Source organism: Ranitomeya imitator, chromosome 2 (genome assembly GCF_032444005.1).
Source record: "Ranitomeya imitator isolate aRanImi1 chromosome 2, aRanImi1.pri, whole genome shotgun sequence".
Lineage (NCBI taxonomy): Eukaryota > Metazoa > Chordata > Amphibia > Anura > Dendrobatidae > Ranitomeya > Ranitomeya imitator.
The window spans coordinates 742,143,816-742,432,173 of NC_091283.1; the positions used below are offsets into that span (position 1 = coordinate 742,143,816).

A 288,358-nucleotide genomic window follows, 5' to 3' on the forward strand; every position below is an offset into this window, starting at 1 on the left:
GGAGAAGACTTGGAGGACTTAACCTTTAGCAGGTCAGCCAATCGTTCACCTTTAGCAATTCAACAAAGCTAAGATTAGCTGTCTTCAAAGACGCTAGTGTTAGGCCGTAACATTTCTGTTACTTAGGGTAATAGCTCTGAGGGTAAACCTCTCCACCGATCTTGAGTGTTTGTTTTCCACCATGTGTTTACAGCACGTTCCGTTTTCTTTGAAACCATAAGCATTTTTTGCTTTATTTTCCATCTATATCCCATTCTATGTTTCTTTAAACAAACCCTCCACCATATGTTTTCCAGTGAAAGGGCCGATTGTGAACAGACACTTAACATAATATTGTGGCTACTTCTAGCGAATTTGTTGCTGTGAAAAACACAGCACATTCTCCTAATGAGGCATTGAGGCATCTGCTTTTCTAACTTTCTGTGAAAAATAAATGAAAGGGCCACTGAAGTGTTTCATTCACATTCAGCCTTATTCTTTCCTTCCCTTTTTATTTTGACACCAAGTGATAATCAACTCTTTACACTGGTCTGCTGGATGCTCTTGTCAAGGGATGGCCATCCCTTCAAGACAGGAGATGAGCTGCTATAGAAAGACTGCAGCAATCACCTTAGATAATACAACCAAACAAAACTGAGCTCTAGAGAGATATTCATATCTGATAGCAAACTCTTCTTACTTTAGACAAAGGAGCTGAATGGCATGGGAAATGACAGAGGGGTTTTTCTTCTTGGTAAGAAAAGCAAAACCTTTGTTGGGATTTTGGCATGAAGTTTTATAAGCTGTAAACATACTAGGACAATTCAAGAGATGCTTATAAAACTTACACAAAGAACAATGACTGATGTTATGAGATTAACAAGCAAAAATCTAGGGAACAAAAACAGCAAGCAAAGATAGATATATCATGTATACTAATATAGTAACATTCCCTCAACAGAATATGTGCATGAATAACAGACTAAAGTATTATTCCCCCCAAAAAAAGCATTAAGTTACTTACCGGTAACGGAGGTTTTCGGAGGCCCATGACAGCTCCACGAGAGAGGGGATCCGCCCTTCAGGGACAGGAAACCTACAGATACAAAAGGCAGCACCTCTCCCACGTATCAGTTGTATTTCAGAGCCTGAGAGGACTACCGCGGATAATGGTACACATATATAAACATTATATACAATTATATACAAACATTCTATTTTAACTGCAAACTAATTATCACATGTGAAAAAACTTTTTTTTTTGAGGAAGTGCAACCCCCAGGTGAAAAGGGAGGGAACTAACAGTGCTGTCATGGGCCTCCGAAAAACGCCGTTACCGGTAAGTAACTTAATGCTTTATTCGGACTCCCATGACAGCACCACAAGAGATTTACAGGGATGTAAGCTACCTTAGAGAGGGACTATAGCCTGCAGCATCCTTAATCCGAAAGTGAGATCTGAGGAGAACCCCAAGTCCAACTGATAGTGTTTGAAAAAGGTGGAAGGGGAAGACCACGTGGCCACCTCTGCTTGATTGATACTCCAGATCTTTCTGCCCAGGATGATGCCATGGCCCGGGTGGAATGCACCCTCAGATTCTGCGGAGCCGGACCCCCACCTGTTGTGTAAGCCAGAGAGATAGCCTCCCTAATCCATTTGGATAGCGTGCATTTTGATACTCTAAGCCCTTTCCTAAGACCTTGGAAGGATAAAAATAATGCATTATCCTTCTTCCAAGTATTAGTAACTGAGATATATTCTAGAAGGCATCTTCTAATGTCTAATGTATGGAGTTTTTCTTCCTTAGGGTTAGAAGGGTTAGGGAGAAATGATGGTAGGACTATCTCCTGTGACCTATGGAAGTGGGATGCTACTTTAGGCAAGTAAGTTGGGTCCGGCTTGAGGACTACCCTGTCCTGTAAGAATTCTGTATAAGGGGAAAGTCTGGAAAGTGCCTGGATATCTCCTACTCTACGAGCAGATGTTATTGCTACCAGAAAAGCTGTTTTGAAGGATAGCATCTTTTTTGAGGCTGACTGTAGGGGTTCAAATGGGTCCTTTGTCATAGCTGAAAGGACTAGGTTAAGGTCTCATGGTATGCTTTTATTTTTGTGTATGGTTCTAGCTCTACCGGCTGCCTTAATAAACCTAGAAACCCAATAGTGATTGGCAATATTACAAGAGAACAGGGCACCAAGGGCTGAGACCTGTATTTTTAGTGTACTCGTGGAAAGATTCAACTCCAAACCCTTCTGCAGAAATTCTAGGATCTGACGTATCGGAACCCCCTCTTTGATGTTAAAATCTGAAGTGGCCAGGAACTGCCTCCAGGTTCTAGAGTAGATTTTTGTTGTAATTTGTTTTCTACTCTTCAGAATTGAATCCACTAGTGTGTTGAGCGATACCTTCCGATATCCAGAAGTATCAGATTGGATCGGCCGATATCCCAAAAATATACCGATACCCGATACCAATGCAAGTCAATGGGACACAAATATTGGAACATAAATAAGCCCTTTCTGTCTTTCTACATCCTGTTCTAGAGGGGGGAAGAGTGTGGGCGGTGCGTGGGCAGACACTGTGCGTGTCTGTGTGTGTGGGCAGGGTCTGTGTGGGCCTGCTGGGGATCTGTACGTGCCTGACGGGGCTCTATGCGGGCCTGCCGGGGCTCTATGCGGGCCTGCCGGGGCTCTATACGTGCCTGCCAGGGCTCTATGCTGGCCTGCCGGGGCTCTATGCGGGCCTGCCAGGGCTGTATGCGGGCTGCCGGGGCTGTATGCGGCGTGCCGGATCTCTGTGTGGCGTGCCAGGTCTCTGTATGGCGTGCCGGGTCTCTGTGTGGCGTGCCAGGTCTCTGTGTGGCGTGCCGGGTCTCTGTGCGGCGTGCAGGGTCTCTGTGCGGCGTGCCGGGTCTCTGTGTGGCGTGCCGGGTCTCTGTGCGGCGTGCCAGGTCTCTGTGTGGCGTGCTGGGTCTCTGTGCGGCGTGCAGGGTCTCTGTGTGGCGTGCCAGGTCTCTGTGTGGCGTGCCAGGTCTCTGTGTGGCGTGCCGGGTCTCTGTGTGGCATGCCAGGTCTCTGTGTGGCGTGCCGGGTCTCTGTGCAGCGTGCAGGGTCTCTGTGCGGCATGCGGGGTCTCTGCGGCGTACTGGGTCTCTGTGCAGCGTGCGGGGTCTCTGTGCGGCGTGCCAGGGCTCTGTGCGTGTGTGCAGGCATCGTCCGATGGGACTACAAGTCCCATCGGACGATGCCTGCTACACTGACAGTGATTGACACAATAGCCAATGATGGGACAGTAGTAGTCCCATCATCCGGCTAATGTGTTAAATGAAGAAAAAAACAAAAAAACACAAACACATACATACTCCATACATATATATACCCCAAGAAAACGATGATATTAGGTCAGAAAATAGAGTATAAAAATCGATACTTTATTGATTAAAAATTGACAAGTGAATGGAGACGATATAGAGAACAAAGAAAACTAAGAAAGTGCCGTGAAACAATGGCAGAAGGCGAATGTACAGGAGGTCCAAATTGACTACATTGTCATAGAAAAAACAATACCTAATGAAATTTAATTTCTATTGCACTGCTATAAAATACCCAATATTATGTATTTAAAGTTGTATACCCATAATAATAATTAGTTAATCATGTAGATTGTGGGGTAACAGCCAGACATTGTAACAAGTGGCCCGAGGTTACTGCATGCGGCAGTAAACGTACCGCTGAGCACACTCTTTATTATAATAAGAGTCATACAAATATAACTACGAAAGTGAACAATGTCTTACCCAACGCAGTGCAGGGACACTCCACGCAAACGCCTCTGCCCCTCTCCATACATACTCCATACATACTCAATACATACTCCATACAGTACATACATGTAGACATACAGTACATTAAACATAGAGTTCATACTCACCATTAATTGTCACTTTGTTCCCCGAAGCCAGTGTCAACCTGTAAAAAAGATTAAAATAACAAACAACCAATATACTCCCTGTCCGCAGAAATCCACGAGTGTCCCACGATGATCTCCCGTGGAAAACGGCAGCAACAGCTGTTGCGACCGCTCTCTAGGGGCTCCAGAAACACAATGATGGGAGGAAGGTATCCTTCCGTACTGTATTCCTCCGCCACTGTAAAAAAAATAGTCCCTAGTCTCACTTATGGCATTGCTGGGTGAGAAATTTTCCCACGCAGCAATTGCCATAAAGTGAGACTTTGAACTATAGTAACCTCAGTGATGCACTGCAGGAGCCATTATCTCCTGTCAGTGTGTCACTGAGGGTCCTATAGAGCAGTGACATTACCCGATGTCACTGTTCTATAGGGGAGATTGTCGTGGGACCCTCGTTATTACTTGGACTACAGCAGACAGGTAGTATACGGTTTATTATTTTACATTTTTTACAGGCGCTGAAGTATGGTATGTATGGTTAAATGAAGAATATTAAAATACTTTATTCCTAATGTGTGCGTGTTTTATTAACCCTTTCTTACTATTGGATTAATAATGGATAGGCGTCTTATTGACGCCTCTCCGTTATTAACCCAGCTTAATGTCAGCTTACAATAGCAAGGTGACATTAACCCCTTATTACCCCATATCCCACCACTACACGGGAGTGGGAAGAGAAGGGCTAAGTGCCAGAATAGGCGCATCTCACAGATGCGCCATTTCTGGGGTGGCTGCGGACTGGTATTTGTAGCCGGTGGGGAAAATGAGCCCGCAGCTGTCTGCGTAGCCTTTCTGGCTATAAAATATAGGGGGACCCCACGTCATTTTTTGGGGGGTCCCTATTTTAATAGCCAGTAAAGGCTACGCAGACAGCTGCAGGCTGATATTCATAGCAGGCTACAAATATTGGCCACCGGCCGTCGGCTTTCCCTCTCTGGCGCAGAAAATTGCGCGGGAGCCCACGCCGTTTTTTTCCGATTTTTTAAAAAAAATTAATCGCTCTTTAACCCCTTTACCCACAAGGGTGGTTTGCACATTAATGACCGGGCCAATTTTTACAATTCTGACCACTGTCCCTTTATGAGGTTATAACTCTGGAAGGCTTCAACGGATCCAAGTGATTCTGACACTGTTTTCTCGTGACATATTGTACTTCATGATAGTGGTAAAAATTCTTTGATAGTACCTGCGATTATTTGTGAAAAAAACGGAAATTTGGCGAAAATTATGAAAATTTCGCAATTTTCCAACTTTGAATTTTTATGCAATTAAATCACAGAGATATGTCACACAAAATACTTAATAAGTAACATTTCCCACATGTCTACTTTACATCAGCACAATTTTGGAACCAAAATTTTTTTTTGTTAGGGAGTTATAAGGGTTAAAAGTTCACCAGCAATTTCTCGTTTTTACAACACCATTTTTTTTTAGGGACCACATCTCATTTGAAGTCATTTTGAGGGGTCTATATGATAGAAAATACCCAAGTGTGACACCATTCTAAAAACTGCACCCCTCAAGGTGCTCAAAAACACATTCAAGAAGTTTATTAACCCTTCTGGTGCTTCACAGGAATTTTTGGAATGTTTAAATAAAAATGAACATTCAACTTTTTTTTCACAAAAAATTTACTTCAGCTCCAATTTGTTTTATTTTACCAAGGGTAACAGGAGAAAATGGACCCCAAAAGTTGTTGTACAATTTGTCCTGAGTACACCAATACCCCATATGTGGGGGTAAACCACTGTTTGGGCGCATGACAGAGCTCGGAAGGGAAGGAGCGCCGTTTGATTTTTCAATGCAAAATTGACAGGAATTGATATGGGACGCCATGTTGCGTTTGGAGAGCCACTGATGTGCCTAAACATTGAAACCCCCCACAAGTGACACCATTTTGGAAAGTAGACCCCCTAAGGAACTTATCTAGAGGTGTGGTGAGCACTTTGACCCACCAAGTGCTTCACAGAAATGTATAAATATAAATGCAGAACCGTAAAAATAAAAAATCATATTTTTTCACAAAAATTATCTTTTCGCCCCCAATGTTTTATTTTCCCAAGGGTAAGAGAAGAAATTGGACCCCAAAAGTTGTTGTACAATTTGTCCTGAGTACGCTGATACCCCATATGTGGGGGTAAACCACTGTTTGGGCGCATGGGAGAGCTCGGAAGGGAAGGAGCACTGTTTTACTTTTTCAACGCAGAATTGGCTGGAATTGAGATCGGATGCCATGTCGTGTTTGGAGAGCCCCTGATGTGCCTAAACAGTGGAAACCCCCCAATTATAACTGAAACCCTAATCCAAACACACCCCTAACCCTAATTCCAACGGTAACCCTAACCACACCTCTAACCCTGACACACCCCTAACCCTAATCCCAACCCTATTCCCAACTGTAAATGTAATCTAAACCCTAACCCTAACTGTAGCCCCAACCCTAACTGTAGCCCCAACCCTAACCCTAGCCCTAGCTCTAACCCTAGCCCTAACCCTAACCCTAGCCCTAGCCCTAACCCTAGCCCTAACCCTAGCCCTAACCCTACCCCTAACCCTAGCCCTAACGGGAAAATGGAAATAAATACTTTTTTTTAATTTTTCCCTAACTAAGGGGCTGATGAAGGGGGGTTTGATTTACTTTTATAGCGAGTTTTATAGCGGATTTTTATGATTGGCAGCCGTCACACACTGAAAGACGCTTTTGATTGCAAAAAATATTTTTTGCGTTACCACATTTTGAGAGCTATAATTTTTCCATATTTTGGTCCACAGAGTCATGTGAGATCTTGTTTTTTGCGGGACGAGTTGACGTTTTTATTGGTAACATTTTCGGGCACGTGACATTTTTTGATCGCTTTTTATTCCGATTTTTGTGAGGAACAATGACCAAAAACCAGCTATTCATGAATTTCTTTTGGGGGAGGCGTTTATACCGTTCCGCGTTTGGTAAAATTGATAAAGCAGTTTTATTCTTCAGGTCAGTATGATTACAGCGACACCTCATTTATATCATTTTTTTATGTTTTGGCGCTTTTATACGATAAAAACTATTTTACAGAAAAAATAATTATTTTTGCATCGTTTTATTCTCAGGACTATAACTTTTTTATTTTTTTGCTGATGATGCTGTATGGCAGCTCGTTTTTTGCGGGACAAGATGACGTTTTCAGCGGTACCATGGTTATTTATATCTGTCTTTTTGATCGCGTGTTATTCCACTTTTTGTTCGGCGGTATGATAATAAAGCGTTATTTTTTGCCTCATTTTTTTTTCTTCTTACGGTGTTTACTGAAGGGGTTAACTAGTGGGCCAGTTTTATAGGTCAGGTCGTTACGGACGCGGCGATACTAAATATGTGTACTTTTATTGTTTTATTTTTTTTATTTAGATGAAGAAATGTATTTATGGGAATAATTTTTTTTTTTTTCATTATTTAGGAATATTTTTTTTTATTTTTTTTTACACATTTTGAAATTTTTTTTTAAACTTTTTTATTTTGTCCCAGGGGGGGACATCACAGATCGATGATCTGACAGTTTGCACAGCACTCTGTCAGATCACCGATCTGACTTAGAGCAGTGCAGGCTTCACAGTGCCTGCTCTAAGCAGGCTCTGTGAAGCCACCTCCCTCCCTGCAGGACCCGGATCCGTGGCCATCTTGGATCCGGGGCTGGATCAGGCAGGGAGGTGAGGAGACCCTCGCAGCAACGCGATCACATCGCGTTGCTGCGGGGGGCTCAGGGAAGCCTGCAGGGAGCCCCCTCCCTGTGCGATGCTTCCCTGTACCGCCGGCACATCGCGATCATCTTTGATCGCGGTGTTCTGGGGGTTACTGTGCCGGGGGCGGTCCGTGACCGCTCCTGGCACATAGTGCCAGATGTCAGCTGCGATAGGCAGCTGACAACCGGCTGCGATCGGCGGCGCTCCCTCCGTGAGCGCTGCCGATCGCATATGACTTACTATCCCGTCGGTGGTCATAGGGGCCCACCCCACCTCGACGGGATAGTACGTCTAATGTCAGAAAGGGGTTAAGGCCTCTTTTATACTTGCGTCGGTACGGGTCCGTCGCTATGGGTCAGGCCGACGTACCGACGCACGTTGTGAAATTTGTGCACAATGTGGGCAGCGGATGAGGTTTTTCAACTGACGGACAAAAAAACGATACATGGAACTTTTTTTGTCCCGACAGACTGCAAAAACACGACGCATCCGTCGCACGACGGATGCGATGTGTGGCAACCTGTCGCAATGCGTCGCTAATGAAAGTTTTTGGAGAAAAAATGCATCCTGCGGGCAACTTTGCAGGATGCGTTTTTTCTCCACAACGACGCATTGTGACGGACGTTGCCCAACGCTAGTGTGAAAGTAGCCTAAGCCAAGGAGAAATCCCATTTTATCAAGAAGGCATCCACTACCAGAGGATTCTCCCTGGGATTTAGGGAACAGAATTTTCTCACTTTTCTGTTTTCTCTGGTGGCAAAGAGGTCCACCTCTAGTTAATTTGCGGACGATCTGGTTGAAGATGTCCATGTTCAGAGACCACTCTCCTTAGAGTATTGCAGCTTAGAAAGTCTGCCTTTACATTTTCCTTCCCTCTGATATGAAGTGCAGTTAAAGATTGAAAATGACTTTCTGCTGTTTGGAATAGGCGATCTGCCACTTGCATCAGAGCCTCGGACCGTGTTCCACCTTGGTGATTGACATAAGCCAGTCCCCTGGTTGTCTGAAAGGATCTTGACATGGTGACCCTGTAGATATAGGAGAAGTTTTTTAACCGATAATTCAATTGCCATCAACTCCCTCTGGGCAGCAATCCCGGTGACCCAGAAGCGCACGACGGCTCCGCTTCTGATGTCACCTCGGCCCATCAACGCTTCCTGTATATGATCAGAGCAGCACGGGATGGCTGGCCAGCCAGCAGCACTCTGGACAGCGCCAACCACCATGCCACTGGCCCCCACGCAACCCTCCAGCACCATCCACGCACCGCTGGAGCAGGACATCGCGGGGGAATACTTACCCAGCGCCGGCCTCCATGGAGACGGATGTCCTCCGGAATCCGCTCCCTGCTGCGAATGCCACCGCCGTGCAGCCTAGCCAGGACCACTGTGGCATCTCCAGGAACTCCGCACCAGCCGAGGTAGGAGACCCCCCGCTACCTGAGCCGGCCGGCCGGCCTGGGATCCATAGGTTCTTCTGTGCGATCCAGTCCCTATAGGAACAGGAAACCATCTGATACGTGGGAGAGGTACTGCCCTTTTTGTATCTGTAGGTTTCCTGTTCCTGAAGGGCGGATCCCCTCTCTCGTGGTGCTGTCATGGGAGTTCGAATAAACAAGTTATTACCCATCTAAAGGATAGAGGATATTTTGCTGTTTGCTAGGAGTCTAATTGCTGTGACGCCCAGCAATTCTGAGATCAGGAATTTAGAACTCTGAAAATGTGGCTCTGCAGCCCCCAATCTGAATGACATGGTGGTTTGTATGCATGGTCTCTGCTCCATATATTGCCTATGAGAGTAGCCAAGCACTCGCCAGTCGCATACACAATAAATGGAGCAGAGACTGCACATGCGAATTTCCACTCCATTCTGTACAGAATTGATGAGTCCTGTTTTCAGGGCTCCAAAAAGAATAAATGTGGCTAAGCCCTAACAGGCAGGTAGTTGCTACTTGCCTTTTGTATCTGACACCATTCTTCATTGGCATAGAGTGGTCACAGACCACTCCTGCCAGCGATTCAGCTACCTGTGCTGATGTCACGTTGACAGAGCCGCGTTTTTTTTCCACTGATATGGCAGTCTTTCCGTAGTCATTCTAATTAACAGCCGAATCCCCGTTGCCTAACTGTGGAGTCCACTGTCAATCTGCATGACATCATAAGTCACGGTCCGCCAACATAGTAGGGGGGAAAGAAGCTGCAGCTCTGACGATGAAATGTCAGCAGAAGCAACTGAATCTCCAGCAGGAGTGGTCTGTGACTGCCCTGCACCTGTGAAGAACAGCACTGGGCACAACAGGCAAGTAAGTAGCAACTACTTGCCTGTTAGTGCTTTCGCACATTTTTTGTTGCTCACAAAGTCCCGGATAGCCCCTTTAACATTATACCTGATAGTACATGCAGTTGAAAAGTTTTGCAAATTTATTTGCAGCCAAAAGAATTAAATGGCATCTGTTAGTAGGATCAACTCCCTAAGCTGTCTATATGAACATGAAGTATAACAAAAAAAAAAGAAATCTGCACTCTGAAATGTTGTAATATGTAAACATTGAATATATGAAATTGGAACTGCATTTCTGGTATGGAAATATGTTAAAAAATGAAGGTATTTAGCACACAAGTTGGTCAATTCATTAGAGCCGATCAAGCACGACAAGATGCACCCATTTTATAGGACCCTAACTCCTGAAAGCTTACAATTTTAAATTCCCATCAAGAGGGTGCGGCTTGTCATGGCTGAAGGACTCTAATGAATTGGCCAATTTGTGCGCTAAGTTTCTTAATTTTTTAACATATATTCTATAGCATTAATGCAGTTCAAATTAGGAAGTGGGGGGGACGAGGGGAAGGAGTTTACAAGGGATTCGTTCCAGTTAATCATTGTACTAAAGTCTAGTAACACAGCAGCCAGGGAGTTGTATCAGAAAGAACTAAGTTTACATATTGTGGAGACATGAGGTGATGGTGGGTGCCTTGGTCCGCTAGCCGAAACCGCATGGAAAAGGAGTCGTCTCAGTGCACGCCTGCTCTCCTTTCACTGTGGGCATAACGCTACTCAGACAACACAGGGTGAGAGTGAAACAGTGTGGCAATACTTTATTGAACCACAAAACAAGCAGATAACACATAGCACAGTCCCAGCAATATACTCCAAGATGGTGCACATTACAGAATCTCACCCTTCCACTGACTTGCCAGGAAAATAGCAGCTATTACTTTAGATATTCTAGGGTCGATTACCCCACCTGTGGCACACACACACACAGAGGAGGTAACAACAAGCGTAGGAAGATGACAGTCCATTCAGGGAAATGGCCAGTTGACCGGAGGGTCACAGCCTGGCTTTATCTTTCAGGGCCAACTACCCCACCTGTTGCATGCACAGAGAGAAGGTAACAACAAGCTTAGGAAGATAACAGTCCATTGAGGTACAAGGCCAGTTGACCAGAGGGCCACAACCTGGCTTCTCTGAACATCTCCTTGGAGCCAGGTGACCGGTGGGTGCCAATCCTGACTTTCTACAAACATATTTATAGATTTGCGATGGTCAGTGGAGTAGATCCATATTCTTTCAGTTTGGTCCCCTAAGCTGGCATTCTTTAGAAAGACAAATCGGTGTCCCTCGTGATAAAGCCATGATGTCTTGGCTGCTGCCCTATAGAGATTCTTTGGATGTTTGAATGTCTTGGCTGAATCTCTGTATCTTTCTGTCTCTCTCTCTATATATATATGTCTGTTGTAAAGCGAAGTCATCAGGTCTTCCATTTACATTAAGTCATACAGTAATTGACATTGAAAATCAAGAGGGCCATACTAGGTGGATTTATTGTCTTCCAAAGTAAAGCAATGGAGGCTCTGGCAGTCATCATCAGAAATCTTAGAAGTGAGTGTTTATAGTAAGAAACAGAAGTCTTGTAAAGTTGAGGAAGAAACAATTTAGGCCCCGTTTCTGATGTATGATCAGGGACTAGCCTTATTATGCTTTTCACCTGTGTCCAGAGGGGTTGCAAAACAGAGCAGAACCAAAAAATATGGAGAAAGTTGTCCTCATCGCCAACACATTTGATCAATAAAGGGGAAAGTGTTGTTAAAATTTAGTTGGAACCATATACTATCTGGACAGACATGTCCTGCAGACATGAGCTTATTGAAGATTTATGAGGCAAGGACAGAACCTCAACCCTTTGCTCAGAAGAAAGAAATGCCCAGATTATCTTCCCACTGGATCAATGGTCAAGGGACGGGCAGATCTGTAGCAAGGAATAGACAATAGATAATGCATGGTTGATTGCACCTTCTTCAACACAGAGATTCTGAAATACAGTTTGTTTGTTTACATACATGATGAGTATAATTTGTGAGGGAATGGAAAAAATAACGAAGTTGAAAAGAGCACCAAGTTTCCAACGGAGAAGGATCCACTATTCCTTGTAAGGTTTCCAAGCAATAGCGTAGTTACCGAAAGGTGCCAAAGAGACAGTTGCCCCAAGCCCTGCGCTCACAGGGGTCCACCCGGATCTTCAGCTACCTTTAACTGCGGCTTCTTGGCCATGGCTGGATGATGCACACGCACATGGAGTTAGAGTCCCAGTGACATCATTACAATGAGTTTGAATTCTGAAGTCCTGTGCATGTGTGGGCTCCTTGTTAGTGATGAGCGAGTATACTCGTTGCTCGGGTTTGCCCAAGCACACTTGGGTGGTCTCTGAGTATTTGTGAGTGCTCGGAGATTTAGTTACTGTCACTGTAGCTGCATGATTTGCGGCTGCTAGACACCTTGAATACCAGGCAACCCCCTCATGTATTTAGGCTGTCCAGCAGTCGCAAATCATGCTGTTGTGGTCGACAAAAACTAAATCTCAGAGCACTCACAAGTACTCAGAAACCACCTGAGCATGCTTGGGCAAACCCGAGCAACGAGTATACTTGCTCATCAATACTCCTTGGCCATGGCATTACCCTGCCATGGCCGAGAGTCTGAGCCGTAGTGCAAGGACAGCAAGGCATTGATCCACCCAGTAAGCTCATAGGAATCCTGGATTAGGTGAGTATGAGTTGTTTTTTTATTTTTCTTAAAACTTTTGGTCTCGGAGGGGGGCTCGCATACATTTTAGGGGGCCATTTTGGGGGCCTTCAAAGTGTTGGGGCCATTACACAGCATGGGAGCTAATGAGTGGTTCTTCATACAGTATGGGGCTAATGTGGAGTTCATCATATGGCGTGGTAACGAATGTGAGGGCCCTCATACTGTAAGGGGACTAATAAGGGGGCCATCATATGGTGTGGAAACCAATGTGGGGTCCCTCAAACAGTATGGGGTTTAATGTGGAAGCCATCATATGGTGTGGAAACGATTGTGGGAGGCCCTTATATAGTATGAGGGCTAATGTGAGTCCATCATAGTGTGGCAACTAATTTGGGGTGCCTTCATACAATATGGGTGTTAATGTTGTGGTCATCATATGGTGTAGGAACAATTGTGGAGGGCTCTCATACAGTATGGGGGTTAATGTGGGAACTACTGAGGGGACATCATACAGAGAGGGGGCCATTATACACTTTGGGAGCTAATGTGTTATACAGTATGAGGACTTCTGTGAGGGGCATTACACTGCGTTTTTCTGGAGCAATGAGGATATCACACTGTGTATAGGGAGCTGTGGGCCCATCATACTGTGTATAGGGGAGCTGTTGACCCAACATGCTGTGTATCGAGGAGTTCTGGACCCTTTATAATGTGTATAGGGAGCTGTGGGCCCATTATACTGTGCATAGGGGAGCTGTGGCGGCATTATACTGTTTATGCATAAGCTGTAAATGGGGGACTCAGGGGACATTATTTAACCACTTTACCCATCAAGCCCGTTTTCATCTTCCTGACCAGGCCAAATTATACAATTCTGATCAGTGTGACTTCATGTGATAAATTAATAACTCTGGAACGCTTCAAAGGATCCCACTGATTCTGAGAATGATTTTTTCATGACATATTGAACTTCATGATAGTGGTAAAATTTGTTTGATATGACTTGTGTTATTTGATGAAAATTTGGAAAATCTAGCAATTTTTGGAAAATTTTTATTTTTATTCCCTTAAACCAGGAAATCATGTCACAAAAAATAGTTAATAAAAAACATTTCCCACATGTGTACTTTACATCAGCACAATTTTTGAAAAATATTTTTTTTGTTGTTAGGAAGTTAGAAGGGTTAAAAGTTTATCAGCGATTTCTCATTTTTCCAACAAAATTTACAAAACCATTTTTGTAGGGAACACATAACATTTGAAGTGACTTTGATGGGTCTATATGACAGAAAATACCCAAAATTGACACCATTTTAAAAACTGCACCCTTCAAGGTGTTCAAAACCACATTCAAGTAGTTTATTAACCCTTCAGCTTCTTCACATAAATAAAAAAAAATTAATTTAGGCCCAAATTTCTTTATTTTCACAAGGATAACAGGAAGAAAATGAACCAGAAAATTTGTTCTCCAATTTCTCCTGAGCACAATTATACTCAATATGTGAGGAAAATGTACTGTTTGGGTACACCACAGGACTCGGAAGGGAAGGAGCACTGTTTGACTTTTTGAATGTAAAATTGGCTTGAATCAAGAGAGGCCGCCATGTTGCATTTGGAGAGCCCCTGATGTGCCTAAACAAGTGACCCCATTTTGGAAAGTAGACCCCTCAAGCAATTTATCTAGATGTGTGATGATTTATAATGTTGAGCGGTGAAAACCAAAAAATCACAGTGTTTCCACAAAAATGTTTTTTTAGCCCCACATTTTTATTTTCACAAGGGTAACAGGAGAATATGGACCACAAAAATTGTTGTGCAATTTTTTCTGAGTATGTCAATACCCCATATGTGGGGAAAATTACTGTTTGGGTGCACGGTATGGCTCAGAAGGGAAGGAGGACCTTTTGAACGCAAAATTGGTTGGAATTATTAGCGGAAATCATGTCGCATTTGGAGATTCATGTGCTTGGGAGTACGGCAGGACTTGGAATGGAATGGGGGCCATTTTCAGGAAAAATTTGATGGAACCGCTAGCGGACACAATGTCCCATTTGGATGATGGGCTCTGATGTGCCTATTCAGTGGAAACCTTCTACAATTGACTCCATTTTGGAAACTAGAACCCTCAAGGAATGGATCAAGATTAGTGGTGAGCACCGTAAACCTCAAGGTACTTCACGGAATTTTACAACGTTGATCTCTGAAAATTAAAAAAATATATAGTTTTCCCACAAATATGTTGTTTTAGCCCCGTTTTTTTTATTTTCACAAGGTAAACAGGAGAAAGTGTTGTGCAATGCCTCCTGAGTACTCAGCTACCCTATATGTGGTGAAAAGGAGGGATGTTTGGGAATGCAGACTTTGATGAAATGGTCTGCAGGTGTCATGTCACATTTGGAGAGAGCCACTGATGTTTCTAAACAGTAGAACCCCCACAGGTAACCCCATCTAGACATGTGGTCAGCACCTTGAAACCCCAGGTGCTTCATAGATTTTTCCAAAGATGATCTGTGAAAATGAAAATAAAAATTTTTTCTTACAAAAATGTTGTTTTAGCCCCAATTTATTTCATTTTCACAAGGATAGCAGGAGAAAATGGACACAAAAATTTGTTGTGCAATTTCTCCTAAGTACATCGATACCCCATATGTGGTTGAAAACAACTTTTAAGGCACAAGGCAAAGCTCAGAAGGGAAGAAGTGCCATATTGGAGTTCAGATTTTGCTGGAATGGTTTGAGGTGCCAGAAGAGCAGAAACACCCTATATGTGACCTCATTTTACAAACAACACCCCCCTCATTGAATTCAACTAGTGGTGCAGTGATCATATTGACACTACATGTGCCTCTAAGAATTTTATATCATTGGGCGGTGAAGAAAGAATTATGACAATTTTACCACTAAAATGTTGTTTTAAGCCTCAAGTTTTTAATTTTTCTAAGGACTAGTAGGAAAAAAATGGATGTCAGTTTGTTGTAAAAATGTCTCCTGAGTGCACCAAAACACTACATGTAATTGTGAAATACTTTTCAGGCACAGTGCAAAGCTCAGAAGGGAAGGAGCACCATATTATAGTGTAGAGTTTACTGTTATGGTTTGCGGGTGCCATGAACTATTGTGAGAGCCCCTGAGGCATCAGAACAGCAGAACCCCTCATATGCGACCCTGTTTTACAAATGACACATCTCAATAAATTTATCTAGGGGTGCAGTGATCATATTGACACCACAGATGTGTCACAGAATGTTATCCCATTGGGCAGTGAAGAAAAAATAATTACATTATTACGACCAAAATTTTGTTTTAGCCGCAGATTTTACATTTTCACATTGGGAAGTGGGTAAAAATGGCAATAAAATCTGTCCCACAATTTCTGCTGAACATTGAAATACTCCATAAGTGGCTGTGCAGTACTGCTTAGCCACACAGCGAGACTTGGGAGAGACGGGGCTACATTTGCGTTAAGCGCAGATTTTCCTAGAATAGTTTGTGGACTCCATATACAGAGCCCCTGAGTGCTAGAAGAGCAGAATCCCCCTTCAAGTGACCCCATGTTGGAAATTTTACCCTTTTGGGAATTTATCTATAGGTGTACTGACGATTTTGACTCCATGGGAGTTTTCCAGAAACAAGCACCAATGGATGTTGCTGAGTGGAAATTGCAAACTGCTGTTCTGGTCCCCATTACATTGTAGTGACCAGTAGTAGTACACCCGTAAAATAGGCAGGCTCTCATAGCTACAGAAATGCCAAACATGTGAACGCTAAATGTGGTTTAAAGGGAACCTGTCACCCCCAAAATCGAAGGTGAGCTAAGCCCACCGGCATCAGGGGCTTATCTACAGCATTCTGCAATGCTGTAGATAAGCCCCCGAAGTATCCTGAAAGATGAGAAAAAGAGGTTATATTATACTCACCTGGGGGGCTGTCCGATCTGATGGGTGTCGCTGTCCGGTCCGGGGCCTCCCATCTTCATAGGATGAGGTCCTCTTCTTGTCTTCACGCTGCGGCTCCGGCTCCGGCGTACTTTATCTGCCCTGTTGAGGGCAGAGCAAAGTACTGCAGTGCGCAGGCGCCAGGCCTCTCTGACCTTTCCCGGCACCTGCACACTGCAGTACTTTGCGCCTGTGCCGGAGCCGCAGCGTGAAGACAAGAAGAGGACGTCATCGTAAGAAGATGGGAGGCCCCTGACCAGACCGCGACGCCCATCGAACCGGACCACATCGGGACCACCCATGGGTGAGTATAATCTAACCTCTTTTTCTCATCTTTCAGGGTACATCAGGGCTTATCTACAGCATTACAGAATGCTGTAGATAAACCCCTGATGCCGGTGGGCTTTGCTCACCATCGATTTTGGGGGTGACAGGTTCCCTTTAAGCACTGGGGCTCAGAAGGAAGGGGGTATTTGGATTTGGAAATGCAGAATTTGTGGAATTTCTTTTGGGGCGAGGAGCAATTTTGCTTTTCCAGAGCCTTTGTACGAACAGTAACGTGGAAGCCCCCTATATTTCCGTTGACAGACGACAGACCTGAGTGGGGTCTTTTTTGTGGATTAAGTTTAAGCTTTTGTAAGGAAAATTTTGCATATCATTTGAGGATGACATTTATCCTGCACTATATGTTGAGCACTTACATCGGGTTTCCATTGAAATCTCCAAGTGACGTGATTATTATTATTATTATTAATAATTTATATAGCACCATTAATTCCATGGTGCTGTACATGAGAAAGGGGTTACATACAGGATTCAGATGAAACCCCCAAGGATCCATTCAATATAATGAGTCAGCAGAGTTGCTCTGGTCTTTGTATGGCCTCTATTCAGCAATGTCCTTCTTTTCAGAAGTGCACAAAACTGTGGCTGACAGCACTTTTATGCATACCTAAAAAGTCGGACACCACTGGATCATATGCCACACAGTGTCTATAGTGCCTACCTCTGCCTCATTATAATGAACCTTCTGATGTGAGTTCCACCTGAATCACATATTTCAGAGATTTACACAATGTCAGCGCTAAATGGATAAATAGCGCTGTCAGGATAAATATGAGCCGAGCCATACTGCGATTTTTTGTAGGCAGACCAAACAAATCAACAGCAGATGAAGAATTGTTTTTTTTATGCCGTTCCACATGTGTTAAAATTGATAACGCCGCTTTATTGGCTTGTTTTTTTGCAGGACAACATGAAATTTTCACAAATATCACATTTATTTACATTTTTTTTATAGCATTTCATTCCACTTTCATTTGGTGGTATGATGATAAAGCATCGTTTTTTGCTTCATTTTTTTTTTAATTGTGTTCACTGAAGGGTCAAATAGAGTGACATTTTTATACAGCAGGTCGTTCTGGAAGCGGCGATTCAAATATGTGTATTTTAGTCCCACTATTGGACTTTGACTTTCAGCATTCTGATCGCAATTATAAAGCATAGCAATGCAGGAGAATTGCTATGCTTTGTAACTGTCAGTGCTGCACTGACACAGGTAAGTTAGATTATGCGCTGCACATAACTTGCTAGAGCCTGGTGACCCGGATGTCATCATGACATCGGGTCACCATGGCAATGTTCATGCCACCGATCATAGGGAAAAGGGGGCTCCCTCCCTCTGAGTGCCTTTTAAATGCCGGGTGTCAGCTGTCAGAATTACTGAACACTCGGCGGCGATATCGTGAGCACAGATCCTCTGTGCGCCAAATCTCCTGAACGTATTTATACGTCCAAGATCGGTAAGTACAGACCGACATAAACATATGGATACATCCAAGGTCATGAAGGGGTTAATGTTAAGTGGGGACTTAAGCATTATTCTTTATAGGAGCACTCAGAGTATTGGGTCTGTTCAAGGTGCACATGAGGCATTATTGGTTATTTTGTATATTGGTTTGTGGCTGACCACCACTGTTGTCGTGCGCGCTGTGTTATGCACGCCATTCTTTCTGTTTTCATTGTGATTGATCTAGGCTCTTGTACACACATACAGCAGCCCTGCCCTGCCCCAGGCTCTCTTTGATTTGTGCACCTGTGTCTGGGCCTGTCTCACTCTTTATCTGTGGTGCTGGTCCGGCAGCGTGGAGGTCAGATTTGAAATGTCTATGTTTGGACCTGGTCGACCTTTATCTGCACGTACCCTTTCTGGCTCCATGGGAGTGATTCTGAAATGCTACAGGTACAGTTTGCATTCAAAATGGTCCCGCCTTTAATACTTTTAGGAGGCCGTAATGGAACAGCGAATATAAAAAACATAAAGTGGGATTGGTGTGGTATTGCTTCCAACACATTTAGGAGGCTGTAGTGGCACAGCGAATATAAAAATCATAGAGTAGGACTGCCCCATTATGAGAATGCCTTGGCGTGGCGGGGTGGCTCAAAGAATTGGTTGTTTGCTAAATGTCTCATTTTGATATACAGTTAGAAATTAATATGTGCATGTGCACTTTATGTATTGCGTTCTGACCATAAGCAGCGCTGGCTTCTCCCCTTTTATACTGTAATCTCTTACATGTTTTGCAAACCTGATATCTACCTCTTTATGGTCACTAAATGGTGATATCAGTGCTACATTTTATATAAAAATGTATTTTCATTTAGGTATTTCGTTTGTGAAGTCAGAGTACATCGGGCTTCAGAGTAGGATTACAGGGGGGTAGGACTCTGTGGATACAGTAGTACAATATCTGTATTAATATACAACCCAGGCAGCAGTAATTAAACTGCTGAAATCAATGAAGAATACCAATAAAAAAATTAATTAAAACATATCATTTATTTTATAAAAGTTAGAAAAGGTCTAAAATAACCACATTTATAATTTTCTCATACACATACCCCAAGTCAGAGAGGGAATACCTATGAAAGGCCACTTGCATAGAAACATTGTAATAGTACAGCCTACAGGGGAAATAAACTAGCTATGCAGACTACTATGTAGACTTGACCAAAAATTGCAAAACAAAATTCACCCCCGGAAGAAGCAGAGGGCGAAACGCGCATCAGGGCGCCAGAGGGGGACACCTGAGGGACCACTCGCACCTTTTTCACCGTATATCACTTGGCTCAGGGTAATACAATATTATGGTGTACGCACTATGCACTCCTATGGTGGATTATGATCATATGGATGGATATTTTAATTCACAATAGACGGACCGGTAATATGGATGCTTTATAGCACCTCTTATTTGCACTTTGATCTTTGCTCTTGATTGGTGAATTTTGTTTTGCATTTTTTGGTTAAATCTGCATAGTAGTCTGCATAGCTAATTTATTCCCCCTGTAGGCTGTACTATTGCAATATTTCTATGTAAGTGGCCTTTCATAGGTATTCCCTCTCTGACTTGGGGTATGTGTATGTGAAAATTATAAATGTGGTTATTTTAGACCTTTTTTAACTTTTACAAAATAAATGATATGTTTGAATGAATTTTTCATTGGTTGGCTTCATTAAGTTCAGTAGTTTAATTACTGCTGTCTGCGTTGTATATGAATATGGAAGTACCAATGGATTTATAGGATAAGGACAATTTTGTGATTATCAATACAGTTATATGAAAAAGTTTGGGCACCCGCACCCCTATTAATCTTAAGCTTAATGTTTTATAAAAATTGTTTTTTTTGCAACAGCTATTTCAGTTTCATATATCTAATAACTGTTGGACACAGTAATATTTCTGCCTTGAAATTAGGTTTATTGTACTAACATAAAATGTGCAATATGCATTCAAACAAAATTTGACAGGTGCATAAGTATGGGCACCCTTATCATTTTCTTGCTTTAAATAATCCTACCTATGTTTTACTAACTTACTAAAGCACTTTTTTTGGTTTTCTAACCTCATTGAGCTTTGAACTTCATAGACAGGTGTATGCAATCATAAAAAAAGCTACTTAAAGTGGTCAATTGCAAGTTGTTCTCCTGTTTGAATCTCCTCTGAAGAGTGGCATCATGGGCTCCTCAAAACAACTGTCTAATGATCTGAAAACAAAGATTATTCAACATAGTTGTTCAGGGGAAGGATACAAAAAGCTGTCTCAGAGATTTAACCTGTCAATTTCCACTGTGAGGAACATAGTAAGGAAATGGAAGAACATAGGTACAGTTCTTGTTAAGGCCAGAAGTGGCAGGCCAAGAAAAACATCAGAAAGACAGAGAAGAAGAATGGTGAGATCAGTCAAGGACAATCCTCAGACCACCTCCAGAGAGCTGCAACATCAACTTGCTGCAGATGGTGTCACTGTGCATCGGTCAACTATACAACGCACTTTGCACAAGGAGAAGCTGTATGGGAGAGTGATGCGAAAGAAGCCATTTCTGCAAGCACGCCACAAACAGAGTCGGCTGAGGTATGCAAAAGCACATTTGGAGAAGCCAATTTCTTTTTGGAAGAAGGCCCTGTGGACTGATGAAACCAAGATTGAGTTGTTTGATCATACAAAAAGGCGTTATGCATGGCGGCCAAAAAACACAGCATTCTAAGAAAATCACTTGCTACCCACAGTAAAATTTGGTGGAGGTTCCATCATGCTTTGGGGCTGTGTGGCCAATGCCGGCACCGGGAATCTTCTTAAAGTTGAGGGACGCATGGATTCCTCTCAGTATCAGCAGATTCTTGACAATAATGTTCATGAATCAGTGACAAAGTTGAAGTTACGCAGGGGATGGATCTTTCAGCAAGACAATGATCCAAAACACCGCTCCAAATCTACTCAGGCATTCATGCAGAGGAACAATTACACTGCTCTGGAATGGCCATCCCAGTCCCCAGACCTGAATATCATTGAACATCGGTGGGATCATTTGAAGAGGGCTGTCCATGCTCGGTGACCATCAAACTTAACTGAACTGGAATTGCTTTGTAAAGAGGAATGGTCAAAAATACCTTCATCCAGGATCCAAGAAGTCATTAAAAGCTACAGGAAGCGACTAGAGGCTGTTATTTTTGCAAAAGGAAGATCTACTAAATATTAATGTCAGTTTTCTGGTGGGGTGCCCATACTTATGCACCTGTCAAATTTTGTTTGAATGCAGATTGCACAATTTCCTCATTTCAAGGCAGAAACATTACTGTGTCTAACAGTTATTAGATATATGAAACTGAAATAGCTGTTGCAAAAAAAACAATTTTTATAAAACATTAAGCCTAAGATTAATAGGGGTGCCCAAACTTTTTCATATAACTGTATCTGTATTAAGCCTGGCAACATTCTTTACAATTACCTGTTTGAAACAATTACTTCTACCTTAATGTAGATTGTTGTTCATCTTTAAACAAAACCAAATCTCCCAAATTATGCTTGTTTTTCTGTTCTTAGTGCTTTCTGTAGCATTGTAAAATATTGATAGATTTTTTTCTCCATCTGTTCCAAAAACAATTGGCCAAGTGTAGTACACATTTCTACAGGTTCGAATAAAAATCACTGTGTGGGTTGACATGGACAATTTAATAAATAATAAAAGTCAAATATAATTTCCTATCTAAGGCTATGTGCACACTTTGCAGATGAATGTTGCATTGCGGAGGTGAATTAACCTTTAGACACTGTGGTGACTTATTTCCGGGGGCGCTGGTTTCCCTTGCATTTCACACAGAGTTCCAGGCGCATTTCTCTGACATCACTTCCGGGTTAGCGGTTATTTAGGGCGGACGCGGGGCTAGATTAGTGTGCAGCTATTCCACAAGCCGCTTTTTGCAGTAGGCAGCGTTAGGGTCACCGGACACATTTACGGTAAGCATTCTTTTTCTTTAGTCACTTTTTATGATTTTATGGAGGTACGAATAATTTTTTTACCGACGCCTTTGTACTTCTTTCTGTAGAACTTCTGTAGGAGTCATATATACATCTTAGGTCGGTTTTCTCAGTTACTGCAGTCGTTGGTAAGCGTCATTTTTCTTGTTTTTGGTGTATGGGACCTTTTTTAACAGATATTAAATAAATGCTCAGTGGACCTGATGACTTTAACCTTGGATCATCTCAATAAGGAAATCAAGAATAGTCAGGAGAAAGTCTCCAGTATTGAAACTCAATTGAAAGATTCATTACCAAAAGAAGAATTTGATACAGTGAAAACTCGTACAAAAGAGAATGTGGACAATTTCAAGAAGGAAACCGAGAAACGTAAACGTCAGAAATTTATACGGGACACTCAGGACTATTTACAGAAAAGAGCCTACAAATGGCAGGGTTCCTCCTTTCGTTCGAGTTACCGAAACTACAGGTTTACAGATGGTTCATCGGCCTCAAGTTCGGACAACGAGCATATGGACTACAATCGATCTTTTTCAGGTTCCGGTCAGAGGCACAATCCAAGAAAAGATTATTTTTATTGTTTGTTGTTCCTAATTATTTATTGTAAAAACAATTTTTTTCCCTGTATTCAGTGGTATATATGGTGATAGTTTCTTATATGGCACCTTATTGCAGAATGCATATAAAATGTAATATTAGCCCCTTTTTTGAGGTTTTAATGTTCTTTTTTCTTATCTTTATAGGCAGTCAACTGATTCTTTATTTCACATTATACTCACCTGATCCGCACGCTCTATCGCTGAATACCCCGATTCACTGCAGTCTGGAACCTTTGTTCTTCATTTTCAAGCTGACCGTTCATTTCTGCATTCCGTCACCGTGTTACACGGAGGTGAATTAACCTTTAGACACTGTGGTGATGTATTTCCGTGGGTGCTGGTTTCCCTTGCGTTTCACACAGCGTTCCAGGCGCATTTCTCTGACATCACTTCCGGGTTAGGGGTTATTTAGGGCGGACGCGGGGCTAGATTAGTGTGCAGCTATTCCGCGAGCCGCTTTTTGCAGTAGGCAGCGTTAGGGTCACCGGACACATTTACGGTAAGCATTCTTTTTCTTTAGTCACTTTTTATGATTTTATGGAGGTACGAATAATTTTTTTCCGACGCCTTTGTACTTCTCTCTGTAGAACTCCTGAAGGAGTCATGTATACATCTTAGGTCCGTTTTCTCAGTTACTGCAGTCGTTGGTAAGCGTCATTTTTCTTGTTTTTGGTTTATGGGACCTTTTTTGTCACCCTTTTTGTTTTAAATGTGGACCCACGCTGGAGCATATACCAATTATATTATAGATTCTTGTGGCTAAATATACTAATTTCAATTTCTACTGGTGTTTGATATGCATCGTTTCTATGTTACATAATATGTAAAATCTGCCAAGACCCATATTGTAAAATATGTTGAACCTTATATCACTGGATATAATTATCCTTGAAAAATATTTTTCTTTTAATTTGATGTACTTGTCTAAATGAATTAAATATATACTGTTGTGGCCAAAAGTATTGACACCCCTGCAATTCTGTCAGATAATACTCAGTTTCTTCCTGAAAATGATTGCAATCACAAATTCTTTGGTATTATTATCTTCATTTAATTTGTCTTAAATGAAAAAACACAAAAGAGAATGAAGCAAAAAGCAAAACATTGATCATTTCACACAAAACTCCAAAAATGGGCCAGTCAAAAGTATTGGCACCCTCAGCCTAATACTTGGTTGCACAACCTTTAGCCAAAATGTGACCATCCGCTTCCGGTAACCATCAATGAGTTTCTTACAATGATCTGCTGGAATTTTAGACCATTCTTCTTTGGCAAACTACTCCAGGTCCCTGATATTTGAAGGGTGCCTTCTCCAAACTGCCATTTTTAGATCTCTCCACAGGTGATCTATGGGATTCAGGTCTGGACTCATTGCTGGCCACCTTTGAAGTCTCCAGTGCTTTCTCTCAAACCATTTTGTAGTGCTTTTTGAAGTGTGTTTTGGGTCATTGTCCTGCTGGAAGACCCATGACCTCTGAGGGAGACCCAGCTTTCTCACACTGGGCCCTACATTATGCTGCAAAATTTGTTGGTAGTTTTCAGACTTCATAATGCCATGCACATGGTCAAGCAATCCAGTGCCAGAGGCAGCAAAGCAACCCCAAAACATCAGGGAACCTCCGCCATGTTTAACTGTAGGGACCGTGTTCTTTTCTTTGAATGCCTCTTTTTTCCTCCTGTAAACTCTATGTTGATGCCTTTGCCCAAAAAGCTCTACTTTTGTCTCATCTGACCAGAGAACATTCTTCCAAAACGTTTTAGGCTTTTTCAGGTAAGTTTTGGCAAACTCCAGCCTGGCTTTTTTATGTCTCGGCATAAGAAGTGGGGTCTTCCTGGGTCTCCTACCATACAGTCCCTTTTCATTCAGACGCTGACGGATAGTACGGGTTGACACTGTTGTACCCTCGGACTGCAGGGCAGCTTGAACTTGTTTGGATGTTAGTCGAGGTTCTTTATCCAACATCCGCACAATCTTGCGTTGAAATCTCTTGTCAATTTTTCTTTTCCATCCACATCTAGGGAGGTTAGCCACAGTGCCATGGGTTATAAACTTCTTGATGACACTGCGCACGGTAGACACAGGAACATTCAGGTCTTTGGAGATGGAATTGTAGCCTTGAGATTGCTCATGCTTCCTCACAATTTGGTTTCTCAAGTCCTCAGACAGTTCTTTGGTCTTCTTTCTTTTCTCCATGCTCAATGTGGTACACACAAGGACACAGGACAGAGGTTGAGTCAACTTTAATCCATGTCAACTGGCTGCAAGTGTGATTTACTTATTGCCAACACCTGTTAGGTGCCACAGGTAAGTTACAGGTGCTGTTAATTACACAAATTAGAGAAGCATCACATGATTTTTTGAACAGTGCCAATACTTTTTGTCCACCCCCTTTTTTATGTTTGATGTGGAATTATATCCAATTTGGCTTTAGGACAATTCTTTTTGTGTTTTTTCATTTAAAACAAATAAATTGAAGATAATAATAACAAAGAATTTGTGTTTGCAATCATTTTCAGGAAGAAACTGAGTATTATCTGACAGAATTGCAGGGGTGTCAATACTTTTGGCCACAACTGTAGCTTTTTCATGATGTTACAAACGTGTGATATAGGATCCAATATATTATGTGAATTTTTTGATGTTCTTGGGATTTATATGAAGTATGGATTATAATTGATTGCTATTTTTTTTCTTTTTTTCTTTCTGTATTCTAGTCCAGGGGTCCCCAACTCCAGTCCTCAAGGCCCACCAACATGTCATGTTTTCAGGATTTCCTTAGTCTTGCCCAGGTAATAATTGCATCACCTGTGCAATGCAAAGGAAATCCTGAAAACATGACCTGTTGGTGGGCCTTGAGGACTGGAGTTGGGGACCCCTGTTCTAGTCAGATGAAGGTCATAAAGACCGAAACGTTATGAATTATTTTGGGAATATGAAAATAAATAAATAAGCTCTTCATGAAAAATTGAGTGCCAGATTTATATTGTATTAACGTTGTTGATTAGTCTTAGGAATTTCTGGTGCGGATACTGCCTCTCCTGGCAGAAAATGCACCTGCGGATTTGTCGCGTTTTTTGTGTGGTTCCGCAGTGTTTTTTGTGCGTTTTTGCTGCGGTTTTCTTGCGGATTTGCTGCGTTTTTACCCCTGCGGTTTTCTATAATGGAATGGGTACAAAAACGCTGCAGATTCACAAAAAAGAAGTGACATGCTACTTCTTTTAAACCACAGCGTTTCCGCAAAGTGTGCACAGCATTGTTTTTTCTCATTGATTTACATTGTACTGTAAATCATATGCAGAACTGCAGTGTTTCTGCACCTCAAAAAACGCTGCAGATCCGCAGAGAATCCACAACGTGTACACTACCCTTAAAGGGAACCTGACAGGTAGTACATGCTGCCCACATGTTCTAGCCACGTATCAACCTCTGGCTGTACGATTATAGCCATATACGCTTGACCCTGAATTGCTGGAATGTTTCAGAGAAAAAAACACTTATGGTAGCCACTGGGGACCGAGCCGCACAGTGCATTAATCGTACAGGCGGGTCCTCAGTGGCTTCTCCCATCTGCTGATAGTGACTGACAAGCCTCTGTCAGTATATAGCCAGAAAGATCTCAGTCACTGTCAGCGGGGAGAGAAGCCACCAGGGACCCCCCTTGTACAACCAACAGCTATAAAAAGTAAAAAGTGTGTTTTTCTATGAAACGCTACAGCATTTCAGAGTCAGACGTACATGGCTGTGATACTATTGCCAGTGGCTGATACACGCTGCCCACAGATTGGGCATCATGGATCTGCTGTCAGGTTCCCTTTAATAAATGTAATGGATCCATGAAAAACACATGACATATGCTTGGTAACTCATATGCCATCGGGTTTTTGCTAACCCTTTGACTTATTTTAAAAGGTGAGTCTGATCATCATCAGAAAATTGCATTTTGATTAAATCATGTTTTTGTGTTTCATATATTTTCCTTTTTCAATATCAACATTTTTATTAATAAACACATTTATTAAGCTCGTAATTTTCACCCTGGCCACTGGAGCTTCTTGTTGTTTCAGGAAATAACACATGTACAGTGCCTTGAAAAAGTTTTCATACCCCATGAAAGTTTTCACATTTTTTCATATTACACCCACAAATTTAAATTTATTTTATTTGGATCTTATGTGATATAACAACACAAATTAGTAAGTATTTGTGAAGTGTAAAGCAAATACTACATCGTTTTCTTAATATTTTTAAAATATAAATCTGAAAATTGTGAGGTGCATTTGTATTCAGCCCCCTGAGTCAATACTTTGTAGGACGATCTTTCACTACAATTACTGCTCCCAGTCATTTGGGTTATGTCACTGAACTGTTTGCCCATTCTTGGCAAACTAGCTGTACCTCAGTGAGTTTGGATGGAGAGCTGTGAAAAACAATTTTCAAGTCTTGCCACAGATTCTCAATGGAATTTAGGTCTGGACTGTGACTGGGCCATTGAAAAATTAATATGCTTTAATCTAAACCATTCAGGTGGGGCTCTGGCATTATGTATAGGGTCAGTGTCCTGCTGGAAGGTGAATCTACAAGTCTTTTTCAGCCTTCAACTAGTTTTCCTCCAGAATTGTCTTGTATTTAGCTCCATTCATCTTTCTATCAACTCTGACCGTCTTTCCCTGCTGAAGTAAAGCATCCTCACAACATAAAGCTGCCACCACCATGTTTGATTGGAGGATGGCGTTTTCAAGGTGATGTGCAGTGTTAATTTTGTGCCACACATAGTGTTTTTCATTTATTCCAAAAAGTTCAACTTTGGTCTCATCTGACCAGAGCACCTTCTTCCACATGCAATGCAGGGGACAAAGTCAGAAAGTGAGGTCACAATATGGCGGCATGGGACCAGACTGGTGGCTGAAAGATTTGAATACATCAGCTGGTAAGTATAAGGGTATGTGCACACTCTGCGGATTTTGCTGCGGATACGCAGCAGATTGGCCACTGCGGATTCACAACAGTTTTCTATAAGTTTACAGTACCATGTAAAGCTATGGAAAACAAAATCCGAAGTGCACATGCTGTGGAAAAAAACGCGCGGAAACGCAGCGTTGTTTATTCCACAGCATGTCAATTCTTTGTGCGGATTCCGCAGCGGTTTACACCTGCTCCATAATAGGAATCCGCAGATGTAAAACCGAAGGTGGAATCCGCAAAAAAAACGCTGTAAATCCGCAGTGCAGATTTCCTGCAGATTTACCAAAATCAGTGCGGAAAAATCCGCACACCATTCCGCAACGTGTGCACATACCCTAATAGTTGAGTCAGGGATCTTATGTTAATAGCATTTGTTTTTTAAAATGTAACTCAGAAGGTTCACCTTAAGGCTTTCTCCTCATACCTTACCACAGTATATGTTGATTGTACGGCAGATAAAATTTGTTCTGTATTTTCTTTGCCATGACTTGAGGAGGATGTCATATATTTGGACAATATCTGATTGCAGACAGAAGAAAATAAGGTAGAGCACATCACTACCACATTCAGAGCGCTTAACAAAGCATTTGCGAAAATGTACTGTGGAAAGCTGTTAAGGCACAAAACTTAATGGCGTATTCCATGTTTTCGAAAAATCCCATCATGGTTTTTGAGTGAGATTTCCCTAATTTTGCAACAATTTGTAAGGGAATTTTGCTTATTATGCATAGATGTACTAGAGAGATGACGACAGCAATCCAAAATGAAAATCAACCATGTGTGTTTATAAACACTGCAGCATATACGTGGCACATGAAAGAAACTGTGCAACCTCAATTGGGGCTTTGTCAAGCAATTTCCAGAATGCCAACAATCAATTATTTATAAAAAAAATGTTGAAATCACTTCCTGACTTATACAAAAATATAAATCTTCGGAGACATCCAAATTACCATTAAGCAGATGTGTAAAACTATACATGGTGTGCAGTAACTTAATCTTGCATTGTTGTATCTCAGCGGAAGGATTTATCATCAGCCCTCTGCGCTCCTTTATTTCCTCCACAGTCTGGAGCTCACTGATGTGCCCACTCCAGGTCAGCACTCACATGACTGCAAAACCTACAGTAACGTGACCAAATCACATGACTCGAGGCGATCCAAGTATCAGACGGCCACGTCACAGGACCCACTATCTCGCAAGTGTGAAACATACAGGCTGCAGTAATACAAAGCGACCACTAGATGACAGTACTTGCAAACTATAAAAGTAATTCCAGTCCCTTATGTGAGGTTCAGCCTAATAAACAGGAGATCTCTTCAGTTGGGTCACTGTGCAAATCAACACACAGAAGTGAGGCTAGTTATATTTTTTGCGGATTTCCCACTATATTATTGCATTGGGAACCTCCGGAAAAAAAATGCAAAAAATCTGCAAAAAAAACACGCAAAAAATGTGAGAAAAACGCGAAAAAAACACATGCTGATTTCTTGCAAAAAATGTCTGGTTTTGTTCAGGAAATTTCTGCAAGAAATCCTAACGTGTGCACATAGCCTTAGGCTGTGTGGAGTTTTTGACGCTGCATATTTTTGCTGCCTCAAAAATGCAGCGTTTTACAGTTCCAGCAAAGTGGATGGAATTTATTTTATGCAGAGTAAACTGACCTGCGGAGAGTGTTTCAAATCTTCAACATGTTAATTTCACCTGCGGTTTTACATGCAGATTTGTTCATAGATTTGCATTACATATGTAACACCCCAGGTTCCTGGTTGTTACAATGGCATTGCTTTCCTCACAAGGAGAGTGATGTCATGCTTGGAAGCGAGGAAGGATCCCTTTATCAGGTATTCACAAACATGCAACATGCTCTTACTCCAGACCAGGAGGAGGAGCTCTTATCCAGTTTGTGGGTGGCTCCCCTTTGTACATTCTGGCTGGAGGAAAAGTAGTCTGTCAGAGGGACAGAGAGAACAGTCTGTCAGAGAGACAGTCAGGAAGACTGAAGGGGCCGTGCAGCCACATGAGGCGCTACAGCTCCTAAGAAAGAATGAGAAATGGATGGAACAAGCTGTAGAGAGCATGAAGGAGGAAAAGAAGCAAAGAAGAGTGAAGAGCTGGAGAGAGAAGCGACTGTGCTTCCTCCACGCTGAGGGCAGATACTGGTAGCTGGAAGACCGAAGTTGTGGGGGTAACTCTATGCCCCACAGCAGAAACCGGCGAACAGCAGATTGCAAGTTACCTGTCCACCATTGATACCTGAGGACAGAGTAGCAGATAAAGCCCAGGTCATGATAGAAATCCTGTAAAAAGTCTCGAGTTACCTGTCGTACGGGTGGTGTCCTACCTATAGGGGGACAGAGAGAAAACGTGAGGACCTTGTGTGAGGCCTAAGGCAGCAAGGGACTACAACGCAGTGCTAGAGGGAAGGCTTCCAACCCCACCTGGTAAAGGGGATTCCAGATTTGTTTCCAAGCCGGCCGGACCTTACCTGTACCTGTGATAAAGTACCCTGGACTGTGGCTGCCTGAATTCATTAGTAAACCAGGTAAAGAGACTGCAACCCTGTGTCTTCCATTCATTTTCTGGCACTGCACCATCCTTGCCAAACACACCAGGAGCCCTGAGGACCCAGCTTCACCTGTGGGAAGCCATATCATCCCTGCTGCCATAACATCACCCCAGAGGACCCCTTTAAGCAGCATCGGTCACCCCTGACAGAGTACCTGAGGTGGCGTCACAAACTTTTATTATTTCACAAACCCCTTTAAAGACTTTTCCCTTAACATGGGCGCACAGGGCCATGGACTGGGTCACTGCCGCCGTAACACATCCCTTTAAGTATCGGACTTGGTAAAGCATACCCCACGGCCCTGGTGGGCTTCCACATACATAGTAACAGTTTTTAAGGTTGAAGGAAGACTTTTAAGTCCATCTACTTCAAGCCATATCCTAACCTAACATGCCCTAACATGTTGATCCAGATGAAGGCAAAAAACCCATGTGGCAAACAGTAAGCTCCACTTTGGTGAAAAAAAAATTCCTTCCCGATTCCACATACGTCAATCAGACTAGTTCCCTGGATCAACGCCCTATCAAGGAATCTAGTATATATAACCTGTAACATTATACTTTTCAAGAAAGGTATCCAGTCCCCTCTTAAATTTTAGTAGTGAATCACTCATCATTACAACACCATACGGCAGAGAGTTCCATAGTCTCACTGCTCTTACAGTAAAGAATCCGCGTCTGTTATTGTGATTAAACCTTCTTTCCTCCAGATGTAGAGGATGCCCCCTTGTCCCCGTCGTAGGTCTACGAGTAAAATGATCATTATAAAGGTCTTTGTACTGTCCCTTCATGTATCTATACATTGTAATAAGATCACCCCTTAGCCTTCGTTTTTCCAAACTAAATAGCCCCAAGTGTAATAATCTATCTTGGTATTGCAGACCCTCCAGTCCTCTCATAACCTTGGTCGCTCTTCTCTGCACCTGCTCTAGTTCAGCTATGTCTTTCTTATACATTTTTTTGATAGGGAGTTATAAGGGTTAAAAGTTGACCAGCAATTTCTCATTTTTACAACACCATTTCTTTTAGGGACCACTTCACATTTGAAGTAACTTTGAGGGGTCTATATGATAGAAAATACCCAAGTGTGACACCATTCTAAAAACTGCACATCTCAAGGTGCTCAAAACCACATTCAAGAAGTTTATTAACTCTTCAGGTGTTTCACAGGAATTTTAGAATGTTTAAAAAAAATGAACATTTAACTTTTTTTCACAAAAAATTTACTTCAGATCCAATTTGTTTTATTTTACCAAGGGTAAAGGAAGAAATTGGACCCCCAAACTTGTAAAATTTGTCCTGAGTACGCCGTTACCCTATATGTGGGGGTAAACCACTGTTTGGGTGCATGGCAGAGCTCGGAAGGGAAGGAGCGCCATTTGACTTTTCAATGCAAAATTGACTGGAATTGAGATTGGACACCATGTCGCGTTTGGAGAGCCCCTGATGTGCCTAAACATAGAAACCCCACACAAGTGACATCATTTTGGAAAGTAGATCCCCTAAGGAACTTATCTAGATATGTGGTGAGCACTTTGACCCCCCAAGTGCTTCACAGAAGTTTATAATGTAGAGCCAGAAAAATAAAAAATCATATTTTTTCACAAAAATGATCTTTTTGCCCCAATTTTTTATTTTGCCAAGGGTAAGAAAAGAAATTGGACCCCAAAAGTTGTTGTTCAATTTATCCTGAGTATGCCGATACCCCATATGTGGGGGTAAACCACTGTTTGGGCGCATTGCAGGGCTAGGAAGGGAAGGAGCGCCGTTTGACTTTTCAATGCAAAATTGACTGGAATTGAGATTGGACACCATGTCGGGTTTGGAGAGCCCCTGATGTGCCTAAACATTGAAACCCCCCACAAGTGACATCATTTTGGAAAGAAGACCCCCTAAGGAACCTATCTAGATGTGTTGTGAAACCTTTGAACCTCCAAGTGTTTCACTACAGTTTATAATGCAGAGCCATGAAAATAAAAATTCTTTTTTTTCCACAAAAATGATTCTTTAGCCCCCAGTTTTGTATTTTCCCAAGGGTAACAGGAGAAATTGGACCCCATAATTTGTTGTCCAATTTGTCCTAAGTACTCTGATACCCCATATGTGGGGGGGAACCACCGTTTGGGCCCATGGCAGAGCATGGAAGGGAAGGAGCGCCGTTTGGAATGCAGACTTAGATGGATTGGTCTGCAGGCGTCACGTTGCATTTGCAGAGCCCCTGATGTACCTAAACAGTAGAAACCCCACACAAGTGACCCCATATTGGAAACTAGACCCCCCAAGGAACTTATCTAGATGTGTTGTGAGAACTTTGCACCCCCAAGTGTTTCACTACAGTTTACAACACAGAGCCGTGAAAATAAAAAAAATAAAAATTTCCCCCAAAATTATTTTTTAGCCCTGGTTTTGTATCTTCCCAAGGGTAACAGGAGAAATTGGACCACAAAAGTTGTTGTCCAATTTGTCCTGAGTACGCTGATACCACATATGTTGGGGTAAACCCCTGTTTTGGCGCACGGGAGAGCTCGGAAGGGAAGGAGCACGGTTTTACTTTTTCAACACAGAATTGGCTGGAATTGAGATCGGATGCCATGTCGCATTTGGAGAGCCTGTGATGTGCCTAAACTGTGGAAACCCCCCACTTCTAACAAACCCTAACCCAAACACACCCCTAACCCTAATCCCAACCATAACCCTAACCACACATCTAACCCTGACACACCCCTAACCCTAATCGTAAATGTAATCCAAACCCTAACTTTAGCACTAGCCCTAACCCTAACTTTAGCCCCAACCCTAACTTTAGCCCCAACCCTAACCCTAACTTTAGCCCCAACCCTAACCCCAACCCTAACTTTAGCCCCAACCCTAACCCTAACTTTAGCCCCAACCCTAGCCCTAACGGGAAAATGGAAATAAATACATTTTTTTTAATTTTATTATTTTTCCCTAACTAAGGGGGTGATGAAGGGGTTTTGATTTACTTTTATAGCGTTTTTTTAGCGTATTTTTATGATTGGCAGCCGTCACACACTAAAAGACGCTTTTTATTGCAAAAAATAGTTTTTGCGTCTCCACATTTTGAGAGCTATAATTTTTTTTTATATTTTGGTCCAGAGTCATGTGAGGTCTTGTTTTTTGCAGGACGAGTTGACGTTTTATTTTGTTACCCTTTTCGGGCACGTGACATTTTTTGATCACTTTTTATTACGATTTTTGTGAGGTAGAATGAACAAAAACCAGCTATTCATGAATTTCTTTTGGGGGAGGCGTTTATACCATTCCATGTTTGGTAAAATTGATAAAGCAGTTTTATTCTTTGGGTCAGAACGATTACAGCGATACCTCATTTATATCTTTCTTTATGTTTTGAACCTTTTATACGATAAAAACTTTTATATAAAAAATTATTATTTTTGCATCGCTTTGTTCTGAGGACTATAACTTTTTTATTTTTTGTTGATGATGCTGTATGGTGGCTCGTTTTTTGCGGGACAAGATGACGTTTTCAGCAGTACCATGGATATTTATTTCTGTCCTTTTAATTGCGTGTTATTCCACTTTTTGTTTGGCGGTATAATAAAGCGTCGTTTTTTGCCTCGTTTTTTTTATGGTGTTCACTGAAGGGGTTAACTAGTGGGACAGTTTTATAGGTCGGGTCGTTACGGACGCAGCGATACTAAATATGTGCACTTTTATTGGTTTTTTAATTTATATAAAGAAATGTATTTATTGGAACAATATATATATTTTTTCTTTATTTAGGAATTTTTTTTTCCACACACGTAAATATTATGTTTTTTACATTTTTACATTGCCCCGGGGAGGACATCACAGTAATGTGACAGATCGCTGATCTGACACTTTGCAATGCACTGTGTCAGATCAGCGATCACACAGGCACTGCAGGGAAGCTTCCCGGCTCCTGCTCTGAGCAGGCGCTTGAAAGCCACCTCCCTGCAGGACCCGGAAGGCCCCCCCCACTATTTTGGATCTGGGATTGCAGGGAGGAGGTAGGAGACCCTCGGAGCAACACGATCACATCGCGTTGCTCCGAGGGTCTCTTGGAAGCACGCAGGGAGCCCCCTCCCTGCGCAACGCTTCCCTATGCCGCAGGAACGCTGCGATCATCTTTGATGATCCCTGATTTGTTCCCTGTGACCGCTCCTGGCACATAGTGCCGGATGTCGGCTGTGATCGTGCGCGCTCCCCCCGTGAGCACGGCTGATAGCGCTGAACGTACTATCTCGTCACTGGGAATTAAGTCCCAGGTCACCTCGATGGGATAGTACATCCAATGGGATTAAGAGGTTAATATGTTAAAAAGAAGCGGGCTTATTACTGACCCCTTTGGTACCCCACTGCTAACCATGACCCAGTCCGAGTGTGTTCCATTAATAACCACCCTTTGCTTCCTATCCCTGAGCCAGCTCTTAACCCACTTACACATATTTTCCCCTATCCCCATTATTCTCATTTTATGTATCAACCTTTTGTGTGGCACCGTATCAAAAGCTTTTGAAAAGTCCATATACACTACAACTACTGGGTTCCTTTGGTCCAGTCCAGAACTTACCTCTTCATAGAAGCTGATCAGATTAGTCTGACATGAACGGTCCCTAGTAAACCCATGTTGATACTGGGTCATGAGGTTATTCCTCTTCAGATACTCCAGTATAGCATCCCTTAGAATGCCCTCCAGGATTTTACCCACAGTAGAGGTTAAGCTTACTGGCCTATAATTTCCGAGTTCAGTTTTTGTCCCCTTTTTGAATATTGGCACCACATTTGCTATACGCCAGTCCTGTGGTACAGACCCTGTTATTATGGAGTCTTTAAAGATTAAAAATAATGGTTTATCAATGACTGTAAGTAGTTCCTGCAGTACTCAGGGGTGTATCCCATCCGGGCCCGGAGATTTGTCAATTTTAGCGATTTTTAGACGCCGCTGTACTTCCTGCTGGGTTAAGCAGGTGACATTTAATGGGGAATTTTTTTTTTATCACTGATCATTTTGTCTGCCATGGAATTTTCTTGTGTAAATACTTTTGAAAAAAAAAGTCATTTAGCATATTGGCTTTTTCCTTGTCCTCATCCACCATTTCACCCAGACTATTTTTAAGGAGACCAACACTATCATTTTTTTTAGTTTCTTACTATTTATGTAGTTCACCCCCTTAACCCCTAAGGGTGGTTTGCACGTTAATGACCGGGCCAATTTTTACAATTCTGACCTCTGTCCCTTTATGAGGTTATAACTCTGGAACACTTCAACGGATCCTGGTGATTCTGACACTGGTTTCTCAAGACATATTGTACTTCATGATAGTGGTTACATTTATTTGATATGACTTTTGTTTATGTGTGAAAAAATGGAAATTTGGCGAAAATTTAGCAATATTCCAACTTTGAATTTTCATGCCCTTAAATAACACAGATATGTCACAAAAAATACTTAATAAGTAACATTTTCCACACGTCTACTTTACATCAGCACAATTTTGTAATCAACATTTTTTTTTGTTAGGGAGTTATAAGGGTTAAAATTTGACCAACGATTTCTCATTTTCACAACACCATTTTTTTTTTTAGGGACCACATCACATTTGAAGTCACTTTGAGGGGTCTATATTATAGAAAATACCCAAAAGTGAGACCATTCTAAAAACTGCACCCCTCAAGGTGCTCAAAACCACATTCAAGAAGTTTATTAACCCCTCAGGTGCTTCACAGAAATTTGTGGAATATTTAAAAAAATGAACATTTTTTTTTTCACAAAAAATTTACTTCAGATCCAATTTGTTTTATTTTACCAACGGTAACAGGAGAAACTGGACCCCAAAAGTTGTTGTGCAATTTGTCCTGAGTACGCTGATGCCCCATATTTTTTTGGGGGACTACTGTTTGGGTACATGGCAGAGCTCGGAAGGGAAGGAGCCCCATTTGACTTTTTCAAACTAAAATTGGATGCCATGTTGCGTTTGGAGAGCCCCTGATGTGCCTAAACAGTAGAAACCCCCCACAAGTTACCCCATTTCATTTTGGAAAGTAGACCCCCTAAGGAACTTATCTAGATGTGTGGTGAGCACTTTGAACCTTCAGGTGCTTCACAGAAGTTCATAACGTAGAGCTGTAAAAATAACAAATCATATTTTTTTCACAAAAATGATCTTTTTGCCCCCAATTATTTATTTTTACAAGGGTAACAGGAGAAATTGGACCCCAAATGTTGTTGTCCAATTTGTCCTGAGTACACTGATACCCCATATGCTGGGGGAACTACTGTTTGGGCACACGGGAGAGCTCGGATGGGAAGGAGTACCGTTTGACTTTTTCAACGCAGAATTGGCTGGAATTGAGATCAGACGCCATGTCGCATTTGGAGAGCCCCTGATGTGTCTAAACAGCGGAAGCCCTCCAATTCTAACTCCAGCCCTAACTCTAACTCACCCCTAACCATTACCCTAACCACAAACCTAACTCTAACACACACCTAACCCTAATCCCAGCCCTAACCCAAACCCTAACTTTAGCCCCAACCCTAACCCTAAGTTTAGCCCCAACCCTAACCCTAAGTTTAGCCCCAACCCTATCCCTAACTTGAGCCTCAACCCTAACCCTAACTTTAACCCCAACCTTAACCCTAAAGTTAGCCCCAACCCTAACCCTAATGGGAAAATGGAAATAAATACTTTTTTCATTTTATTATTTTTCACTAACTAAGGGGGTGATAAAGGGGGGTTTGATTTACTATTTATAGCGGGTTTTTATATCGGGTTTCTATGTTTGGCAGCTGTCACATGCTAAAAGATGCTTTTTATTGCAAAAAGTAGTTTTTGCATCACCACATTTTGAGAGCTATAATTTTCCATATTTTGGCCTACAGAGTCATGTGAAGTCTTGTTTTTTGCAAGACGAGTTGACGTTTTTATTGGTACCATTTTCGGGCTTATCACATTTTTTTATGGCTTTTTTTTACGATTTTTAAGAGGCAGAATGAACAAAAACCAGCAATTCATTAATTTCTTTTGGGTGGGGCGTTTATAACGCTCTGCGTGTGGTAAAGTTAATAAAGCATTTTTATTCTTGGGGTCAGTACGATTACAGCGATGCCTCATTTATATTTTTTTAATGTTTTGGTGCTTTTATACAATAAAAACTATTTTATATAAAAAAATAATTGTTTTTGCATCACTTTATTCTGAGAGCTATCATTTTTAAATTTTTTCCCCGATGACGCTGCATGGCAGCTCGTTTTTTGCCGGACAAGATGATGTTTTCAGCGGTACCATGGTACCATTTATATCCGTCTTTTTGATCACGTTATTCCACTTTTTGTTTGACGGTATGATGATAAAGTATTGTTTTTTTGCCTCGCTTTTTATTTATTTTATTTACGGTGTTCACTGAAGGGGTTAACTAGTGGGACAGTTTTATAGGTCGGGTCATTATGGACGCTGCGATACTAAATATATGTACTTTTACTGTTTTTTTTTTTATTTACATAAAGAAATGTATTTATTGGAATAATATTTTTTTATTTTTTAGTTAGGAATTTTTTTAAAAAATATATTTTTACACAGTATAATATTTTTTTTTCCTTTTTTACATTGCCCCAGGGTGGGACTTCACTGTATAAAATCAGATCGCTGATCTAACACTTTGCACAGCGATCTAACAGGCAGTGAAGGAGGCTTGCCGGTGCCTGCCCTCAGCAGGCACTAAGAAGCCACCTCCGCGCAGGACCCGGAAGGACCCCCGCGGCCATCTTGGATACAGGGGTCTGCAGACAGGGAGAACCACAGAACACATTGCGTTGTTCTGAGGGTCTGAGGGAAGCACTCAGGGATCCCCTCCCTGCGCGATGCTTCTCTAGGCCACTGGAACGCTACGATCTTGTTTGATTGTTGTTTTTGTCTTAAGGTGCAATAAAGGTTTTTTCTTATATTTTACTATGTGGATGTGCACACCATTATTAGTCTAGTCTTTTTTCTCTTCTTTTTTGCATCAACTAGGCAGGGTTCACATTGCGTCAATGGCAATGCGCTGACGGCATCCGTTACACAGCGGCACTAACGCAATGTAACGGATGCTTCAGCGCACCCATTGACTGGCATTATGTAACACATCGCTAACGCATGCCGTAATCGGCATGCGTTAGTGATGTGCCGTCATTCTGTGACGGACCCTCGGATGCGGTCTGCAGCGTTTCCGGGTCCGTCACCGCTAGCGTAGGTGGAGCATCTGCACTATCGTGATTGCATAACGCGATCTTTAAAAGGCACTAGCGTTGTGCAGTCCGTTTACCGCATGCTTTGAATGGACTGCACCAACACAATGTGAACCCTGCCTTAAGTAATTTACTCCTCAGACCTTGTGGGGGCATCACAACACAGAACCAGACCCCAATCAGAGGATAATAAACATTCACACTCCTTATCTATGAACTGTGGTATCAACCACTGAGGACTCTCAATTCTAAATATTTTACATATAAGTGGTATTATTAAGCTGATATATTGATATCTTAGCCAACGGATGGTCACTAGACCATGATTATTTGTATATATCGGACTCGTATCTATTTTTACCCTTTTGGTTATAATAATTACATCAAGCAGTAGTCTAGTCCTGAACAGGATTGGATTGGGGTTCCCCCTACTGGGCACTCTGTGACATTTCATATGCTGTTTTATATTCTTTTAAATAATGATCATTATTTTAATTCACTAGATGGTTCTCTTCCTTCGGCAAATAATGAGTCATGCAAGTCTGAGTTTTGGCTAAATATGTTCATTAGAAGTGCCATTGCCCCTTAGATTTGAACACTTGTGTATATTCGCCTCATTATAGTGAATGGATCCCTAGAGAATGTAATCTGAATCACGTAATTTGGAGATTTAGATAGAAACCCCAATGTAAGTGCTCAGCCTAGAGATCTTAATACAGTGCTGCTCCTTTCTGAAAAACACCCATGGAGTCAAATCATTACTACACCTGTTGATAAATTCCCAAAGGGGTACAATTTCCAAAATGGGGTCACTTGCTTTTCTAGCAATTAGCAATTAGGGGATCTGTATATGGAGTCCACAAACTATTCTAGGATAATCTATGCTCCAGTATGCAAATAATAATTATTTTATGTCAAATTTTATGCCATTTGTACTTACCGTATTTTTCGGACTATAAGACGCACCGGACCATAAGACGCACCCCAAATTTGGGGTGAAAATTGCAGAAAAAAAGATTTTTTATAAGATGGGGGTCCATCTTATTGTCCGAATTTACAGTATCTTACCTGAGGGCTGGCGGTGGCAGAGCAGGGTCACAGGAGGCAAGGTGTCGGCAGAGGTGGGGTGATGCTGGGATGAGGAGGTGCTGGGATGAGAAGGTGCTGGGATCAGGAGGTGCTGGGATCAGGAGATGCTGGGATCAGGAGGTGCTGGGATGAGAAGGTGCTGGGATCAGGAGGTGCTGGGATCAGGAGGTGCTGGGATCAGGAGGTGCTGGGATGAGAAGGTGTTGGGATCAGGAGGTGCTGGGATCAGGAGGTGCTGGGATCAGGAGGTGCTGGGATGAGAAGGTGCTGGGATCAGGAGGTGCTGGGATCAGGAGGTGCTGGGATCAGGAGGTGCTGGGATCAAGAGGTGCTGGGATGAGAAGGTGCTGGGATCAGGAGGTGCTGGGATCAGGAGGTGCTGGGATCAGGAGGTGCTGGGATCAGGAGGTGCAGTGAGAGGTATAGCGTGAGAGGGGTCCCAGGCTTACCATGCAGGCAATGCAGGCTTACCGTGGCGGCAGAGGTCCGGTGGCAGAGGTGCAGCGGCAGAGGTGCGGTGGCAGAGGTGCAGCGGCAGAGGAGGCGCAGTAAGCGGGGTCCCTTTCCCCGGTATGGTGATGCAGCAGCCTGGTATGCAGCAGAGCCGGGTGAATCCTGTTGTTATCGGTGGGCGCGGCCATCTTCCTGAGGCCGCGCCTGCGCAGATGGAGCGCTCTGCTTCCCGGTGCTTCAGGAAAATGGCCGCCGCGATCTCCATCTGTGCACGCACGGCCTCCCGCGGCCATTTTCCTGAAGCCCCGGGAAGCAGAGCGCTTCATCTGCGCACGCGCGGCCTCAGGAAAATGGCCGCGCCCACCGATAACAACAGGATTCACCCGGCTCTGCTGCATACCGGGCTGCTGCATCACCTCACCAGAGAAAGGGACCCCGCTTACTGCGCCTCCTCTGCCCCCACACCTCTGCCGCCGCACCTCTGCCGCTGCACCTCTGCCACCGGACCTCTGCCGCCACGGTAAGCCTGCATTGCGACTATTAGACGCACCCCCCATTTTCCCCCGTTTTTTTGGGGGGAAAAAGTGCGTCTTGTAGTCCGAAAAATACGGTACTTATTCATGTGAGAATCTAAAATCTGGGGCTAAAACAAAATTTTGGTGGTAAAAATATAATAAATTTTTCTTCACTGCCCAATGGTATAAAATTATGTAACACACCTGTGGTGTCAATATGATCACTGCACCCTTAGATGAATTCATTGAGAGGTGTAGTTTGTAAATTGGGGTCACTTATGGGGGGTTCTGTTGCTCTGGTGCCTAAGGGGCTCTCCCTGTGGGTCAAGGCACAAGCAAACCATAATAGTAAACTCTACACTGATTTATGGTGCTCCTTCCCTTATGAGCTTTGCACTGTGCCTCAAAAGTTGATCCCGATTACATGTAGGTATATTGGCACACTCAGGAGAAATTGCACAACAAACTGAGATGTCCAGTTATTCCTATTTTCTATTAGTCCTTATAAAAATTTAAAATGTGGTGCTAAAACAATATTTAGTGGTAAAAATTTAATTATTCTTTCTTTCTCTGTCTAAAAATTTCTGTGAAGCACATGTAGTGTCAACATGCTCACTGCACCCCTAGATGAATTCATTGAGAGGTGTAGTTTGTAAAATGAGGTCACTTATGGAGGGATTTCTGCGGTTCTGCCACCTCAGGGGCTCTGCCAATGTGACATGGCACACTCAAACCATTCCAGCAAAATATGAACTCCAAATGGTGCTTCTTCCCTTCTGAGCTGGACTTTCTTAGTGTTGATGGATTTGTGACACCCCAGGATCTCTGGTTGTCACAGTGGCATTGCTTTCCTCACGAAGAGAGTGATGTCACGCTTGGAAGCAAGGGAGGATCTCTTCTATCAGGTAACTACAAAGCACACAACATGTTCACACTCCAGCCCAGAAGTGGGAGCTCTGATCCAGTTTGTGGGTGGCTCCCCTATATATATTCTGGCTGGAGGGGAAGTTAGTAATTATTCTGTCAGAGCAGAGAGGGAAGGCAAGACAGCAGACTGGAGCAGTCTGAGGCTGAGAGGAGAGTTGGAGAATGCCAGAGAGGAGCTTGTCACACAACTTCAGCTGAAGCAGAGCTGGTACGAAAGGAGAATAGCTGAGCAGACATGGGGGTCTGCAGCTCCAGGCAGAAAGAGGAAAGACGAGAGACGTGTGAGGGGCCATGCAGTCAGAGGTGCTGCAGCTCCAGGACAGGCAAACAGAGAAGGAAGAACAGAGTATAGTGTGCATGCAGGAGAGTGACACCAGGGGAGGACAGCAGCGTATGTGGAGCGCAGATTCCCGGTGGCCGGAAGACCAAGGTTGTGTCAGACTCTAGGAAGCACAGCAGAAACTGACAGGACAGCTGGAATATTACACTTAACCTGTCTGCCCTAATAACCAGGAGACACATAGAGCCCGGGTCGTGATAGAGACCCTGTGAAAAGGCTCGAGTCACCTGTCATACGGGTTTGTGTCCCACCTTTATGGAGGACAGAGAGAACTGTGAGGACCTTGATAGATGCCACAGGCAGCAAGGGACTACACCAAAGTGCTGATAGGAAGGCTTTCATCTCCACCTTGTAAAGGGGACTCTGAACTTGCTTCCAAGCCAGCTGGACCCTGCCTGTACCCCTGATCTGGTGCCCTGGACTGTGGATGCCTGAAGTCTCCAGAAAACCAGGTAACGAGACTGCAAACCTGTGTCTTCCTTTTCTTTATACACTACCCACCATCACCAGCTACACACAGGGAGCCCTGGGGACCTACTTTACCTGTGGGAAGTTATACCATCTAGCTGCCATAACATCAACCCAGTGGACCCCTTTAAGCAGCGTCGGTCCCTCTGACCGAATACCACAGGTGGAGTCACGAACACAAACTTTATTAAACCCTTAAAAGACCTTTCCCTTTATTTGGGCGCCCAGGGCCAAGGACCAGATCGCAGCCACTCTGACATCCCCTTTAAGTACCGAGTACCCTACGGCTCTTGCGAGTAATTCAGATTTTTCAGAGGAACGGGAGGCCTAATTTTTCATTTAGGCATTTATTGACCATGGTCTCCAGATTACAAATCCATTGGCATCTAATTGTGCCAATATGCATTTTAAATCAGCACTCCTAATTTCCCTGTGTACACAGTTGATCCCGCATACATTTAAAACTCATTGGGTCACAGCCATGAAAGACCTTAAAATGTCGGGGTAGCATATTTAAATCCTCAATCTTTTTTGCACTTAATTGCATTTGCATATCACGCACATGTTCCCTAATCCTGATGCGCAGTTGTTGGGAAGTAAGTCCTACATACTGTATAGCAATGAATAAGGCAATGTGGCACAGTAGGCCATGTGAGTGGTACTGCATGAGATATACTGTACAGACCAAAGTTTAGACACATCTTCTCATTTAAAGATTTTTCTGTGTTTCCATGACTATGAAAATTGTACATTCACACTGAAGGCATCAAAACTATGAATTAACACATGTGGAATTATATATTTAACAAAAAAGTGTGAAACAACTGAAATTATGTCTTATTACTCTAGGTTCTTCAAAGTAGCCACCTTTTGCTTTGATGACTGCTTTGCACACTCTTGGCATTCTCTTGATGAGCTTTAAGAGGTAGTCACCGGAAATGGTTTTCACTTCACAGGTGTGCCCTGTCAGGTTTAATAAGTGGGATTTCTTGCCTTAGGCTACTTTCACACTAGCGTCGGCCCGCCGCAGTGCGTCGGGCCGACATACCGACACATACTGTGACAACGCAGCACAACGGGGGCAGCGGATGCATTATTACAACGCATCCGCTGCTCCATTGTGAGTTGCGGGGATGAGGGGGCGGAGTTCCGGCTGCGCATGCGCGGTCGGAAATGGCGGACACAACGCACCAAAAAACGTTACAAGCAACGTTTTTTGGTGCGACGGTCCGCCACAACACGACGCAACCGTCGCACGACGGTCGCGATGTGTGACAATGCGTCGCTAATACAAGCCTATGGAGAAAAAAACGCATCCTGCAAACAACTTTGCAGGATGCGTTTTTCTGCAAAACGACGCATTGCGTCGTACGACGCTAGTTTGAAAGTAGCCTTCTAATTGGGGTTGGGACCATCAGTTGTGTTGTGCAGAAGTCTGGTGGATACACAGCTGGTAGTCCTACTGAATAGACTGTTAGAATTTGTATTATGGCAAGAAAAAAGTATCTAAGTAAAGAAAACGAGTGGCCATCATTACTTTAAGAAATGAAGGTCAGTCTGAAAAATTGGGAAAACCTTGAAAGTGTCTCCAAGTGCAGTTGCAAAAGCCATCAAGCACTACAAAGAAACTGGCTCACATGAGGACCGCCCCTGGAAAGGAAGACCAAGAGTCACCTCTGCTGCTGAGGATAAGTTTATCCGAGTCACCAGCCTCAGAAATCGCAGGTTAACAGCAGCTCAGATTAGAGACCAGGTCAATGCCACACAGAGTTCTAGCAGCAGACACATCTCTACAACAACTGTTAAGAGGAGACTTTGTGCAGCAGGCCTTCATGGTAAAATAGCTGCTAGGAAACCACTGCTAAGGACAGGCAACAAGCAGAAGAGTCTTGTTTGGGCTAAAGAACACAAGGAATGGACATTAGACCAGTGGAAATCTGTGATTTGGTCTGATGAGTCCAAATTTGAGATCTTTGGTTCCAACCACCGTGTCTTTGTGCGACGCAGAAAAGGTGAACGGATGGACTCTACATGCCTGGTTCCCACCGTGAAGCATGGAGGAGGAGGTATGATGGTGGGGGAGTGCTTTGCTGGTGACATTGTTGGGGATTTATTCAAAATTGAAGGCATAGTGAACCAGCATGGCTACCACAGCATCTTGCAGCGGCATGCTATTCCATCCGGTTTGCATTTAGTTGTACCATCATTTATTTTTCAACAGGACAATGACACTAACACACCTCCAGGCTGTGTAAGGGCTATTTGACCAAGAAAGAGAGTGATGGGGTGCTACGCCTCCATAGTTACCAGACCTGAACCCATCGAGATGGTTTGGGGTGAGCTGGCCCGCAGAATGAAGGCAAAAGGGCCAACAAGTGCTAAGAATCTCTGGGAACTCCTTCAAGATTGTTGGAAGACCATTCCTGGTGACTATCTTTTGAGGCTCATAAAGAGAATGCCAAGAGTGTGCAAAGCGGTCATCAAAGCAAAAGGTGGCTACTTTGAAGAACCTAGAATATAAGACAATTTCAGTTGTTTCACACTTTTTGTTAAAATATAATTCCACATGTGTTAATTCATAGTTTTGATGCCTTCAGTGTGAATTTACAATTTTCAGTCACTAAAATACAGAAAAATCTTTAAATGAGAAGGTATGTCCAAACTTTTGGTCTGTACTGTACCTTTTAAATGCAAATCTCTTTTGGTCATCAGGGGACCCAAAGTCTGTGCTCCTGATGATATTTTTGCAAGCACGACAGTCCCCCATGGGTAGCAACCTTGTCTTGGTTTGCTGTTTGAAGAGGTAAAGGGAACTGGACACCTTGGCGGTATAATGGATCCTCACCAACATATCATTCAGACTCCTACCCCTCCTGGCCATCATAAGGGGATTTTTTGGTAATTGTGCTGCCAGAATTGGGTCCATTTTCAGTACAGACCAGTGTTTGTGGAGGATATTTTTCATCTCCTTACACCAGCAGCTATATGTAGAAATAAATCTGATCTCATGATTTTTACTCATTTTCTCCTATATATGGAATAGCAATTTATCCCTGGGAGTATTTTTTTACTCTTAGGGTACCGTCACACAGTGCAATTTTGATCGCTACGACGGCACGATTTGTGACGTTCGAGCGATATAGGTACGATATCGCAGTGTGTGACACGCTCCTGCGATCAGGGACCCCGCTGTGAATCGTACGTCGTAGCACATCGTTTGAAACTTTCTTTCGTCGTCTAGTGTCCCGCTGTGGCGGCATGATCGCATGGTGTAACAAAGGTGTGCACGATATTGTATACGATGTAAAGGGCGGAGGAGCTGGATACGTAGGAGCGCTGAATTCTCCACCTCCCGTGTGCTGATTGGGCGGTACAATACTGTGCGCTCATTCGACAAAGGACTATTGTTCCCAGCGGATAAAACAGGAGCTCTCGAGCGCGCTATTCATTTCTCTCTGTAGCACGTGCTGTAAACAGAACTCCTAAATTCGCTGGATTCCCTGGACTTTTAACTACTAGACTTTTACCGCAAAAGGTATGTATAACGCTACAGCGTAGCATATGTTGCGCTTCAACGGGGATAAACGCTGGAGTGTGGTCGATTGTTCCTTTGAGTAGGGTAGGCCTGAGAACCTCAGGTACACAGCTGTAGCGTGGCCCAATTAATTAATCCTTTTACAGATCGAGATGGTTGACTGCCCCATTTAATACCAGTAGTAACATATATAGTTATTAGATCAATGGTCAGAACATTGTTTTGTAAGCACGTGTATTTATTGTACGTTTGTTTTCTTTTTAGGAACTATGCTCACTTCCGATGAGAGTTCTGTTGTTGCTGCTGCCCTGGTGTTTGAGGCAGCACGTCTCCAAGAGGAGAGACGTCCTAAACGAAAACGTCGCATGTGGACCCGGAGCTGGCTGCAGAAAAGATCCACATTGTCACACATGGGTCTCATAAGAGAGTTACGTGACAATAACCCTCATGATTTCCGAAACTACCTTCGGATGTCCGAGGAATCCTTCAAAATAATACTGTCTGCTGTTACGCCACTCATACAAAGGTGTGATACGCCGATGCGTGCAGCCGTGCCCGTGGAGGAAAGGTTGGCGGTGACACTGCGGTTCCTGGCAACAGGAAGGTCTCTTCAGGATTTGCAGTTTTCCGCCGCTGTTTCCAGACCTTTCCTGAGCATTGTGATTCCGGAGACATGCGAGGCCATTGTGCAGAGCTTAAGGCATTATATGGAGGTACTACTATATTTTTTTTGGCTGCTGTGTTATGTCGATATATTATACTAGCTATTGAACCCGTTCTACGCCCTGATGGTGAGCATTTCTATTGGTATATGTTCTACATCCTATCATGTGCTGCTCCCATCCTGCGCCCCCATTCAGACATGTGCTGCTGTGATCCTGCGCCTCCATTCTGACATGTGCTGCTACCATTTTGCGTCTCCATTCTGATATGTGCTGCTCCAACCCTGCGCCACCCTTCTTTTATTTGCTGCTCCCAACGTAATTTTATTGATTATATAATTTAGATATATTGTTTAGCACCCCCTCTGAGTCACCGAAGCCATCTGAAAAAATGGCTGCCTGCATACTCAGGGTTGTTGACTTTGTTATACTAATCCATACTGCGCCTCAATCACTGTAGGATGTCCACATGAGAGTGTATGTGCATAATATATTTGACCTAATTTGTACATGTTTCCTTCTCATCTTGCAGTTTCCCAAGACGGCGGATGACTGGAAGAGGATTGCTTCCGATTTTGATGAGCTGTGGCAGTTTCCAAACTGCGGTGGTGCATTAGATGGAAAGCATGTGCGCATCACGCAACCAGCCAACTCTGGATCCTTTTTTTTCAACTACAAAGGATATTTCAGTGTGATCCTCATGGCCCTTGTCAATGCGAACTATGAGTTTGTCGATGTGGATGTTGGCATGAATGGTCGAGTCTCCGACGGTGGTGTTTTTGAACACACTTCATTTGGGGAAAGCTTGAGGAACAATGAACTGCTGTTGCCACTAAATGAAGACACAAAAGCAAACCTAAATTTTGTCTTCATCGCTGATGAAGCTTTCCCTCTTCATCCACATTTGCTGAAGCCATTTGCACAGAGAACACTCACACCGGAGCGCAGAATCTTTAATTACCGGTTGTCGAGGGCCCGTCGTGTGGTTGAAAATGCCTTTGGGATTATGGCAAATCGGTTTAGAGTGTTCCACACAGCTATCAACTTGAAGCTGCCGTCTATAGACTTTGTGGTTTTGGCATGCTGTGTGCTCCATAATTTCCTGAGACGTCATGATACGAGCTCCTATTCTCCTCCTTCGTTTATTGATGCAGTGGACGCAAGAACCGGAGATATTGTGCCCGGGGAATGGCATACACAACCTGATAATTTTACAGCTCTTCAAGCACTTGGATCTGGCAGACAGGCAGACGATGCAAGGGACTGTCGCGAAAAATACTGTCAGTACTTTAATGGTTCTGGAGCTGTACCCTGGCAGGATCGCGCCGTATAAAAAAATATTTTTTTTTTGCTTTGCTGTCATATAAACCTCTCTAAATAACTTTAAATGTGATGCCTATAAAATGGTGCTGTTAACCCTTATAGCTTGGTAAACATTAACCCCTTACCGGCATCGGACGTACTATACCGTCCGATGCCGGCTCCCCTGCTTTGATGCAGGGCTCCGCGGTGAGCCCGCACCAAAGCCGGGACATGTCAGCTGTTTTGAACAGCTGACATGTGCCCGTAATAGGCGCGGGCAGAATCGCGATCTGCCCGCACCTATTAACTAGTTAAATGCCGCTGTCAAACGCAGACAGCGGCATTTAACTACCGCTTCCGGCCGGGCGGCCGGAAATGACGTCATCGCCGACCCCCGTCACATGATCGGGGGTCGGCGATGCTTGTATATTGTAACCATAGAGGTCCTTGAGACCTCTATGGTTACTGATTGCCCGTCGCTGTGAGCGCCACCCTGTGGTCGGCGCTCACAGCACACGTGCAATTCTGCTACATAGCAGCGATCAGCAGATCGCTGCTATGTAGCAGAGCCGATCGGGTTGTGCCTGCTTCTAGCCTCTCATGGAGGCTATTGAAGCATGGCAAAAGTTAAAAAAAAAAGTTTAAAAAAATGTGAAAAAAATAAAAAAAACATAAAAGTTTAAATCACCCCCCTTTCGCCCCAATCAAAATAAATCAATAAAAAAACATCAAATCTACGCATATTTGGTATCGCCGCGCTCAGAATCGCCCGATCTATCAAATAAAAAAAAGTATTAACCTGATCGCTAAACAGCGTAGCGGGAAAAAAACTCGAAACGCCAGAATTACGTTTTTTTGGTCGCCGCGACATTGCATTAAAATGCAATAACGGGCGATCAAAAGAACGTATCTGCACCGAAATGCTATCATTAAAAACGTCATCTCGGCACGCAAAAAATAAGCCCTCAACCGACCCCAGAGCACAAAAAATGGAGACGCTACGAGTATCGGAAAATGGCGCAAATTTTTTTTTTTTTTTTTTTTAGCAAAGTTTGGAATTTTTTTTCACCACTTAGATAAAAAATAACCTAGTCATGTTTGGTGTCTATGAACTCGTAATGACCTGGAGAATCATAATGGCAGGTCATTTTTAGCATTTAGTGAACCTAGCAAAAAAGCCAAACAAAAAACCAATGTGGGATTGCACTTTTTTTGCAATTTCACCGCACTTGGAATTTTTTTCCCGTTTTCTAGTACACGACATGCTAAAACCAATGATGTCGTTCAAAAGTACAACTCGTCCCGCAAAAAATAAGCCCTCACATGGCCAAATTGACGGAAAAATAAAAAAGTTATGGCTCTGGGAAGGAGGGGAGCGAAAAACGAACACGGAAAAACGAAAAATCCCCCGGTCATGAAGGGGTTAAAGAAAGAATGCGAAGATTTTTTTTTTTTTTTTTAACAATTTCTTGGTTTTAAATTATTAAACAACAAAATATAACATAACCCCCCCAAAAAAAAAATTATCTCCTTCCACGGCCCAAGAGGTGTCGCAGCGTCACGCCCTGCTGCTCTACTTGAGTCTGGAGGAGCGCTGCTGTCTGCTGCAGGAGCGCTGCTGTCCGCTCCAGGCGCAATTGTCTCGCCAGGAGCTCTCTTACGGTGGGCGGTTCTGTGGATAGAAGAGGTTGGAGAACCAACGTTGATTCCGCTGAAAATACATCTCGACCTCTGGGGCAGGACCAAATTTTGTGTGTTGTAAATTTCTATTTGGTCTGGCACCACAGGGCGATGTAAATTTTATTAAATTTTACAGTTTTAGTTGTCTATTGTGACATCCAGCAGAAAACCACTCGTATTATCTTGATACTTACGGAGAAGGGACGCCGGTTCCTCATTGCCAGAACCAGAGCTGCTAATTTCCCACCCCAGCGATCTGGCCACTGCTGCAGCACCTTAACCCCTTAGCGACCGCCGATACGCCTTTTAACGGCGGCCGCTAAGGGTACTTAAACCACAGCGCCGTTAATTAACGGCGCTGTGGAAAAAGTGTATAGCGCCCCCCACAGGCCGATTTTCTCCGGGGTCTCGGCTGCCGAGGGTAGCCGAGACCCCAGAGAACATGATTCGGGGGGTTTTTAACCCTCCCCGCATTTGCGATCGCCGGTAATTAACCGTTTACCGGCGATCGCAAAAAAAAAAAAAAAAAAAAAAAAAAAAAAAAGCGATCTCTTTTTAATTTCTCTGTCCTCCGATGTGATCGCACATCGGAGGACAGAGAAAAGGGGTCCCAGGTGGCCCCCCAATACTCACCTAGCTCCCCCGATGCTCCTCGTGTCTCCCGGTGGGCGCCGCCATCTTCAAAATGGCGGGCGCATGCGCAGTGCGCCCGCCGGCCGGCACCGGGAGAATCTTTGGGGTCTCGGCTGCCTGGGGTAGCCGAGACCCCAAAGAGCATGATCGGGGGTCGGTTTTAGCGACCCCTGTTTTGCGATCGCCGGTAATTAACTGTTTACCGGCGACCGCAAAAAAAAAAAAAAAAAAAAAAAAAAGTAAAGTGTAATTCTCTGTCCTCTGATGTGATCGCACATCAGAGGACAGAGAAATAGGGGGATTCGGGGACCCTAGCATACTCACCTAGGTCCCTGGATCCTCTTGCTGCTCCTCCTGGCCGCCGGCAGAAGAACATGGCGGACGCATGCCCAGTGCGCCCGCCATCTGTCTCCATCTGCCGGCCGGCAGGAGAACAGCGGTTAGGGCTAAAATTAGGGTTAGGGTTAGGGGTAGGGTTAGGGGTAGGGTTAGGGGTAGGGTTAGGGGTAGGGTTAGGGCTAGGTTAGGGGTAGGGTTAGGGTTAGGGGTAGGGTTAGGGTTAGGGGTAGGGTTAGGGGTAGGGTTAGGGTTAGGGTAGGGTTAGGGCTAGGGTTAGGTTAGGGGTAGGGTTACGGCTAGGGTTAGGTTAGGGGTAGGGTTAGGTTAGGGTTAGGGGTAGGGTTACGGCTAGGGTTAGGTTAGGGGTAGGGTTAGGTTAGGGGTAGGGCTAGGGTTAGGGGTAGGGTTAGGGCTAGGGTTAGGGCTAGGGTTGGGGCTAAATTTAGGGTTAAGGTTGGGGCTAAATTTAGGGTTAGGGTTGGGGCTAAATTTAGGGTTAGGCTTCTTTCACACTTACGTCGGTACGGGGCCGTCGCAATGCGTCGGCCCGACATACCGACGCACGTTGTGAAAATTGTGCACAACGTGGGCAGCAGCTGTAGTTTTTCAACGCATCCGCTGCCCAATCTATGTCCTGGGGAGGAGGGGGCGGAGTTACGGCCACGCATGCGCGGTCAGAAATGGCGGATGCGACGTACAAAAAAACGTTTCATTGAACTTTTTTTGTGCCGACGCTCCGCCAAAACACAACTGATCCAGTGCACGACGGACGCGACGTGTGGCCATCCGTCACGATCCGTCGGCAATACAATGGGCAAAAAACGCATCTTGCGGGCACATTTGCAGGATCCGTTTCTTGTCCAAAACGACGGATTGCGACGGAATGCCAAACAACGCAAGTGTGAAAGTAGCCTTAGGGCTAGGGTTAGGGTTGGGGCTAAAGTTAGGGCTAGGGTTGGGGCTAAAGTTAGGGTTAGAGCTGGGATTAGGTTTAGGGTTTGGATTAGGGTTGGTATTAGGGTTAGGGTTGGCATTAGGGTTACGCTTGGGATTAGGGTTAGGTTTGGGATTAGGGTTAAGGTTAGGGTTGTGATTAGGGGTGTATTGGGATTAGGGTTAGGTTTGAGGTTAGGGTTGAGATTAGGATTAGGGGTGTGTTGGATTTAGGGTTTTGATTAGGGTTATGGTTAGGGTTGACATTAGGGTTGTTTTGGGGTAAGGGTTGTGATTATGGTTAGGGTTAGTGATTAGGATTATGGATCAGGTTGGGATTAGGGTTAGGGGTTGGAGCTAGAATTGGGGGGTTTCCACTGTTTAGGTACATCAGGGGGTCTCCAAACACGACAGCCAATTTTGCGCTCAAAAAGTCAAATGGTGCTCCCACCATTCTGAGCTCTGCCGTGCGCCCAAACAGTGGGTTACCCCCACATATGGAGCATCAGCGTACTCGGGATAAATTGGACAACAACTTCTGGGGTCCAATTTCTCTTGTTACCCTTGTGAAAATAAAAACTTGGGGGCTACAAAATCTTTTTTGTGAAAAAAAAAATATTTTTTATTTTCACGACTCTGCATTCTAAACTTCTGTGAAGCACTTGGGCATTCAAAGTTCTCACCACACATCTAGATAAGTTCCTTGGGGGGTCTAGTTTCCAAAATGGGGTCACTTGTGGGGGGTTACTACAGTTTAGGTATATCAGGGGCTCTGCAATCGCAACATAATGCCCACAGACCATTCTATCAAAGTCTGCATTCCAAAAAGGCGCTCCTTCCCTTCCGAGCTCTGCCGTGCGCCCAAACAGTGGTTTACCCCCACATATGGCACATCAGCGTACTCGGGATAAATTGGACAACAACTATTGCAGTCCAATTTCTCCTGTTACCCTTGTGAAAATAAAAACTTGGGGGCTACAAAATCTTTTTTGTGAAAAAAAAAATATTTTTTATTTTCACGACTCTGCATTCTAAACTTCTGTGAAGCACTTGGGCATTCAAAGTTCTCACCACACATCTAGATAAGTTCCTTGGGGGTCTAGTTTCCAAAATGGGGTCACTTGTGGAGGGTTTCTACTGGTTAGGTACATCAGGGGCTCTGCAAATGCAACATAATACCCGCAGACCATTCTATCAAAGTCTGCATTCCAAAACGGCGCTCCTTCCTTCCGAGCTCTGCTGTGCGCCCAAACAGTGGTTTACCCCCACATATGGGGTACCAGCATACTCAAGACAAATTGGACAACAACTTTTGGGGTCCAATTTCTCTTGTTACCCTTGTAAAAATAAAAACTTGGGGGCTACAATATCTTTTTTGTGGAAAAAAAAAATATTTTTTATTTTCACGGCTCTGCATTATAAACTTCTGTGAAGCACTTGGGCATTCAAGGTTCTCACCACACATCTAGATAAGTTCCATGGGGGGTCTAGTTTCCAAAATGGGGTCACTTGTGGGGGATTTCTACTGTTTAGGCACATCAGGGGCTCTCCAAACGCGACATGGCATCCAATCTCAATTCCAGCCAATTCAACATTGAAAAAGTAAAACGGCGCTCCTTCACTTCTAAGTTCTGCGGTGCGCCCTAACAGTGGTTTACCCCCACATATGGGGTATTGGAGTATTCAGGAGAAATTGCATAACAAAATTTATGGTTACATTTCTGTTTTTACACTTGTGAAAATAAAAAAAATGGTTCTGAATTAAGATGTTTGCAAAAAAAAGTTAAATGTTCATTTTTTCCTTCCACATTGTTTCAGTTCCTGTGAAGCACGTAAAGGGTTAATAAACTTCTTGAATGTGGTTTTGAGAACCTTGAGGGGTGTAGTTTTTAGAATGGTGTCACACTTCATTATTTTCTATCATATAGACCCCTCAAAATGACTTCAAATGTGATGTGGTCCCTAAAAAAAAATGGTGTTGTAAAAATGAGAAATTGCTGGTCAACTTTTAACCCTTATAACTCCCTAACAAAAAAAAATTTTGTTTCCAAAATTGTGCTGATGTAAAGTAGACATGTGGGAAATGTTATTTATTAACTATTTTTCGTGACATATCTCTCTGATTTAAGGGCATAAAAATACAAAGTTTGAAAATTGCAAAATTTTAAAAATTTTCGCCATATTTCCGTTTTTTTCATAAATAATCGCAAGTAATATCGAAGAAATGTTACCACTAACATGAAGTACAATATGTCACGAAAAAACAATCTCAGAATCAGCGGGATCCGTTGAAGCGTTCCAGAGTTATAACCTCATAAAGTGACAGTGGTCAGAATTGCAAAAATTGGCTCGGTCATTAAGTACCAAATTGGCTCTGTCACTAAGGGGTTAAAGGAAATAATAACAGATCTGGTTAACTATGGAACACGCCGTTGGGAAGCGCTCGCTGTTTTGGTCACTTACGTATGTTATGTTCTGGGGAGAATGCCGCCGACCCGGGGGAGGAAGAGGAGTGTCGGAAGGGAGGTTTTGAGGGTGGTGTAGGGGTGCGAGGCCGTCTGCTGTCTGGTGGTGGCGTGGTAGGCCGCTGGGTCATTACTGCGTCTGTAATGTATTCAAATATTTCCGCTACCCTCTTATGTCCCGTATGCAGTTGAAAAACTGTAATCTATGATTGTTAACTTACGTGACGTCATGGACTGTGGGCTCCCGCTGCTGGTGGATGCTGTGGTGCTGCTGGCAATGGCAGGTACCTGTTGCCGCCGCTGTCTCTCTACACATAAAGTTAACAAACGCAATCTTTAAAAACAAATGTAGAGTGCTGCAGATCAAAGCTAACAATATACTGAAACATAAAATTTATATCACACTTCACAGGGGTGCGAGGGTGCATGGTCGCAACAGATGGTGGAGGCGTGGTAGGCCGCTGGGTCATTATTGCGTCTGTAATGTCTTCAAATATTTCAGCTACCCTGTTATGTCCCGTGTGATGTTAAAAAAAATGCAATCAATGATTGTGAACTTACGTGATGTCCCGGACTGTGGGCTCCCACTGGTTTGTGAAGATGGGGTACTGGTGGCAATGGTGGGTCTCACTTGCCGCCGCTGTCTCTCTACACCTAAAGTAAAGAATCACAATGTTTACACACAAATGTTGAGTGCTGCAGATCAAAGCTTACAATATACTCAAACATAAAATAGAGATCACACTTTACAGGGGTGCGATACTCAGACATGTATGTGGGCTCTGGTGTTCAATGGTCTTCCTGTCTTTGGAAAACGTATTATTTCATCAGTAGGCCAACCTCCTCCGTTAATATTTTTGGGAAATTGAGAAACTAAAAATTATGGACATCATAATAATTTCAAGATGGTGGTTGAGATTAGGGAACCCGACAAGTTTTCTCACGGACAATGCATATTCTGCTTGGAAAATAACTAAATTTTACAAAAACGGGGCATGTGTTTTAATGCATTTGAGGTCACGTTGGCGACCATGAGCGCAAGCCTCCCTCCCAAACCCCCCCCCTCCTGACAGCGTGCATCTCCCAGTCCCCCCATACTAGTACTTGCCTCGCCTTGCCTCCGCACGCAACTCAGCAAACATTTGTGGCGTTTTATAGCGGAGGTCAGCCCATTTTTTACGCAGCTGAAGCTGACTGCGGCAGACGCCAAACCTCCTCTCCATCATTCTGGTTATGTGGCCAAGCACTTCCCGCTTGTGGATGTGTGGGTGGGCAGGGCGGCTCTCCAGACCCTCATAATCCAGGGCATCCATCTGTCTAATAAAAAAAAGGAGCTCTGGCTGCCCCAGAGGAGCAGAACGCATTCTCGCCGCCATTTTAGATGGAATGACCCTGAACAGCAACGCCCAGAGGAGGAGCTGCACTCCGCCGTCCTGCCGCCAGATCGGCATCGCAATAGCGTTGCCGTTTATGGACAGCGTCACATTTGTGACGGCTGAGCGGTACGGAATGAACGCACATAGTAAATGCCGTTCGAAGGATGGTTATTTAACGCCGGAGCGTCACGTAATGTACGCTCGTGGTCTATGACGGCGTGATGACGTTACAGCGTTCCGGCGTGCCTGCGCTAGCTTGTTTTGGTTCCCTAACATCCTGATAATGGCTGCCAGTCGCCGTGATCCTCCTATGGGCATCCCAGAGCTCAAGTTCCTTATTGGAACAATGGATCGGATGCAGTACGAGACAACTGGGCTGGTGCTGCACCGCAACCAGCACAAGGAGGAAGTTGTCCGTGTGGTGTCTGAGGGCCTCAGGAAGCGGTTTGGGATAACTCGCAGCAAGGCCCAGATTGTGAAAAAATGGGGCGATCTCAAGTCCAAAAACCCAGAGCGCCTGCAGGAGCTTCGCAAGGAGATTCGCAGAGGTCAGTACGAAGGTACCCAAAAGTATGTGGCACAGCTATGGGACAGTTTGAATGTTGCAGAGCCACTATGTGGCACAGCTATGGGGCAGTATGAACGTTGCAGAGCCACTATGTGCCCCAGCTATGGGACAGTTTGAACGTTGCAGAGCCACTATGTGCCACAGCTATGGGGCAGTATGAACGTTGCAGAGCCACTTTGTGCCACAGCTATGGGGCAGTATGAACGTTGCAGAGCCACTATGTGCCACAGCTTGAACGTTGCAGAGCCACTATGTGGCACAGCTATGGGACAGTTTGAACGTTGCAGAGCCACTATGTGCCACAGCTATGGGGCAGTATGAACGTTGCAGAGCCACTATGAGGCACAGCTATGGGACAGTTTGAATGTTGCAGAGCCACTATGTGCCACAGGTATGGGACAGTATGAACGGTGAAAAGTACTATGTGGCACAGCTAACTGCAGACCTAACTTTTTTTTTTCCTTCACAGAGGCAAAGAGACAGCACCGCCGCCGCCACGAGGCATCCCGCACAGCCTCTTCTGGATCTGTGCCCTCCGGGTCAACTGTCCCAGTGCCCTCCGGGTCAACGACAACTGATCCTAGTAGGTTCCCACAATAATGTGATTTGGATTTGGTTTCAGGTCCCCTTCCCCCCCACCCCCGGCAGCCAGTGTTGCCATATATGCTAACAGACCTTTTTTTTTAAATTTTTATTTTTTTTTTCCTTCACAGAGGCAAAGACACAGCAACACCGCCGCCACGAGGCATCCCGCACAGCCTCTTCTGGATCTGTGCCCTCCGGGTCAACTCCTCCAGATCCTAGTAGGTTCCCACAATTATGTGATTTGGATTCAGTTGCAGGTCCCCTCTTTCCCCCCCCCTCCCCCGGCAGCCAGTGTTGCCATATATGCTAACAGACCTTTTTTTTTCAATTTTTTCCTTCACAGAGGCAAAGACACAGCAACACCGCCGCCACGAGGCATCCCGCACAGCCTCTTCTGGATCTGTGCCCTCCGGGTCAACTCCTCCAGATCCTAGTAGGTTCCCACAATTATGTGATTTGGATTCAGTTGCAGGTCCCCTCTTCCCCCCCCCCCCCCTCCCCCGGCAGCCAGTGTTGCCATATATGCTAACAGACCTTTTTTTTAAAAATTATTATTTTTTTTTTCCTTCACAGAGGCAAAGACACAGCAACACCGCCGCCACGAGGCATCCCGCACAGCCTCTTCTGGATCTGTGCCCTCCGGGTCAACTCCTCCAGATCCTAGTAGGTTCCCACAATTATGTGATTTGGATTCAGTTGCAGGTCCCCTCTTCCCCCCCCCCCTCCCCCGGCAGCCAGTGTTGCCATATATGCTAACAGACCTTTTTTTTTTTTTCCCTTCACAGAGGCAAAGAGACAGCGCCGCCGCCGACAGCACGAGGCATTCAACACGGACTCTGATCCCGAAGTGCCCTCCGTGCCTCAACATCCTAGTAGGTTCCCACAATAAAGTTATTTTGATTTTGTTGCAGGCCCACTCTTTCACCCCCAACCAAGTCAGTATTGCCTTATATGCTGACTGTTTTTTTTTCTTTTTTCCTTCACAGAAGCAAAGACACATCGGGAGACTACAGTGTTATTAATGTTATGTTTTTTGACCCACAGCTGTCGTCAGTGTGAACAAGGAGGATCTTGAAGCCGGCATAGAAAGGCTTATCCACACTATGGCGCGGATTCAGGAGCAGCACAATGTGGCAATGGAGGAGCTGCAGAAGCTTCGGGACATGTGCCAGCAGTTGGAGGCGGGGCCAAAATAGAAACCGGGTTTATGAACATTTTATGTTGTGTGTTGTGCAGTTAACAAAAGTTTGTTAATTTAAAAAAAAAAATAATATATATATATATATATATATATATATATATCCCACCACAGGGACAAGTGCCAACAGTTGGAGGCGGGCCAATAATACATTTTTGGTTGTTACATTAAAAATATTTAGTTAAACTATGATTCAATTTTTTTTGTATTAGTTAACTGTACATGAATTTGTTACGTTAATTTGTGCCCTCATACAGTGCTGTGATCGAGACACACCAATCAAACAGTCGTGATAGAATTTCTAATAAAAGCTTTTATTTGAAACATTATTTTAACAAGACAATAAAATAAAAAGTAATGTAAAAGAAGTTAGGAAATCACAAATTGTGATACGACGATTCTTCCGGCTGATAACTTTGGTGCCTGACGGGCGAAGCCATATGTGAAGGTATTGGCGTGTAGGAGTGGTTAGGGGGTGGCTGGCCGAAGTGGGAAACGGGAACATTGTGTCGCATTGGTGTCTGACACTGTGACCAGCCATTGTAATATGAGGGCTCTGTCCGCTGCATTGGCCGGGAATAGACCAAACGAGTGTGCTTGTCCAAATCGCCATCTGTACCCTTGTTTACTGCTTCCAATATTAGACGCTCCGCTAGTGTTCTTTGGCTGTCGTCCATTTTGGCCAGTTTGTCAACAACATAGTGTCCAAACCCCTGCAACGCAGGGCTAACATTGTTTGTTAACACCTTTTTTGCAAGGCTCAACAGTTCATGTGAAACGTCTGATGTGGCTTTCCGTTTCCTTGGACCTTGCCTCGATTGAGTCCTGGCAGGTGCAGCCTCCACTAAATCTGTTGTCGTGCAGTCCTGTGAACAGTCCAGTGTACTGTCCTGCGCACTGTCATCCTGGGGGAAAAAAAAAAAAACAAGTTACGAACCTGGCAACAAAAAGTTTGACCACCATAACTGCATCCAAACTATATATTCGTAGTAGGTAAAAAAAGGTTGTAATATATTTTAAGCTTAGTAATATTCTTTAACCTTCCCATTTATGTAATACTTTTAACTACACTGTTCTGACTGCTAGGGGAACCTGATGAATATTTTATAGTCTAAATAGTCTCAACAAGAGTACATCGGCAGCTTGAAGCGATACTATTTTCTATATTGCTTAGATGGTATGGTTTAGAAATATCGCCATTTCATACATATTAAGTTCCCCATATAATACTTTACTGCGACAGGGTTACTTATGTGGACATGTTTTTGTAATAACTTCAAACTGATGTGATAATCAGAAGTATAAAACATGAAATGCAGAGAAAATTTATGTAATTATAGGACACATTGGTGAACTTTCGTCCAAAGAGCTACTTACTTGTTGCCCTTGTGACTCCTGCTCGGCGTGGTTCTCCGAAACAATTTGTTCCACAGGTGCCAACAAGCGAAAACACGTGGAAGTCCGTGGCACCTCTTGGTCCCTCAGAAAATTCAGATGTTCAAAATACCAAAGCTTTGGCACATAAACATCTTCGGTGGAAGCCCCGGACTTTGTAGTGTGAAGAACCTTGTTAAGCTCCTTCCTCCACACCGTGCGGAGCGCCTGAATTTTCTTTTTAATAACCGCTTCGTTTGCTGGCTCTTCTGGTGCATGACGATTGTAAAGCTCAATGAGCTTTAAATAACCCTCCTGGCTCTTTTCCCTGTTACAATACTCTGGAGATTTGATTTTCCAGAGGCAGGGAAAAGACTGGTATATTTCGATGAAATCCCTGATGAATTCCACACGATTTGACATCTGAAAAATAATTATAAAAAAAAAAAATTACACGGTTGACAAAGAGTCCTTTAAACAATACTTTTGCCAGTGTGCCAAACGCTTAACAACAACAGCCACACAAAGAGCTCATGCCTACCATCCATTGTTCCATCTGCCACGCCATAGGCCACCATAACCCAAAACAGTGTACCGCCTGCTTCACTACAGCAGCCACAGAAATCGCTCATGGTGACCATACATTGTACCATCTGCCACGCTGTAGCTCACCAGACACAACCAGTCACAACAGCGTACCATCCGCATCGCTTCAGCGGCGGAACGAAGCGGTCATGCCGACCAAACAGCGTTCCATCTACCACGCTCTAGCCCACCAGTCACAACCAGTCACAACCAGTCACAACAGCGTACCATCCGCATCGCTTCAGCGGCGGAACGAAGCGGTCATGCCGACCAAACACCGTTCCATCTACCACGCTCTAGCCCACCAGTCACAACCAGTCACAACAGCGTAACATCCGCATCGCTTGTTTCATCTGCCACGCCATAGGCCACCATAACCCAGAACAGTGTACCGCCCACTTCCCTACAGCAGCCACACAAAGCGCTCATGGTGACCATACATTGTACCATCTGCCACGCTGTAGCTCACCAGACACAACCAGTCACAACACGTACCATCCGCATCGCTTCAGCGGCGGAACGAAGCGGTCATGCCGACCAAACAGCGTTCCATCTACCACGCTCTAGCCCACCAGTCACAACCAGTCACAACAGCGTACCATCCGCATCGCTTCAGCGACGGAACAAAGCGCTCATGACGACAGTACATCGTTCCATCCACTATGCCCAAGCGGTGTAACATACCTCGAAGCTGCGGTGCAAAGCGTGGAATATTCTGTGAAATACTGAATCCGATGTCCTAGTCCAACAAGTGTCCAAGTACAAAGTGAAGAAAGGAAATTTTGAAACCGGTGAGGTGGCTTGGAAACAATAGCGCTCAGGTGACAAATTTTCCAACCAATTGTGTGCACAGAACCTGTGGCCTATCAGCACATAGCTAGCAGCTCGACACGCCCCCTAGTGAACAACGTCACGCACAGATTATGCAAAATTTGCTCTGAATCGTCTTGTGTGACACGACCGTACGACTGTCCCATACGACTTCTACATCGCAAATACGTCAGGAAATTATCGCTCCAGCGCCGTACATCGTGAAGTGTGACCGCAGTGGAGCGATAATTAAGCGACGATGTAACGTCACAAATCGTGCCGTCGTAGCGATCAAAATTGCACTGTGTGACGGTACCCTTAGTTACCCATTTTTGATGCACCTATTGCTGTATCCTCTACTTTGGAATCCTATTTTAAGATCAGTGGCCTGTCATTCACATTCCTCAGTGGTGGAGCAGATCCTCTTCATCCTGAGGATTTGGCAACTGGGACTGCTTTGATGATGGGGTATGGGCTGAGGTGTGAAGAAGAGCATTCACATACATGTCTTTTCAGAACACATCCGTGTATATCGAGCCCCCTAGTCCAACCTTCAACATTATGTTGAGGAATTACATTTTTTGTTGACTTGCTTGGTATGTGAGTTTGATTCAATTGGATGAAGGCCTGGGCTGGCTCTGATTAAGCCACTCCAAAACATTTACACCTTTCCCCTTAAACCACTCGAGTGTTGCTTTAGCAGTATGCTTTGGGTCATATTCTTGTTGGAAGGTAAACCTTTGTCTCAGTCTCAAATCACTGACTGTCTGAAACAGGTTTTGCTCAAGAATATCCTTGTTTCTCACCATCCATCTTCCCCTCAACTCAAACCATTTTCCCTTTCCTAGCTGCCGAAAAACATCCTCATAGCATGATGATGCCACCATCATGTTTCACTGTGGGTATAGTCTTTTTGGGGTGATGAGCTGTGTTGCTTTGGCACCAGATATAGCGTTTACCTGGGTAGCCAAAAAAGTCAATTTTGGTCTCATCTGACGACAGCAACTTACTTCATATATTTGGGGTATCTCCCACGTCTTTTGTTACACTCAAAAATTGTAAGCATTGTTTTAAGTTTAAGTAAAGGCTTTTTTCCAGCCCACTTTTCCATAAAGACCATCTCTATGGAGTGTACGGCTTATTGCGGTCGTATTGATAGATACTCTAGTGTCCGCTTGGGGACTTTTCAGCTCGTTCAAAGTTACCTTTGGTCTCGGTGCGGCCTCTAAATTAATGTCCTCCTCGCCCGGGCTGAGTTTTGGTGGGTGGCCCTCACTTGGCAGGTTTGTTATGGTACCATGCTCTTTCAATTTGATCATAATGAATTTGAAGGTGGTCCAGGGGATCATCAGAGTTTTTGTTTTTTTATAACCCAAACCGGACTTGGACTTCTCAACAATTTTGTCCGTCACTTGTTTGGAGAACTCCTTGGTCTTCATGGTGCTGTTTGGTTAGTGGTGCCTCTTGCTTACCCCCCAATGGTTAATGACCAGGTGTGATAGGGTTACTGCAATGGAGCTCAGCTAAAACATAGCACTGTCTACTCCGCCACTGAAAAGAAGCACATTTCCAGTGTATTAAATGTATTTATTTATTTCAGCAGAACAGGGGTTAATCGGCCATGTTGGAAATTCCTGCATTCAGCTGTGCCCAGTTAGCCAGGAAAAGTTGGTTTTGTGAAGGAGTGCTGGAGGAGTTTATTGGCATCTGTTGCCTGGTTTGTACACTTGGAAATTCCTTTCCTATTTTGCTTTATTACCCCTCCCTATACACCCTGGTGAATACCTCTGTTATATGTGTGTGTATATTTTGTGTGTATGATTTTTCAGTTTACCCTTGTCTCTGTTATCCTGCCTGTCGGGTTGGTGTACTGCAGTGCACAGTAACGCCCCCTCTTCCCTGGGACAAAGGGCTAATCCAGGTGACTAAAGATGTCGTTAATAAAGTGCTGAAAGACAGGCATTACCAGATTCTCATAGTGTACTTCTGGCGTATTGAACGCAGTCTTCCACTCATCCCCCTCTTTAATGTGGATGAGATTGTACGCCCCCCTGAGGTCCATCTTAGAGAACCATTTTGCCCCAACAATTTGATTAAAGATGTCAGGGATCAAGGGAAACGGAAATGGATCACGGACAGTGAACGCATTGAGTTCCCGGAAATCTAGGCAAGGACGTAATTCCCCATCTTTTTTGATATTGGTAATAGGGGATTTTTAGCTATGAAATAGGCTTTTGAGGAGTGGTGTCATTTTTTTAGAGGGAGCTGTTCACCCGGTGATGGTTATCACAGATCATAAAAATCTGGCATACTTGGAATCGGAGAAACATCTTACACAACAGGCAAGATGGGCATTATTCTTTACCAAGTTTAACTTTTTTGATACTTTTACGAAGCAAAACGTTAAGGCCAATGCCTTATCCCGTTGCTTTCCAGGGGGAGGAGATAAGTGCAAGCCAGTACCTATTGTGCAAAAAGGGGTAGTAATGGCGTCTATATGCTCCAATCTTGAAAGAGAGGCTGCTGAAGCTCAGGAGGATGCCCCTGCAAACTGTTAATTCCAGTCAATCTCCATCTTAGGGTCCTCAGTGAACATCATGATACGGTGTTGGCTGGACATCCTGGAAATACGGCCACTTACTTACTCGGTGTTTTTGATGGCCAGGTGCTTTTAAGGATGTTTGGGAGTTGCCGCCTGCAATATCTGTACACGTTCTAAGACCTCGCATACGCATTCATCAGGTGCTCTCCAACCATTGGAGATTCCCAGCAGACCTTGGACTCATTTGTCGGTCAATTTTATTACGGACCTACCTGTGTCTGCAGGAAACACTGTAATCCTGGTGGTGATGGATAGGTTCAGGAAAAATGCGTCATTTTATTGCTTTACCAACTTTGCCTAACGCCAAATCTCTGGCACAAATTTTCGTCAGAGAAATAATTAGAATGCATGAGATTGCTACCGATATTGTCTCTGTTTGGGGGGGTGCAGTTTATCTCCAAATTTTGGAGGGCGTTTTGCACCCATCTGGAGATCCATTTTGTCTTTTTCTTCTGCATTTCACCTGCAGTCTAATGGGCACACTGATCTGTTTTGTGTCTAAGAATCAGGAGGACTGGGTTACAAACTTATCGTTGGCTGAATTCACAGTAAATAATTGCTGTCAGGAATCGATCGGTAAGTCCCAATTTTTTGAGGCATATGGGTTCCATCCGCAGTTTAGTTCCTTCAATGTGGTATTTGCCCTTCCGGACTGCCGGAGGAAGAACAGTTTTCATCTTCCATCTCTACCATATGGCAGGGGGTGACTAATAATTTGCAAAAAATGGGTTCTAAATATAAGAGTATGGCTGATCAGAGACGTGTGGTGGGTCCGGACCTGTGTGTTTCGTGACTTGGTATGGCTGTCTTCGAGGAACATTAAGCTGAAGGTTCCATCTTGGAAACTGGATCCCAGGTTTATCGGTCCTTATAAGATCTTAGCGGTCGTCAATCCAGTAGCATTCTGTCTTGCTCTGCCACCTACCTTTAGAATCCATAACATTTTTCACCGTTCGCTTCTCAAGAAGTATGTTGCATCTGCAGTACCTTTGCCTCTACCACCTTCTCCTGTCATAATCAATGGTAATCTAGAGTTCCAGATAGCAAAGGTCTTAGACTTTCGTCTTGTTCATCGGTCGCTTCAATATATGGTATATCGGAAGGGGTACGACCCTGAGGAGAGGATGTGGGTACCAGCTTCTGACGACCATGGCGGACAGACTGGTTCAGGCCTTTCTTGTTGCACACCCGGATAAACCTAGCCCTGAGGTTCCGGAGATCCCTCGGATAAAAGGGGGTACAGTCACGGGTTACCGCAATGGAGTGGAGCCAGAAGACCGCAGCGTCTGGTGGTTCCTACTCCGCCGCTGAGAAGAAGCACCTCTCCAGTGTACTAAACATATTTATTAATTTCAGCAGAACAGGGGTTAATCGGCCATGTTGGAAATTCCTGCTCTGTTAGCTACTCCTTTTCCCCTATAAAATCTGGGCTTCATTACAAAGTCCTTGCCTGAGTTAGCAATTGCTGCAAGACATAGGAGAGGGAGAAGTTTATTTTATGAAGGAGTGCTGGAGGAGTTTTGTTAGCGACTGTTGCCTGGTTTGTTCGCTTGGAAATTCCTTATCCTTTCCCGTTTTGCTTTCTTACCCCTCCCTACACACCCTGATGAATACCTCTGTTATACGTGAGTGTATATTTTGTGTGAGTTTTCAGTTTACCCTTGTCTTTGCTACCCTGCCTGTTGGGTTGGTGTACTGTGGTGCACAATAGCACCCCCTCTTCCCTGGGTGGGGGAAGGGGACAAAGGGCTAATCTAGGATATAGGGCAAGGGCGGAGGCCCCGGCATCTTCACCATCTGAAGTATCCTGGGGAACAGGGTGAGCTAGGTCGCCCCCTTAGTGTTAGGGCCAGGAAAGGTGCCCCTGTCCCAGGTCACTCGCCAGTCGAATCGAGACACCAGGTCAATTTTTACAATTCTGACCAGTGTCACTTTATGAGGTAATAACTCTGGAACACTTCAACAGATCCTACTGATTCGGAGACTAATTTTTTTTTCGTGGTATATTGTACTTCATGATAGTGGTAACATTTCTTTGATATAACTTGCATTTATTTGTGGAAAAAAACGGAAATTTGGTGAAAATTTGGAAAATGTTGCAATTTTCAAATTTTTAATTCTTATGCCCTTAAATCAGAGAGATGTGTCACACAAAATAGTTGATACAGTGGGTACAGAAAGTATTCAGACCCCGTTAAATTTTTCACTCTGTTTCATTGCAGCCATTTGGTAAATTCAAAAAAGTTCATTAATGTACACTCTGCACCCTGTTGTGAATTCTGTTGTCGGGCTCCCTCCTGTGGTCATGAATGGTACTTCGGCTGGTTCTGTCCATGGACTTCCTCTGGTGGGTGTTTCTGAGTTTCACAGGTGACGAGGTTAATCCGTTAGCTGCTGCTCTATTTAACTCCACTTAGATCTTTGCTCCATGCCACCTGTCAATGTTCCAGTATTGGTCTGTTCACTCCTGGATCGTTCTTGTGACCTGTCTTCCCATCAGAAGCTAAGTTCCAGCTTATATTTCTTTGGTTTGCTATTTTTCTGTCCACCTTGCTATTTAATTTGTTGTCTTGCTTGCTGGAAGCTCTGGGACGCACAGGGAGCGCCTCCGCACCGTGAGTCGGTGCGGAGGGTCTTTTTGCGCCCTCTGCGTGGTCTTTTTGTAGGTTTTTGTGCTGACCGCAAAGTAACCTTTCCTATCCTCGGTCTGTTCAGTAAGTCGGGCCTCACTTTGCTAAATCTATTTCATCTCTGTGTTTGTATTTTCATCTTTACTCACAGTCATTATATGTGGGGGGCTGCCTTTTCCTTTGGGGAATTTCTCTGAGGCAAGGTAGGCTTTATTTTTCTATCTTCAGGGCTAGCTAGTTTCTTAGGCTGTGCCGAGTTGCATAGGGAGCGTTAGGCGCAATCCACGGCTATTTCTAGTGTGTTTGATAGGTTTAGGGATTGCGGTCAGCAGAGTTCCCACGTCCCAGAGCTCGTCCTTATTATCAGTAACTATCAGGTCATTCCGTGTGCTCTTAACCATCAGGTCCATTATTGTCCTGACCACCAGGTCATAACAGCACCCCATCTTGACTGAAATAACAAATGTAGTAATTTTTGCAAATTTAGTAAAAGAAAAACTGAACTATCACATCGTCATAAGTATTCAGACCCTTTGCTCAGACACTCATATTTAAGTTACATGCTATACATTTCCTTGTGATCCTCCTTGAGATGGTTCTACTCCATCATTGCAGTCCAGCTGTGTTTAATTAAACTGATAGGACTTGATTTGGAAAGGCACACACCTGCCTATGTAAGAGCTCACAGCACATGTCTGACCTCGTGATTCTCATTTGGTCTGAGGAACTGGCCAAGGAGCTCAGAGACAGAATTGTGGCAAGGCACAGATTTGGCCAAGTATACAACAGAATTTCAGCAGTACTCAAGGTTTCTAAGAGCACAGTAGCCTACATAATCCTTAAATGGAAGAAGTTTGGGACCACCAGATGTCTTCCTAGACCTGGCCGTCCACCCAAATTGAGCAATCGTGGGAGAAGAGCCTTTGTGGGAGAGGTAAAGAAGAACTCCACGATCACTGTGGCTGAGCTCTAGAGATGCAGTAGGGAGATGGGAGAAAGCTCCACAAAGTCAACTATCACTGCAGCCCTCCTCCAGTGGGGCCTTTATGGCAGAGCGGCCCGACGGAAACCTCTCCTCAGTGCAAGACCTATGAAAGCCCACATAGTGTGCTAAAAATAAAAACACATGAAGGACTCCCCAGACTATGAGAAATAAGATTCTCTGGTCTGATGAGACAAAGATAGACCTTTTTGGTGATAATTCTAAGCGGTATGCGTGGAGAAAACCAGGCACTGCTCATCACCTGCCCAATACAATTCCAAAAGTGAAACATGGTGGTGGCAGCATCATGCTATGGGGGTGTTTTTCAGCTGCAGGGACAGGACGATTGGTTGTAATTGAAGGAAACATGAATGTGGCCAAGTACAGAGATATCCTGGATGAAAACCTCTTCCAGAGTGCTCTGCACCTCAGACTTGGCAGAAGGTTCACCTTCCAACAAGACAATTATCCTAAGCACACTGCTAAAATAACAAAGAAGTGGCTTCAGAACAACTCTGTGACCATTCTTGACTGGCCTAGCCAGAGCCCTGCCCTTAACCCAATTGAGTGTCTCTGGAGAGACCTGAAAATAGCGGTCCACCAACATTTACCATCCAACCTGACGGAACTGGAGAGGATCTGCAAAGGAAGAATGGCAGAGGATCACCAAATCCAGGTGTGAAAAACTTGTTGCATCATTCCCAAAAGACTCATGGCTGTACTAGCTCAAAACTGTGCTTCTACTCAATACTGAGCAAAGGTTTGAATACTTATTGACCATTTGATATTTCAGTTTTTCTTTTTATAAATTTGCAACAATTATTACATTTCTGTTTGTTTTTTTCAGTCAAGATGGGGTGCAGAGTGTACATTAATGAGAAAAAAAATGAACTTTTTTTGAATTTTCCAAATGGCTGCAGTGAAACAAAGAGTGAAAAATTTAAAGGGGTATGAATACTTTCTGTACCCACTGTAAATAGCATTTCCCACATGTCTGCTTTACATCCGCACAATTTTGAAATCAAAATTTTTTTTTTCTTAGGAAGGTATAAAGGTTGAAAGTTCCGAAAAACGCATCGGTTATGGTTCTTACCACAACCCGTACACTTTCTCCAGTCACGCGGGCGGTCACGTGATTCACTGCATCACGAAGGTCCTACAGACGAGCCGCTTTCACAACTCTCACACCACGCGGCGTCTGGACATAGGATCTCGCCTAATACTGGAAGTTACGGACGGAGCAGATGCCACTTTAAAGACTTAATTTACATCGTTTTGGAGCATCAGGGAATCACCAACCTTCACTGCTGTGGGTAAGAGACTGATTATTATATAGACTGCTTATCAGTATCCCATGTGTCCAATATTAGTTGCTGTAAGCCACCTGTTGGTTATATCTGCACCTCTATCAGTAGCTCGTTATATTCGTACCGACACGTACTGAATCTGGTGCCTCCTGTAGGAAGTTACATATATTTTTTGGCTGTTTTAAGCGCGAATATCTTTCTTTATTCTATATTCTACTACAATCCAGTGGTAATTGTTTTTTCACAGCAGAAAAAACTTAGCCTCTCACAGCTTGCTCCACTTGTTTATATCTTATGTTTTTTATTTTCTTCAGCTGTCCACACCAAACTACACAATAACAATCTTCTCTGATTATTGCTGCATTTTTAAGTCTTTTTCCCCTTTATTTGATGCTTTTTTGGTGCAGATGTGAAGCTTCATTTTTAAGGGTTTTTTTTATAATACAGAAAGCTTTAAATTCTGCACTTAAAAAAATAACATGTAAAAACTGCAGTTACTTTAGGTTCCACAGAAAAGCCTCCAGAAAAAAAAATAGAACCGCACAGTTCAGAAGTGTTCTTAGATGCACCAAGGGCACACTTTTCATGAAATCACATCCACTTTGCTTGCACTGTTAGGGCTCATCTCCACTTGTGTGAGAAAAAAATGGTCCGATTTACGGATTGAAAAAACTGATGTAACGTCTGCGAGTGCCATGCGAGTGTCATGCGATTTTTTTATCGCAACATCCGTATGACATCCGTATTGCTGTCCGATTTTTACGCACGGGTCTCCTTTGAAAAGCCGGTAATTCAGCGCAGAGTACAGTAAAATCACACTGACAGGTTAGATTAGAGTAGATATATACACATAGAATAGGTATATATACATATATATATGTCAGGGAGACACCTATATATATATATATTTAATGCAGCGTGAGAGAGCTTTAAAGCTGGTAATTCAATTACCGGCTTTTGCTTTCTCCTTCCTAAACCCGACATGATACGAGACCTGGTTTACATACAGTAAACCATCTCATATCACCATTTTTTTGCATATTCCACACTACTGTCAGTAGTGTGTCTATGCAAAATTTGGCCGTTCTAGCTATTATATTTAAGGGTTAAATGGCGGAAAAAATTGGCGTGGGCTCCCGCGCAATTTTCTCCACTAGAGTAGTAAAGCCAGTGAGGGCAGATATTAATAGCCTGGAGAGGGTCCATGGTTATTGACCCCCCCCTGGCTAAAAACATCTGCCCCCAGCCACCCCAGAAAAGGCACATCTGGAAGATGCGCCTATTCTGGCACTTGGCCACTCTCTTCCCATTCCCGTGTAGCCGTGGGATATGGGGTAATGAAGGGTTAATGCCACCTTGCTATTGTAAGGTGACATTAAGCCAAATTAATAATGGAGAGGCGTCAATTATGACACCTATCCATTATTAATCCAATTGAATGAAAGGGTTAAAAAAAACACACACACATTATTAAAAATTATTTTAATGAAATAAAAACAAAGGTTGTTGTAATATTTTATTTAACGCCCAATCCAATCACTGAAGACCCTCGATCTGTAAATAAAAAAACATAATAAACCAACAATATACATACCTTCCGAGGATCTGTAAAGTCCAACGATGTAAATCCTTCTGAAGGGGTTAAAACATTTTGCAGCCAGGAGTTCTGCTAATGCAACGCTACTCCTGCCTGCAAAACCCCAGGGAATGAAGGTAAAGTAGGTCAATGACCTATATTTACCTGCATTTGCGGTGAAGCGCCCTCTGCTGGCTGTTCATAGATCGTGGGAGCTTTCCTTGAAAGCTTTCCAGGCTAAGTGGATGCGATTCTAGGAAAACTCTGCGGTTTTAGTAAATTTTTTCTCTATAGGCATTTCTGAAAAAAACGCATGAAAAAAAATCACTGTTGCAAATCTTTTGGGGTATGTCTCCACCAGCTTTGGCATCTAGAGGCTAACATTTTTTGCCCATTTTCTTTGGCTTCTTTCACACTTCCGTTGGTACGGGTCCGTCGCAATGCGTCGGGCCGACGTACCGACGGGCGTTGTGAATTTACTGCACGACATGGGCTGCGGATGCAGTTTTTCGACGCATCCGCTGCCCATTCTGCAGTCTGGGGGGGAGGGGGCGGAGTTTCGGCCGCACATGCATGGTCGAAAATGGCGGATGCGACGTACAAAAAAACGTTACATTGAACTTTTTTTGTGACGACGGTCCACCAAAACACGACGGATCCGTCGCACGATGGACACGACGTGTGGCAATCCGTCGCTAATACAAGTCTATGGGAAAAAACGCATCCTGCCAGCACATTTGCAGGATCCGTTTTTTGCCCAAAACGACGGATAGCGACGAATTGCAAAAAAACGGAAGTGTGAAAGAGGCCTTTGCAAACTCGATCTAGCACAGTGGGATTGGATGGAGGCGTCTGTGAACAGCAATTTAAGTCTTGCCACAGATTCTAAATGGGATTTAGGTCTGGATTGTGACTGGCTCATTAACACACACATGAATATGCTTTAATCTAAGCCATTCTATTGTAGCTATGGCAATAGGTTTATGGTCTTTCTCCTGCTGGAAGGTGGACCTATGAAAAACAGTCTTAAGTCTTTTGCTGTTTCTAACAGGTTTTCCTCCATGATTGCCCTGTATTTAGCTGCATTCTCCTTCCCAGCTACCCTGTCCCTGCTGATGAAAAGCATCTCTACAGCAAGATGCAGCCGCCATCGCATTTCACGGTGGTGTTGGTGTTAGTTTTCGGCCACACAGAGTGTTTTAACCCAAATAGTTTTATTTTAGTCTTATTTGGACATAGAACCTTCTTCCACATGCTAGCTGTATCTCCTACATGGCTTTTTGCTTTTTGCAAACGTGACTTATTTTGGCTTGTTTTCAAAACTGACTTTCTTGTAACTTTTGCATAATGGCCAAATTTGTGGCATTAATAACTGTCCTGTGGACACATTCTCCCACCACAGCTGTGGATCTCTGCAGTTCCTCCAGAATTACCACAGGCCTCTTCTGGTGTGTTCCTTGGTTTTCATGATGTTGTTTGAACCCTAATGTCACACAAACCTCTGAGACCTTCACAGAACAACTGTAGTTATACTGAGAATAAATTACACACAGGTGGACTCAATTTACTAGTTATGTGACTTCTGGAGGCAATTGGTCATTCAGGATTTTATTCACCCATAGGAGTCTAGAGGGGGATGAGAAGAAATACACATCACAGTTTTCAGATATATACTCATGTATAAGCTGAGTTTTTCAGCACATTTTTTGTGCTGAAAACTCCCCCCTTGGCTTATACACGAGTCACGGTACAGAAAGCCAGCAGGGAAGGGGGGTCCGCGGAGCAGCGGGTGCCAGGAGCCGGCGCACACATCATACTCACCTACCTGTGCGCCCTTAGTGCTGGCACTGCAGCTCTTCCTGCCGAGCGATCACGTGCTACCGCTCATGAAGGTAATGAATATGGACGTGTCTCCATTCCCATAGGCGTGGAGCGCATATTCATTACCTTAATGAGCGGTACCACGTGATCACTCAGCAGGAAGAGCTGCAGGCAGGCCCCGGATTGAGATGCATTGCCAGCACTGAGGGCACGCAGGTAGGCGAGTATGATGTTACTAGATGGTGGCCCGATTCTAACGAATTGGGTATTCAAGAATATGCATGTCCACGTAGTATATTGCACAGCCCACATAGTATATTGCCCAGCCATGTAGTATATTGCCCAACCATGTAGTATATTGCCCAGTCACATACTATATTGCTCAGTCAAGTACTATATTGCCCAGCCACATAGTATATTGCCCAGTCACGTAGTATATTGCCCAGTCATGTAGTATATTGCACAGCCCGCGTAGTATATTGCACAGCCCGCGTAGTATATAGCAATGTGGACATCATATCCCTGTTAAAGAAAAGAATTAAAATAAAAAATAGTTATATACTCACGCTCTGTTGGCCCCCAGATCCAGGAAGCGTTTACCGATGCTCCTCGCGAGCTCCAGTCTCAAGAGTGCATTGCGGTCTCGCGAGATGATGACGTAGCAGTCTCGCGAGACCGCTACATCATCATCTCGCGAGATCGCAATGCATGGATCGGTCACCGGTGCGTCGCGAGGAGCGGGAAATACGCCGGAAGGTGAGTATATGATGATTTTTTACTTTTTTTTAAATTATTTTTAACATTAGATCTTTTTACTATTGATGCTGCATAAGCAGCATCAATAGTAAAAAAGTTGGTCACACAACGCGGTCCATTAGTGCTGCCATTAACCCTGTGTGAGCGCTGACTGGAGGGGAGTATGGAGCGGGCACTGACTGCGGAGAGGAAGGAGCGGCCATGTTGCCGCCGGACTGCGCCCGTCGCGGATTGGTCGTGGCAATGGTCGTGGGTGTTTTGCCACGACCAATCAGCGACTTGGATTCCATGACAGACAGAGGCCGCAACCAATGAATATCCGTGACAGAAAGACAGACAGAAAGACGGAAGTGACCCTTAGACAATTATATAGATGTTTTTTCAATAGGAAACATGCACACAGGGGTAGGGGATAAGGAAGCATGTATACAGGGACGGAACAGGGGAGGCATTCATAATAGGACAGGGAAGGGAGAGGCATACATACAGGGATGGAACAGGGGAGGTATACATACAGGGATGGAACGGGGGAGGTATGCAGACAGGGGCAGGGACGGGGAGGCATGCTGACAGGAGCAGGGACGGGGAGGCATGCATACAATGACAGGGACAGGGACGGGGAGGCATTCATACCAGGCATTCCTCTTGGTCTTCGGTTGAAGCAGTCATACTGGCAGCATGTAAACAATCTGTAGACTTTACTAGCATTAGTGTTGAGTCATGATGCCAGCAGTACAGCACAAGACCGCTGGACCACCAAAGTGTCTACAATAGATTAGTAGCTGTTAAAAAAAAAAAATAAATAAAGTGAGCGACATTCGCTGGGACATACCTGACTTTTTATATTTAGAAACTTGATACACTAGCTCAAATATTAAAAAGGTCTGAGGACACACATGAGGCCTAGGCTGGAGTCACTTGCATGCACAGGGCGTCACTTTACTAACGTGAGCTCACCTGTACAATGCACACTGTCATGATACAACACACTCACAACCCATTTACCACTGACCTCTCCTTTAATAGACATAAGATATTTTTTTGGTCAGCGCTCACATTTTCAGACAAAAATACATATTCTCAAGTTATAGAATGGAAAAAAAAACAGATCAGATTCATTTTAATAGAACTATTTTATATATTTATTTGAAAAATACTTACAAAAGCAAATGTTTTGACACTAAAATATTTAATTTATCCTCTAGCTGTTAACATCAGTGGGTTTAAGCATGCAGTGATAACAGTCATCTGTTATGAACTTGCTACAATTACTGGAGAGAAGGAAAAAGGGGTGGGCAGGGCATTTATAAATAACGTGGCATTGCCCCCCCTACTCTCCCACCTCCCTTACAGTAGTCAAGATTTGTGCTTAACTATCTGCATGGTTAATGCTGGGTTTGCCTTTCTACTAATACTTACAGTCCCGTGATTGCACGCCGGGTTTTTTTGTATAGAGTGCCACTGTAAGACCAACTGCCTGAGCGCAGGGTCTTAGCACAGTTTTCTCTCTGCCAGTGGTTAACAAATCCCTTTTCTGGCAGCAAAAGCTATTAAGGTAAATTTAAGGAAGGACCGACCATACTATACACCCTGTAGAATTGCAGTGCATGGGTAAATTAAACAGATATGGACCTTTGGTCGCATAGATGCCAAAAGGAATCCAACACATAACAAAAAAAAAAGGTCTGCTTACTCTAAGGATCACCACTGCAACATAACTATTGCTAACTGAAGCAGGGTCTGAAAGAGCAAAGGCAATGGTTCCCAAAATACTTGGGGTGCAGCCACGATGGAGCCGAAAACCACACACCGACGTACGGTTTTATTGCAAATTGCTGAAGCTTTCAAATTTATTGTAAGTGTCCTTATGGTTTACAATTGCTGTATATCTTCAAAGTTGTGTGGCCAATATCAATCAGTATGTAAAACGCACATTGGTGCTCGGTGTGGCCATACCCCCAGGTTTTACTCCTTACAGAGTAGTTAATAAACACCCTGTACACATTAATGCTCTCTTTTTAAGCATATTATTGCTAAATGAGCACCATACTGACAAGGTAGGAAATGAGCAGTTGTTCTCACGGTTTGTTAAGTGGAAGAATGATTTGTCAGCACACCTGAAGGAGATGTGAGCTTGGAGAGTATGGACGTCTGCTAGCTCTGATGTTACTTCATTGCAAAGCCCTCCTGCACCAGTTGGGCAATCTAAAATAGTAATTACGATTCCAAATCTTGACCAAACATCTAGCACAAAGGGACTTTCCACAGGCTTATAGGTGTTAAGACAAGACTGGCGATCACACTACGAACAAATAACCTTTGCGTTACAAGACTTGGATCAAAAGTGTAAGATGCAAATCTGGCAGCTTCTGTAGGCAGGCATTCTGGACAGCTATACAAACACATTTACCTCCCATTTCTAGGTAAGGCAGATGTACCCCTCCAGCTGGCTGTACCAAACATGTCAGAGGCAGACGAATAGGTCCGATGTGGAGAATATGCTGGATGCTGCCTCCATCCACTCATTTGAGGGGCAAAACTGTTCTGTCTCCAGTCCTCCTCTGGTGGCATGTCTACTCTCCTAGGACCTTGCACTCTAGATTGTGGAGCAAAAGCTTTTGACAACACATCTCCTCTACCCATGGAAGAGCTACGTGGCATACTCAAGGTGCTGTACTCTGTAGACGGTGATGGTCTGCGGTTCATCTTATAGGCCTCATAACCCCTGTAACTCGATTCTTGCTGATACAAACCATTTTGTAGTCTTCTGCCTGGTGAGCTACAATTGACCATGTTTTGGTCGGGTCTGTTCGCCTGCACTGAGTGACCTGACCACTGGTGGTAGGTTGAAATATTATGTTCCATGGCTTCTGGTTGTTGCCAAGAGTCAGGTGAAGACCCCTGTGAGGGGTATTTATTGGAACTGATCTTGGGTGCCCTTGGGAGAGTTGCATAGCTTACTGCCATATCCGAGTGTTCGGTAACTCTGCCACTTTCACTCCTGTCAGGCAAAGCCAAAAGCTTTTGGACAGTCGGGTCTCCTAAAGTGAAAAGAGACAGTACATTTCATCCATTATTTCTATAGACTAAAATAGGTTGCATTCCTTCTCTAATAAGACAAGAGACACAGTACACCAATCCTCTACCACCAATCCTCCAAACCTTTAAAATGTAAATATTTAATATCTAAAAAAATATAAATTACTGCTGAATAGTGTATAAAAGGAACTTACACATGACCCAATGGCTGTAGTTATTCAGTATAGTCAAAGTGGGTACACAAGGATAGTAGACGCCAATCACAAAAAAGTCAAATCGTGTAGCAAATGGTGCTAAAAACAGCTTGTGTCTTACAGACACTTTTAGTAACTTTTGGTGCTTTGGTAAGTCTACACAAATTGTAAGGAATTGTCTCAACGTTTTCCTACGCCACTCGTTTTACCAATAATATACATCTTTGCTTTTTGGGAATAGTTATCTAAAATATTATATTACCACACATTTACCAAAAATGACCCATCCCTTTAAGTAAAAAGAACTAGAACTATGGTATTCTGCAGTTCTCCTGTGGCTACGCTGTAGGGAAATTCCTGCAGATCACAAGAGATTGCTGAGAGTCTTTGCTACTGGAGCCCTTGTGGTCCGTGCACTTCTGGAGGACTAACAAAAATGGGTTCTTGTATAAAAATAAAATGAGGAGACTTGTATTGTTTAAAAATGGAACTTGTTAAATGGAGGCACTCAAATTATTGTTCTCTACTAAAAAGATCCACAATAGGGGAACGTTTGTTGTATGGTCACTGATCACATGGGGCAGACAAACCCAAGCAGCTCTTAAATCCACAGCAATCAAGTTACGTGACATGTTGTGAATGTGGATTAGTGATTCACATTGATTAACATTGGCTGTGTGATAGCTGATCATGTTCCTGTGGGTACCAGAAATTATATAAATAGTAGGCTCCCTGTCAAGTGGTGTGACGCATCTGTATAATTTTTAAAGTTTTATGTTTAGGAATAAATGCCTACTATAGTCTAACTCAAAATATTCCTGTAAATGTCCTCCAAAATGCTATTTACCTAGAGATATAGCGGTAATTTGCAAGTAAATAGTATCCAAATCATATCCAGCAGGCTTACTGAAACAGCGGCTACAGGGAGAAAATGAAGCTTTATTCTCCCTGCAGCCACTACGCTTCCAGTCATCGGAGCAGTGCAGGGTGATATTACAGTCCCTGTATAGTACACAGTGAACAAACTGTGATCCCTCCTCAGCACTTTAGCTGCTTACTAACAGCAAGCGTGTGCAGTGTATGCGTGCAGGGCAGGTTGTCTGACAATGTGCTGGGCAGTAATCATAGTGCACTCAGTGTGTAGTGAGGGGGGACTGTAATCGCTCCCTGCACCATCCTAATTGCATGCCTGCAAACCATTGCTCCAGTAAGCCAGCTACACAGGGCTTAAATAATATTAACCTGCATATAGCTAATACATCCACAGGTAAGGGCGTTTCTGAAGGAAGCAGGTTCCTTTTAGAGCTAGATAAAAAGTCACATTTAACATCACAGCCATCAGGTGGCCCTTGCTGGCAGTAGTATAGCTGCACAAACACAGCTATATGCCCTTAGGGTGTAAAAATCCATAATAAAAACACATAACTGGACATACAAGGAAACTGTAAAGCAAGTTTCAAAATTGAAGTGCAGCTCCTGCCATTGTAGAAAGATACAAATAACTTGTAGTTGTAGAGTAAGGCCATGTATTTATCTGCAAATATATTTAGGCCTCTTTCACACTTCAGTTATTTGGCGTCAGTCACTACCGACATAGTGACGGATTGACGGATCCGTCACAATTGTTGTAAAAACGGTTCTAACGGATCCGTTTTTTTGACGGATCCGTTACTTGGGGGTTGTCTGGGAAAAGTATCTTCTTTTTGGAGCATGCGCAATTGAAAAAACGGATTGGGGCGACGGATCCGCCGAAAAAACGGTTGCGGCGGATCCGTCACCCATAGGCGCCCATTCTATGGAACGGCGGACGCGACGGATCCGTCGCGATCCGCCATTTCGGCGTTGACAAAAAACGTTTCAATGTCCGTCTATTTTCAGAAAACGTCCGCCAAATTTCGACGGATCCGTCGCATGGCGGATGGAACGGACGACCATCCGTCACAATCCGTCACTAATGCAAGACTATGGGAAAATAACGGATCCGTCAAAAAAAATTGACGGATCCGTTATTTGAGGAAAATGGCGGTTTTAGACTGACGCCAAATAACTGAAGTGTGAAAGAGGCCTAAGATATACTATTGTTTTGGGTCCACAGCTCTTACTCAGGCCTGTGTGTTTCCATGGGGACAGACTACAAATATTACTGCTGTTGTGTTCTCTTGTAGTCAGACTCTCTTCCATCTGTGCCTTCCGTCTTTCTAACTTACCAAATGTATGAACAAAACAGAAGGGGACAAATGGAAGGGAGTAATGTTTGTTGGTAATTGGGAGTTATGATTGTGTACAATGCCTGTAAATTGGGTGTAATGTACTACTATAAAACCATCCACGCATACCCCTCATTAAATATAGGGAAATAAAAGAAAAAGCAGAACTAAACGCAGCCAATTCAAGACAGCACAGAGGATATAACAGAAAACATAAATGGCTTTCAATTATCTAGAAAAGTAGCATACAATAGAGAAAAAAACATGCAGGAGGGCTGTGTGCAATTACCTGGTGGTCTGTGTGCCTCACCCACCATGCTGGGCGCCAGAACCTCATGAGATGGGTAGTGCTGGGGTTCATAGGATAAGACAGAAGGATTGTGGGTGTAAGGGTAGGAGGAGGAGCTGTGAGAGCGATGACTGCTGTCCACAAGCGCTTTCCTCTCATTGGATGCCTCCTTTTAACAAATGAAACAGAAAAAAATAAATATATACAGCCATAAACCAGATGGTTAATGTGAAACAGGATAACATTTTGTCAGAGACCAAATACTTGCTTGGGAAAACATGTGGCCAAACATCAAGCAGCATGAACAAGAATCAATATTAACACACTGCCAAAGAAAAAGCAGTCTACAGATGGGGGGAATACAACGTGCAGGACCTAAGACACGACCCACAGCAGTCCGATACCAGTACAAAGAAGCAATTTACTGCTTAGCTAAGGCTGCACTTTACATAATGACCCCTTATAACCAACCATTTATAGACATTCAGGAACAAAGGAAAAGGTGATAGCAAATGGAGATGACAACCCATGTAGTGCCATGATCAAATACTTATGTAATGGGGCAGCAATGTGGCATTATAGTAAGCATGGCTGCCTAGCAACACTGGAGCTTAAATAAGGCCATTAACACCTGTACGCCCTCCCTCGGGTCTGTGCGCCCTCCCTCGGGTCTGTGCACCCTCACGGGGTCTGTGCACCCTCACGGGGTCTGTGCACCCTCACGGGGTCTGTGCACCCGGGGTCTGTGCACCCTCACGGGGTCTGTGCACCCTCACGGGGTCTCTTAGTCCATTTCAAACAGTGAAATTAGGTTTTGAGGACAGGGATATATGTTTGTGGTGACACTCTCTACGTAATAAACGGAAATAGATTGGCATTATATAAGCAAGAGGAAAGAAATGTGCCATGATTGGAAGGAGTTGTCTACCCATGAGTAAATGTACAGTAAGCTGTGCAGCTTGCCGGATCCCAACGCCGTGTAATGTACACACCACCAGGTTCTGGCTCTGCTTGCTGGTTCCAGTGATCATCACTTGACTAAGTATGAGATTTGCATGTGATCCTAGAGGCTCTGCTACTTTGTAACGTGCGGCTGAGACTCTCGTCGGTACGTGAAAGCAAGCATACAAGTCACATACTACTAGCAGTCACATGAAGATCACTGGAACTGGCAAGCAAAGACGAATCCAAAAGGTGTCTACTTTACAAACATATTTAGAATTGAGAGTCCTCAGTGGTTGATACCTTTTAATGGCTAACTGAAAAGATGGTAACAAATTGCAAGCTTTCGAGACTACATACGTCTCTTCATCAGGCAAAGACTAAAACAAATTCTGAAGAATCACATATTTATGCACAACCTAGTATACTATGTTGTGCATAAATATGTGATTCTTCAGAATTTGTTTTAGCCTGATAAAGAGACCTGTGTAGTCTCGAAAGCTTGCAATTTGTTACCATCTTTTCAGTTAGCCATTAAAAGGTATCAACCACTGAGGACTCTCAATTCTAAATATTTTTCTATCCACTGGCTAACACGGTACCAAGATATATTACTTTACAAACAGTCAGGGTATGTGCACACGCTGCGGATTTTGCTGCGGATCTTGCTGCGGATCCGCAGCGGTTTCCCATGAGTTTACAGTACCATGTTAACCTATGGGAAACGAAATCCGCAGTGCACATGCTGCGGAAAAAAACATGCGGAAATGCAGCGGTTTACATTCCGCAGCATGTCAATTCTTTGTGCAGATTCTGCTGTGGTTTTATACCTGATCCAATAGAAAACTGCAAGTGTAAAGCCACAGCGGAATCCGCAGTAGAAACCACGATAAATCCGCAGGAAAAAACGCAGGGGTTTTGCACTGCTGTTTTTCAAAAACCGCTGCGGAAAAATCTGCAGTCCTCCAGAATACGTGTGCACAGACCCTTAGGGTTTGGCAAGTTGCACGGCTTCACAAACATTCACTTGGTGTTGACAACCACTTAACAGTCACACTGTGCAATGACGCCTGACAAACATCATTGGCCGAAGGTCTAAAATACAGGGTGTCCCTAAATTCTGGGCACATAAGCACACAAATATTTTCAAGAAATTAAATGTATTAACATTTTATTCAATTGTAGTATTATATAACTTCTTCAATACGATTTCTCCATCATATGCAAAGCAAAGGTTGATTTCATGTGAACTCGATGTAATAAATCCACATTGCAGACAATTTTAGCACATTCATGCTTATTAATGAGAATTCCCATATGTCCAGACGTTAGGGACACCCTGTACAAAGGAGAGAAGAAACTCTTGAGAAAATTGCTAAACTGAGCAAACAAGAGTGAAGGTAGCAGGAAAGTAAGGAACAGGAGTCTGCTGGTTAGAGAAATTAGTAATCGCCATAAGATCTATCCATGACTTTTCACACGGTGCCACATTTTTAATCTGTTTAGGCTTAGCGGTCTGTGATACAGAAATATGGTTTCCGACTGACCTGTTTGACAACATTAATCAAGTTGTTACTACTTACAAAACTGTGAGAAGAGACCAGAGTCTCTTCTCTGCTAGAGATGACAGTCCCACTGAGGCTCCTTGCCAGCCGCCGGAAGTTCTCTGCACTGTACAGCTCGTCTTCCTCAGACCTCCTGCTCTGGTCCCTGCCATGAGTGACCTGCAGGTGCACACACAATTTGGCAGGAAGGCTTATAATATATAGCACCATTTACACTGCCACATACTCCTAGCTATCCACGTCAAATTCTCATTGCCCATAATATTTCAGGGCATAAAAAGTATCCCAAATGATGGGATACCCAGGGTTGAGGTCCAATTACAAGGAATAATAATCATATCAATTAAGAGTGCTCAATCTCAATCATCCGCAGTTGATTGGATCAGTTATGATGCCTCCAAAATATTGTTGTTGGTGCTAATTGCCTGACTAACTAGAGGACGTGCTGCCGACAACATGCATAGGGACTGACCGATCAGATGACCCATCATTCTGCCCCCATACCCTTGGATCAGCCTTCTATCATGGATAGAAGTCTGCCTGTCTAAATAGACGACTATACTTCCTAAAAAGTAACTTCACCATGTCCAAACACATTTGTTCTTAAATTAGAAAAAGGGAACAATGGAACTGTAATTATTTTAGGTTTTAGTCTTAAAAGGGATTGTCCACTACATTTCCATATATGACCGGCTACTATTGCAAGGCTGGTGAAGGTCTGTCCTCCCGGCATCCCTACTGATCAGCCATCATCACCTCTGTTGGCAGCCGGATGTAAAGAGTGTACAGAACAGCTGATCTGTCCACGGCAGCAGCCGCAAAATGTGCACGGAGCTGTGCTGCACGCTGAGTACATCCAGCCATCACAGGAAGTAATGGCAGCCGATCGGTAAGGATACCAACCCCCATCCATCTGGTACTGATGACCTATCTCCAGAATAGACCATAAATCTAAAAAATACTGGACAACTCCTTTAAAAGGGAGCCGGTCAGCAGTTTTGGCCGACATAAGTTACAGCCATCACCTTTCAGGGCTTACGTACAGCATTCTATAATCCTGGAAGAACTGAAAAATAACTTCTTATACTCACCTGCGGGGCGGTCCAGTCCGCTCATCGGACCGGACCGCCCCGCAGGTGAGTATAATAAAAGTTATTTTTCTTCTCTTCCAGGTCGGGTTGGGTGCAGATATACAGCATTATAGAATGCTGTATACAAGCCCTGAAAGGTGATGGCTGTATCTCATATCGTCCAAAACTGCTGACAGGTTATTAACATTAACCTATTTGGCTCCTATCACTTATTCTGTGCATATTCTATATGTAGCTTATGTGCAGAGTTTTGATGAAGTTTAGAGTGTGAGAAGAAACCCACCAATGATAGAATGTGGGGGACAGTGATGATGTCTGTAATGCGCTGTGGAATATGACGGCGATATACCAATAAAATAAATACGTAAGTATCTAATACCGGTCTAATTTCTTCCTTCATTGCTCATTTGTCACACCTAAATAGGTTTTCTAGGATTAGAAAATGTGTGTTTTGTTCTGAAAAGTGCCGTGTCCAATTCGGACACTTCAGCTCACTCTCATTTAAGTGAATAGAGTATAACCGCTATATGGGACACAGCCATTTGACAGACATGGATCTGAGTCTGGGACTTTAAGTGATCTGATGTAAATACACGTCTTACTAACCCAAAGCATTATTCATGGTCAGTGGACCACAATCTAGCTGACCGTGCCTCTGACTTATTATTGGCTAGGTCTATCTTTGCAACTCTATAATAGCTATGTATCTATAATGAAGAGACTTTGCCATAGATAAAACATATTCCTCCTATTTATTTGCACCTAAGCTCCTCCATGGTAGAGGAGTCATTGATATTGATCAGCATCACCAGGAGAAAGCTGTCAATCAGCGGTGAGAGGGATGGGGAACACATGGAGGATTTCAGAGCCCATGAACATCATTGAGTTCACCTCACCAGAGTTTATGGAAACTATTGCATATTTACAAGTGACACAGGACTATTATCAAGGTATTGGTCCCTACTTGATAAACACCTTTTAGAGCAAAATCTGTTCTTGCTGATATTACTTTTTACTCCTTAACAGTGCAAAATAAGCATTAAAAAGGCATCTGGGAGCCGGGAGATACTTTTATTTTTAGTGAGCAGCACTTTATTTTATGTTTATTTTATAAGGAAATCTTTTAACTGTCAACTTGTAACACAGTCAATTTCTTAGCAGCGAATGGCGCCATCATTGAATAAGGGTTAGTATTTATGCAGAGAGCAAGAACAGTATGTACAGTATACAGAGCAAATATGTTCTCTATACTTATTAATATAGAAACAAGCGCATGGAAGAAGATAGGAAGAATCTGGAAAACAACCAGCACGATATTTCTATGGTTTGTCAGATCGATCTACTTACCCTGTGAAATACACAATGATCTGTATTTTGGTGTAACAGATATAAGGCCACATTAAAAGGCTTGAAAACTGTGCAAAATCATGCTGGTTGAGGTTGTTTTTTTTTATAATTGTTAATGGCCTCAGATTTTTTTTACATATTTTTTTTTTTTTTAGAGAAACTGAGTTTTACTTGCAAAATCATGTGTCAACATTGGAAAGGCCCTTAGAGTGAATCTGTCAGCAGGTTTTTGCTACCTCATCTGAGAGCTGCCTGATGTAGGCAAAGAGAAGCTGAATCCAATGATGTATCACTTACATTACTGGGTGCAGCTGCTCTGACACAATCATAGTTTTAGATTTAGCAATAAAGCAGGGCTAAGAAAGCTAATCCCGCCCTCACCAGGCTCTGTATACACAAATGTCTATAGACAGTGAGCTGCCTACCACAGGAGGGGGAGTGTCAGGCCAAGAGGCACGTGCTATTGTGTCAAAGCAATGATAAGCTCCTGGTGGTAAAACCATCATTGCAAGCAAACACTGAGATCTGTGTTTTAATCCGTACAACATGTTGTCTTCAGCTTACATAGCAAAAACCTGCTGACAGATTCCCTTTAAATACTACACAATCTTTCAGGCATACAGCACTTTTACTCGCAAAGCTCGGAAAACTGTCCTCCTTTGCTCTAGTGCAGTAAATGAGAAATGACCAGGTATACAGAGGACAATCTTGGCATAGATATACATACACCCCACCAGCTCATATTTTTATCAATTATCTCAAATCAGTCGAATTTTGATTCCACACATGCGGCAATAACCAAACAAAAACCAATCACAATTCTGTATTTTGTTTTCTTTTATAAAAGAACAATCCATCAAATGAAGGTGACTAAATAATAACATGACGTGTCATGAATTAACAGGATGGCATATAGCAAAGATTTGCAGCACATAGCACTACTCGCCATACTGATACAACGTTTCGCAGATAAGCCCCTTCCTCAGAAAATAAATATTGAAAGAAAACCATCACGAATGGTGCTGGGAGATGTCCTAATTCACATACAGCAGTCCCTGTAGTATTATATAAGGGTCTTTGCTTATACTATTGTTGGATGTATGCAGCAATATGAGCAATAATTAAATTGCTTGTACTAAATGTTTTACCTAGTGTTGTATAGCCATGTTCCCCCAGCACTACCTGACACTAAGTGCACTTAAATATATATATGTATTTAATGAACAAAATTATGGATTTGCAGTAATGTTTTCGGAAATAATGACTTGACTGCACTTTATAAATGAACCTAATGAACTAAAGGGAATCTGTCACCACATTTGACCTATCTAACCTATTAATATGAGTATACAGATTAACGACTTCTGAGGAGAGTGATACCTGTGTGTCTCATATCAGATGCCTTGTTGATAAAGTACCTTGTATCACTTTATATAAATGACCTCTTCCAGGCTGTGGGAGGAGCTGCCTAGAAGCTAACTCTGCCTCCAGAGCTTGGTTTACATGAGGGGGAGTTACCAGTGTGATATGTGATGGCCGCACTCTGCTCTCCTGATCTCGCTGCAGAGCTGTGTGTGATTATACCTCCTACACCTGCAGCTTCCTCTCAGCTTCCAGCTCACAGGCAGGTAGGGCTGAGAGATTGTTGCAATTCAGCAGAGCTCAGAGAGCTGCAAAAAAATGTGTTTGCAAGAATACAAATGTAATATTTCTCCTGTTCTGTGCTAGTTACTTGCCTCCCACTGGTAACTGCCCCTTCTACTTAACCCCTTCATGATCGATGACGTATATTTACATCATCGGCCGCGTGTCCCTACCTCAGAGCCGAAGCATGCATCTTTTCCCACAACTGATCGCTGATTTAATCACATGGGCAGGACTTGAGAGCCACACACAGCTGATAACCAGTTAAATGCCGCCATCAGCTACTGATAGCAGCATTTAACAGGAATTGGCTGAAAGCAGATCACAAGTCCCGTCCATGTGATCACAATGGGTTGTCATCACGATCCCCATAGCCAGTGTTCATAGGAGATCATGAGTTTTGCTATGTATAGTAGTGATGAAGCCCTGCTAGGTTTAGCACAGGCTACTGGAAGATCACCGCTTCAAGGCTCCTAAGGGTACTACTGAACACAACAAAAAAATGTAAAATATTGAAAAGAAACAAAAAACAGTTCCAATTCCCCCCCCCCCCTTTTGCCCCATGAATAGTAGAACAATTTAAAAAAACAACATGATATATTTGGTATTCCTGAGTTCAGAAATGTCCTATCAAAATACAAAGTTAAATAATCTGATTGATAAACGATGTAACGAGAAAAAAAAAACGCCAATTATGTTTTTTTTGTTTGCCGCTACATTGCAATAAAATGCGATCAAAACCTTGTATCTACCCCAAAACAGTATCAATAAAAAAAGTCAGGTATGGCCGCAAAAAATAAGCCCTCACCTAGCCCCAGATCCCAAAAATGGAAAGCCTTGGTAAATGTGACAAACGCAAAAACTTTTTTCATTCATACTTCCGAATTTTTTTCACTAAATAAAAAATAACCTATACATGTTTGGTATAGGAATCATATTGCCAGCTCAGTCTGACCATATAGTGAACATATTAAATTAAAAAAAACAAAAAAACAATTGTGGTATTGTACTTTTTATGGAATTTCACCACACTTGGAATTTTTTTCCTCTTTTCCATAACACTATGTGGTAAAAGCAATGGTGTCATCCAAAAGTACAACTTATCCAGCAGAAAAACAAACCCTCATATGCCTATATTAACCCCTTTCTACCATTGCACGTACTATTCCGTCCATGTGGGGTGGGCTCTATTTCCAAGGACGGAATAGTACGTCCAGAGCGATCAGCCGCGCTCACGGGGGGAGCGCGGCCGAGTGTCAGCTGACTATCGCAGCTGACATCCGGCACTATGTGCCAGGAGCGGTCACGGACACTGCGATCAAACATGTTCCAGTGGTATAGGGAAGCATCGCGCAGGGAGGGGGCTCCCTGAGTGCTTCCCTGAGACCCTCGGAGCAACGCGATGTGATCGCGTTGCTGCGAGGGTCTTTTACCTCCTCCTCCCTGCAGGCCCGGATCCAAAATGGCCCCGGGGCTGCATCCGGGTCCTGCAGGAAGGTGGCTTACCAGCACCTGCTCAGAGCAGGCGCCGGGAAGCCTCCAGGAGCGCAGGTCAGATTGCGGATCTGACACAGTGCACAGCAAAGTGTCAGATCAGCGATCTGTCACTTTACTGTGATGTCCCCCCCCCCAGGGCAAAGTAAAAAAAAAAAATTACATGTGTGAAAAAAAAAAAAAATTTCCTAAATAAATAATAAAAAACAATATTGTTCCAATAAATACATTCCTTTATCTAAATGAAAAAAACAATACAAGTACACATATTTAGTATCGCCGCGTCCGTAAGGACCCGACCTATAAAACTGTCCCACTAGTTAACCCCTTCAGTGAACACTGGAAAAAAAAAAAAAAACAAGGCAAAAAACAATGCTTTATTATAATACAGCCGAACAAAAAGTGGAATAACATGCGATCAAAAAGATATAAATAACCATGGTACCGCTGAAAACGTCATCTTGTCCCGCAAAAAAACGAGCCGCCATACAGCATCATCAGTGAAAAAATTAAAAAAAGTTATAGTCCTCAGAATAAAGCGATGCAAAAATAATTATTTTTTCTATAAAAGTTTTCATCGTATAAAAGCGCCAAAACATAAAAAAAATGATATAAATGAGGTATCGCTGTAATCGTACTGACCTGAAGAATAAAACTGCTTTATCCATCTTACCAAACACAGAACGGTATAAACACTCCCCCCCCCCCCCCCCCCCCCCCCCAAAAGGAATTCGTGAAAAGCTGGTTTTTGGTCATTCTGCCTCACAAAAATTGGAATACAAAGCGATCACAAAATGTCACGTGCCCGAAAATGTTACCAATAAAAACGTCAACTCGTCCCGCAAAAAACAAGACCTCACATGACTCTGTGGACGAAAATATGGGAAAATTATAGCTCTCAAAATGTGGTAACGCAAAAAATATTTTTGGCAATAAAAAGCGTCTTTCAGTGTGTGACGGCTGCCAATCATAAAAATCTGCTAAAAAATCCGCTATAAATAGTAAATAAAACCCCCCTTCATCACCCCTTAGGGAAAAATTAAAAAAAATTATTTATTTCCATTTTCCCATTAGGGTTAGGGCTAGGGTTGGGGTTGGGGCTAGGGTTAGGGCTACAGTTTGGGTTGGGGCAAAAGTTAGGGTTAGGATTACATTTACGGTTGGGAATAGGGTTGGGATTAGGGGTGTGTCAGGGTAAGGGGTGTGGTTAGTGTTACCGTTGAGATTAGGGTTAGGGGTGTGTTTGGATTAGGATTTCAGTTAGAATTGGGGGGTTTCCACTGTTTAGGCACATCAGGGGCTCTCCAAACGCGACATGGCGTCCGATCTCAATTCCAGCCAATACTGCGTTGAAAACGTAAAACAGTGCTCCTTCCCTTCCGAGCTCTCCCGTGCACCAAAAAGGGTTTACCCCAACATATGGGGTATCAGCGTACTCAGGATACAGTGGACAACAACTTTTGAGGTCCAATTTCTCCTGTTACCCTTGGGAAAATACAAAACTGGGGGCTAAAAAATAATTTTTGTGGAAAGAGATTTTTTATTTTCACGGCTCTGCGTTATAAACTGTAGTGAAACACCTGGGGGTTTAAAGTTCTCACAACACATCTAGATAAGTTCTTTGGGGGGTCTAGTTTCCAATATGGGGTCACTTGTGGGGGGTTTCTACTGTTTAGGTACATTAGGGGCTCAGCAAACGCAATGTGACGCCTGCAGACCATTCCATCTAAGTCTGCATTCCAAATGGCGCTCCTTCCCTTCCGAGCTCTCCCATGCGCCCAAACAGTGGTTCCCCCCACATATGGGGTATCGGCGTACTCAGGACAAATTGGACAACAACTTTTGGGGTCCAATTTCTCCTGTTACCCTTGGGAAAATACAAAACTGGGGGCTAAAAAATAATTTTTGTGGGAAATTTTTTATTTTTTATTTTCACGGCTCTGCGTTATAAACTGTAGTGAAACACTTGGGGGTTCAAAGCTCTCACAACACATCTAGATGAGTTCCTTAGGGGGTCTACTCTCCAAAATGGTGTCACTTGTGGGGGGTTTGAATGTTTAGGCACATCAGTGGCTCTCCAAACGCAACATGGCGTCCCATCTCAATTCCAGTCAATTTTGCATTGAAAAGTCAAACGGCGCTCCTTCCCTTCCTAGCTCTGCCATGCGCCCAAACAGTGGTTTACCCCCACATATGGGGTATCGGCATACTCAGGATAAATTGAACAACAACTTTTGGGGTCCAATTTCTTTTCTTACCCTTGGCAAAATAAAAAATTGGGGCGAAAAGATCATTTTTGTGAAAAAAATATGATTTTTTATTTTTCTGGCTCTACATTATAAACTTCTGTGAAGCACTTGGGGGGTCAAAGTGCTCACCACACATCTAGATAAGTTCCTTAGGGGGTCTACTTTCCAAAATGATGTCACTTGTGGGGGGTTTCTATGTTTAGGCACATCAGGGGCTCTCCAAACGCAACATGGCGTCCCATCTCAATTCCAGTCAATTTTGCATTGAAAAGTCAAACGTCGCTCCTTCCCTTCCGAGCTCTGCCATGCACCCAAACAGTGGTTTACTCCCACATATGGGGTATTGGCGTACTCAGGACAAATTTTACAAGTTTTGGGGTCCATTTTCTCCTGTTACCCTTGGTAAAATAAAACAAATTGGAGCTGAAGTTAATTTTTTGTGAAAAAAAGTTGAATGTTCATTTTTATTTAAACATTCCAAAAATTCCTGTGAAACACCTGAAGGGTTAATAAACTTCTTGAATGTGGTTTTGAGCACCTTGAGGGGTACAGATTTTAGAATGGTGTCACACTTGGTTATTTTCTATTATATAGACCCCTAAAAATGTCTTCAAATGTGATGTGGTCCCTAAAAAAATGGTGTTGTAAAAATGAGAAATTGCTGGTCAACTTTTAACCCTTATAACTCCCTAACAAAAAAAAATTTTGGATCCAAAATTGTGCTGATGTAAAGTAGACATGAGGGAAATGTTACTTATTAAGTATTTTGTGTGACATATCTCTTTGATTTAATTGCATAAAAATTCAAAGATTTTTTCACAAAAACGCAGGTGATGTCAAAGAAATTTTACCACTATCATGAAGTACAATATGTCACGAGAAAACAACGTCAGAATCACCGGGATCTGTTGAAGCATTCAGGAGTTATAACCTCATAAAGGGACAGTGGTCAGAATGGTAAAAATTTGCCCGGTCATTAACGTGTAAACCACCCTTGGGGGTAAAGGGGTTAATGGAAAAAAAACAAAACTATGGCTCCTGGAAGAAGGAAAGAAACGAAAGAAAAAATAAAAAAAAACGCCCGGGTGTGAAGCTCTGGAGGCAGATTTTTCTTTCTGGCAACATTCTGCCCATAAGCTGGAAGAGGTAATTTACATAAAGTGATAAAAGATGATTTCTCAACAACAAGGCATCAATGAAACACACAGGTATCACTCTCCTTAGCAGTCTATAACCTGTATGCCCATATTAACAGTTTACATAGGTCTAGTGTGGCGACAGATTCCATTTAATGCCAAAAACCTTTAAGGCTGCATTCGTACATCAGTGTGACACATCTAGTGCTCTTCATTTTTAATCTTGGATAGCAAAAATGTATCCGTGTCTCCAGTCTGTCTTACTCAGAGAAGGTCCTATTCTCATACGTTTCGCAGATCAGACTGGTCTGTTAAAATCTAAAGGGAATTTGTATAAAATACGGAAAACATTCTTTGTATGCAACTTTTACAACCGAGGATCTTCCATTTTTAAATAATCAATTGCAAAGAGTCCATGCGTAAAGAAAACTTCAGACAGTCTACCTGCTTCAGTGGCAACACTGACACGGATGTGTAAATGCAGGCTTACATGTTCGGTGATGGTCACACGTGGATACAGTAAGCACATCTATCCGCTCTAAGCCTAAGATTAGGTTTGTTTCCTACATACCTTAGACACAGGTGAATGTGTGGTTCCACAGAGACTGCGTTCTATCTCAGCTGTCGGTGTTCTTGACAAACCTCTACCGGCAGCATGCTGCATTTTTCTCGTAGATGTGTTGTCCAAACCTTTTGAAAAAATTTTTTGAGAAAAATCAAAACAAAAAAAATATACCGAACGATTCACAATTATGCATATATAAAGCACTTACTGCAAGCAGGGCCGCCATCAGGTTACTACTGTCCTTACTGGTGTATGGGGCCCGGACTGAGCCCCGCTACAGGATTCTGCCGATTCAGTAACTGAACATGCGTCCTCGGACTAAAGTTCAGTTAAGGCTAAGTTCACATTTGCGTTGTGCGGTGCTGCGTCGGCGACGCAACGCACAACGCATGCAAAAATGTATGGAAAACGCAGGGTTTTGTGACGCATGCGTTCATTTTTGCATGATTTTTGGCGCAGAAAAAACTGCATCATGTAGCGTCCTCTGCGCCCTGACAGTTGCGCCACAGTGACGCATGCGTCACAAAACGCAAGAGCAACGCATGTCCATGCTCTCCCCATGTTAAATATAGGGGCGCATGAGGCATGCGTCGCCGCGGCTGCGCCCGACGCAACGCTAGTGTGAACGTAGCCTAAAAAATAAGCCAATCACAGACCAGCAGCTGACATAGGTACGTACGTTACCGGCTTAAGACGTCATTGTCATCTACCGTCACTTTCGTGACTCAGACAACGCTGGACCAGAGTCAGGTAAGGATAAACTTTATGCTGGTAAAGCTGCACTATGAGGGCAGTTTGGAGAAACAAGGGGTCAGGAATGGGAGAACACATGGGGCCAGGAACAAGACATATGGGGTCCATATTGGGAGAACACGTGGGAGCAGGATGTGGAACGTTATTACTGTTGGGGCTGATTAAGGGATAATACTCCTTCTGTGATGCATTTTATTTTTGAGGATACTGTTTTCAGTGGGGGGTCATGTTACTGTACAGCGCAACACTGTCAATTTTTTTCTTCATTTGGCGTAGTGCAGAAGTTGGGATAAAATCGGGGAATGTGCTCTAGATAACTTATTTTCTTCAGAGAAGACCTGGCTGGAAGAAGTGATGGTGGTTTGTGCTGGGTGAAGAGGAAATCAAAGATGAAGGACTTCAACTAGAGACGTAACTGGTGAGTCAGTGCATTACCTATACACTTACACTATATAGTATATACAAAACCCCTGTGTATAATGTCACTGGTGATCATGGCATTAGCTGCACAATGAAACTATTTACAGAGCTCCTGTGTATAATGTCACTGGTGATCACTGTATTACCTGTGCAGTGACACTAAATATAAAGCTCCTGTGTATTACCTGTACACACACACTATTATACAGAGCTCTTATGCATAATATACCCGGTGATCACTGTATTACCTGAACACTATATACAGAGCTCCTGGGTACAATGTCACAGGGGATCCCTCTATTACCTGTACACTTACACTATACACTGAATACTATGTACAGAGCTCCTGTGTATAATGACACTTATATTAATTTTTGTATTGTGTTTTTTTTCTTAATGATCAGTATTGTAGTATTCGGTCACTATGTAGTGGCAATATGTGGTCTGGTCACGGTGTGGCTGTATGTGGTATTATTGTTCATTTTAAAAAATGTATGTGACTGATTCCCTTAAGGAAAAATAAACCTAAAGAGTATTGGATATTTTAAGAAATGATTAATAGGTTAGAGTAGAGCAAGGGCCCTGCTAAAAAAGTCTATCTTGTCGTGGTGGCGGCTTTAAAAAAATCTTTTGGCTAAAACAAAAGCTGCTGGCTATGTACAGTACAGACCAAACGTTTGGACACACCTTTTCATTGAAAGATTTTTCTGTATTTTCATGTCTATGAAAATTATACATTCACACTGAAGGCATCAAAACTATGAATTAACACATGTGGAATTATATACTTAACAAAAAAGTGTGAAACAACTGAAATTAAGTATATAATTCCACATGTTCATAGTTTTGATGCCTTCAGTGTGAATGTACAATTTTCATAGTCATGAAAATACAGAAAAATCTTTAAATGAGAAGATGTGTACAAACTTTTGGTCTGTACTGTATGTGAACTGGGACAGTGGAAGGTTCGAGGGATGGAGGCAGGGCAGGGGTGGAGGCGGAGCTGGGTGGAGTCTGGCCAGAGTCAGAAGGGGGCCTGAAAATTTTGCCAGTATGGGGCCCGGAAATTCCTGGTGGCAGCTCTGAATGCAAATGAGCATCAAAGTATGCATATTTCCTTTGTGGACTAAAGCCTTACATGAACTTGCTTTTTATACAACATCCAATACCAAATCGTAGAAGGTGGTTTGGGTTTACTGGTGCCATGTGTGGATAAATGGGTTTTACGTCAATATCATACTATTTCACATACTGAATTTAGCAAGGCTTGCACATTAAAAAGTATAATTTGGCTCACATAAAACAACCTGCGATGGCCTAATGGATTTCATAGATTGAAAACAAAGTGCTTAATAGACACTTCCACTTACATGGTTTTCCGAATGTCTGTCTGGAGTTCTCAGGTCTCCACTGCAGAGTCCTGCTGCCTGCACAAGTCTGAAGGCTGTTGTTATATAAGGTATTCAATTCTGAAACGTCATGCTCAAATTCCTGCTTCCACTCCTGCCGGAGATCAATTGAGCTCTTTGATAAGCCATACCTTACAGACTTTCGATTCGAGGAGAAACTTGGACGAAGATGGTGTTCCATATCTGTGTCATCCACTTGGGCATTATAATATCTGCTAACACTATCAACCCACTGGTTCATGGGCACAGAGGCTGGCAAATGCACTGTGCTTCCAAATTTCACCTTTTTCTCAGTTTTGTAATAAAACTTGCCACGGTTAACACTGTCAGCCATGTCTTCTGGAAGAACTTCCTTAATTGACATGGCATGATGGCTGTTTAGATGGTTAATACTGGATCCATTTATATTACATGACCCATCTTCGGAATCTGGAGAAGTACTTGCTTGATCGGTGCTGACAGATTTATTCTCTTGCATGACTTGAGGCAGTGAACCAGATTCGGTTTCGAAAAGGTTCAGTGATTCGTGTATATGCCCCACTGGTGAAGACTTCTGTTCAGAGTTGTCTATTCCAGTAAAATTCACGCCAAAACTGCTTCTCTTTGGTGAGCCCCCCTGTAGCCTCTGGAACTGTTCTGCGAGAGAACGCACCAACCCTTTACTCTTAGGCGCCTCAACTTTGCTAGTCTCAAAGATGTTCAAGTCACATTGTTTGTCTAGTAAATTGTCCTGACTGTTAGTTTTTGAGGAGACGTTAACAGGATGGACATTAACACCATTTGTAACAGTTGGAGAGACTGGTGGGACAATGCAAGAACCAACCTTATCTTCACTTGTATGGATTTCTGTACTGACAGATTTGTTACAATGGCTGGGTTGGTTGTTTCTATCTGGAGACTGTACTTGTGTCCGACGTGCCCAGGGAAACAACAATGATGGCAAAGAACCAGATTTAATGCCATGGAGTTTCATCTTCCGAACAGGTAGCGGACCGTCTTTAGCTTCATGCTCCTCAGTCACCTTACTGTTATTAGGGCTTCCAGCAGTCACTCGATTGCTTTTTGGGTTTTTGATTTGTAGGTCTGGACTACAATCATCCACTCTCAAAATGTTATCAACTGTGCTCTGTGTAGGAGTTGAGGCACTCTCTGGGGAACTAGGACCTGAAGGAGCACGGTAGTTAGAAAATGTTTTGCTACATGGGCAATGTTCAGAAGCTGATAAGCCGGAAGACTCAGAAGACGATGGAAGTAAGTCATGGCTAGAAGCAAACGGGTGTGGTAATGGAGTGGATGTGAAGTCCTCCTTTGTGGTCGTCTCTGCCATTACCTGACGGTTCACTGAAACTTTGTCCGAGATAGCCTGGTCACTGCAAGGAGGTGAGATAGCATTTGCCAAATTATTTGAAAATTAATTAGAAGGAAATTTACGGTAGTCTAATTATGAAAAATATATAAATTATAGGCATCTGCCAACTCGAAAAAAAAATACCTTAATATTTTCTTTGGTACCTTAGTCATACAGGAGTTAATTACGGTACATGCACAATTTATTTATACCATGTGGCAGAATGTACCAAAACGTCTGCAAAATACATATTTTTCATATTTCAGACAGGTAAAACGTGCATTTGATGCAAATCGAAAATGACAGTACGTCACAAATGTAAAAATCAGTTAAGCACTTACAAAATCAACAAATGCAAGTTTAAGCCGCAATGGAATCAATGCAGAAGAACAAATATGAGCTTCTCCAATGTATTAGCTTGGAAGGCTTCTGGTCTCTTCACATAGAATATTTACTTTCTCTATACATTAATTCATTTCAATACTTGGAATAGCTAAATGACACTGCTGAAAAGATGGTTTATGTATGGAGATCTATACTTTGATGCTTTTCTGTCCAAACAATAGGTTTCAACTCAAAGGAAGACTATACCTCAAAAACAAAATAAAAAACTCTAGCGTATAATGATCAGCGCAGCAGGGAGAAATGAAAATGGTTTTGTTCTTTTTTTTTTAGTGACCCAATGCATCCATAATAAAAATGAAGCAACTTTGCAAATTTATCTACAACTCTTATGAAGAAATTGTCAATCCCCGTAGGACTCTGATCCCATAGCCATACCCCATCTGTCCTCTACTGCTTGTTTATCTATGTTAGCAAGATGTAAGGACAGATGAAAACGAGATCCGCTTACATAGGGTTTGACAGATCTGCAATCGAGAAGTAGACACAAAATAATAGGGTCAATCAAGATCATTTGCAAAGTGGTTCATTTCCCCAAAGTCCATTGTCTTGGTCGTTAAACATGAAGCTCATCTTACACTGAGTTCACACATGGTGTCGCCACATTAAACCACTGGACAAAAAAAAATCAAAGGGATTTTGACAAAGTTCACATCATGTGCAGTTACTCTGCAGTTTGCAATGAATTTCGTCCATTATAATGCAGAGAATGAAAATCAAGTTGAAATCTGCAGGTAACAGATGCAAATTTTTTTGAGGATTTTGCAGCCGATTATTTATGTTGTGTGTGAACTCAGCCTAAGGACGAAGTATACTTTCCCGCTGCTTTTACTATAGAGTTGGCAGCAGACAGGGTGGCACTAATACAGGACCCCATGTTGATCAATATACAGTCAGTTTTTATTTTATATATAGTATTCCTTTAAATGATGTCTAAGTCAAGTTAAGAGCAACAGTTCTCGAGTTCATTCCTAGTTAAGGAAGGTTCATGGCAGCTACCTTGTAGATTGGTTTATAGCTCCCCCTTGTGGAGAGGGGTAAGCTGGCGGCAGCGGTTGAGGAACTGTCGGCAGCAGCATGCGGTCCTGAAGAGTCCGTGCCTTTCGTAAACACATTTGCAACTTCTTATCTGCTAGGGCTCTGCAGTGTGTGCTAGATCTGGCATCATGCATGGCAAGTCTGAATTTAGCTAAAATGCAAAAGAAAACATAGCAGAAACAAATGCACGCACACAAACCAAAAGAATAAAAAATAGGATGCCAAAAAGAGCATAACATGGAATCATGCAATACAGAGGGGAAACAAAACATAATGCATCCTAAGAGTTATCAACAATGCACATGTATGTAAGCAATGCGCCCTGAGCATGTTAGCGGAGCCATCAAAGCTGGGATGAAAGAGCGGCAGCAGGAACAGGCTCAGCTAACTGCACACCTTCCAACGCCAGAGCCTTTCCTACAGAATTACCCCACATCAGTTATTGACAATACTGACGATTTGCTATTAAATCTAGGATTTGGTACAAACTGGATGTGCGGAGTTAATAGGAGAAACTGCAGCAGATCGTTATCAGAAGGTGCAGTAATGGAGGATTAGATAATCGTGTATATTACGTGTTGCTACTTTTATAAATTACATGATGCTATGTTGAGAGATGATGTTTGTAATCATTTAGTTACTGTATTTCTTATTTTTATATTTGACCCATAAGGGTAGAAGGATGGAGCATACGGGTGGGTAAGTGCATATACCCACATACCGTACTGTATAGAGAAATGTGTGTGCTTTATGGAAGCAGTAATGAATGGAAGTCGTCTCCAGGAATTGATGGAATATACCCCACAAACCAGAGGGTAAGGAGAGAGATGCCTACAAAGCAGGGGATTGTTACCACCCAACATCTGCGGCACACATCTCTACTTTTAGCTCCTGTGTAAACAGCAGAAACCCACGTTACAGTATGGAGCCGGCCGGCCATAGGTAGCCTCACCTACTATTTCCATCTCGTCATGGCCTCACATGGTCTGCAAAGGGCTGATAACTACACAGATCCCTGCACTCGTCAAATAGTAGGGTTTATTTTTTTTAATGGAGCACAAAAGGCAGCAATTTCTTTTACCGTATTAGGCACTCGGGAGGCATTAATCAATTTAAGGGGGCACTCAGCGGGCATTATATCTGACAAAGCGACTCCCAGGGCATTATAACCTTCAAAATGGAAATTGTTACTGTCTAGATAGCCAAAAAGGGCTTTAATACTATGTGGGGCTATAAAAGAGACATTATTAGTGCCTTATTTGTGCTTCCATGCAGTATGAGGAGCACTATTACTGTATGGGGACACTGAAAAGATCAGCATTACTCTGAGAAGCACAAAGAAGGCCCTTCTGCTAGGGTACAAACAGCAATGAGGCACTATTACTACTTGTGGTACAATATGGAGCTTTATCTGTTGGCATTATTCTTCATTTTAGGGGCACTTTTGGCTTCAGGCTCGCCGTATGGAAGGCAATAGTAATTATAGAAGGGTATTATTGAGAAGAACAATATTGGGGGAACTGTGCTATAGAGCAGGTGTAGTAACAGGGTTACAAGAGGCAGCAACAAGCACAGATTTGGGAGTAACAACAAGAAGCAAATTGAGAACAGGTAGAGAGGGTAGGAGAAAAGTGAGGAGTCAAACTGGTCTCTGTAGACAAGAGTCCGGGCTACAAGAAGTCAACGGTCAGATGGATTAGAATGGAAATGTGAAAGACTACAATCAGAAAGGGCAGGTCCTGTGTGTCAGTGAGCGGATAAGTGCCTCCTCTGTGTATAATGGCCTCTTACAGGATTTCCCTCTAATGATAACGAGATGACTCTGCTATGCTACACAGCAAAGCCGAGAAGTGACTTATAGGAACATGAAGCAAAAGGGAACTTGTGTAAGCTAGAATATTTCAAGATTTGCTTTTGTTGAAAGTCAAATAGAAATAAATAAAACACAAAAAATGTTTGTAATAAGAACCGGATTTAAAAGTCTTCATAAACCCTATGGAAGGCACCCAACTTTATCCCTTTACCCGTTTGCTGCTGTTTGTTGAGAACAGGGATCAGGTATATTCATTCCCGTGGCAGATGGACTACTACTACCAGAACAGCCTGAAAGTAGCTTATTTTCCTCTACCCATTGAAAGAAACATGCATGTTCAGGGAATAATCGGAGTACGGCTTCAACAAGTCCTAGCATTTTAGATTTCCTAATATCAGGGGCATGAATGTCACTGTGGGCTCAAAATCCCGATGTATTTAGCCAAGAAACTGAACAATACATGACCTTCAACGGGGAGGAAAAGTAATTAAAGTGTCCATTCTGATCCATGCTACACGCAGATGAAAGAGATGCTTTGTTACACTTGTCACATACATAAAAAACGAAAAAAAAAATTGGAACCAAGAGCACTGTTTCCACACTGCAAAGTCTCTTGTAGAAATGCGGGCAAAGCAACAAAAGCTGGAAGAAAGCAATGAAGTATTTTTTTTATTTGAGTTAACAGCAATTTGCAAGATTGTGTTGGAATAGAGAGACAAAGGTCACCTTCCACAGCCAATAGCTGAGCCACACAATGTTAGGCATGCCATGTTAGACGATACAGGACTGAAAGCGGAGAGAAGCCTTGGTTAGGAGTTACTTACACATAGCTTCATTACACAGTGCCAAAGCCGTAGTGTAATCTCCGTTCTGCTCCAGCCTCATTGATTGCTCAAAGACAGAGTCTGCCTCCTGCACCGATCGCTCAAAGCTGTCACTCCTCCCTGCAATAGCCACACAATTCTCCACATCTTAATTGCTTCTTATACGGCTTACATCAAAATCTAACACCTTCCAGCAGTTCTTTTATGGTTGCTAGGACCACAAGGAGCTTCCACCATTGCCCATACGGCTTGCCTGGCAACAACAGTGCGTAAAGCTAAAGTTGTCAGAGGAGCTTGTGCCAGTCACAATAGATGATACCGCCTGCCAAGTACCACTGACACCGGCATTGTGGTGCTAGCAATTAACAAATGGTTGTTGTGAATGCGGCTTATAAAGCCCTGAACATCCACTCACCAGATCTCAAAATACTGGCTTTGTCCAGGTATAATGTCAGACAGCACAGTATGGTACAGGACGGTGTATGAAAAAGGCTCCAAAAAACATGTTAACACGGTATGTACATGACTTTCTATCATTCGATTTTGCAATTAAAAATTATATTGCACTGGCATTTTACAAAAGACAACATAAACCTACAAAAATCAACTTCATGGGTTAAAACAAATGCACCTACTAATTCATGCTGCCCAAACAACGCTGCAGCCTTACAGAGAAAAACATAGTTACAGGGGCAGTAGGGGACAAGGCAGGACTAGTCACAGAGGCATGCCCGCCCGGCGGACTCCATCACTTGTCACTTCATCCCTGGTCGCGCTTTCAACTAGGTTTCTCCTTGAAATGCTGCAGCGTTTCCGAGTAATATATTGATGCTTATAAGCAGGAGAGGTTCCCGGATTTATGCTGCCCAAAAGTCAGGCAGAATTAAAGGGAATCTGTCAGCACTTTTCTGGGATATCAGGTAAAAATATCATTCAATTCAGTGTCCCCTATGCATTATAACAGTACTTTAAATACCGCTTGACTCCCCACCTATGATCCATAAATACTGTTTTTATTCCTCCCGTGGTGTATGTAAATATCCTCGGTCCGGTCCGATGGGTGGGGCTTATTGTCCGTCTCTCAACCCCCCCCTGGCTTGCTCTACACATTCTTTTCGGGGAATTTCTGCGTTTGCGTATAGTTTTGGTGTGTGTGCATTCAAATGGCCTCTCGCGCATGCTTCCGGGCCACAGAAAGCCATGGCGTATGTCGGCGCATGCACAATAATGATTTTTGGCTTTGCCCACAGTTGAGGACGTGCGAGAGGCTATTTGAATGCGCATGAGCCAAAACTATACACGAACGCAGAAATCCCCGAAAAAGAATGCGTAGAGCAAGCCAGGAGGGGGGGGGGGGGGGGGGGAGACGAACAATAAGCCCCACCCATCGGACTGGACCGAGGATATTTACATACACCGCGAGAGGAATAAAAACGGTATTTATGGATCATAGGTGGGGGGCCAAGGGGTATCAAATGTACTGTTACAATGCATAGGGGACACTGAATTAAATGATATTTTTACCTGATATCCCCATAAAGTGGTGACAGATTCCCTTTAAGCTGACAGGTTCCCTTTAAATACAATTCAAGTATAATAATCATAGCAGAATAATGCAAATACTAATCCATTGCAAACAATGGTAGAGATTTTGCAGACAAAACATTTTAGAATTTTAGTTTCAAAAACCTAAAAAAAAATGAAGTGTATGAGACTGAAATAAAGGAGCGCAGCACTGTATCAACCTTACTAAAGTTCTGCATGATTTTTAGTGTACATGTTTGAGGTACTGCAAAGGAGAGGTACTGAAATCATATCACAATGCTGCAAAAAGGCCTAAAATACAATAAAAATATGAAATATTCATTATACTGTTGAAGTGAGAATCAATTATGTGGCTCTTCACACATTAAATAAAATGTATGCATAATTAATTGTTGGTGATCATCTTATCCACCAAATATGCATTCACAATCTTCAGAATCCTCTGCACTAACAGCCGCTGTTCTGATACTTTACAGGATTTGTGTCATTCATTTCAGAGAATTAAAGTCCGCGCTGTATAGTGGGGTCCTCTGTGCATGTCTTTAGGGGACACGCAGCGACTCCCCGGTAACTTACCAGATCAGGAATTTTAGAACAGTAGAAAACTAAATATTACATGATCATTTGGAATCAGCAATACTTCAGATGAGGAGGATATGCAAGAAGTATAGAAGTAAGTGATTAGATCAAATTACCCTGGTTCTGTAACTCATCCAAATCTAAAAACCGCCGAGGTCGTGGGTTAAATCCCATGGCCGCCTCAATCTCTTTTTCACGCTTCCAGCGCAACTCCTGCTCCCTTGCTCTTCTCGATACTTCCTCTTGAAGTTCATCCAATTCGCTCTTCATAGGTCCTGGACTCTCGGATACTACAATGATAACACAGAAACATGCCGAATAAGAACTAATTTTGTTTAAAGGGAATCTGTCAGTAGGTTTATGCTATGTAATCGGACAGCAGCTCGATGTAGGGACTCCAGCGATGTATCACTTAGTTTACTAGTTGCTGCAGTTGTGATGTAATCAGTTTGCTCTGCTGAAGATCTAGCAGAGCGCGGAGTGTTGAGGTCTCTGTAACCACGCACACATCACTGATTGGCAGCTTTCTGTATATACTGTACATTGAGAAAAAGCTGCTAATCCGTGATGTGGGTGGAGTTGGACCCCTAAATCCTCTAGTGATAGTTTTCTGCTGATAAAAACATTGATTTTATTGAAACAGCCAAACACAGCCATTAGTTACATTAGTGACATCACTGGAATCAGGGTATGTGTTGCTACGTTGTGCTGCTTGCAGATTACACAGTGAAAAAATGGTAACAGATTCACTTTCATTCAAACATACATTAAATTAAAAAAAAAAATGAAGACAACGTCACAGAAACTTTTATTTCTTCCAAAGATTGCCATAATTATCAAGAAAACATTTGTAGCTGAGCTATGTGGTTCTCTGCATACGAAGCATGTCAGCATTTTTTAGTTGGATTTAACAGGAACATGACTAGAAAAAAAAGATCTAGAGGAGTTCCTTCACATAAGGATATATAGAAAATCAGACAAGGATGCCGGCTCATGAAAACCCTGCACCCATTTTAGAGCAGACAGCCAATCTTACCAACATGAGAGGGATGGACCTTAACCCAGACACTTGAGGCAGAATCTGCCATGTCTAAGGCGCTGCTGCTCTGAGACTTTGGGATGTTACGCCAGGTAGGGGCTGGAGCGGTACCGGGACTTTTCCTTGAATGATATTCCCTTTTAGAAAAAGAAAAAAAAAAATAGAATGACACAATAAAATATACAGCAGGGTGAGAAGCCTTTACTGCACGAGTAACAAGAAGGTTCTTTGTCTTCACATAGAAAGTAGCATTTCTGCATAGTGTATGCGATATTAAGCAGTGACTCATCACTTATTACATTGTTCTGCTCTGTTCTCCAGTGAAATAATGGTCCTCTATAATTAGGCCTTCTGCTTCCAAATGAATAACATCAATTTAGGCAGAGTAGTGTGCTTCAATTGTTATGCTTTTTCTACAAGAGCTGCTTGAAGGAAAACATTTTTTTTTAAGTATCTTTTATAGGCAGCTAAATCACAATAAAACTGTAAAAAGATGATTCACAGCATACCTATTGTTTTCATTTTATATTTAAAGATAAATATTCTCATTTTATTAACGGGGTGCTCCGAAACGAACATTTATTTTAATCCTAAAGGTCTGTCTAATTCATGTAATAATCTCTTTTCTAATACACTTTAATAAAAAAAAAATCCCTATCCCTCTCTCACTACTCTGCTTTATTTTTTCATCCTTCCTCTTTGATGACACTTAGTTTGAGAATCCCAGTGATATCTCAAGAGAGATATCATCAAGGGGCAGAGGCTGTGGTCATGGCTATAGACTCTGTCCCCACCCAGAAACATAGTGTCATCAGTGACCTCCATTTCAGGGGCTGGGCTAATCCCTGCTCTTCTGAGTATGTGTCCGTTGTCAATTCCGACATATGCTCCACAGGATCTGTTTCACTTTTTTTAATGCATAGTGACAATGCACTCCCTCACTGGCTCTGATGAGATGTGACAAGCCAGCAAAAAGCGCACTGGCAGTGCTCAATGTAAGGAGATTACATAGCAAACAGAGACCATCCCCAATCCCGCAAGTGATATCACTTTGGGGGGGGCGAGGATAGTCTCTGCTTTTCCTGCACCGTGGGTAGTCTCCTAAAATGTGCACTGGCACTCTGTGGTGCATTACCGCTGTGTGTGGCTAACTCCAAGCAAAACTCATGGATTATATCGCACAGAGGACAGCTGCACGGACATTGTGAAAAGGAAAGGCAGGCTAGGGAAAGGGTCCAGCGCCTGGCTATATTGCAGTGTGTATCTGATTAGTAACATTATTCCTGACCTCAACTGATAGCTTATTGTGGACTTTAATATGGAATGAATTACAGAAGTGTTAGACAGGCAGGGTTCCCTTTAGGGTATGTGCACACGTTGCAGATTTGGGTGCTTCTGCACAAAATTTGCATCTCCTGGCAGAAAATGCAGGCGCAGGTTTGATGCGTTTTTCTTGCGGATTCTGTGCGGATATCATGCGTTTTTTACCCCTGCGGATTTCTATAATGGAATGGGTGCAGAAACGCTGCAGATTCACAAAGAAGTGACATGCTCCTTCTTTCAATCCGCTGCGTTTTCCGTGTGGAGTTTTCCACACCATTAGCACAGAATTTTATTTTCCCATTGATTTACAATATACTGTAAATCACTTGCGGATCTGCAGCGTTTCTGCGTGGAAAAAAACGCTGCAGATCCGCAGTAAATCCGCAACGTGTGCACATAGCCTTCGTTGTCCATGCTATGTGCCTTACATGTATGCGGTTATTCCAAACCATGTTCTGCCATGTAAAATACGTGTTCTTAATAAATAATCATACAAAATAGTTACCGAAAAGCACTACAATTCTCTGATAAAGGTAAGTCCATGCTGATGGGACTATTGCTGTTCCGTTCACTACTTTCATAGCCAGACTCCATCCTCTGGATAAGACGAGGCTGCTGCTGATCCACCAGGTGAGGAGGAGTACCACGTCCAACACCCCAACTTCTATATTTCACACATGGATGCTTCTCCTTTGTGTCAGGATTGGCAGATTCCCTCCGATCACTGACCGAGAGTTCCTTGGCTTTTATAGAAAATAATTAAAATGATTTTCTCATCATATTTCACTCTATGAAATCCTTAAAAGTTCTGATGCTGACAAAGGTGAAGACATGACTATTTTTAACCTCAAAAGCCCACTCGCCCCTGTCCATGTGTGCGAGATTAATGGATGTGAAGTCACAAGGATGGTGCATCACGCCACAAGCAGGGATTTGGACAGCTGCAAACAAGGTTCAGGACATATCCTACACGCACTTATATCTTCGCTAATGTTGTAGGGAATACATCAGAAAATGACCTTTATTTTTTTGTCAGATTTTTACTTTACATTTATTTTTGAAAACTTCACACTTGTCACTTGGGGTATTTTAGCACATACTTCCTGTTCTTTATAGAGGACTTTTCAGCAGTCTCGTTATCATCACAGACAATATTTCACCTACAGGCAAGACCTCTGTACAAAGCTGCTAACATACGACTCACAACAGGAGACTTCAGAGTTCCTGTCCCTGCACCATGACAGCTGGTTTACATGGACTGACTGGCTACACTAAACAACCGCTGATCAGTAAACTTCTCCCAACTGGCGTTGGTTTAACAGCCGGTTTACACGGGCAGACCAAAATAAACGATGTGCACTAAGCAATCTATACTACAGGGTGGGCCATGTATATGGATACACCTAAATAAAATGGGAATGGTTGGTGATATCAACTTCCTGTTTGTGGCACATTAGTATATGGGAGGGGAAAACTTTACAAGATGGGTGGTGACCATGGCGGCCATTTTGACGTCGTCCATTTTGGATCCAACTTTATTTTTTCCAATAGGAAGAGGGTCATGTGACACATCAAACTTATTGAGAATTTCACAAGAAAAACAATGGTGTGCTTGGTTTTAACATAGCTTTGTTCTTTCATTAGTTATTTACAAGTTTCTCTTTGCTTACATCCATTGACATGTTGCAGATGTTAACACGTGAGGAGCGGATAGAAATTGTGTTGATGTCTGGTGAGCGCAGTACCTGGGTCATTGCAGCAGATTTCAATGCAAGACATCCTACACAAGAAAACTGTCACCATTCCCATTTTATTTAGGTGTATCCATATAAATGGCCCACCCAAAAAAGTTTGCCTCATCACTGAACATAATGTTCTGTGTAAACTGAGGGTACTGTTCCTATTTTTGTTTTGCCCATTCTGCACGCCGATCTGGGTCATCCTCGTTGAGATGCTGCAGCAGCTAGGTGCCATTTGTGAGAAGCTAATATCCGCCGAAGGGATGTTAGACTGATGCCAGATCGGCGCGCTGAATTTGCTGAATGGTCAAAACAAAAATTGGAACAGGACCCTCAGTTTACACAGAACATTATGTTCAGTGATGAGGTAAACCTTTTTGGGTGAGCCATTTATATGGATACACCTAAATCAAATGGGAATGGTGATCGTTTTCTTGCATAGGGCGTCTTGCATTGAAATCTGCTGCAATGACCCGGGTACTGCGCTCACCAGACATCAACACAATTTCTATCCGCGCCTCACGTGTTAACCTCTGTGACATGTCAATGGCTGTAAACAAAGAGTAACTTGTAAATGACTCGTGAAAGACTAAAGTTACGTTAAAACCAAGCACACCATTGTTTTTCTTGTGAAATTCTCAATAAGTTTGATGTGTCACATGACCCTCTTCCCATTGGAAAAAATAATGTTTGATCCAAAATGGCCGACTTCAAAATGGCCGCCATGGTCACCACCCATCATGAAAAGTTTTCCCCCTTCCCATATATAGTAATGTGCCACAAACACGAAGTTGATATCACCAACCATTCCCCTTTTATTTAGGTGTATCCATATACGTAGCGCACCCTATAGATCACTGCGCATAGGCAGCCATTGTTCTCAGCTGCACATGTCTTGTTTTCACAGGACCTTGCACCGCCGAGAATGAAGATCAAAATTGCAAGAATACCAATTTTTTTCCTTTATTACAAAAAAAATGTAAAACATTAATACAAAAAAGCTAAACATTTTACTAGTAGTAGGTCATTTTCTCATTATATTTTTCCTTTACAACAGTGTTTTTCATTATAGATGCCATCATCAGAACATCAAGATTTCCATAGAAAAAAATAACATGCATACGGTAAAAGGCATCACTTTTTTAACCCCCTGGTCAGCGTTTTTACTGTTGCTTTAGGGTTGTCTAGAATTGTAAAAACATGCGTCCCTTCATTCAGGCAGGTTTCACACATCGCCAGCTTGACAAACTCATTAGGCATATACGAGTCTCTCATATTCGGGTCAGAAGAAACACAGATGTGTGAAAGCAGCACTAGAGATCACAACACCTGGCGGCAGGTTGTGCCCGCTACTGCAGCTCAGCTTTACTGGCGTTAGCAGAGCAGAGCAGGAGTACCACATATAACCTGGGTACTGCGTCATGCCATTTTAGAAGAAGCCAGATTTTTTAATATTGATCCATAACTTTAATAGGGAATCTGTGACCAGGTTTTGTTATGTAATCCGTAGGTAGGAGCATAGACCCGGATTCCAGTAATGTTTCACTTGCTGGTCTGCATACTATTGTTTTGATACAAATGAGTGTTTTATGAGCAGGAGATTATCACTTCAAGACTTGGCGTCTCACGTCTCTTAGTAAACGGCTCTGTGTAACCCCGTCCCCACCACTGATTAACAGCTTTCCGTCAATGTACACAGAGAGCTGCCAATTAGTGGTGTGGGTTGGATTAGCAGCAGAGAAAACACCTATTTTACCGAAACAGCAACACACAGTCAAGTGATACATTGCTGGAATCACATCCTCAGCCCCTCCAGCCTGCTACTCTACGATTACATAATAACCTGCTGACAGACTCCACTTAACTTTGTCTATAAGAACAAGCACATGCGATGGATATACACCAGGGTACAGCATATAAAGCCACAAGTCCTGACATACAGTCACTCAAACTTAAAATGGGACAAACCACGCCTCGCCAAAACCACAGAATCCTTCTGTATGCCTAGGGGGAACCATTACAGCTAAAATGTAAATGTCCCTGATGTACAGTTAGGGCCAGAAATATTTGGACAGTGACACAATTTTCGCGAGTTGGGCTCTGCATGCCACCACATTGGATTTGAAATGAAACCTCTACAACAGAATTCAAGTGCAGATTGTAACGTTTAATTTGAAGGGTTGAACAAAAATATCTGATAGAAAATGTAGGAATTGTACACATTTCTTTACAAACACTCCACATTTTAGGAGGTCAAAAGTAATTGGACAAATAAACATAACCCAAACAAAATATTTTTATTTTCAATATTTTGTTGCAAATCCTTTGGAGGCAATCACTGCCTTAAGTCTGGAACCCATGGACATCACCAAACGCTGGGTTTCCTCCTTCTTAATGCTTTGCCAGGCCTTTACAGCCGCTGCCTTCAGGTCTTGCTTGTTTGTGGGTCTTTCCGTCTTAAGTCTGGATTTGAGCAAGTGAAATGCATGCTCAATTGGGTTTAGATCTGGAGATTGACTTGGCCATTGCAGAATGTGCCACTTTTTGGCACTCATGAACTCCTGGGTAGCTTTGGCTGTATGCTTGGGGTCATTGTCCATCTGTACTATGAAGCGCCGTCCAATCAACTTTGCAGCATTTGGCTGAATCTGGGCTGAAAGTATATCCCGGTACACTTCAGAATTCATCCGGCTACTCTTGTCTGCTCTTATGTCATCAATAAACACAAGTGACCCAGTGCCATTGAAAGCCATGCATGCCCATGCCATCACGTTGCCTCCACCATGTTTTACAGAGGATGTGGTGTGCCTTGGATCATGTGCCGTTCCCTTTCTTCTCCAAACTTTTTTCTTCCCATCATTCTGGTACAGGTTGATCTTTGTCTCATCTGTCCATAGAATACTTTTCCAGAACTGAGCTGGCTTCTTGAGGTGTTTTTCTGCAAATTTAACTCTGGCCTGTCTATTTTTGGTATTGATGAATGGTTTGCATCTAGATGTGAACCCTTTGTATTTACTGTCATGGAGTCTTCTCTTTACTGTTGACTTAGAGACAGATACACCTACTTCACTGAGAGTGTTCTGGACTTCAGTTGTTGTTGTGAACGGGTTCTTCTTCACCAAATTAAGTAAAAGAAAGAAAGCTTTGGCCCACAGCGCCCACTGCCCCTCTTACCTGCTCAACCCTGCTCCTCCAAAACCAGCTTCTCCACCATGACAGAAGATCAGCTCTCCACCCTCCTGTCAAGATCACACCTCACCACCTGCACGCTTGACCCGCTCCCATCCCACCTCATCCCTAACCTTTCCACGGTCTTCATCCCAACCCTAACGCACCTCTTCAACCTCTCACTCACAACAGGTGTCTTTCCCTCATCCTTCAAGCATGCCAAGATCACACCCATCCTCAAAAAGCCCTCCCTCGACCCATCCTCTGTGTCTAGCTATCGCCCAATATCTCTTCTCCCTTATGCCTCCAAATTGCTGGAGCAACACGTCCATCTTGAACTGTCCTCCCACTTCTCCTCCTGCTCCCTCTTTGATCGGTTACAATCAGGCTTCCGTTCCCATCACTCAACTGAAACTGCCCTAACTAAAGTCACCAATGACCTACTAACTGCCAGGAGCAAGCGACACTACTCTGTCCTCCTTCTCCTGGACTTGTCTTCTGCCTTTGACACTGTAGACCACTCCCTTTTGCTACAAATCCTCTCATCCCTTGGCATCACAGACTTGGCCCTTTCCTGGATCTCGTCATATCTGACAGACCGAACATTCAGTGTCTCCCTCCCCCACACCACCTCCTCACTTCGCCCCTTGTCAGTCGGTGTTCCTCAAGGCTCTGTTCTAGGACCCCTACTCTTCTCCATCTACACTTTCGGCCTAGGACAGCTCATAGAATCCCACGGTATGCAGTACCATCTCTACGCTGACGACACGCAGATCTACCTCTCCGGACCTGACCTCTCCTCCTTGCTTACCAAAATCCCGCACTGTCTGTCTGCCATTTCAGCCTTCTTTTCTGCTCGCTTTCTACAACTGAACATGGACAAAACAGAATTCATCATCTTTCCCCCATCTCACTCTACCCCTCCACCAGACCTAACCATCAATGTCAATGGCTGCTCACTATCCCCAGTCCCACACGCCCGGTGCCTCGGGGTGATCCTCGACTCTGCCCTCTCTTTCAAGCCACATATCCAAGCCCTTGCCTCCTCCTGTCGTCTCAAACTCAAAAATATTTCCCGGATCCGTGCTTTCCTTGACCGCAATACTGCAAAAACGCTAGTGCATGCCCTTATCATCTCCCGCCTCGACTACTGCAACCTCCTACTCTCTGGACTCCCCTCTAGCACTCTGGCACCACTCCAATCCATCCTACACTCTGCTGCCCGACTAATCCACCTGTCCCCCCGCTATTCCCCAGCCTTTCCCCTGTGTCAAGCCCTTCACTGGCTTCCTATCACCCAGAGACTCCAGTTCAAAACCCTCACACTGACATACAAAGCCATCCACAACCTGTCTCCTCCATACATCTGTGACATGGTCTCCCGGTACCTACCTACACGCGACCTCCGATCCTCCCAAGACCTCCTTCTCTACTCCCCTCTCATCTCTTCTTCCCATAACCGCATCCAAGACTTCTCCCGTGCTTCCCCCATACTCTGGAACTCTCTACCCCAACACATCAGACATGCGCCTACCATAGAAACCTTCAAAAAGAACCTGAAGACTCATCTCTTCCGACAAGCCTACAGCCTGCAGTGATCCTCAACCTACTGAACAGCCGTACAGCCAGCTCTTCCCTCTCCTAGTGTATCCTCAACCACCCCCTGCAGACTGTGAGCCCTCGCGGGCAGGGTCCTCCCTCCTTATGTACTCGTGTGCCTTGTTATCTGCTCATGGTTAATGTATTTGTCTATATTTGCCCCGTATTCACATGTAAAGCGCCATGGAATAAATGGCGCTATAAAAATGTATAATAATAATAATAATAATATGCGGCGATCATCCACCACTGTTGTCATCCGTGGACGCCCAGGCCTTTTTGAGTTCCCAAGCTCACCAGTCAATTCCTGTTTTCTCAGAATGTACCCAACTGTTGATTTTGCTACTCCAAGCATGTCTGCTATCTCTCTGATGGATTTTTTCTTTTTTTTCAGCCTCAGGATGTTCTGCTTCACCTCAATTGAGAGTTCCTTTGACCGCATGTTGTCTGCTCACAGCAACAGCTTCCAAATGCAAAACCACACACCTGGAATCCACCCCTGACCTTTTAACTACTTCATTGATTACAGGTTAACGAGGGAGACGCCTTCAGAGTTAATTGCAGCCCTTAGAGTCCATTGTCCAATTACTTTTGGTCCCTTGAAAAAGAGGACGCTATGCATTACAGAGCTATGATTCCTAAACCCTTTCTCCGATTTGGATGTGGAAACCATCATATTGCAGCTGGGAGTGTGCACTTTCAGCCCATATTATATATATAATTGTATTTCTGAACATGTTTTTGTAAACAGCTAAAATAACAAAACTTGTGTCACTGTCCAAATATTTCTGGCCCTAACTGTAAAACCAGGTTTCACTATGAACAACGTTCTCCTCTATAGGGAGACAAATATGGATGTTAACATGGAAAGAAGGTCTGACAACAAAGGAGAACAGAGGACTTCATGATGAGCAAACGAGCATAAGATGCTTAAGGAGGACATCATCTTACCAGCTTCTTCTGAGAAGGGACTGAGTGGACTGTATCCTGTATTTTTTCTCTTTTCAGTTCTGAACACACTATCAACATTTAATGGCTCACGTGTTGGACGCCATGTGGGCCGATACCTGCCGGATAACCCCGATTTCATCTCGCTGCTGGTATTGTCCATTTCCCAGTCCCTCGGTCTTACTGCTAAACTTGAGGGTGGCTTGATTTCGGCTTGATCCACTGCACTTCCAACATGATGTATGCTCGGGGTGGTTTGTGACGCTTGCGATGGTCGACTGTGAATCATATTGCTAACAGTTGTCTTAAAGTCTCTCAGCCTACTGGAACTGCTGGACAGCTTCAGACCTGCTCGTGGAGCCTGCTTCTCCTTCAAGGTTTCACCTAATACAATGGACAAGCAATCAAAGAGAAGGCCAAGTGTTAAAAGCGGAAGCAAAGCTCACTGAAGAAAGGAAAAAGTGATATGAAGCAGGACCACTAGTAAAAGTGCAGGTCAGACCTTCACTGTGATAACCTGAAGATTGGGACTCATCTCCTTTTCTCCGAGGCCGACTGGAACTTCGTTTTCGGTCAGTTAAGGGTCCCTTCCTTGAAAAATGTCTCTGACTACACTCACTATCTGTCAGGTGTCCTGTATACAAGAAAGTACACCATAAAACCCTAGAAAATGAGGATACCTGCACAGCAACCTTAAACCTCTTTATAATAATGTATACCATGGAAACCGCGAAATACCTAATGTGATATCACACGTTGGCTTTCTTCAGAGTAACTGAGGCATAAATTCCCACAAATGTGAGACTCATGATGACAATAACAGCTGATCTCTGAATCGGTTTGCACGCAATACAATGCTTGGTAAACGATAATGGTTCGATTGGTTCCATCAAAGGAAAAAGAAGAATATTTACATCCATTCCAGGTAAAATACAGTAAATCAATAAACACCTTGAAGGCAAATTCCACCTTAAATCTATAATCAATTTCTGGATATTATTTACAAGTTAAATTAATTGCTATATAATGCTTCTAGAGCGTCCATGAACATAGGCATAGAGCGTGCGGGCAGATGGGCAGAAGCTTCTGCGTGTCTGCATTACCAAGTCAGGCTTCCGGTTATACGGTATAACGGCTGCGTAGCAGAACGGCACGGCTAGATCCACTGTGGGGTACGGCAGATCCACTCCATTCATTCAAATAGGAGCAGCTCGGCAACTGATCACAATGGGCCACCGCCGGCACAGACGGGCAATGGTGCCAGGTGTCGCACCCCCACGATCTAGTATTGATGACGTATCCAAAGCACAGGTCAGCAATGCAAAAGGACCGGACAACCGCTTTAAGGGCCGTCCACATTTTCCCTAATATTTTTTTATTTTTTATTGATTGTGTGCTGCTGCATAACTTTCTTTATTTTGTTGTCAATATAGTTATTATAGGAGCTTGTTTTTGTTATATTGTTCAAAGCCACCATTGTGTGAAATTTAAATATATTAATTATTATTACAATTTTTTAAGGGCATAATATTATTAATAATAATAATAAATGTCATAGTTTTTCCAGTTTTAAATCTAGACCGTTTAACTTTTTGCACATATAACGTATTAGCGCCTTTCTATGTGTTGAAATGACTGTCAAAGTGTTAACTTTTGCTTAAGGGTTATTAGAATTGAAACTATATCATATCAGGCATATGGATTTAAAATTTTTCTTTAAAAATTAGACCACTTTTTCTGAAAAAAGGTTTTTTTTTTTGTTCCTTCATTCTGAGAGTTGATTTTTTCTTTAATTTTTTCAGACTAGCTTTTTATATGTATATTTTTTTTTTAGTCCCAAGCTGTCAGCAGCTTTTTGAGGTTTGAGAAAAGCACAATGTAGGGGCAGAGACCCAGATTCCAGAAATGTGTCACTTATTAGGCTGCATGCTGTGGTTTCAATACAGTGTTTTATCACCAGGAGATTATCAGGGGTGGACAAAGTCTCAAGTGCAGGCAAGTCACGCTAATCTGTAGAACCCTGCCCCCCACCACTGGCTGGCAGCTTCCTGACAATGGACACAGTAAGTGGCCAATCAGGAGTATGACAGGGTTATAGCTCAGAATTCTAACCACTACAGCAGAGAAAACAGGGATTCTAGCCAAATGCCACCAAGCAGCCCAGCAAACATTGCTGGAAGCAGGCTCTCTGCCCCTACATCATGCTGCTGTTAGATTTCATAGCAAAAATATCTGCTAATGAATTCCCTTTAAATACTATTGACTGTGGCATCCAAGGTGTTAAGCTGCCAGGATTAGAGGGCTTTCTCCAAATAATCACTAGGGCACAGAAACGGGTTGTGTGCAATCATGGTGAAGTCATGGTACGTCAAGGTGCCCCAACTATCTCAGGACTTTTACATTCAAGAGAAATAGGAATTATATCCTGGGCTTAAATATAAAAGATCAAAATTCATTATAACCAGAATTTGATTAAATGATTAAACTGGAATTATTAGCTATTTAAGCTGTTTAGATTTAAGTTAAAATTAAATTATGGATGTTTTATATATATACCTGGTAGATTTAATAGAAAGAGAGAGAGAGATAGAAGAGAATGATTCCCAGATGAGACCTATTGCGTTGTGGTACCTGTATCTCTACTGCTCTGTGAGGCCGCATCGTTCTCCAGGTTGTAGATGACGGTGCCTTGGGAGTCCGAGGAGAAGTGGCTCACCACAGATTCATGATGGGAATGTTTGTAGTGATAGCTGTCGGTGGAGGAGTCCGTCCTGGTGTCACTGGAGATGGAGGGCTCCCTGCCTGAGGTACAAGTAGTAATTCACCGCTGTCACATGCTATGCAGGCAGGGGATAGATAAGGAAGCGGTGTACACAACAAAGACGGCTGCTAAAATAAAGCCAATAATTCACCCGGACAATTCTGCACGCATTCAACCCTTACACAATACCTTAAGGAAAGGCAGCGTTCGATAAAAAGGTGTGTAGTTACCAGAGTCTTCACTGTCATAGCATGTCCTGCTGTACTGGCGAATATCCATCTGAGACAAAACATCTGGAACCGACACTGGAGTACCTCTGGGATCGGCGTACAAAAGGAGCAACGGCTGGTAGTGCCCCTTTATGCATTTTGTAACCACGTCTTTCCATTTTGGACCAATCTAGAGTAAAAAAAATATATATTAAAAAACATAACTGTTCGCACATAAATGAAAACACACTGGCGGGAATATTAATTATGCTAAACGTGTCAGCAAACTAGCTTTCATGACTTGCACCATAGTTGTGTTTGAGACACTTATTGCACCAAAGAAGAAAATTAAAAAAAAAATTGGAGCACAGATTTGTAGCATAAATTAAGCCAACTAGCATTATTCAAATGGTGTAGATTAAGACTACACTAGAAAAGATGGATCATATTTATCAAAGCAAGGCTTTAGTGTACTTTCAGTCTAAGGGGCTGCTTAGATTAGTCGATGTGCAGGACTTCGGGACCACCATGCTGATCAGCGCTCAGTAAATAGCATGTTTACACAGGCAGGCGGCATTTCAGATGTGCACAGAATGATCTCTAATAGACTGATCTGTGTGATCTGGGCTGCCGAGAACAATGTGCTGCCGAAAACGAGGATTTTTAAAGCTTGATTAAAAACTCATTTCACTCAAGGAACAAGAATTTCACTCGTTCATTTGGCAATTGTAAAGCGGTTTACAATGAAGGATCATCGAGAAACGCTTGGTCATGGTAATCATTCAGCATAAATGCATCTTGCATTAAAAATTCAACAGTATTAATAAATGTGCCCCATTGTTCCTTCACAACTCATCAGATTCATCATTTGCACTTTATGCGACTTTTTTTGGCTTGTGGTATTTGTTGTTGTCGTTTTGGCATCAAATTTGTCAATACGGTGCATGAGAGTTTTACATTTTTTCATTTTTTATTTTGCACCTTCCTACAGTTGCACAATCCCTGAAAATATCTCACGTTAGCCTTCAGTTGTGATTAAAAAAATAAAATAATAATTAACTCTGCTACGTTACAGAGTAAAATTGCACAAAATTGTGAAAAATGTGCTCGTTATGATCTAAGCTAAAACATCGGGATAACCAAAACTATGTCCACAAAGTTGAATTCCTCCACTGCCCCCCCCCCCCCCCCCCAGAAAAAAAAAATGGTGAGACCAATTAAAATTAACTTCTAAAGGGGGCAAATTAAATAAATAAGGTACTAACAGCTAAAGGGCGAAAACAAAATAATGAATCGGGGGAGCTGGGGATAATTTAACCCTTTACAATCAATGGTCGGGGAAAGCCACTGTCCAACACAATCATCTAAAAATCAGGAGGACCTAAATGAGCAAATCCCTGCTGCCCACTATCCTGGGGGGTCAATGTGAATGGCACCTTAGTGTTGGGGCGATCCTGGGATTAACTAATGTCACACTGTATTCAATATGGTCAGTCCCAAAAAAAAAAACCCAATAGTGAAATCCATAGTGACTGACATGACCATAACGCAAACCCCCTATACTGTCAGAGATCATTTTAATTGTTTGCTGTGAGCCATGTAAAATACACATAGATTTATTACTTTGATTACCTCTTTTACATGGGCATCATCGAAATACATCCACTTGCGTATTTTGGTTTGAAAGAAGAATGTGGAGTAATGTTTGCCATAATAACAGATCATCCCGACCAAATAGAGCTCAGAGTGTTTCGCTCGGTCATCTGTCACCCGATAGAATAGCTGAGAAGAAAAGAAGCAGGGAAATCTATCATGTACGAGTCAATATGGTGCTCAGTAATGCAGACAGATTCAATGCTTTTTTTTTTTCTTTTTTTAGAATGAGTGAGGCCAGGGTCACACTAGCAGTATTTGGTCAGTATTTTACCTCAGTATTTATAAGCCAAAACCAGGAGTGGAACAATCAGTGGAAAAGTATAATAGAAACACGTCACCACTTATGGATTTATCACCCACTCCTGGTTTTGGCTACAAATACTGATGTAAAATACTGACCAAATACTGATAGTGTGACCCCGGCCTAAGTGAAATATATCAGGATATCTTTTCTAGCAGTGAGGCTGCTGTCACAGTAGCAGTATTTGGTCAGTATTTTACCTCAGTATTTGTAAGCCAAAACCAGGAGTGGAACAATCAGAGGAAAAGTATCACAGAAACATATTCACCACTTCTGCACTTATCACCCACTCCCGGTTTTGGCTTACAAATACTGAGGTAAAATACTGACTAAATAGTGCTAGTGTGACGGCAGCCTTAGATAAAATGTCAATGCTTGGCTATAACACAACACTGAGCACTTTCCAGACGCAAGGTTGGATGGGACACGGACACTATGTGGATCAGTGATTTTATGACTAGACGATCAATGCTATTACTCCTTTATGGGAAGCTGCTAGACCAGAAATGAAGCTATATCGATCCGTAAGTTCGTCTCGTCTGGAAACTCAACAACCTATAGATTGACTTACATCCCCGAGCTTCAGGCAGGTCCCCAGACTGTGAATGACGTCCTCAGCAAGATCAGAGTGGTCAGAGTCCCACACCAGGCCTATCGTTATGATCTGGGGGGAGTTCATGAGTACGCGACGGATGCGGATTTTCTCGCCACAATTACTCTGTAAAGTTAATGTCGCTGTTATAACAGAATACAAAGCACAGAAACAATAAAGCACATTTTCCATTACATTGGAAGAGATAAAGGGTTAAAAAAAAGCACAACATTGAGAACTCACAGGACAGTTCCTCAAGTCTCCCATTGTACTCGCTTTTTGCAGTAATTCTCCAAACATATCAGGGGTTGGCTTTTCTCTCCTTTCCAACATACATATTGCCTGGTTGCTAGGGTGCAAGCATGAAAAAAATAAGAGCGTCATTTAAGATGTTAGTGCGCCACAGAGGAATATGAGCAGCATCAAAAATAAATAGAAATGATAACACCTCTCGGCATCCACAGCTCTTATTGTGATTAGTCAGCCTGGCGTGCCATCATCATGATGCACACGGGACATCGAGCCAGGCCAGGCAATCAATAGAAGAGCTGTGGATGCCAGGAGGGAAGAGGCGGCTCTCAGGGCTCCCGGCCAGCGGCCACAAAGCACCGACACTGCAGATGGACTGCGTCCTAGGGACAGAGTTGCACCAATTCTAATAAGGCCTAATGCAATTATGTCTGTTTGGTCCATATTTGATATTACAGTATGTATGCTACTCAGACCTAAAAGTTTAGATTTCTATTAAGAGGTAATTGACGGGTCTGTAGCCGTCAGTTATCAGGTTAAATCACCACATTAAATGGAAAGCTAGGAAATTTAGGATGGGTAACAAAGGATAAGACTAAAAGTTTGCATAAGCACTAAAGCCCAGCGTTCTGTGTTATATGTATTTAATATTGGATCATATACTTATACTCATATACAACGATGTTATTCTACGGCTATAACATCACTATGCTTTATAACATACAGGAGGAACCTGTAATCTGGAGAGAACGCCATGCCTCCTATGGGACCATGTCACTGACTGTCTAATATAAGAAGATGGAGTAGAAATGGAAAAAGAAACCTTACCAGAGAGCAGTAGTGGAGATATAATGCACCATCTGAATGAAAGGCAGAGGGTCTGACGTGGCACCACAGCTGGTACAAACACACTGCAAAAGCAGATTAAATTGCAGAACAATGAAAACAGAGCACACCCCATAACAGCCGATGACAGAACCATCAGGTTTCCATCAGTGAACCACAATGGACCCCCACTGTCTAATGGGGTGTGCGAGCATTTAATGAAAAGAATAAAGCTCTATGCCGCACTGCGCCAGGAGCTGGACAGCGAACAAAGCGGTAAACTAAAAATGGCCACAGCAGCCGATCACATGATTTTTTGGAACAAAAGCCATTAGCGCACTAAGTCCAGATTATGTTGATCTAAAGCAGGGGTCCCCAACTCCAGGCCTCGATGGCCGCCAACAGTGCAGGTTTTCAGGATTTCTTTAGTATTGCATCGGTGGTAATGTGATCATCTGCACAGGTGATGATTCCAACCCCTGTGCAATACTAAGGAAATCCTGAAAACCTGCACTGTTGGCGGCCCTCGAGGCCTGGAGTTGGGGACCACTGATCTAAAGGAACGAAGACTGGTAAAGAAATGACCAAAATACCTGCTCAAATAATGTCATTGCAAACTTTTGATGAGAAATGCAGTGCTGGGCGGTGCAGATATCTTCTTTGGATTCATCTGCGATGTGAATGTGGAGGCGAATCAGAAGATTTTCCTGCAAACCCAAAAAGAATTCTTCTGGTGAGCAAGAATCGGTATATTACAAAACCTCTACTACTGCAACGTAGGAAGGAGGATTGCTGAACATTTACATTAGTAAGCCTACAGAATACAACCATGGACAACTCCTGCCATAACCCGACATTGGAGAGCAAGGAACTGTGCCAGGAGCCAAATGTAGCACACTACCAATTATTATAGTAGAATATTACAATATTATCAGTGGCAGAAAAAATAAGTATTTCCACTCGACTCCAGCCACAACTCTTCACAGCAGAACCCAAAATAGGGAGCTGCTGGTCATGTTCCCAGAACTAAAAGCTGCCAAATGACTGGGGTAAATGTAGATAATTTATTGTACAGTAATACAGGTTGACACACAAAACATTCTATGTACGTGTATGCGTATATAAAGCTTACAAAACATTCTGCTGCATCGTCCATGATGCCCAGTTGGAAACGTTGCTCATCTTGAAAGGTCTTGGCAAGGGCACTGCGGAGGGCGTCCGACGGTAACACCTTCTCACTGCTACACTGAAACTGGTTGAATATTCCCTGCGTAGAGAACAGATTATGGCCAATGAATAAGTTACATATCTTAAGATAAGTTCTTATAAACTCCATAGAATTCACTGCACAGGTGCCCTTAGGCCAACATGCTAAACAAACTGGCGTCAGTGAGTCAGAGCGTACACATCAGGCCAGTCCTGTGTGAGGTTTTATCCGATAGCACTCAGTCCAATGTTGTACCATGGGGCAGTGCAGATTTTTTTTTTTTCATGGAATCGGCATGAGAAGAAAAATCACAGCATGTTGCGAGTGGTGGCACACATCGGATCATGCACATCCATTCAAGCCTATGGGAGTAAGTAAAACATCAGACTACACTCTGATGACATCTGAGTGCAGTCCAATTTACACGGTGGACACAGACAATTGAGAAGATGGAGAGATTAAGTTTTCCATCTTCTCCACACCTGCGCTGTGATTCTCTGGTGCGAGAAGTAAACCAACGCTCAGCTCAAACTGACAGTGTCATTTACTTAATGGAGTAGAGTCTCTTGTACGAGAGAATCATCACTTGTGTGACCTCAGCCTTGGATTCTCTCCTTGCTGACATTTGGGGGACATATAGCTTCCGAAAGAACCACTAAAAGAACCTTATTGGTGGCACACAGAAGGCCTATTTGTGGCAGATACACCAGACACCTGTGCCTTGTCTGCATCTATGAGCAAAGCTTACATTGTAGCATTTCAACCTATTTTCCCTTCTTCTTTCACTCAGACCCAGGAAAGGTTTTGTCTTTTTGCTTTTTATGTGTGCAATAAAAGGTTTCAATAAAAATAGAAAAATTGAACAGAAAAACCCAGACAGACATAAGCGGAGGTCATCATGCATGGTCTGCTGTGTATTTTGGCACAGATGAGGCCCATGCTGCAGGACAAGGCAGCTCTGTTAGCAGAACAAATGAAGCCTTCATCCCACTGCCGAAACCAACATCAGCCATGACCCCTGCCACTACAAGAGATGCTTTATTAAAGGGAACGAAGAAGCTTCCATGCAGAACTTCATATTTACATTTATCAAAATAATGGCTTCCCATCCTCACACGTACAATGAAGCATCTTTTACCACCTTTGATCTTCGCAGTATGTGGTTGTATAATATTCAGATACAGTAATGATACGCTATATATTTAGGAAATTTACTGCGTATTGTCATTCTCATACTTTCCATCTGAAGATATTGTTCCCTTTTTAAGACGTTCACAAATATTCTGCCACTTTCCGTTGCATTAACCCTACGCCGTTATCTGAATCGTTATGTGTTATTTGCGAAAATGGCCTTGTAGCAAATTCCAGGTTTATGAAAATTCGTATTGCCTGGCTAGGGAAAATAAAAATGGCTACAGAGGTGGGATTGATGTGGAAAGTCCACAATCATCTACTTTCCCGTTATAACAGGTCTGGTTGTATAAACCCATCTTGGTAAATCACATCAGTCTAAAACTTCTGCCTTCTTGCCAACATTCTCACTTATTTTATAAAACACTATAAATGACTAAAACGTGCCTTCATAGGCTGCGTATCGGGACCAAAAGGCTGACACTTTCCAGTGTGGTGGATGAGATGTGACGAACGGTCACCTGCAGCGTGAATGGAGCAGTGCGGCGACATCGGCGGATTATCAGGCGGATTTCACCCTTTGTAAAGGCAATGGTGACAAAACGACATTAAAACAGCTGCATTTCTGCAGCAAAATTAGTAACAAAATCTGCATCAAATGCTGCGCAGAGGAAATGTAGTGTGTGGACACACAGAGCATGATGTTACTGGCTTCCTTACTCGTTTCCCAGAATGCTGCATGCTGCCAGTGGGACGCTCTTTAGGGAATAATTAAGTCAGACACCTACAGTGCCTTCGAAAGTATTTGGCTCCCTGGAACTTTTCAACCCTTTCCCACATATTATTCTTCAGGCCAGTCTCACACGTCCAGATAATTCCGGTACCGGAGTTATCCGTGTCCGTGTGCTCATGTAGGCCATCCGTGTGGGATCCGTGTGCTGTACGTGTGTCCGTGTCTTCCAACAATTTTCACAATTTTAACCCTGTGACAGGAAAAACGCACACGGACAGCATCCGTGTGCGGTACGTGTTTACACGGACCCATTGACTTTAATGGGTCCGTGTGATCCGTGTGCTCCCACAAACACTAACATGTCTCCGTGTTTTGCAAATGGACACACGGCCCGTGAAAACACGCAGACATGTGCAGAGACACATTTACTTTAATGTGTCTACGTGAGTCAGTGTCTCCGGTACGTGAGGAAACTGTCACCTCACGTACCGGAGACACTGACGTGTGAAACCGGCCTCAAACAAAAATACTAAATGTAAATTTTTGGTTAAGAATTAACAACAAGTGGAAAACAATTGTGAAGTTGAACAAAATTTATTGGTTATTTTAAATTTTTGTGGAAAATCAAAAACTGAAAAGTGGGGCGTGCAATATTATTCAGCCCCTTTACTTTCAGTGCCGCAAACTCACTCCAGAAATTCATTGTGGATCTCTGAATTCCAATTTTGACACACTTGGAATGGTTTTCCCCGTTTCCAGTACACTATATGATAAAATCAATGGTGTCATTCAAAAGTACAACTCGTCCCGCAAAACACAAGCCCTCATATGGCTGCACTGATGGAAATAACAAAAATGTTTGGCTCTGGGAAGATAGGGAGGACAAACAGAAAATGGCAAGGAGATGAAGGGGATGACCAGGATTAGAGACTCCACCACCCTAGACAACAGGTTGTATCTGGTATTTGAGCTCGATCACAATCAATTAAACGGAGCAAAGCTTCTAAATCAATCCCCACATAGTCAAGTGTGACATGGCATTGCTTTAAAAAAAAAAAAAAAAAGAATAATCTTGATTTTCGATTTATGTTCTTGGAAAAAGTTGTGTATACATGAAGAAAAATACTACACAACATGGCAAAAGGAAAAATTGAGGTAAAAAATACATAGCAGATTGTGGAAAGATATTTTAAGAGTATTAGAGTTCAGAAATTCCTAATAGTGGGGGTTAATGTATATAATGTATGTTGTGTTATAGAGTGATTAGCTCAAATGCTCCTTACTGTTTTCACAAAACATGCGGGACTTCCTGTGTATGTCAGGCAATCCAGGCATGTTGTGGGGGACTCGAACCAACACACGTCTAAGACACTGCATTTTCACCAGACTTGCACACTATAAAGGAAAATAATGGGATACCTTACATGTGCCTCTACAAGTGAATACATCCTTTTCATGGGTACACGCTTTACATCTACACGAGTGAGAAACATGAGTGGCTGCATGGCACACATTCTTTCAGCTATTGTTTTAGATCTGAAGAAAGAAGCCCGGATTAGTCTGTCGCCACATTTTAATTAACACACAGCAAAAAGGTTCCATGGAAGATTTCCACAGAAGACTTTTGGCTCTTACTCGCTTCTAAACTTTATTGTAACAGCACAGAGGGAATTGGGCTGTAAACAAGTCAGAAACCCATAATGAAAAGAAAAATCCAAGTAATTTGGCATAAAGGTGATACCAGTATCCACAACCAATTGCACCATTCATGGTGACGGCTTACCAATATTTAAGGCCAAATGAAACTATGTCTGAGGGCAGAGACAGACTGCCGGATTTGTCGTGCGAGAATCACATGATAAACCTCGTACAGGCTGTCGGCTCTCCTGACCTGAGCTTGTCAGCTGCATAGAAATCCATCATACTGTCTTGCTCAGGTCAGGAGAGGTGCCGGCCGGTGCATGCAGTGAGATACGATTCTCGCACGAGAAATACAGCAGTCTGTCTCTGCCCTAAGAGCCACCCACATACAAACTAAGGCCTCGTTCACACGTCCGTGTGTCCGGTAAACGTGGTGAAAGTTTTCACACGTAACGAAGACACATGTAGACCCATTCTGTGCACGGCACTGTTTCCACGTACCGCGTGTCCATGGGCAAAACACACTGACATGTCTGTTTTTACAGTCAGCACAGGCCACAAAACGTCCCGCAAATGTGCACATGGAGAACACATGGATGTCATCCGTGTAACACGCACCAGCGCCAGGGAAGAAGCACTACAGTAAGCGCTGTTCCCTGGCACAGGGTGCTGAAGATGCTCTTATCATTCTCCCTTGCTCTGCCGGTGATCAGAGGACAATGAGGAGTGTTATATTCAAGTGATAACAATGACAGCAGGCGGAGGCTGATGGGACTATTACTCCCATCAGACTACACTTGCTGGCGCTAATAACACTGACAGCAGGAGCGCCTGATGGTAGTATTCATCAGCCGGCTACCGCACTATAATTTTTTTTTAAAAATTCAGCGTGGGTTGCACTCTATTTTCTATAACAAGCCAGGCAAAACTCAAAGCTGGGGGCTGCAACCCTCAGCCGTCAGCTTCAGCAATGCTGGTTATCAACACAGGGGTTACACTCCATAGCTCACTGGGTACTACAGGGGATACAATCCATCGTTCACTGGGCAACACAGGGGATCCATTCCATAGTTCACTGGGTACTACAGGGGATACAATCCATAGCTCACTGGACAACACAGGGGATCTATTCCATAGTTCACTGGGTACTACAGGGGACACAATCCATAGTTCACTGGGTACTACAGGAGACACAATCCATAGCTCACTGGGCAGTACAGGGGATACAATCCATAGTTCACTGGACAACACAGGGGATCCATTCCATAGCTCACTGGACAACACAGCGGATCCATTCCATAGCTCACTGGGCAGTACATGGAATACATTCCATAGCTCACTGGACGACACAGCGGATCCATTCCATAGCTCACTGGGCGTTACAGGGAATACATTCCATAGTTCACTGGGCAGTACAGGGGATATATTCCATAGCTCACTGGGCAGTACAGGGGATATATTCCATAGCTCACTGGGCAGTACAGGGGATATATTCCATAGCTCACTGGGCAGTACAGGGGATACATTCCATAGCTCACTGGACAACACAGCGGATCCATTCCATAGCTCACTGGGCATTACAGGGAATACATTCCATAGCTCACTGGGCAGTACAGGGGATATATTCCATAGCTCACTGGGCAGTACAGGGGATATATTCCATAGCTCACTGGGCAGTACAGGGAATACATTCCATAGCTCACTGGGCAGTACAGGGAATACATTCCATAGCTCACTGGGCAGTACAGGGGATACATTCCATAGCTCACTGGACAACACAGCGGATCCATTCCATAGCTCACTGGGCATTACAGGGAATACATTCCATAGCTCACTGGGCAGTACAGGGGATATATTCCATAGCTCACTGGGCAGTACAGGGGATATATTCCATAGCTCACTGGGCAGTACAGGGGATACATTCCATAGCTCACTGGGCAGTACAGGGAATACATTCCATAGCTCACTGGGCAGTACAGGGAATACATTCCATAGCTCACTGGGCAGTACAGGGAATACATTCCATAGCTCACTGGGCAGTACAGGGAATACATTCCATAGCTCACTGGGCAGTACAGGGAATACATTCCATAGCTCACTGGGCAGTACAGGGAATACATTCCAAAGCTCACTGGGCAGTACAGGGAATACATTCCATAGCTCACTGGGCAGTACAGGGGATATATTCCATAGCTCACTGGGCAGTACAGGGAATACATTCCATAGCTCACTGGGCAGTACAGGGAATACATTCCATAGCTCACTGGGCAGTACAGGGAATACATTCCATAGCTCACTGGGCAGTACAGGGAATACATTCCATAGCTCACTGGGCAGTACAGGGAATACATTCCATAGCTCACTGGGCAGTACAGGGAATACATTCCATAGCTCACTGGGCAGTACAGGGAATACATTCCATAGCTCACTGGGCAGTACAGGGAATACATTCCAAAGCTCACTGGGCAGTACAGGGAATACATTCCATAGCTCACTGGGCAGTACAGGGGATATATTCCATAGCTCACAGGGCAGTACAGGGAATACATTCCATAGCTCACTGGGCAGTACAGGGAATACATTCCATAGCTCACTGGGCAGTACAGGGAATACATTCCATAGCTCACTGGGCAGTACAGGGAATACATTCCATAGCTCACTGGGCAGTACAGGGAATACATTCCATAGCTCACTGGGCAGTACAGGGAATACATTCCATAGCTCACTGGGCAGTACAGGGAATACATTCCATAGCTCACTGGGCAGTACAGGGGATATATTCCATAGCTCACAGGGCAGTACAGGGAATACATTCCATAGCTCACTGGGCAGTACAGGGGATACATTCCATAGCTCACTGGGCAGTACAGGGGATATATTCCATAGCTCACAGGGCAGTACAGGGAATACATTCCATAGCTCACTGGGCAGTACAGGGAATACATTCCATAGCTCACTGGGCAGTACAGGGGATATATTCCATAGCTCACAGGGCAGTACAGGGAATACATTCCATAGCTCACTGGGCAGTACAGGGAATACATTCCATAGCTCACTGGGCAGTACAGGGAATACATTCCATAGCTCACTGGGCAGTACAGGGAATACATTCCATAGCTCACTGGGCAGTACAGGGAATACATTCCATAGCTCACTGGGCAGTACAGGGGATACATTCCATAGCTCACTGGGCAGTACAGGGGATATATTCCTTAGTTCACACTTCCTAAGTTTATGTGATGTTTGTGCTTTCTTTTGCTCTTATTCTTACAAGTCATCAAGGAAACACAAAGATTACATAACCATTTCACATTAAAATAGAGTTTTCCATAAAAATATTTCTACCATCACGATCTATACTTTATAGAAATGATATGCAATATGACCATGCATTTTAAGAATGTCTCTTTAAATCTATAGGTACCAGAAAAAAATAAAAACAAACATCCTGGAGACGTGTAATTATGATGTAGCTGTTGAACAAGTTACAGTACAATTATTTTTAATTCTCATAAATCTCTTCTAACTAGTCTAACATTCCAGCATCCAGCCTAGCCGCATTTTCAGCATAATGTCTTCATTATCGTATCATTATGCACGCGCTGCTTGGCACTTCTGATTAGTCACACAGGTACAGCTTTTACTCGCATTTAGGCCATGGATTCAAGGCCATGACTGATGTCTGATCAAACCTATTCACCATTTGACAATAGGCTTTCATTTTGAGGTCACCTAATATCTGATTCCTTCCGCAAACCTCAGTAATGTTTATGTTACATGATTATTAATTCCTGTTGCAATCAGATTGAAAGAAGTAGGTCAGGACAACACAATGTATTATTAGCATTAAAATCAGAGTCTATCTATATGAAAGGAAAGCACTTAGCAAGTAATCGCCCCATCAGTCACATCTAATGACCGGTCTCCACCTCCTGTCTTTATATTAGGAGAACTGGCAGAGAAATGATCTGCTCTGTAGGCTTCTATCACATATTCTAATATCATTGGCCCCATGCACTGTGAAACATTAATAATAAGTAAGTGTGATCTGAGCAGCAATGTCTTTTCCCCAGTCTGTTTGCGTATGAGAATGTACTCACTGGAGTACCGATGATGGCAGTGATGGTCAGCTCAGAACAATCCCCGGCAGCATTATTCCCAGAGAGACACAGGTGCTGAGCTGACCCATCACTGCCATCATCTGTACTCCAAAGGATGCAAATAAACTTGAGAATAGTAGTAGAATGCAATTTCTTTTCTATACTAATGGAGACAAATCCCCTAATAAAGGGATTTACAAAGTTGTATAACTTACCAGGCTGGACAAAATTATATATAAAAAAAAACTAATCTTTAAACCGAACAGGCCCATAATGAAACAAAACACACACGAAACTGCACCTGCCTATAGGACCCGCACTGCTAATACACACTCTGTGTGTGCGGTCAGCATCATGACAACATGTGACTAGAAGTGTCATGTGACCACCACAACCAATCAGTGGCCGCCTTCACATTCCATGCTGTGACAGAATGTGAAGACGTCAGCAGGTAAGTGGCCTCCGATTAGCTGCAGCAGTCATGTGATGCTCCCTCCCAACCAGTGCAGTGATCGGAGCCATCTCTGGTTGCCGCAGTTACAGGTAGATGGCGGACATGTAACAACGCCAACATCTGCCTAGTATGAAGTCCTGGAGGACGCCATCCAGGAGCCAGGGATCGACAGTTTCACTGTGAGGGATTTCCCACTTTTGTATTATTTGCTTTACACTTATACGGTGATCGTCTGCTCTTTTTCACTTTTACACTTAGCCTACACTATTTTTTCCGCTTGCCATTGTTTATACAATCACATAGTCTTGACAAGCCTTATTGTATCACAACGTGTATCTCACATATTCTTTTGTTGCTGCTTATTTTTTTGATCATTATTGATCAGTACCATCTTTACGCTGATGACACACAACTATATACGTCATCCCCTGACCTTACCCCCGCTGTACTACAGAACGCCACTGACTGTCTGTCCGCAGTCTCCAACATCATGCCTGCTCTCTATCTGAAACTCAACCTCCAAAACTGAACTTCTTCTGCTCCCGCCATCTACTAACCTCCCTAAATCTGACATTTCCCTCTCCGTGGGTGGCACCATAATAACACCTCGGCAGCAGGCGCGCTGTCTGGGTGTTATGTTTGACTTCGATCTCTCCTTCACATCCCATATACAATCTCTTGCCCGCTCGTGCCGCTTACACCTAAAGAACATCTCTAGAATCCGCCCTTTTCTCACCATGGAAACAACAAAAACCCTCACTGTCGCCCTGATCCACTCCTGCCTGGACTACTGTAACGCTCTATTAATTGGCCTCCCCCTCACTCGACTTTCCCCTCTCCAGTCCGTCCTTAATGCAGCAGCCAGGGTCGTCCATCTGGCTAATCGTTACTCGGACGCGTCCGCTCTTCGCCAGTCGTTACACTGGCTACCCATTCATTACAGGATACAATTCAAAGTACTTGTTCTCACCCACAAAGCTCTCCACAGTGCAGCACCCCCTGTACATCTCCTCCCTCATTTCTGTCTATCGTCCTAAGCGACCGCTGCGCTCTGCAAATGACTTTCGGCTAACCTCTGCACTAATCCGTACCTCTCACTCCCGACTCCAAGACTTCTCCCGTGCTGCGCCAATCCTCTGGAATGCTCTACCCCAAGATATTAGGACCATCCACAATTTGCATAGTTTTAGGCGCTCGCTCAAAACACATTTGTTCAGAGCGGCCTATCACGGTCACTAATCAAACTCATTTTATGTTTGTGTGTGTGTGTGTAGCCCATTCACTATCTCCATCTATCCCCCACCCCCTGAAGATGGCTGGACCATGATTGTAAATATATCATTGTAAATACACACCTGTACTTTGTATCTCCCCCGCCTCATTGTAGATTATAAGCTCTCACGAGCAGGGTCGTCTTATTTCCCTTTAATTATTGTATTGTTAACGTTGTTACTTATGTCTGTTGTGTTTGATACTGTTAAACTGTAAAGCGCTGCAGAATATGTTGGCACTATATAAATATTATTATTATTATTGATATATATTTATACTCACGGTTTTTATGCCAGGGCAACACATTGTGTTATATCACACTGTCTAATCAAATTATTTGGATTGATGCTCAGTGATTTTTGTGTATATACGATTTATCTTAGACCCATATATTATATACACCGTTGTGTTCCACCCAGTTCTATCTCTATTCATATTTACCCATATGTGTGCGTCCTTTTTGGATAACTTTGTACTTTTTGCATTGCGGTCTGTATTATTTTTTACCTGTATTTATTTTCCACTCAAATTTGTTTTTACTAGTTTCATGTATTAATAAAAATGATATTACATTGGACTCTATGGTTGGTTTTTGTGCTGTCTTCTGTGTTTGCTAATAATGACATTGTACGGTAATAAGAACGCTAATCTGATGGTGTGGATGTGCCCTCTATCAGTCAGCTAATATGGATAGACTGGAATGGCGGGATTAATCACTGCTCACTGCCTTTATGCCACAAGAGCAGTTTTGGATTTTATAATATTTACGTCTGCTATATCATTGGGGTATGTGCACACGTCAGGATTTCTTGCAGAAATTTTCCTGACAAAACCGGACATTTCTGCCAGAAATCCGCATGCGTTTTTTTCGTGTTTTTTCGTGTTTTTTTTGGTGCGTTTTTTCCCAAATGCATAGAATAGCGGGAAAAACGCAGAAAATCCACAAAAATAATGAACATGCTGGTTTTTTTTTACCGCAATGCGTTTTTTTCACGGAAAAAAACGCATCATGTGCACAAAAATTGCAGAATGCATTCTAAATGATAGGATGCATATGTCTGTAGTTTCTAATGCGGTTTTATCGCGTTTTTATCGCAGAAAAAAAACGCAAAAAAACCTGAACGTGTGCACATACCCTTACTGGCAACTGATGTGACAATACAATAAATTGTAAAATCTTCTTATGCATACACTAGCTATACTCAAACCCATCTGTATACACACAATATAGTTTTTTAATTAAATATATATGTGTGAACGTAAAGATCTGATATATACATTTATGGCACATTATCACCTACCTTGAGCGCACAGAATATGCAGGAGTCACCCATACATTTGTGAGTGGTTAACTGGCGGAAGCTCCGGCGGAAAATATCAAGGTGCCACAAAACCTGTGAAGAAAGATCACATTCAGGTTAACACAATGGAAAGAAAGTCCAACACAGCAACTGTATATGGAGGCATCAGCACAAGGAGCACAAACATTATCCAAAGAAAGCAGAACAGATACGTCGTTTTGTGGAATGAACAGAGGGGTAGATCAGTGAATGGCAAGGTATACTGAATTATCAGCCTGCCCATAGTGATCTGGGCACAGATACAGGGAAGACCATTATTCATAGAGGGTGAAGGCCGAATGGACTGCTAATCTCACAATGAGCAGAGATTAAGAACAATAAGTGATATTGACATATTACTCACAAAATATATTAGAGATGGACAGATAGGCGTTTCTGTATCTCCATCTGTGGTGCGGCCTCTGCACATAGGACAATTACCTTTTCTCCTAGAAAACCAGCTTGTGTCCAAATGCTTTTATACATATAAAATTACAACCCCAGGTGGTACTCACCCACCCCAGGTCCGGCACTAGCTCTTTGTCTCTGCTTCAGTCTCTGTGTATTCACCGACTCTGCAGCCACACACTGAGCGCAGAGGCTCTACGTAGTGATGGAGAGTGTGCGGAGCTCAGCGATTGGCTGCAGCAGTGATACAGCATGTGTGGTAGTCAGGAAGTCGCCATTGCAGTCAAACAAAAACAGGAGCAATGACGGAGGCCTGACACTGGACCCAGGGAGGAGAGTAATGGATCTGTATATAATACACACACATATATATATATATATATATATATATATATATATATATATATATATATATATATATTAGTATTTATTTATCTTTGGGGGGGGGACTTTGGTTTTTTTAAAGTTGACCCCCCAGCCCCCTTTAAATTGTCTATAAAAGAAATGTACAGTACCTTAAAGAGATTTCTGGGTTTAAAAAAAAAAAAAAAAAAAATGGATCTCATATCCATATTTTTTTTGTAGCATGGAGGTCATGGCGACAGCACCATAGCCAATCATTGAGTTACGCTCTATTCTCTTGGAGAGCCACTGAGCTCACGGATTGGCTTTAGGACTGTCGACATGGTGTCAGCGCTGCAGACAATAACCAGGAACAATGGCGGTGACTCAGAGCCGGACCTGGGGAGGGTGCTTAAAAAAAGAAAACCAAGCATGGTAGCAGGGCTTTTCTGAAACCTGAAAACCTACTTTTAGCATTTTCTACTTCAGCCATTTTTCTACAAACCGAGAAACAGAGAGGAGATTGTACTGTGCCTTCATCAATCACTTAGCACTTGGGTCATGTGTTTGAAGCAGATATTATTGCACCCATTGGGACCTCTGACAAACTGAACTCACATGACTGGCGACCCTGGGGGCATCCATTAATGTTAGGCCTAGATTTCTCACCACTGCTCTGGAGACTTGGACCACCACAAGATGTAGACCATCCAACTGTAGGACTGGTCTAGTTCTAAGGGACAGCACCGAAATGTAAGGTCTGTGGACAGATCAGTCTTTGGGCTGTAATCTGTTCATACACTTGTTTTTTGTCACTTACTGTCTCTAAATGATGTTTGGGGCAAGGGTCTTTCCCTTCCTGGCCAGAAGCATTTCTATGGTTCTTTAACTATGCGACAATAAGGACCCAATAGATACCATGATATGCTTTATACGTCTTGGTTAGGTACGCACTTTCTAAAATGGCATTATAAATTTGCCCTTCAGGTTAGGCTACACAATACTGTTACAGCAGCTAGTCCTCTAGAGCCGCCCATACACATTTATTTCAGGGTTCTGGTCTGATCCCGCTGGAATAGACAACAATGTAATGTGTACAGCAGCTTCCCAATGATGACCGGGCACACTGTAGGTATCTATAGGTTCCAGAAGACAGTCACTACACAGAGATGTTGTAATGGGCTATCTGCCATTCTACTGCTTGTTACCGACTGTAACAGACACTGGAAAAGAGTGAATATTACTATTATATATAAAATAATTCTAGCCAAAACATATCCCACCTACAAGTCTTTACTTCTGGGTATTCTGATCACAGAAGATGGAGAATATCTACTATATAATTGTCTAAGGGTCACTTCCGTCTTTCTGTCTGTCCTTCTATCTGTCACAGATATTCATTGGTCGCGGCCTCTGTCTGACATGGAATCCAAGTCGCTGATTGGTCTCGGCAGCTGCTTGTCATGGCTGCCGCGACCAATCAGCGACGGCCACAGTCCAATTAGTCCCTCCCTACTCCCCTGCAGTCAGAGCCCGGGGCCCGCTCCATACTCCCCGCAGTCACCGCTCACACAGGGTTAATGCCAGCGGTAACGGACCGCGTTATGCTGCGGGTAACTCACTCCGTTCCCACCGCTATTAACCCTGTGTGACCAAGTTTTCACTATTGATGCTGCCTATGCAGCGTAAATAGTAAAAACATCTAATGCTAAAAATAATAATAATAATAATAAAAAAAAAAAAATCATTATATACGCGACGCTCCGGTGACCGCTCCATGCAAGCGGCAGGTTCCGGTGCCAAGGATGGTATGGGAGAAGGACCTGCCATGACGTCACGGTCATGTGACCGCAACGTCATCACAGGCCCTGCGCGAGAAGGACTTGCCATGATGTCACGGTCATGTGACCGCGACGTCATCACAGGTCCTGCGCGCCTGCGTGAGAAGGACCTGCCATGATGTCACGGTCATGTGACCGAACTACAATGGGCCCTCGGAAGGTGAGTATATGTTTATTTTTTATTTTTTAACCTGTGACATACGTGGCTGGCCAATATACTATGTGACTGGCCAATATACTATGTGGCTGAGCAATATACTACGTGGCTCTGTGCTGTATACTACGTCACTGAGCAATATACTACGTAACTGGGCAATATACTACGTCACTGGGCAATTTACTACGTCACTGGGCAATATACTACGTCACTGGGCAATATACTACATCACTGGGCAATTTACTACGTCACTGGGCAATATACTACGTCACTGGGCAATTTACTACGTCACTGGGCAATATACTACGTCACTGGGCAATTTACTACGTCACTGGGCAATTTACTACGTCACTGGGCAATATACTACGTCACTGGGCAATATACTACGTCACTGGGCAATTTACTACGTCACTGGGCAATATACTACGTGACTGGGCAATATACTAAGTGACTGGGCAATATACTACGTGACTGGGCAATACGTGACTGGGCAATATACTACGTGGCTGGGCAATATACTACGTGGCTGGGCAATATACTACGTGGCTGGGCAATATACTACGTAGCTGGGCAATATACTACGTGGCTGGGCAATATACTACGTGGACATGCATATTCTAGAATACCCGATGCATTAGAATCGTGCCACCATCTAGTATTAAATAACCATCTTTACTATTCTTGGCATGTCCGATGTCAGTTTGTGTCCAAAATACTGCCACCATGTGGTTGGATGTCTGCATGACATGGTAAGGCATTTATATATGTGGCCAATAGAGGACTTGATTCCTAATTCTTTACACTGTAGAGCAATGTTGCCAACTCCAGTCCTCAAGAGCCACCAACTGATCAGGTTTTCTGGGTTTCCTTAGTATTGTACAAGTAAGAAAACCCTGAAAACATGATCTGTTGTTGTATCTCGATGACTGGAGTTGGGGAAACTCTGCCATAAAAAGATGCTGGGGCCCACACTCACCAGCCAGGGGAGGGAGAAAAATGTCGCGCCACCTACTCACCATGGTAGTGGAGAGCGGCTCCTGCTATGCTGACAGCACCCACAAAGTGTAGACAATGACTAGGGAATGTACAGTGTGATGTGGGAGGCACAAAACTAGTACCGAGCGGCTCCTGCTACAATGAGGGTATTGCACAGAGATCTCGACGTTAGTTTGACCTGGGGATTTTGTGTACTGGAAATACTATTATTATTATTATTCCTAATGCCACAAATTCATTTTTGTGAGCATGGATGTTTGTATATTCAGATTGCAGTTGTTCTCCTAAGTGGATGCATCCTGGGACGAGCTCTCCACTAGTATACAGGTCCTTCTCAAAAAATTAGCATATAGTGTTAAATTTCATTTTTTACCATAATGTAATGATTACAATTAAACTTTCATATATTATAGATTCATTATCCACCAACTGAAATTTGTCAGGTCTTTTATTGTTTTAATACTGATGATTTTGGCATACAACTCCTGATAACCCAAAAAACCTGTCTCAATAAATTAGCATATTTCACCCATCCAATCAAATAAAAGTGTTTTTTTAATAACAAACAAAAAAACCATCAAATAATAATGTTCAGTTATGCACTCAATACTTGGTCGGGAATCCTTTGGCAGAAATGACTGCTTCAATGCGGCGTGGCATGGAGGCAATCAGCCTGTGACACTGCTGAGATGTTATGGAGGCCCAGGATGCTTCAATAGCGGCCTTAAGCTCATCCAGAGTGTTGGGTCTTGCGTCTCTCAACTTTCTCTTCACAATATCCCACAGATTCTCTATGGGGTTCAGGTCAGGAGAGTTGGCAGGCCAATTGAGCACAGTAATACCATGGTCAGTAAACCATTTACCAGTGGTTTTGGCACTGTGAGCAGGTGCCAGGTCGTGCTGAAAAATGAAATCTTCATCTCCATAAAGCATTTCAGCCGATGGAAGCATGAAGTGCTCCAAAATCTCCTGATAGCTAGCTGCATTGACCCTGCCCTTGATGAAACACAGTGGACCAACACCAGCAGCTGACATGGCACCCCACACCATCACTGACTGTGGGTACTTGACACTGGACTTCAGGCATTTTGGCATTTCCTTCTCCCCAGTCTTCCTCCAGACTCTGGCACCTTGATTTCCGAATGACATGCAAAATTTGCTTTCATCAGAAAAAAGTACTTGGGACCACTTAGCAACAGTCCAGTGCTGCTTCTCTGTAGCCCAGGTCAGGCGCCTCTGCCGCTGTTTATGGTTCAAAAGTGGCTTTACCTGGGGAATGCGGCACCTGTAGCCCATTTCCTGCACACGCCTGTGCACGGTGGCTCTGGATGTTTCCACACCAGACTCAGTCCACTGCTTCCTCAGGTTCCCCAAGGTCTGGAATCGGTCCTTCTCCACAATCTTCCTCAGGGTCCGGTCTCCTCTTCTCGTTGTACAGCGTTTTCTGCCACATTGTTTCCTTCCAACAGACTTACCATTGAGGTGCCTTGATACAGCACTCTGGGAACAGCCTATTTGTTGAGAAATTTCTTTCTGGGTCTTACCCTCTTGCTTGAGGGTGTCAATGATGGCCTTCTTGACATCTGTCAGGTCGCTAGTCTTACCCATGATGGGGGTTTTGAGTAATGAACCAGGCAGGGAGTTTATAAAAGCCTCAGGTATCTTTTGCATGTGTTTAGAGTTAATTAGTTGATTCAGAAGATTAGGGTCATTTAGAGAACCTTTTCTTGATATGCTAATTTATTGAGACAGGTTTTTTGGGTTATCAGGAGTTGTATGCCAAAATCATCAGTATTAAAACAATAAAAGACCTGACAAATTTCAGTTGGTGGATAATGAATCTATAATATATGAAAGTTTAATTGTAATCATTACATTATGGTAAATAATGAAATTTAACACTATATGCTAATTTTTTGAGAAGGACCTGTATACACTGCTCAAAAAAATAAAGGGAACACTAAAATCCCACATCCTAGATACCAGTGAATGAAATATTCCAGTTGTACATCTTTATTCATTACATAGTGGAATGTGTTAAGAGCAATAAAACATAAAAATGATAAAAATAAATCAAAACTAATATTCCAAGTAGGTCTGAATTTGGAATAATGCTTAATCTCAAAGTGGAAAATCAAATCATAGGCTGATCCAACTTCAGTGGAAATTCCTCAAGACAAAAATGATGCTCAGTAGTGTGTGTGGCCTCCACGTGCCTGTATGACCTCCTTAGGGAATGCTCCTGATGAGGCGGCGGATGTTATCCTGAGGGATCGCCTCCCAGTCCTGGATTAACCCCTTCCCAACAGATGCAGTATAGATACGTCATGTCAGTCAAGCGACCACCAAGACTAATCGCACGGTGAACGCTCATTGCCGCTGCTATTTCTCACAGCATAGAACGTGTTGCTTTCGTCCCGGGGGGTGGCAACTATGATGGCGGTGATTGGCTGTTCAGGATTCAACATCCAATCTCAGCGTTTCAGGCAGATGGTCTGAAACACTCATGTCCAGCCTAGGATCGGTGCTGTAAGGGCCAGCTCTGCCATCATCGTCAATCAGAACGCAGACACGCTGTGACTGGCAAGTGACCACCCTATTTGTACAGGGCGGTCGCTCTGTCCGTTTGTGCACCATGCTGTGTCTTGTGGTGCCACCAAAGCCTGTGCCATCAATGAGATTGCTGTTGCTCCTCCTGCTGAAGAAAAATGAAGAAGAGTTCCTGATCCCGCCCTGATCTTTCCCTAATCCCACTCTCCCCACCTGCCCCACCATCTGCCGCCGAGCGCTGATCATTACTTGATCACTGATCCTTTTTCATGTGTCCTGCAGCCGCCGAGCATTGATCAGTGACAGGATTCACTGATCAACGTCAGTGCTCGCTGGTTTCCAGGACTTTTTTGTCCCTGTCTATTTTTCTATAATTGAGTTAGTGTCTGCATGTAAAAAAAATAAAATAATGTAGATTAGGTACAGTAAAATATATTGCAGTAATCGTTTACTACAGCATTTTTTACTGAATTGAATCAGGTTAAGTGTCAGTTGCGGGCACTCAGTAATTTGTTTGTTTTAATCTGACATCCTTTTAGTAAATTTGTTTCTTATTTTACCATTTTTTTCTATTTTTCTTTCTATATGCTTTTCTTTTTTTGCTCTTCTAAATAAAAAAGTTTTACACCAAGCACTCATAAACACAACTGAATGAAATTTGGCAAAACACAAAAAAATGTCGTCCTGCTCGTCCAAAACCCAGCATTCAGCGGAGGAGGCATACGCTTTCCTTGCCCCCGACACGGACAGTGAGGGAGAGGATCCCACCTTCCTTTATTTTTCCTCCTCCTCTAGTGATACCGAACCGCCACGACGAAGCTCCAGGACAAAACAGCGCCTACCATTACTGACCCCGTATGGACCTCACCTCCCAAGAATTATGAGCCACAGATTCCTGAATTTGTGGTGCAATCAGGTATCTAATTTGACACCACCTGCCTCACAGAAATTTACTTTTGTCAAAGTCTTTTTCTCTGAAGATTTTGTAAATCTCATGTTGTCGCAGACCAATTTGTACGCCCAGCAATTTTTATCCCAAAATCCGACTTCATCATTTGCCAACTGGACCCATGTAGACACCATAGAAATGATGAAATTTTGGGGCATGGTTTCTCACATGGGGATAGTGTAGAAGCCACGAATTTGGCAATATTGGAGTTTTGACGTTTTGTATAATACTCCAGTGCTCCACATGGCTATGGCATGACACGTGAATGAGTCCCTAATACATTTCAAAGGGAGGCTCAAATTCCAGCAATACCTGCCCAGTAAGAAGGCCAGGTACAAAATTAAGCTGAACAAAGTATGCGAGAGTACCTCAGGGTACACCCACAAGTTCAGGGTTTATGAAGAGAAGGACACCCATAGTCAACCCCTTGTGGTGTACCCACTGCAGGATCAAGGCTATCATTTCTATGTAAATAACTTTTATACCAGCGTCCCACTGTTCAAGTCAATCTCTGCGCGAGTACTGTCCGCAAAAAAACAGAAAGGCCTCCCTAGGACGGTAATTGGGCAGCTGCTCAGAAAGGGCGAGAGCAGAGCACAATGTTGTGACAACATGCTGGTTGGAAAGTACAAGGACAAGAGGGATGTCCTTTGCTTGACCACCATACAGGGTGATGGCAGCACCCCCAGCACTGTATGAGGTACCTCTACAAAGGTCCACAATCCAAACTGTTTACTGCGGTACAACAAGTACATGGGGGGATTTGAGTTGATCTCTCTGATCAAGTCCTCCGGCCATACAGTGTGATGAGAAAAGCCAAGGTGTGGTACAAGAAGCTGGCCATGCACATCGTACAGATGGCAATGTACAATGCTTTCGTGCCATCACAATGTGCAGGCCACACTGGGACCTTCCTTCAGTTTCAGGAAGTAGTGATCAAGGCCCTAATATTTGGCAGTCAGGAAGGAGCAAGTCCCAGTACTATCGGAACTGAAAGTGCCTGTGTTGTACCAGGCCAACATTTCCCCGGTGAGGTCCCTCAAACTGCAGAGAGAGGAAAGACACAAAAAATGTGCAAAGTGTGTTACAGAAGGGGGATACGAAAGGACACCATTTATCAGTGTGACACCTGCCCTGACAAACTTTCCCTGTGTATGAAAGGCTTCCAGAGTCTACCCCTCATCCATGGACTAATAAATGTATTTCTCACAAACGTAACTCACATATGCCAACCTGACGTACACTACACAACTCATATGCCAACCTGATGGACTACACACTACTCACGTATGCCAACCTGATGTACACTACATAATTCACGTATGCCACCACAAAATTCACATACCAGGAAAATACTAGATCAATTCCAATATAGGGTCACTAGTGGGGGATTTCCAAAGCTTAGGCGCATCAGGGGCTCTGCAAACTTGAGACGACGCCTGCAGACCATTCCATCAAAATCTGCAGTCCAAAACGTCACTCCTTCCCTTCCGAGCCCTGTCATGTGCCCAAACAGTGGTTTTCCTCTACAAATGGGGCATCAGCATACTTCAGAGAACTTGCACAACAGATTTGGGGGTCCAATTTCCCCTGTCACCCTTGTGAAAATAAAAAACTTCGGGCTAAAAGATGATTTTTGGTATTTTTTTTTTAAATTTTCATAGCTCTACGTTATAAGTTTCTGTACAGCACCTGGGGGTTCAAGGTGCCCAACACACATCTGGATAAGCTCCATGCGGGAAGGGGAGGCTAGTTTCATAAATGGGGTTACTTGTGGGGGGTTTCTACTGTTTAGGCACATCAGGGGCTCTCCAAACGCAACATGACGTCCACTAATTATTTCAACAAATTTTGCATTCAAAAAGTCAAATGATGCCCTTTCCCTTCCGAGCTCAAAAAGTGGTTTCCCCCCCCACATATGGAGTATTGGCATGCTCAGGAAAACTAGCACAATGTTTGGGGTCCAGTTTTTCCGGTTAGCCTTGTGAAAATAAAAAAATTGGGTCTAAATTAAAATTTTATTGAAAAAAAGCTAAATGTTCATTTTTTCCCATTCACATTCCATTAATTCCTGTCAAGCACCTGAAGGGTTAATAAACTTGTTGAATGTCGTTTTGAGCACCTTGAGGGGTGGAGTTTTTAGAATGGTGTCACTTTTGGGTATTTTCTCTAACATAGGCCCCCTAAAGTCACTTCAAATGTGATGTGGTACCTAAAAAAATGGTTTTGTAAATTTTGTTGGAAAAAATGGGAAGTCGCTCGTCAACTTTAAAGGGAACCTGTCACCCCGAAAATCGCGGGTGAGGTAAGCCCACCGGCATCAGGGGCTTATCTGCAGCATTCTGTAATGCTGTAGATAAGCCCCCGATGTTACCTGAAAAAGGAGAAAAAGACGTTATATTATACTCACCCAGGGGCGGTCCCGCTGCTGGTCCGGTCGGATGGGCGTCTCTGGTCCGCTGCGGTGCCTCCCATCTTCATTACAAGACGTCCTCTTCTGATCTTCAGCCACGGCTCCGGCGCAGGCGTACTTTGCTCTGCCCTCTTGAGGGCAGACAAAGTACTGCAGTGCGCAGGCGCCGGGCCTCTGACCTTTCTGGCGCCTGCGCACTGCAGTACTTTGTCTGCCCTCAAGTCCCTCAAAATCTGAATCAGTGGGATCTGTTGAAGCATTCCATAGTTATTACTTCAGAAAGTAAAGGCCGGTCATGAAGGTGAAAACAACTGGGGTGAATGGATTAAAGCAACAGTCAACTCCTGTACAGTCTGCGGTGCAATGTGACATTTGTGGATGGAAAGAGACATGGTGTCCAAGATATACTCAGTTGGATTCAGGTCTGGGGACCGGGTGGGCCAGTCCATAGCTCAATGCCTTCATCTTGCAGGAACTGCTGACACACTCCAGCCACATGAGGCCTAGCATTGTCCTGCATTAGGAGGAACCCAAGGCCTACTGCATATGGTCTCACAATGGGTCTGAGGATCTCATCTTGTACCTAATGGCAGTCAGGCTACCTCTGGCGAGCACATGGAGGGCTGTGCAGCCCTCCAAAGAAATGCCACCCCACATCATTACTGACCCACTGACAAACCAGTCATGCTGAAGTATGTTGCAGGCAGCAGAACCTTCTCCTCGGTGTTTCCAGACTGTAACACGTGCTCAGTGTGAACCTGCTCTCATTCATGAAGAGCACAGGGCGCCAATATCGAATCTGCCAAGCTTGGTGTTCTCTGGAAAATGCCAATCAGCCTGCACAATGTTCGCATGTAAGCCCAACACCCACTTGTGTACATTGCACCCTCATACCACCCTCATGGGAGTCTATTTCTGGCAGTTTGAGCAGACACATGGATGGCACGGTGGCGCAGTGGTTAGCACAGCAGCCTTGCAGCGCTGGAGTCCTGGGTTCAAACCCCACCAAGGACAACATCTGCAAAGAGTTTGTATGTTCTCTCCGTGTTTGCGTGGGTTTCCTCCGGGTTCTCCGGTTTCCTCCCACATTCCAAAGACATACTGATAGGGAATTTAGATTGTGAGCCCCATCAGGGACAGTGATGATAATGTATGTAAAGCGCTGCGGAATATGTTAGCGCTATATAAAAATAAAGATTATTATTATTATTATGTTAGTGGCACGCTGGAGGTAGTTTTGCAGGGCTCTGACACTGCTCCTCCTGTTCTGCCTTGAACAAAAGAGGAGGTAGCGGTCCTGGTTCTGGGTTGTTACCCTCTTACGGCCCCTCAACATCTCCTGGTGTATTAGCCTGGCTCCTGGTATTTGCTCCATGCTCTGAACACTGTGCTGACAGACCCAGCTACCCTTCTTGAAGCAGCTCGCATTGATGTGCTATCCTGGATGAGCTTCACTAACTGAGTATCGTCTGTGGTTTGTAGACAACATCTCAAACTACTGAACCTCTAGGGGTGAGAGCAATGACAATATGCAAAAGTGACCAAAACAACAGCCAAAAAGGATGAGAACAGAAAATGGTCTGTGGTCACCCCCTGTAGAACCTCTCCTTTATAGGGGTTGTCTTGGTAATTGCCTATCATTTCTATCTGTTGCCTGTTCCATTTGCACAACAGCAGGAGAAATTGATTCACAATTGGTATTGCTTCGTAACTGGACAGAATGAGTTCACAAAAGTGTGACTTCCTTGGAGTTACATTGTGATGTTTAAGTGTTCCCTTTATTTTTTAGAGCAGAGTATATACAAGATTTACTTTCCTAACATAATATTACACCTTTAATTTACTGGAAAATCTCCAGAAGTTCATTTATTTTGGTTGACAAGCAGACAGGAGAAAACCATGGATATATTTTTACAATGACTAAAAATGGGTTTAAAAAAATAATAATGGAATACTCATTTCCCACATTTTGAAACATTGCCAAAAAGTAGAGAATACATTACAAATACCACAGAAAAAAGGAGTTTTGACAGATTGAGTATGTTAAATACCGATTCTCTCGATTCTGGGGTTTAAAAGAAACAAACCAGAAATGCAAAAAAAAAAATTAAAAAAAATCACAGAAATTTACTTTTAAAGGGTACGTGTCTAAACCATTTTCATGAACTAAGATCGCTGTATAGGTCGCACAGCTACACGTAAGATGATAAAAGTCTTGCTGTAGATCGATGTACCATGCTACTTTCACTCAAAAAAATCATCCTGACAGGTTCCCTTTAGTTTTTGCTCCTGTGATGGGGAGCTTTGCAGCTACTGTTGCACACCCAGTAACACCAGTTATAACTCCATTGTATTATATGTCTCCCTAACCAGTGAGAACCTGCATATAAAGCAGCTCTGAATTATTGCTGAGCAATTTTGCAACCAAATGCCACAGATTTTGTCATTTTTCCAAGACCAACCAGGTTTTTTCATGAGGATTTTGGTAAAAATATGCACAATAATACATTTTATTGGAGAGAAGTTCAGACAGGTATTTAAACATCTCACATAGGATCCTATGGGTGACTGATGCCTCCAGGTGTGTACCTCTGATGGGCACTTCAAAATGCCGTGTGAAAGCTGCCAAAATGGGAGGCATAAAGACACACATTCCTAATGGGACCCATAATTAGTGCTCTGGGAAGCACCATTTCTCCTTAGCGATGTGACGGTGCAGCTTGGAAAGTATCTCGGCTCAGGGACACTGTGAATTCCTGAGCTCACCACTAACGAATGGGCAGAGTGCTCCTGAATCGCTCAGCCTGATCATAGACAAAACAGCAGTGACGATTACAGCTGCGATGTCCTGTACTCCCCTCCCTGCAGTCATATTAATGATCAGTGCAGGGAAGAAACAAAGTTCAGTATCCGGTAACAGTCAGGAAAACACAGGGGCATGGAGAGACGAGTAATCACTTGACTCCAGGTATGGTATACCAACTGCTCCACTGCCCTCCACCAGGGAGTTTAATGTAACCACTTGACTGTACTATACCACCAGGATCCTTACGTTAACACAGTTACTGTCCAAGACTAGAAGGGACAAAAGAACTAACCAGCTGACTGTACTACACCACCAGGAATATTGACATCTTTTCAGTGTCTTAGATTGCCATGAATGCCATACACCCGAAACCAACGTCTCTCTCCCAACCCCCCATACACAGGAGCACTGTGCTCCGGTAGACATCTGTGGTCGTGGATTAGCTCCTTGGACACTAAAAGGAGGGGGCGTTAAGCTCCATCATGACAAATGAGGTCGGAGACGGTTGAGAGGTCAAACAGCTCCACAGAAATTGGCAGGTCTGGGCAATTTTCATCTAATGTGTATGGGGGCATTAAAAGGATTTTTTGGTTTCACAAAAGTTGTCCCCAAACACCTATATACATGTAAAATAGCAAACTGAGCAGGAACTTTCCCTCCATGGGTCCTGCGCGGGCTCACCTGCTCCGTTATTTGACATGAAAGAACTAGGGGAGCACCTTCATTAAAGCAGAAGTTTGATTTTGGCTTGGATTTCAACCACACATGGTAAGACCCATGAGGTACCTTTGTCCATCTGGCAAAGATCAAGCTTCCTCCTATTATGTTCCACCAAAAAAAAAAACCACACAGCCTGGAGAAGCCTTGCTTCGCGGTCTGTTGAGTTCCTATTAGTACACATCCATTCAAAATAGTTTTCTAAGTATTAAACTAATTACGGCAAATGAAGCAAATGTTCTAAAATAAAGTGTAAACTCTGTACCCTCCTATTCACACCCATGCATAGACTCCAGTGGTCCTTGGAGCAATGATCTGCTGTACCAGCATGGGCCTCGGTGATGTCAGTATGTCCTGCACGATTGCGGATGGCTGAAAGGTTAAGAAGCTGGATTACCCATATTAGAACGTACAATTTGTTCTGCTCGGTTACTGGATTTCAGCCATGTTGGATATCCTTGGAGAACCATTGTGTTTCTGGTTGTTATATTTCAGCTTTTTTTTTTACAAAATGCAGAAGAACACATTATGAATTATTTTGCGCTTGCAGTGGATATCACAGCTTATAATTATTAGGTGGCAGTGGCGCTCCCTCTGTAAAGGGCATGACACCCTGCTACAGGGGAGGAATACACAGGATAACAGTTTCTTCAGGTCCCTAATGTCGTCTGACAACAACCTGACGCCCCTTAAACAAACTGACTTAAATTGCTTGGAGTCCAAAAGGTGTATTAATACAGAAATATTCACAAAACACAAATCCAGCACCACATTGTTAAAAGGGCAAGAAAGAAAAGTCTCTGTTTTCTCAAAAAATACAATCCATTTTTCCCAACCAACCAATGCGAAGTGATATGAAGGGACCAGGAACCTTACGACAGCCGCACTACCGCAAATATTTAACTTGGAACAAGCCTCGCACTAACCACGCAGCGCGCCTAGGTAAGCGGATTCCCACGAGCTGGAACAATATTGTTTTATTGCAGGGAGTGTAACGAGAACAGCGTGTCTCCAAGAAGCTCGCCTTTCTCCAAGGTTACCCTCCAAGTAGGGAAATATTTAAGTGGCCAGCTGAGCCTCCCATCCAACCCACTAAAGCTTAAAGCTATGCAAATAACATCACAGACTTTATAATTATGGTGTTAGTCAGAAAACCACGAAGGGAACACCCCGGTTGACGGCTTGAAGGAAATTATCTTAGGTTATTAAAATAGCAGTGACATTAAGAATGAATGCGGTAACCTCGGCGCAGCCCAATGATCCAAGATTCCTTGACAGTGAGTCAAGTGCTTGACAAGCATCTACAAAAATACAACAAACACGTTAACTAGCAAAGTAGTTATATGGAAAATTTCCGCTTAGAAACTAGAAAAGTATTTTGGAAGAGAAATTGTCAGTATTTCAGGCCTCCAAAGCAGGACGGGGAGAGGTTTATAATCATCTCCTTTTTGCTCCATTTCTTTTTCCTATATTTTGATTGATGAAGCAAAACACATCATGGGCTACACTGTAAATGACCTCAAAGGAGTCATGTGGGTGGAGCAGCTTAACTCTTCAGAAGAACAGCTCCTCCTCTAGGACGCCTTCGTATTCAGATACCTTTTTTACTAACTTATGCTGCATTAACCTGAAAACAGAAGGACACCACTATTAACCTGTAAAAGAAATGGAGAACAGGTTGGCGGTGGTTTGGAGGACTAAATGCTCCTGACAGATTCCCTTTAAAATCAGTATAGAAAATAGCATCAGGTCACTGTCAGACATCAGAAAATGTGATACATTTACTAGTTTTTCTATCATCCAATGTTTGTCACCTAGTTGCCAACGCCACATTGGACTACAGCGATTATTACACTTTGTGATTGTGGCACATCAAAGCATGATGTTGAGCCTTGGTAACTAACACCGGTTCTGGCATTTTAAAGGAATGTGTAACTAAAGCACGAACCACAGTTTTCACTTTGCATCCTTGTACATTCAGATCCAGATGCTCCTCTACAATGAAACTGCAACACCAGTCATGCAATTATGGAAATCACAGGAAAGACATCTCAATCATATGCAAATAATGAATTTTTTTTGTAAATAACTTAATTTATTCTGTATGAAGTTTAAATGAGGTTATTAATAGTTGTCTGAGGAATGTGCTGCCAGGTTGAATGCAGTTCGTTAAATCATCAAGATCCATTGCTGGCAGCTCCCTTTGCAACTGTCCACCAACAACGTCCCAGATGTGCTCAACAGAATACAAGTCCAGAGACGCTCCATCCATGGTGGCATATTTAGGCCAAGCAAACTGCTAACAGCACGAGCAAACTGCGGCCTGGTGTGGTGATAAAAATAGCTCCTGGGACACTTTGGAAAAATGGTTGTGCCCCTGGTTCCACCACCAAATCAGCGTAATGCTGAGTTGTTAGTGTACCTGGAATCCAACCTAGAGGGATCTGGTTGCCGTGCATTATTCTACTCCAGAATATAATATCATAGTAGGAGAATTGTGGGTGAGGCCTCTTCATGACGTTGCCCAGATGGTCTCCAGATGAAAGCTGGAATGGAGTAATGGAGGCTGGAATGGAAATCATGTTTAGCGATAAGTCCCAAATGCAATGATAGCAGGGGAATGGCATGGCGACCTTGTGGGCAATGGTATGGAGACCTTGTGGGCAACGCCATGAAGGGGCCTTCACGAGGAAACCTCACTTTCCAAATTATGGTGTGGGGTAGCATAATGTACCGTTGCCGGATCCCTTACATTTTAAGGTACACTAATAGATGGGTGTTACATTGGTTTGGTCATGGAACCAATGGTGTGGCCATTTGTCCCAGAAGCAGGTTTTTCTTTATTAACATGGCAACCTGCGTTGCCTAAACGTGCTACCATGATCTGTACAGTCTCCGGACTGGTTCCTTATCGAGCACATTTGGGACGTTATTGATCAGCAAATCGCAGGGAGCTGCCAGCAGCGATCTTACTGATTTATGGGCACAAGTGTATTCCTCAGACAACCACTAACAACTTTATAGCAGCCAAGGCTGTAACTGCAGCGCATTCTGCACATGGACGTCACACTCAATACATTGAGATATTTTGAAAATGTGGTTTCCAATGTTGCATCATTTGCATATCATTAACATGTCTATCCATCCTGTGGTTTCCATAACTTTTCCTCCCCGATGTTGTATTTTCAATGTTGAGTATATAACCTGTGTAGACTTGGCTTCGCTGACTTCCCAACAAGGTGCGCGATTTATTAAAAAATGCTAAATAAATCGTCACGTCTGGTCAGGACTTCAATGGGTGGTCTTAAGAAAATATTATTCTGAAACCTAACCCCCTGATGTAATTGTGGTCTGTCCTTGTTACAGATGCCCATTATACAAACAAAAAATCATTTGCATTTTAAAATTTTATAACTGCGTTGACAATTGTTGAAAACCTTAAACCACATATTTGGGGATGGGGGGCACGCTAGAGGATCCGGTGAGGTGCGAGACAGTGGCTGAAAATATAGTTTTTCGTCTGTCGTGGCTCCACTGTAAAATATGAATCATTTATACGTGTAGTGAATGTAATCCAATGCACATCAATGTCAATGGAATTTTAGTTGTGAATGTAAAACAGTTCTTCCAAATCTTAGGAACATATTATATATTCACGAAGGGCTCTGTAGAGTGCATAATAAAGAGGTCCCATCAAGGTATCCTTGACTTCTGAAAGCTGATCAAAGTGGGTTCAGCACAAAAACCAGCTATTATTGGTAGGAAAGTTATGGCTTTGGAGGGAACTGTAGCTTTACATAGGAGTTTGAAATAATGAACAACCATATACTAGGGCTGTGTGGTCAAGCCTTATGCAGGTCCAATAAAAGGTCTATGGTTCACTAGAACACAATAATGAAAAAACATGTGGTATCCAGATGAGAACAGGAAAGGCCAAAACATCTGTGTAATACATTGGTTAAGTGAACAACGATTAGTTATTCCCTAAAATATTATCATTTTGGGTAGATTATGTTTTTCAGCTCAATGCCTACAGGCGAAGCCTTTTATAAAGGCATGGATTGTGGTTTAAAACTGCCGTAATCTTAAATAAATCATATTCAAGCGAGGAAATGTCCTAAATCTTTCACATCCAACAGGATGATTTTATAATTCTTTTCCATTTGTTTTGTATGTAGAAGGATTTGTGGATGGCTATTCTCACTTCCAAGAAAAGCATCTGTGATCAGGCTGACTGTGGAAGTGAAGAGGCATATAAACATTACAAAAGAACATTGAAATATCTTTTAATAATATATCAACGAAGACTTAACACATTGAGTAATTTTTTATCCCCACTTAGTTTGGCCTGTCTCTAAATATCCATGGCGGACCCCTTTATCCATTTTGTTCACTCAGGCTCTTATCCTGCTAAAGGGAGCCTGTCACTGACCTAAACGTAAAATATAGTGGTAAGAATGGGAATTTCTGGATTCTGAACAGGCGTTTTATGCACATACTAAAGCTGCTGTGATTGAACGGTCTTGCAGACTCCCATGTGCAGATAAATCAGGACTAGACCGGTGAGGAGTCTCTTCTGCCCGAATCCTCCTTCCTTACATCTTCTATTCGCGCCTGCCTAGGAGTGATTGACAGTCTACATAACAGTAAAACCGGGGCACTACCTGAAACATGATCACAATACAGAAATCCCCATGCAGAATGCTATACTTTGTCAGAACAGTCTGTAGACCTGATAGGTTCTCTTTGAGCCAATATACAAAGTGCACACACTGTCCAAAGGGATTTCTCATGCCAAACAAAATCTGTCCTACTGGAACGGAGTCAATTAATTGGCAATAATATTCTGGACCTTGGGCACATGCTTTGCAGTCGTCCTTCCATTCAACTTTACAAGAGCTCAGGAACAAGTAGCACAGCAAAGGCAATTCAAGGGGAAAGAAAGCAGCTTCCCAATCAGAAGTGAATGTTCATTTTAGCCATTATGATAACCAATCTAATAAAGATGCAGGAGTCTTTCAGACCACCACAACACAAGCAATTACCCTGTGATGCACAGCACTTATAAAATGTACACCATAACCAAAGACGCTAGTTGCACATGTACAAAGACCAATATCTGCACCATCTCCTACAGAACACCCGAGTTCCGAATGTTGTGGATCCTTGGACTTTGGTTCACACACTTGTCTCACATTCATGGCGTCCCAAAACAGCACTGACCCTTTCTGAAGTGACAGCAGCATCTCAAGGTCACTGCTAAGCTGATAAACTGGAACAAGGGATGCCCCCTAACCCAGTGTGCCATAACTCCAGTCCTCAAGACCCACCAAATCACATTTCAAGATTAGCTTAGTATTGCACAGGTTGATTCCTTATAATTGCACAGGTGATCATTCCATCACCCATACAATACTAAGAAAATCCTGAAAACATGACCTGTGGGCTTTGAGGACTAATGTTGAGGAACACAGCCCTATTCCACTTACAAAAGTCTGTGAAGGGATCCACGTCACCACCGTTGGCCTCATCCAGATCACAATATCGCTTTCATTCCTCTGTAGTAATAGAACTGCCTCCCTCTGGTGAAGCTGCTCTTGGCATCACAACCATGCCGTTTCCTCATAATAATAATAATCTTTATTTTTATATAGCGCTAACATATTCCGCAGCGCTTTAAAGTTTTGCACACATTACCATCACTGTCCCCGATGGGGCTCACAATCTAGAATCCCTATCAGTATGTCTTTGGAGTGTGGGAGGAAACCGGAGTACCCGGAGGAAACCCACGGAGAACATAGAAACTCTTTGCAGATGTTGTCCTGGGTGGGATTAGAACCCAGGACCCCAGAGATGCAAGGCTGCTGCGCTAACCACTGCGCATTTGTGCTGCTTGTGCTGTTTATTATACATAAACCCAATGGATTTCCTCATAATCCCAATAGGCTGTGCTGACCTAATCCATGTGACAAAAGAACACCGCTCATATCAGCGATACATCCTCACCAATCACAGAGGACAAAACAGCCACAAAGGCCTCTCCACATGCAGCATTGTGTGGACCAGTGGTTCTCAACACCAGTCAGTGGGGGACAAACAAGATAATCTTGTAGTTCGGATACTTTTTAATGGCTAACAAAAATAAATGAAGTTACAAAGCAAGCTTTGGAGAAATCTTAAGTCCATTCTTCAGGCATGGTATAGCAAAGTTTCTGAAGAAACACAAATCTATGCACACAGGAAATTATTTGTACATATTTGTGTTTTTTCAGATACTTTGTTATACCACGCCTGAAGAAAGGACCTAAGATTTCTCCAAAGCTTGCTTTGTAACCTCATTTATTATATCTTTTGTTAACCATTAAAAGGTATCATAACTACAAGATTATCTTGTTTTTCCCACTGAAAGCATTGTTTTTCAACTGGCTAAGACTGCACCAAACCTCTTTTTCTTTCAACCCCCAGTCCTCATGGCCCCCAACAAGTCAGGTTCTCTGGATTTCCTTAGCGATCGAGATTATATGGTAGCCCTACGCTGTGCCATTTCCTCACTCAGCCTCCACCTCCTCCTATTAGGACCTCTTTTAATTAACTTCTCTTCAGAAAACATTTGCCTGCTGACTTGAACCTGACCTAGTCACCCACCCTCCCATCACAATCCTGACCGGTCCCCCCACAGCTGTGACCTGCTCTGGTCCTCCCCTCTATACATCAGCTGTCCACATTTCACACATAGTCCATCTAACATATCAGTACCGGGGTACACAATATTGCCTTTGAGATCCCGGACATACAAGACAATTGGAAAAGCTGTACAATCCATGTATAGGATATGTGTCTTTCAACAGCCAGTTTATACAGTTCACAGGTGTGTCTGTGCTACCGTCTAGCAGAAACAATTCATTTCTATAATTATATATATATATATATATATATATATATATATATATATATATATATATATATATATATATATATATATATATATATATATATATATATATATATACAGTGGGGCAAAAAAGTATTTAGTCAGTCAGCAATAGTGCAAGTTCCACCACTTAAAAAGATGAGAGGCGTCTGTAATTTACATCATAGGTAGACCTCAACTATGGGAGACAAACTGAGAAAAAAAATCCAGAAAATCATATTGTCTGTTTTTTTAACATTTTATTTGCATATTATGGTGGAAAATAAGTATTTGGTCAGAAACAAACAATCAAGATTTCTGGCTCTCACAGACATGTAACTTCTTCTTTAAGAGTCTCCTCTTTCCTCCACTCATTACCTGTAGTAATGGCACCTGTTTAAACTTGTTATCAGTATAAAAAGACACCTGTGCACACCCTCAAACAGTCTGACTCCAAACTCCACTATGGTGAAGACCAAAGAGCTGTGGAAGGACACCAGAAACAAAATTGTAGCCCTGCACCAGGCTGGGAAGACTGAATCTGCAATAGCCAACCAGCTTGGAGTGAAGAAATCAACAGTGGGAGCAATAATTAGAAAATGGAAGACATACAAGACCACTGATAATCTCCCTCGATCTGGGGCTCCACGCAAAATCCCACCCCGTGTGGTCAGAATGATCACAAGAACGGTGAGCAAAAATCCCAGAACCACGCGGGGGGACCTAGTGAATGAACTGCAGAGAGCTGGGACCAATGTAACAAGGCCTACCATAAGTAACACACTACGCCACCATGGACTCAGATCCTGCAGTGCCAGACGTGTCCCACTGCTTAAGCCAGTACATGTCCGGGCCCGTCTGAAGTTTTCTAGAGAGCATTTGGATGATCCAGAGGAGTTTTGGGAGAATGTCCTATGGTCTGATGAAACCAAACTGGAACTGTTTGGTAGAAACACAACTTGTCGTGTTTGGAGGAAAAAGAATACTGAGTTGCATCCATCAAACACCATACCTACTGTAAAGCATGGTGGTGGAAACATCATGCTTTGGGGCTGTTTCTCTGCAAAGGGGCCAGGACGACTGATCCGGGTACATGAAAGAATGAATGGGGCCATGTATCGTGAGATTTTGAGTGCAAACCTCCTTCCATCAGCAAGGGCATTGAAGATGAAACGTGGCTGGGTCTTTCAACATGACAATGATCCAAAGCACACTGCCAGGGCAACGAAGGAGTGGCTTCGTAAGAAGCATTTCAAGGTCCTGGAGTGGCCTAGCCAGTCTCCAGATCTCAACCCTATAGAAAACCTTTGGAGGGAGTTGAAAGTCCGTGTTGCCAAGTGAAAAGCCAAAAACATCACTGCTCTAGAGGAGATCTGCATGGAGGAATGGGCCAACATACCAACAACAGTGTGTGGCAACCTTGTGAAGACTTACAGAAAACGTTTGACCTCTGTCATTGCCAACAAAGGATATATTACAAAGTATTGAGATGAAATTTTGTTTCTGACCAAATACTTATTTTCCACCATAATATGCAAATAAAATGTTAAAAAAACAGACAATGTGATTTTCTGGATTTTTTTTTCTCAGTTTGTCTCCCATAGTTGAGGTCTACCTATGATGTAAATTACAGACGCCTCTCATCTTTTTAAGTGGTGGAACTTGCACTATTGCTGACTGACTAAATACTTTTTTGCCCCACTGTATATATATATATACACATACATACATACACACACAAAGAAACTGATCATCTATCCGGTGGACACGTGAAGTTAACATTTTTGGAACGCCATAATCTTTTGCTTTTCATAGCATGTCATGTTTGGCATCTCTTCCTCCACAGTAATGGTAGTGCCTTTTTACAGCTACCAAAATGTTGAAAGTCGTCATAATTACCAATGTCCAAGCGGTCGTAGTCAGACACTTCTTGTGCCGTTGACCGATTACAAGTCCTTCTGAAGTAGGGAGTCAGAAGAGGGAGCATACAGTAAGTATAATCTTTGGATGCAAGGATTTACTTGTTTTTTTATGTATTTTTTTATCCCACTTACACGTAAAATAAAAACTGAATATAGTTTAAAGCTACAGTAACAGCAAGAAGAAAAAAGGAAATGCAGGATTGCAGCCAATCCTTCTGGAAAAAATTTATGCTCTCTACACAAATCATCATTCAATTTTGTTGCCTTTTTGGTCACTTCTCCTTGGACATGTTGACCGTTTCTTGCAGATCAAGATTTTTACAGTTAAGGGAGTGAATGATCAAGACAATATGCTGTATGTTTAACTATATTAAAGCAAAAAGAGGAATTTGGAGGGATTGGATGAATTTCCAAAACTCTGACGCCTACCATCTAGCCCCCAACTCAGATTATCCGGGATGTTGTCACAACCATGTTCATAATCACACTGTATTGATTGGTGGTCTGCCGTGGTCCGCTCCCTCTCTATCTTTCATATGGAAAAAACACACACTGGATCGGGATATTGATGGAAAATCCTCCCTATACCCCCAATGTACTGGAGTTACGCAGAGATTTATAGTTATATTTTACCCTTGTACTATTTGTATTTGTATTTTCTTGTAAAATCAAATTTCAAAAAAACGTTTTTATGGCAATATCACTTACACATTAAGCATGGAATGAGATAAAAAACCCATATTACTGTACATATCACTATAGCTAGAGGTATCGCTTGTTCACAATCTCATGTACAACCTGGACGTTGTGAAAAGCACTTAATGTAAGACTTGCATCTCCTTACCTGCAGCGCACTGTTGAGGAAGCAGCTATTTTGTCCTGGTTCATTGATCAAGCCCTTGCTCGGGGCAATAGATATGGAATTGCGTGGTGTGAACATCTCCTGTACGCCTCCTCGACCCGTAGAAAAATAATTTCTCTTCCAAGACATCATAGGGATTCAGTGCAAAAATGAATGCAAATAAATAAAAGCCAACAGGGAGTTTAACAAACCCGAGATACACAGGGATTAAAAATCTAAAACAAGTCAGAAGGAACAAATAAATAGAGAAATGTTCCTTTCAGTTCCACCCATAAGAAAGAGCCAAGTATACAAGCAATGCTGAAGCTGGAGTACACAGAATTTGCTGAAATCAAGGAAAAACTCATTAGACGGAACCACTTAATATAGAGGGTTCTCCAGGGAAAAACAGGAAATAAAATGCTGATTTTCTATTAGTTGTCCAGGGTAAAGTGTTCAGTAATGTCCAGTGGTGTCTAGTCCAACAAATGGATGTGTCTTAATTCTCTCTAAAGGGTGAAGCAGAGCAAGAACTTAGGAAAAAAAAAAAAAGCTGGAAGCAACTCCTACTCACACAGAGCACCAAATCCTCACATGACTAGGTGCCCCCTGTGAAGTATAAGGGGGAGAAGCAGAAACTTCACTCCAGCAGGTTGCAGCAGGACACTAAAGGAATCTTTTGTTTGTTTTGCTTTTCTTTTCCAATTCCAAGACACTCCTAATAAAAGCTTTTAGAAATCCAAGCTCTAGGAGATGCTCATCCCAGCCCAGCTCCTTTATAAATCGAAATCCCAAGCAGCTGAGAGGTTTATATGAGAGAAGGAAAAAAAATGTAAAGGGTTGTGTCACTTAATTACTGAGCTGCATTGTTTGGTGGTGCGCTGCCAAGTCTGGAAAACCTCACCTCCCACAGTAAAGGGCAGCCTTAGGAGAAGACGTTAGGGGAAAAAAAATGACAAGGAAGACTGCGAACGCTCTAAAAACAGATGGGATTAAATAATATCTGGGATGGTTAAGGAAGGGCAGGAGGACATCCTCAGCTTTCATCCCACTAAACCCAATGGAATCAGATCTCGATCATACTTTCTTGCAGCTCGAATAATCCACCACAGAGATCACTTTCCTGAAGTTGAAGGCTGGTGTGATGTGCCATGTTCTTGAAAGCTCTCCATCATTTTCAAGGCTCCTTACCACTGGTAAATATGTGCCCTTAAAGCACAGACTTGATGTCCAAAATAGCAAGCTGTTCCATAGATAAAGAGATTTCGCAAAGTCTCCGCCTTTTAGAGAGCATCTTCCAAACGTCAGACACCTGGTAAACAGAAAAAGAACAAATGAAGGTTTTGGCGTTCTTGAGGAAACGTGTTTTTCAACTTACGTTTTGACTACACCCTGTGTTATATAAGTCGTGCATGTATCAATTCTCTCTTTCACCTTAGAGGAAATCTGCAATTATTAAAAAGCCTAAGTCATAGAATGTAACCCCACCCCAAAATCATAATTCCCTCATAAAATATAGTTCATACATTCAAGCAATCCCTGCCCGTATTTTCCCACAGTAAACCATCAATGGCAGAAAAAGTCAGTGACAATAAAAAGTGTCTAGTGTTCTAAAATTAAGAAATGATAAATTAATAACATCAATGAATTAAAGGTAATCTTTCACCCCAAAAATCGTATATGAGCTGAGGCCACCGCCATCAGGGGCTGTAATGCTGTAGATAAGCCCCCTATGTAACCTGAAAGGTAAGAAAAACAGGTTATATTATACTCACCCAGGGGCGGTCCGATCCAGGGCCTCCTATCTTCATACGATGACGTCCTCTTCTTGTCTTTATGCTCTGGCGCAGGAGTACTTTGTCTGCCCTGTTGAGGGCAGAGCAACGGTCAGAGAGGCCCAGCGCCTGTGCACTGCAGTACTTTGCTCTGCCCTCAACAGGACTAATTAGTACGCCAGCGCAGGAGCCGCGACAGGAAGAAAAGAAGAGGACGTCATCGTATGAAGATAGGAGGCGCCAGACCCGGACAGCGATGCCCATCGGACCCGAAATGAACCGGGACCACCCCTGGGTGAGTATAATATAACCTGTTTTTCTTATCTTTCAGGTTACATCGGGGGCTTATCTACAGCATTGCAGAATGCTGTAGATAAGCCCCTGATGCCGGTGGCCTTAGCTCATATACGATTTTTGGGGTGACAGACTCCCTTTTAAAAAACAAACAAACACACTAACAAAAATTGTAGTATTTGAGTGCGCAAGTCTTGACACGCTTTATTATATACACTGAAAATCTGAGCATCTTCTATAAAATGATCTCAAAACAGCCTGCCTCATGTCACCGATGTACTGGACTCTTCTGGAGCATAACGGAGCTTCATGTGGATGACACGTCCCTATGTCATCCACAGTGTCCAGCATTGTAGTCCTGCGCAGGCATACTTCTCTCTGCCCTGTCGAGAGCATAGCAAAGTACTACAGTGCACACACGCAGGAAATGGACAAATTGCCCTGATCAGGGTTTGCAAAGTGGTGCGCATGGGCCGGGGCTGAGACGTTTTCATGCGCAGGACTGCCATGTTGGACACTGTGTGGATGACGTAGGACGTGTCAGTCATATGAAACACGCAAGGAGGACAGCACTGCAAGAAGAGAGGAAAACCATCGGATCTGACTGTCCCGTATATCAGGCCTGAAAGGTACTGGTCTTACCTCATATGGGATAAAACCTGGTGACAGGTTCCCTTTAAAGGGGGGTTTTCTGTGATTGAAAAAAAAAAAAATAACTCATGTAAATAATTATTTGCAAGTTCCTAAATGCCTTTAAAGGGAACCGGTCACCCCCAAAATCGCGGGTGAGGTAAGCTCACCGTCATCAGGGGCTTATCTACAGCATTCTGTAATGCTGTAGATAAGCTGCCGATGTTACCTGAAAAAGGAGAAAAAGACGTTAGATTATACTCACCCAGGGGCGTTCCTGCTCCGATGGGTGTCTCAGGTCCGCTCCAGCGCCTCCCATCTTCATTCCATGACGTCCTCTTCTGGTCTTCACGCCGCGGTTCCAGCGCAGGCATACTTTGTCTGCCCTGTTGAGTACTGCAGTGCGCAGGCGCCGGAAAGGTCAGAGAGGCCCGGCGCCTGCGCACTGCAGTACTTTGCTCTGCCCTCAACAGGGCAGACAAAGTACGCCTGCGCCGGAGCCGCGGCGTGAAGACCAGAAGAGGACATCATGGAATAAAGATGGGAGGCGCCGGAGCGGACCTGAGACACCCATTTGACCAGACTGCAGCAGGACTGCCCCTGGGTGAGTATAAACTAACCTCTTTTTCTCCTCTTTCAGAATGCTGTAGATAAGCCCCTGATGACGGTGAGCTTACCTCACCATCGATTTTGGGGGTGACAGGTTCCCTTTAAATAGCAAATCACACTTATTTTGTATAGGAAGGTAATTTCTAAATACTGTAGTTAAAATGACAAAAACTTGCTCAGAATAGGTGCATGTGAGCATGTGCACTAAAAAGTCTCCAGTCTCCTTCACGCGTAGGAAGATGTGATATTCTGATCGGATACTGGCGATACTTGGGATACTGAAGCCATTACAAAGACTGCTGTGATTCTGAATACTGAGCAGCTGCTGTGACCATGTAGGAGCCATCTGCAGGTCACAGCAGCGGAGCTTCCTACTGCACTGGCTCTCAGGAACCTGTCCTATTAACATTCTGGGGAAGGTTTCTGGCAGTGTAACCGGACACTGGGCATTTTAATGTATTACAGTGATTACCTACCTAGAAAAAAATTAACATGATTCGATAATTAAGTGTATTCAGGAATTTGTTTTTAGATGACACTACCTTTAATTATTTATTTTTTCTGTTCCTGGAAAATCCCTTTAAATAGCTCTTTAAAGTTCTCTGTAATGTTTCCAGCATATAGATAGGTTCTGGACAAAATAAAAAAATTAAAAAAAGAGCGGGACGAACAGCGCTGCAGATGGATAGGGAGGCACTAGTTCAGTGCAGAAAATACCTAGCCCTGTTTCATAGAAATCACGCATAAATGCTTTGAAAGGATACCCCGAACGCTTCCAATTCTTCAGCAACACCGTTAATCTTGTTTATATTTTTTTTACCATCATTTGATTCCACGACAGCATCCATCAGCGGACAGGTTAGACAGGATGACTTGCAGCCAATTCTTCCATATCTCACAGTATTGAAATAGAGCTGGGCCTGGAAGTAGCACATCTCATGCCTGTGAGCATACTGCCTCTAGCACCCAGTTTGTCCACATATGTGCAAGGGTGATTTCACATTTGCGTGTTTTTTTTTTTTTGCGTTTTTGCAGTAAAAAATGCAAAAAAAAAGCATGCGTTTTTTTCCCCCCTATATTTAACATTAAAAATGCATGCGTTTTTTGTATGCGTTTTGACGCGTTTTTGCAACGCATGCGTTTTTTTCTGCATGCGTTGTGTTGCAGAAATGCAACATGTAGTATTTTTAGCTGCGTTTTTTTTGCCGCAAAAAACGCATGCGTTTTTTTGCCGCAAAAAAATCTATTGCTGTCTATGTAAACGCATGCGTTTTTAACCACATGCGTTTGCATGCATTAAAAACACATGCGTTTAAAAAAAAAAAAAAACACACTGATAAACCAACCCAACACCATAAAATTGATAAAGGGATCCTTTAAGGGTAGGGTTAGGGGTAGGCTTAGGGTTAGGATCCCTTTAGGGTTAGGGGTGGGGTTAGGATCCCTTTAGGGTTAGGATCCCTACCCCTAACCCTACCCTTAACCCTAGCTCTTTCTGTTTATAGTGGGTTTTTTTACTTTATTTTGATGATTGGCAGCTGTCACACATTTCTCAGCATGCGTTTAAAAAACGCAAACGCATGAAAAAACGCATGTAAACGCGTCAAAACGCCACGTTTTTTCACCACATGCAAAAACGCATGCGTCAAAAAAACGCAGCGTTTGCACGCGTTTACATGCGTTTTTTCACCATGCGTTTTTTTTTTTTTAAACGCATGCGTTTTGAAACGCAAGTGTGAAACCAGCCTAACACATCATTTTAGAGTATGTAGCACCCGGTGTTTTTTCTTTTCTACTAGATAAAATCAATCTCTTTCCACCTCTGGAAGCTAAAGTTAAAGAGATATACAGCCATGCTGCTTCAGATGTTCTGCTCTTCCCGGCAACAATGGTTGTTCTGCAGTGAACAGAGTATCAGTGTGCAGAGTCCTGGTTTTAGTGAAAGTGATTATATATCTGGACAAACAAAAAAAACAGCCCTTTAGCTGGATAAGCACGTTTGTATATATTTTTGACACTGATTTGTGGTGCAATCCTAGATTAATAAATGTATAATGGTTAGCTCAAGTAAACAGCAAACAGTTTTCCTATATGATCTCTACAATAAATGTGATAATAGTAGGACAACCCATTTAGCCAAAGAAGAACAATATTGGCACCGATTCAGCAAAGCAATTTTGCCACATTTCTGGCATAAATCGGTTTGAAACGTTGCACAAAGTTTTGCGCATCTCACAGTTGTGTAAAAATTTTGCAACCTTTGGGGTTTTCATGCCAGTCTCTCCCAGCTGTCAAAATGGACAGAATTGAGGAGGGATGTGGGTGCGGCGGGGCATGGCGCCTAGTTCATGATGAACTGCGGCAATACTTAGGCCAGAAATCTTGCACCATTTGGGTGTGGTGCACAGAGGCGCACGCCACTTGTCAGATGCTCCTGTTAAGGGCATGAACCTCTTCATGATTCAACTCCATCACAACCATTCATCAAGAACTTCTCATAGTACGAGTGCAGTGATTATACAACTCTATTCATCAAGACTGGCAGGGGAGGTGGGGGACAAGAAAAAAACCCAAAAAACTCAAAATCGCCGGTCTCAATGAATTGGGGCCATTGTTTCTCAGGCATTCATCTGTGAACCTAGTCAATACACATGACAAGGAAGTCACCCATCAGATTGGTAAAAGGCAAGTACCCCAACAAGTGCCAATATATGTAAGGACAGAAAATCATTATAGCACATTATTAACTTCATTACAAATCAAGCAGCAAAAACCCTCAACAATGCGCTAGTCACACTATGCTAAGGCTTGGCCTTTACTGTACCACTTTGCAATATCGCTACAAAAACTTTAGATCTATAACTAATGACAAATACAGACAGCGCCATCCTTCAAGAAAGTATCATGCATATTCTGAAATTTTCTGCTTTACGTACACCCATGGCCGAAAATGTTAGTACCTTTGAAATTGTTCCAAAGTATTTTCCCGTACAATCGCAATTACAGGTGCTCATTTCCTTCGTGTATATTGGAGCAATACACAAAAAAAGGCAATTTGGACATAATTGTACACAAAAGCCCAAAAATGGGCCACAAAAAATTGTTGGCAAACAACTCTATTTCAAGCATGGGATGCTCATTCAAACTCACCTGTGGCAAGTAAGAGATGTGGGCAATATGAAAATCACACCTGAAACCAGATAAAAAAAAGGTGGGAGGGGAGAGGATTGAATCTTTCATTGCAAACCATGGCACTGTAGCTCATCTCCCTGGACATGGATGGCAGAGAAAAAAAATTCATGAAAGGTTGTAATGCACGATAGTCCTGATGGTGGATAAGCAGCCCCAATAAAGTTCCAAAGAAATTCAAGCTGTCCTGCAGGCTCAAGGTGCAGTGTCAGTGCAAACTGTCCATCAATATTTGAATGAAATCGTATTGCAGGAGACCCAGGAGGACCCCACTGCTGACAGAGACCTACAAAAGTGACACTGCAGTTTTCAAAAATGTACGTGAGCAAGCCAAAATTCTGCTGGGAAAGAGTCTTGTGGACAGACGAGACCAAGATAGAGCTTTATGATAAAGCACATCATTGTTTACCGAAAACGGAATGAGGCCTACAAAGAAAAGAACAAAGTACCTACAGTCAAATATGGTGGAGGTTCAAAGATGTTTTTGGGCTGTGTTTCCGTTTTGGCACTGGGTGCTTTGACTGGGTGCAAGGAATCATGATATCTGAAGATTACTAAACTATTTTGGTCACAATGTAGTGCCCAGTGTCAGAAAACTGGGTTTTTGTCCTAGGTCAAGCGTCTTCCAGCAGGAAAATGACCCCAAGCATACTTCAAGAAGTACCCAGAAATGGATGGAAACAAAGTGATTGCCACGACCAATCAGCGACGGCCATAGTCTGGCAGCGAAATGGCCGCTGCTTTACTGCCCTGCAGTCAGCGCTGAGCGCTCACACAAGATTAATACCAGCATTAACGGAGCGCGGTGTAACGCACTCCATTAACGCAGCTATTAACCCTGTGTGACCAACTTTTTACTATTGATGTTGCGTATGCAGCATCAATAGTAAAAAGATCTAATGTTACAAATTAAAAAATATATTACGTGGCTGGGCAATATACTACGTCGCTGTGCAATATACTACGTGGCTGGGCAATATACTACGTGGACATGCATATTCTAGAATACCAGATGCGTTAGAATCGGGCCACCATCTAGTAGAACATATAGTTGACAAGGCTTTAAGTCTCAGTGAAGCTATTTAAGTATTAATAACTAGATGGTGGCCCAATTCGAACGCATCGGGTATTCTAGAATATGTATGTATATAGCAGCCACATAGTGCTATAGCACAGGTAACGGACATATTCTTGAATACCCAATGCGTTAATACAGGCCACGCAGTATATAACAGTGGCCACGCAGTATATAACAGTGGCCACGGAGTATATAACACAGGCCAAACAGTATATAACACACGCCAAACAGTATATAACATTGCCCACATAGTAGATAACACTTGCCACGTAGTATATAGCAGCCATGGAATATATAACGCAGCCCACACAGTATATAACACTGCCCACGAAGCATATAGCAGCCATGTAGTATATAACGCAGCCCACGCAGTATGTAACACAGCCCACATAGTATATAGCAATGTGGGCACTATATGCGTGGTTAAAAAAGACTTAAAATAAAAAATAAACATATACCGTACTCACCTTCCGAAGCCAATTGAAATTCTGGCCCTGTGTGCGGTGCACGCGGCAGCTTCCGGTTCGAGGCCACATGACCGTGATGTCATGGAAGGTCCTTCTCACATAGCATCCTTGGCACCGGAACCTGCCGCTTGCACTGCCAAGGACACATTATTATTATTTGTAACATTAGATCTTTTTACTATTGATGCTACATACGCATCATCAATAGTAAAAACTTGGTCACACAGGGTTAATAGCGGCGGTAACGGAGTGAGTTACCCGCGGTATAACGCAGTCCGTTACCGCTGGCATTAACCCTGTGTGACCGGTGACTGGAGGGGAGTATGGAGCGGGCACTGACTGCAGGGAGTATGGAGCGGGCGCCGGGCACTGACTGTAGGGGAGTAGGGAGGGACTAATCGGACTGTGGCCGTCGCTGATTGGTCGCGTCAGCCGGCGAGACCAATCAGCGACTTGGATTTCCATGACAGACAGAGGCCGCGACCAATGAATATCCGTGACAGAAAAAAGGAAAGACAGAAAGACGGAAGTGACCCTTAGACAATTATGTAGTAGATAAAACAAATAGAACTGCTAAAACTTTAAAACTAGTTTTATATGTTTGTATTATGCATTTGTATGTGTAAACCAAAACCAGGAATTGATCCCAAACAATGGAAAAGTGTATTGGAAAGAGCAGTATGTCTTCTGCTTATGGAATCCAACTCCTGGTTTGGCTAAACCGGGTATAAGAGAATATTTGCTCTCCAAGTCCCACAGGTAACTTCTCTTTCCTAACCTCATTAATGACTAATATGATGGCATCAGGAACTACAGCCAGGACCATTAACCTACACAACAAGGTCTGGCAGATCAGTCTCAGTGTTCCAGCAGAGGATAGGCAATAACATCCTAGCCAGCTAGGTGAGGATTTGGAAAAAACTCTGGAAACTTAAAGTGAAATGATAGACTGAGAAAAATTTCTCAGCCTTGTTTAGAAAGGTTGATGTCCATTTACCTGGTTACCCGGAGAGAGGCACAAACACAGGGAGAACATACACCCGTCAGTCCGGTACTGCAAGCCAACTCCGGCTACGTTCACATGTCCAGTAATGACCAGTTAGAAGGGTTCGTTGCTTTTTTTTTTTTTTTTTTTACATTTGAGTCAATGGGTAACGAATCCGTTACTGCGGCATCCGTTGTCGTCTGTTTCTAACAGATCTGGCAGGAAAAGGCTTAGATAACAGGTAAAAGCGATGCAAAGCATACACAGAACTCGGTGTTAATATTTGATCCTATAAGATCTCAGGGGCTGCAATTCTATAGCAATGCAGATCCTTACCCAAAACACATACACATGATCTGTCTTTATTTCCTATGCACATGGAGGAATATCTAAACAGATAACTAGAGACAGCTAGTCAGTGAATCTATGGCCTAAATATTATGACAAGTCTCGTCAGCTGGCCTAGATACTCCCTTTCTAATCTCACTGCTGCTCCAGCAAAATGCTCTGCAAATGTGTCATAAAATCCTTAAAAAGCAGGTTCTCCACCCCTGACATAATTTTTCATACGACACAAGAATCCCGTAACAACAGCTCTAGCACATCACAATAACGGCCCTTGTGTTCACATTGCGTTAATAGCATAAACACATACATTAACGGGCTGATCTTGGCGCAAGTGCCGTTATGGCAGCACGCTAGCGCAGATAGAGCATCTGCTAGCTCTATCTGCGCTAGCGGTGACGGACCCGGAAACCCTGCAGCCCGCGTCTCAGGGTCCGTCACTCAATGACGACACATGGCTAGTGCACGCTCATTGTGGGCGTGCGCTAGCAATGCGTCCGACATTGCATTTAATGGCAGCGCTAGCGGACTACGTTACACCGCGTTATGCCGCGGTGTAACGTAGTCCGTCTAACGGACGCCAGGAACGCAATGTGAACCCAGCCGAAATTAAAGTCAGACGAAGCTTCCAATTTTGCTGGGATTGGCCAACCATGTAGTGTGTGTGGGGGTTGCCCAGCCTTTTTAGGGTATGTGCATACGTAGAATGGTCCACTGCGGATAAATCCGCAAGGCAAAAAGACAGCGCTTTTCCTGCGGATTTATTGCGGATTCACAGCGGTTTTTGTGCGGATTCCACTGAGTTTTACACCTGCGGTTTTCTGGAGCAGGTGTAAAACCACTGCGGATTCCGCACAAAGAAGTGACATGCTGCAGAAAGTAAACCGCTGCATTTCCGCTGGTTTTTTTCTGCAACATGGGCACAGAGTTTTCGGTTTCCCATAGGTTTACATTGAAATGTAAACTCATGGGAAACTGCTGCGGATCCGCAGCAAAATCCGCATCGTGTGCACAGAGCCTCATACTCTCTAGAATGCACTTGTTTGGGGAGAGGATCAGCAATGAGAGTTTGGCCAATTGCCATCTAAAGTATATTACCCTGTGCGGAAAAAAGTACAAAGTTTATTATAACCAACAAATAAGAGGAACTATACAATAGTTTTAAACATGTGAAAGTCGTTTTGTGGCTATATAGGCACTTCTTTAAAGCACCACCTCAGCATTCTTTTTCTTCAGTGCTGGAGTATAGCTTTAAATGTAAGCCCCCTGCCCCAGTGTTTATACTCACCTTCTGGTGGCTTCACCTTTTACGAACATCGCTCTGGCCTGCGGTTCCATCTTGACCCATAACGTCTGACTGTCCGTAAGTCAGAAGCTACGTCACAAGAGCTCAATGCAAGTCAATGAGAGCCAGAACGAGGCCATCATAGAGATGTATTGAAAAGTGACCTCAGCGCAGCTGTATGAGACACTGAAGCTGCCAGCAGGTGACTTTCACCGTTGACAGACTGGTGACGCTGGAAGAAGGTGGCAGCAGGTGAGTATAAGACAGGGGGAAGTACATTTTAAGCATCACTCCAGCAGTGCAAAGAAAAAAACGCTGGAGTGATGCCTTAAACTGCACTTATACACCCCAGTGCACTTCCAACCTGATTTGCATATAGCAGCTATGTTAGATTTCTCTTGACTGGCACATGGGATGTCTACAAAGCAAAAAGTGCCATTTTTATTTTTGGATAAGTGTCTATAACATTATTGCCATATGTAAAAATGTGCTTCAGGGATTTTTTAAAACTGACAGTAAGCAAAGCATAAATATTTGATAAATCCCCAGATTTTGATGAAATCAGCTAAAAATCTAAGGCCAAGATCACATGACCGTAGATTTTCTCCTCTGAGGGAATCAAGTTGATTATGCTAATGATCAGACTTTGACCTGGGTGTGACCACAGTGTGATCCACTTGTCTTGGATGAAGAAGCGTAGAACAGATGAGGAGACGTTGGATAAGTAGCAAGAGATGAATGAAATACATAATATTTTTCAGGAGTCCAGGACCAAACAAAAGATGCAGTGCCGACACCTCTTATGTCACTTGCCCCTTACCAATGCTCTCCTTGGTTCACTAAGTTCACAAAAGTTTTATTTCAATACATTCTACTGCATCTTAGGATTATCATTTCTCCGATTTCTCTTATGTAACAGATTGTGGATGTACAATGTGAAACGGATGATACCACACAGATTCGGAGACGGAGAATGCTCTGTTGTTACATCAACAGAGTTTGAGAACTCTAAACAGCAGGTGCCCGAGTCTCCGAATACAAAGAGAGGTCTGTGTGCCCAGTGCAGCGCTGTGAGAGCATGGTACACGCTCCAGACTCGCTCAGGCATCCCACCATCCCACTACTTGTTCACGCTGTGGCAGGCTTGTAAAACAGAACTTCTGTAATAAAGACACTCTGTACGGCATGGTGAGGAGTTGTGTCATTGCACAGAACTTCCTAAAACCAGAACACAGTACAAGATCTGGGCAATCACACCCTGGTAACCTGGCCATCAACCTCCACCCAAGAATACGGAAGTGATAACTCAGCACTGCCATCTGTATAAATAGTCTAAGAATAGTATGCTCTCCATTAAACAGAAAATAATAATTAGCATCACAAGTACACTTTCTATTAACCCCTTAATGGTTTTAATGGGGTTACCTTGATTAAAAGAAAATGACCACCTATCTATTAGATTGTGGTAGGTGCAACAACTGGGACCCAAACCAATCAATAGGACAATGGCAGAGACAAGAGCAGATCAATGTAGCCCTATCTTTCTATGACAAGGCACGGACGGGAGGTGAGTAATGTAGCCCTATCTTTCTATGACAAGGCACGGACAGGAGAGCAATGTAGCCCTATCTTTCTATGACAAGTCATGGACGGGAGAGCAATGTAGCCCTATCTTTCTATAACAAGGCACGGACAGGAGAGCAATGTAGCCCTATCTTTCTATGACAAGGCACGGACGGGAGAGCAATGTAGCCCTATCTTTCTATGACAAGGCACGGACGGGAGGAGAGCAATGTAGCCCTATCTTTCTATGACAAGGCACAGATGGGAGAGCAATGTAGCCCTATCTTTCTATGACAAGGCACGGACGGGAGGCGAGCAATGTAGCCCTATCTTTCTATGACAAGTCATGGACGGGAGAGCAATGTAGCCCTATCTTTCTATGACAAGTCATGGACGGGAGAGCAATGTAGCCCTATCTTTCTATGATTCTATGACAAGGCACAGACGGGAGGAGAGCAATGTAGCCCTATCGACAGGAGAGCAATGTAGCCCTATCTTTCTATGACAAGTCACGGATGGGAGAGCAATGTAGCCCTATCTTTCTATGACAAGGCACAGACGGGAGGAGAGCAATGTAGCCCTATCTTTCTATGACAAGGCATGGACAGGAGTGCAATGTAGCCCTATCTTTCTATGACAAGGCACAGATGGGAGGAGAGCAAAGTAGCCCTATCTTTCTATGACAAGGCACGGACGGGAGGAGAACAATGTAGCCCTATCTTTCTATGACAAGTCACGGACAGGAGAGCAATGTAGCCCTATCTTTCTATGACAAGGCACGGATGGGAGGAGAGCAATGTAGCCCTATTTTTCTATGACATTGACATATATATGCTGTGGAATATGTTAGCGCTATATAAAAAAAGATTATTATTATATAGCCCCTCCCTTCCCAACCATCTACTATAGCCCATTTCCTACCTACTCCCACTGCACATATCAAGGGGAAAGATGAATCAGCCAAGTAGGATTTAACAAGTCAGATGCCTTCTCCCACAGGAAGCTGCTGCTGGCAACTTATTCCCCTCCCTCAACAGAGATTTGAGACTGTAAAGGGAGTTAGTGGACAATATTCCGCGCTGCCGACAGAATGGAGACGTATATCCTAGTATGGTACAGTAAGCTGGTGGTTTATTAAATAAATCACCACCTTACTGTACCATACTGGGATATACATATTGATTCTGTCAGCAGCGCTGAATTTGTCCGCTAACTCCCGTTACAGTCTGATGTCCGGTTGTCACTTACTGACCCGTGGATCCGTTGCAGCTGATTTTCTACATTATTTGCGCCTTTAACGGATTGAACACTTTGGGTATGTGCAGCGCTTTGGACACAGCACATGTCTGCTCCATACAGAATGCTGTAGATAAGCCCATGATGCCGGTGGCATTATCTCATATACGATTTTAGGGGTGACAGATTCCCTTTAATGGCCATTGTGAACGAGCTTGTTCTGCATGCGTACCAACTTAACCCCTTCATGACATGAGCAATACATGTACTGCTCATATCGTGTCTCCCCCTTTGATGTGGGCTCCGGCGTTGAGCCCACATCAAAGTCGAGACATGTCAGCTGTTTTGTACAGCTGAAATGTGCGCGCAATAGCGGCGGGTGAAATCGCGATTCCCCCGCCGCTATTAACCTGTTAAATGCCGCTGTCAAATGCTGACAGCGGCATTTAACCGTCGCGCGGCCGGAAAAGAAGCGCATCGCCAACCCCCGTCACATGATCGGGGGTCGGCGATGCATCAGGATGGTAACCATAGAGGTCCTTGAGAGCTCTATTGTTACTGATGCCGGCCTGCTGTGAGCGCCCCCCTGTGGTCGGTGCTCATAGCACACCTGCAATTCAGCTACATAGCAGCAATCTGATGTTCACTGCTATGTAGCTGAGCCGATCGAGTGGTGCCAGCTTCTAGCCTCCCATGGAGGCTATTGAGGCATGGCAAAAGTAAAAAAAAAAATGTATTTAAAAATATGAAAAAAAAAAAAATATGAAAGTTTAACCCCTCTGTGACCTTAGACGTACTATCCCGTCGAGGTGCCCTGGGCTTATCTGACCCTGGACGGGATAGTACCTCATAGCCGATCGGCCGCGCTCACGGGGGGAGCGCGGCCGATCGCGGCCGGGTGTCAGCTGCTTATCGCAGCTGACATCCGGCACTATGTGCCAGGAGCGGTCACGGACCGCCCCCGGCACATTAACCCCTGGCACACCGCGATCAAAGATGATCGCGATGTGCCGGCGGTGCAGGGAAGCACCGCGCAGGGAGGGGGCTCCCTGCGGGCTTCCCTGAGACCCCCGGAGCAACGCGATGTGATCACGTTGCTGCGAGGGTCTCACCTCCCTCCCTGCTCCCTCCAGCCCCGGATCCAAGATGGCCGCGGATCCGGGTCCTGCAGGGAGGGATGTGGCTTCACAGAGCCTGCTCAGAGCAGGCACTGTGAAGGCTGCAGCGCTGCATGTCAGATCAGTGATCTGACAGAGTGCTGTGCACACTGTCAGATCACTGATCTGTGATGTCCCCCCCTGGGACAAAGTAAAAAAGTTTAAAAAAAAATTTCCAAATGTGTAAAAAAAAATAAAAAAAAATATTCCAAAATAATGAAAAAAAAAAAAAAATATTATTCCCATAAATACATTTCTTCATCTAAATAAAAAAAAAATAAAAGTACACATATTTAGTATCGCCGCGTCCGTAACGACCCGACCTATAAAACTGTCCCACTAGTTAACCCCTTCAGTAAACACCGTAAGAAAAAAAAAAAAAACGAGGCAAAAAACAACGCTTTATTATCATACCGCCGAACAAAAAGTGGAATAACACGCGATCAAAAGGACAGATATAAATAACCATGGTACCGCTGAAAGCGTCATATTGTCCCGCAAAAAACGAGCCGCCATACAGCATCATCAGCAAAAAAATAAAAAAGTTATAGTCCTGAGAATAAAGCGATGCAAAAATAATTATTTTTTCTGTAAAATAGTTTTTATCGTATAAAAGCGCCAAACCATAAAAAAATGATATAAATGAGGTATCGCTGTAATCGTACTGACCCGAAGAATAAAACTGATTTATCAATTTTACCAAACGCGGAACGGTATAAACGCCTCCCCCAATAGAAATTCATGAATAGCTGGTTTTTGGTCATTCTTCCTCACAAAAATCGGAATAAAAGGGGATCAAAAAAAGTCACGTGCCCGAAAATGTTTTCAATAAAAACGTCAACTCGTCCCGCAAGAAACAAGACCTCACATGACTCTGTGGACCAAAATATGGAAAAATTATAGCTCTCAAAATGTGGTATTGCAAAAAATATTTTTTGCAATAAAAAGGGTCTTTCAGTGTGTGACGGCTGCCAATCATAAAAATCCGCTAAAAAACTCGCTATAAAAGTAAATCAAACCCCCCTTCATCACCCCCTTAGTTAGGGAAAAATAAAAAAAATGTATTTATTTCCATTTTCCCATTAGGGCTAGGGTTAGGGCTAGGGTTAGGGCTAGGGTTAGGGCTAGGGTTAGGGTTAGGGCTAGGGTTAGGGTTGGGGCTACAGTTAGGGTTGGGGCTAAAGTTAGGGTTAGGGTTTAGATTACATTTACAGTTGGGAATAGGGTTGGGATTAGGGTTAGGGGTGTGTCAGGGTTAGAGGTGTGGTTAGGGTTACCGTTGGAATTAGGGTTAGGGGTGTGTTTAGATTAGGGTTTCAGTTATAATTGGGGGGTTTCCACTGTTTCGGCACATCAGGGGCTCTCCAAACACGACATGGCGTCCGATCTCAATTCCAGCCAATTCTGCGTTGAAATTGTAAAACAGTGCTCCTTCCCTTCCGAGCTCTCCTGTGTGCCCAAACAGGGGTTTACCCTCACATATGGGGTATCAGCGTACTCAGGACAAATTGGACAACAACTTTTGTGGACCAATTTCTCCTGTTACCCTTGGGAAAATACAAAACTGGGGGCTAAAAAATAATTTTTGTGGGAAAACAAAAAGATTTTTTATTTGCACGGCTCTGCGTTATAAACTGTAGTGAAATACTTGGGGGTTCAAAGCTCTCACAACACATCAAGATGAGTTCCTTAGGGGGTCTACTTTCCAAAATGGTGTCACTTGTGGGGGGTTTCTACTGTTTAGGTACATTAGGGGCTCTGCAAACGCAATGTGACGCCTGCAGACCATTCCATCTAAGTCTGCATTCCAAATGGCGCTCCTTCCCTTCCGAGCCCTCCCATGCGCCCAAACGGTGGTTCCCCCCCACATATGGGGTATCAGCGTACTCAGGACAAATTGGACAACAACTTTTGGGGTCCAATTTCTCCTGTTACCCTAGGGAAAATACAAAACTGGGGGCTAAAATATAATTTTTGTGGGAAAAAAATTTTGTTTTATTTTTATGGCTCTGCATTATAAACTTCTGTGAAGCCCTTGGTGGGTCAAAGTGCTCACCACACATCCAGATAAGTTCCTTAGGGGGTCTACTTTCCAAAATGGTGTCACTTGTGGGGGGTTTCAATGTTTAGGCATATCAGTGGCTCTCCAAACGCAACATGGCGTCCCATCTCAATTCCTGTCAATTTTGCATTGAAAAGTCAAACAGCGCTCCTTCCCTTCCGAGCTCTCCCATGCGCCCAAACAGTGGTTTACTGCCACATATGGGGTATCAGCGTACTCATGACAAATTGGACAACAACTTTTGGGGTCCATTTTCTCCTGTTACCCTTGGTAAAATAAAACAAATTGGAGATGAAGTAAATTTTTTGTGTAAAAAAGTTAAATGTTCATTTTTATTTAAACATTCCAAAAATTCCTATTAAACACCTGAAGGGTTAATAAACTTCTTGAATGTGGTTTTGAGCACCTTGAGGGGTGCAGTTTTTAGAATGGTGTCACACTTGGGCATTTTCTATCATATAGACCCCTCAAAATGACTTCAAATGAGACGTGGTCCCTAAAAAAAATGGTGTTGTAAAAATGATTAATTGCTGGTCAACTTTTAACCCTTATAACTCCCTAACAAAAAAAAAAAATTGGTTCCAAAATTATGCTGATGTAAAGGAGTCATGTGGGAAATGTTACTTATTAAGTATTTTGTGTGACATATCTCTGTGATTTAATTGCATAAAAATTCAAAGTTTGAAAATTGCGAAATTTTCAAAATTTTCGCCAAATTTCCGTTTTTTTCACAAATAAACGCAGGTACTATCAAAGAAATTTTACCACTATCATGACGTACAATATGTCACGAGAAAACAATGTCAGAATCACTGGGATCCGTTGAAGCGTTTCGGAGTTATAACCTCATAAAGGGACAGTGGTCAGAATTGTAAAAATTGGCCTGGTCATTGACATGCAAACCACCCTTGGGGGTAAAGGGGTTAAATAACACCCATTTCGCCCCATGCAAAATATAATAAAAAAAAAAAAAATCAAACCTACACATATTTGGTATCGCCGCGTTCAGAATCGCCCGATCTATCAGTAAAAAAAAAGCATTAACCTGATCGCTAAACAGCGTAGCGAGAAAAAAATTTGAAACACCAGAATTACGTTTTTTTTTGTCGCCGCGACATTGCATTCGAATGCAATAACAGGCGATCAAAAGAACATATCTGCACAAATGTGGTATCATAAAAAACGTCAGCTCGGCACGCAAAAAACAAGCCCTCACATGGCCATATTGACGGAAAAATAAAAAAGTTACGGCTCTGGGAAGGAGGGGAGCGAAAAACGAAAACACAAAAATGAAAAAGGGCCGCTGCATGAAGGGGTTAAACTCTGGTTAATTGTTTTTTTAAAACTGCAGACAATGGACAGGTTCTTCCAAATAAGAAAACACGTTACTCACTTTCTCCTGCCCAAGTGACACCATTGCCCTCAGCCCTTGTTGGCAAGCTGCAGCAATAAGGTACCGTTTTTCTTCAGTATTTTTGTATTCAGTACAAATAGGGTGCAGCCCGCTTATCACTGAGCTGGTCAGTTCATATATAGTGTCTCCAAAGCTAGGTGTCCGGTTGGGACCCGGTGACTCTCTGTTTTAACAGAGTGTGGTTACTGTCCCAGTTGAGCACATCTTGTCGCAGTGGGACAGCTTTATGCTTTTTTTTTTTTTTTTTTTTTTTTATCAAAAACAGTGTTTACGAAATAGCCTTAGTTAATTATTTAATGCACTTGCTTTTTTATTTATTTTCATTAGGGTATATGCACACATTGCTTATTCTTTGGTTTTCATTGTATGTGACAACTGCAGCAAATTTCTGGGCCAAGTGGTTTCCCGACTACTTCATTGGCATCACATCTTAGCCCAACAAAGTGCTAGGGCTGCAGCAGCAGAGGCATCACTGGAGCCAGGGGTGGGGTGTAGAGATTTAGGGTGACACTATGTTTATTATTGATAACAAAAGGTAGCCGTTAGGAGCTAAAAGAAAGAAAAAAAAATAATAATAATAATAATTATGAATGGAGAACCATACATCTGACACAGACTGACAATTGTTATAAAAGGGGTTGTTGGCCTGTAGACCTTTTTGTTCTTAATGGGTCAAAGGTCGCTCATTAAAGAGACAATTATTCCCATTAGCCGTCTTTCAGTTCTCAGACACTCAACACTGGTAACATCACACCTGCCTGTTACATTTTACAGGCTTCCTTACATCTTAAAGTTAGCGAAAAAAACATTGACATTTAGCGCCAAGTTCATTTGCTGAATATCTATTAGAAATGTTCAGAAAACTGTCAGAAAAGGTGATCGGTCAGAAAAATCAATCTACGTCTGCAAGTTCTTCTCAAAAAGATTGACGTAGACTTAATCTCCGTTGTGACAACATGCAGTTTTATAATCAATGCGACAAGAAAAGAAGCAAATTTTAAATTCACCTTTCTTGCATATAATTTACTCTACAAAACGATCAGGCCGTTTTGCTTAGTAAATGTGAGCCTGTGATCAAGGTTTTTTGGAGATTAAAGACTTCAGTTTCTCAATACCCTTAAGCCCCTCTCAGACGTCCATCTTTGGAGTACGTGTTCTAGCTGTAATTTCCACAGACAGAACACGTGTACTCATGGTCTATAGGGCTGTTCACATGTCCTTGTTTATCTGGACAAATCTAGAAAACAGCAGTGTGTGAGCCCTAAGGGTATGTTTCTACGTGCAGTAAACGCTGCGTGTCTGACGCTGCATAGAGCCGCAGCGTCAGACACGCAGCGTCCAGATGTTACAGCATAGTGGAGGGGATTGAATGAAATCCCGTCTCCACTATGCGTGGTAACACGCACGCGGCGGCCCTGCGACTCCGGACATGCTGCGCGTCTTTTCAGATCGCAGCATGACCGTATATCTTGCGGCGACGCAGCGGCGACGCAAGATATAGCACAGGGCCCTATGGTGGGGAGCGATAATGCCGGATGTGTGCTATGAACACATCCGGCATCATCGCGTCCCAGAAAGGGGGCGGGGCTTACCGCAGAGCGGCTAAGCCGCTCCGGCGATACCGCCGGCCATCCTGAAAGTGGACACATACCCTAACACTGAACTAGGACTTCATTTTCAGTGAAATAAATCCATGTTCAGTTGTTTCCAAACTTTAATTGCTCTCCTCATTAGCCGCAGAGGATCCTGACCTGGTTTTTGGCATTTTAAGTCTGTACTGACATTACCAATGTTGCCGTAGTAATTATGCTGACCACTGCCTCCCTTGTTTTATTCTTAAGAGTATGTGCCCATGATCAGTAAAATATATATATATATATATATATATATATATATATATATATATATATATATATATTTATTACATGCACACACACAGTACAGATTAAAAGTTTTCACCTTTTCATTTAAAGATTTTTCTGTACTTTCATGACTATGAAAATTGTACATTCACACTGAAGGCATCAAAACTATGAATTAACACATGTGGAATTATATAGTTAATAAAAAAAGTGTGAAAGAAGCTCATCAAGAGAATGCCAAGAGTGTGCAAAGCAGTCATCAAAGTAAAAGGTAGCTACTTTGAAGAACCTAGAGTATAAGACATAATTTCAGTTGTTTCACACTTTTTTATCAAGTATATAATTCCACATGTGTTAATTCATAGTTTTGATGCCTGCAGTGTGAATGTACAATTTTCATAGTCATGAAAATACAGAAAAAATCTTTAAATGAGAAGGTGTGTCCAAACTTTTGCTCTGTACTGTATATTATTATTTATATATTTATATATATTTCATACAGCGCTAGATAGCTTAAAAGCCGGTAATTCATTCAATTGCCGGCTTTTGCCATCTCCTTATCAAAGCAAACAGGATATGAGACATGGTTTGCATACAGTAAACCATTGCATATCCGTTATATTTTTAAATATTCCTCACTACTAATGTTAGTAGTGTGTGCAAAATTTGGTGGCTCTAGGTGTTAAAATAAAGGGTTAAATCACGGGAAAAACTGGCGTGGGCTCCCACGCAATTTTCTCCACCACAGTGGGAAAGCCAGTGACTGAGAGTAGATATTAATAGCCTAAAGAGGGACCATGGTTATTACCCCCCCACCCGGCTAAAAACATCTGCCCCCAGCCACCCCAAAAAAGGCACATCTGTAAGATGCGCCTGTTCTGGCACTTAGCCTCTCTCTTCCCACTCCCGAGTAGCGGTGGAATATGGGGTAATAAAGGGATAAAGGGTTAATGTCACTTTGCTAATTTAAGGTGACAATAAGCCTGGTTAATAATGGAGAGATGTCAATAAGACACCTATTTATTATTAATCCAATAGTAGTAAAGGGTTAATAATACACACACACATGGAATAAAGTATTTTAATGAAGTAAATACACATATGGGGTTTTAAAATCTTTATTGTATGCTTAATCCACCTGAAGACCATCGTTCTGTAAAAAAATGAATAAATAAAAAAGCAGCAATATCCCATACCTTTCCGGCGACCAGTCATGTCCCACGCTGTAAATCCATCTGAAGGGGTTAAATAAATTTACAACCAGGAGCCTGCTGCAGCTGTTGCTCCTGGTTGTAAATTAATGAATGGAATGCAGGGGAACATAGCATCGTAGACTTGCGGTGATGCGCTTCCTGCTGGCATAAACTCATTAACTCTAGCGTGGGAATTTTTCTGAATAATTTCCCACACTAGAGTTCATATGAGTGTGTAATCCGTATTTTTCTCGCCCCCATAGACTTTCATTGGCGGATTTTTTTGCGCAATACGCTGACAAACGTAGAATGATGCGATTTTCTCAGCCCGTAAAATACGGCTGCGAAATATACGGCAGATAGGAGCTGCCCCATAGAGAGTCATTGGTCCGTGTGCAAAGCGTTGTTTTCGCGCCTCTCAAACGTCCGTAATACTCTCTAGTGTGACCCCGGCCTTACTTGTCATCAGTTGCTGGGATCTTTAGGCTGAAGCGGCACAATGTTCTTTGCCTACATACAGATGCAAATACTGCTTATTATATTCTATTAGCGTTAAATACAATGTCTCACAACAGACATTTATGTAATATCCACAGAATGTGTTAGACTCGCATCTATTAAACACTTATATCTTCATAACGGAGGTCCCCCGATCCCCTGCAGCACTGACAGGACAGATGGTTGCACATGCTCCACACTCTCCATTCATTGATATCAGCAGTTTGAGTACCAGAAGGGCACTTGGTCTGCTGAATTTGGAAATCTCACTGTAGCGGATGGGGAGCACTCGTCACACATGAATATCTGTCAATGTCGCTGGTCACCAATTGGAACAAGGAACCCCAATTCTGCAGATAGGTGGGACAGAGTCTATACTAATTTTGGCATATCCTGTGGATGTCCCATGTCTATCATAAGGTATCACCTTTAATTGTACCATAAACTAGCAATTTAAATGCCAGACACTAGAGTTTTTCATTACTTATAAGATGATGCTCATCAGCCGATTTGGTGGTCTCTTCAACAGCATGGATGTTCCGATCAAGAGACTGTCCATGTTTATTAGCCTAGACAGCGGGAGATCCGCAGCCCCAGCCCTGGCAACAGCTTATCTCCATGAGACACAACATGCCCAATCCAGGGAATCATCACTAAATCTCCTTGACCATACTTTGCTAAAAGGGAACACTTCCCGAAACTTTCTAGACACCAAAGAGGGCTCGGTACTCGAAAACAGGCTCTATACATAATATATAAAGACAATGATACAGAACTAAAATAAAAAAGTATTCATTGCTGCAACAAAAAAGAAAGAAACTGAAAGGGGGGAAAAGAGGATTCTACAAAGGCCACTGCAGAGCTCTTATCTATAGTTTCATGACAAGCTGAAAAAAGTCCTGTAAATGAAAAACAAATCCCACAAATACATCACCCTGCTCGATTACATAACGCCCTACAAATCCCCTGGTTTATAAATAACTAATGCAATGATGTAAGTGATAGGGAGGAGGACAATGAAAACTCACAACCAAGGAACACACACCGGAGTCGTAACAGTATTATTCATCAAGGATTTCACAATATGGAAACGTTCAGCTGGGGAGTGCACACTTTATAGTAAATCTATCAATCTTACAGAGCTAAGCACCCAAAAGGGGCTAAAAAGGAAAGGGGCGTTTAGAGGGGGCCGAGAATCTGAATGAGCTATGAGCAATCTCAGGAAAGCGCCATCTCGATTATCAAAATATCAAAATATATGTTCAAAATATATGTTCAAAATATATGTTCAAAATATATGTTCAAAATATATGTTCAAAATATCAGCAATCAGCTGATAAAGAAACAAAATATTTAATTGCTGAGCGACTATCATTTATACTGGCAAAATCTAATATTTATTAACCCTCCGTCAGGAACAATATTCGCACTAACTCATAATGGAACAATGTGCCTGTCAAGCGCAGGCTAGAAAAATGCCTAGAATATCTAATTTTCTCAATTTCAGCGATCTAAAAGTGATCATAGACCTTCATAGGGATGTAATAAAAGAGACTACACATTATCAGGTTCAAAACAAACCCATTTACTCAACATAAAAGTAATAACTTTGATATACACAAATTTCAAAACTCCCACCAAACAGCCATTCATTTGTAAGAAAATCTGCCTTATTTATATGAAATATCCACAAACCTTTCTCTATCCATTCATAAAACAAGCTAAATAAACAATAGTAATGACTAAAAACATTACATACCAACCTTATAAAGTGTGATGTGTTCGGGACCAATGAGCCTGAGAGGCCAGCACAGCTATATCTTCCTTCCTGAAGCTCTGCAGACCAACTGTGGTATCAGGTTTCGCACAGCAGCTAGAGCCAGGAGACTATCTAGAGGAGGGGGTTTCCTGAAAATCTGGTGAGAAGGGAGAAATGAAAGTAGAAGTGCTGAGCCTGTCAGATCCATTGTTCCTGATGGAGGGTTAATGGAAGCACATTTGCCAACACTACTAATCAGCAGCATTGACAGTAAGCTGCTCTTCAGTGCTGGGGACAAGGCCGGACGAAGTGACAGCTTATCCAGCAGTGATCATCTCTTGCTGATAAAATACTGATTACAACAGGATGTGCAATGCCTCACTCAATTCCCTCGTATTGAGCGAGACCGCGCACATCTTGTTGGCATGTGGCCGGGAATATTTATATATGCCGAACTGTGTCATAAGGAGGATTTGCAAGAGTAACTGCAGACTTTCCTGCTAAACCTGGACAACCCCTTTAAAAGGAATCAGTCACCAGGAGACAGATTCCATGGATGTACCACTTATTGAGATGCCAAGTGTAGATTTGACAAAATCCCTGATTTATCAGCAGAAGATCATCATTAGAGGTCAAGTAAAGCTACTACCATGTAGTTCTCCATATTCATGAGCTTTGTATAAACCTGCCCCCACCACTTGCTGGCAGTTTTCTGCCTATGCACAGTGTACACAGAAAACTGCCAATCAGTGGTGTGGGCAGAGTTCTATAGAGCTCAGCATTCAGAGAACTGCTAGATCTGCAGCAGAGAAAATAGGGATTTTTATAAAAACTGCAGCAAGAAGCCCAGTAAGTTGGACATCGCTGGAATTAAGGTCTCATACATCATGCTGCTCTCAGATGGTGTAGCAAAAACATGGTGACAGATTAGCAATAAATGGCCACTACCATAATCATACCCCCGGAAGAAGGCACCGCGCCGAAATGCGCGTTGGAGCTCGTGGCAGTGTGGTCTCCCCTCAGGTATTATGATTAGTTAACTATTTGCTTACTTACCTCTTCTTTCACTTTATTATCGGTCTCGCTGTGCATATTCAGGTGACACATTTTTGCATATATGCTTTCTAATTACTTATATACTTGTGCACTTCAACAGACTGATATGTTACTATGTGCAGTATTATCTAGCACATCTCATATACTTTTGTGTTAAACATGAGGTTTTAATGTTCCATCTACCTGTCGGTATCCACACTGCCACTGTTTGGTGATCATTGTCTGTTATTCCCTTGTGATACGGCTATATCTTTTTAATAGATCTTTTTAATAGTTGTTTAATAAAGAGATATGTTATTCTTAGGCTACTTTCATACTGGCGTTTTTTGCCAGACGTCGCAATGCGTCGTTTATGGCAAAAAACGCATCCTGCAAAGTTGTTTGCAGGATGCGTTTTTGCCCCATAGATTAACATTGGCGACGCATTGCGACGCTTTGCCACACGTCGCAACCGTCGTGCGACGGTTGCGCCGTGTTGTGGCGGACCGCCGGGAGCAAAAAACGTTAAATGTAACGTTTTTTGCTCCTGACTGACCGCTTTTTCCGACCGCACATGCGCTGCCAGAACTCCGCCCCCACCTCACAATGGGGCAGCGGATGCGCCGGAGAAATGCATCCGCTGCACCCGTTGTGCAGTGCGTCAAACGCTAGCGTCGGAATCTCTGCCCGACGCATTGCGACGGGGTGATTCCGACGCTAGTGTGAAAGTAGCCTTACTTGGTTCTAGTAGTGCTGTTTTTTTCGGTTTCTATGTTTACATAATCAAAAAAGCAGACTTAAGAGTTCATAACCTATTCTCCAGACACCCGATACTCCCAGCGATCAGTGCTGCCGTTTTTTTTTTCCTCGAACACTACACTGACCCTCTGCCATTAAAGTCTATGGAGATCCATGGGACTTGAATGGAACTAGGAAGACAGACTTTCTGATTCAGTTTTCCATAAGAGTTTCATTCGCTTTTAACAGATTTGTGAAGAGTCAATTAATTAAAAAAATAAAAAATGAAACAACTAGGATGACACCTGAGAAAAAATATTCTGTTTGTCTTGGATTGTAAGTCCCAGGGATGTGTGAATCTAGCCTTAGTCACAGTTTTCTTGAGAGAAGGCCAGGAAGGGGATTTAAAAAAAGAGGAAAAATAGATGAAGAGGTAGCATCGTTCTGTTCCCATTGCTAGAGTCTAAAGCTCAAGAGTACGAGCTCCAAGTCGTTTGCCCCCACCTTATTATCCTCACATAAAAAAAAAAAATGTAAGCATGAAGGAAAAAACAACCAACCTCTTAATACAGAATTCAGGTGCTACAGTACAGATTTGATACATGGTAATTGAAAATCATAAGAAAAAGCACCAAAAGAATAACCAAGTAATAATAAAATATAGAAACTTTATTGAAACTAAAATATATAAAACCATACAGCTAACGATGAATAGGGATATGACAGAGGTGAGCCAAATAGGGTGGGACCACAGTCAGAGTCAGGCAGCCAACAGGTATATAACAGGTTAACAATATTGCTCAAAAAAGTGCAATAAGTGCAGTATAGCGTAGCAACAGAATGGCTTCATAGCACTATGTCGCAGTGTATTGGGGCCTTAGCTGTACCCGATGGTTACAGGCACATATAGTTACGGGGTCTTACTATTACATATGACACCAGGCACAAAACAGATATTTTCTACAAAGAGTTACACTGGAAGAGTGAATCCATTTGTTCCAGCTTATTCCTAATCATTGTTTCTTGCCCCTCTGTACTGCACCGGTTTCTTGCCCTGCTTCTCACTGTCAACAAGCTCCCTGTACCAAAACAAGCAAGGCTTTCCTGACACTTAAGGCTACTTTCACACTGGCGTTTTTAGCAATACGTCGCAATGCGTCGTTTATGGCAAAAAACGCATCCTGCAAAGTTGTTTGCAGGATGCGTTTTTGCCCCATAGATTAACATTAGCGACGCATTGCGATGCATTGCCACACGTAGCAATCGTCGTGCGACGGTTGCGCCGTGTTGTGGCGGACCGCCGGGAGCAAAAAACGTTAAATATAACGTTTTTTTGCTGCCGACAGACCGCTTTTTTAGACCGCGCATGCGCGGCCGGAACTCCGCCCCCACCTCCCCGCACCTCACAATGGGGCAGCGGATGCGCCGGAGAAATGCATCCGCTGCACCCATTGTGCGGCGCATCAAACGCTAGCGTCGGAATCTCGGCCCGACGCATTGCGACGGGCAGATTCCGACGTTAGTGTGAAAGTAGCCTAAGACTAGCACTTGATAGCACATGGAGGAGAGGGAACTAACTTTTGCTATACAATATATATATTTTACACTGAATCTGAACATTTTCAGGTTCACAAGCAGCAAGAATGCTGCAGATTTTATTTTTGGATTTTAGAGACAAGGTTATTCTGCAAGGTGAATGTTACGATATGGTATGAAATATCATATAAGTTGAGTTTCTCTTGTTAGCCAGGCTGCGGGCTAAAAAGCCCCCCTTCCCTTTCACTCAGGCAAGAGCTGCCTTGCCAATGTATATGGGGGAAGACAGATTTCATTGCCTCTAGCTCTGAGAGCAAAGGAATTTACGACCTCTAGTGAAAGCTCAAACTCTGTCCAGCTAGAACTGGATTACCAGTCCCCAGAATCCCTGAGGTCTTTGTTGTGTTATTGTAAGATATTAGGCAAACGATTTAAGCCAGAAATAGGAAAAATATATATTCTTTACATCCCTCGGCGGATCTATCCGCCACTCTAAACATGAGCTTCTAACTCCATCAGGTAAAAAAGTAGGGATTTCTCTGTAATGACGCATCACACATATGACATATTTGATCTAATTAGAATGCCCATGTTAATACGAGATGAATGCTGGGTTTGTTATGTCTATGACATGTTCTGTAGCGGAGTTACAGAAATTAGGTAAAAGTTAGGGTAAAATTAGTTAACTGAAGAGGTAGGAGGGACGAGGTGATCCAACCCCTTTCTGGGATGTCACAGGCTGCAGCTATAACTGTCTGGCCAGATCCCAGCAGTGAGTCTGCTGCTGGAACAACATGTGAGTCTGGTCTGAAGAGCTGTACCTCATGCACTGGGACAGATGGAAACCCCCCACTAGCCTTGTTGCCTGAACTGATATGAACTGAGAACATGTGAGTTGTACCTTTTCTTATTTAATCCCTGTTTATTTTATAATTATCTTGTACATATTTCAATTGTCTCATATTGTAACATCTTTATATGCCTTTTTACAAACACTGCCTTCTTTCGGAGTAAAATATAGAAATTACTAGTTTTCGTTCTTCCTGCTCTAAAACGTACCCTAAGTCTCCTGAAGGGAATTACGCTACTGTTTTGGGTTAGCTTCGGACCCGTTTAATCGAAGCTGGTGGCAGCATACGTTTTGTACTGGGTGGTTGGGGGTCGTTGTAGCGACTGCGGCGTTGATAATTATTGTTCCTGCCTGAGTGGGAGTAGTTTAATCGCGTCACTGCAGCGTGCCCAATAGCCAGTACATAGCAGGCAGCCTTTCTGGCGACTAATTACCCCAGATGCAGTACCTAATCTGACCTGAGAGTAAGGGGGGCGCCAGAGAGCTGCAAGTCTTAAGTGGAACTGTAAGCGGGATATACATAAATCCCTGCAGTTCGTGGTATATTGAAGAGCAGTGGGATACCTAAAATAAGCCCCTGCTGTAAACTAAGAGGTCAATAGCCTTGTGTGTGTTTTTTCATCACATTGTGGAGTGGAGGGATAACTAAGATAAGCCCCCTGCACATGTGATAGCCGTCTGTTGGCCTAAAGTCACCCCGACCCGTGACGTAGGGGTGATGGTCACGGTGTGAATCGGGACAGTGAACACTAAAAACAATGCAGAAAAATAGATACAAAGGTGAACACAGGCTATAGAGCTAACTCACACTACCCTACAGAAGCTGTAATTTTTCCACCACAATTCCTGGCCTTACTCCGAGACTTGGGACTCTAAATGAACAGCATCACAGAAATAGATTATGCCATTATCTGAGGTCTCAAGAGACCCACAATCAGGCCAGGACTTGCAGCCATAATAAAGATGAGAAAATACGGCCGCAGCAGGGTCTCTTCAATTAGCCCTTAAAGGAAACTTGCCATGTTGAAAATGGTGTCTGATCTGGAGGAAGCAGGTTATAGATAGTGTGCCGCTCAGCAGTATAGTTTCATGGGAAACTATTCAGAATAATGTGTACTCTTTAAATCCTTGCTCATTGTAACCTTTAGACCTCCCTCTCAACACCTAAGAGTGCAAACAGAGATAAGAGCCAATCATTAAAGGGAATCTGTCAGCAGGATTTCACCCCACTACTTACTTTTATAAGAATGTAAGTTTTTCAAAGACAAGTCCAGCAAAATCTTTACGTGGCCATTCCTCTGTGGGAAGTCAGCACATCAATTCAAACGCTTAGGCTAGGTTCACATTGCGTTAATGGGTTATCGCTAACGGACTGCGTTGCACGGCGAAAATGTCGCAATTAACGCCGTGCAACGGGTCCGTTAGCGCACCCATTGACAGCAATGTGATTTCTGCCTGTAGCGCATCGCTAGCGCATGCCATTTTCGGCACGCGCTCGCGATGTGCCGTTCTTTTGTGACGGACCTAGGATGCTTGCAGTGTCCGAGGTGCGTCCGAGGTCCGTCCCTCACTAGCACAGATCGGGGATCTGCGCTAGCGGGGACGCCGAACGCCGACCCTAAACAAACATTGCGTTAGCGCAATCCGCTAGCGCTTAACGGATAGCCCTAACGCAATGTAAACCTAGCCTAAGGAGGCTGAAGAGCTAGTATAGATCTGATGCCTCTGTCACTCTAGCTCTATTCCCTGCCCAGAACCGCCGCCTCCTGCTTGTGCTGAATGTAAGGCATTTACTTACTGTGCAGTCTGCACATCAGCCCCAAATTAATATTGGCCAGATGGACAATTTTGGACATGTTATGTTTCCCATCTATCGAAAGCTAAAGTTATGATAAGAAATATGTCATTAATATCTCCCACCTGGGAACTCCAGAGAAGCAGGTATCCTGAATGTTGGGGGATCTCTTAATTTTTTGGGGACTTGAGTCATTGAACAATCCCAGACTTTAAGCATAGGTGCTGTGCAGAATATCTTGTGACTATTTTGTCTTTTCATACTCTAATTCATACCACTGTATCATAGGGTATTAGCCAATAGGCATTTTTTGTGCAAGGCACCTTGTTATATATATGCAGCTCCAACTGAGCACAGATGTGGTATACACCTCTCTAATGCTGTCATTTGTCAAATATTTCTAGCTCCATTTGATTGTGAAGCTATTGGGCTGAACATTTTTGCAAAACGCTATTTAAGGTTAGATTACTCAGCTAGATCAAAGTATTTTTATGTGTGTGCATGGTGTGGGGTTTTTGGGTCTGGGTAGTGGATAGGGCAATTCAGGGTCATTAGAGATAGTCGACGCCGAGTGGGGGCACCATATCGCATACTAGGGTGCCAACCTCCACTGTTAGGAAGGGTACAGTTTATTAGGATCCGACTAAGGTCAAACTAGAATTTTCCCCTCTCCTGAATACCCTTGCCCACCTATACCCAGCCGTCTAATTTCTTTTGGTGTTGGTTAATAATTTTATAGTAATTAATTTTAAATTATGGAATAAAGATATTTTTAAGGGTTGTTTCTCTTGTGCTTGTTAATCCACCCTTATTAGTAACTAGTACAGGCTAAGAAGACAGCTATGAGCTGATATTAATAGGCTGGGAAGCTCTATGGTTATTGGGCCCTTCACAGCATAATAAGACCAGCTCGAGGCTGTCTGCTTTCCCTAGATGATAATTATAAATAGGGGGGACCCACACCATTTTTCATTCTTTTTTTTAGTGAAATACATGTAAACTACACACACGGCACTAATTATATAGCTCACAGATATCTTTCAATCCATCCATCTAACCTAAACATCTGTCCTTTCTATTCTGCAGTTTATTTTGGTACATGTCACATGGACCGCACAGGGATGCCACACTTTGTCATCCACGTGTGCAGTGTGGGACATGGTCCATGTGAACACATGGACATGTGTGCTGCCCTATAGATTTAATTGGGTCTACCTGTGTAAGGCCGGCGTCACACACAGCGTAAAACAATACGGTCCGTATATTACGGCCGTAATACGCTGAAAAGTCCCGAAAATAGTGGTCCGTAGCTCCTCCGTAGGCAGGGTGTTTCAGCGTTTTTTGCGCATGGCATCCTCCGTATGTAATCCGTATGACATCCGTACTGCGTGTTTTTCTCGCAGGCTTGCAAAACCAACATACCGCTATAGAAGTGATCCATGTGTCCAAAAAATATTATATATATATATATATATATATATATATATATATATATATATATATATATATATATATATATATATACACACACATACACAGTTAGGGCCAGAAATATTTGGACAGTGACACAAGTTTTGTTATTTTAGCTGTTTACAAAAACATGTTCAGAAATACAATCTAATATATAATTGCCTAGAATACTACTTCCTGCAATTTGTGCCAACTTCCGTGGCTTTGTCCGGAGCTAATGTCCGGAGCTAATGTCCAGAGATAAGTGACGTCAACAGTGTCCAGTGTCTGATTGGTTGCCGCCTGCTGCGAGCGACCAATCAGAAACGTGCCGTACTGTGACACACTCCGCCCGCCATTTTGGTGTGATTTTTGAATTTTTACCTCACAGCAAGTTTCTACTGCATGGAGGCGGGCCCAGTGACGTTGCTCTTCAAGCTCCTGCCGAATTTCGTCAAAAAAATGATAATACCATTTACCAAAACTATATATATTTAGTTGTGAAGTGGTTCAGTGACATTTTCACACCAATTTTGAACTTTTGTTTGGTGTTTTCTCCATATACTGCCTATTATTTTTGTTCTTTCTTACTATTATTTATTAATTGTATTATTCTTACATTTGAATAAATAAAGTATATATGGATTCTAGACTCCCGATTCTTTAGAATCGGGCTGCCATCTAGTTATATATATATAATATGGGCTGAAAGTGCACACTCCCAGCTGCAATATGATAGTTTCCACATCCAAATCGGAGAAAGGGTTTAGGAATCATAGCTCTGTAATGCATAGCGTCCTCTTTTTCAAGGGACCAAAAGTAATTGGACAGTGGACTCTAAGGGCTGCAATTAACTCTGAAGGCGTCTCCCTCGTTAACCTGTAATCAATGAAGTAGTTAAAAGGTCAGGGGTGGATTCCAGGTGTGTGGTTTTGCATTTGGAAGCTGTTGCTGTGAGCAGACAACATGCGGTCAAAGGAACTCTCAATTGAGGTGAAGCAGAACATCCTGAGGCTGAAAAAAATGAAAAAATCCATCAGAGAGATAGCAGACATGCTTGGAGTAGCAAAATCAACAGTTGGGTACATTCTGAGAAAAAAGGAATTGACTGGTGAGCTTGGGAACTCAAAAAGGCCTGGGCGTCCACGGATGACAACAGTGGTGGATGATCGCCGCATACTTAATTTGGTGAAGAAGAACCCGTTCACAACATCAACTGAAGTCCAGAACACTCTCAGTGAAGTAGGTGTATCTGTCTCTAAGTCAACAGTAAAGAGAAGACTCCATGACAGTAAATACAAAGGGTTCACATCTAGATGCAAACCATTCATCAATACCAAAAATAGACAGGCCAGAGTTAAATTTGCAGAAAAACACCTCAAGAAGCCAGCTCAGTTCTGGAAAAGTATTCTATGGACAGATGAGACAAAGATCAACCTGTACCAGAATGATGGGAAGAAAAAAGTTTGGAGAAGAAAGGGAACGGCACATGATCCAAGGCACACCACATCCTCTGTAAAACATGGTGGAGGCAACGTGATGGCATTGGCATGCATGGCTTTCAATGGCACTGGGTCACTTGTGTTTATTGATGATATAAGAGCAGACAAGAGTAGCCGGATGAATTCTGAAGTGTACCGGGATATACTTTCAGCCCAGATTCAGCCAAATGCTGCAAAGTTGATTGGACGGCGCTTCATAGTACAGATGGACAATGACCCCAAGCATACATCCAAAGCTACCCAGGAGTTGATGAGTGCCAAAAAGTGGAACATTCTGCAATGGCCAAGTCAATCTCCAGATCTAAACCCAATTGAGCATGCATTTCACTTGCTCAAATCCAGACTTAAGACGGAAAGACCCACAAACAAGCAAGACCTGAAGGCTGCGGCTGTAAAGGCCTGGCAAAGCATTAAGAAGGAGGAAACCCAGCGTTTGGTGATGTCCATGGGTTCCAGACTTAAGGCAGTGATTGCCTCCAAAGGATTATTGAAAATAAAAATATTTTGTTTGGGTTATGTTTATTTGTCCAATTACTTTTGACCTCCTAAAATGTGGAGTGTTTGTAAAGAAATGTGTACAATTCCTACATTTTCTATCAGATATTTTTGTTCAACCCTTCAAATTAAACGTTACAATCTGCACTTGAATTCTGTTGTAGAGGTTTCATTTCAAATCCAATGTGGTGGCATGCAGAGCCCAACTCGCGAAAATTGTGTCACTGTCCAAATATTTCTGGCCCTAACTGTATATACTGTCATATATATAATATATATATATATATATACCAAATAGCAAAAAGAAGGCAGCACTCCAAAAGTTTCAGATGAAAAAAAGGTGAAGTTTTAATCGACCCACATCACTGCGCGACGTTTCGGCTCACTGAGCCTTTTTCAAGCAATGGGTGTTAACAATGATTGTGCTTTTATAGAAACAATTTGAATAGATTTGCATATTACAATTGCCATCAATAGATAAATAAACATACAGTTGTACAATTTTCCACAACATACATATGGTGTCTCTTTAGTGCAATATCTGTGCTTATTAAGGTGCTTTGTGCTTTATTCTTTATAAAATCTTACACTACCCCACTATCTCCTTTGTTTCACAGACTATCTCATTAACATAGATTTATATTTATAGTGATCACACTTTTTAACCCTCACCTTGCCGCTATCCGGTGACTCCACATGGAGGGCTCTGTATCGGCCGTTATCGGCGTTCATACAACTCCATTGCGCATGTCTACAAACCCAATTACTATGTCACACAATGTCGGCCAATAGGAGTTCCAATACACTTTCATTTTACTAGCGCATGCGCACTAGCGTTATGTCCGCGCCGCGGCGCCATCTTAGTTGTGGCAGGACATTCCATTATGCCTATATGGGCCACTATTCCGATCATGCATCCTCATGCATCCGCGCTCATTTTACCGCTATATGAACCGCTGTTCTAATCTTGTGTCAGCACTTAAAGGGAACCTGTCACCCCATTTTTTGAGATTGAGCTATAAATACTGTTAAATAGGGCCTGTGCTGTGCGTTACTATAGTGTATGTAGTGTACCCTGATTCCCCATGTATGCTGAGAAATACATTACCAAAGTCGCCGTTTTCGCCTGTCAATCAGGCTGGTCTGGTCAGGTGGGCGTGTTCACAGCGCTCTTTTCTTCCCCAGCTTTCCGTTGGTGGCGTAGTGGTGTGCGCATGTCCAGAGTTCCGACTTCCCTGCGCCCACGTGAAGACACAGCGCGCGATCTGCGCTGTAATCCCTTGCATCGGTGGGGGCGGCCATCTTCCTGGGGCCGCGCGTGCGCAGATGGAGTGCTCTGCTGCACGGGGCTTCAGGAAAATGGCCGCGGGATGCCGCGCGTGCGCATTAGAGATCGCGGCGGCCATTTTCCCAAAGCCGAGATGCAAACTCGGCTTTGGGAAAATGGCCGCCGCGATCTCTAATGCGCACGCGCGGCATCCCGCGGCCATTTTCCTGAAGCCCCGTGCAGCAGAGCACTCCATCTGCGCACGCGCGGCCCCAGGAAGATGGCCGCCCCCACCGATGCAAGGGATTACAGCGCAGATCGCGCGCTGTGTCTTCACGTGGGCGCAGGGAAGTCGGAACTCTGGACATGCGCACACCACTACGCCACCAACGGAAAGCTGGGGAAGAAAAGAGCGCTGTGAGCACGCCCACCTGACCAGACCAGCCTGATTGACAGGCGAAAACGGCGACTTTGGTAATGTATTTCTCAGCATACATGGGGAATCAGGGTACACTACATACACTATAGTAACGCACAGCGCAGGCCCTATTTAACAGTATTTATAGCTCAATCTCAAAAAACGGGGTGACAGGTTCCCTTTAAAGGAGCGTCTTTGTACTTTATATAAAGTGAATATTACTGAGTACCTTTGAGCTGTTTGTCTAAATAACGGAATATATATATTCCTTAATTGGATACAAAATGGCTGTAAGGATATGTAAATCACTCAGACATAACAGATGAAAGCCTTACTCAGGCTATCTCCCTTAGTCTATGCTTTTCCAAGTAGACGTACAGCCTCTCCAGGCCATAACATCATACTTTAGAACAGGCAAAAAGTGAACATATATACGGTAATATACCATATATCCAAATATCGGACAACAGCTATTAATGTTTCATTTGCAGACATTTTTATTATAGATAAGGAACTATTACTATACAGGTCCTTCTCAAAAAATTAGCATATAGTGTTAAATTTCATTATTTACCATAATGTAATGATTACAATTAAACTTTCATATATTATAGATTCATTATCCACCAACTGAAATTTGTCAGGTCTTTTATTGTTTTAATACTGATGATTTTGGCATACAACTCCTGATAACCCAAAAAACCTGTCTCAATAAATTAGCATATCAAGAAAAGGTTCTCTAAACGACCTATTACCCTAATCTTCTGAATCAACTAATTAACTCTAAACACATGCAAAAGATACCTGAGGCTTTTATAAACTCCCTGCCTGGTTCATAAAGGTACCGTCACACTAGACGATATCGCTAGCGATCCGTGACGTTGCAGCGTCCTCGCTAGCGATATCGTCCAGTGTGACAGGCAGCAGCGATCAGGCCCCTGCTGGGAGATCGCTGGTCGGGGAAGAAAGTCCAGAACTTTATTTCGTCGCTGGACTCCCCGTAGACATCGCTGAATCGGCGTGTGTGACACCGATTCAGCGATGTCTTCGCTGGTAACCAGGGTAAACATCGGGTAACTAAGCGCAGGGCCGCGCTTAGTAACCCGATGTTTACCCTGGTTACCATCCTAAAAGTAAAAAAACAAATAGTACATACTTACCTACCGCTGTCTGTCCTCCAGCGCTGTGCTCTGCTCTCCTCCTGCTCTGGCTGTGAGCGTCGGTCAGCCGGAAAGCAGAGCGGTGACGTCACCGCTCTGCTTTCTGGCTGCCCGGCGCTCACAGCCAGACCAGAGAAGCAGAGCGCCGAGGACAGACAGCGGAAGGTAAGTATGTAGCGTTTGTTTTTTTACTTTTTAGGATGGTAACCAGGGTAAACATCGGGTTACTAAGCGCGGCCCTGCGCTTAGTTACCCGATGTTTACCCTGGTTACCGGGGACCTCGGGATCGTTGGTCGGTGGAGAGCGGTCTGTGTGACAGCTCTCCAGCGACCAAACAGCGACGCTGCAGCGATCCGGATCGTTGTCGGTATCGCTGCAGCGTCGCTATGTGTGACGGTACCTTTACTCAAAACCCCCATCATGGGTAAAGGTACCTTCACACATAACGATATTGTTAACGATATCGTTGCTATTTGTGACGTAGCAACGATATCGTTAATGAAATCGTTCTGTGTGACAGCGACCAACGATCAGGCCCCTGCTGGGAGATCGTTGGTCGCTGAATAAAGTCCAGAACTTTATTTCGTCGCTGGACTCCCTGGAGACATCGCTGGATCGGCGTGTGTGACACCGATCCAGCGATGTCTTCACTGGTAACCAGGGTAAACATCGGGTAACTAAGCGCAGGGCCGCGCTTAGTAACCCGATGTTTACCCTGGATACCATGCTAAAAGTTAAAAAAAACAAACAGTACATACTTACCTACCGCTGTCTGTCCTCCAGCGCTGTGCTCTGCACTCCTCCTGTACTGTCTGTGAGCCGGAAAGCAGAGCGGTGACGTCACCGCTCTGCTTTCCGGCTCACAGACAGTACAGGAGGAGAGCAGAGAAGCAGAGCGCAGCGCTGGAGGACAGACAGCGGTAGGTAAGTATGTAGTGTTTGTTTTTTTTAACTTTTAGCATGGTATCCAGGGTAAACATCGGGTTACTAAGCGCGGCCCTGCGCTTAGTTACCCGATGTTTACCCTGCTTACCGGCATCGTTGGTCGCTGGAGAGCTGTCTGTGTGACAGCTCTCCAGCGACCAAACAGCGACGCTGCAGCGATCCGGATCGTTGTCGGTATCGCTGCAGCGTCGCTTAATGTGAAGGGGCCTTAAGACTAGCGACCTGACAGATGTCAAGAAGGCCATCATTGACACCCTCAAGCAAGAGGGTAAGACCCAGAAAGAAATTTCTCAACAAATAGGCTGTTCCCAGAGTGCTGTATCAAGGCACCTCAATGGTAAGTCTGTTGGAAGGAAACAATGTGGCAGAAAACGCTGTACAACGAGAAGAGGAGACCGGACCCTGAGGAAGATTGTGGAGAAGGACCGATTCCAGACCTTGGGGAACCTGAGGAAGCAGTGGACTGAGTCTGGTGTGGAAACATCCAGAGCCACCGTGCACAGGCGTGTGCAGGAAATGGGCTACAGGTGCCGCATTCCCCAGGTAAAGCCACTTTTGAACCATAAACAGCGGCAGAGGCGCCTTTCCTGGGCTACAGAGAAGCAGCACTGGACTGTTGCTAAGTGGTCCCAAGTACTTTTTTCTGATGAAAGCAAATTTTGCATGTCATTCGGAAATCAAGGTGCCAGAGTCTGGAGGAAGACTGGGGAGAAGGAAATGCCAAAATGCCTGAAGTCCAGTGTCAAGTACCCACAGTCAGTGATGGTGTGGGGTGCCATGTCAGCTGCTGGTGTTGGTCCACTGTGTTTCATCAAGGGCAGGGTCAATGCAGCTAGCTATCAGGAGATTTTGGAGCACTTCATGCTTCCATCGGCTGAAATGCTTTATGGAGATGAAGATTTCATTTTTCAGCACGACCTGGCACCTGCTCACAGTGCCAAAACCACTGGTAAATGGTTTACTGACCATGGTATTACTGTGCTCAATTGGCCTGCCAACTCTCCTGACCTGAACCCCATAGAGAATCTGGGATATTGTGAAGAGAAAGTTGAGAGACGCAAGACCCAACACTCTGGATGAGCTTAAGGCCGCTATTGAAGCATCCTGGGCCTCCATAACATCTCAGCAGTGTCACAGGCTGATTGCCTCCATGCCACGCCGCATTGAAGCAGTCATTTCTGCCAAAGGATTCCCGACCAAGTATTAAGTGCATAACTGAACATTATTATTTGATGGTTTTTTTGTTTGTTATTAAAAAACACTTTTATTTGATTGGATGGGTGAAATATGCTAATTTATTGAGACAGGTTTTTTGGGTTATCAGGAGTTGTATGCCAAAATCATCAGTATTAAAACAATAAAAGACCTGACAAATTTCAGTTGGTGGATAATGAATCTACAATATATGAAAGTTTAATTGTAATCATTACATTATGGTAAATAATGAAATTTAACACTATATGCTAATTTTTTGAGAAGGACCTGTAAGTCGACATTCGTGACAGGCAAAGCCTCATATAAAGAATTAAATTTCATTTTCCAAAAGAACAAAAACAATGTGACACAGAATGAGGGAGAATTAACAACTACACTATATGTAAAAGAGACAGATAAGAATAATCTCCTTACATATGACAGCCAACATCCACGCAGTATGGTAAGGTCAATACCCCTTAGCCAACTTTTAAGAGTGCGTAGGATTGTTAAAGAGGACAAAGAGATGGAGGGAGTTATTGATATCCTAGCAAAAAAATTTCTAAAAAGGAAATATCCCCAAGATGTGATTGACATTGCTAAAAATAAAGTCATGCAAAAAGATCGAAGAGATCTACTAAGAAACAATGATTATGGTAAAAGAAGATTGAGTAGAGTTCCCTGTGTGATGACTTATTCAGAGGAAAGTGGGGCGGTAGCAAACATCATTAGAAAACACTGGGGGATGTTAGGCAATTGCCTACCAAGGATTAAGGAACTAGGGGAGCCCCCACTATTCTCATATCGTAGGGCTAAGAATATCAAAGATTATGTGGTCAAAGCAGACATTGGTCCTTTAAGAAATTCTAGTCAGACCACGATTACAGGCAGGACCCAAAGAGGTTGCTTTCCATGTCTGTCCTGTGTAAATTGCCCAAATATACTAAAAGGTGCTACATTCAAACATCCAGAAACAAATAAGGTTTATACAATCAAACATTTTTTGACATGTAACTGATTATGTAGTGTACCTACTCGAATGTCCATGTAAATTGTGGTATATAGGGGAAACGACCTGTGAGTTAAAAATGCGTTTAAACAACCATCGGCACTCAATAAGGAAAAAGCGATTAGATCTCCCGGTCTCGAAACACTTTACAGAGTTTCAACATACAGAAAAAGATCTCAAATGTAAAATAATAGATAGGGTCCCCATACAAAGGAGAGGAGGGGATAGAATATGCCTCTTAAAAAAATTAGAATTGAGATGGATTTATGAATTGAACACTTTAAAACCTAAAGGACTTAATGTAGAATTTAAAATCCAGTCGGGTATGTGATAATCTCGTATGATGTAACTCTGAGTTGGATGTATATAGGCTCCTTGTTGTACTTTTGAGAGTGCATTGATTTTAATATTTTTCTGTTGTTTCATAGATATCCGTAGGACCAGTGGGTTTCATATATTTCCTCACCAGCCGCTTGATGAAGTACCCATATGGAGGCATCAAAATAATTATTTCATTTTTTTTGTTCTTTTGGAAAATGAAATTTAATTCTTTATATGAGGCTTTGCCTGTCACGAATGTCGACTTACAGGTCCTTCTCAAAAAATTAGCATATAGTGTTAAATTTCATTATTTACCATAATGTAATGATTACAATTAAACTTTCATATATTATAGATTCATTATCCACCAACTGAAATTTGTCAGGTCTTTTATTGTTTTAATACTGATGATTTTGGCATACAACTCCTGATAACCCAAAAAACCTGTCTCAATAAATTAGCATATTTCACCCATCCAATCAAATAAAAGTGTTTTTTAATAACAAACAAAAAAACCAACAAACAATAATGTTCAGTTATGCACTCAATACTTGGTCGGGAATCCTTTGGCAGAAATGACTGCTTCAATGCGGCGTGGCATGGAGGCAATCAGCCTGTGACACTGCTGAGATGTTATGGAGGCCCAGGATGCTTCAATAGCGGCCTTAAGCTCATCCAGAGTGTTGGGTCTTGCGTCTCTCAACTTTCTCTTCACAATATCCCAGATTCTCTATGGGGTTCAGGTCAGGAGAGTTGGCAGGCCAATTGAGCACAGTAATACCATGGTCAGTAAACCATTTACCAGTGGTTTTGGCACTGTGAGCAGGTGCCAGGTCGTGCTGAAAAATGAAATCTTCATCTCCATAAAGCATTTCAGCCGATGGAAGCATGAAGTGCTCCAAAATCTCCTGATAGCTAGCTGCATTGACCCTGCCCTTGATGAAACACAGTGGACCAACACCAGCAGCTGACATGGCACCCCACACCATCACTGACTGTGGGTACTTGACACTGGACTTCAGGCATTTTGGCATTTCCTTCTCCCCAGTCTTCCTCCAGACTCTGGCACCTTGATTTCCGAATGACATGCAAAATTTGCTTTCATCAGAAAAAAGTACTTGGGACCACTTAGCAACAGTCCAGTGCTGCTTCTCTGTAGCCCAGGTCAGGCGCCTCTGCCGCTGTTTATGGTTCAAAAGTGGCTTTACCTGGGGAATGCGGCACCTGTAGCCCATTTCCTGCACACGCCTGTGCACGGTGGCTCTGGATGTTTCCACACCAGACTCAGTCCACTGCTTCCTCAGGTTCCCCAAGGTCTGGAATCGGTCCTTCTCCACAATCTTCCTCAGGGTCCGGTCTCCTCTTCTCGTTGTACAGCGTTTTCTGCCACATTGTTTCCTTCCAACAGACTTACCATTGAGGTGCCTATTTGTTGAGAAATTTCTTTCTGGGTCTTACCCTCTTGCTTGAGGGTGTCAATGATGGCCTTCTTGACATCTGTCAGGTCGCTAGTCTTACCCATGATGGGGGTTTTGAGTAATGAACCAGGCAGGGAGTTTATAAAAGCCTCAGGTATCTTTTGCATGTGTTTAGAGTTAATTAGTTGATTCAGAAGATTAGGGTAATAGGTCGTTTAGAGAACCTTTTCTTGATATGCTAATTTATTGAGACAGGTTTTTTGGGTTATCAGGAGTTGTATGCCAAAATCATCAGTATTAAAACAATAAAAGACCTGACAAATTTCAGTTGGTGGATAATGAATCTATAATATATGAAAGTTTAATTGTAATCATTACATTATGGTAAATAATAAAATTTAACACTATATGCTAATTTTTTGAGAAGGACCTGTATATATATATATATATATATATATATATCTACTATATAAGTGTGTGTGTGTGTGTGTGTGTGTGTGTGTGTGTGTGTGTGTGTGTGTGTGTGTGTGTGTGTGTGTGTGTCCGGGATTGGCATCTGCACCGTCGCAGCTACAGCCACAAAATTTTGCACAGTCACACGTCTGGACCCCGAGAGCGTCATAGGCTATATTGGGAGGCGAAATTTTAACCCCGCGCGTTCCAATTCACCAAACAATTTTGCCCCTATCTACATAATGGGGAAAAAAGTGAAAGGAAAAGTGTTGGAAGCGTCGCAGCTACAGAAGCAAAATTTTGCACAGTCACACGTCTGGACCCTGAGAGCGTCATAGGCTACGTTGTGAGGTGAAATATTAACCCCGCGCGTTCCAATTCACCAAACAATTTTGCCCCTATCTACATAATGGGGAAAAAGTGAAAGGAAAAGTGTTGGAGGAGTCGCAGCTACAGCCACAAAATTTTGCACAGTCACACGTCTGGACCCCGAGAGCGTCATAGGCTATGTTGTGAGGTGAAATTATTAATCTGGCTTAATGTCACCTTACAATAGCAAGGTGGCATTAACCCTTCATTACCCCATATCCCACCGCTACACGGGAATGGGAAGAGAGTGGCCAAGTGCCAGAATAGGCGCATCTTCCAGATGTGCCTTTTCTGGGGTGGCTGGGGGCAGGTGTTTTTAGCCAGGGGGGGCCAATAACCATGGACCCTCTCCAGGCTATTAATATCTGCCCTCAGTCACTGGCTTTACTACTCTGGCGGAGAAAATTGCGCGGGAGCCCACGCCAATTTTTTCCGCCATTTAACCCTTTAATTTAGTAGATAGAACGGCCAAATTTTGCAGATACACACTACTGACATTAGTAGTGTGGAATCTGCAAAAAAAAAAAGGAGAGAAGACATGGTTTACTGTATGTAAACCATGTCTCAAATCATGTCGGGTTTAGGAAGGAGAAAGAAAAAGCCGGTAATTGAATTACCGGCTTTCAAGCTGTATAGCGCTGGAATAAATATTAATATATATACATATGTGTCTCACTGACATATATATATATATATATATATATATATATATATATATATATATATATATATATATATATATATATACCTATTCTATGTGTACACATTTATTCTACCTATTGGACTGTAAGCTGTCAGTGTGATTTTACTGTACACTGCACTGAATTACCGGCTTTTCTCTCTAACACCGCTGCGTATTTCTCGCAAGTCACACTGCTTGTCCGTGTGTAATCCGTATTTTTCACGCTTCCATAGACTTTCATTGGCGTATTTCTTGCGCAGTACGGTGACAAACGCAGCATGCTGCGATTTTCTACGGCCGTAGAAAGCCGTATAATACGGATCAGTTTAATACGGCAGATAGGAGCAGGGGCATAGAGAATAATTGTGCCGTATTTTTTGCGAGTTTTACGGACGTAGTTTCTGCGCTCTTACGTCCGTAAAACTCGCAAGTGTGACGGCAGCCTAAGAGTCACCACACATACTGGAGACTGATGTGAAGGCCGGCCTTTACACTGTGGAGGATGTGCAGGGAATCTTACAGTGCGCTGTATATGCTCTATATTTGAATTCTACTAAAGCAAGTCATTTATTTCTCCACATGTAGATTTTTTAGTTTAATTTTAGTTACTAACATGGATTTGTATATTTTGCAAGGGGAATGTGTCTCAACTGTGATTGTATATAAGTGTCTGTGTACAAAATATTTGTTAGCTTGAAAGAGATCACATAGGTCGAAACATTGCTGCTGTTATTATATGGAGGAATAAAGAACTTGTATATGAAACTTATTAAGGAGCGCCGTCTTCAATTGGTTCTATAGAATGAAGAGATTCCTGTGAAAGGCATGAGGCTATTTCAATTGCTGAGCCAGCCCCCTCCTCTGTTTGTGCACCCTGACAGTGGGGACTGGTTTTATCATCAAGGTCAGCCAGTATCTTTCACAGGCACCACTGGTGATGTGTGGACACAGGAAGATGTCCCATCTCCAGCACAAGCCAGAAGTCCAGCTGACACTGACCAGGACTGCTGGCATCTGAATGCCGGGGCATCTTTGGAATTACAAATGGCAAATAAATAGTTTGTACTGTAACATATTACTATTGATCTATAAGGGAGGGTTATAATGAAATTCTTCAGTGAAAATATTCCAAATATGAGATTTTATGGCGTTTTCCATGATAAAACATGTAACATCTTCAGCATGTGCAGCATTCTCACGCCAGCACATAATATCCTGATACGAATATCATCTCCAGCCTCCCTTCACACAAGACTATTTCGTCTATCACTATTCCTAGCATATGTTAACATTACAGTGTCATGAAATATTAGGTAGACAGAAAAACATGTCTGCAGAACCTCGTGGAGCTGATGGCTGGAAGACTGCAGGCTAGATGGCATGCGCCCGCTGGCGAGGAGATGGCAGGAGAGCTTTATATAGATTGTCTTAGTGGATATTATGCTTATACATTTGATGGTCTTTGACCCCATTCACCCCAGAGCCTGTTTTCACCTTCATGACCGGGCCAATTTTTACAATTCTGACCACTGTCACTTTTTGAGGTTATAACTCTGGAACGCTTCAACGGATCCCACTGATTCAGAGAATGTTTTCTCATGACATATTGGAGTTCATAATAGTGGTAAAATTTGCTCGATATGACTTGAGTTTATTTGTTAAAATAACAAATTTAGTAAAAATTTTGAAAATCTCTCAATCTTCAAACTTTTTATTTTTCTTTCCTTAAACCAGAGATATGTCACACAAAATAGTTAATAAATAACATTTCCCTCATGTCTACTTTACATCATCACAATTTTTTATTTTTTTTTTAGAAGGGTTAAAAGATGACCAGCTATTTTCTAATTTTTCCAACAAAAAAAAATAATTACAAAATCTTTTTTTTTTAGGGAACACAACATTTGAAGTGACTTTGAGGGGTGTTTATGACAGAGAATACCCAAAAGTGACAACATTCTAAAAACAGCACCCCTCAAGGTGCTCAAAACCACATTCAAGAAGTTAAACCTTCAGGTGCATCACAGGAACTGAAATCACAATATGGAATGAAAAAAAAAAAATATGCATCTAAAGGGACTCTGTCACCTGAATTTGGCGGGCTCTGTTAACGGTCCGATGGGCAGTGTTTTCTGTTCTTTCATGCACCCCTTCCTTTCCCGCTGGCCGCAATATTGTCTTGAATTTGATTGTTTCCTCCGTAGTACACGCATGCGCAATGCAATCTCGCCTTGCGCACGCGCAGTATGCTTTGCCCAACTGCGGGCAAAGCCGAAAAGCATTAGTGCGCATGCGCCGGCACACTATGTCCCGGAAGTATTTCGTTGTGTTCCGGGACATAGTGCGCTGGCGCATGAGCACTAATGCTTTTCGGCTTTGCCCGCAGTTGGGCAAAGCATACTGCGCGTGCGCAAGGCAAGATTGCATTGTGCACGCGTGTACTACGGAGGAAACCTAATCAAAATTCAAGACAATATTGCGGCCAGTGGGAAAGTAAGGGATGCATAAAAGAACAGAAAACACCACCCATTGGATTGTTAACAGAGCCCGCCAAATTCAGGTGACAGTAACTTTTTTTCACAAAAATTTAACTTTACACCTACATTTGTTTTTATTTTCACAAGGGTAACATGAGAAAATGGACCCCTAATCTAGTCATGTAAATATATAAAAATTATTTTTTTTTTTCACACACAAAAAAAAACACAACACTTGGAGGCCAGTGATTTACGGTATGTCACAGACTAACACTGGATGGCTGTAAGACACAAGCACGGAAAAGGTGTAAAGGGTGGGAGAAAAACAAACACAACACAGGGACAAAAAGTGTCTTGGAAAACAGTGAGCAGGGGTGCAGATCAGTGATTTTAGTCACTGATAAGCACTCGGCAGCTGCAGGGAGCACAAACAAAAGAAAAAACTGCCAAATATTGAGCGCTCAATTACAGATCGGAAGTCAGCGGCAGAAGGGGGTGGATTAGGGAAGATCAGGGGCCAGGAACGTCTTCTTTCTTCAACAGCAGCAACACCAGCAGTGATTGCACAGGCTTTAAAAAAAAATCTGTGGCAACACAAGGCCTGGCAGAGAACAGCAGTATGACTGTCCTGTACACGTTTGAAGCTAGAATGAGGACGTGCAGGGCGGTCATTCTGAGGTCAGATCGCCACAGTGCACTCTGATTGGTGTGATCGTCATCATTGTCCGATCGCACCAATCAGACCTGGCCTAGTGACTGTCGTTGCTAGGATCCAGCATATGATCGATATAGTTACAGCACCGGTCATAGGATGGACAACAGTGTTTCAGCCAATTTCATTGCCTGAAACACTGAAACCACTGATTGGCTGTTTAGAATTGAAGAGCAAATCACAACAATCATAGCTGCAGACGGCGGCGCCACCCCCAGTGGCGACAAGTCCCGATGCCCTGTTGTCAGAAACAGTAGGTACATACACGTGATCACTGTGCGCCTAGTCATGATATGAGGTATATATACACACACACGCACACACACTTCATTGGTAGAGAAGTCCTAGCCTTCCATGACATATATAGACTTCCATTATATATATATATATATATATATATATATATATATATATATATATATATATATATATATATATATATATATATATATAGTACAGACCAAAAGTTTGGACACACCCCAAAAAAGTGTGAAACAACTGAAAATATGTCTTATATTCTAGGTTCTTCAAAGTGGCCACCTGTTGCTTTAATGACTCCTTTGCACACTTGTGGCATTCTCTTGATGAGCTTCAAGAGGTAGTCACCAGGAATGGTCTTCCAACAATCTTGAAGGAGTTCCCGTTTTCCAACAATCTTGACAGAGTTCCCAGAGATGCTTAGCACTTGTTGGCCCTTCTGCCTTCACTCTGCAGTCCAGTTCACCTCAAACCATCTCGACTGGGTTCAGGTCTGGTGACTGGAGGCCAGATCATCTGGCGTAGCACCCCATCACTCTCGTTCTTGGTGAAATAGCCCTTACACAGCCCGGAGGTGTGTTTGGGGTCATTGTCCTGCTGAAAAATAAATGATGGTCCAACTAATTGCAAACCGGATGGAATAGAATGCCGCTGCAAGATGCTATGGTAGCCATGCTGGTTCAGTATGCCTTCAATTTTGAATAAATCCCCAACAGTGTAACCAGCAAAGCACCCCCACACCATCACACCTCCTTCTCCATGCTTCACGGTGGGAACCAGGCATTTAGAGTCCATCGGTTCACCTTTTCTGCTTCGCACAAAGACACGGTGGTTGGAACCAAAGATCTCAAATTTGGACTCATCAGACCAAAGCACAGATTTCCACTGGTCTAATGTCCATTCCGTTTGTTCTTTAACCCAAACAAATCTCTTCTGCTTGTTGCCTGTCCTTAGCAGTGGTTTCCTAGCAGCTATTTTACCATGAAGGTCTGCTGCACAAAGTCTCCGCTTAACAGTTGTTGTAGAGATGTGTCTGCTGCTAGAACTCTGTGTGGCATTGACCTGTTCTCTAATCTGAGCTGCTGTTAACCTGCGATTTCTGAGGCTGGTGACTCGGATAAACTTATCCTCAGAAGCAGAGGTGACTCTTGGTCTTCCTTTCCTGGAGCGGTCCTCATGTGAGCCAGTTTCTTTGTAGCGCTTGATGGTTTTTGCACTACACTTGGGGACACTTTCAAAGTTCTCCCAATTTTTCGGACTGACTGACTTTAATTTCTTAAAGTAATGATGGCCACTCATTTTTCTTTACTTAGCTGCTTTTCTCTTGCTATAATACAAATTCTAACCATCTATTCAGTAGGACTATCAGCTGTGTATCCACCAGACTTCTGCACAACACAACTGATGTTCCCAACCCCATTTATAAGACAAGAAATCCCACTTATTAAACCTGACAGGGTACACCTGTGAAGTGAAAACCATTTCCAGTGACTACCTCTTGAAGCTCATCAAGAGAATGCCAAGAGCGTGCAATGCAGTCATCAAAGCAAAAGGTGGCTACTTTGAAGAACCTAGAATATAAGACATTTTCAGTTGTTTCACACTTTTTTGTTAAGTATATAATTCCACATGTGTTAATTCAAAGTTTTGATGCCTTCAGTGTGAATGTCCAATTTTCATAGTCATGAAAATACAGAAAAATCTTTAAATGAGGTGTGTCCAAACTTTTGGTCTGTACTGTATATACACTTCAAATGTTGGGAAGGGGTTAAATTCTACCGTCGCACACAATTTTCTGGGGTATCTGATGTTTATTCTTTCCTCCCCAATTCCAAAAGCCATAACTTTATTTTCCCATTGACAGATGTATGAGGGGCTTGTATTTTTGCGGGACAAATCCAAGTATGGTAACATTGTTAGAAAAAAATAATAAATCACCCAGTAACATGATTCTCTAGGTCGGTATGATTACAGCATTATGCAACAACAAGATGACAAGAATCATCAATACAGTAGATCAAGTCATTAACCCCTTTCTGACCTCGAACGGGATACTACTTCCGAGGTCAGATCCCCTGTTTTGATGCGGGATGCTTTGTTTTGAACAGCTGACATGTGCCCGCAATAGTGGCGGGTGGAATCGCGATTCACCCGCCGCTATTAACAAGTTAAATGCCGCTGTCAAAAGCTGAAAGAAGCATTTAACTAGCGCTTACGGCCGGAAATGCATGCATCACTGACCCCCGTCACATGATCGGGGGTCAGCAATGCGTCGGCATAACAACCAGAGGTCTCCTTGAGACCTCTATGGTTGTTGATGCCGGATTGCTATGAACGCCACCCTGTGGTCGGCGCTCATAGCAAGTCTGTAGTTCTACTATATAGGAGCAATCTGAGCTTCGCTCATATGTAGCAGAGGCAATCGAGTTGTGCCAGCTTCCATTGAGGTTATTGAAGCATGGCAAAAGTTAAAAAAAAAAAAGGTTTAAAAAAATCTGAAACAAATAAAAATATATACAAAAGTTTAAATCACCCCCCTTTCGCCCCATTCAAAATAAAACAAAAATAAAAAAAATCAAACATACACATATTTGGTTATCGCCGCGTCCAGAATCACCAGATCCATCAATAAAAAAACGGTTTAACCTGGTCGCTAAACGGCGTAGTGAGAAAAAAACAATTGAAACACAATGTCGCCGCGACATTGCATAAAAATACAATAACAGGCGATCAAAAGAACGTAATGGTAATCTTAAGGTGGGACTACTGCATGTAAGACCTTCTTGCCATAGGTTAATTTTTCTGAAACAACATCTAGCTTGTAATGTCTAGCGGAGGTACTAAGACTAGACCAAGTTGCGGCCCTGCAGATTTGTTCTGTTGAGGCCCCCCTTTCTGCCAATGACGTAGCCATAGATCCCTTCTCCCCAATGTTGCGATAGAGCGTCGATCCCTGCTGCCCCGTCTAGGGGATTCAGTGAAAAGAAGGTTCTGACCTTTGCATTTGTTCTGGTGCAAGGAGATCTGCCTGCGGTGTTCCCCAACGGCGGCACAGCATGTTGAACACTTCCGAATTCAATTCCCACTCGGTGGGACTTATCAGTGTTCTGCTCAAGAAATCTGGCACCTGGTTTTTGGCTCCCTCCAGGTGAACCGCTGAGATGATGCAACCAAGTTTTCTGCCCACTTGAAAATCCAGTTTGCCAGATGTTGTAATGATGGGTTTTTCAGGCCTCTCTGGTGTTTTAGAAACGCCACTGCTGTCACATTGTCGGATAGTACCTTCACATGTTTGCCTCTGATCTCTGACCGAGCCTGGTAGAGAACTTTCCATATTGCGTATAATTCCCTGAAATTTGATGATCTGGTCTTCATCTCTGGATTCCATTGTCCTTGGTAGTATCTTCCTTCTATATGTCAGACCCATCTGAACTGACTGGCGTCCGTGGCAACAGTGGTACAGGGACAGAGAACCCATGGCACACCTACTTTCAAGTTTTCTGGGATGGTCCACCAACTTTGTGCTTTCTTTACTGAAAGAAGTGTCATCTTCTTGTCTAAAGAACTCTTTCCTCTGTCCCAGGTCCGCAGAACCTCCTTCTGCAACTTTCGATAGTGAAATTTACTCCACTTCACGCAGGGGATACAAGCCGTCATCAGACCCAGTATCTTCATTGCCTCTATTATAGAGCACGGGTTTTTCCTGAACAGGCAGACCTTTTCGATTAGTGTGACCTGTCTTTCTTCTGGCAAAAAAGATGTTCTGATGTGGAAATCTAGTATGACTTCCAGAAATTTTATTCTGGATTGTGGGATCAAATTTGACTTTTCCCGATTTATGATCAACCCTAGCTCCTGCAGCATGGAGATTCTAAGGTGGCGGTCGATCCTGAGCTGTTCTTCGGATTTTGCTACTACAAAAAAGTCGTCCAAATATGGTACTATGGTTATACTGTGGCTTCTTAAATAGGCGACTACCTCTATCATCAGCTTGGTAAAAATTCTGGGGGCCGAGGCAAGGCACCAGAATTGGAAATTATGGATTATCCCTTGGTTTGTCAGGGCGAATCTTAAATAATTCTGATAGGAAGTGTGGATTGGGATATGGTAGTATGCACTTTTCAAGTCTAAAGTGCACATCACCATGTCCTTGTCTATCAGGGGTATCGTGGATTTAATGGACTCCATTTTGAATCTCTTGTATCTTATCCACCTGTTCAGGGGTTTGAGATTTATGATTGTTCGGGAGCCTCCTGATGTTTTTTTTATTAAGAGACTCGAGTAATGACCCCTGCCTCTCTCTGGAGTGGGAACTGGGACGACTGCGTTTCTTCTTAGTAGCTCCTGGATGTCTGTCCACATAGAGGAGGCTAGCAGAGGTTGGGACTTGGTTACTATAAACCTCTCTGGGGGTAGGCTGGTGAATTTTAGTCTGTAGCCCTGGCCAATTGTATGAAGAATCCACAGATTCTGTGATATCTTCTGCCAACCCCCTAGAAACTCCTTTAACCGACCGCCCACTCTGGTGGCATCATTTATTGTGTTTCCCTGAGCCAGAACCCGAGAAGATGGAGTCTCTACTCTTCCCCCTTTTGGGATAGTTCCACCTCCCTGTTTTCCCTTTCCCTCTGTAGTCTGTCTTTTGACTAGGACTGGATCTAATAAAGGGCTGGTATTTTCTTGTATTCTCCTCAGGGAACCCTTTTTTCTTATCTGAAGCCTTTTCTAGTATGTCATCTAAAATTGGCCCAAACACTTTACCCCCTGAGAATGGAATCGCACAGAGTTTTTTGACTGGGTATCTCCCGACCAAGTCTTTAGGCAGACTGCTCTTCTGGCTGCATTAGATAAAGACTCGCTCCTGGCGGCGAATCGCACTGACTCTGCCGAAGCGTCGGCCATGAATGCTGTCGCGAGCTTTAGCAAAGGCAGCGATTTAAAGAGAATCTGTCACCCCAAAATTCGCCTGTAAGCTAATGTCACCGGCATCAGGGGCTTATCTACAGCATTTTCTAATGCTGTAGATATGCCCCAGATGTAATCTGAAAGATAAGAAAAACAAGTCAGATTATACTCACCCAGGGGTGGTCTGGTGCGGTCCAGTCCGATGGGCGTCGTGGTCCGGGTCCAGCGTCTCCCATCTTCATACGATGACGTCTGATCTGTGTTTCTTGCTGCTCCTCCTGTACAGGCGTACTTTATCTGCCCTGTTGAGGGCAGAGCAAAAGTACTGCAGTGTGCAGGTGCCGGGAAAGGTCAGAGAGGCCCGGCGCCTGCGCACTGCAGCACTTTGCTCTGCCCTCAACAAGGCAAATCAGTACGCCTGCGCAGGAGCCGCGACAGGAAGAAGAGTAGAGAAAAAAAAAAAAGTACTACTGTAATGCCTTCACACTACACCAAACAACGACGTATCGCCGTAACCCGTACGGCTTCGTCAGGGGAAGTCCCCTGGCTTGGTCTATGCTGATCATTGGGTTGGTTTTTTTCCTGGTATTCTCTGTTTCTATTGTTGTAGGTTATATCCTGCTTCTAACATATCCAGGGTCTTCTTGGGGTATCCACCCTTTTGTTACATCCGTATAGTGTCTTGGGTGCATTGGATTTCTTATACATACTTTTTTGTGCATTATAAATTTACTCTGTATTTATGCTATTAATCTGTATGCAGATCGCCAAACATCTCATCCTGTATAGATACTTTGTCCAGGGTGTCCTGCAACTGCATAGTGTCCCGTATTGCGTGCAGGAGCTCATCTGTGTCTGCCGCTGAAAAGAGTTATCTTTTCCCTCTTCCTATCGAATCCTCCCTTTCGTCCTGATCCGAATCTTCTTCATCCGAGGAGGGGCTAGATTCCCTAAGCCTTTTCCGCGATCTCTGCGGTTCTGCTTGGCTGGTATGAGGGAGTCTCAGGCTTGAGACATTTACTCTTTCCGGATTTCTTTTTCTCTGCTGACAGGGTGGATGGCTGTCCCTAAAAACACACAGATTTTTACCTCATCTCCGTGCGCATAGGGGACTGGTATAGCCTTGTGGCATGGCTTTTGTGAGTGGCCTACTCACGTGCCCCTGGCTCTGCTCTGGTCCCTCAGGCTTGGCTGTGTCCTGCATTGCTAAAGAGCACACTGACCAGGTGCTCACAATTCAGGATGGCCGGTGGTAGGTACTGCGCCCTTTCCCCCCTTATATTCCTTTACCTGTTGATCCTGCTCATCCTCGACCGCACCCTGCACGGAGTGACCGTGCTGAGAAAGCCCCTTTGCGAGGCAGACGCCGCCGCTGGGCTCCCTGGAGACTGGAAGTGGCGCAGCCGTCGCTCCCGGAAGTAACGCGGACGCTGCCTCACCGGCCTCTCCCCGCCGAGGAAGACTGATGCGCTTCAGAGGAATGGCGCCCGGCCCGAGAGCTCCCAAGGAGGAGGAAGCGGACCCGTCCCCAGGAGCAACGCCACACTGGGGCAGGCTGAGGGACCCCCGATCGCAGGTATCAGCCGCAGACTTCTTGTGGCGGGAAAGGCTGGGCCCCCCGATCCTCACCATCTGCACAGCACCGTCCGAGGACACGCTCGCCGTTCCTATCCCCAGTGAGACAGGAACAACACTGGTGGGTGATAAGGGGAGGGTCCTTTTAACCGCTCGTTGTTCCTGTCCCACTGAGGGTAAGAGGGACGTCATCCATGGTGCTGTCAGGTGGTGAACTGGAAATAGTTTTTATTAGATTAAAGATCTAAAAGGCTAAGGCCCCAGGAGCAGATGGATTGCCAGCTGAAATGTATAAGGAAATGGAGGAGGTGTTGCTACCCAGATTACGAGTAGTTTTGGAGGAGGCTAGGAATGGGGGGGGATTCTCCCAGCCTCTATGAGGGAGGCCATAATAGTTGTAATCCCAAAGGAAGATAAAGATTTACAACTGCCTAAATCATATCCCCCGATTTCTTTGCTCACAACGGATGTTAAACTTCTGGCTGGGGTGTTGGCGGCCCGATTATCAGGTGTTATTTCTGGATTGATTCATCCAAATCTGGCTTTATGCCAGGCAGGTCCACGGCAGTCAATCTTAGAAGGCTTTTTTTGAATTTACAATTGGGGGCTGATAATGGTGGGCATAGAGTTATTGCTTCTTTAGATGCCCATAAGGCATTTGACAGTGTGGAATGGGGATACTTGTGGCAGGTATTGCAATTCTTTGGCTTCGGCCCACAATTTGTGTCCTGGGTTCAACTATTGTACGTGCAACCATCAGCTAGAGTGAGAGTGAATGGGGAGCTTTCTCATACGATAAGGCTACATAGAGGGACGAGACAGGGGTGCCAGCTCTCCCCTCTTTTGTTTGCTTTAGCCGTGGAGCCGCTGGCCGCCAAGATCCGACAGTCCGCTGAGGTCTCTGGGTTTAAATATGGATTAATAGAGGAAAAGATTGCGCTTTATGCGGATGATATACTGCTGTTCTTGAGTGATCCACATGATTCATTGAGTGATGCAATTCGGCTCATCGAGGGATTTGGTGCTTTGTCGGGGCTTAAAATAAATTGGAGTAAGTCAACTCTGTTTATGGTGGATGATGCAGAGGGTGAGTTGGGAGATTCTATGAAGGGGGGTAGACTTAAAGTAGCAGATCAATTCAAATATTTGGGGATACTAATCTCTTTGCCGATCACGAATTACTTACATATTAATCTTACACCGATGCTGGGAACTCTTAAGGCAAAGGTAGGAGCTTGGTCTAAGTTGCATTTATCTGTTGTAGGCCGAATTAATCTCATTAAGATGATTCTGATGCCTAAGATACTGTATGTTCTCCATAACTCACCTATCTGGATACCACGTGTAAAATTCAAATTAACTCTTTATTTACAGGCCTGGTGTGGGGGAGGCAACACCCGCAAATTAGATTGGAGACGCTTCAACGCCCTAAGGACGCGGGAGGCTTGGCTTTACCTAACCCTGAAATGTATTTCTTGGCGGCCCAATGTCAGCATTTAAAGGGCTGGGAACATGAGTCGTCTACCAATATAGCACAACTTTTGATAGAAAGGGTGGTGAAGAGAAGTCCGGCGGTACAGTGTCTGTAAGATGGATCCCTAGGGATACTGGGGAAGAAATACCCAACATTATTTCTGATATATAAAGTATGGGGGAGAGTTAAACAAATTCGCGGGGTTACTTGTCTGACCAGGTTTTCTCTGCTGTAGCTTAATAATAATCTACCGGAGTTTTTGCCGATGGGACAAATACCAGAATGGCAAGCCAGGGGGATCCAGTATGCCTGTCAGATTTTAGAGCGACGGGAGTTGAAATCCTTTTCCCAGTTACAGTCGGAATATGATCTTAAGGCATCTGGGGGGTTCCAATATGCACAAGTACAGCATGCGTTTGTGGCCCAGAATGAGGGGGATTGTTTCCAAATTCAAAACGACTTAGTATTAGACTACATCTGTGGAGTGGGGACAACGAGGGGTGCTATTTCATCTTTATATACTGATCTGCTTCACACTCACCTATTAGAATATCTGATTGGTGCGAGGGCTAAATGGGAAAGAGAGCTGGGTGGTTTAGAGGATGAAACGTGGGAGTCTGTATTAGAATGGATACCAAAACTATCACTGAATGAGCCGTATAGGCTCTCCCAGCTTTATATTGTACACAGAGTGTATAGATCCCCGGATGTCCTGTATAGAGCTGGGCTGAGATCTGACTCTGAATGCCCTAGATGTAGGAATGATAGTGATAGGAATGTTTCATATGTTATGGTCGTGTCCAAGATTGACTGCTTTTTGGTTGGTGGTTGTAAGCCGGATAGAAGGGGCATACAGATGTGTAATTCCAAGAGAACCTTTGGTGTGCGTGCTGGGGTAGGTGGAAGAGATAACTGTGGATAACGAGCTGAAAATAGCAATCGCTAGACTACTATACATGGCTCGAAAGGTCATAGCCAAAAATTGGATCAAAGAGGAACCTCCCTCGAGGGCAGAATATCTTAAATATGTGAAGCAGGTCATTATCCTGGAAAAGGGTGTATGTCAGAAAAGAGGGAAGATGAGCCTGTTTGATGAATTGTGGATGCCCTGGCTGGATCTAGGCTAGGGGAGGCTTAAGCCCCCGTCTCACATAGCGAGATCGCTAGCGAGATCGCTGCGGAGTCACAAGTTTTGTGACGCAACAGCGATCTCAGTAGCGATCTCGCTATGTGTGACAAGTAGCAGCGATCAGGCCCCTGCTGTGAGATCGCTGGTCGAGTCGGAATGGCCTGGACCATTTTTTGATCGTTGAGGTCCCGCTGGGTAACACACATCGCTGTGTTTGACACCTTCCCAACGACCTCATTGACAGGACGTCCCATTGAATCATCATGAAATAGCATCGTTCTACAGGTCGCTACAGTTCGCCGCATCGCTGCTGCGTCGTTGGGGAGATCGCACTGTGTGACATCTCACCAGCGACCACATAGCGATGCAGCAACGATCCCTGACAGGTCGTATCGTTGTCGGGATCGCTTAAGTGTCGCTATGTGTGACGGGGCCTTAAGAGAAGTTAGGCCTGAGGAGGGTTCGCCTATATATTTATGGTGTACTCGTGTACAAATAAAAGTTATTGTATATGGATAACGTATATAATACTACAGGATATGTTAAGTGGAAGGCGTGAGCTGCCTAAAAGGGAAGGAGGGGGGCGGGATGGGTAAGGGAGGGTTAAGAGTGGGAAAAATGGAAATCTATACCTTAATGTGAAATGTTTTATTGTACTCTTATATTTAATAAAAAACATTTGAGTAAAATAAAAGATCTAAAAGGCAATAAAAAACAGAGGGGCAAAACAGGTTATATAAGTGGAAACCGCTGCAAAAAAAGGAGTGGGTATAGTGACTACACAACATGAGGACTCCCATACATTTGACCTATAGCCAAAATACTTGTAAACAGGTGCATACACATGTATAGAGTAATATAAGTATTCACATGCTAGTGTAGGCCCAAAAATTACAAAAGGAGAAGAGTAGAGGAAGTTACATTTACGAGTAGTGAGTACCCAGTGGTGCTTGTGACTCCAACATACATTTCGACTGGTGACATTCTCAAGTAGTGACACTCTCTGAAGAAACCTCCAGGCGAAACATATGTTGGCGTCACAAGCGCCACTGGGTACTGACTACTCGTAAATGTCACTTCCTCTACCACGTTTTGCACATCTGAACACCTCCTCATCCTAGCCTGCGTCCATCATCACCCCACTCCTTCCTCCTCCAGCAGTGACCCTGGAATCCCACTTCACTGCAGCCACCACCCCCAGTATGCAATAAGACGCATGGATTATAAGAAGCACCACCATTTTATATATAAAAAAATCCTATTTTTCTCCTCAAAATTTGAGGTGCGTCTGATAATCTGCAGTGTTTTATAATCCGAAAAACACAGTATCTATTCTATCTTCTATTATATTCTAGCCTGTCAGCGTGATTTTACAGTACACAGCACATAAATTGCAGTTCTTTTTATATCTATGAGATACACACATACCGTATATATATTTCCTTGGAAAATATGTAAATGACAGAGAATTGCTCTATGTAAAAGCTCATGTTAAAAATCACACTGCACTCGGATGTAATTCAGATGCTAGGTGTGAAAAATCGGACTGTACTCCCATGAAAGACGCACGACACTCGTCCGACTCTCCTGCATCAAAATCGTACTGAGTTCAAAATCGCTCGTGTGACTCCAGCCTTACCAGACAGGACAGACAGAAAGCATTTGTGTGTTCGCGTTCTGCGACAGTACACAAGACGAATCCCAGGCTCGGCTCACCAGATTGCCTTTATTGATTGTTTCAACTGAAACGGATCTGAACAATCAATAAATCGGGACCATCATTGCATGAGCAAACCAGAAAACGTCCGGCATTTACATAATATCGTATCTTAACCCTGGTATACAGACACCATAAACAGTGTGTGATTATATACATATATCACTACATCTAAAAATAAAACGACACCATAGACGTCAATACATACAAAGTTTTTCCAGGATCAGCTGCATATGAGTTGGCAGAACAAATCAAAGCCAGTACATTAGCATATCAAGGCTGAAGCAAATTCGTTGTTTTCATGACAACTTACGACCATTCCCAAATCTCTGCACTGTGATTGGCTGGTGCGGCCTTCTGATTTGCCATAAAGATTATTCTGCTAGGGAAAAGCAGGCTAAATAAAGAGCTTCAGAGAGCGGCGCTCTGGCCCAGGACTGCAGTCCCCGAGGCTGAAGCAACTGACAGCTATGCTAATGATAACGCTGACAGACACGCAAACCAGCTCCTCTGTACTGGCATCAATGAGAGCGGACATGCTTACACCTGTTCCTTTTATTTTCTGCCACAGCAGACTGCAGCAACGTAGCTGGAATTGCACTCGGGAGGGGGGGGGATGAAATAAGAGCAAACTGCATGTACGGTATCTGCAATTATACAAGCAAGCGTTACATAGCTGAATAATTCTATTTACCTGTGCATTGCATTGTACAGATATACACAACATCTGATTACATCTCTTGCCTTTTCTGATCTAGAACAGTGCAGCATCCTCCACGGGAATCTCTATTCAAAGTATTATCAGCATCACACCGAGCAATAGCCGCTATTACCTAAAATAGTCCGCCAATAGCAGGCCGCCCCTTCTTCCCTCCCTCCTGGAGTATTAACCATAGCCGTTCTGATCATGGCAGCTTTACACAGCAATGGATTAGCCGTTCCACCCATGCAGGCAGCTGAAGTTAGAAACACAGTGCCGCCTTTCGCTTTGCAGTAAGTGGGTCACCAAATGGGAATATTGGAGAGGGCTTAGGACCACGTGACGGAGTCGCACAGGCTTCTGCACAACATGCTCCACCAGTCAGGCCTGCAACATTTCACACCAGAATTCTGGATCTGATCGGATTTTTCCAGAGGAAATATTAGCAATGAAACAAGAAGACAATATTTTTGAGCATGTTTTTTTTCTTTAAATTTACTGTACGCGGAAGCAAATGATACATATCAAAAATATTTTACCCCGTTAATGTCAAGGTGACATTACTACATTTGTTAAGCTATGTAAATAGGAGGAAATGACTTGAAGGCTACACAAAAGGCCGTCTAGGAAACCCTTTTCAGGACACGTTTTTATGAGGATGCATTATCCTGTCTGTCATTCACCCGATACAGGAAGGGTGACCAGAATAAAAAGACAACACTCAAAATTTCCCATTTCCCTTGTGCAGAGATTGCTTTTTGTTCTTGATGAAAAAGGACAGATGGGAGGAAGAGATCTCAGTATGATGGATCTGTACAGCACATAGGCGAGTTATGGGTCCATCCTATAATTAGGGAGTAATCTATCCTAAAAGCAAAGCTCACATACACCAGCAAAGAGAGCCTGTGATTCCATGTACCTCCATATCCACCTGATATGTGGATGAAGAAGAGCATGATGGGAAGTGTGCAAATAATTCTTAATACTATCCTTGCTTTAAGGCACCTCTTTACCTCCGGGGTGTCTGCGTGAAAATATTACCGTATATATAAGGTAGTGTCAAGAGCTGAAAAGGAGCTTGAGAGTCGTGGAGGAAAGCATATGGTCTGGGGGGGTCAACATTTTTCATTATCTCGTCTGTAATCTTAATTTGTATAGGGATCTAATCTGGGGTCCGAATTTATCTGTGTTGTCACAGACTGTGCAGATCACTGCAGTGGTGAGGGATAAGGATTTTCCCTCAGGGGATGTTGTTAAGGCTGTCTAGGAAGGACAGAAAAGGAGGAAAAAAAAATGCAATTTCAAAAATCAGAGAAAACATCATCTGTGAGTCACTGTCAGTGATACATAATTGAAGCGGGTGTATGAATGGACTTATACATGATACAAAGAAGTGGGGACAAAGTGTTTGAGTGTAGAGGCGCAGTGCCTGCCCTAAATTTGCCCAGGAACCCACTGGACTCTAGTAACACCACTGTCTGCAAGGACTCCATGCTTAGCCAAAAATGACTGATTGTTGAGAAGCTCTCCATTTGAATGAGCCAGTTTATGATCTGTACAACACATAAGCCAGCTACGTGCATATACCTTTAACGTGGAAGTTATCCATCGGATTAACATTACTCACAGGCACCACAAAAAGTCCCTATGGCTCTATAACAGGGGTCCCCAACCCGTAGCTCGCGAGCCACATGTGGCTCGCCGACGATCACAGTAAAAAAGTCCCCAGGGAGCCACCCTGCTGCCTGTAATACCCACCCAGGGCGGCGTCAGCACCCAGGCAAGTGCCGGGGCCCTGAGCAGGCAGGGGGCTTACTCACCGTCGGGGACACTGGTGCGCTATAGTGCCGGCCCCCGCGAGTGGACATCCCCCCCGCCTGCTCTGGGCCCCGGCACTTGCGATACTTACCTCTCCCGGTTCCAGCGCTGCAGCGTCTTGTCTTCCATCCTCTGACTGTGACATTCAGGTCAGAGGGCGCGATGACGTCACCAGTGTGCGCCCTCTGCCTGAGCAATCACAGCACAGAGCAGGAAAACGCTGAGGAGTCCAGAGCAGAGCAGCATCAAGCAACGAGAGGGGAGTATTTCATTTTTTTTTTTTATAGGTGGAGCAATATATGGGGACCATCAGTCGGGGCCCAAATATGAAGCATTATATGGGGCCAGTGATATAGGGAGCATCCTATGGGGCCAGTGATATAGGGAGCATCCTATGGGGCCAGTAATATAGGGAGCATCCCATGGGGCCAGTAATATAGGGAGCACCCTATGGGGCCAGTAATATAGGGAGCATCCTATGGAGCCAGTAATATAGGGAGCATCCTATGGGGCCAGTAATATAGGGAGTATCCTATGGGGCTAGTAATATAGGGAGCATCCTATGGGGCCAGTAATATAGGGAGCATCCTATGGGGCCAGTAATATAGGGAGCATCCTATGGGGCTAGTAATATAGGGAACATCCTATGGGGCCAGTAATATAGGGAGCATCCTATGGGGCCAGTAATATAGGGAGTATCCTATGGGGCCAGTAATATAGGGAGCATCCTATGGAGCCAGTAATATAGGGAGCATCCTATGGGGCCAGTAATATAGGGAGTATCCTATGGGGCTAGTAATATAGGGAGCATCCTATGGGGCCAGTAATATAGGGAGCATCCTATGGGGCCAGTAATATAGGGAGCATCCTATGGGGCCAGTAATATAGGGAGCATCCTATGGGGCTAGTAATATAGGGAACATCCTATGGGGCCAGTAATATAGGGAGCATCCTATGGGGCCAGTAATATAGGGAGCATCCTATGGGGCCAGTAATATAGGGAGCATCCTATGGGGCCAGTAATATAGGGAGCATCCTATGGGGCCAGTAATATAGGGAGCATCCTATGGGGCCAGTAATATAGGGAGTATCCTATGGGACCAGTAATATAGGGAGCATCTTATGGGGTCAGTAATATAGGGAGCATCCTATGGGGCCAGTAATATAGGGAGCATCTTATGGGGCCAATTTAATAGGAAGCATCTTATGGGGCCAATTTAATATGGAGCATCTTATGGGGCCAATTCCATATAGAGCAGTATATGGGGCCAATTCCATATGGAGCAGTATATGGGGCCAATTCCATATGGAGCATCTTAAGGGACTGTTAAAGGGTATGGACTTTTAAGATTGCTACTTCCAATAGGTGGCACTAGAGTTAAATTTGCATAACAATAATGTAAGATACATAAGGATAGAGTAAGGCCGGGATCACACATGCGAGAAACACGGCTGTGTCTCGCATGTGAAATCCAAGCTCTGGCGCCGGCACTTCGGAGCGGAGCGTGCGGCTCCATGTGTTGCTATGTGGCCGCACGCTCCGCTCCACAGTGCCGGCACCAGAGCTTGGATTTCACATGCGAGACACGGACGTGTTTCTCGCATGTGTGATCCCGGCCTAAAAGTGAAAATCTGCATGTTATTATTTGTGCCTTCTCTAGGTTTTTCTATGACTATCTGCATTGTGGCTCTCGACCAACTTTCATAGCGGAATGTTGCTCTCAAGGTAAGAAAGGTTGGGGACCCCTGCTCTATAATATGCCTCTGTACATAGTGATGTGACTGTTGGGCATCAGAAGTCATGTTCTGACCCCAGAGTCTTCTGACCTGAGCTAACCACTACTTCTCTGCCTATGAAGAAGATAGCTCTGGTCGGGAGACCTGGTGATCTTTCCATGTATTCACACATCCGTCAAAACAGCCCCTGTAAACAGGCCGATCCAGGCCATTAAACGACTGCCCAAAAGCTATATACAAACTGACTGGTGGTCTTATACTGACCTGTTCAGAGGTCACCAATTGTTCTCTGCACATAGAATATCATGCTATCAGAAGCACATCTACTGGGGGCGATGTGATGCTGATTATGACAATTTTATGCTGGCATAAAAAAATCATTGCACCTGACGAGCAAGCATTTTGCTTGTTCATCTGATGATTTCCAGCCTATGTGGATGAGACAATAGTCAGGAACTAGCACTCCTACCAATGCTCTTTTGCAGACCTTTGGCCAAATGCACACATTCAGTATTTGGTGAGCTTTTTACCCCAGTATTTGTAAGCCAAAACCAGGAGTGGGTGATAAATGCAGAAGTGGTGCAAATGTTTCTATTAGGCTTTTGCTCTTACGGTTCCACTCCTGGTTTTGGCTTACAAATACTGGGGTAAAAAAAAACCTCACCAAATACTCAATGTGCGCACATGGCCTTTAGCTGAAAGTCAGCTGGATGCAACAGATCCTTGACCTACAGCCTTGGCTGCAATGAAGAAGTATGTGCCCCCTTTGGCCATTTAAGCAAAGATTTAAGGGAATCTAAAGATGAGGAACCCCTGTTTCTCTGGGTGGCTTGGGGCAACAGTAAGAAAACCTTGCCTATTAATAAACATGCATTAATTTTCCTTGGTGCAGTGTATTGGTGTTATCATATTCTATTTTTACACCATGACAGAGAATAGAAAAACTGTATCAAAACAAATTTTCCACTCACCCCTGCCAGATAAAACATCCTGTAGGCTGCCACTTACGGGACTGTGGTTAGGTATGAATCATATAGATCTCCTGCACCTGATCCAATGGGAACATTCACATCACATTTCTATCTTCATAGACACCTACTCACTGAGCTCCTCCAAAACCTTGTTTATCAATGGAATGTTAACCACAAGTTTTGGGGGGGGGGGTTTCTCAGTAACGGGAACAAAAAGTGTTGCAGATGTGGATGAGGGGGTGAGTCAGTTACCAAAAGTCAGCAATGTTTCTAGTATGCCGTGTCTGGGCGAGACAGCTGTCAGCCGACAATTACCTGATTTGTATGGCCACCTATGACTAGTTTCCATGGGGCGACGACAGTGGACTGTTAGGGTGAAGTATTATACTTACCTTATGTTGGATTTCTACCTGTTTACCCTTGTCCAGTTACCTACACATGCAGTAAAAGGCGTAAGCCTGGGAAATTAATACTACAGAGAGGGAAATAAGTTTATTTTACCTGCAGTGTGGTATTTACATGTATACTTTTTAAGTATTTTTGCTGTCATACTGGCCCTATGGACTCAATGTATTTAAGATCACAAGACATTAATAGCCTATAAGCTTGGTGCAAACTTATATATAGCCAGGAGATGTATACATACGTATATTATTATTGAATACTGTATTACAACATTGGATCTAATATGTATGTTCCAATTTGGAATGTTTTTAGATGTTTTTAATTGTGTGTAGTGTATTTTGGTGTGGGAATAAAATACTTTGCATTTTTTCTAAAAGAGTTTGTGTGGTGATGCTATTTTCTATGCATGTACCTTTTCTCTCTATGTTTTTTGGTAGTGGTGTGTGTCCTACTATCTTAATAACCAGGCTACAGGGGGAAGAGAGAATATAAACCAGAAAGTCATCCCCACCATATAATGTTATTGTATTTTCACAGCAGGGGTCCTCAACCTGTAGCTTGGGAGCCACATGTGGCTCACGGTACCATGAATTGTGGTTCACGAACGTCTGCCAGCTTGGTGCATTTGCTCCAGGTCTAGCAAACATGTATGAAGAGCAGATGTCCAGATGGTGAATTTTGTGAGTAGCTCTGAACAGAAGAACAGATCTGGATGCACGTATACTGGTCTCAGGGGTTGAGATAACTTAAGTACGGTACGCTGGATGTGACTGTGTTGGGGGTGCTAGATGGGAGAACACTAAATGGGAGGTATTGTGGGAACCCTTGGAACTTGGTATACTGCTTCGAGATGATTTCAGTGGAAAAGCTTTGTTCATTATACCCGTAACGGGGGGATGGGAGGGATTTGGTTGCCAGTGCCACTACTGTGAGGGAGGCGGAGCTGGATGTGGCTCCAAGGTCAGATAGATTGGGGACCTTGGGGCCATAAATGTATAATAAATGTGAGTCCCCAACAATAGGAACACACTTGTTTGACAATTTTCAGAACTTCCATAAAAATGAATGACAGCACAAGATGCTCAGCTCACTGATTGGCTGCAGCAATATCGATGTGAAGTCAGTGGCGGCTCAGTGCTGAACCCGAGGAGGGCAAGTAATACTCGGTTTTTTGTAAAACAAAATGTGCGTGGGAGGGATTTTCTGAAAAATCTCCTTGAAAGTGTAACTAAACTACAGTAATTATTGTTTCATAATTGTGTCCAGCGTTGAAAGTTCTGACACTTTCCAGTGTATTTCATTAGTCACACTACAAGCACCACAACTCTCAGGGCAAGCGTGTAGCAGGAGGAGATGGCGCCTATCCCACAACGCAGGAGCCAGAGCATCAACAGCAACACTTTGGGTAAATCATGTGACCACAGTACCCAATTAGGAGCCAAGCACACACACTGATAATGCCCACCGGCCACAGCCAGAATCCATACAAAAGGAGTGCGGCAATGAGTCGGTAAAGAGAAGGCAGGGAGTTTGGAGGCCACTTTCATTAGAAGATTTGTAGACATATCACAACCATCAGTGCTGGACACAATTATGAAAAAAAATTATAAGTTTAGATGTTCTTCATCTATAGTGTGAAGGAAACATAATGCTTTTTTCAGTCATAATTTTCATTAAAAACATGAAAATCTGCAACGACTGCTCCACACATCTTAGAAGAATGATGGCCAGTTTCAGCAGGACCAACCAAATACCTAATGCTTATGTTGTGTCCCATTTCTCCATCAATAGCAGACGTTGAATAACTTGGATTTCCATTTGAGCCATAATATGTATCTGTAACACACAGAATTAGTGTGTCCTAGAAGTGAAGCTCACACAGACACTACATGGTGTGTATGTCTCCATAAAATGTAATATACACTAATAGGCAATGGTGAAGAGGTTGGGCTGCAGGCTGCAGCTTAGACATACAAGTCTCTGGCTATGGAGTGGGCACTGCTTGATGCCGCAGATTCATCTACTGCTTTTGCTGCAATGGGAACCAACAAGAATGCAAGAGAATCCAAGAGATGAAGACTCCATGCATCTCTGGGTGGTTTGGGTGAAAGAGTTTTTAGAAAGTCTTGCAGATTAATAAACATGGAGTCCCATGTTAGCAGACGTCAGGCATGTTTATTATGATGCCTTGTTCTAAGGGGGAAAAGGCCACCACCAGGGAGGTATACGGCAGAGACTTCTTCCTTTCTCCTTATTGAGAATACAGGCTGGAGCAGAGCTTCTCTGTGTACTTGGGGGCAGACGGAGGAGCTAAATACCAAAAAATCATTCAGCTATCTAAAGAATATGGTGCAGGTTTTCATTACCTCCAACTATTTTGAGTTAACGTCAAGTCCAATTCCAAGTCCTTCTGAATGATGAGCGACAAACACATATTCTAACAAAAGCCATAGAATCTTATAGCAGTTTCTTAATAACGATGGGATAAGCACCCTTGGGTCTTTAAAAAAAACTTGAGATACTTACATAGGTTGAAAAAAAGACCTATGTCCATCAAGTTTAACCTTTCTTCACCAATTCTGAATTTTTTGGCACTAAATTATGTATAACCCACAAAGTGATCGTCGTAAACCTGAGGCTCTCTAATGCAACTACATCTCCCAGCATGCCCCAAGCCTCCAGAGTCACAGGTTGGAAACCACTGAGTAAGGTGGAATTCATCATTTTATACAGTTCAACTTCCCGAGTAAGAGGAATTGATTTTAGAAAAGACGACGCATCTTATTCCTTTGATACACAGTTGCTGCAATGGCTTCCTGTTAAGAGAAAAGTCATCTGTGTCTTCTGGATCTTTTTCATGTGTTTAGTCTGGAAGATAAATTTACCTTATTAGAACATATGGTAACTTTTCATGGTTGGAATCCAGTTTTGGAATCTAAATTGTTCATCTGCTTCGGAGAATTTCTCTCTTATCGTTATTACACAAATGTGAAAAGCAATACAAAATAGCAATTCCCTACCGCAGTCCACCACGTTGGGGGATCATCTGCAGTATCTGAAGACATCTGCTGCAACAGAAGTAGCGACACACAGACACACACTAAACCCAAGTAGCACCGCTGCCAAATGTATGGTGGATTATTATTAGGATGGAAGAACAATGTGCATTTTTTGAGGAGAGAGAATACAAAGCCTGGAATAAAATAAGGCAATTTTATAGATTGGAAACATAATACATGCTATGCTCTCAGGGTTCCACATAATATGTATTAGTTACATCTGTTCCTAGATCCAGTTGTAAATTTTAGAAAGCCAAAAGCTGGGCTTCATAGGAGATCCACAATTACACTATATATTTCAATGCACTGGAATTGCAGTACATAATATAAGCGATCAGATGCAAGTCCCATAAGGAAACTTAACAAAAAAAAAAAGGAAAAATTAAAAAGAAAAAAGTTACACAAAAAAATAAAGAAAAATAAACGCAAAGTATAAATGTTCCCTTTTCCCCATTGAAAAATACAGATTAGAAAAGAAAAAACAAACAAAAACACTTTGTATTATTGTTTCCACAAACATCTGATGAAAATAAAATGTAAATTAAACGCTATAAACAAACGAATCAAAGCGCAAAAGCTGCAGTTTTTCAGTAAGTAGACTTCCCTAGAAAATGTGATCAAAACGTCATTTGTACTGCAAAGTGATATCAATAAAAACTAATTCTCAAACAAAAACCACAAAGTTGTAACCCAGCAACGCGGATGGAAAAATAACAAAAGATATGGATCTCAGAAAATGGTGACACGTAAAAAAAATAAAAGGTTGTAATGTTCTGATTTTTTTAACAACTAAAATATATATAAGCCACAACAGTTTTGAATCGCCGTGGTGGTACTGACCTAGAGAATCCCATTGTCAGATCACTATTTACAGCACAATGAGCCCCATAAAAACAAAACCCAAAACAATGGCGCAATTGAGGGCAGTCTTCACCCCACCTAGAATTTTCTTCCTGTTTCCAGTACATTATATGCTGACATGAACGCTCCTCATACGGATAAATCAATGGAAAATTGAGAAAAAGCGAAGGGGACGATAAGAACGAAAACTACCCGGCTCCGACGGGGCATTGTACGAGGCTATGGTATGTTACATAGTTATTAAGGTTGAAGGAAGACTAAGTCCATCTAGTTCAACCCATAGCCTAACCTAACATACCCTAACTTGTTGATCCAGAGGAAGGCAAAAAAAAACCATGTGGCAAAGAGTAAGCTCCACATTGGGGAAAAAAAATTCCTTCCCGACTCCACATACGACAATCAGACTAGTTTTCCCTGGATCAACGCCCTATCAAGGAATCTAGTATATATAACCTGTAACATTATACTTTTCCAGAAAGGTATCCAATCCCCTCTTAAATTTAAGTAACGAATCACTCATTACAACATCATACGGCAGAGAGTTCCATAGTCTCACTGCTCTTACAGTAAAGAATCTGTGTCTGTTATTATGCTTAAAGCTTCTTTCCTCCAGTCGTAGAGGATGCCCCCTTGTCCCTGTCTCAGGTCTATGATTAAAAAGATCATCAGAAAGGTCTTTGTACTGTCCCCTCATATATTTATACATTAAAATAATATCACCCCTTAGTCTTCGTTTTTCCAAACTAAATAGCCCCAAGTGTAATAACCTATCTTGGTATTGCAGACCCCCCAGTCCTCTAATAACCTTGGTCGCTCTTCTCTGCACCCGCTCCAGTTCAGCTTTGTCTTTCTTATACACCGGAGACCAGAACTGTGCACAGTATTCTAAGTGTGGTCGAACTAGTGACTTGTATAGAGGTAAAATTATGTTCTCCTCGTGAGCATCTATGCCTCTTTTAATACATCCCATTATTTTATTTGCCTTAGTAGCAGCTGCCTGACACTGGCCACTGAATATGAGTTTGTCATCCACCCATACACCCAGGTCTTTTTCATTGACGGTTTTGCCCAGAGTTTTAGAATTAAGCACATAATTATACATCTTATTACTTCTACCCAAGTGCATGACCTTACATTTATCCCCATTAAAGCTCATTTGCCATTTATCAGCCCAAGCTTCTAGTTTACATAAATCATCCTGTAATATAAAATTGTCCTCCCCTGTATTGATTAACCTGCAGAGTTTAGTGTTATCTGCAAATATTGAAATTTTACTCTGAATGCCCCCTACAAGGTCATTAATAAATATGTTAAAAAGAAGAGGACCCAATACTGACCCCTGTGGTACCCCACTGCTAACCGCGAACCAGTCCGAGTGTGCTCCATTAATAACCACCCTTTGTTTCCTATCCCTGAGCCAGCTCTCAACCCACTTACACATATTTTCCCCTATCCCCATTATTCTCATTTTATGTATCAACCTTTTGTGTGGCACCATATCAAAAGCTTTTGAAAAGTCCATATACACTACAACTACTGGGTTCCCTTGGTCCAGTCCGGAGCTTACCTCTTCATTGAAATTGATCAGATTAGTCTGACATGAACGGTCCCTAGTAAATCCGTGCTGATACTGGGTCATGAGGTTATTCCTCTTCAGATACTCCAGCATAGCATCCCTTAGAATGCACTCCAGGATTTTACCCGCAGTAGAGGTTAAGCTTACTGGCCTATAATTTCCGAGTTCAGTTTCTGTCCCCTTTTTAAATATTGGCACCACATTTGCTATACGCCAGTCCTGTGGTACATACCCTGTTATTATGGACTCTTTAAAGATTAAAAATAATGGTCTATCAATGACTGAAATTAATTCCTGCAGTACTCGGGGGTGTATCCCATCCGAGCCCGGAGATTTGTCAATTTTAGCGATTTTTAGACGCCGCCATACTTCCTGCTGGGTTAAGCAGGTGACACAAATGTGGAATTTTTGTTATCACTGATCATATTGTCTGCCATGGGATTTTCTTTTGTAAATACTGATGAAAAAAAGTCATTTAGCATATTGGCGTTTTCCTCATCCTCATCCTCATCCACCATTTCACCCAGACTATTTTTAAGGGGGCCAACACTATCATTTTTTAGTTTCTTACTATTTACGTAGTTAAAGAATATTTTGGGATTATTTTTACTCTCTCTGGCAATGAGTCTCTGTCTCAATCTTTGCTGCCTTGATTTACGTTTAACAGACTTTATTTAATTTTCTGTATTTATTTAATGCCTCATCACTACCTACTTCCTTTAATTCTCTAAATGCTTTCTTTTTGTCACTTATTGCTCCCCTTACAGCTCTATTAAGGCCGGTCTCACACTAGCGAGTTTTACAGACGTAAGAGAGGTGCTGAAAATACGGATTGCATACGGTACAATGCTTCTCTATGCCCCAGCTCCTATCAGCCGTATTTTACTGATCCGTATTATACGGTCTTCTACGGCCGTAGAAAATCGCAGCATGCTGCGTTTGTCACCGTATTGCGCAAAAAATCCGCCAATGAAAGTCTATGGGGGCCAGAAAAATACGGATTACACACGGACCAGCAGTGTGACTTGCGAGAAATACGCAGCGGTGTTAGAGAGAAAAGCAGGCAATTCAGCGCGGTGTACAGTAAAATCACACTGACAGCTTACAATAGAATATGTAGAATAAATGTGTACACATAGAATAGGTATATATCATTGAGACACATACATGTATATATATTATTATTTAATACAGCGCTAGATAGCAAAAGCCGGCAATTTAAATTACCGGCTTTAAAGCTATCTCCTTCCTAAACCCGACATGATATGTGACATGGTTTACATACACTAAACCATCTCATAGCCCCATTTTTTTTGCATATTCCACACTACTAATGTTAGTAGTGTGTATGTGCAAAATTTGGGCGCTCTAGCTATTAAAATAAAGGGTTAAATGGTGGGAAAAAAATTGGCGTGGGCTCCCGCGCAATTTTCTCCACCAGAGTAGTAAAGCCAGTGACTGAGGGCAGATATTAATAGCCTGGAGAGGGTCCACGGTTATTGCCCCCCCCCCCCCCCCGGCTAAAAACATCTGCCCCCAGCCACCCCAGAAAAGGCACATCTGTAAGATGCGCCTATTCTGGCACTTGGCCACTCTCTTCCCATTCCCATGTAGCGGTGGGATATGGGGTAATGAGGGGTTAATGTCACCTTGCTATTGTAAGGTGACATTAAGCCAGATTAATAATGGAGAGGCGTCAATTATGACACCTATCCATTATTAATCCAGTAGCATGAAATGGTTAAAAAAAAAAAAAAACACACACACATTATTAAAAAGTATTTTAATGAAATAAAAACACAGGTTGTTTTAATATTTTATTGCTCTTTCAATCCACCTGAAGACCCTCGCTTTGTAACAAAGGAAAAATAATAAACCAACAATATACATACCTTCCGTTGATCTGTAATGTCCCACGATGTAAATCCATCTGAAGGGGTTAAAATATTTTGCAGGCAGGAGCTCTGCTATAATGCAGCTGTGCTCGTGCCTGTAAAACCCCGGGGAATGAAGGTAATGTAGGTCAATGACCTATAGTTACCTTCATTCGCGGTGATGCGCCCGCTGCTGGTTGTCCTCATATGAACTCGAGCGTGGGAACTTTCCTGGAAAGCTCCCAGGCTATGAGGACAACCAGCAGGGGGCGCATCACCGCGAATGAAGGTAACTATAGGTCATTGACCTACATTACCTTCATTCCCCGGGGTTTTACAGGTAGGAACACAGCTGCATTATAGCAGAGCTCCTGCCTGTAAAATATTTTAACCCCTTCAGATGGATTTACATTGTGGGACGTTACAGATCAACGGAAGGTATGTATATTGTTGGTTTATTATTTTTCCTTTGTTACAGAGCAAGGGTCTTCCGGTGGATTGAGAGAGCAATAACATATTAAAACAACCTGTGTTTTTATTTCATTAAAATACTTTTTAATAATGTGTTTTTTTTAACCATTTCATGCTATTGGATTAATAATGGATAGGTGTCATAATTGACGCCTCTCCATTATTAATCTGGCTTAATGTCACCTTACAATAGCAAGGTGACATTAACCCTTCATTACCCCATATACCCCATATCCCACTGCCACACGGGAACGGGAAGAGAGTGGCCAAGTGCCAGAATAGGCGCACCTTACAGATGTGCCTTTTCTGGGGTGGCTGGGAGCAGATGTTTTTAACCAGGGGGGGGGGCCAATAACCGTGGACCCTCTCCAGGCTATTAATATCTGCCCTCAGTCACTGGCTTTACTACTCTGTGGAGGAGAAAATTGCGCGGGAGCCCACGCCAATTTTTTCCGCCATTTAACCCTTTATTTTAATAGCTAGAGCGCCCAAATTTTGCACATACACACTACTAACATTAGTAGTGTGGAATATGCAAAAAAATGGGGATATGAGATGGTTTACTGTATGTAAACCCTGTCTCATATCATGTCGGGTTTAGGAAGGAGATAGCAAAAGCCGGTAATTGAATTACCGGCTTTCTGCTATATCGCACTGAAGTAAATAGATAGATAGATAGTATATATGTTTTTATGATTTTTTGAGAACATGGAACCATTGTATATGTCCGTATGTCGGTTTTGCAAGCCTGCGAGAAAATCTCGCAGTACGGATGCCATACGGATTACATACGGAGGATGCCATGCGCAAAATACGCTGACACACCCTGTCTACGGAGGAGATACGGACCACTATTTTGAGGACTTTTCTGCGTATTACGGCCGTAAATTACGGACCGTATTTTTATACGCAGAGTGTGACGCCGGCCTTAGCTATATTGGTTTCCTCCTATTTCTAGTATGTTTAGTCCCATACGGTATATACTGTGCACAAGTCCTATCCAGGATGCTAATAAATGTCTCCCATTTTCTTTGTGTATTTTTGTGTCTCAGGATATCGTCCCAGTTAATTGCACCAAGATCATCTCTCATCCGTTGGAAATTTGCCCTCCTGAAGTTTAGTGTCCTTGTAACCCCTCTACTACACATCTTATTAAAGGATACATGAAAACTTATTATTTTGTGATCACTATTCCCCAAGTGACCCCCAACCCTTCTCTGGGCCAACATATCTCCCACATTGCTGGCGAAAAGGAAATATGGGGCAGACACTGATCAGGACCAGATGGCAGACAGCACCCCGGATAATGGAAGCGTCTTTCCATCACCCAGCTTTCCTCGACTCCTGAATGGAAGGGATGCCTTGTGCTGCAGCAGCGATACCTGGCGTATCCCATACGGCCGTGTAACCAGGCAGTCCTGCGGGTAAGCCCAGTGACAGGGTCCTTACCACAGTAATGGTGGCCATATGGGCTGTCACTCAGCTCTCCCAGATACAGGAATTGCCATGTTCTACAAGATCACATTACAAAATATCCCTACAGGTATGTACAGCTGATGTAGTACTACTAGTCCCAGCATGCAGGACGCCACAGGTTGCACATGGGCAGAGCAGGGCCTTCAGGACTGGCAGAGCCCTTCTCCTCCATCAGTACATGCCCTGGTACAGCAGTGAGGCAGCCCTCCTCCTCCTCCTCCTCCTCCTCCCAGCGCCGCCTAGTAACATGGTTATATATATGGCAGAAGTGACCAGCAGCATGGCAACTCGCTGGGCATCTCCGTGTGCGGCTGCGGACAGGGCTGCGGCGGGTCGGGCAGAGCTGGGCCGGGCGGGCAGTGCCAGTGCCGGCTCCGGGGCTCCGCTGTGCGGCCTGCAGTCCTTCTAGAAGAAGTTGTGTGTCACCTTCATGAGGGACGAGCACGGGCGGGAACTCACCGTCAGCGGCCCGGAGCGGCTCCTCATCCTCCCGTCCGGAGGGTGCAATCAGGGAGACCTCCCGCTCTGCTCCGTCTCCTCCGTCCTTCCTCCTCCTCCCGGGCAGGTCTCTCTCGTACAGAGATGACATCATCCGTTCTTCAGCCGTGCACCTGATTGTCAGGACTCGGCCCCTCCTCCCACACACAGGTCATTGTACTTCTTAAAGGGGCTGCACATCCGACGAGTGAGTGAGCGGGAGAGCGTCCTCTGTGTCGCAGCTCGGCGGGGACAGTGGGGCTGAGAGTGCAGGGCAGAGCGAGCAGTTCTGCGAGAGGAGGGAGGGGGCGCTGCTGCAGGCGGGAGGACGGGCAGTGTCCCCTCACAGGACCGCGGGAGGACGGGCAGTGTCCCCTCACAGGACCGCGGGAGGACGGGCAGTGTCCCCTCACAGGACCGCGGGAGGACGGGCAGTGTCCCCCCACAGGACCGCGGGAGGACGGGCTGTGTCCCCTCACAGGACCGCGGGAGGACGGGCTGTGTCCCCTCACAGGACCGCGGGAGGACGGGCAGTGTCCCCTCACAGGACCGCGGGAGGACGGGCAGTGTCCCCCCACAGGACCGCGGGAGGACGGGCTGTGTCCCCTCACAGGACCGCGGGAGGACGGGTAGTGTCCCCCCACAGGACCGCGGGAGGACGGGCAGTGTCCCCTCACAGGACCGCGGGAGGACGGGCAGTGTCCCCTCACAGGACCGCGGGAGGACGGGTAGTGTCCCCTCACAGGACCGCGGGAGGACGGGCAGTGTCCCCTCACAGGACCGCGGGAGGACGGGCAGTGTCCCCTCACAGGACCGCGGGAGGACGGGTAGTGTCCCCCCACAGGACCGCGGGAGGACGGGCTGTGTCCCCTCACAGGACCGCGGGAGGACGGGCTGTGTCCCCTCACAGGACCGCGGGAGGACGGGCTGTGTCCCCTCACAGGACCGCGGGACGACGGGCAGTGTCCCCTCACAGGACCGCGGGAGGACGGGCAGTGTCCCCCCACAGGACCGCGGGAGGATGGGCAGTGTCCCCCCACAGGACCGCGGGAGGACGGGCAGTGTCCCCTCACAGGACTGCGGGAGGACGGGCAGTGTCCCCTCACAGGACCGCGGGAGGACGGGCAGTGTCCCCTCACAGGACCGCGGGAGGACGGGCAGTGTCCCCCCACAGGACCGCGGGAGGACGGGCTGTGTCCCCTCACAGGACCGCGGGAGGACGGGCTGTGTCCCCTCACAGGACCGCGGGAGGACGGGCAGTGTCCCCTCACAGGACCGCGGGAGGACGGGCAGTGTCCCCTCACAGGACCGCGGGAGGACGGGCAGTGTCCCCTCACAGGACCGCGGGAGGACGGGCAGTGTCCCCTCACAGGACCGCGGGAGGACGGGCAGTGTCCCCTCACAGGACCGCGGGAGGACGGGCAGTGTCCCCTCACAGGACCGCGGGAGGACGGGCTGTGTCCCCTCACAGGACCGCGGGAGGACGGGCTGTGTCCCCTCACAGGACCGCGGGAGGACGGGCAGTGTCCCCTCACAGGACCGCGGGAGGACGGGCAGTGTCCCCCCACAGGACCGCGGGAGGACGGGCTGTGTCCCCTCACAGGACCGCGGGAGGACGGGTAGTGTCCCCCCACAGGACCGCGGGAGGACGGGCAGTGTCCCCTCACAGGACCGCGGGAGGATGGGCAGTGTCCCCTCACAGGACCGCGGGAGGACGGGTAGTGTCCCCCCACAGGACCGCGGGAGGACGGGCAGTGTCCCCTCACAGGACCGCGGGAGGACGGGCAGTGTCCCCTCACAGGACCGCGGGAGGACGGGTAGTGTCCCCCCACAGGACCGCGGGAGGACGGGCTGTGTCCCCTCACAGGACCGCGGGAGGACGGGCTGTGTCCCCCCACAGGACCGCGGGAGGACGGGCTGTGTCCCCTCACAGGACCGCGGGAGGACGGGCTGTGTCCCCTCACAGGACCGCGGGAGGACGGGCTGTGTCCCCTCACAGGACCGCGGGACGACGGGCAGTGTCCCCTCACAGGACCGCGGGAGGACGGGCAGTGTCCCCCCACAGGACCGCGGGAGGACGGGCAGTGTCCCCCCACAGGACCGCGGGAGGACGGGCAGTGTCCCCTCACAGGACCGCGGGAGGACGGGCAGTGTCCCCTCACAGGACCGCGGGAGGACGGGCAGTGTCCCCTCACAGGACCGCGGGAGGACGGGCAGTGTCCCCTCACAGGACCGCGGGAGGGCGGGCTGTGTCCCCTCACAGGACCGCGGGAGGACGGGCTGTGTCCCCTCACAGGACCGCGGGAGGACGGGCAGTGTCCCCCCACAGGACCGCGGGAGGACGGGCAGTGTCCCCTCACAGGACCGCGGGAGGACGGGCAGTGTCCCCTCACAGGACCGCGGGAGGACGGGCAGTGTCCCCTCACAGGACCGCGGGAGGACGGGCAGTGTCCCCTCACAGGACCGCGGGAGGACGGGCTGTGTCCCCTCACAGGACCGCGGGAGGACGGGCTGTGTCCCCTCACAGGACCGCGGGAGGACGGGCAGTGTCCCCTCACAGGACCGCGGGAGGACGGGCAGTGTCCCCTCACAGGACCGCGGGAGGACGGGCAGTGTCCCCTCACAGGACCGCGGGAGGACGGGCAGTGTCCCCTCACAGGACCGCGGGAGGACGGGCTGTGTCCCCTCACAGGACCGCGGGAGGACGGGCTGTGTCCCCTCACAGGACCGCGGGAGGACGGGCAGTGTCCCCCCACAGGACCGCGGGAGGACGGGCAGTGTCCCCCCACAGGACCGCGGGAGGACGGGCTGTGTCCCCTCACAGGACCGCGGGAGGACGGGCTGTGTCCCCTCACAGGACCGCGGGAGGACGGGCTGTGTCCCCTCACAGGACCGCGGGAGGACGGGCAGTGTCCCCTCACAGGACCGCGGGAGGACGGGCAGTGTCCCCTCACAGGACCGCGGGAGGACGGGCAGTGTCCCCTCACAGGACCGCGGGAGGACGGGCTGTGTCCCCTCACAGGACCGCGGGAGGACGGGCTGTGTCCCCTCACAGGACCGCGGGAGGACGGGCAGTTTCCCCTCACAAGACCGCGGGAGGACGGGCTGTGTCCCCTCACAGGACCCACGGGAGGACGGGCTGTGTCCCCTCACAGGACCGCGGGAGGACGGGCTGTGTCCCCTCACAGGACCGCGGGAGGACGGGCAGTGTCCCCTCACAGGACCGCGGGAGGACGGGCAGTGTCCCTTCACAGGACCGCGGGAGGCCGGGCAGTGTCCCCTCACAGGACCGCGTGAGGCCGGGCAGTGTCCCCTCACAGGACCGCGGGAGGACGGGCAGTGTCCCCTCACAGGACCGCGGGAGGACGAGCTGTGTCCCCTCACAGGACCGCGGGAGGACGGGCAGTGTCCCCTCACAGGACCGCGGGAGGACGGGCAGTGTCCCTTCACAGGACCGCGGGAGGACGGGCTGTGTCCCCTCACAGGACCGCGGGAGGACGGGCAGTGTCCCCTCACAGGACCGCGGGAGGACGGGCAGTGTCCCCTCACAGGACCGCGGGAGGACGGGCTGTGTCCCCTCACAGGACCGCGGGAGGACGGGCTGTGTCCCCTCACAGGACCGCGGTAGGACGGGCTGTGTCCCCTCACAGGACCGCGGGAGGACGGGCAGTGTCCCCTCACAGGACCGCGGGAGGACGGGCAGTGTCCCCTCAGGACCGCGGGAGGACGGTCAGTGTCCCCTCACAGGACCGCGGGAGGACGGGCTGTGTCCCCTCACAGGACCGCGGGAGGACGGGCTGTGTCCCCTCACAGGACCCGCGGGAGGACGGGCAGTGTCCCCTCACAGGACCGCGGGAGGACGGGCTCTGTCCCCTCACAGGACCCACGGGAGCAGATCCGGCTCCAGGTTTTTGAGGGCCCCGCGCAAAAGAGTGCCCCCCCCCCTTTTAACCCCTTTACCCCCAAGGGTGGTTTGCACATTAATGACCGGGCCAATTTTTACAATTCTGACCACTGTCCCTTTATGAGGTTATAACTCTGGAACGCTTCAACGGATCCCAGTGATTCTGACATTGTTTTCTCGTGACATATTGTACTTCATGATAGTGGTAAAAATTCTTTGATAGTACCTGCGTTTATTTGTGAAAAAAATGGAAATTTGGTGAAAATTATGAAAATTTCGCAATTTTCCAACTTTGAATTTTTATGCAATTAAATCACAGAGATATGTCACACACAATACTTAATAAGTAACTTTTCCCACATGTCTACTTTACATCAGCACAATTTTGGAACCAAAATTTTTTTTTTGTTAGGGAGTTATAAGGGTTAACAGTTGACCAGCAATTTCTCATTTTTACAACACCATTTTTTTTTAGGGACCGCATCTCATTTGAAGTCATTTTGAGGGGTCTATATGATAGAAAATACCCAAGTGTGTCACCATTCTAAAAACTGCACCCCTCATGGTGCTCAAAACTATATTCAAGATGTTTATTAACCCTTCTGGTGCTTCACAGGAATTTTTGGAATGTTTAAATAAAAATGAACATTTAACTTTTTTCACAAAAAACAGGAGAAAATGGACCCCAAAAGTTGTTGTACAATTTGTCCTGAGTACACCGATACCCCATATGTGGGGGTAAACCACTATTTTGGAAAGTAGACCCCCTAAGGAACGTATCTAGATGTGTGGTGAGCACTTTGACCCACGAAGGGCTTCACAGAAGTTTATAATGCAGAACCGTAAAAATAAAAAATCATATTTTTTCACAAAAATTATCTTTACGCCACAAATTTTTTATTTTCCCAAGGGTAAGAGAAAAAATTGGACCGCAAAAGTTGTTGTACAATTTGTCCTGAGTAACCGATACCCCATATGTGGGGGTAAACCACTGTTTGGGCGCATGGGAGAGCTCGGAAGGGAAGGAGCACCGTTTGACTTTTCAATGCAAAATTGACAGGAATTGAGATGGGACGCCATGTTGCGTTTGGAGAGCCACTGATGTGCCTAAACATTGAAACCCCAAAAGTGACACCATTTTGGAAAGTAGACCCCCTAAGGAACTTATCTAGATGTGTTTTGAGCGCTTTGACCCACCAAGGGCTTCACAGAAGTTTATAACACAGAGCCGTAAAAATAAAACAAAAAATTTTTCCCACAAAAATTATTTTTTAGCCCCCAGTTTTGTATTTTCCCGAGGGTAACAGGAGAAATTGGACCCCAAAATTTGTTGTCCAATTTGTCCTGAGTACGCTGATACCCTATAAGTGGGGGGGAACCACTGTTTGGGCGCATGGGAGGGCTCGGAAGGGAAGGAGCGCCATTTGGAATGCAGACTTAGATGGAATGGTCTGCAGGTATCACATTGCGTTTGCAGAGCCCCTAATGTACCTAAACAGTAGAAACCCCCCACAAGTGACACCATTTTGGACACTAGACACCCTAAGGAACTCATCTAGATGTGTTTTTAGAGCTTTTAACCCCCAAGTGTTTCACTACAGTTTGTAACGCAGAGCCGTGAAAATAAAAAATCTTTTTTTCCCACAAAAATTATTTTTTAGCCCCCAGTTTTGTATTTTCCCAAGGGTAACAGGAGAAATTGGACCCCAAATGTTGTTGTCCTATTTGTCCTGAGTACGCTGATACCCCATATGTTGGGGTAAACCCCTGTTTGGGCACACGGGAGAGCTCGGAAGGGATGGAGCACTGTTTTACTTTTTCAACGCAGAATTGGCTGGAATTGAGATCGGACGCCATGTCGTGTTTGGAGAGCCCCTGATGTGCCTAAACAGTGGATCCCCCCAATTATAACTGAAACCCTAATCCAAACACACCCCTAACCCTAATCCCAACGGTAACCCTAACCACACCCCTAACCCTGACACACCCCTAAAACTAATCCGAACCCTATTCCCAACTGTAAATGTAATCTAAACCCTAACTTTAGCCCCAACCCTAACTGTAGCCCCAACCCTAACCCTAATGGGAAAATGGAAATAAATACATTTTTTTAATTTTTCCCTAACTAAGGGGGTGATGAAGGGGGGTTTGATTTACTTTTATAGCTAGTTTTTTAGTGGATTTTTATGATTGGCAGCCGTCACACACTGAAAGACGTTATTGCAAAAATATTTTTTGCGTTACCACATTTTGAGAGCTATAATTTTTCCATATTTGGGTCCACAGAGTCATGTGAGGTCTTGTTTTTTGCGGGACGAGTTAACGTTTTTATTGGTACGTGACATTTTTTGATCGCTTTTTATTCCGATTTTTGTGAGGCCAAAAACCTGCTATTCATGAATTTCTTTTGGGGGAGGCGTTTATACCGTTCCGCGTTTGGTAAAATTGATAAAGCCGTTTTATTCTTCGGGTCAGTACGATTACAGCGACAACTCATTTATATCATTTTTTTATGTTTTGGCGCTTTTATACGATAAAAACTATTTTACAGAAAAAATAATTATTTTTGCATCCCTTTATTCTCAGGACTATAACTTTTTTATTTTTTTTGCTGATGATGCTGTATGGCGGCTCGTTTTTTTGCGGGACAAGATGACGTTTTCAGCGGTACCATGGATATTTATATCTGTCTTTTTGATCGCGTGTTATTCCACTTTTTGTTCGGCGGTATGATAATAAAACGTTGTTTTTTGCCTCTTTTTTTTTTTTCTTACGGTGTTTACTGAAGAGGTTAACTAGTGGGCCAGTTTTATAGGTCGGGTCGTTACGGACGCGGCGATACTAAATATGTGCACTTTTATTGTTTTTTTTTTTTTATTTAGATGAAGAAATGTATTTATGAGAATAATATATATATTTTTTTTCATTATTTAGGAATATTTTTTTTTTTTTTTACACATTTGGAAAATTTTTTTTTTTACTTTTTTATTTTGTCCCAGGGGGGGACATCACAGATCAATGATCTGACAGTTTGCATAGCACTCTTGTCAGATCACTGATCTGACTTACAGTGCTGCAGGCTTCACAGTGCCTGCTCTGAGCAGGCTCTGTGAAGCCACCTCCCTCCCAGCAGGACCCGGATCCGCGGCCATCTTGGAACCGGGCTTGGAGCAGGGAGGGAGGTAAGACCCTGCGGGGGGCTCAGGGAAGCCCGCAGGGTGCCCCCTCCCTGCGCGATGCTTCCCTGTACCGCCGGCACACCGCAATCTTTGATCGCGGTGTGCCGGGGGTTAATATGCCGGGGGCGGTCCGTGACCAGTCCTGGCACATAGTGCCGGATGTCAGCTGCAATAAGCAGCTGACACCCGGCCCCGATCGGTGGCGCTCCCCCCGTGAGCGCTGCCGATCGCATATGACGTACTATTCCGTCCATGGGAATTAAGGCCCACCCCACATGGACGGAATAGTACGTCTAATGGCAGAAAGGGGTTAACACATACCACGATTCATGATGCACAGATACAGCAGAGAAATGTAGGTATAGTACAATGCCAGATTTCACTTCTTACATGAGTGATAGCTGTTGTAAATTCTACAATACCACACAGCAGAGGGGCTTTATATAAGTCAACCAATTTTTGTGACCTACTCCCTCTCCCTCAGTTACCAGTAGGCATTTTATTGTTAGCTGAGTTTACTGCAAAGAAAAAACTGCATACATTGAATATGACTCTTTTTAATGGAAAACTTTTTAAAGTAAACATTAGAAAGTATTAACGTAGAACATTTGTAAAAGTGCAAAATGGGTAACATATAGCACAGCCACGTAGTGTATAATACAGCCACATAGTATATAGCACAGCCACTTAGTATATAGTACAGCCCACGTAGCATAGAACAGCCCACGTAGTATATAGCACAGCCACGTAGCATATAACAGCCATGTAGTACACTGTGTGCAGAATTATTAGGCAAGTTGTATTTTAGAGGATTATTTTTATTATTGATCAACAACTGTGTTCTTAATCAACCCAAAAGACTCATAAATATCAAAGCTTAATATTTTTGGAAGTTGGAGTGGGTTTTTTTTAGATTTGGCTATCTTAGGCGGATATCTGTTTGTGCAGATACCTATTACTGTGCAGAATTATTAGCAACTTAAAGACCAAATATATTCCCATCTCACTTGTTTATTTTCAACACGTAAACCAATATAACTGCACAAAATTTAGAAATAAACATTTCTGACATGCAAAAACAAAACCCCCAAAAATTAGCCACCTTTCTTTATGACACTCAACAGCCTTCCATCCATAGATTCTGTCAGTTGTTTGATCTGTTTACGATCAACATTGCGTGCAGCAGCCACCACCGCCTCCCAGACACTGTTCCGAGAGGTGGACTGTTTTCCCTCCCTGTAGATTTCACATTTTATGAGGGACCACAGGTTCTCTATGTGGTTCAGATCAGGTGAACAAGGGGGCCATGTCATTGTTTTTTCTTCTTTGAGATCAATAATGGCCAGCCACGCTGTGGAGTAGTTGGAGGCATGTGATGGAGCATTGTCCTGCAAAAAAATCATGTTTTTCTCGAACAATACCGACTTCTTCCTGTACCACTGCTTGAAAAAGTTGTCTTCCAGAAACTGGCAGTAAGTCTGGGAGTTGAGCTTCACTCCATCGTCAACCCGAAAAGGTCCCACAAGTTCTTCTTTGATACCAGAACATACTAGTACCCCACCTCCACCTTGCTGGCGTCTGAGTCGGAGTGGAGCTCTCTGCCCTTTATTAATACAGCCTCTGGCCCATCAAGAGTCACTCTCATTTCATCAGTCCATAAAACCTTTGAAAAGTCAGTCTTAAGATATTTCATGGGCAGATATTTTCCGCCTTTTTGCCCTAAACGCTTCTTGCGACCCTGTTGGCTATTTGCCATGAAACGCTTGATTGTCCTGTGATCACGCTTCAAAAGTTTGGCAATTTCAAGACTGCTGCATCCCTCTGCAAGACATCTCACAATTTTAGGACAACATGTATAAAAAGTATCGTGATCAAAATACAACTTGCCTAATAATTCTGCACACAGTGTATATAGCAGCCACGTAGTATATAACAGCCCATGTAGTATCAAAGACAGAGCGGGGAATGTTGGGAGAAGGAGCGTCAGCTGACGTTCTCTCCATCATTGCTTTGAGACTTGTGTGTTGGACGGTCCCACGTCCTGAGCAGAACACGCAGTGGCGTGTGTTGGAAGTCCTGGGAGTGGGATTCCTGAAGAGCACTTGGGAAGGAGTGGAGGCAGAGTCTGCAACGGCACTGCACTGGGGAGCTACAGCCCGTCTGAGGATCTGGACTGTCAGGTGGTTTAGTGAGCAAGGCATTGTCCGGGATGATCAGAATTGAGTGATTCCATAATTTTTCCTCTATGCTTGGATAAAAGAAGTAACCATTGCTGACTACCAAATTTTTTGTTCTTGATTTCTTTTCCTGTTTCTTAAAGGGAACCTGTGACCCCCAAAATGGAAGTTGAGCTAATCACACCGGCATCAGGGGCTTATCTACAGTGTTCTGTAATGCTGTAGATAAGCCCCCGATGTAACCTGAAAGATGAGAAAAAGAGGTTAGATTATAATCACCTGAGCGGGCGGTCCGATCCAATGAGCGTCGCGGTCTGGTCCAGGACCTCCCATCTTCTTACGATCACATCCTCTTCTTGACTTCACACCGCAGCTCCGGTGCAGGCGTACTTTATCTGTTGAGGGTAGAGCAAAGTACTGCAGTGCGCAGGCGCCGGGAAAGGTCAGAGAGGCCCGGCGCCTGCGCACTGCAGTACTTTGCCCTCAACAGGGCAGACAAAGTACGCTTGCGCCTGAGCCACAGCGTGAAGACAAGAAGAGGACATCTGTTATGGACCTGGTGGTTAGGAGCACCCGGAACGACCTGATGGTTAAACTCACACAGGACAAGCTCTGGGAAGTGGGAGCTCTGCTGACCGCAACCCCTAATCCTATCACACAACTAGAAATAGCCGTGGAGCGTACCTAACACTCCCTAGACGCCTCTTCACAGCCTAAGAGCTAACTAGCCCTAAAGATAGAAAATAAAGCCTACCTTGCCTCAGAGAAATTCCCCAAAGGAAAAGGCAGCCCCCCACATATATTGACTGTGAGTAAAGATGAAAGTCACAAACACAGAAATGAAACAGGTTTCAGCAAAGGGAGGCCAGACTTACTAAACAGACTGAGGATAGGAAAGGTATCTTTGCGGTCAGCACAAAAAACTACAAAAAGACCACGCAGAGTGTGCAAAAAGACCTCCGCACCGACTCACGGTGCGGAGGTGCCACTCTGCATCCCAGAGCTTCCAGCTAGCAAAGCAAAATCATGATAGCAAGCTGGACAAGGAAACAATGAACAAATAATTAACTAGCAGGGACTTAGCTTCTGCTGGAGTAGACAGGTCACCAGAAAGATCCAAGAGCGAACTGAACCAGTACAAGAACATTGACAGCTGGCATGGAGTAATGATCTGAGTGGAGTTAAATAGAGCAGCCAGCCAAAGACTAAACTACGTCACCTGTGGAAGGAACCTCAGAAGCAGCAGCTCCACTCACAGCCACCAGAGGGAGTCCATGGACAGAACTCGCCGAAGTACCATTCATGACCACAGGAGGGAGTTCGATAACAGAATTCACAACAGTACTCCCCCCCCTTGAGGAGGGGTCACCGAACCCTCACCAGAGCCCCCAGGCCGATCAGGACGAGCCAAATGAAAGGCACGAACTAGATCGGCAGCATGAACATCAGAGGCAAAAACCCAGGAATTATCTTCCTGACCATAACCCTTCCACTTGACCAGGTACTGGAGTTTCCGTCTCGAAATACGAGAATCCAAAATCTTCTCCACCACATACTCCAACTCCCCCTCGACCAACACCGGGGCAGGAGGATCAACGGAGGGAACCATAGGCGCCACGTATCTCCGCAATAACGACCTATGGAACACATTATGGATGGCAAAAGAAGCTGGAAGGGCCAAACGAAATGACACAGGATTGAGAACTTCAGAAATCTTATACGGACCAATGAAACGAGGCTTAAACTTAGGAGAGGAAACCTTCATAGGAACATGACAAGATGACAACCAAACCAAATCCCCAACACGAAGTCGGGGACCAACACAGCGCCGGCGGTTAGCGAAACGTTGAGCCTTCTCCTGGGACAATGTCAAATTGTCCACCACATGAGTCCAAATCTGCTGCAACCTGTCCACCACAGTATCCACACCAGGACAGTCCGAAGGCTCAACCTGCCCTGAAGAGAAACGAGGATGGAAACCAGAATTACAGAAAAAAGGCGAAACCAAAGTAGCCGAGCTGGCCCGATTATTAAGGGCGAACTCAGCCAAAGGCAAGAAGGACACCCAATCATCCTGATCAGCAGAAACAAAGCATCTCAGATATGTTTCCAAAGTCTGATTAGTTCGTTCGGTTTGGCCATTTGTCTGAGGATGGAAAGCCGAAGAAAAAGACAAATCAATGCCCATCTTAGCACAAAAGGACCGCCAAAACCTCGAAACAAACTGGGAACCTCTGTCCGAGACGATGTTCTCCGGAATGCCATGCAAACGAACCACATGCTGGAAAAACAATGGCACCAAATCAGAGGAGGAAGGCAATTTAGACAAGGGTACCAAATGGACCATCTTAGAGAAGCGATCACAAACCACCCAAATGACCGACATCCTTTGAGAGACAGGGAGATCTGAAATAAAATCCATGGAAATATGCGTCCAGGGCCCCTTCGGGACCGGCAAGGGCAAAAGCAACCCACTGGCACGAGAACAGCAGGGCTTAGCCCGAGCACAAGTCCCACAGGACTGCACAAAAGAACGCACATCCCGTGACAAAGAAGGCCACCAAAAGGATCTAGCCACCAAATCTCTGGTACCAAAGATTCCAGGATGACCCGCCAACACCGAACAATGAACCTCGGAGATAACTCTACTAGTCCATCTATCAGGGACAAACAGTTTCTCCGCTGGACAACAGTCAGGTCTATCAGCCTGAAACTTCTGCAGCACGCGCCGCAAATCAGGGGAGATGGCAAACAAAATTACCCCCTCTTTGAGAATACCCGCCGGCTCAGGAACACCCGGAGAGTCCAGCACAAAACTCCTTGACAGGGCATCAGCCTTCACATTCTTAGAGCCCGGAAGGTACGAAACCACAAAATCAAAACGGGAGAAAAACAGCGACCATCGAGCCTGTCTAGGATTCAACCGTTTGGCAGACTCGAGATAAGTCAAATTCTTGTGATCCATCAAGACCACCACGCGATGCTTGGCTCCTTCAAGCCAATGTCGCCACTCCTCGAATGCCCACTTCATGGCCAACAACTCTCGATTGCCAACATCATAATTGCGCTCAGCAGGCGAGAATTTTCTAGAAAAGAAGGCACATGGTTTCATCACCGAGCCATCGGAACTTCTTTGCGACAAAACAGCCCCTGCTCCAATCTCAGAAGCATCAACCTCGACCTGAAACGGGAGCGAAACATCTGGCTGGCACAACACAGGGGCAGAAGAAAAACGCCGCTTCAACTCCTGAAAAGCCTCTACAGCCGCAGAGGACCAATTGACCACATCAGCACCTTTCTTGGTCAAATCAGTCAACAGTTTAACAACACTAGAAAAATTAGCGATGAAGCGACGGTAAAAATTAGCAAAGCCCAGGAACTTCTGCAGGCTCTTCACAGATGTCGGCTGAGTCCAATCATAAATGGCCTGAACTTTAACAGGGTCCATCTCGATAGTAGAAGGGGAAACAATGAAACCCAAAAATGAAACCTTCTGAACTCCAAAGAGACATTTCGACCCCTTCACAAACAAGGACCTGGAACACCAATCTGACCTGCTTCACATGAGACTCCCAATCATCCGAAAAGACCAAAATATCATCCAAATATACAATCATGAATCTATCCAGGTACTTTCGGAACATGTCATGCATAAAGGACTGAAACACAAATGGAGCATTAGAAAGCCCGAATGGCATAACCAGGTACTCAAAATGGCCCTCGGGCGTATTAAATGCTGTTTTCCATTCATCGCCCTGTTTAATTCGCACAAGATTATACGCCCCTCGAAGATCTATCTTGGTGAACCAACTAGCCCCCTTAATCCGAGCAAACAAATCAGACAGCAGAGGCAAAGGGTACTGAAATTTGACTGTGATCTTATTAAGAAGGCGGTAATCAATACAAGGTCTCAAAGAGCCATCCTTCTTGGCCACAAAAAAGAACTCTGCTCCCAACGGTGATGACGACGGGCGAATATGACCTTTCTCCAAGGATTCCTTTATATAACTCCGCATAGCGGCGTGCTCTGGCACAGATAAATTAAACAGTCGGCTTTTAGGGAACTTACTACCAGGAATCAAATTAATAGCACAATCACAATCCCTATGAGGAGGTAGGGCACCGGACTTAGGCTCTTCAAATACATCCCGGTAATCTGACAAAAACTCAGGGACTTCAGAAGGAGTGGAAGGCGAAATTGACAGCAATGGAACATCACCATGTACTCCCTGACAACCCCAGCCGGACACAGACATAGATTTCCAATCCAATACTGGATTATAGACCTGTAGCCATGGCAACCCCAAAACGACCACATCATGCAGATTATGCAACACCAAAAAGCGAATATCCTCCTGATGTGCAGGAGCCATGCACATGGTCAATTGAGTCCAATACTGAGGCTTATTCTTGGCAAAGGCGTAGCATCAATTCCTCTCAATGGAATAGGATACTGCAAGGGCTCCAAGAAAAAAACCACAGCGTCTGGCATACTCCAAGACCATCAAATTCAGGGCAGCGCCTGAATCCACAAATGCCATAACAGAATAGGACGACAGAGAGCAAATCAGAGTAACGGACAAAAGAAATTTAGACTGTACCGTACCAATGGTGGCAGACCTAGCGAACCGCTTAGTGCGCTTAGGACAATCGGAGATAGCATGGGTGGAATCCCCACAGTAAAAACACAGCCCATTCCGACGTCTGTGTTCTTGCCGTTCAGCTCTGGTCAAAGTCCTATCACATTGCATAGGCTCAGACCTATGCTCAGAGAATACCCCCAAATGGTACACAGCTTTGCGCTCACGCAAGCGCCGATCGATCTGAATGGCCAAGGACATAGACTCATTCAGACCAGCAGGCGTGGGAAATCCCACCATGACATCCTTAAGGGCTTCAGAAAGACCCTTTCTGAAAATTGCCGCCAGGGCACACTCATTCCACTGAGTAAGCACAGACCACTTTCTAAACTTCTGACAGTACACCTCCGCTTCATCCTGACCCTGACACAAAGCCAGCAAGATTTTCTCTGCCTGATCCACTGAATTTGGTTCATCATAAAGCAATCCAAGCGCCAGAAAAAACGCATCTACATCACGCAATGCAGGATCTCCTGGCGCAAGGGAAAATGCCCAGTCTTGAGGATCACCACGCAACAAAGAAATAATGATTTTTACTTGTTGAACGGGGTCACCAGAGCAGCGGGGTCTCAAAGGTAGAAACAGTTTACAATTATTTTTGAAATTCAGGAACTTAGATCTATCCCCAGAAAACAAATCAGGAATAGAAATTCTAGGCTCTACCATCGGATTCTGAACCACAAAATCTTGAATGTTTTGTACCCTTGAAGTGAGATGATCCACACAAGAGGATAGACCTTGAATGTCCATATCTACACCTGTGTCCTGAACCACCCAGAGGTTAAGGGGAAAAGAAAGACAAAACACACTGCAGAGAAGAAAAAAAATGGTCTCAGAACTTCTCTTATCCCTCTATTGAGATGCATTAATACTTTTGGCCAGCTGTACTGTTATGGACCTGGTGGTTAGGAGCACCCGGAACGACCTGATGGTTAAACTCACACAGAACAAGCTCTGGGAAGTGGGAGCTCTGCTGACCGCAATCCCTAATCCTATCACACAACTAGAAATAGCCGTGGAGCGTACCTAACACTCCCTAGACGCCTCTTCACAGCCTAAGAGCTAACTAGCCCTAAAGATAGAAAATAAAGCCTACCTTGCCTCAGAGAAATTCCCCAAAGGAAAAGGCAGCCCCCCACATATATTGACTGTGAGTAAAGATGAAAGTCACAAACACAGAAATGAAACAGGTTTCAGCAAAGGGAGGCCAGACTTACTAAACAGACTGAGGATAGGAAAGGTATCTTTGCGGTCAGCACAAAAAACTACAAAAAGACCACGCAGAGTGTGCAAAAAGACCTCCGCACCGACTCACGGTGCGGAGGTGCCACTCTGCATCCCAGAGCTTCCAGCTAGCAAAGCAAAATCATGATAACAAGCTGGACAAGGAAACAATGAACAAATAATTAACTAGCAGGGACTTAGCTTCTGCTGGAGTAGACAGGTCACCAGAAAGATCCAAGAGCGAACTGAACCAGTACAAGAACATTGACAGCTGGCATGGAGTAACGATCTGAGTGGAGTTAAATAGAGCAGCCAGCCAAAGACTAAACTACGTCACCTGTGGAAGGAACCTCAGAAGCAGCAGCTCCACTCACAGCCACCAGAGGGAGTCCATGGACAGAACTCGCCGAAGTACCATTCATGACCACAGGAGGGAGTTCGATAACAGAATTCACAACAGACGTCATCCTGTGAAGATGGGAGGCCCCGGACCGCGACGCCCATCGGACCGGACCACAGCGGGATCGCCCCTGGGTGAGTATAATATAACCTTTTTCTCATCTTTCAGGATACATCAGGGGCTTTTCTAGGGCTGCCACTAGAAATTGGCCCCATACTGGCAAAATTTTCTGGGCCCCCTTGAGACTCCGCCCAGGGTCCACCCCTCGAACTGTCCACAGTACCCCCGCTCTCTCTTGGAAAAACTCCACTTCTCACCTATCACACATTAACAGTTCCCATCACCAGATCACACATATAGCTGGTAGCTTTTGATTTGGCCAAAAGATTTTTTAAGCCGCCACCATAACACGGTAGACACTTTTGGCCGGGCCCTACTCTACTGTAACCTACTTAATATTTGTTAAAATATGCAATACAATTTAGGTATATTTTTATTTATTTTTCAATTTTTAAAATGACTAATAATATCACATACAACAAACAAATACCACCGCACCATGTCCAGACCACATATTACCACCACAGTGATTGAATAATATCGCATACAAAGAACCAATACCACCGTACCATGACCAAACCACATATTACCACCACAGTGATCGAATAATATCGCATACAAAGAACAAATACCACAACACCATGACCAGAAACCATATTACCACCACGGTGATCGAATAATATCACATACAAGGAACAAATACCACCACACCATGTCCAGACCACATATTACCATCAGTGACCGAATAATATCATATACAAAGAATAAATACCACAACACCATGATCAGACACCATATTACCATCACAGTGATCGAATAATATCAAATACAGGGAACAAATACCACCACACCGTGACTAGACCACATATTACCTCCACAAAGTGACCAAATAGCACATACAAGGGACAAATACCGCAACACCATGTCCAGACCACATATTACCACCACATAGTGACTGTATACCACAATACTGATCAGTAATAAAAAAAATACAATACTATCATCATCAGTGCCATTATACACAGGAGATCTGTACTTAGTATGCAGTGTCTGTGTACAGGTAATACAGTGATCACTGGTAGTATTATACACAGGAGCTCTGTATATAATCTAAAGGTAATACAGTGATCACTGGTGACATTATACACAGGAGCTCTGTATATAGTATAGTGTCAGTGTATAGGTAACACACTGACTCACCAGTGACGTCTCTAGGTGAATTCCTTCATCTTTGTTTTTCATCTTTCTTTCCGCACAGACCGCAGTCACTTCATCCAGCCAGGGCTCATCTCTGCAGGAAATGACACAGTTATCTCGAGCTCCTTTTGCAGAACACATTACTTAATTTTTCCCAACTTCTACATTACACCACATGAAGAAAAAAAGGCAACATAGTATCACTCTACACAGTAATAGGACCACCCCCCCCCATTTAAAACAGTATCCTCAAAAAATAAATACATCACTGCAGTAATAATATCCCTTAATTAGCCCCTATGGTAATAATATTCCCCATCCTGGTCCCAGTGTGTCTCATTCCTGACTCCAGCCATATGTTCTCCCATCCTGCCCTCATGAGTATCTATTCTGCCCCATATGATCTCCCCATCTGTCTCCATCGTATCCATCCTGCCCCATGATGCAATCATGCCCCCATGTCTTTCATTCTGCCCCGTGTCTCCAATCATGCGCCATATCTGCATTCTTGCCCCACCTGTCTCCAGTCCTGCCCCCAGTGCTCCAGCATTCTGCCTCAGTGTGTCCAGCATTCTGACTCCAGTGTCTCCAGCATTCTGCCCCCAGTGTCTCCAGCATTCTTCCCCCAGTACTCCAGCATTCTACCCCCAGTGTCTCCACCATTCTGCCCCAGTGTCTCCAGCATTCTGCCCCCAGTGCTCCAGCATTCTGCCCCAGTGTCTCCAGCATTCTGCCCCAGTGTCTCCAGCATTCTGCCCCAGTGTCTCCAGCATTCTGCCCCCCAGTGCTCCCAACATTCTGCCCCATTGTCTCCTGCATTCTGCCCCCAGTGCTCAAGCATTCTGCCCCCAGTGTGTCCAGCATTCTGCCCCCAGTGGTCCTGCATTCTGCCCCAGTGTGTCCAGCATTCTCCCCCCAGTGCTCCAGCATTCTGCCCCAGTGTCTCCTGCATTCTGCCCCCAGTGCTCCAGCAGTCTGCCCCCAGTACTCCAGCATTCTTCTCCAGTGTGTCCAGCATTCTGCACCAGTGTCTCCTGCATTCTGCCCCAGTGTCTCCTGCATTCTGCACCCAGTGTGTCCAGCATTCTGCCCCCAGTGCTCCAGCATTCTGCCCCAGTGTGTCCAGCATTCTGACCCCAGTGCTCCAGCATTCTGCCCCAGCATGTCCAGAATTCTGCCCCCCAGTGCTCCAGCATTCTGCCCCAGTGTCCAGCATTCTGCCCCAGTGTGTCCAGCATTCTGCCCCCAGTGCTCCAGCATTCTGCCCTCAGTGTGTCCAACATTCTGCCCCAGTGTGTCCAACATTCTGCCCCCAGTACCCCAGCATTCTGCCCCCAGTGTGTCCAGCATTCTGCCCCAGTGTGTCCAGCATTCTGAGACCAGTGTGTCCAGCATTCTGCCCCCAGTGTGTCCAGCATTCTGCCCCCAGTGTGTCCAGCATTCTGCCCCCAGTGTGTACAGCATTCTGCCCCCAGTGTGTCCAGCATTCTGCCCCAGTGTGTGCAGCATTCTGCCCCCAGTGTCTCCAGCATTCTACCCCCAGTGTGTTCAGCATTCTGCCCCCAGTGCTCCAGCATTCTGCCCCCAGTGTGTAAAGCATCCTGCCCCCAGTGTGTCTAGCATTCTGCCCCAGTGTGTCCAGCATTCTGCTCCCATCGCTCCACCATTCTGCCCCCAGTGTGTCCAGCATTCTGCCCTCAGTGTGTCCAGCATCCTGCCCCCCAGTGCTCCAGCATTCTGCCCCAGTGTGTCCAGCATTTTGCCCCCAATGTGTCCAGCATTCTGCCCCCAATGTGTCCAGCATTCTGCCCCCAGTGTCTCCAGCATACTGCCCCCAATGTTTCCAGTATTCTGCCCCAGTGTCTCCAGCATTCTGCCCCAATGTGTCCAGCATTCTGCCCCAATGTGTCCAGCATTCTGCCCCCAATGTGTCCAGCATTCTGCCCCCAGTGTGTCCAGCATTCTGCCCCCAGTGCTCCAGCATTCTGCCCCAGTGTGTCCAGCATTCTGCCCCCAATGTGCCCTGCATTTTGCCCCCGGTGTCTCCAGCATTCTGCCCCCAATATGTCCAGCATTCTGCCCCAGTGTTTACAGCATTCTGCCCCCAGTGTCTCCAGCATTCTGCCCCAATGTGTCCAGCATTCTGCCCCCAATGTGTCCAGCATTCTGCCCCTAGTGCTCCAGTATTCTGCCCCCAGTGTGTCCAGCATTCCGCCCCCAGTGCTCCAGCAATCTGCCCCAGTGTGTCCAGCATTCTGCCCCCAATGTGTCCAGTATTCTGCCCCCAATGTGTCCAGCATTCTGCCTCCAGTGTGTCCAGCATTCTGCCCCCAGTGCTCCAGCATTCTACCCCCAATGTGTCCAGCAATCTGCCCCGGGGCCCCCGGATCGCCACTCTCAATAATAATTAAAAAAAGTTCTTTTTACCTGGCCGCACTCCTGCGGCGAAGCCGAAGCTCCCTCCCTCCACTCAGCTGAAGCGCGCACTTTCCGGCAACTGACAATGACGTCACATGTCGGCAATGTGCGGCTGACGTCATCTGCCAGCCTCCGATTGGCTGGCGGCTGTTAACTATAGACGTGTGGGCACGGGCCCACACCCACACGTCAATAGTGATGGCGCAGCGCCGCTAAGGGCCCGGTCTAGCCTGCCGGTAGGGGCCCGGTGAGCAGATGAGACGGGGCCCGATGTGGGCCCCCTCTGCCCACCGGGCCCCATACGCCAGTCAGGGCAGTAATGCCCTGATGGCGGCAATGGGCTTATCTACAGCATTCCAGAATGCTGTAGATAAGCCCCTGATGCCGGTGGGCTTAGCTCAAGTTCCATTTTGGGGGTGACAGGTTCCCTTTAAAGCCAGAAAGTTGCCATTTAAAATGACTTTAGTTTTGTGCCATGTCTGTGATCTGCTTTTTTTTCTACAAAATTAAACAACTGAATGAGCATCCTACAAGGCCGGTGATTACATAATTTTTACCAAGGGTTCTATATATGTGTATCTATATATATAATTGCCTAAGGGTTTTTCCGTCTGTCTGTCTGTCTGTCTGTCTGTCTTGGAAATCCCAAGACGTAGAAATCCCGCGTCTCTGATTCTGGTAGATGTGGATGGTGGTGGCACTTGTGATTCTGCCTTTATAGAGGCCAGGTCACGTGCTTCTCAGGCCAGTCACAGCCATGCCAATGTTTATTTCCAATGGATAGTTCAATTTTATTAGTGTCATTTCAATCCTTTATACAAACAGCCAGGCATCTGTGGTACAGCGGTGCACACTACCATATAAAACAGGATGTTTTTATTTTCATCCCCACACTACTTAAACAATGTTGCTAGTTTCTAGCAGCTTCTCTTTCTCAGTTAAAAGGGTTTTATTAACCCCTTGATGCTCTATGACATAGAGTTATGTCATGAAGCACATTCGTGTGTTTAGAGCGGTCTCGGGAGTTGAGCCCGCAATACAGGAAGTATATGCCAGCTATATTACATAGCTGGCATCTGTGTTTAACAGCAGTGATCAATACTACTACCAATGCTTTTAACCTCTTAAATGCTGCTGTCAATCACTAACAGTAGCATTTAAATGCAGCGATGTTCATTTGATTCCCATCTGCCTTCCTGTAACTATAGAAAATTGGCTGCTATGACAGTTAGAGGCCTGCTTTCATGTTATTTCTCCTGTGTCTCTAATCACAGTTTGGTATTATAGGAGACCATGATTTTTATTATTAACAGCAATATTGTAGTAATGCTTTATATAGTACAAGCAATCAAGTGATCTCAGGTTCAAATCCTCCATCAAAATAGTGAAAAATAATTAAAAAATTCAAATTCAAATCACTCCCTTTTCTTCAATTTAAAAAATACTTAATATACGAAATTATTTAATATACATGGTAAATGTCATAAATAAAAAAAATGAAAAGTCAAAATATTGTAGCCTCACTTCCCTCAAAAAATGCAATTAAAATCAATTAAAACATACCACATAATCCATAATTAAAAAAAGAAAAACTCCTGCTTGCCACAAAAAAATCAAGCCCTCACACAGAAATATTGATAGAAAATAAAAATTTATGGGTATATGAAAATAGTGACTGGGAACAATTTTTTTTGCAAAGTTCGGAATTATTTTGTCATCGTTAAAATAGGAAAAAAAATATAGACGTTTGGTAACACCATAATCAAACCAACATGGAAAGTCATGTTTTTAGGTTATTTTTATTGCACAATTAACAACATAAAAATAATACCCAAAAAACTATAGCAGAATTGAGTTTTCTTTACCATTTCATCACGCTTGCAATTTTTTTTTTGCCATATTTCATTACTCAAAATAAGAAAATCATCGGTGTCATTTAAGACCACAATCTTATCCCACTATAAACCAGCTCTTATATATCCACTAGATTGTGGCCCGATTCTAACGCATCGGGTATTCTAGAATATGCATGTCCCCGTAGTATATGGACAATGATGATTCCAGAATTCGCGGCAGACTGTGCCCGTCGCTGATTGGTCGAGGCAACCTTTATGACATCATCGTCGCCATGGCAACCATTATGACATCTACGTCGATACTGTGCCTGGCGGCCTCGACCAATCAGACGCGGGATGTCTACGTCCTTTGTGACATCATATGTGTATCTATATATATAATTGTCTAAGGGTTTTTCCGTCTGTCTGTCTGTCTGTCCTGGAAATCCCGGCTCTCTGATTGGTCGAGGCCGCCAGGCCTCGACCAATCAGAGACCGGCACAGCATCGACGTAGAAATCCCGCGTCTCTGATTGGTCAAGGCCGCCAGGCCTCGACCAATCAGCAACGGGCACAGCGACGATGATGTCATAAAGGACGTAGAAATCTCGCGTCTGATTGGTCGAGGCCGCCAGGCCTCGACCAATCAGCAACGGGCACAGCGACGATGATGTCATAAAGGACGTAGACATCTCACGTTTCTGATTCAGCGACGGGCACAGTATCGACGTAGATGTCATAATGGTTGCCATGGCGACGATGACAGTCTGCCGCGAATTCTGGAATCATCATTGTCCATATACTACGGGGACATGCATATTCTAGAATACCCGATGCGTTAGAATCGGGCCACAATCTAGTATATATATATACATATATATATATATATTGTAGCGTGGCTAAAAGTTGTATAGTCGACGGGAGATATATGTCACATAGGTGACTTGTCGCTGTGACATAACCATGCCTATCTATGTGTGTTTCAGGACCTGTGGTGATGTCATAACCACATGTCTAATCATGTGATGGGTTCCTGGGTGTGGTTAGACCTATAATAGAATGGCTAATGTTTAACACAGGAGGTGTGTGTGGAGGTGAAACCCTCCATAGTGTGTTAAGGCTCCAGGACTGAGCCTGAAGGACTGGACACTTGTTTTTCTTTTCCTGAGCTAAAGGCTATTTGCTTTCTGTTATTTTGCTATGTGGTTTATGGAGCAATAAACCCTGTGAACTTTTAATGGGACGTGCCTCCTGAGTGTCAGTCGTCGCACCCGAGCGAGTGAAACCCCTACAATTGGTGGTAGACGTGTGGGTAGCGTTCCCAGCGGAGACGTAGGTCTATTATTGAATGTCCTGGGTCAAGTCTGTTGCAAGCCAGCAAGCATTGCCGGGGAAAATGGAGGACCTGCTGAAACACTTGGTCCAGTTGCAGGCACAGCAGGAGCAATGGCAGCAGATACAGCAAGAGGCCAACAGGCTGTTGATGCAGCAGATACAACAGAGCCAGCAGGAGCAACGGCAGCAGATGCAGCTTCTGACAACCGCCATCCAGAGCAGGACGAGCGCCCCAACCCCAGGTCTGGCAGATGACACCCACGTCCGGAAGACGGTAAGACGCGCATTGCAGGAAATGACCCTCGGGGATGAGGTTGAGGCCTTCCTGATGGTGTTTGAGAGGGTCGCTGAGAGGGAAAAACTTCCGCCAGAGCAGTGGGCAGAGGTACTGGCGCCATACCTGACCGGAGAACCTCAGAAGGCGTACTATAACTTGACCTTGCAGGATGCCAAGGAGTATCACAAATTGAAAGACGAGATTCTCGCATGTTTATGGGTGACACTGACTGTTAGGGCACAGCGAATTCACTGCTGGGCGTATCACCGGGACAAACCGCCTCGATCCCAAATGTTTGATCTGTTGCACCTGGTCCAGAAATGGCTGCAGCCTGAGTCATCTACACCTGCACAGATGGTAGAACGAGTGATGATGGATCGGTTTGTGCATTCCCTCCTGAGGCCCATACAGACTTAGGTTGCCCAGGGTGATCCCCAGAATGCTGACGAGCTGATCGGACTGGCTGACAGATACCAAGGGTTAGAAGGCTCCTTCGGGAGGCAGCCCATGCCGTACTGGGGGTCCCAGAAGGGGGCTGAGTCCCAAAAAGGGGTGGGGCATCCAAGGTCACAAAGGGCAGGGAGGTGGTGCCCAAGGTCCCCACGGGTGATATTATTTGTTGGAAGTGCCACGGGCCAGGACATATAGCTGCCCGTTGTTCCCAGACCACTGAGCAGATGGACTGCAACTTGGGACGCCGTAGTTCATACTATGCATATCCAGTCTGCAGTGTGAACTCTCCACCCAACGAGGGGCCTCAAGCATGTCCTGTAAAGATGAACGGTCGAGCAGTAACGGCGCTGTTAGACTCAGGGAGCTTAGTGACCCTGGGGAGGGCCACTTTTTGTCTCCACCTGCTCCCAGGAAAGAAGGTCGGCGTGCGGTGCATGCATGGTGATGCAAAGGACTACCCTTTGGCCAGGGTGGATATTGAAACGGCATGTGGCACTGAGTCCCATGAAGTCAGCATCATTCGGAACTTGTTGCACCCTATAATTATTATTATTATTATTATTATTATTATTATTCTGTTTGTTTTGGAATTTGTGGGGAAAGGGTTCTGAGGTCCCTAGCAAGAGTAGGGAACCAATGAACCCTAAAAAGGTATCGCCACACCCAGAGACAGAGAGGTTTCCTTTTTGTGTTCTGGTTGGGGATGAGGAGGAAGTGTCCCCTGCATCTGACATTCTGGAGTTAGAGGTAACTGGTGAAAATTTTGGGACTGCCCAACATAGGGACCCCATTCTGAGGGAAGCCTTTAATAATGTCACAGTTATTAATGGGGTTGTACAGGAGCCGGGGGCAGACACAAGATTTCGCTGTTTTCTGATGAGTGGGGAGTTGTTGTACCAGGTCACGAAAATAAGGGAGGAGTTGGTAGAGCAGTTGGTAGTGCCAGGTCCATATAGACGGAAGGTGTTGGACATGGCCCATTCACACATCTTGGGTGGACACCTAGGGGGGAAAAAATGCAGGAACGGGTTGTGCAGAGGTTCTATTGGCCTGGGTGTCACCGGGAAATAGTGAACTATTGCAGGTCCTGCCCTACATGTCAGCTAACTGCTCCCACTCCTCATTTCCGGAGCCCCCTTGTGCCATTGCCCATTATTGAGGTGCCATTCGAGAGAATTGCCATGGACTTGGTCGATCCCTTAGTTAAATCAGCCCGGGGCCATCAGTATATATTAGTCATCCTGGACTATGCCACACGCTATTCTGAGGCAATTCCCCTGAGAAATTCTTCCTCGAAGAGTATAGCCCGCAAGTTGGTCTATGTGTTTTCCCGGACAGGTCTGCCGAAGGAGATCCTGACTGACCAGGGGACACCTTTCATGAGCAAGGTGATGAGGGAGTTATGCAAAGTCCTGAAAATCTCCCAGTTGAGGACCTCGGTGTACCATCTCCAGTCAGATGGCCTTGTTGAGAGATTTAACAAGACACTGAAGAGCATGCTGAGAAAAGCTATAGAGAAAGACGGTAGAGGCTGGGACTGTCTCTTACCATATCATCTGATGTTTTCCATTCGTGAAGTTCCACAGGCCTCCACAGGGTTCTCACTGTTTGAGCTTCTATGTGGCCAACATCCGCGAGGACTCCTGGATATAGCCAAGGAAACCTGGGAAGCCGAAGTCACGCCCCACAGAAGCGCCATTGCGCATGTGGGCCTGATGCAGCAGAGGATTGCAAGGGTGATGCCTCTCGTGAAAGAACACCTCCTCCAGGCACAAGAAGCTCAGGCCAGGGTCTACAACCGGTCTGCAAGAGTTAGGCAGTTCAATCCGGGAGACCGAGTTCTTGTGTTAGTTCCGACGGTGGAGATCAAGTTCTTTGCCAAATGGCAAGGGCCATATGAGGTTGTCGAGAAGCTTGGTGAGGTAAACTATAAAATTCACCAACCTGGAAGACTGAAACCAATCCAAGTCTACCATGTCAACCACATCAAGCCATGGCAAGATAGAGAGCCAGCAGTAACTCCATCTTTACTAAGCAACCCAGAAGGTGAGGTTGGAGGGGTTACTATAGAGGAGACGCTGTCGAAGGCCCAGAAACAGCAGTGCTGGGAGTTACTGCAGAAGAACAGGGACCTGTTTTCAGAGTTGCCAGGATACACGAAGGTCATAGAGCACGAGGTTTTGACAGAGCCATATGTGTGGGTGAACGTGAAGCCCTACCGAAATCCTGAGGCCCATCGAGAAGTAATCTCCAAGGAGGTGGAGCGTATGTTGAAGCTTGGAGTCATTGAGGAATCCAAGAGCGGTTGGTCGAGCCCAATTGTCCTGGTCCCAAAACCTGATGGGGAGTGGAGATTTTGCAATGACTATTGGAAGTTGAATGAGGTCTCCAAGTTCGACGCATATCCCATGCCCTGCGTTGATGAGCTCATCAAAAGACTTGGGCCCGCCAGGTATATAACCACCTTGGATTTGACGAAGGGGTAATGGCAGATTCCCATGGCACAGGAAGCCAAGGAGAAGACAGCATTTTCTACACCAGATGGATGCTTCCAGTATGTCCGGATGCCGTTTGGCCTACAGGGAGCTCCGGCGACCTTCCAGAGGGTTATGGATAGAATCCTTGCACCCCATAAGCCATACGCTGCTGCGTACCTGGATATCGTCATCTTTAGCCCGGACTGGGAGAGTCATCTGGAAAAAGTCCAAGCGGTGTTTGATGCTCTAAGGGAGGCAGGGTTTACAATAAACCCGAAGAAGTGTGCCTTGGGTAAGGAAGAAGCTAAGTACCTAGGATAAGTAGTGGGCCGTGGAGAAATAAAACCCCAAATCAATAAAGTGGAGGCAATTCAAACATGGCCAAAGCCACTCTCCAAAAAGCAAGTTAAAGCCTTTCTGGGGATCGTGGGATATTACAGGAGGTTCATCCCAAACTTCACCACGGTGGCTGCGCCTCTGACTGATCTGCTAAAGGGGACGAAATCAGTAATGGTTAAATGGTCCCAAGAGACAGTCAGCCTTTCAAGAAATCAAAGAGGCTCTGTGTAAGCAACCCGTTCTGATGGCCCCAAACTTTAAGAAAGAGTTTATTCTTCAAACAGATGCCTCAGATGTTGGAGTAGGAGCAGTCCTTTCCCAAGAGCTACATGGGGAGGAGCATCCTGTTCTCTATCTGAGTAGGAAACTGTCCTCGTCTGAGAATTACTCAGTCGTAGAGAAGGAGTGTTTGGCCATAAAGTTGGCGGTGGACACGTTACGGTACTATCTGCTGGGACGTAAATTTAGACTGATATCCGACCATGCCTGACTTAGATGGATGAGGGAAACGAAGGGTAGAAATACTAGGGTCACCCGTTGGTTCTTAGCCCTGCAGGACTTCAGTTTCCATGTGGAACATAGGGCCGGGAAGCTGCACGGTAATGCTGATGCCCTATCAAGAATCCCTTGTCTAGTGGGGGAAAGTGCCAAGCCCCATGGCTTTAGGCAGAGGGGGAGGTATGTAGCGTAGCTAAAGGTTGTATAGTTGACGGGAGATATGTGTCACATAGGTGGCTTGTCACTGTGACATAACCATGCCTATCTATGTGTGTTTCAGGACCTGTGGTGATGTCATAACCACATGTCTAATCATGTGATGGGTTCCTGGGTGTGGTTAGCCCTATAATAGAATGGCTAATGTTTAACACAGGAGGTGTGTGTGGAGGTGAAACCCTCCAGAGTGTGTTAAGGCTCCAGGACTGAGCCTGAAGGACTGGACACTTGTTTTTCTTTTCCTGAGCTAAAGGCTATTTGCTTTCTGCTATTTTGCTATGTGGTTTATGGAGCAATAAACCCTGTGAGCTTTTAATGGAACGTGCCTCCTGAGTGCCTCCGAGCGAGTGAAACCCCTACAATATATACACAGTGTGGGCCATTTATATTGATACACCTAAATAAAATGGGGCACTCCCCCTCAGACGAAGCTATATGCGAAACGCGCATCGGGCTGCTGCTACCACCTTGAGGTAATAACCCAGCATGTTTCTCTTCAATATGTCACCTACAATGATTCCCATATGTGAACTTCCTTATGTTTAGGCTGCTATACCATTCAGGATATTGCACATTCATTGAACCATTTGGTCTTACTTTTTACTTTTTTTATTATCATTTACACTCTCTATCAATTGGTCCTACTTTGATTTCCCCCCCGCTTCGCATGGAACTAATTTGCCATCACTCTCGCCATCTGAAAACATGGACACCTTTCATGGACAAGAACCTGCTGCCTATTGCCCGCATAATGTGAATGGACTTCTATTTATATATTCTTTTGGAGGACTGTAGTACTTTTGTCAGTTTTACTGTGAACAATGTGTATGATAACATGTTACCATCTTATTTGCAGTTGTTATTGCCCCCACAGTATGCTCTCTCCTGTGGTCGTGCGCATTGCGTGCGTATTTGAGGACATCCTTTATGGATGTAAATCTATTCGCTTATTGTCTGTGTAATATGAATAGACTCCCATATATTTACACATTTCCTTGTTGCACTGTATTACTTTGCACAGTTTTTATTATGATACTGTGAACAATGTCTTTGATAACATGTTACCATCTTGTTCTCGGCCGTTACTGCTCCTGCAGCATGCTCTCTCCTGTGGCCGTGCGCATCACACTGTGTATGGGCGGCTCCGACATGTAGGCGGGCGTCTTTTTGCCTTGTGCGCTGTTTCCGAGACATTTTTCTGGCGCATGCGCACGTGGTGTGACGCCCGGCCCCCATGCTGGACCTGCCCGTCGCAGTGCAAATGCGCCGCTTGCGCCACCATGATAGGCTGTAGCCACACATGTGACCGGGGTCGGAGGTTATTAGAAGGTCCTGGACCGTTCTATTCCACATCCACTTGAGAAAGCAGTGTGGTAGTGCCGTGAAACACGCGTCCGGGTCTTCTCTCCGGCGGGGCTCCCCCTCTGCACCTCTCCTTTTTGGTAAGCCTATCCTCTACATTTGCTGTTGCACTTTTTGATAATTCACCATCTTCATCTTAGTCCGGCGCATGTGTCTGGACTGCTTTATATATTTCGTATATTTAGGCTTGCCATTTTTTCATCTTGCACATGGGGTGTGTTCCCCTCTCTATGCGGTTATTTATTAGTACTAGGGTGACAAAGGGGTGGCAGTGCCCCCTCTGTGATTGATTGGAATACTTACATTATGATGTACTACTGATTGTTGTTTTTAATGTTTGTATTAATAAAGACAATGTCTCCATATATTATTACTATATGTTCCTTGTCCTCCTGCTTTTCTATGTATGTATGTATGTATATATATATATATATATATATCTCATCATGATTACTCGCTAATCCCGCCCCTGCACATCACCACACACAATCCCGCCTCCCACCACATTACCACACACAATCCTGCCCCCCTAACACATCACCACACATAATCCCGCCCCCCACCACGCATAATGCAGCCCCCCCACCACACATAATCCAGCCCCCCACCACATCACCACACATAATCCCGCCTACCACACATAATCCCGCCTCCCCACTACATTACCACACGAAGCTCTGTCCCCCCCACATTACTACTCGAGGCTCCGTCCCCACACATTACCACACGAAGCTCCGTCCTCACACGAAGCTCCGTCCCCACACATTACCACACGAGGCTGCATCCACACACATTACCACACGAGGCTCCGTCCCCCCACATTACCACACGAGGCTCCGTCCCCCCACATTACCACACGAGGCTCTGTTCCCCCACATTACCACACGAGGCTCCGTCCCCCCACATTACCACACGAGGCTCCGTTCCCCACACATTACCACACGAGGCTCCGTTCCCCACACATTACCACACGAGGCTCCGTCCCCCCACATTACCACACGAGGCTCCGTCCCCCCACATTACCACACGAGGCTCCGTCCCCCCACATTACCACATGAGGCTCTGTCCCCCCACATTACCACACGAGGCTCCGTCCACACACATTAGCACACGAGGCTCCGTCCTCACACATTACCACACAAGGCTCTGTCCCCACACATTACCACACGAGGCTCCATCCCCACACTGTTATTAACTTCATTTTAAGTTAATTTACCACCTGCGTAAGCGCTATTGAATGTTGTCATTATTTACGTTACTTTAATCACCAGCAGCGTTAATTAGATAGCAGTGAGCGTGCCGAGCGTTAGCTGGCTGGAAAAAGCTAGTATATACTAATGAGCGGATATAATTTGTCTGGGGGCACATTACTTATATGCGCTTCTACCCAGACTATTGACATGACTTCGGGATCTTTTCCATTACTTTTTACCTTGTATGAGACTCGGTCTCACTTGCTTTGTATAAAGGGTTACATTCCTTTATCACTTTTTACTCCCTGAATAGCCTGTCTACTACACGTATCCGTTTACATGTATTGTGAATTATTCATTCCGGGACACACATTGCTAGAAAGATACCTGGGTTCACTATCATGTGTATACCGCCTCTATTGTATTCTTGGGCATGATTTACTCAATAGGAAGTCTCTTTTTTGGGCTCCTTCAATTGTACTATCTTAGTATTATAAGCTTTGCGCATGACCTATACTTACCTTTTGTATCTGATTATGAATTTTTCGCATATTTAACGATATCATAATTTACTGCCTCTCTTGGTCCTCCTTTTGCATATCTCTATCCCCACTTTTTACATGTTTGATTAATATTGTTTTTATGTATGTCCTAATAAAAATTTGTTATTTTATGGTTAATTGCTTCTATGTCCGTTTTTTTTATGTATATATTGATTTGAAGCTTTGCCACTGATCTAGGCAGTTTTTTTTGCTTTTTTTGATGCACCATAAAATGGGAATGGTTGGTGATAACAACTTCCTGTTTGTGACACATTAGTATATGGGAGGGGTAAAACTTTTCAAGATGGGTGGTGACCATGACAGCCATTTCAATGTCGAACATTTTGGATCCAACTTTATTTTTTTCAATGGGAAAAGGGTCATGTGACACATCAAACTTATTGAGAATTTCACAATAAAAACAATGGTGTGCTTGGTTTTAATGTAACTTTATTCTTTCATGAGTTATTTACAAGTTTATGACCATTTATAAAATGTGTTCAAAGTGCTGCTCATTGTGTTGGATTGTCAATGCAACCCTCTTCTCCCACTCTTGACACACTGGTAGCAACACCACAGAAGAAATGCTAGCACAGGCTTCCAGTATCTGTTGTTTCAGATGCTGCACATCTCCTATCTTTACAGCAAAGACAATTGCCTTCAGATGACCCCAAAGATAAAAGTCTGAGACCTTGGTGACCATTCAACTGGCCCACGACAACCTATCCACTTTCCAGGAAACTGTTCATGTAGGAATGCTCGGACCTTACACCCAAGATGGTGCACCACCACATTATAGGTGTCAGGTCCGAGCATTCCTACATAATGGACCCAGATATGATGCTCCAGTGTATAGTGGGTCCCATATATGATGCTCCAGTGTATGATGGGCCCCATAAATGATGCTCTAGTGTATGATGAACCCATCTATGGTGCTCCAGTGTATGAGGGGCCTATATAATGCTCCAGTGTATAGCGGGCCCCATATATAATGCTACAGAATATGATGGGCCCATATAATGCTCCAGTGTATAGTGGGCCCCAGGTATGATGCTCCAGTGTATGATGGGTCTCATATATGATGCTTTAGTGTATGATGGGCCCATGCATGATGCTCCAGTGTATAATGGGTCCATATATGATGCTCCAGTGTATGAAGGGCACCATATATGATGTTCCAGTGTATGATGGGCCCATACATGACGCTCCAGTGTATGATGGGCCCCATATATTGCTCCAAACATAAAAAAATAAATACCTCCGCTCTCGGTGGTCGCTGCTCTGCTCCGAACTCTCCCTGCTCCACCGTGTCACAGTCTTCCGGGCCTCTGCACTGTGACTGTTCAGTCAGAGGGCGCACTGACTTGACTTCATCGCACTCTCTGACCTGAACGTCAGTCAGAAGATGTGGAAGACACACGCTGGTGGACCAGGGTGAGGTAAGTATCTCAGGTGCCATGCCTGGAGCAGGCGGCAGGGCCCACTCGCAAGTGTCGGCACAGGCAGTGGGTCCCCATAGCGCGCTGGTGTCCCCGACGGAGAGTGAGCCCCCCCGCCTGCTCTGGGTACCAGCACTGGCCCGAGTGCTGACACTGGCCCTGACCCCATACACATTACATAGACTAAATCAGTAGTTTGAAACAACTTTTATAATGTGGCTTTTAAGATTGGTCATCACTGTAATAATAAGTGAAAATGCCTTTAATGAATCTCATGTTCTACTGCAACTAAACAGCAGTGGTGGCTGGTCTCCTTGCCAACTAGCAGTAAGCAAACAAAGAGAAAAGGAAGGATATCCTTATATATTATTTCTAAACACTTTTTCGGTGATTACTTTGTATCTCCGTTTATACTGCACTCACACACACAAATGATATACCATTTGAAATGTAAACTTGCCCGCTTCAGCAAGAAAATAGCCAAACAAGCCACACATCCACGATGTGATCACAAAATTCAGTTTAAACATTAATTTTCATAAACCTGCAGTAAGGAAAAATGACCTGCAGGTGGCATCACACTACCACAAAGCTGCTTACAGACATCACAAGCAAATCCTAACATTTGCCTTGGGGGCTTTCCAGCTTGCCGAACTCCTTGCCCAGCCGATTTCAGACACATTCGAGGATTGCACACTTCACTGCAGGTGAGTCACATATGCAAACATATTTGTAAACATGCTCTACCTATTCTATTGCACACTTGCTCCATTTATACTTCACTGACACACACAAATGATACACCATTTCAAAGGTCAAATTAACTGCAGGTGGCATTTGCTTTGGGGCCTTTCCAGCTTGCCGAAGTGCTTGCCCAGGCTATTTCAGGCAAATTCAAGGATTGCACACTTCACTGCAGGTGAGTCACATATGCAAACGCATTTGTAAACATGCGCTGCTTTTTCAGTGATTACTTCGCCACATACACCATTTGAAAGGTAAACTTGCCCCTTCAGCAAGAAAATACACAAACCACGCGTTCACAATTTGATCAATAAATACTGTTTAAAAATTCATTTTCAGAAACCTGGAGATGGCACCACAACCTCAAGTTGCTCCGTTTATACTCCACCGACACACACACAAATGATACACCATTTCAAAGGTCAAACTACAGTAGATGGGCATTTCCTGAAGGAAATACATGGTGCTTGAACAGCGCTGCCAGCTTTACAGCAGTGTATCAGGTGTAAGAAAGTAAAGTTAGATTAGATGGTGACTAGCAGATTAGGGAAGAACAGGCCTCACACAGTAAAACTGCCTGACAGACAGCTCTAGTTGCCCCGACAACCAATCAGCTTCCATTTTACCTCAGCAGTTTCAAATATGAAAGCTGACCTCTGGCTGCTATGGACAACCAAAATGGTTTTACTCTGAGGCAATTTTTATTAATCAGGCCACTAACATTTCTTATAGAAATCAGGGAACCTTGTCACATACACTTCTTAGAGCAGTGCAGTGGTCCCTATTTACTCAAAAAAATTGTACAATTAGTGGACTAGTAAGTCCTTAAAGTCCCTTCACACGGAATGATACCGCTGACGATTGCAATGCTAGAGAGTTCAAACACCATAAAAAAATGTATTTATTTCAGAGTCGGTAGTCGGGTGTCAGTCACATTATTCTGATGTTTGACTTTGATAAATGATCATGTCCTAAAATGGACACCGTACATTTGCATAGCTGACATCTCTGTAAGGTCAGTGCACCTGCGCTGTGGCTTCAATTCATGTCAGTTGGTGGTCATGGAAAGGTTGTCATTCCTATGGGAAAAAAATGTTTTAACCCCTTTCTGCCATCCGACGTACTATTCCGTCCATGTGGGGTGGGCCTTAATTCCCATGGACGGAATAGTACGTCCAGGGCGATCGGCCGCGCTCACTGGGGGAGCGCGGCCGATCGCGGCCGGGTGTCAGCTGCCAATCGCACGGACCGCCCCGGCACATTAACCCCAAACATGATCGCGGTGTGCCAGCGGTATAGGGAAGTGTCGCGCAGGGAGGGGGCTCCCTGCGGGCTTCCCTGAGACCCCCGCAGCAACGCGATGTGATCGCGTTGCTGCGAGGGTCTCCTTACCTCCCTCCCTGTAGCAGACCCGGATCCAAGATGGCCACGGCATCCGGGTCCTGCAGGGAGGGAGGTGGCTTACCAAGTACCTGCTCAGAGCAGGCGCTTGGTAAGCCTGCAGTGCTCTCAGACAGATCGGTGATCTGACAGAGTGCTGTGCAAACTGTCAGATCAGCGATCTGTGATGCCCCCCCCTGGGGCAAAGTAAAAAAGTTTTTAAAAAAAAATTTCCACATGTGTAAAAAATAAAAATAAAAAAAAAATTCCTAAATAATGAAAAAATATATATACCGTATATACTCGAGTATAAGCCGACCCAAGTATAAGCCGACCCCCCTAATTTTGCCACAAAAAACTGGGAAAACTTATTGACTCGAGTATAAGCCTAGGGTGGAAATGCAGCATTTACCGGTGAATTTCAAAAATAAAAATAGATCATTATTTCCCCATAGCTGTGCCATATAGTGCTCTGCACCGTTCATATTTCCCCATAGGTGTGAACCATATAGTGCTCTGCACCGTTCATTGTGCCCCCTAGCTGTGCCATATACGGTGCTCTGCACCGTTCACTGTGCCCCATAGCTGTGCCATATACGGTGCTCTGCACCGTTCACTGTGCCCCATAGCTGTGCTGTGCCATATACGGTGCTCTGCACCGTTCACTGTGCCCCATAGCTGTGCTGTGCCGTGCCATATACGGTGCTCTGCACCGTTCACTGTGCCCCATAGCTGTGCTGTGCCATATACGGTGCTCTGCACCGTTCACTGTGCCCCATAGCTGTGCTGTGCCATATACGGTGCTCTGCACCGTTCACTGTGCCCCATAGCTGTGCCATATACGGTGCTCTGCACCGTTCACTGCCATATACGGTGCTCTGCACCGTTCACTGTGCCCCATAGCTGTGCTGTGCCATATACGGTGCTCTGCACCGTTCACTGTGCCCCATAGCTGTGCTGTGCCATATACGGTGATCTGCACCGTTCACTGTGCCCCATAGCTGTGCTGTGCCATATACGGTGCTCTGCACCGTTCACTGTGCCCCATAGCTGTGCTGTGCCATATACGGTGCTCTGCACCGTTCACTGTACCCCATAGCTGTGCTGTGCCATATACGGTGCTCTGCACCGTTCACTGTGCCCCATAGCTGTGCTGTGCCATATACGGTGCTCTGCACCGTTCACTGTGCCCCATAGCTGTGCTGTGCCATATACGGTGCTCTGCACCGTTCACTGTGCCCCATAGCTGTGCTGTGCCATATACGGTGCTCTGCACCGTTCACTGTGCCCCATAGCTGTGCCATATACGGTGCTCTGCACCGTTCACTGTGCCCCATAGCTGTGCTGTGCCATATACGGTGCTCTGCACCGTTCACTGTGCCCCATAGATGTTCCACATAAATTTGTGCCGCCGCTGCCGCAATAAAGAAAAAAAAACACATACTCACCTCCCTTGATTGCAGCTCCCGGCGTCTCGTTCCGGCGCCTCCATCTTCCCGGCGTCTCTGCTCTGACTGATCAGGCAGAGGGCGCCGCGCACACTATATGCGTCATCGCGCCCTCTGCCTGAACAGTCAGAGAGCAGAGACGCCGGGAAGATGGAGGCGCCGGCCGGGAAGATGGATCGGCGCCCGGCGGCTGGAACGAGGACAGGTGAATATGCTATACTCACCTAGTCCTGGCGATCCTCGCGCTGTCCCCTCCTGTCTTCGGTGCCGCAGCTTCTTTCTCTATCAGCGGTCACCGGCACCGCTGATTAGAGAAATGAATAAGCGGCTCCGCCCCTATGGGAGGTGGAGCCGCTTATTCATTTCTGTAATGAGCGGTCCCACGTGACCGCTGAAGAGAGGAAGAAGCTGCAGCGCCGAAGCCCGTGGGACGGCAGGGACAGCGCGAGGATCGCTGGGACTAGGTAAGTATGCCTCAGCGCCCTCACCCCCTCACCCGCCGACCCCACCGCTACCGTGACTCGAGTATAAGCCGAGGGGGGCACTTTCAGCCCAAAAATTTGGGCTGAAAATCTCGGCTTATACTCGAGTATATACGGTATATTATTCCCATAAATACATTTCTTTATCTAAATAATAAAAACAAATGATAAAAGTACAAATATTTAGTATCGCCGCATCCGTAACGACCCAACCTATAAAACTGTCCCACTAGTTATCCCCTTCAGTAAACACCGCAAGGAAAAAAAAAAAAAACGAGGCAAAAAACACTTTATTATCATACTGCCGAACAAAAAGTGGAATAATACGCGATCAAAAAGACAGATATAAATAACCATGGTACCGCTGAAAGCATCATCTTGTCCCGCAAGCCACCATACAGCATCATCAGCGAAAAAATTAAAAAGTTATAGTCCTCAGAATAAAGCGATGCAAAAATAATTATTTTTTCTATAAAATAGTTTTTTATCGTATAAAAGCACCAAAACATAAAAAAAATGATATAAATGAGGTATCGCTGTAATCATACTGACCCGAAAAATAAAACTGCTTTATCAATTTTACCAAACGCGGAACGGTATAAACAATTTCCACAAAAGAAATTCATGAATAGCTGGTTTTTGGTCATTCTGCCTCACAAAAATCAGAATAAAAAGCGATCAAAAAATGTCACGTGCCCGAAAATGTTACCAATAAAAACATCAACTTGTCCCGCAAAAAAACAAGACCTCACATGACTCTGTGGACTCAAATATGGAAAAATTATAGCTCTCAAAATGTGGTAACGCAAAAAATATTTTTTGCAATAAAAAGCGTCTTTCAGTGTGTGACGGCTGCCAATCATAAAACTCCGCTAAAAATCCCGCTATAAAAGTAAATCAAACCCCACTTCATCACCCCCTTAGTTAGGGAAAAATTAAAAAATTAAAAAAAATGTATTTATTTCCATTTTCCCATTAGGGTTAGGGTTAGGGTTAGGGTTGGGGCTAGGGTTAAGGCTACAGTTAGGGTTGGGGCTAAAGTTAGGGTTAGGGTTTGGATTACATTTACGGTTGGGATTAGGGTTAGGGGTGTGTCTGGGTTAGAGATATGGTTAGGGTTACCGTTGGGATTAGGGTTAGTGGTGTGTTTGGATTAGGGTTTCAGTTATAATTGGGGGTTTCCACTGTTTAGGCACATCAGGGGCTCTCCAAACGCGTCATGGCGTCCGATCTCAATTCCAGCTAATTCTGCGTTGAAAAAGTAAAACAGTGCTTCTTCCCTTCCGAGCTCTCCCGTGCACCCAAACAGGGGTTTACCCCATATGTTGGGGTAATCAGCGTTCTCAGGACAAATTGGACAACAACTTTTGGGGTCCAATTTCTCCTGTTACCCTTGGGAAAATACAAAACTGGGGGCTAAAAAATAATTTTTGTGGGGAAAAAAAGATTTTTTATTTTCACAGCTCTGCGTTATAAACAGTATTGAAACACTTGGGGGCTCAAAGTTCTCACAACACATCTAGATGAGTTCCTTGGGGGGTCTAGTTTCCAATATGGGGTCACTTGTGGGGGGTTTCTACTGTTTAGATACATTAGGGGCTCTGCAAATGCAATGTGATGCCTGCAGACCATTTCATCTAAGTCTGCATTCCAAATGGCGCTCCTTCCCTTCCGAGCCCTCCCATGCGCCCAAACGGTGGTTCCCCCCCACATATGGGGTATCAGCGCATTCAGGACAAATTGGACAACAAGTTTTGGGGTCCAATTTCTCCTGTTACCCTTGGGAAAACACAAAACTGGGGGCTAAAAAATAATTTTTGGGGGAATTTTTTTATTTTTTATTTTTACGGCTCTGCGTTATTAACTGTAGTGAAACACTTGGGGGCTCAAGGTTCTCACAACCCATCTAGATAAGTTCCTTGGGGGGTCTAGTTTCCAATATGGGGTCACTGGGGGCGTGGCCTGACTGCTCATGGTGGAGGCTGCTGATCCAGGAGCTCCCGTTCCCCAGGGCACTAAAGCGACTTTTAAAGCTCCCAGATCAGCTTTACCCTGCTGAAATTCGCCGCAGTTATACATCTAACGACCCTTAGCCGATGGGAAAGGTAAAACACCTGCAATCCGCACTCCCTAAGCGGGTCTCAGATTACTTCCCCCCGGCCGCCCAGACTCTGCGCCTCTCTCCAATATGGCGCCTCCTTCCCCTCGTGCAGCTCGTGCTTCTCGCCGAGATATCCAAGCACAGGACGCCACTTCTGCAGTCCTTTCTCCAGACACTCCGGTCACCCTGATAAAAGGACTATTATCGGAGCTCAGAGTCTCCATTCAAGATGATATGAAGTCTATGGTGGTGGATCTCAGGGGGGAGGTTGTGGACCTGGGCAACCGCATGGACCACCTTGAGTCCAAAATCACTTAACTCATACAGTCCCACAACACCCTCCTGGATGAGCACGAACAACTCCAGCAGACGGTTGAGGCGATACAGATTAAGAACTACGACCTGGAAGATAGACATAGACGGAACAACGTCCTCCTTAGAGGCGTCCCGGAGTCGATCCCTCCCTCCGAGCTGAGAGCATTACTCCAGGATTTCATGCTGGAGGCTCTTCCAGATATAGAGCCTAGAGACCTCAAAATAGACCGCATTCACAGGGTGCCGAAGCCCTCCGGCGTCCGTTCGGATCTTCCCCGATATGTACTCGCGAGAGTGCACTTTTTCGAGGCTAAGGAGGACTTCTTGAGAGCATTAAGAGCGACCCCTTCCCTCTCTGAGTGCTTTGCGAAGCTCGAGGTGTACCCGGACTTGTCGCCAGGCACCTTGGCCCTTCGTCGCACGTTCAAGCCCTACACGACGCTGCTGCGGGAAAAAGAAGTGGCATATAGATGGGGACATCCTACTCGCCTTATCATTCGTAGAGATGATACCACCCACGTCTGCCTTACTCCCGCTCAAGCGGTGCAACTCTTGAAAGGCTGGAACTTTCTCCCGTCGTCTCCCTCAGCAACAACACAGCGTCCCAGGCAGGACAGCTTCGATAAGCGGGGACCTCGCGGAAGAAGGATTGACCCAGAATGGAGGATCGCCTGACGTAGTATTAGCTGATCTGGTCTTCATTTTTGTTGGATAATGTGCCCAGGGGACCGTCTTCCTGGTCTTCTCTTTTGCGCTTCCCAGGTTGTATTATTGTCTCTTTCCCCTTTCTCCCTTTTGTCTCCCTCACTTCTCTTCCCCTACCTTTACTCACCTCCCCTCTTCAACAAATACACCTGGGAATGTTGCCCAACCGAGCGATTTGTGCTCGCTCTGGACTTTTTGGTTTTCTTCTTTTTTTAAATTTGTTCCACTTATTTGTTGTTGGCGAGCTGCCGAACACCTCGGATCTCCCCCGTATGAGACGCCGGGGCTCCGTGCTTTTCTTTTTGGTATTGATGCTTCATTTTTCTTTTTACTTTTATTTTTTTTGTTGTGACGCATTTAGCATCCGTAATGTTATATAGACTGTTGAGTAAAAGTTAAGTAAATAGGGCAGCACACTGCAGCGCCAAAACATGCAAACTTGAAAACACGAAATTTGAACTGCATTACTGCACTAGAAATATGAAAAATGAGAGCTTTTAGCGCATAAAAATGGCCAATTTTATGTGTACCTCGTAGCCACTTTACGGCATCTCTCTTATACGAGGTCCTACGCTTGACCTACCTCGCTGAGAATAAACGTCTCCATCTGAATGGGTACATGTGAAACCTCTTCTTGGACTCAAATTCTCTCTCTCTGTGGAGGGGTATTGGACCTACTATAATTAAAACACCTGAAGCTAGGAGGCAGGGAGTGCACGATCAGAAGGCTAGAGAATACATTTCAAAAACCTGATCTGCACATCCAAACATAGACTAAGTGTGAACAGGTGCTGAACCCAGAGTCGCCAACTCGTATATAGTTAAGTAAATAGGGCAGCACACTGCAGCGCCAAAACATGCAAACTTGAAAACACAAAATTTAAACTGCATTACTGCACTAGAAATATGAAAAATGAGAGCTTTTAGCGCATAAAAATGGCCAATTTTATGTGTACCTCGTAGCCACTTTACGGCATCTCTCTTATACGAGGTCCTACGCTTGACCTACCTCGCTGAGAATAAACATCTCCATCTGAATGGGTACATGTGAAACCTCTTCTTGGACTCAAATTCTCTCTCTCTGTGGAGGGGTATTGGACCTACTATAATTAAAACACCTGAAGCTAGGAGGCAGGGAGTGCACGATCAGAAGGCTAGAGAATACATTTCAAAAACCTGATCTGCACATCCAAACATAGACTAAGTGTGAACAGGTGCTGAACCCAGAGTCGCCAACTCGTATATAGTTAAGTAAATTGGGCAGCACACTGCAGCGCCAAAACATGCAAACTTGAAAACACGAAATTTGAACTGCATTACTGCACTAGAAATATGAAAAATGAGAGCTTTTAGCGCATAAAAATGGCCAATTTTATGTGTACCTCGTAGCCACTTTACGGCATCTCTCTTATACGAGGTCCTACGCTTGACCTACCTCGCTGAGAATAAACGTCTCCATCTGAATGGGTACATGTGAAACCTCTTCTTGGACTCAAATTCTCTCTCTCTGTGGAGGGGTATTGGACCTACTATAATTAAAACACCTGAAGCTAGGAGGCAGGGAGTGCACGATCAGAAGGCTAGAGAATACATTTCAAAAACCTGATCTGCGCATCTAAACATAGACTAAGTGTGAACAGGTGCTGAACCCAGAGTCGCCAACTCGTATATAGTTAAGTAAATAGGGCAGCACACTGCAGCGCCAAAACATGCAAACTTGACAACACGAAATTTGAACTGCATTACTGCACTAGAAATATGAAAAATGAGAGCTTTTAGCGCATAAAAATGGCCAATTTTATGTGTACCTCGTAGCCACTTTACGGCATCTCTCTTATACGAGGTCCTACGCTTGACCTACCTCGCTGAGAATAAACGTCTCCATCTGAATGGGTACATGTGAAACCTCTTCTTGGACTCAAATTCTCTCTCTCTGTGGAGGGGTATTGGACCTACTATAATTAAAACACCTGAAGCTAGGAGGCAGGGAGTGCACGATCAGAAGGCTAGAGAATACATTTCAAAAACCTGATCTGCACATCCAAACATAGACTAAGTGTGAACAGGTGCTGAACCCAGAGTCGCCAACTCGTATATAGTTAAGTAAATAGGGCAGCACACTGCAGCGCCAAAACATGCAAACTTGAAAACACGAAATTTGAACTGCATTACTGCACTAGAAATATGAAAAATGAGAGCTTTTAGCGCATAAAAATGGCCAATTTTATGTGTACCTCGTAGCCACTTTACGGCATCTCTCTTATACGAGGTCCTACGCTTGACCTACCTCGCTGAGAATAAACGTCTCCATCTGAATGGGTACATGTGAAACCTCTTCTTGGACTCAAATTCTCTCTCTCTGTGGAGGGGTATTGGACCTACTATAATTAAAACACCTGAAGCTAGGAGGCAGGGAGTGCACGATCAGAAGGCTAGAGAATACATTTCAAAAACCTGATCTGCACATCCAAACATAGACTAAGTGTGAACAGGTGCTGAACCCAGAGTCGCCAACTCGTATATAGTTAAGTAAATAGGGCAGCACACTGCAGCGCCAAAACATGCAAACTTGAAAACACGAAATTTGAACTGCATTACTGCACTAGAAATATGAAAAATGAGAGCTTTTAGCGCATAAAAATGGCCAATTTTATGTGTACCTCGTAGCCACTTTACGGCATTTCTCTTATACGAGGTCCTACACTTGACCTACCTCGCTGAGAATAAACGTCTCCATCTGAATGGGTACATCTGAAACCTCTTCTTGGACTCAAATTCTCTCTCTCTGTGGAGGGGTATTGGACCTACTATAATTAAAACACCTGAAGCTAGGAGGCAGGGAGTGCACAATCAGAAGGCTAGAGAATACATTTCAAAAACCTGATCTGCACATCCAAACATAGACTAAGTGTGAACAGGTGCTGAACCCAGAGTCACCAACTCGTATATAGTTAAGTAAATAGGGCAGCACACTGCAGCGCCAAAACATGCAAACTTGAAAACACAAAATTTGAACTGCATTACTGCACTAGAAATATGAAAAATGAGAGCTTTTAGCGCATAAAAATGGCCAATTTTATGTGTACCTCGTAGCCACTTTTTGAAATATAGACTGTTGAGACTTAATGTTTCTGTTGTATTTTCCCCCCCCATCACCCCTCCACTTCCCCTTCCCCTTTATGCAGCTTACCCCCCTCAAACATTGTTGTTCTGACATACAAGTTGGAGGTCCGCTCTCGCTTGTTACCATGCCTATCTCCATACTAGCCCTGAACGTGAACGGCCTAAACTCGCCTCAAAAGCGTTCACTCCTATATGGCCAACTAAAAAAGTCACGTGCGGATATTGTCTTTTTGCAGGAGACTCACCTATTAGAGGCTGATAACTGTCGCGTAACCTCCCGCTTTTATCCTCAGCGCTTCTTCTCCAACGCCCAGGATAAAAAATCTGGAGTGGCTATTTTCATTGGCGCCAACCTGTCATTTGACCTGATTAAGGTCTTCCCTGATCCCGAGGGAAGATATTTACTTCTGACATGTCGTCTGAACGATGTACTGTACTCCTTATTAGCGATATACGCCCCTAACTCAAAACAATCTGCATTTCTTAACCCCTTAGTGACAGAGCCAATTTGGTACTTAATGACCAGGCCAATTTTTGCAATTCTGACCACTGTCACTTTATGAGGTTATAACTCTGGAACGCTTCAACGGATCCCGCTGATTCTGAGATTGTTTTTTCGTGACATATTGTACTTCATGTTAGTGGTAACATTTCTTCGCTATTACTTGCGATTATTTATGCAAAAAACGGAAATATGGCGAAAATTTTTAAAATTTTGCAATTTTCAAACTTTGTATTTTTATGCCCTTAAATCAGAGAGATATGTCATGAAAAATAGTTAATAAATAACATTTCCCACATGTCTACGTTACATCAGCACAATTTTGGAAACAAAATTTTTTTTTGTTAGGGAGTTATAAGGGTTAAAAGTTGACCAGCAATTTCTCATTTTTACAACACCATTTTTTTTTAGGGACCACATCACATTTGAAGTCATTTTGAGGGGTCTATATGATAGAAAATAATGAAGTGTGACACCATTCTAAAAACTACACCCCTCAAGGTTCTCAAAACCACATTCAAGAAGTTTATTAACCCTTTACGTGCTTCACAGGAACTGAAACAATGTGGAAGGAAAAAATGAACATTTAACTTTTTTTTGCAAACATCTTAATTCAGAACCATTTTTTTTATTTTCACAAGTGTAAAAACAGAAATGTAACCATAAATTTTGTTATGCAATTTCTCCTGAATACGCCAATACCCCATATGTGGGGGTAAACCACTGTTAGGGCGCACCGCAGAACTTAGAAGTGAAGGAGCGCCGTTTGACTTTTTCAATGCAGAATTGGCTGGAATTGAGATCGGACACCATGTCACGTTTAAAGAGCCCCTGATGTGCCTAAACAGTGGAAACCCCCCACAAGTGACACCATTTTGGAAACTAGACCCCTTAAGGAACTTATCTAGATGTGTGGTGAGCACTTTGAACCCCCAAGTGCTTCACAGAAGTTTATAACGTAGAGCCGTGAAAATAAAAAATCGCTTTTGTTTACACAAAAATGATCTTTTCGCCCACAAATTCTTATTTTCACAAGGGTAACAGGAGAAATTAGACCACAAAAGTTGTTGAGCAATTTCTCCTGAGTACGCTGATACCCAATATGTGGGGGTAAACAACTGTTAGGGCGCACCGCAGAGCTTGGAAGAGAAGGAGTGCCGTTTTACTTTTTCAATGTAGAATTGGCTGGAATTGAGATTGGACGCCATGTCGCGTTTGGAGAGCCCCTGATGTGCCTAAACAGTGGAAACCCCCCACAAGTGACACCATTTTGGAAACTAGACCCCTTAAGGAACTTATCTAGATGTGTGGTGAGCACTTTGAACCCCCAAGTGCTTCACAGAAGTTTATAACGTAGAGCCGTGAAAATAAAAAATCGCTTTTGTTTACACAAAAATGATCTTTTCGCCCACAAATTCTTATTTTCACAAGGGTAACAGGAGAAATTAGACCCCAAAAGTTGTTGAGCAATTTCTCCTGAGTACGCTGATACCCAATATGTGGGGGTAAACAACTGTTAGGGCGCACCGCAGAGCTTGGAAGAGAAGGAGTGCCGTTTTACTTTTTCAATGTAGAATTGGCTGGAATTGAGATTGGACGCCATGTCGCGTTTGGAGAGCCCCTGATGTGCCTAAACAGAGGAAACCCCCCACAAGTGACACCATTTTGGAAACTAGACCCCTTAAGGAACTTATCTAGATGTGTGGCGAGCACTTTGAACCCCCATGTGCTTCACAGAAGTTTATAAAGTAGAGCCGTGAAAAAAAAAAATTGCATTTTTTCTACAAAAATGAGCTTTTTGCCCACAAATTTTTATTTTCACAAGGGTAACAGGAGAAATTAGACCACTAAAGTTGTTGTGCAATTTCTCCTGAGTACGTCGATACCCAATATGTGGGGGTAAATCACTGTTTGGGCGCACCGCAGAGCTTGGAAGAGAAAGAGTGCCGTTTTACTTTTTCAATGTAGAATTGGCTGGAATTGAGATCGGACGCCATGTCGCGTTTGGAGAGCCCCTGATGTGCCTAAACAGTAGAAATCCCCCACAAGTGACCCCATTTTGGAAACTAGACCCCCCATGGAACTTATCTAGATGTGTGGTGAGAACCTTGAATGCCCAAGTGCTTCACAGAAGTTTATAATGCAGAGCCGTGAAAATAGAAAAAAATATTTTTTTTTCCACAAAAAAGATTTTTTAGCCACCAAATTTTTATTTTCACAAGGGTAACAAGAGAAATTGGACCCCAAAAGTTGTTGTCCAATTTGTCCTGAGTATGCTGGTACCCCATATGTGGGGGTAAACCACTATTTGGGTGCACGGCAGAGCTCGGAAGGAAGGAGCGCCGTTTTGGAATGCAGACTTTGATAGAATGGTCTGCGGGTATTATGTTGCGTTTGCAGAGCCCCTGATGTACCTAACCAGTAGAAACCCTCCACAAGTGACCCCATTTTGGAAACTAGACCCCCCAAGGAACTTATCTAGATGTGTGGTGAGAACTTTGAATGCCCAAGTGCTTCACAGAAGTTTAGAATGCAGAGTCGTGAAAATAAAAAATATTATTTTTTTCCACAAAAAAGATATTGTAGCCCCCAAGTTTTTATTTTCACAAGGGTAACAGGAGAAATTGGACTGCAATAGTTGTTGTCCAATTTATCCCGAGTACGCTGATGTGCCATATGTGGGGGTAAACCACTGTTTGGGCGCACGGCAGAGCTCGGAAGGGAAGGAGCGCCTTTTTGGAATGCAGACTTTGATAGAATGGTCTGTGGGCATTATGTTGCGATTGCAGAGCCCCTGATGTACCTAAACTGTAGTAACCCCCCACAAGTGACCCCATTTTGGAAACTAGACCCCCCAAGGAACTTATCTAGATGTGTGGTGAGAACTTTGAATGCCCAAGTGCTTCACAGAAGTTTAGAATGCAGAGTCGTGAAAATAAAAAATATTTTTTTCACAAAAAAGATTTTGTAGCCCCCAAGTTTTTATTTTCACAAGGGTAACAAGAGAAATTGGACCCCAGAAGTTGTTGTCCAATTTATCCCGAGTACGCTGATGCCCCATATGTGGGGGTAACCCACTGTTTGGGCGCACGGCAGAGCTCAGAAGGGAGGGAGCACCATTTGACTTTTTGAGCGCAAAATTGGCTGTCGTATTTGGAGACCCCCTGATGTACCTAAACAGTGGAAACCCCCCAATTCTAGCTCCAACCCTAACCCCAACACACCCCTAACCCTAATCCCAACCTCATCCATAATCCTAATCACTAACCCTAACCATAATCACAACCCTTACCCCAAAACAACCCTAATGTCAACCCTAACCATAACCCTAATCAAAACCCTAAATCCAACACACCCCTAATCCTAATCTCAACCCTAACCTCAAACCTAACCCTAATCCCAATACACCCCTAATCACAACCCTAACCTTAACCCTAATCCCAAACCTAACCCTAATCCCAAGCGTAACCCTAATGCCAACCCTAACCCTAATACCAACCCTAATCCAAACCCTAACCCTAATCCCAGCTCTAACCCTAACTTTAGCCCCAACCCTAGCCCTAACTTTAGCCCCAACCCTAACCCTAGCCCTAGGGCTACTTTCACACTTGCGTCGTTTGGCATTCCATCGCAATCCGTCGTTTTGGACAAGAAACGGATCCTGCAAATGTGCCCGCAGGATGCGTTTTTTGCGCATAGACTTGTATTGCCGACGGATCGTGACGGATGGCCACACGTCGCGTCCGTCGTGCACTGGATCAGTTGTGTTTTGGCGGAGCGTCGGCACAAAAAAAGTTCAATGAAACGTTTTTTTGTACGTTGCATCCGCCATTTCTGACCGCACATGCGTGGCCGTAACTCCGCCCCCTCCTCCCCAGGACATAGATTGGGCAGCGGATGTGTTGAAAAACTACAGCTGCTGCCCACGTTGTGCACAATTTTCACAACGTGCGTCGGTATGTCGGGCCGACGCATTGCGACGGCCCCGTACCGACGTAAGTGTGAAAGAAGCCTAACCCTAAGTTTAGCCCCAACCCTAACCCTAAATTTAGCCCCAACCCTAACCCTAAATTTAGCCCCAACCCTAACCCTAAATTTAGCCCCAACCCTAGCCCTAACCCTAGCCCTACCCCTAACCTAACCCTACCCCTAACCCTACCACTAACCCTAACCTAACCCTACCCCTAACCCTACCCCTAACCCTACCCCTAACCTAACCCTACCCCTAACCCTAACCTAACCCTACCCCTAACCCTACCCCTAACCTAACCCTACCCCTAACCCTACCCCTAACCCTACCCCTAACCCTACCCCTAACCTAACCCTACCCCTAACCCTAACCCTAACCCTACCCCTAACCCTACCCCTAACCCTAACCCTAATTTTAGCTCCAACTGCTGTTCTCCTGCTGGCCGGCAGATGGAGACAGATGGCGGGCGCACTGGGCATGCGTCCGCCATGTTCTGCTGCCGGCGGCCAGGAGGAGCAGCAAGAGGATCCAGGGACCTAGGTGAGTATGCTAGGGTCCCCGAATCCCCCTATTTCTCTGTCCTCTGATGTGCGATCACATCAGAGGACAGAGAATTACACTTTACTTTTTTTTTTTTTTTTTTTTTTTTGCGGTCGCCGGTAAACAGTTAATTACCGGCGATCGCAAAACAGGGGTCGGTAATACCGACCCCGATCGTGCTCTTTGGGGTCTCGGACCCCAAAGATTCTCCCGGTGCCGGCCGGCGGGCGCACTGCGCATGCGCCCGCCATTTTGAAGATGGCGGCGCCCACCGGGAGACACGAGGAGCATCGGGGGAGCTAGGTGAGTATTGGGGGGCCACCTGGGACCCCTTTTCTCTGTCCTCCGATGTGCGATCACATCGGAGGACAGAGAAATTAAAAAGAGATCGCTTTTTTTTTTTTTTTTTTTTTGCGATCGCCGGTAAACGGTTAATTACCGGCGATCGCAAATGTGGGGTGGGTTAAAAAACCCCCGAATCATGTTCTCTGGGGTCTCGGCTACCCTCGGCAGCCGAGACCCCGGAGAAAATCGGCCTCTGGGGGGCGCTATGGACTTTTCGCCGTTAATTAACGGCGCTGTGGTTTAAGTACCCTTAGCGGCCGCCGTTAAAAGGCGTATCGGCGGTCGCTAAGGGGTTAAATCGCTCTTGGATGAACTCACCCCCTTTATGGTGGGACACAAACTGATTGCGGGCGACCTTAATGCTCCCTTAAACAAATCTCTCGACTGTTCGACTCCCCTGACTTTTAGATCTGACCTCACCCCTATCACCTCTTCCTTTCGTTTACATGACATTTGGTGTTACCTCCACAGCAATGAACGGGACTATACCTTCTTTTCCCTGAGACATAAATCATTTAGCCGTATAGACTATTTTTAATTAACGACTCCCTTCTTCCCTTTTGTGTGACGGCCTGTATTGACTCCATCTCCTGGTCAGACCATACCCCTATTACTTTAACTCTCTCTGACTCCACTCCCCCCTGACTTCTTGGAAAATGAACGAACACCTCCTGACATCTCCAACTAACCATGACGCCCTTACTACCCACCTGAAATAATTTTTTCACTTTAATAACGTTGGTGACATTGCTCCAGATGTGTTATGGTTTACACACAATATGGGGTCACTTGTGAGGGTTTCTACTGTTTAGGTACATTAGGGGCTCTGCAAACGCAATGTGACGCCTGCAGACCATTCCATCTAAGCCTGCATTCCAAATGGCGCTGCTTCCCTTCCGAGCCCTCTCATGCGCCCAAACGGTGGTTCCCCCCCACATATAGGGTATCAGTGCACTCAGGACAAATTGGACAACAACTTTTGGGGTCCAATTTCTCCTGTTACCCTCGGAAAAATACAAAACTTGGGGCTAAAAAATAATTTTTGTGGGAAAAATGTTTTGTTTTATTTTTACGGCTCTCCATTATAAACTTCTGTGAAGCCCTTGGTGGGTCAAAGTGCTCACCACACATCTAGATACGTTCCTTAGGGGGTCTACTTTCCAAAATAGTGTCACTTGTGGGGGGTTTCAATGTTTAGGCACATCAGTGGCTCTCCAAACGCAACATGGCGTCCCATCTCAATTCCTGTCAATTTTGCATTGAAAAGTCAAACGGTGCTCCTTCCCTTCCGAGCTCTCCAATGCGCCCAAACAGTAGTTTACCTCCACATATGGGGTATCGGCGTACTCAGGACAAATTGTACAACAATGTTTGAGGTCCATTTTCTCCTGTTACCCTTGGTAAAATAAAACATTGGAGCTGAAGTAAATTTTTTGTGAAAAAAAGTTAAATGTTCATTTTTATTTAAACATTCCAAAAATTCCTGTGAAACACCTGAAGGGTTAATAAACTTCTTGAATGTGGTTTTGAGCACCTTGAGGGGCGCAGTTTTTAGAATGTTGTCACACTTGGGTATTTTCTATGATATAGACCCCTCAAAATGACTTCAAATGAGATGTGGTCCCTAAGCATTCCAGAGTTCTAACCTTATAAAGGGACAGTGGTCAGAATTGTAAAAATTGGCCCGGTCCATAACGTGCAAACCACCCTTGGGGGTAAAGGGGTTAAAATGCAATTTTTTTGATTGCTCAATACAGAGAGAAACTGCCGGCGCCCGGAGAACCAGGGACCGTGCCGGGAGTAGGTGAGCATGGTGGGGCAGTGCGCTATATTCACCTGTTCCTCATTCCACCGTCGGCACCGCTGTCTTCTGCAGTGACGCTCAGGTCAGAGGGCGCGATGACGCGATTAGCGTGCGCGCCGCCCTCTCTGCCTGAGCATCAGTGCGGAGGACGGAGCAGACACAGCGGCGCTCGGCGATGGAACGGAGGACAGGTGAATATAGCAAGTGCCGGGGGCCTGAGCGACGAGAGGTGAGTATGTGATTTTTTTTCTTTTTAAATCGCAGCAACAGCATATGGAGCAAATATCTCTATGGATCATCTTATGGGCCTTGTGCAGCATTATATGAGGCAAATATCTCTATCGAGCATCTTCTGGGGCCATGTGCAGCGTTATATGGGGCAAATGTCCATGTGGAGCATCTTATGGGGCCTGTTATGAAAAGGTAATTCAGTACCACAATGGACATAGAGGTCAGAGCACATACAGTGACCTGACAATAACCCAAAAACATAGAACGAGCTCTGAGACGTAGGAACTCTGCTGACCGCAATCCCTAATCCTCTCCAACCACACTAGAGGCAGCCATGGATTGCGCCTAACGCTCTCTATGCAACTCGGCACAGCCTGAGAAACTAGCTAGCCTGAAGATAGAAAATAAGCCTACCTTGCCTCAGAGAAATACCCCAAAGGAAAAGGCAGCCCCCACATATAATGACTGTGAGTTAAGATGAAAAGACAAACGTAGAGATGAAATAGATTTAGCAAAGTGAGGCCCGACTTTCTGAACAGAGCGAGGATAGGAAAGGTAACTTTGTGGTCAACACAAAACCCTATAAAAACCACGCAAAGGGAGCAAAAAGACCCTCCGTACCGAACTAACGGCACGGAGGTACACCCTCTGCGTCCCAGAGCTTCCAGCAAGCAGGAAAAAACAAATAGACAAGCTGGACAGAAAAAAACAGCAAACAAAATAGCAAAGCGGAACTTATCTATGCAGAGCAGCAGGCCACAGGAACGATCCAGGAGGAAACAGGTCCAATACTAGAACATTGACTGGAGGCCAGGATCAAAGCACTAGGTGGAGTTAAATAGAGCAGCACCTAACGACTTCACCACATCACCTGAGGAAGGAAACTCAGAAGCCGCAGTACCACTTTCCTCCACCAACGGAAGCTCACAGAGAGAATCAGCCGAAGTACCACTTGTGACCACAGGAGGGAGCTCTGCCACAGAATTCACAACAGGGGCCCATCATAAACTGTATGGAGCATTATATGGGACGTATGTTGTATGGAACATTGTATAGGGCCCTGTTGTGAATTCCGCTCTTGGGCTCCCACCGGTGGTTGTAAGTGGCTTGTAAGTGGCACTTTTGTGAGTTCTGCTCTTGGGCTCCCTCTTGTGGTTTCTAGTGGTATGGCTGCTCCTTGGAGTTAGCTGTCATCAGCTGCCTCCACTTATCGTCTCTTCTGCTCGGCTATTTAGGTCTGGCTCTTTCTTCAGCCAGTGCCACTTGTAAATGGTTCCTGGTTGGATTCACATCTCTTTGCAGTTCCCTGTTATCCTGACCAGTTCAGCTAAGCTAAGTTTTTGCCTGCTCTTTTCTGTCCATAGATTGTGGACTTATCCATTCTGTGCTTTCTATGTTTGTCCAGCTTATCAGTGTGAATTAATTCTGTCTTGCTGGAAGCTCTGGGAGGCAGATTTGCCCTCCACACCTTTAGTCAGGTGTGGAGATTTTTTGTAAACTCTGCGTGGATTTTTGTAGTGTTTTATACTGACCGCACAGTATTCCATCCTGTCCTATCTATTTAGCTAGACTGGCCTCCTGTGCTCATCCTGGTTTCATTCTGTGTATGTCTTTTCCCTCTCCACTCACAGTCATTATTTGTGGGGGGCTAATCTATCCTTTGGGGATTTTCTCTGAGGCAAGATAGTTTTCCTGCTTCGTTCGTTAGGGGTAGTTAGCTCTTAGGCTGTGACGAGATGCCTAGGGAGAGTTAGGAGCATTCCACGGCTACTTCTAGTGTTGTGTTGAGTTTAGGGACTGCGGTCAGTACAGTTACCACTTCCTTCAGAGCTCGTTCCATGTTGCTCCTAGACCACCGTATCATAACAGTACAAGTGGCCAAAAATGAATTAAATGCATCTCAAAAGAAGGAAAAGAAAGTTCTGAACCATTTTTTTTTCTGTGCTCTGGTTTGTTTTGTTTTTTTTCCTCTTGATATCTGGGTGGTTCAGGATATATGCTTTGGCATGGATGTTCAGGGTTTGTTTTCTCGTGTGGATCAACTTGCTGCAAGAGTACAGAGTATCCAGGACTATGTTGTCCAGACTCTGGCTTTAGAGCCCAGAATTCCTACTCCTGATTTGTTTTTTGGGGACAGATCCAAGTTTTTGAACTTTAAAAATAACTGCAAATTGTTTTTTGCTTTGAAGCTCCGTTCTTCTGGTGATCCCATTCAGCAAGTAAAAATCATCATATCCTTGCTGCGTGGTGACCCTCAAGACTGGGCTTTTTCTCTTGAAACAGGGGATCCGGCATTATTGAATGTAGATGCATTTTTTCAAGCGCTCGGATTATTGTATGACGAACCTAATTCTGTGGATCATGCAGAAAAAACCCTGTTGGCCTTTTGTCAAGGTCAGGAAGCGGCAGAGTTATACTGCCAGAAATTTAGAAAATGGTCTGTGCTCACTAAATGGAATGAAGAGGCTCTGGCTGCTATTTTCAGAAAAGGTCTTTCTGAAACCCTTAAAGATGTTATGGTGGGCTTTCCTACACCTGCCGGTTTGAGCGAATCTATGTCTCTAGCCATTCAGATTGATCGGCGTCTGCGCGAGCGCAAAGCTGTGCATCATATGGCAGTATCCTCTGAGCAAAGTCCTGAACCTATGCAATGTGATAGGATTTTGACTAGAATAGAACGGCAGGAATTCAGACGTCAGAATAGGCTGTGTTTTTACTGTGGTGATTCGGCTCATTTTATCTCTGATTGCCCTAAGCGTACTAAGAGAGTCGATAGGTCTGTTACCATTAGTACTATACAGCCTAAATTTCTCTTATCTGTGACCCTGATTTGCTCATTGTCGTCCTTTTCTGTCATGGCATTTGTGGATTCAGGCGCTGCCCTGAACTTAATGGACTTAGAATTCGCCAGGCGCTGATGCTACACCCGTGGCCAAGGATAAACCTCAGTACTGGACACAGATGACTATGTACATGGCTCCTGCACATCAGGAAGATTGCCGTTTTCTGGTGTTGCATAACCTGCATGATGTTGTTGTACTGGGATTTCCATGGTTACAGGAACATAATCCGGTGCTGGATTGGAAAACTATGTCGGTGACTAGTTGGGGTTGTCGAGGAGTACATAGTGACGTTCCTTTGATGTCAATTTCCTCTTCCCCCTCTTCTGAGGTCCCTGAGTTTTTGTCGGATTTCCAGGATGTATTTGATGAGCCCAAGTCCAGTTCCCTTCGTCCACATAGGGACTGTGATTGTGCTCTTAACTTGATTCCTGGTTGTAATTTCCCTAAGGGCCGACTTTTCAATCTGTCTGTGCCAGAGCATGCCGCCATGCGGAGCTATGTTAAGGAATCTTTGGAGAAAGGGCATATTCAGCCCTCTTCGTCACCATTGGGAGCGGGTTTCTTTTTTTTGCTAAGAAGGATGGCTCCTTGAGACCCTGTATTGATTATCGTCTTCTTAATAAGATCACGGTCAAATTCCAATACACCTTGCCTTTGCTTACTGATTTGTTTGCTCAGATTAAGGGGGCTAGTTGGTTTACTAAGATTGACCTCCGAGGGGCATATAATCTTGTTCGTATTAAACAGGGTGACGAATGGAAAACTGCATTTAATACGCCCGAAGGCCATTTTGAATACCTCGTGATGCCATTCGGGCTCTCTAATGTTCCATCTGTGTTCCAGTCTTTCATGCATGATATTTTCCACAATTATCTTGATAAATTCATGGTCGTATATTTGGATGATATTTTGATTTTTTACAATGATTGGGAGTCTTATGTGAAGCAGGTCAAGATGGTGTTCCAGATCCTTCGTGATAATGCTTTATTTGTGAAGGGGTCTAAGTGCCTATTCGGAGTTCAGAAGGTCTCTTTTTTGGGTTTTATTTTTTCTCCCTCGTCTATAGAAATGGATCCTGTTAAGGTCCAAGCTATTCATGACTGGATCCAACCCACATCTGTGAAGGGTCTTCAAAAATTTTTGGGCTTTGCTAATTTCTATCGCCGTTTCATTGCCAACTTTTCCAGTGTGGTTAAGCCCCTTACTGATTTGACGAAGGAAGGCGCTGATGTGACGAATTGGTCCTCTGAGGCTGTTGAGGCCTTTCAGGAGCTTAAACGCCGATTTACTTCTGCCCCTGTGTTGCGTCAACCGGATCTTTCTCTTCCTTTTCAGGTTGAGGTTGACGCTTCTGAGATTGGGGCAGGGGCCGTTTTGTCTCAGAGGGAGTCTGATGTTTCTTTGATGAAACCGTGTGCTTTTCTTTCCAGAAAGTTTTCACCTGCGGAACGCAATTATGATGTCGGCAATCGGGAGTTGTTGGCTATGAAGTGGGCGTTTGAGGAGTGGCGACATTGGCTTGAGGGAGCTAAACACCGTGTTGTGGTCCTGACCGATCATAAGAATCTGATTTACCTCGAGTCGGCCAAGCGGCTGAATCCTAGACAGGCTCGATGGTCCCTGTTTTTCTCCCATTTTGATTTTGTGGTCTCGTATCTTCCGGGATCTAAGACTGTTAAGGCTGATGCCCTCTCTAGGAGTTTTTCGCCTGATTCTCCTGGAGTCCTTGAGCCGGTTGGCATTCTTAAGGAGGGGGTGATTCTTTCTGCTATCTCCCCTGATTTGCGGCGGGTGCTTCAGGAATTTCAGGCTGATAGGCCTGACCGCTGTCCAGTGGGGAAGCTGTTTGTTCCTGATAGATGGACAAGTAAGGTAATTTCTGAGGTTCATTGTTCAGTGTTGGCTGGTCATCCTGGGATTTTTGGTACCAGAGATTTGGTTGCTAGGTCCTTTTGGTGGCCTTCCTTGTCACGCGATGTGCGTGCTTTTGTGCAGTCCTATGGGACTTGCGCCCGGGCCAAGCCTTGCTGTTCCCGCGCTAGTGGGTTGCTTTTGCCTTTGCCGGTCCCTGAGAGGCCCTGGACGCATATTTCCATGGATTTTATTTAGGATGTTCCTGTTTCCCAGAAGATGTCTGTTATCTGGGTTGTTTGTGACCGGTTCTCTAAAATGGTCCATCTGGTACCTTTGCCTAAGTTGCCTTCCTCCTCAGATCAGGTTCCATTATTTTTTCAGCATGTGGTTCGTTTGCATGGCATTCCGGAGAATATTGTGTCTGACAGAGGTTCTCAGTTTGTCTCTAGATTTTGGCGGGCCTTTTGTGCTAGGATGGGCATTGATTTGTCTTTTTCTTCGGCGTTTCATCCTCAGACTAATGGCCAAACTGAGCGAACTAATCAGACCTTGGAGACCTATTTGAGATGCTTTGTGTCTGCTGATCAGGATGATTGGGTGTCTTTCTTGCCGTTGGCCGAGTTTTCCCTTAATAATCGGGCTAGTTCGGCTACTTTGGTTTCACCTTTCTTTTGTAAGTTTGGTTTTCATCTTCGTTTTTCTTCTGGGCAGGTTGAGCCTTCTGATTGTCCTGGTGTTGATTCTGTGGTGGACAGGCTGCAGCAGATTTGGACTCATGTGGTGGACAATTTGACGTCTCAGGAAAGGGCTCAACGTTTTGCTAACCGCCGTCGGTGTGTTGGTCCCCGGCTTCATGTGGGGGATTTGGTTTGGTTGTCTTCTCGTCATGTTCCTATGAAGGTTTCTTCTCCTAAGTTTAAGCCTCGGTTTATTGGTCCTTATAAAATTTCTGAAATTATTAATCCGGTGTCTTTTCGTTTGGCTCTTCCTGCCTCTTTTGCCATTCATAATGTTTTCCATAGATCTTTGTTGCGGAGATATGTGGTGCCCGTTGTTCCCTCGGTTGACCCTCCTGCCCCGGTGTTGGTTGAGGGAGAGTTGGAATATGAGGTTGAGAAGATTTTGGATTCTCGTTTTTCGAGGCGGAGGCTTCAGTATCTTGTCAAGTGGAAGGGTTATGGCCAGGAGGATAATTCTTGGGTTGTTGCCTCCGATGTCCATGCCACCGATTTGGTTCGTGCTTTTCACTTGGCTCGTCCTGATCGGCCTGGGGGCTCTGGTGAGGGTTCGGTGACCCCTCCTCAAGGGGGGGTACTGTTGTGAATTCCGCTCTTGGGCTCCCTCCGGTGGTTGTAAGTGGCACTTTTGTGAGTTCTGCTCTTGGGCTCCCTCTTGTGGTTTCTAGTGGTATGGCTGCTCCTTGGAGTTAGCTGTCATCAGCTGCCTCCACTTATCGTCTCTTCTGCTCGGCTATTTAGGTCTGGCTCTTTCTTCAGCCAGTGCCACTTGTAAATGGTTCCTGGTTGGATTCACATCTCTTTGGAGTTCCCTGTTATCCTGACCAGTTCAGCTAAGCTAAGTTTTTGCTTGCTCTTTTCTGTCCATAGATTGTGGACTTATCCATTCTGTGCTTTCTATGTTTGTCCAGCTTATCAGTGTGAATTAATTCTGTCTTGCTGGAAGCTCTGGGAGGCAGATTTGCCCTCCACACCTTTAGTCAGGTGTGGAGATTTTTTGTAAACTCTGCGTGGATTTTTGTAGTGTTTTATACTGACCGCACAGTATTCCATCCTGTCCTATCTATTTAGCTAGACTGGCCTCCTGTGCTCATCCTGGTTTCATTCTGTGTATGTCTTTTCCCTCTCCACTCACAGTCATTATTTGTGAGGGGCTAATCTATCCTTTGGGGATTTTCTCTGAGGCAAGATAGTTTTCCTGCTTCGTTAGGGGTAGTTAGCTCTTAGGCTGTGACGAGATGCCTAGGGAGAGTTAGGAGCATTCCACGGCTACTTCTAGTGTTGTGTTGAGTTTAGGGACTGCGGTCAGTACAGTTACCACTTCCTTCAGAGCTCATTCCATGTTGTTCCTAGACCACCGTATCATAACAGGGCCCATCATGAACTGTATGGAGCATTATATGGGGCTTCTGATTCAATATGGATATTCAAAAACACTTAACCTACTGATGTCTCAATTAATTTTACTTTTATTGGTATCTATTTTTATTTTTGACATTTACCGGTAGCTGCTGCATTTTCCACCCTAGGCTTAAACTCGAGTCATTAAGTTTTCCTAGTTTTTTGTGGCAAAATTAGGGGTCTCAGCTTATACTCATGTCAGCTTATACTCGAGTATATACGGTATGTAAATACCGCTCTGTGTTCATCATCTCATTAAATACATTAACATTTGACCAGCCTGACTTTCCTGAAATTGCCTGCGCCCCTGACACCCAATGTGCGAAAATTTTGCATGGGCCAGCTAGTATTTTAATAAATAGAAAATTGTAAACTTTATTATTTTTATAATCACCGCTCCAGCATACCCTCTAGGAAAATGAGGAAAACCCTTCAGGAGGCAGGTGTGCCCTCCGGTAGGTGATACATTGGTATACGACTTTAACCAGAGTTGGCTACATTTCTGAGCTGGGGGAGAGAAGAAATGTTCAGCAAGCGAATACAAAATAGTCATATTAGTTAGGTGCTTTTGTTAACTATTGCTCCATTTTTCTCCACATATCTACTGTAAGCTATATTGTTTCTGTGGAAGCTGGGTGGCAATGCTTGTGGCTGTCACTACAATGATATCTGGACTGTGTAATTATGTATTATTTCTACTGGATTTCTTTTAAAAAGAAAAGTAAAAGAACTTTAAATACTTCATCTTAATTCCCACAGCATTCAGGAAAAAGTCACGTCCTATTGGTGAAACAATGGGAAAAGAATGCTGATACTAGCAAAAAGGTTTCAGTGGTAAATCAAGTCAATCATTGCCATTGTTCCTGCCTCTATACATATGTGTCAGTCCATTCATATGTGCAATTGTGTTAGAACTGTACTAAACCAAGTAACGTTCCGCTGGTCATTCACGGAGCAAATTGTCCAAACCCAACGTATCTGGGCCATCAAACTCTCAAGAAACCAAGTTAGAGAAAAACTGTTGTGGGCATATTGGCTTTTACATGCAGGTTCTCTGTTCTCTGTGGCAGAAAAACTACAGCCAAAGTTATCTGTCATATCTGTGGCTTATTTGAATAAATACACAAAGCGTTAATGTTTAGGGTGGATACAGGAAAGAGTGTTTGACACTTAGAGGGGTTGTGCCAAGTTTGGATGTTGTTCCCTATCTAACATGCAAATTGCCTCTTTAGAGAAAAAGAGGACTTAAACTCTATAACGCCACCTGTTGGAAGTAACGATCCTGCAAGTCACAATCAACCCTTTAACGAGTCTTGCAATATGACTTAAGGTACCTTCACACTAAGCGACGCTGCAGCGATACCGACAACGATGTCATTCGCTGCAGCGTCGCTGTTTGGTCGCTGGAGAGCTGTCACACAGACAGCTCTCCAGCGACCAACGATGCCGGTAACCAGGGTAAACATCGGGTTACTAAGCGCAGGGCCGCGCTTAGTAACCCGATGTTTACCCTGGTTACCATCGTAAAAGTTAAAAAAACAAACACTACATACTTACCTTCAGCTGTCTGTCCCTGGCGCTCTGTTCTCTGCACTCCTCCTGCACTGACTGTGAGCACAGCAGCCGGAAAGCAGAGCGGTGACGTCACCGCTGTGCTTTCCGGCCAGCGCTCACAGCCAGTGCAGGAGGAGTGCAGAGAAGCAGAGCGCCAGGGACAGACAGTAGAAGGTAAGTATGTAGTGTTTGTTTTTTTAACTTTTACAATGGTAACCAGGGTAAACATCGGGTTACTAAGCGCGGCCCTGCGCTTAGTAACCCGATGTTTACCCTGGTTACCAGTGAAGACATTGCTGAATCGGCGTCACACACGCCGATTCAGCGATGTCTGCAGGGAGTCCAGCGACGAAATAAAGTTCTGGACTTTCTGCAGCGACCAACGACATCACAGCAGGATCCTGATCGCTGCTGCCTGTCAAACTGAACGATATCGCTAGCCAGGACGCTGCAACGTCACAGATCGCTAGCGATAGTGTGACGGTACCTTTAGGATAAAAGCCAAATCAGTATTTCAATTCGCAGGCACGGTGTTTCGGGCTGTTGGCACTCGTCAGTGTGAAGCATGAGAACTAATTTGGCTAGGTGAGAGGCTCTGGACTTGGGTCTAAGGGGTAAGGTTTCTCCGTATGGAGAGTGACATACCAGCTCTGGCTTGTCAAGGTAAGTATTCCGTATTTATAAATTCCTAAAAAATCACCACCGATCCTGAGCTTGAGGCTCTAATGAGCCCTGTCTGGATGGAGCAGATACCAAGCATGAGCACCTTCTCTCCATTTATTTTCAACAGGAGCACCGGAGATGGCTGTTATGGATATGTTAGATATGATAGGACATGTTTGAGGTCTGGATGACCATAATGCAATGCTTATTCATATACAGCAACAGCTGTCTTCGTCATCCTATAGGGAAATATGTATTTTGGTGAAGTTAGGGAATGCTAACGCCGGCAAGGAAATCATTTTGCATCCTAGTGTCCACCTAGACTTTTCACTCATGCACACTGCCAAGCAATCTGCATGGAGAGGAGCCAGTATAGCAGGGCATGGAGGCATACAGAGGTATAATAGAGACTTAGGTTGTGTTGTGGCAGTATCAGCATTTGTTTTTAGCTTTTAGACAGCAGAGAACAAATTTTATTTGACCAAAATGCTGATAATGTTTCATGGATAAAGATATATGGATAGCGTTTGATCATGGCTTGTTAGCTTTTTTGCTCCCAAACAATTACCCTTGTATCCTGGCACTGACCAAGTGATAATCACTTCCTGCAACCTAATGATAACCTCACTGATCCTCCTGACTCCAAACATTCCCACTTAATCGTATTTGTAAGTAGCAGCATAAAAAAGCAGAGACTAGAAGAGGTATAATTCAGGTATGGTTCGGAAGGACCAGTGGATGATTAGGCTGGTAAGGAAAAAAAAAGAGGGGCAGCACCAATACATTCAAATGACCAGGAGATGCAGTACCAGGCCCGCAGAAAAGGCATGGCTAGTATCTCAGCAGTGAGCAGAAATGGTGCAACTTTTTTTCTAGTAAAAATAAGTTTGAACCATTTGCATCAAAGTAGTCTGATGAATGTGTAAATATGGAACATGGAATCAATATCTACATAGTGCTTGTATGTTCCAGTCATGTTTTGGTTTTGTTTCTGCTGGGCTATACCCATTTCTTTCTACGTCCAAAACATTATACTGGTATATTACTTGGCTTCCTACAGTATGAAGTCAGTCATAGTGCATATTACTGACAATAGGGAGATTAGATTGTGAACCCAATTGGAGATAGTGACAGATCTAAGGGAGTATGTCCTGTTACAGAAAAATACTAAGGAGTGTATGTTGTTCCTTAAATAAAAGAATCGTTATAATAGATGAATGTGGATAAAATCCGCGGTTCTAAGAGGTCGCAGCGCCGACCTGTGGATCTGCAGCAGCTGACAACTACACGCCTTTACTGTGTACCACCAGGTGAGCAGTTCCCTCATAATTGATTAGAAACAATCCTGGGGATAAGTCCCTATTTGCGCTTTTTTTGTCTCCTACCTTTCTATACTATTAAATAAAAGAATAGAATATATTACTCTCTTTAACACCTTAATCCCCCAAAGTGGTTTGTACATTAATGACCAGGCCAATTTTTACAATTCTGACCACTGTCACTTTATGAGGTAATAATTCTGGAATGCTTTAACAGAAGATCCTGCTGATATTGAGATGTTTTTTTTCATGACATAGTATACTTCATGATAGTGTTTAAAATTTTAGCCCCAATTTATTTTTATTTTCACAAGTGTTACAGGAGAAATTGGCCCCAAAAACCCAAAAAGTTGTTATGCAATTTCTCCTGAGTACTCTGATACCCCATACGTGGGGTAAAACCACTGTTTGGGTACACACCAGAGCTCAGAAGGAAAGGAGCAGTGTTTGACTTTTTCAACGGAAAATTAGCTGGAATTGAGATCGGACGCCATGTCGCATTTTGAGAGCCCTTGATGTGCCTAAACAGTGGAAACCCACACAAGTGACCCCATTTTGGAAACTAAACCCTCAAGGAACTTATCTAGATGTGTGGTGAGCACTTTGCACCCCCAAGTGCTTCACAGAAGTTTACAATGTAAAGACGTGAAAACAAAAATAACATTTTTCCACAAAAATTATATTTTAGCCCCAAATTTTTCATTTTCAAAAGGGTAACAGGAGAAATTGGATTCCAGAAGTTGTGCAATTTCTACTGAGTACGCGGATACCCCATATGTGGCAGAACTTTGCTGTTTGTACGCAGGTCTGGGCACGAAAGTGGAGAAGTGACGTTTTGGAATGTAGTCCTTGATGGAATGGTCTGCGAGCGTCATGTCGCGTTTGCAGAGCCCTGATGAGCCTAAACAGTGAAAACCTCACACAAGTGTCCACATTTTGGAAACTAGAGCCCCCAATGAATTTATCGAGATTAGTGATGATCGAATAATGAAATATTCGGATTTGGGAAAATCGGCACAAATATTTTCTAATATCCGTGTATTCGTGCCAAATAACGGATCCAATGCAAGTCAATGGGAAAGCCGAATATTTTTCTGCTGAACTCAACAAACAGGTCTGGGGGAATGGAGAAAAAAAGCTGAAATGTATGGGAAAGAGCTAAAACTAAATGGGAACAGCATGGAGAAGATGCCTGCATGCCTTTTGGACTCAGATATGGTATCTGGGAATAATGTTGTCTGACAATTGCATCGGTTTTACAGATTTTTAAAAAGACCTACCAAACCAAACCCCAAAAAAAATTAGAGGGGAAAAATGCAAATAAACATTATTTTCTTCATAATTACATGTATATAACACAAAATAAAAATGAAAAAAAATTATACCTCCCCTTAACCCCTTAGTGACAGAGCCAATTTGGTACTTAATGACCGAGCCAATTTTTACAATTCTGACCACTGTCACTTTATGAGGTTATAACTCTGGAACGCTTCAACGGATCCCGCTGATTCTGAGATTGTTTTTTCATGACATATTGTACTTCATGTTAGTGGTAACATTTCTTCGATATTACTTGCGATTATTTATGAAAAAACGGAAATATGGCGAAAATTTTTAAAATTTTGCAATTTTCAAACTTTGTATTTTTATGCCCTTAAATCAGAGAGATATGTCACGAAAAATAGTTGATAAATAACATTTCCCACATGTCTACTTTACATCAGCACAATTTTGGAAACAAAATTTTTTTTTGTTAGGGAGTTATAAGGGTTAAAAGTTGACCAGCAATTTCTCATTTTTACAACACCATTTTTTTTTAGGGACCACATCACATTTGAAGTCATTTTGAGGGGTCTATATGATAGAAAATATTGAAGTGTGACACCATTCTAAAAACTACACCCTTCAAGGTTCTCTAAACCACATTCAAGAAGTTTATTAACCCTTTACGTGCTTCACAGGAACTGAAACAATGTGGAAGGAAATAATGAACATTTAACTTTTTTTCGCAAACATCTTAATTCAGAACCATTTTTTTATTTTCACATGTGTAAAAACAGAAATGTAACCATAAATTTTGTTATGCAATTTCTCCTGAATACGCCAATACCCCATATGTGGGGGTAAACCACTTTTTGGGTGCACCGCAGAACTTGGAAGTGAAGGAGCGCCGTTTGACTTTTTCAATGCAGAATTGGCTGGAATTGAGATCGGACGCCATGTCACGTTTAGAGAGTCCCTGATGTACCTAAACAGTGGAAACTCCCCACAAGTGACACCATTTTGGAAACTAGACCTCGTAAGGAACTTATCTAGATGTGTGGTGAGCACTTTCAACCCCCAAGTGCTTCACGGAAGTTTATAACGTAGAGACGTGAAATTAAAAAATCGCTTTTGTTTACACAAAAATGATCTTTTCGGCCACAAATTCTTATTTTTACAAGGGTAACAGGAGAAATTAGACCACAAAAGTTGTTGTGCAATTTCTCCTGAGTACGTCGATACCCAATATGTGGGGGTAAACCACTGTTTGGGTGCATCGCAGAGCTTGGAAGAGAAGGAGTGCCGTTTTACTTTTTCAATGTAAAATTGGCTGGAATTGAGATCGGAATGCCATGTCGCGTTTGGAGAGCCCCTGATGTGCCTAAACAGTAGAAATCCCCCACAAGTGACCCCATTTTGGAAACTAGACCCCCCATGGAACTTATCTAGATGTGTGGTGAGAACTTTGAATGCCCAAGTGCTTCACAGAAGTTTAGAATGCAGAGTCGTGAAAATAAAAAATATTTTTTTTCCACAGAAAAGATTTTTTAGCCCCCAAGTTTTTATTTTCACAAGGGTAACAAGAGAAATTGGACCCCAGGAGTTGTTGTCCAATTTATCCCGAGTACGCTGATGCCCCATATGTGGGGGTAACCCACTGTTTTGGCGCACGGCAGAGCTCAGAAGGGAGGGAGCACCATTTGACTTTTTGAGCGCAAAATTGGCTGTCGTGTTTGGAGACCCCCTGATGTACCTAAACAGTGGAAACCCCCTAATTCTAGCTCCAACCCTAACCCCAACACACCCCTAACCCTAATCCCAACCTGATCCATAATCCTAATCACTAACCCTAACGATAATCACAATTCTTACCCCAAAACAACCCTAATGTCAACCCTAACCATAACCCTAATCAAAACCCTAAATCCAACACACCCCTAATCCTAATCTCAACCCTAACCTCAAACCTAACCCTAATCCCAATACACCCCTAATCACAACCCCAACCTTAACCCTAATCCCAAACCTAACCCTAATCCCAAGCGTAACCCTAATGCCAACCCTAACCCTAATACCAACCCTAATCCAAACCCTAACCCTAATCCCAACTCTAACCCTAACTTTAGCCCCAACCCTAGCCCTAACTTTAGCCCCAACCCTAACCCTAGCCCTAAGGCTACTTTCACACTTGCATCGTTTGGCATCCGTCGCAATCCGTCGTTTTGGATAAGAAACGGATCCTGCAAATGTGCCCGCAGGATGCGTTTTTTGCGCATAGACTTGTATTGCCGACGGATCGTGACGGATGGCCACACGTCGCGTCTGTCGTGCACTGGATCAGTGTTTTCCCGGACCGTCAGCACAAAAAAACGTTCAATGTAACGTTTTTTTGTACGTCGCATCCGCCATTTCTGACCGCGCATGCGTGGCCGTAACTCCGCCCCCTCCTCCCCAGGACATAGATTCGGCAGCGGATGCGTTGAAAAACTACATCCGCTGCCCACGTTGTGCACAATTTTCACAACGTGCGTCAGTATGTCGGGCCGATGCATTGCGACGGCCCCGTACCAACGTAAGTGTGAAAGAAGCCTAACCCTAAATTTAGCCCCAACCCTAACCCTAAATTTAGCCCCAACCCTAACCCTAAATTTAGCCCTAACCCTAGTCCTAACCCTAGCCCTAACCCTAGCCCTAACCCTAGCCCTAACCCTAACCCTAGCCCTAACCCTAGCCCTAACCCTAACCCTAGCCCTAACCCTAATTTTAGCCCCAACTGCTCTTCTCCTGCCGGCCGGCAGACGGAGACAGATGGCGGGCGCACTGCGCATGCGCCCGCCATTTTCTTTTCCCCAGAAGATGCCGGCGGCCAGGAGGAGCAGCAGGAGGACCCAGGGACACCGGTAAGTATAATAGGGTCCCCGAATCCCCCTATTTCTCTGTCCTCTGATGTGCGATCACATCAGAGGACAGAGAATTACACTTTGCTTTATTTTATTTTTTTTGCGGTCACCGGTAAACAGTTAATTACCGGCGATCGCAAAACAGGGGTCGGTAAAACCGACCCCGATCATGCTCTTTGGGGTCTCGGCTACCCCCAGGTAGCCGAGACCCCAAAGATTCTCCCGGGGCTTACCGGTGGGCGCACTGTGCATGTGCGCGCCATTTTGAAGATGGCGGCGCCCATCGGGAGCCACGAGGAGCACCGGGGGAGACAGGTGAGTATCGGGGGGCGATCGGGGACCCCTTTTCTCTGTCCTCTGATGTGCGATCACATCGGACGACAGAGAATTTAAAAAGAAATCGCGTTTTGGTTTTTTTTTGCGATCGCCGGTAAACGGTTAATTACCGGCGATCGCAAAAGCGGGGTCGGTAAAAAACCTCCCGAATCATGTTCTCTGGGGTCTCGGCTACCCCAGGCAGCCGAGACCTTGGAGAAAATCCGACTCTGGGGGGCGCTATTTACTTTTTCCACAGCGCCGTTAATTAACGGCGCTGTAGTTTAAGTACCCTTAGCGGCCGCCGTTAAAAGGCGTATCGGCGGTCGCTAAGGGGTTAAGCATATGTTCACACGGAGCAGTTTGGCTTTATTGTTTACTTTAACATTTGTGAGGACTCTCACACCTACATTTGGGAGGTCCCTTCCTCATGCCAAAAAGTTAGCCAGATAGTGGAATACATATTCCCCATCACTTTACAATGCCAGCTAAATCATGCCCATTTGAATCTTGGACTTTGCCCACCACCACTACCATGTCCACCGCCATGTCATTATGCGGCCCTCACTTTTAATTTTCAGAGAGCCAACAGGTGCTGTTAAACCTGCGTTTTGTATGGCCCACAGTTCATTTTTGCTACCGGATCCCAATGGAGCCACTGTAAGGTGAATATAATACAGGACATTGGGAGCTGTATGATCAATGTCAGGAAATTGGATTCTACCAGATGCCAAAAACATTAGGCCACACCTGCGAGTGCAATGCAAAAAACTTGCGCAAGTATCTCGCCTCAATATCTGGCACTGCCGCCGGCACTCTGGACCGGAGTGTGCGGCTGCATAGAAATACATGCATCTGAATGCTCCGGTTCTGAGTGCCAGCGGCAGTGCTGGAAATAGATGCAAGAGACTCACACGAGTTTCTCGCATTGTACTTACAAGTGTAACCCCGGCCTTAGAATTACATTCTGAATACAGTGTATGGAAGAAAGGGCCTGTATAGTGGTCAATCTGTCAGGCCTGAAACCCATGTCAGGAACATGCGCAAGCCTCATTTTACTTGGAAGAGGCCTCCTCAAAAGAAAGAGACAAGAGTGCCATTTAACAATCTGCACAAGCCTACGCATTTTCTATTGGTTTAATAAATAGCGTATCTTTATCTAGCAGTTGTGCGACTGGCACAAATCCTGCAGAGATATGCAAACATAACTATCTCTAGTTTTTGTGAGTCTGCTGTTGCTTTGTGTAATAAAGCAGATTACATAAAATAGCCACACATCGCTAGATATATTGAATTTGTACATAACACCTCTGTGAGGGTACTTGTCAAAAATAATGACAGCAAATTTTTTTTCATAAGCATAAAGCATTCAATATGAGAAATGGTGACGTTAAGAGACATGGATGAGGTGGTGCCCACAAAGGCCGTGTTACAGATCAGAAGGTGACTGGATTTCGTTCTAGCTTCCTGTCAAAATGTGGTCAGCATGGTACACCACTGACTAACCCAGACAATTGCCAGGATGTTGTTGGTTGGATGGTCTTCCACATGGTCCAGTCTCAGTAGCCAAGAGGCTTGGCCTCTGAATCCTCAA

At 44.1% G+C, this 288,358-nt stretch overlaps 3 protein-coding genes across 9 annotated transcripts; 1 reads left to right on the forward strand and 2 right to left on the reverse strand.

The window, feature by feature from the left end:
- The first annotated feature begins 46,045 nt into the window (after nt 1-46,045).
- Nucleotides 46,046-48,201, forward strand: LOC138667740 (uncharacterized). Its single transcript, XM_069755837.1, has 2 exons — nt 46,046-46,848; nt 47,330-48,201. The coding sequence occupies exons 1-2, from the start codon at nt 46,405-46,407 to the stop codon at nt 48,128-48,130; spliced, it is 1,245 nt and encodes a 414-aa protein (XP_069611938.1). The 5' UTR covers nt 46,046-46,404; the 3' UTR covers nt 48,131-48,201.
- A 9,885-nt stretch (nt 48,202-58,086) lies between these two features.
- LOC138667741 (uncharacterized) lies at nt 58,087-59,817 on the reverse strand. Its single transcript, XM_069755838.1, has 2 exons — nt 59,254-59,817; nt 58,087-58,781 (listed from the first exon to the last, which is right to left on the reverse strand). The coding sequence occupies exons 1-2, from the start codon at nt 59,671-59,673 to the stop codon at nt 58,254-58,256; spliced, it is 948 nt and encodes a 315-aa protein (XP_069611939.1). The 5' UTR covers nt 59,674-59,817; the 3' UTR covers nt 58,087-58,253.
- Nucleotides 59,818-73,441: 13,624 nt separating this feature from the next.
- On the reverse strand, nt 73,442-223,318 carry USP54 (ubiquitin specific peptidase 54). 7 transcript variants are annotated; one of them, XM_069753234.1, is made up of 23 exons: nt 223,044-223,162; nt 151,355-152,663; nt 128,461-128,553; nt 117,754-117,888; nt 117,215-117,328; nt 116,625-116,707; nt 115,791-115,896; nt 115,527-115,673; nt 114,631-114,780; nt 113,020-113,188; nt 112,660-112,830; nt 110,531-110,662; nt 110,032-110,412; nt 103,080-103,317; nt 101,249-101,388; nt 100,329-100,502; nt 98,089-98,208; nt 95,413-95,602; nt 92,625-94,033; nt 90,088-90,206; nt 80,574-80,714; nt 78,049-78,217; nt 73,442-75,360 (listed from the first exon to the last, which is right to left on the reverse strand). In XM_069753234.1, the coding sequence occupies exons 2-23, from the start codon at nt 151,502-151,504 to the stop codon at nt 74,726-74,728; spliced, it is 5,166 nt and encodes a 1,721-aa protein (XP_069609335.1). In that variant the 5' UTR covers nt 151,505-152,663; nt 223,044-223,162; the 3' UTR covers nt 73,442-74,725. The 7 variants fall into 7 exon arrangements, 4 of the variants coding, with proteins under 4 accessions (XP_069609335.1, XP_069609336.1, XP_069609338.1 ...); XR_011318498.1 differs by lacking the exon at nt 95,413-95,602 and having other exon boundaries at nt 223,044-223,178; XM_069753235.1 differs by lacking the exon at nt 110,531-110,662 and having other exon boundaries at nt 223,044-223,318.
- Nucleotides 223,319-288,358: the final 65,040 nt, after the last annotated feature.

Bases quoted from the DNA above. Each gene is read 5' to 3' on its own strand.
- LOC138667740 (XM_069755837.1), top strand. From the start codon at position 46,405: ATGCTCACTTCCGATGAGAGTTCTGTTGTTGCTGCTGCCCTGGTGTTT. The intron at 46,849-47,329 runs GTACTACTATAT...CTCATCTTGCAG, and splicing joins GCTTAAGGCATTATATGGAG to TTTCCCAAGACGGCGGATGA.
- LOC138667741 (XM_069755838.1), bottom strand. From the start codon at position 59,673: ATGTCAAATCGTGTGGAATTCATCAGGGATTTCATCGAAATATACCAG. The intron at 58,782-59,253 runs GTAAGTAGCTCT...TTTTTCCCCCAG, and splicing joins AGGAGTCACAAGGGCAACAA to GATGACAGTGCGCAGGACAG.
- USP54 (XM_069753234.1), bottom strand. From the start codon at position 151,504: ATGATGTCTTGGAAGAGAAATTATTTTTCTACGGGTCGAGGAGGCGTA. The intron at 117,889-128,460 runs GTAGGTGATAAT...TTCTCTACGCAG, and splicing joins GCATATTCTGTGCGCTCAAG to GGAATATTCAACCAGTTTCA. The intron at 101,389-103,079 runs GTAACTATTTTG...TTTTTCTAAAAG, and splicing joins GAGAATTGTAGTGCTTTTCG to GGAATATCATTCAAGGAAAA.